At 32.0% G+C, this 288358-nt stretch overlaps 20 protein-coding genes, 11 long non-coding RNA genes and 1 pseudogene across 85 annotated transcripts in view; 18 read left to right on the forward strand and 14 right to left on the reverse strand.

Moving 5' to 3' along the window:
- The window catches only part of LOC133666779 (uncharacterized), a 7980-nt gene extending 2780 nt beyond the window's left edge, over positions 1-5200 (forward strand). Inside the window, exons 1-6 of one of the 3 annotated variants that reach the window (XR_009831424.1) lie at positions 1-697; positions 811-929; positions 2785-3078; positions 3651-3899; positions 4013-4087; positions 4682-5200. The exon at positions 1-697 is cut by the window's left edge and continues 2692 nt beyond it. This is a non-coding gene — a long non-coding RNA (uncharacterized LOC133666779). Of the gene's footprint in view, positions 698-810; positions 3900-4012; positions 4088-4681 lie in introns of all 3 variants that reach the window. The other 2 variants (XR_009831423.1, XR_009831422.1) reach the window with 2 other exon arrangements.
- Positions 5201-8888: 3688 nt separating this feature from the next.
- LOC108001464 (uncharacterized) lies at positions 8889-10839 on the forward strand. Its single transcript, XR_009831430.1, has 2 exons — positions 8889-9087; positions 9354-10839. It is a non-coding gene; the product is annotated as an uncharacterized LOC108001464 (long non-coding RNA).
- Positions 10840-11848: 1009 nt separating this feature from the next.
- On the reverse strand, positions 11849-73053 carry LOC108001458 (dual 3',5'-cyclic-AMP and -GMP phosphodiesterase 11). 12 transcript variants are annotated; one of them, XM_062080464.1, is made up of 17 exons: positions 60033-60191; positions 57360-57640; positions 49004-49108; positions 20881-21121; positions 18822-19194; positions 17635-18009; positions 16890-17138; positions 16638-16748; positions 16461-16558; positions 16294-16357; positions 15961-16196; positions 15756-15855; positions 15219-15667; positions 14722-15127; positions 14524-14607; positions 14077-14356; positions 11849-13734 (listed from the first exon to the last, which is right to left on the reverse strand). In XM_062080464.1, the coding sequence occupies exons 4-16, from the start codon at positions 21087-21089 to the stop codon at positions 14189-14191; spliced, it is 2922 nt and encodes a 973-aa protein (XP_061936448.1). In that variant the 5' UTR covers positions 21090-21121; positions 49004-49108; positions 57360-57640; positions 60033-60191; the 3' UTR covers positions 11849-13734; positions 14077-14188. The 12 variants fall into 12 exon arrangements, with proteins under 12 accessions (XP_061936448.1, XP_061936450.1, XP_061936449.1 ...); XM_062080466.1 differs by having other exon boundaries at positions 20881-21124; XM_062080465.1 differs by lacking the exon at positions 60033-60191 and adding an exon at positions 58000-58350.
- LOC133666784 (uncharacterized) lies at positions 32383-33497 on the forward strand. The gene is made up of 2 exons (XR_009831432.1): positions 32383-32825; positions 33026-33497. It is a non-coding gene; the product is annotated as an uncharacterized LOC133666784 (long non-coding RNA).
- LOC108001462 (uncharacterized) lies at positions 49106-51814 on the forward strand. The gene is made up of 5 exons (XR_001766704.3): positions 49106-50428; positions 50517-50640; positions 50775-51027; positions 51140-51483; positions 51564-51814. It is a non-coding gene; the product is annotated as an uncharacterized LOC108001462 (long non-coding RNA).
- Positions 73054-74571: 1518 nt separating the features above from the next.
- LOC108001506 (ring canal kelch homolog) lies at positions 74572-93290 on the forward strand. Of its 17 annotated transcripts, XM_062080472.1 has the most exons (18): positions 75294-75743; positions 75881-76027; positions 76173-76577; positions 76680-76933; positions 77027-77254; positions 77328-77500; positions 77662-77802; positions 77865-78120; positions 78295-84110; positions 84209-85808; positions 86011-86171; positions 86768-86954; positions 87057-87082; positions 87160-87719; positions 88300-89002; positions 89162-89404; positions 89479-90569; positions 92803-93290. In XM_062080472.1, the coding sequence occupies exons 1-9, from the start codon at positions 75673-75675 to the stop codon at positions 78483-78485; spliced, it is 1866 nt and encodes a 621-aa protein (XP_061936456.1). In that variant the 5' UTR covers positions 75294-75672; the 3' UTR covers positions 78486-84110; positions 84209-85808; positions 86011-86171; positions 86768-86954; positions 87057-87082; positions 87160-87719; positions 88300-89002; positions 89162-89404; positions 89479-90569; positions 92803-93290. The 17 variants fall into 17 exon arrangements, with proteins under 17 accessions (XP_061936472.1, XP_061936456.1, XP_061936457.1 ...); XM_062080473.1 differs by having other exon boundaries at positions 84209-85601; positions 85687-85808; positions 87160-89002; positions 89162-90569; XM_062080485.1 differs by lacking the exon at positions 86011-86171 and having other exon boundaries at positions 84209-85121; positions 88300-88412; positions 88806-89002; positions 89162-90569.
- On the reverse strand, positions 83354-85644 carry LOC133666815 (uncharacterized). The gene is made up of 3 exons (XM_062080730.1): positions 85615-85644; positions 85043-85316; positions 83354-83532 (listed from the first exon to the last, which is right to left on the reverse strand). Exons 1-3 carry the CDS (start codon positions 85642-85644, stop codon positions 83354-83356), a joined length of 483 nt encoding a protein of 160 aa, XP_061936714.1.
- A 494-nt stretch (positions 93291-93784) lies between the features above and the next one.
- LOC133665637 (uncharacterized) lies at positions 93785-94264 on the forward strand. Its single transcript, XM_062080731.1, has one exon. The coding sequence runs from the start codon at positions 93785-93787 to the stop codon at positions 94262-94264; it is 480 nt and encodes a 159-aa protein (XP_061936715.1).
- A 3924-nt stretch (positions 94265-98188) lies between these two features.
- LOC108001499 (protein spaetzle 3) lies at positions 98189-103814 on the forward strand (the record flags this gene model as incomplete). The annotated part of the gene is made up of 5 exons (XM_062080732.1): positions 98189-98239; positions 99149-99273; positions 99728-100024; positions 100696-100821; positions 100901-103814. Coding segments are annotated over 5 exons (792 nt in total), but the record flags the coding sequence as incomplete, so codon positions are not given.
- Positions 102742-113303, reverse strand: LOC108001508 (uncharacterized). 3 transcript variants are annotated; one of them, XM_062080491.1, is made up of 5 exons: positions 113168-113229; positions 109412-110343; positions 107443-107646; positions 105305-105463; positions 102742-103867 (listed from the first exon to the last, which is right to left on the reverse strand). In XM_062080491.1, exons 3-5 carry the CDS (start codon positions 107501-107503, stop codon positions 103629-103631), a joined length of 459 nt encoding a protein of 152 aa, XP_061936475.1. In that variant the 5' UTR covers positions 107504-107646; positions 109412-110343; positions 113168-113229; the 3' UTR covers positions 102742-103628. The 3 variants fall into 3 exon arrangements, with proteins under 3 accessions (XP_061936475.1, XP_061936474.1, XP_061936473.1); XM_062080490.1 differs by having other exon boundaries at positions 107443-107778; positions 113168-113228; XM_062080489.1 differs by lacking the exons at positions 102742-103867; positions 105305-105463; positions 107443-107646 and adding an exon at positions 112801-112956 and having other exon boundaries at positions 107948-110343; positions 113168-113303.
- Positions 113304-113385: 82 nt separating this feature from the next.
- LOC107992642 (uncharacterized) lies at positions 113386-118291 on the reverse strand. Its single transcript, XM_017048652.3, has 3 exons — positions 118027-118291; positions 115643-115870; positions 113386-114773 (listed from the first exon to the last, which is right to left on the reverse strand). The coding sequence occupies exons 1-3, from the start codon at positions 118085-118087 to the stop codon at positions 114541-114543; spliced, it is 522 nt and encodes a 173-aa protein (XP_016904141.1). The 5' UTR covers positions 118088-118291; the 3' UTR covers positions 113386-114540.
- Positions 118292-121189: 2898 nt separating this feature from the next.
- On the forward strand, positions 121190-124007 carry LOC108001445 (uncharacterized). 8 transcript variants are annotated; one of them, XR_009831437.1, is made up of 7 exons: positions 121191-121426; positions 121639-121838; positions 122006-122133; positions 122217-122513; positions 122942-123070; positions 123146-123272; positions 123341-124007. It is a non-coding gene; the product is annotated as an uncharacterized LOC108001445 (long non-coding RNA). The 8 variants fall into 8 exon arrangements; XR_003698552.2 differs by having other exon boundaries at positions 121212-121283; positions 121725-121838; positions 123146-123254; XR_001766695.3 differs by having other exon boundaries at positions 121190-121838.
- On the reverse strand, positions 123771-125629 carry LOC108001443 (uncharacterized). Of its 2 annotated transcripts, XM_062080494.1 has the most exons (4): positions 125273-125629; positions 125001-125199; positions 124449-124583; positions 123771-124361 (listed from the first exon to the last, which is right to left on the reverse strand). In XM_062080494.1, exons 2-4 carry the CDS (start codon positions 125056-125058, stop codon positions 124135-124137), a joined length of 420 nt encoding a protein of 139 aa, XP_061936478.1. In that variant the 5' UTR covers positions 125059-125199; positions 125273-125629; the 3' UTR covers positions 123771-124134. The 2 variants fall into 2 exon arrangements, with proteins under 2 accessions (XP_061936478.1, XP_016917932.1); XM_017062443.3 differs by having other exon boundaries at positions 125001-125629.
- A 1931-nt stretch (positions 125630-127560) lies between these two features.
- Positions 127561-131307, forward strand: LOC108001514 (uncharacterized). The gene is made up of 3 exons (XM_017062543.3): positions 127561-127983; positions 129785-129952; positions 130162-131307. Exons 1-3 carry the CDS (start codon positions 127929-127931, stop codon positions 130377-130379), a joined length of 441 nt encoding a protein of 146 aa, XP_016918032.1. The 5' UTR covers positions 127561-127928; the 3' UTR covers positions 130380-131307.
- A 60-nt stretch (positions 131308-131367) lies between these two features.
- On the forward strand, positions 131368-133665 carry LOC133666785 (TATA-box-binding protein-like). The gene is made up of 2 exons (XM_062080496.1): positions 131368-132567; positions 132990-133665. Exon 2 carries the CDS (start codon positions 133053-133055, stop codon positions 133434-133436), a length of 384 nt encoding a protein of 127 aa, XP_061936480.1. The 5' UTR covers positions 131368-132567; positions 132990-133052; the 3' UTR covers positions 133437-133665.
- LOC108001437 (putative uncharacterized protein DDB_G0282129) lies at positions 133645-140341 on the forward strand. Its single transcript, XM_028668515.2, has 5 exons — positions 133645-135720; positions 135796-137490; positions 138009-138853; positions 138941-139084; positions 139398-140341. The coding sequence occupies exons 1-5, from the start codon at positions 134754-134756 to the stop codon at positions 139617-139619; spliced, it is 3873 nt and encodes a 1290-aa protein (XP_028524316.1). The 5' UTR covers positions 133645-134753; the 3' UTR covers positions 139620-140341.
- Positions 140342-140785: 444 nt separating this feature from the next.
- LOC108001436 (ralBP1-associated Eps domain-containing protein 1) lies at positions 140786-143842 on the forward strand. The gene is made up of 5 exons (XM_017062434.1): positions 140786-140959; positions 141680-142958; positions 143048-143112; positions 143348-143549; positions 143658-143842. Exons 1-5 carry the CDS (start codon positions 140786-140788, stop codon positions 143840-143842), a joined length of 1905 nt encoding a protein of 634 aa, XP_016917923.1.
- A 1454-nt stretch (positions 143843-145296) lies between these two features.
- On the reverse strand, positions 145297-148966 carry LOC108001468 (glyceraldehyde-3-phosphate dehydrogenase 2). The gene is made up of 5 exons (XM_017062468.3): positions 148872-148966; positions 147135-147222; positions 146729-146968; positions 146388-146642; positions 145297-146304 (listed from the first exon to the last, which is right to left on the reverse strand). Exons 2-5 carry the CDS (start codon positions 147210-147212, stop codon positions 145876-145878), a joined length of 1002 nt encoding a protein of 333 aa, XP_016917957.1. The 5' UTR covers positions 147213-147222; positions 148872-148966; the 3' UTR covers positions 145297-145875.
- LOC108001467 (glyceraldehyde-3-phosphate dehydrogenase-like) lies at positions 147679-151512 on the reverse strand. Of its 4 annotated transcripts, none has more exons than XR_009831433.1 (9): positions 151206-151512; positions 150985-151055; positions 150765-150888; positions 150510-150625; positions 150171-150434; positions 149839-149999; positions 149581-149775; positions 149317-149484; positions 147679-148960 (listed from the first exon to the last, which is right to left on the reverse strand). XR_009831433.1 is itself a non-coding variant. In XM_062080493.1 (9 exons), the coding sequence occupies exons 1-8, from the start codon at positions 151219-151221 to the stop codon at positions 149367-149369; spliced, it is 1065 nt and encodes a 354-aa protein (XP_061936477.1). In that variant the 5' UTR covers positions 151222-151512; the 3' UTR covers positions 147679-148960; positions 149322-149366. The 4 variants fall into 4 exon arrangements, 3 of the variants coding, with proteins under 3 accessions (XP_061936477.1, XP_016917955.1, XP_016917954.1); XM_062080493.1 differs by having other exon boundaries at positions 149322-149484; XM_017062466.3 differs by lacking the exon at positions 147679-148960 and having other exon boundaries at positions 149160-149484; positions 151333-151512.
- Positions 151513-152000: 488 nt separating this feature from the next.
- Positions 152001-175346, forward strand: LOC108001487 (uncharacterized). 2 transcript variants are annotated; one of them, XR_001766710.3, is made up of 4 exons: positions 152166-152504; positions 152622-152760; positions 173893-174057; positions 174894-175346. It is a non-coding gene; the product is annotated as an uncharacterized LOC108001487 (long non-coding RNA). The 2 variants fall into 2 exon arrangements; XR_003698524.2 differs by lacking the exons at positions 173893-174057; positions 174894-175346 and adding an exon at positions 152856-154629 and having other exon boundaries at positions 152001-152504.
- On the reverse strand, positions 153567-159698 carry LOC133666787 (probable hydroxyacid-oxoacid transhydrogenase, mitochondrial). 4 transcript variants are annotated; one of them, XM_062080501.1, is made up of 9 exons: positions 157752-159698; positions 157200-157370; positions 156718-156835; positions 156249-156512; positions 155879-156111; positions 155506-155736; positions 155124-155286; positions 154760-155041; positions 153567-154279 (listed from the first exon to the last, which is right to left on the reverse strand). In XM_062080501.1, the coding sequence occupies exons 2-9, from the start codon at positions 157250-157252 to the stop codon at positions 154196-154198; spliced, it is 1428 nt and encodes a 475-aa protein (XP_061936485.1). In that variant the 5' UTR covers positions 157253-157370; positions 157752-159698; the 3' UTR covers positions 153567-154195. The 4 variants fall into 4 exon arrangements, with proteins under 4 accessions (XP_061936485.1, XP_061936486.1, XP_061936488.1 ...); XM_062080502.1 differs by lacking the exon at positions 157200-157370; XM_062080504.1 differs by lacking the exons at positions 156718-156835; positions 157752-159698 and having other exon boundaries at positions 157200-157282.
- On the reverse strand, positions 159721-163132 carry LOC108001486 (probable hydroxyacid-oxoacid transhydrogenase, mitochondrial). The gene is made up of 8 exons (XM_062080505.1): positions 162832-163132; positions 162414-162519; positions 161971-162234; positions 161424-161656; positions 161067-161297; positions 160676-160838; positions 160311-160592; positions 159721-159896 (listed from the first exon to the last, which is right to left on the reverse strand). Exons 1-8 carry the CDS (start codon positions 162882-162884, stop codon positions 159813-159815), a joined length of 1416 nt encoding a protein of 471 aa, XP_061936489.1. The 5' UTR covers positions 162885-163132; the 3' UTR covers positions 159721-159812.
- On the reverse strand, positions 164445-177697 carry LOC108001485 (leucine-rich repeat-containing G-protein coupled receptor 5). 2 transcript variants are annotated; one of them, XM_017062504.3, is made up of 9 exons: positions 177520-177697; positions 168180-168514; positions 167630-167916; positions 166817-167400; positions 166391-166733; positions 165882-166247; positions 165512-165685; positions 165229-165442; positions 164445-165091 (listed from the first exon to the last, which is right to left on the reverse strand). In XM_017062504.3, the coding sequence occupies exons 2-9, from the start codon at positions 168504-168506 to the stop codon at positions 164684-164686; spliced, it is 2703 nt and encodes a 900-aa protein (XP_016917993.2). In that variant the 5' UTR covers positions 168507-168514; positions 177520-177697; the 3' UTR covers positions 164445-164683. The 2 variants fall into 2 exon arrangements, with proteins under 2 accessions (XP_016917993.2, XP_061936481.1); XM_062080497.1 differs by lacking the exon at positions 177520-177697 and adding an exon at positions 173317-173482.
- A 2160-nt stretch (positions 177698-179857) lies between these two features.
- Positions 179858-195057, reverse strand: LOC108001489 (uncharacterized). Of its 2 annotated transcripts, XR_009831439.1 has the most exons (12): positions 194661-195057; positions 192879-193256; positions 192432-192674; positions 192208-192368; positions 191052-191206; positions 190543-190886; positions 183704-189987; positions 182086-182214; positions 181907-182004; positions 181310-181536; positions 180704-180874; positions 179858-180629 (listed from the first exon to the last, which is right to left on the reverse strand). It is a non-coding gene; the product is annotated as an uncharacterized LOC108001489 (long non-coding RNA). The 2 variants fall into 2 exon arrangements; XR_009831438.1 differs by having other exon boundaries at positions 180704-181536; positions 185819-189987; positions 194661-195053.
- Positions 183838-185245, forward strand: LOC114578000 (uncharacterized; annotated as a pseudogene).
- LOC108001435 (protein windpipe) lies at positions 188787-210614 on the forward strand. Of its 2 annotated transcripts, XM_062080499.1 has the most exons (6): positions 189042-189182; positions 195702-195998; positions 196331-196549; positions 196890-197123; positions 203511-203566; positions 206473-210614. In XM_062080499.1, the coding sequence occupies exon 6, from the start codon at positions 206495-206497 to the stop codon at positions 208481-208483; it is 1989 nt and encodes a 662-aa protein (XP_061936483.1). In that variant the 5' UTR covers positions 189042-189182; positions 195702-195998; positions 196331-196549; positions 196890-197123; positions 203511-203566; positions 206473-206494; the 3' UTR covers positions 208484-210614. The 2 variants fall into 2 exon arrangements, with proteins under 2 accessions (XP_061936482.1, XP_061936483.1); XM_062080498.1 differs by lacking the exons at positions 195702-195998; positions 196331-196549; positions 196890-197123 and having other exon boundaries at positions 188787-189182.
- Positions 210615-211317: 703 nt separating this feature from the next.
- On the reverse strand, positions 211318-214802 carry LOC108001488 (insulin-like growth factor-binding protein complex acid labile subunit). Its single transcript, XM_017062506.2, has 6 exons — positions 214354-214802; positions 213717-214023; positions 213407-213635; positions 212715-213310; positions 212213-212612; positions 211318-211999 (listed from the first exon to the last, which is right to left on the reverse strand). The coding sequence occupies exons 1-6, from the start codon at positions 214525-214527 to the stop codon at positions 211396-211398; spliced, it is 2310 nt and encodes a 769-aa protein (XP_016917995.1). The 5' UTR covers positions 214528-214802; the 3' UTR covers positions 211318-211395.
- A 25-nt stretch (positions 214803-214827) lies between these two features.
- On the forward strand, positions 214828-216111 carry LOC133666788 (uncharacterized). Of its 2 annotated transcripts, none has more exons than XR_009831443.1 (2): positions 214828-215797; positions 215900-216111. It is a non-coding gene; the product is annotated as an uncharacterized LOC133666788 (long non-coding RNA). The 2 variants fall into 2 exon arrangements; XR_009831442.1 differs by having other exon boundaries at positions 214828-215574.
- Positions 216112-221313: 5202 nt separating this feature from the next.
- LOC133666790 (uncharacterized) lies at positions 221314-224189 on the reverse strand. Its single transcript, XR_009831445.1, has 2 exons — positions 223530-224189; positions 221314-222472 (listed from the first exon to the last, which is right to left on the reverse strand). It is a non-coding gene; the product is annotated as an uncharacterized LOC133666790 (long non-coding RNA).
- A 14686-nt stretch (positions 224190-238875) lies between these two features.
- On the reverse strand, positions 238876-284400 carry LOC108001512 (homeobox protein dve-1). 2 transcript variants are annotated; one of them, XM_017062542.3, is made up of 8 exons: positions 282676-284400; positions 274171-274441; positions 246996-247138; positions 245455-245757; positions 241413-241704; positions 241162-241349; positions 240356-240736; positions 238876-239344 (listed from the first exon to the last, which is right to left on the reverse strand). In XM_017062542.3, exons 1-8 carry the CDS (start codon positions 282748-282750, stop codon positions 239168-239170), a joined length of 1830 nt encoding a protein of 609 aa, XP_016918031.2. In that variant the 5' UTR covers positions 282751-284400; the 3' UTR covers positions 238876-239167. The 2 variants fall into 2 exon arrangements, with proteins under 2 accessions (XP_016918031.2, XP_016918030.2); XM_017062541.3 differs by having other exon boundaries at positions 241162-241704.
- On the forward strand, positions 241700-244900 carry LOC108001513 (uncharacterized). 4 transcript variants are annotated; one of them, XR_009831440.1, is made up of 3 exons: positions 241700-242617; positions 242822-243565; positions 243874-244900. It is a non-coding gene; the product is annotated as an uncharacterized LOC108001513 (long non-coding RNA). The 4 variants fall into 4 exon arrangements; XR_001766724.3 differs by having other exon boundaries at positions 242822-243293; positions 243382-244900; XR_001766725.3 differs by lacking the exon at positions 243874-244900 and having other exon boundaries at positions 241700-242251; positions 242494-242617; positions 242822-243351.
- LOC133666789 (uncharacterized) lies at positions 257572-262031 on the forward strand. The gene is made up of 2 exons (XR_009831444.1): positions 257572-257721; positions 261511-262031. It is a non-coding gene; the product is annotated as an uncharacterized LOC133666789 (long non-coding RNA).
- Positions 284401-288358: the final 3958 nt, after the last annotated feature.

The raw sequence follows: 288358 nt of genomic DNA on the forward strand, positions 1-288358 counted from the left end.
TTCCAAAAGTACAATGTTAATTTTGTAATAGGTTTCTGCATGATTATTCGGTTTTAAGATTTTTATAGAGATTCCAAAATTGTAACATTGACTTTTTAATACGATTAAAAGAGAAAATGGATGGTATCCAATTTTAAGGTATGGTATCATCTATTTATTTTACCGATGAAGGATTTATAGACATTCCAAAAGTATTCAGTTTTAAGATATGATATTATTTATTCATTTTATCGATGACTTTTATAGAAAGAAAGAGATTCCAAAAGTGTAACGTTGACTTTTTAATAGGATTAAAAGAGAAAACGGATATTCGATTTCAAGGTATCCTATTGTCTATTTGTTTTGCTGGTAAAAGATTTTTATAGAGATTCCAAAACGTTGACTTTTTAATACGATTGAAAGAGAAAATGGATATTCGATTTTAAGCTATCGTATCGTTTATTCGTTTTGTTGGTGGAAAACTTTTTGATAGGAAGAATTTCCAAGTAACTATAGCATTGACTTTTTAATAGACTTTTACATGGTTATAACGATTGAAAATAGTATTCCATTTCTCTAATTACGAACCATTCAATTTTCGCTCCTATTATATCTATGCATTATTGAAAAATTTTAAGAGATTCCAAATATATATATGCTGACTTTTTAATAGATTTTCTGCATAATTACAACGGTTAAGAGATAAAACGATTATAAGGTACGACATCATTTTCATCTATTCATTTTCTTGACGAAAGATTTTTATTTCTAATAATCTTGTGCATAGTTATATTTATATTGAAAATAATAAAAAATGAAATTATTTTACAGCATCGTCGAAACATTATAAAAATTTGGAAAAAATACATGGATCAGGACAGAAAGAATAAATTTATCATCAGCCTAACATCTCGCTTACACCAGATCTCACTACAGAATATGAAACTTAAGTACTTAACCTAACTTTGACGTTAAATATCTCGTTAATTATCGATCGGCTTCCTCCAATTTCGCGAATTACATCCGACTGTGTGTCAAAAGACGAACGACCAGCTATCCCTCGCTCATCCAGCATTAATATGAGAGCGTTCTTCGTATCAGAGGGTTCTACGCGAAGTGCTTTGAAAAGAAACGTCTCGTGCATCTTAGGCCACTTCACTTAAGTAGAATCTTCGTTGTCACGAGTTGATGTTAAGTCTGAACGAGGCGACGACACGTAACGAGGCAAAGATTTACGTAAAGTTGAATTTTTTTTACTATTATTATTGTTATATTAATGCGACGCGCTAATTGAGTAGAAAATTATTGTGAATTCAATCAATTGCAACGATCGACTTTATTATTTTATTTACGTGATAAATCCTTAATCGTTGAAATCTTGTTAATACACGTTTCATTTCAAGGAGGTGGTTAATAAGCTGTTTCTCCATTGTTGTCACTCAAGAGAATAATGACGATGAAGTCGGAAATTAGTTCTAATTGCTTCGAGTATTTATGCACGTTTGTATAACGAATGGACTTACATTTTGAAACTCAATTTAATCCAGGACGATTGTTAAGTATATACACAAGTGTGATGTCAATTACATTCTTCTATATGTAATATATAATTTATTAATAGTTATATTATAATTTAATTTTTAATTTAGATTAATAAATAAATAAAAGTGTATAAAAATAATCAAATTAACAACAAAATGTCAATATCAAATAGTTAATTTATATTATGTATATTTGAAAAATTAATATTCGATAAAAAGATACTGAAAGGAAAATTGATCTAATTAAGACATGTAATCCATGAAATCTAGTAGCTATAAAAAAAATTGAACCATAAATTATATTACATATATATTTAAGAAAAATATCAATCAAATGATCAACTTAATTATTATTAATGATTTAAATAATTCTTTTTATATAAGATTGATAGAATTCACAATTCATTGATGAAGATAGAATGAGACATTGTTTGAGAAATAATTTCAAAAAAAATTTATCCAAAATATAAAATTGTCACAATTAACACAGTTAAATATAGTTTCAATTTGTAAACACATTTTTAATTTCTTTCCATTTGTTTCTAAATTTGAAACAGCTTTGGTCCACACTTAATGATTGTAGACTATAACAAGTGTTGTATTTCACTCGTACAATCATCGTTCAGGCTTGTTTCTATTCAAACTTCACCATGTTATTCTGATTGTTTTCCTTCACAATTCCTATCTGTTTTGCAGTCTCTCTTGTATATTCTATACGTTCAACTTCACTTTATCTCCCTCGAGAAATTGTAGAAAGAAAATAGAACTGTCCAATAACAGTGAAGTGAATACAATGAATTTTTAGAAGAATCAATTATCCATATTCTATGAAGTTGTTCATCGTCAATACCTATCAATGATAATTCGTTTCATATTAATTCACATCAATCAAGAATCAAGAATATTCTAATTGTTGCAAGCAACAAGATGATCAAGTAGTTCTCCTGGATTCTTCAGGATTATCTTATCAATTTACTTAAATTCTTATCTTTAATAATTGAAACGTTTTGTATCTGATATTCTTATTCATTTTTTATCTTGAAATATTTTAAGTTGCAAGTATTTTTTTTTAAGAGATTTTTTTTTCAGATATCTCCTTCACTTTCAAAATATTTCAAAAGTTTCATATCTTTCACTCTCAACTAAGCTAAATTTAGAAAATCCATGAATAAATACTTTGGAAGGATCTATCGAATATTTTTGCTCGATTATTTAAATTAAAACTTTGTTAGATAGAATTCAAAACTTGATTTTTTTCTTTCAGGAAATAAAGATCGAAACTTCTCTCTGTTTACGATTTCTTGAGAATTCTGATCGATGTGTTCAAAAAGATGTTGGTCGTTGAAGAAGGCAGAAGCCTGGATTGAGATAGCAACGACAGACAGCTATTAAGGTCAACAACGGATTTCAGGAAAAATCGATAGACCGGATAGAACGACCCTCGATGGATATCGGCCTGTTTAGAATCAAGGGTGCATACAAGGATCGAGTAGTGCCTTTTTTTAATTCCTTTCGCCATTTTCCCTTACGGTTGCCATGCTACGTAGCAAATAATAAGGTGGAAACAGTGTTAAAAATCTATTATTGGCAAAACATTGTTCAAGATTCCTCACTTTATTCTAATCTTTTTGTTAGTACTTTTTTTAAAAGTATCTTGAAATATTTGGAATATTTCAAGTATTTCTTCACAATGTTTTTATTATAATTTACTATTTTCTTTATTTTTTAAGATATGTACTTTGAAATATTTAAATTTTGTTCTTTTTTTAATATTACAATTATTACATTTATTCAATTTTGTATTATTTTATATTATCCACGTTTTTCGTTATTTTACATCATAGATTTTTTTGTCCAGTGAAGAATTATTTACTTGAAATTGTATCATAACGATTCAAAAGAATTGATATTTGATTATTATTATATATTTGAGAGTTAAATACTTTCTTAAGAACTATTTTTGAAAATATTTTTGAACAATTGGAAATTGCATTGAGAGTAATTTTGCAAATAATCTGAAAAGAATTTTGGAAGGATATTATTTTCAAATATACTTATACTCTTAATTATTAATTTCAACAAACACAAATAGATCTGGTTTTAATTTAGTTAAATTCTTTTTGGACGAAGCACAAGAGATTTATGCTGTGAAGTGTCAAAAACTGTTGATGGCTGGCGGCCAATAAGCCAACAAAAGGGGAAAAAAGAGAAATAGCTCGGCTATCAGGAAACAATAAGGTGGTCGAGGCTGGTATCTGCTTTGTACGATGAAAATTTTACTTAAATATCGTTACCAAAATCTCACCATGTGAATGAATAAAGATGGATTGAAATTGTAATGGAGGCTATTTGAATATGAAAAAGAACAGAAGTTTGAAGGTAATAAAATTGACATCTTATTCTAAACTATATTTTTTAAATATAAAAATGTTTATGAGAAAATAATATTTGAAGGAATTCCATTTATTAAAATTGTGTTTCTGAAATTGCAGAGATTAATCTCTTTGCTTGCTGCATTTAAGGCTGAACTTAATTCTTGGGTGAAATTGGACGAAATTCGATTGTTGGTCGGTTTTTATACTTCTTGTGCGATCATTTTCCACTTAATACAACAATCTTCTCAGTGTTATTGATACATCATTGCAATTTCTATATATTTTTATTCTATATTTCAAATCTATTCTTTGATACCACCTCGTTTAATTTATATAATTTCATCCAGACAATCATTGTGCTGCTTCGACTCAATATCGACTCTAGCACGCCTTAAAGCTCGCCTAAAATATTTTTAGAATCGTATTACTAGAAAATCAAACCACGATTCGAGCTATTAGACGAAACTGTCTAACCACTTTATTGAACTTCATTCCATTGAAAATTATTCAACGTGTATTGGAAATTACAATTAATTTAATAAACCAAATTAAAATCCACTGTACTTTACCTTATATACATACACAGATTAATTAATTAACAAAGATAACTAAACTTGATTGAAGGATACAGTCTTTTTATTTACAACTGCTCAAATTAATTATATAGATTCCAAATTATCTTAAATTTTATCTTACAAAACATCAAAAAAAAAAAAAAAAATATCTCATTTCGAATATTTATCAAAATTAACCAAAAATAAATTCCAATTTTCGTAATTCTTTCAGGCATTCAACATCAACATCACGCAGAATCGGAAAGTAATGATCTCGGGATATTTTATAATGATCAATATACGATTTAAAGTGGAGAACATGTTGCATCGACAATAAGATACGCGGTTGGCAACACGATTGACAGACGACACCGTCGCTCGTTTATTAAATATCGATACACGCAGGGTTATTCACTCGACAAAAATTTTTAAACAACATGGAACGGTTGATTGGAATCGCACGAGCCCTTCGTTCAACATCGTTAACCTGTCACTGAAGTATCCTGGACCCCTGCGACTCGTCGATCGAATCCTGTCGTACCCTAATCTATCGCAGTCAGTTTCATAAATTGTTTCAACATCTCGATTTAACAAATTTTCCAATCTTAAAATTCTTATCTTAAAATAAATTGATGGTAAAAAATCGAAACAAGATTAAATCGATCAATTAACACTTCTGGATCTTATAGATAATAGATTATGTCAAATTATAAGTATATTTGGATAATAAAATTTTCGAGATTGAATCTAATTTCCAAATTTTCTAATTCAATGAATTTTTCTGGTTTAAAAATATTGAAACGATTTGTAAATTGATAAAATTAGAAATCAAATTTGTATTCAAATTTAGAATTAATTCTAATTCTCCCAGATATATACAATCTTTCTAATTCTAATTTAATCAATTTTCCTAGACATCCTCTTAAAAAAACTTACTTTCGTTTCAATCAAAATAAAAATCAAAAAAATCATTTTTTCTCATTCGATAAATCCTCCTTGACATCTCACTGACAGTGTTTTGAATTGTTAGAGAAGAGAGAAAAAGGAAAAGAGAAGCGTGCGCAACAAGGATTCAACGATAAATATAAAAATGGAAATCAAAATGAAAATTGGAAAGCACATTACTTACGCGAAGTAACCCTTGCGTTCTGCTCCCAGCAACATCTCCTCCTAGTTAAAAAGCTGCACCAAACAGGGAAGGAAGCGGATCACCAACGGATCACTGAGGAAGATTATCGAAGAGAAATCACACGCGTGAATAACCGATTTTTAAACACGAATCGCAATCCTCACTTGAGCGAAAGAAACGAAACGAGGAGAAGGGGGGAATGGCGGATGGAGAGAGAGAGAGAGAGAGAGAGAGAGCGCGCACGTTCGACACGTTGGGTGGAAGGAACGAGGGCTCGTTCGTGACTGGTTAAAGGCCAGTCGGTTGTGCAGCTGGAAGCGGGGCGTGCGCCCTCCGCAGAATCAAACTTTGCCTCCACTCGAGGAAATTCACCACGGGCGCTGCGTCGCCTCCCCCCCTCGGCCACCCACGAATCCGGCTGGCTGCGTGGCCCGTCACCTGTCTACTGGGTGGTGCAACCCAACCGGGACGTGTCTCGCTTGATCGGCGTTAAAACAGGCCTAGCTGGGGTTGCTCGATCAAATCTGACCATCATCCCCCGCGAAAATTTCATGTTTCAGACGAGGGAGGCAATTTTCAATGAAACTGAATTGTATTATTCTGTTTCAAGCATGGTGAATAGAGTGTATGGAATGTAATGGAGTACAGAATGTAGAGTGTTTTACGAATTTATTATCCATTTGGGAATGTATTTAATTTATGATTATTTTAGTTGGGATTGAATTGTATTGCGAGTATAGGAATGTGGATTGTAGGATATAGAATGTGAGGTATGGAATATAGAGTATAGAGAAGGGTATTGTTTATTTCTTGGGAATGTATTTGATATATGTTTCGTTTGATTATTTTAGCCGGGATTGAATTGTATTGCGAGTATAGGAGTGTAGATTGTAGGATATAGGGTATAGAATGTAAAGTATGGAATATGGAGTATAGAGTATAGAGAAGAGCGCATGGAGTATGGAATGTAGAGCATGTTAGAGACTTTTTAGGAATATTATCTGTTTCTTGGGAATGTATTTATGTTTCCTTTGATTATTTTAATAGAATTGAATTTATGAGTGTAGAGTGTAGGGTATGAAGTATAGAGAATGAGGTATAGAGTATAAAATATAGAGTATAAAGGATGTATTTATATTTCATTTGATTATTTGAAGAAGTTTGACGGTGTTTCCTGAAGATTTTATATTTTGGAATTTGACAATGATGGAAGAAGAATTTTTAATAATATTTAGCTTTTTTTAATGAATTATGTATTATTAATTATATATAAGTCTTTAGGAATGTATGTATATTGGAAATAATTATATTCGAAGATTTGATTTGATCATGAATGAGAAGGAAAATAAAATGGTTGAGTATAAGTTGAATGTAATAAGTTGGCAGTAAATTCGCAAAGTAGTTTTGATCCAATCAATTAATGTCTAAAGTAGTTCCGCCTTTAAATCGGTTGGCGAAACAAGCTGTAATTTCACTGTGTGATTCGTTCTTAGAAACAACTGCCCAGTAGTAGTATTTCAACTATTTAATGAGAAAACGGTTCTTAAGGGGCGAAGAAAATACTTGAAGATGCTTTTGATTATTTTTGAAAGTTATAAAAAACACGATAATTATAGTAATTGTATTATATTTATATTTTTTGTATTTATATTTACATTGTATGTATAATTAATTATTATTTATTTTTCAAGGTAAAATATTCCAAGTTATCACTTGAAACATCTAAAAATGATAAGAATTAAGAAAAATTATTTAAGAAATATTCTTTTCTTATCATTAAAATAATAACAGATGTAAAAGGCAAGTATATAAAAGGTAAGTATTATTAGAATTAAGAAAACTGAAAAAAAATATGCAAAAAAAAATGATAACTATAAAAGGTAAGTATATAGAAGGTAAGTATCTCAAGGTAAGTATAAATAAATATGTACAATTTAAATATAAAAAATTTTCTTAAAATTATAACAAAAAACGTGTCACCTATTGACAAGTAATATTCTTCTCTTACAAAGTCTAAAATTCGGATGAAAATTCTTAGAATCGAAATTCCTCCTTTTCATCGACCTCCTTTTCAACTTATGTTCTCCTGATACAAAGTCGAGATTTTAACCTCGAGCGAAAATTCTTAGAATTGAAATTTCTGGAAAAATTTATCGAGCAACCTCTTTTGAACTTATGTTCTCCTGATACAAAGTCGAGATTTTAACCTCGAGCGAAAATTCTTAGAATTGAAATTCCTGGAAAAATTTATCGAGCAACCTCTTTTGAACTTATGTTCTCCTGATACAAAGTCGAGATTTTAACCTCGAGCGAAAATTCTTAGAATTGGAATTCTTGGAAAATTTCCTCGAACGATCTCCTTTCGACTTATGTTCTCCTGATACAAGGTTGAAATTTCAGCTGGCAAAAATTTTTGTTCATATTTTCGATTTCATATTAGGAGAATATAATATAAGAGGAGGTGATACGCGAAATTTTTTCCACCTTTCCAAAATTTGAAATTTTTGGATTTCTATAAAAGTTTTTAACTAAATTTCAAGTTTTTTTTATTAGAAGAATTCGCCATATTTTTCAGGAACTAAGCATTTTTTCAACATTTTATTTTTGTAGATTTGAAAATGAATTCGGAAATGATTCTGAAAAAGGAAAGCAAAAATTTTTGAAAATTTTTAACAAGATTATATTTTTTCATATAAATAAGTGAACTTATTTTTAACAATATTATACCATTTTTTTGTATATTTAAATATATGTATCTAAAACTTTATACGGATTATAGTTTTGAAAAATCAACGTAACGAAGTGTTGAAAAGTGTAGGCAGCAATATTTCAAAAAGAATGACCTAAACACCCTATCGAATATTAACGTCACTACTTAACAATATTAGCTCCACCCACACATAAAGTACTTAAACTCATAAGACTGAACAAACAGATCGAACACGAAGATGAAACATAGTAATCAAGTAATTCATTCATAAATATTAGTTTATTGGACAAAATTTATAATCAAAATTATATATGATAATATATGATACTTTTATAATTATATATAATAATTTCTTTCAATAACTAGTCCTTTTCAATAACAAAACTATCGAAAGATTTGAAAAAAAATTATTTCGATACTTCTGAGAAGATAATTCTAATTAAAAAAAAAAAAAATGATAAAATTTGTTTCGTATATATCGAAACGCTTGTTATCCTTGAGATATTAGACAAAATATAATATAAAGCATATATAGTTGAAAATTTAAAGCTGGCCCCGGCATTGTACTTGAACGATCTTGCTCTATAATAGGATGAATAGTGATATAGAGCGTTAAGTCACGACCATTCGGACATTGGCCATCGTTTATTTATGCGCGGATGCTCGCGAAACATCGAGCAGGTGATCGACGTCGTGATATTGTCAGTTCCTTTCGCAGTTCGATCGATCTTCTTCCAAGTTTAGTTCTCTATTCTCGAAGTTCGAAGGAATTTCCTCGAATTGTCGCGTAGCTCAATAGGTAAGCAAGAAACACTTTCTCATTGTCTCGGGACATTCGAATTGCAATAGGGAATGTAAAATTTCGATAATTTTCGACTCGTACGCGAGAAGTTGAAGAAAGTGGCGCTTCGATCGCTCAATTTTCACGAACACTCGCGATTAACTTTCATTCTTCTTTCGAATCCGATTTTTAAGAAACTTTTCCACAATTTCGTTACAGATCGTTATGGATTTATTGTTATTGATTGAAAGAATCGTTTTTTTATTTCTTGTACTTCGTTGCAGATATCGATCTTTTGATATATCGAACAAATCATTATGGTGGACGTTGACATAAAACTCTCGAGAAGCAACAAGAGCCAAGCCTGGGGCTTTCGATTATCCGGAGGAGCTGACTTTGCTTTTCCGTTGACTGTCGTCAGGGTAACGTATCGCACGTATACATAAAAATTAACATTCATTCGAATCGTGACACGCATACAAAATTTGCTTAATTTCCATTAATATCTCGTATTATCGTACGATTATAAAATCTAATACATCATTCTCTTGAACTCGAACCGCGGATCACGCGATTATTAAGCGTAATAGTACGCATTTGATGCGTATTTAGAATAAATTTTCGCGTGAAATATTCAGATTTCGTGCTTTAGAGATTTTTATCGACACCACGATTCGTATCGAATCGCGTAACCTCGTTTTCCCTCGGCCTGAATCCTGTGCTCGGTCCAAGGGAATATCGTTCTCAGAAAAGGAAAGGAATCATTAATCGAATCATAGATGAGAAAAATACTCGCGTATTCCTTGAGAATATTTGCAAATTCTGATCGACGATCGTTTTATCGTTTGTCTGGATTATTTCTTTTCCCGCACTTTTTTTTTTGTTACATACTGATTTCGAATAAGGATTAATTTTCTTTCTATCGAACGTGAATCTTGTAAATTATAATAATTATTATGGAAATTTTTAGTTTAGTTTTCAATTCTAGATAATTATTTTGATATAAAAAATAATAATAATCATGTTTACGTAAAATGGCCATTGCTATTTATTTGATTAAAATGTACTTTCTTCTTTACAAGGTACTCCTCGGAGGATTAGCCGATAAGGCGGGTTTACAAGCTGGCGATATAGTGGTCAAAATAAACGGGGAAACTGTGCAGCATTTGAGGCACGTCGAGGTTCATGATCGCTTTGTCAAAGCTGGAAACGAAATTACGCTGTCTGTCCTGCGAAATTTAAAATTCGAACGAAAAGTTTAACGAAAATGGTTATTGACACGTGTCTTGCTATAAGATATCGAGCGAACGATACGATCCTATCGAAAGAATTATTTTAACGTTGAATAAAATAATGTACCTTTTTTTCCAAATATTTCCTCCATCTTGAATTAAGTTAGTCGTTAATATATACCTATATATCTTATAATTGGAAACTATAATATAAATATTATCGTTTGTTGGCCGATCTTCATGATGCTTCTGGCATCGGTAATCAAGGTCTGTTAAAACAGGATTGCAACATCATGTTATCGTTACGTGTCACCGATTGACCCACATTGTAAAATACAATTTGTCAACTATTGATCCGGCCTCGTCTACGATCTTATCTTTTATAACAATGAGTCATCAATTTGTTGAAATGACATTTTTAAATATAAATTTAACTAATCGCTATGTTTTAATGATAAATCGAGATCCGAAAATTATTTTGTAGACTTGTATCAATGGACGAGATATAAGAGAGTAAATTAAATGGAATTTTATCCCACGTTCTATAATACATATCGATCAAAAAATTACAATCTTTGGTATATATGCTATGATTTAGAGCGGTGAGTACGGAAATTATATTCAATTCAGCGACAAAGATTGATAAAATCAAGAGATTTTAAAAATAATATCTTTAATATGTTCTTTTGTAAATATTTTTATGTATTACATACGTTAGATTGTATAGATTTCATAGATTTTTTGATTGCTACAAATAATAATAAAGTTAATTATAACATCAAAATCTCTTTTTACTGTACGAATAGTGAATACGTGTAGACAAAGAGAACAAATAATTGAAGAAAGATGGAGATATAGTAAAAATTGTGGAATCAGCGCCATCTCCAGAGTGCCGCAAATGAAACTCAATACACAAGGACAGAAAATAATAAAAGAAAGATAGAGATAGAGCGAGAATTAGCAATCAACGCCATCTCTTAGATATTAAAGGAATTTTTTCAAAGAATCTTTTTAGAAGTGTTCAAGAGATGGCGTTAACATCCATTTCTCGTTCTACTTTATCTTACCCTGTCTTTAAAGAAGATGTTTATAATCCTCAAAAGATGGCGCTAATATCCAATTCTCGTTCTACTTTATCTTACCCTGTCTTTAAAGAAGATGTTTATAATCCTCAAAAGATGGCGCTAATTGTTAATTCTTATACTATCTCTATCCTTCTTCTGCTATTTTCTATCCTTTCTTTATATGTTTCATTTACGGCACTCTAGAGATGGCGCTGATTTTCAAATTTTTATTCTATCTCTATCCTTTTTCTGTTATTTGTTTTCTTTGTCTAGACTCGTTCTTAACGCGTAGACAAAATGTAGGATATCAATTATGATACTTTTATCTTTTCTTTTAGAACTATACTGTATCTCAATGTTTAATGTAAAAAATATTATATATATAATATGTAATCATATTGTGAAAATTAAAATTAAAATCAAATTTAATTTTAAAAAATTATAAAATGGGGAAATTAAATAATTAAAAACAAATTATAGATATATCACATAATTTAGTCTTGTTTTAATATATTAGATGTTGTTCAGTATAATATATGACTCTCATACTATATGTTAAATCGTAACATAAACATACACGCTAAACAACTCGATTTTGACGTATCAATAATTTACACGAAAACTGTACATTGCATCGCTTTTATCGGTGTAACATTCATTCATAATATAACAATCATACGCAATAAACATTTTTTTTATCACACAATTCTTACACCATTTTGCTTCTCTTATAGCGTCACGCAATAAAATCGAGAATTTATTAACGATTTTAAAAAAAGGACACTCTTCTTTTTAACAATGAAAGGAACATATATAAAATACGGACTATCATTATAAGTAACGATCACACGCGAACGAATTCTGAAATGCTTTCGTCTTCGCAAAGCTATATTTTTATTTTTAAGAGCAGATATGTTAACTTTGCAACAAGTAAAATATACAATTTGTGAAAATGAAATGAAAATGAAAATTAAATGAAAATTTATAGAAATTGATTTTAAGCGATATAAATATACTTTTTGCACTCACAAATATTTTAACCTTTAATAACGTAGGTACGTTAAACGTTTTAAATAATTTATAAATCACTGTTTTATATTATGTATAAGTCACAATATTTGGTTATATTAAATCACAGTGATATGTCCTGTATTCAATAATGATCTTAAAAATCCAAAAGTAAAGGATACATTATCATAGACAAACATCATTTTCTTTAAGTATCTTTTAAATGCTCTTCATAGAAGCTTTGTGCGAAGAGGAAAACGATTGTTTGAGTTTAAACGATGTTAAAAAACATTCAAGATAAGCAAGATAAGCGACGAAAAAATTTATTCCCGTCACATCTAACCACTAATTATAATAATTAGCACGCACAACAGCATTTAAAATCATTGCCATATCGAGTAATAAAGATCACGACTGATCTTGATGTATAAACGTACACTTTGGTTTACGAATACATTATATAATTACACGCAAGACTCGATTCTTGGTCGGACGAGTCCATAAATCGGAGACAATTCCCTGTAAACGCGATTCCAAGACAAGAGCTGAGAGTTCTTATATCTATGTAATTATTGAGGAATTATCCGTCTCGTTAATTGAAGACCTGTAGCAGTTTTGTTGATAAACGAGATTCAAAACATCTCGATAACAGTAAGTAATCTTTAATTATATTTACAATTTCGTTTCTTACAAATTTAAGAAATCATTATTATATAGAATATTATATAATTATCGATGTTTCTTATTAACAAAAATAAGCACAAATCTTATAGCTTAAAATACTGTAAAAAAAAAAAAAAAAAAAGAAAAAGAAAAAGAAAACATTCTTTAATTCGGTAATACATTTTTGATAATACGTATTTTACTTTACGTTACGATATTCTAAATTTAATAAGTGAACGATATTATTATATATCTACATCAATAGCACCGTCATTTTATCCTTCACGCGAAAATTTTAATGGATCGTTATCCAATTACTATCCGCAATAAGTATATTATAATATTCATCATCAACATTATATTTATACTTGAAAACATAAAATGTGATTGACCACAGGTCTTCAATTCGTAATGTAAAATTCCATACGAAAAGAAAATCAATTCTCGTTGCGATTCCTTCGGTATTTTCGCATATTCTATCGTCCTTCTTCTTCGTCCTCTCTGGACATCAAAGATCTGCCATAGTAAGTATACGTACAATACGATCAGGTACAAGAGTAGCATCTCGGGGTTGATCTGTTTTATTACCGAAGAGAGGACGAAGCACAATTCGTCTTAAATTAATCATCTTCAGCCTCCTTGATTGATTTTTCTTATTTCATCGACGAACAGCATATAAAACGTACATGATAATCTTGCTAAAAACAATGTTGTTTTTCTTTTAATATTCGAAGAGCGGAACAAATTATTCGCGTTTAATTTAAACATAAATAATGTTGTAATGCAAATAGCATTCGCAAACGATCGAGACTTACATCAATAACCCCTCAATCTAAATAAATTTTTTCAAACTACTTTGAAAAATTATTTCCTTTGCAATTACAACGCTATGAATCGATGCGAAGAATATTCCATCACTTTTTATATAATTAATATATTGATTAATATAAATTAATAAATGAACTCACAGTGCATATAATACCTATGAAACAGTATCGAGACAATGCAAAGCTTTTCAAATATATGACAATGGTCATTACCTGCTGCTCTCTTTTGTCATCGTGTTTTGTTTGTTCCCCGTTTTAAAAACGAGTATTTATCCATGTACAATTGTCTCCATTTCATATTTTCACTTCCCCATTGAAATAACAATTACTGATCCGCCTGTTCGCAAGTTTCTTCGGTATCGGATAATGTCCTGTCATGATTCGTACAATTGTCTGATTTACATTTGGATTCCGCTATCTCAAGCCAATGTTGTTTATTCTTTCTAACACCTTCGACCAACGGTTCCAATTTATCCGACAATAAAGCGAATGCCTATTTGGAGAAAATTATTTTATATTTAAAAACATTTGTTTTTAGTTTTACAAAATATATTTTACACGTTGAAAAAAATTTTAAATATTAGAAACAAGAACATCATATGATATTTTACATAGCGCTCAAACGGTATTTTACTGTCGATATCGTAGAAAGCTAGTTACCTCGTAAATAGGGAGGCAAATCGAATCGATGAAGCCAACTTGCATCATTGGCAGTTGGTCCTCTTTCTCCCTGTTCATAATGTCCTACAATATCATACGAGTAATGATGCTAATTTTCACAAATATGTTAGGCAGTCATCAATATATGCTGACTTATGTTATGATTGAATTATTAAAGTTTAATACATTAATACATACAATAGGAGTAATATTGAGAGTCCGCCTTTCGATATCTCCTTGTTCAAAAAATTCACTGCTAACTAATTCCGCCACTCTTTTCTCAACTTCCCAAGGTTTAGTTATCGCCGCCAAATCACATACGGTCATCAACATTCCCCTCAAAAGTTCTCGATGATCACTGTAAGCCCAATTATAGCCACCACCTTGAGCTAGATTAAGAAAAGCACCCCTTTTTCGGAAATAAACTGCTAGGTCAGTAGAAAGGATTGCTTCTTCGAGAACTTTTACCACACGAGAATATTCTTCTGGAGATAAATTTGATAAAATTTGATTTCCTTGACTACTCAGTATCATGAGACATTGATCAAAATGATGATGTTCCATCGTTGATGTTGAATAGAGTTGTGCTAATGGCGAAGATGCTCTTAAAAAAAAAAATATTCCCCTCTTATTAATGAAATTAGTCACAATGGAAAATATTTTTTCTACATACATTTTTTCCAAACTATACTTACTTGATTTGAAAAGAATTATTCGTACCACGATGATCCAGATCATGACACAAACAGGCAATAATCAATGCAAGACATTCAATTTCTCCAAAAATTTTCCACCATTGCGTGGCCTGAACGATAATAAATTTATTGTTTATTTTTATCATAACTTTATACAATAAATGTAATATATTTAATTCATTAAATTTTCTTACAGTTAAAATGGCAAACATCATTTGCGCAACATTGAACGCATGACGCCAATTATGATATGTGACATTTCGGTAATTCTTTTTTACACTAAGAAGCCAACGACAAAGGACATCGTAATCAATATGAAAACGTTCGACGAAATCAAGATCTAAAAACATTCGAAGACACGCTGTTAATGTTTGGTCGTCTTCCATATAAATGTCATCGAACTTGAAATCGTGCAATTGAAAATGCGCAGCAGAAGGCACTCTTAAACCCTGAAATTTAATTTAATTAAATGTATGAATTTTATAAATTAAATATTTTATTCTTTCTTGAACATTTTAACGTAAAAATCGAACCTACTCTTAATCTTTGTGCATCCTCCAGTGATGCAGAAGCATGATAACTAAGCACTTCTAAAGTAACGCTTTGTTTGGCCATTGCTATCACAGCTTTTTCATACCTGAATAAATTGCAAAATAAAATTAATTTTAGAAAATTCGCTCATTCCAAACGATTAATTATAATTTAATCATATAATTTAATCAAGTTTTTTTTACATATTTACATATGTGTATTGTGAATTCCCATGCCGCAGAAAATAGCAAACGCCTCGACAAAGTTCTCATCATTCTTTGTAAAAGCAAGGTCGTCGAACTTGTTGATCAGTTGAATAACACCAATAATCTGACCCGAGGAATTCTTGATAGGCATGCAGAGAATAGTACGATGTCTAAAACCAGTGCCATCATCTACGGAGGGATCGAATCTTGGATCTTCGTAGGCGTTCGGTATATTCACGGTCTAAGAAAATTTGATTAAAATAACTCTAATTATAAATCGTCGATCACATCAAATGTAATATTAACTGTATTACTGATCGATTAATCGGAACATTTACCTCTCCAGTTGTAGCAACGTAGCCGGTGATGCCGACATTTATAGGGAATCTGCTCTCGAATGGACTGCATGAACAAAACCGAATACATATAAGGTTTCCGAGGAAATTGAATTATTGCTGGTAATTGAGTGAAGAGAAATGAGAACGTAATTACAAACTTCATTCACCTAGTGCGAGAATCTGAATCCTCGCCGGTGAGGTCATTCGCCTCGAAATCAAACACTCGTGAGAAACTGCCCTTTGATGCCTTATGCACGAGGAGAACCTGTATAAAATAGGCTTACGTTAAAGCTTTTTTTGTTTCCATTTATTTCATTCACGAATGAGTCGTGTAAAATGATTACCTGTACTCGTTGACACTGTATCAAGGATTGTGTATGGGTCAAAATCCTGAATACCATATGCTCTATTGTGCTCTGTTCTTCGAATATCATCCTAGCTAGGTCTAAAAGAACCTGGAATGAAAGAAAAAAAATGTGTAAAATTAAAAATTATTTGACACTGAAATGATAAAATAAAGAAAGAAAATGAAAATATCATAATTAGAGAGAATGTAAGTAATTTTACAAAATTTGTATCAATATTTACTTACTGACCTGATTTCTTTTAACCTCTAATTGACTTTTTTCATATAGCTGCGCATTCCTTAATCCAATACCACAGAATTGCAAATATCCAGCAAAAACTTTTTCGTCTTGCGCAGTAAATTGACTTTCACCACCGAGTTTGTTGATTACTTGTGCAACGCCGATAACGTCTCCGTTGCAATCCTTTATTGGCATGCATAAAAGGGCTCTGGTTCTATATCCCGTCAATGCATCAATTTCGCGATTGAATCTTGAATCCTAAGAACATCAAACATTTAATAACCTTGTACGATACTAATATGTCATATATCATAATAGATAACATTTTAGAGAACGATTTTATTTAAAAATCTTAAAAAAATTATAATTTAATAATAATAATATATATATGTATAATTTATACATATATAATATATAAAATACTTCATAAAGTTTAAGCAAATTTAAACATATTTAACGATAAGTTGTCTATTAAGAATTGGAATTTGAAATCTGACAATTTTGTTAACGATTACGTACATAATTAGAATTTTAATTGGAATAATAATCATCCATTTTCATACAACATTACTATCCATAATTTTAAATTTTTACAACTTTACAACTTCAAGAAAATCTTTCCAAGATAAAAAGTATATCCATAAATTTGTTTGACAGATAAATAGAAAAATGTTTCTAAAAAAAATACCATATATGTAATATTTAACAAAGAATATTTGTACATGACTTTTTCACAGATAAATAAAATTCTTGCCTTGTAAGCATCTGGTATGTTAACAGGTTCCCCACTTTCGGCAACGTAACCAACGATTCCCGTGCCCCAGGGAATTTTGATCTCATCTTTTTTCTCCATTTCGAGTAGCGTCGATCTCGAGCACACGTCGAACAACTTAGAGACTAGACATCTGCTTCTCGAGTATCCACGTTGCTCCGTTTTTCCTGGATTCCCATTATCGTTTGGATTGTTCGACGTGGAGTCGTGATTTTGCGAGGACGGCATGCAACCACCGCCTCTCTCCCCCTGCACCAGGAACAAGGAACCACGATCCGCGTGTAACAAGGTACTCACGTTTTGCAGGATCTTGTGGCACAATGATCTCACATCCAATTCATTACAGATATCCTTCACCTACAAAATTCAAGGTGATCAGAAACAAAATATTCTCGAATCGAAAAAGTTTTCTTTATACAAAAATTTCAACACATAGATGCTATTTTTTTTTTAATAAATAATAAACATAAGTGTATAAATAATATAATAATAAATAATATAAAAAGTATATAAATGATAAATATAAATATGTATATAGAGAAAAAAATTACAAATATAAGATAGGATAGAAATATTTATATAAATGATTGTAATTGTATTCCAAATAGTAATAAAACACTTTTTCATAACAATTATTATCTTTCTTTTGTTTAATTGATATTTCATGTTTCGTTGAAAATTCTAGGCATGCTTATTAAAGTAAGATATACTTTAATTTATTTATATCATGATTTCTAAGAAATAGAAAAGTTAGGTTATTTTGTAATTATAATTTTAATATCTCAACGAAAATTTGAAGTATTCGTGTGCTTGACAATGATATGATAAGAGAAAATGATAAATTGATAGAAATATGAGATACTCGACTAATAACAATATAATTAAAATTTCTCAAAGATTTTAAATGCGAATTATAAAGATATTATCACGTTAATTACGATTATAAGAAATCCAAAAAATACAATTTACATATACTAATTAAATATTCGTTTAAATTATTTTCCTTGATCGTTTCGTTACATTTAACATTAATCTATTAATTTTATATAACTTATTTCATCCCATATATAAAATTCCTTGTGATTTTTCATTTGATTCAGGAAAATCCTTTTTTCCCCTCGTTTTATCTAATTTTCCATTATTTCTCCGATTATAATTTCAACTCGTACCAATTCGAATATGAGGTCTTTCTCGTCGAGATGCCTCAACTCGTGTCTGGACCGTCTCTGGGGCCTGCCCGCGTTTCCGGAGCCAACCTGCTGACCTCCAGGTTGTCCTGAATCCCCGGGCGAAACGCTGAGGAACGTGGGCGTCCCGTCGATCGTGTTCACGATCGGCTTTAGCAAACCGCCGCGCTCGAACTCGTGTGCCGAGATTTTTCGTACAGGAGTGGTGGCACCTGATCCGCCGGATCCACCACGGCCAGAGGACGACGTGCCACCTGCATGGGTCGGGCTGGACAATTCGACGCAGCTGCTCGACGAGGACGTTGGCGTCGCGTGTGAGACCAACCACATGTCTACCGTCTGTCTCGTCACTTTCCTGAAATGGAGAATTTGTTATTACTATTATTGTTGTTATTATTGTTATATTATATTTATTTATATTATTATAATTATTATTTATTATTTATTTTAAATTTTTTTTTTGGTAATTTGTTTATAATAGATAGATGTAAGAAAGAATATGAAAGAATGGAGGATGCGCTATTATGATTTAAATTTCTTTTTTTTTTTTTTTTGGAAGTAAAGGGAAATACATGTAAGAAAGATAGATGTAAGAAAGAGTATGAGATTCCATATGTATAAAATGATTTTCTATTAGGAATTTAATGAGTTATTAGGAATTTAAAATTTGGAAATTTTTAGAATTGTAGAAGATACCATGATTTTGTTCTGAATGTTTAAAAATTACTATTTTAAATTTAATAAATTCGATCGTTTTTTAAGAAATAAAGAATTTTTGTAGAAGAGAAATACGAGTGGATTTAAAATTTATAAATTTTTACGAATTTGGATTTCAATTTTGAAATTTCTGGCAAGGGATCTGGAAGAAAACGTCCTTTTTCTATCCTTTTCGCTTACCTTTTACTTTCTGTTTACGATATATTTAATGGAAGAAAAAGTTTGTATGAAATATAATATTGTTATGTGAAAGACTATTGAATTACGTCTGCCAGGTCTGCGAAACTTGTATCGTTTGAAAGCGTCAAATTGAATTCGTGGTGACTTTTATACCTTCTATTCATGCCCTTAATATCTTTTTAAACGAGTATATCCGTGGAATCGAGCAATAAGGAGGAAATTACGAGAATTACACGAGAACAATCGATAGATATAACAGAATTAAATGATAGATGATTATAAATTTCATTAGAAATAACATATATATATATTCCTTATAATTAAGGAAACTATCTTAAGAAGAACTGGAGTGTGAAAACAGAAACATAAAACGCTTATTAATCCTTTTTTTCCATTTGTAATAACAATTACAAGAAATTCAAGATAATGTATAAAGTAAAAACAATAAGATACTCCTTTATTATCAAAATTTTTGTTAAGCTCAATTACCTGCCGTGCATTTTAATTCTATTGTTCATTATTATTTTTTTTAATTCAATGTAATCACATTAATATCTCAAATTCGCAACATTGTTAATTTATTCATATTCCTAAGACTTTGCATTATAATTTCCTTACATATTGACATTTGTGATTGATCACTGAATAATCCAACTTGTCAATCTATGCGCACCTGTTGAAAAATTCCAAACAAACATGTAAACAGACTACTGTGTAAAGAATTTGAAAAAGCTTAGCGGAAGAAAAGAAGTACGTTCTCACCACGAAAATACGGATTTAAATTCCAGATGTACAACGTACCTAAACTAATCATTTTACTTTATCATTTTAATTATCGACTCACTACATAACATTTCATCTCTCGCGATAAAGATCGAGTTAACTTCCAATCAAGATAAATTAAATCAACTCCTTGCATAAATTACTCGCTCTGACTGTTTCAACAAATAAACGGAATAAATTTTAATAAATATTTCCTTCGGTATAAAGAGAGAGAGAGAGAGAAAAAATTCCTTCAGAAAGAAGCTCTAAGTCTCTCCTCTGGATCGAACGTTGTTTAACAACACTGCAAAATTCATAATTAATTAATTAATCTCGAGATTGATAATCTTGTTGGAAATAATAAACAAGGACAACAACGAACCTGAGAAAGTAGTCGTTGACAAAGTCGGGATGTTCGTCGAGCCATGCCTCCATGCGGGCGTATTCCGGATCGTAGACGGCGGAAGTGGAGGAATAATAACCACCGGTGGATTTTCCATCTTGCACCTGTTGCAACGTCCCCTGGCCGGCCATAGCGGTCTGCACCCCTTGCATCCCCTGCACACAAGGAGCTGCCGTCTCCGCCGTCATCCTCGGTTCTTCGATGCTCCGCAAGTGCAGGCCTACTTGACAGACAAATTATTAATCATTGCGTGATCTTTTAACGTTAAAGCATGGGCCAAATTCGTTGTTATAATCTAATCTGGTGATATAAGAAGTTGATGAAGAAGTGTTAAGTTGTTTTTGGAAAAACAATTTGAAAGAGTGAAGACATATAGGTTAGGTTATCGATGATGAAATTATCGAGATTGTTTTTCATATGTAAAAATTTGAATATGTAAAAAATAAATAAATAGTTACATTACTGATAAAATCGTGTGGGAGCTGCAATAAAAACGACCTTGAAAAGTGAAACGTAAGAAAAAAAAAATCGAAAGTGAATGTAAAAAAATTTGAAACTTGGTTCATCGAACATTACAGATATCTCGTATAATTATTTCGAAAACTTTTGTTTTGATACCTTATTTCATTTAAGAGATATCCTCTTGTAATTCAATTACGTAACTGATTTAACGAACAACCAGCATCGTGATCAAAACTTTCTAAAACAACTTCTCGTTAAAACAAGAAGATTCAACGCTGTAAATATTTCGCCTTTGATAACCAGTAACATTATCTCGACATGTTCGACTCATTCATTCAAACCGCTGTTAAAAAATCAAAAAGACATGTAAGAGAGAGGTAATTCCACAAAAACGATTCATAAATATAAAAGTTACGGAGAATTTTTTTGTAATGTTTTATCCTCGTCCGTTTCCCAATTGATTAATTATACGATTAACCTTTCACAACTTTATCCGCGACACGACGTGTATTAATTCAATCGATTCGATATTTCAAATCGATATCGATCCCTTTCGATTTTAATCACTTTTTAACATTAGAAGTTAATCACAGATATTTAAACGAATATTTGCCACGATATGACCTCGTTAAACACTGTCGAACGTACAACGAAGATGGAATATAAATTGCAAGTAGCAATGCCGGAAATTCCGAGACGGCATGGCGTCGCGATCAAATTTATATTCGTTCCACGATCGATTGACTCAACTTTTCGAAACGTTTTATTCGTTGTCCACGTTGGCCGTTACAAAAAAAAAGAAGAAGAAGAAGAAGAAGAAGAAAGATTACAACGCAATAGAAATTTACAGAAAACAATTCCTTCGATTCGATTCAATCCGATCAGTTCGCAATTTTTATCGATATATTTTTTTATCAATTTCCATACGTACACGTTTAAAACGCGTAAAATAAGGTGGAAGGAAAACGAGACGTTTGGCTGCAACAGCCAACGATTGTTCCTCTTCGCGCTCAACCGGTATAAAGGCATCATAAATTTTACGACGTTATTTTATGCACCATAAAACAAAATCGAAGAATACACCGCAGATACAACACACCACGTATTTCACGATTTTACGTTTAGAAAAATTTCGCGAAAATCTTACTCGTACCGACAACGAAAATATTTCTTTTATCATCAATTTGAATAAAATTCAATAGAACGATTACGAATATTTTTCTACCTATTTTTTATTATATTATTTCGACGATATGATAAAAATTTAAAAATTTATACATATATATAAATTAACTGGATTATTAAATTAAATTAATATTAATGGTTCAAGAAAGAGGATATTTTTTTATCAATTTGAATAATTCAAATGAATGATACGAATGATATTTTCTCACATTTATTACTTTGGACAAATTTAAAATGATAAATTGGCGGAAAGACTTCTTCATTAATTCGAGATGAAAACGTAATGTTCAATTTATCTTGACAAAGACTAATAGAGAACGTGGCGCATTTTTTATGCATCTTTTACCGTGAAACAAGAAACGCAAAATGACGATCTCCTTGGCTACTATAAATTTTTAGGTTATGAAGGGAAAAGATCCATCCGTTGACAGAATGAATAATGATGTTACGCGAAGAAGTTAAGCTTTCACAACTTTTTTAAGACGTTAGAAGAAGGAAGAAGATTTTGTAAATAAATCGTGTTTTTACACGTCGCTATCGATCGGCAATTGGAAAAATTGACAGCGCGAATGGAAGTTGCAGTAAATCGATTAATACGATCCCACTAGTTACGATACCACTAGTTACTAGACGATATCACTAGTTCGTTAGTTTAATACGAGAATTCGTTCAGGATGAATAATTTCATAGATCCTCTATCAGAAGCTCGTTGGAAAAAAAATTGATGAATAATTGTTTCGCGCACGATTTAATATTCGTGTCGTGTGTGCGATAATATGTGATTCGATACTACTACGTTTGTCAAAAGAATGTTTAAAAAAAGCGTTTTACTACGCGCGATACTTTTACGACCCATAAGAAGATTTCAGATTTTTTTTTTTTATAAGTAATAATATTCCCGACTGTATTTCCAACTTACTCGCGCGAAAATACAATTTACAAAAAGGAAATTAAGATTTTTCATTTTGCACCGTGTAATAATTAACTCGGACGTATACGTATTTACAGTGAGTTAAGAGATATTAAATTGGATCGTAAATTCCTTGAAAATTTTCTTTTTACGATGCTGCAGGGAACGATAAACAATATTGAACGTAAAAATCTTTAAATCTATTAAATATTTATGGATAATAGAACTATCCATAACGCGAAGAAAATTTTTCAAAATTATATTAACCGCGTCGAAAAATTGAAATTGAGTTTCCAAATAATTTCCAGAATTTTAATTTTAATTTCCGAATTTTAATTTATTACTCGTTTAAAAAAAAAAAAGGAAACGCATCGATGACATTTTTGTAAATGCACATCGTACACCTCTCTCTCTAGAACACTGACAACGATAACGTGAGAGATATATCCTTGATCCCTGCGTGATCGAGGAAGATACACCATTTTCTTAACGCTACCTCGGATGATCGTAACTCTTCATTTTCACGAAAGACCAGCCCCGGCCAGGTTGATGAAAACGTTTCACGCAATAACTCGGAGGAAAGGGGTTGGACTGAGCAAACTGTTCCGATCTTTATTCCTCCCCAAGGTATATTAAACTGCAAACATTCGCTGAAAGTGGAAATCATCTTGACTTCACACCGGTTTGAATTAAACGCTCTATCAAAAGTCATATGTGAGACCTGTGTGATTAATCAACGTATCAGAAATATATATATTTTTAAAACAGAAAATATAGAAATATAACGTACACACGTAATGATAATGAAATAAAGAATAATATTTTTTAATTTAATTTTCAGTAGTTGTGTATGAAAAAAAAGAAAAACAAAAATGAAATTTTATTCGAATATTTAGTCAATAATTTTTATATATAAATTGATAAAATTAATAAGTGAAGCATGATTCGATAAATTAATTTACAATAAATATAATTAATAATTGCAACAATTATTCGCGAGCAAAATCCATTCTTGGCGTACGAACGTCGAGTCTTATTAATAAGTCTAGAAACATCGTTAAATTAAATGATAATGTCTATTGTCTCCTGGAATTCTATTGTCAATCCTTATTCCCTGCGACGATTGTAATCAGCGACAGGAAATCGTATATACGGATTAAGTGTTATTCCGGTATTCTTTTGTAGTTCAATTATTATTTTGCATCCGATAGTTTATTTAAACGATTACTTTTTATTCAACACGCGTTACAATATGAATACGCCACGTCCTAAATGGAATCGCAAAAAAAAAAAAAAAGAAAAAAAAAAAACAATAACCGCACGTGTGTACCTTTTTTGCATATCATAATTATTCATCCGTTAATTCATCTTCCGTGTCATTTCATTTTGTTTCCTTATCAATAATTAATGAAGATCTGGTTAAATACAAATAAATGTTAAAAAAAAATATGTATACATGTAATAAATAAATAAACATTGGCAATAACTTTTAATTAGGAGGGAAAAAAAATTGAATTTTCGCTTCCGAAGATCCGAAAGAAGATCGAAAACCGAAACCTAACCTCTAAACGAGAGGTATTGCAAACTCGTTCTCACGACTTAAAGATAAAAACGAACGAAGGAATAAGTTGAGCGGTTAGTTTCCTGCCATGGGCCGATACAAAGGGTACTACGGAAAGGTTTATTATCGTGTCACGTCACCCTCCCCCCTCCCCCTTCACCTTTTTGTAATCGAGATATCCAAAGCTGCTCGACGTTGCGAAGGATTATGAGACGCGTTTACTCATCCGTGCCGAGTTTCTCGAGCGTTCAACGTTGAATTAGCATGGGACTTTTTGCAGTGGGAACAAACCAGCAACGTAGGAATTTTACCGGTGGCCGTGTTTTTCCACGGGTCCCCGTCGTGGCTTCGTCCACCGGTGTACCGATTCGCGTCGGGGTTATTCCATCCTTTTGTATTTTAAACCACAATACGTCAACGATAAAATACGGCGATAAAGGAAAAGTTTGATGAATGAGTTTGAAAATCAATTAATATATTCCTTTTTTTAATCATTTTTTTGTTTTCGTTTTTCTTTTCCTTTCTTGGTATTTGAAATCTTGAGAAAGGGGATTTTCCAAAAACTCGATCGATTCTTTCGATCTTTTTTTTTTTTTTTTTTTTGGTCAATTTTTATAACTGAATCATTAAAATTGGATGTTATAAATATCTATAATAATTATAATATGGAAAAATTTAATTTCTTGTTATTAATATAATTTATAAAAAACACAGCAAGATATTTAAAGTTTATTAAAATATAAATTAAAATAGTTGTAATTGTAATTTTTTAAATTTAACACATTATTTAATCCCTTCATTCATCAAACTAGACGATTAGATTGCTTTAATAGATGGTGTTTTCATCAATTCGATCATTGGACAAACTACAAATAAATTAAATATTTAATTAATGTAAATTACCGCAAAACATAAGCTGGATAAATTGATTGCACAATCCAAAGTTGTTTTCTGTTCGATACATTTCACGATTCTAGGCGAATCAAAATAAACATCGATTACTCTATCCAATTATCATGCCATAACTAGTGACCGTCTCTGGTAATAGTTTTGGAAATGATCCAAAATAGCATGTAACAGAACAGATGGTAATCAAATTTCGTGTCATAACTCTCCGATTTAATGATTTTTATCTATCTTTTACATTAGATAGATACTTTTTTTTTCCAAAGTTCGAAAAATTCCAGAAATCGAAATTTATTCAAAGAAATACTCATAAAAATGCAAATTTCAAAGTTTAAAAATCTCACCTTTGTATTTTAAAACAATAATAACCATTAATAAACTCCTATTTGTCAACTTTCTATATACTCTTTTTTATATACCCTTTGTATACACTCTTGTGTAACTTTGTATATAAATGATTGATTAAATAAAAAAGAAAATATAAAACATATCTTCCATTGGCCTATATTTCACCAATCACGGTGCGAGCGAACGATTTGCACACATCGCACATTGAAGCACGGGTATGCATTAAACGGTATAACCCATATAACTGATCGCTAACCATCGTTAATGATGGGGACGCGTGTTAGTTACAATTAATGGTACACGTCGTTTCCCAGGCCCCGCAGGTATGGATATTTTGCAGCCGGTCTTCGCCCGTATTCAACGATCCGTTGATCGTATATCGTTCTACCTCGTCGATCTTAATAAAAATAAATGGGGCGATCGTAATTTCGATAATAGCTGATAATTGGAATAAGCAGTATAGGCGCGCGATATAACAACAATGCTCTTATACAATGTGCGAAATATATACATCTGATTGTGATCGAATATTATTTAATATTTTCTTTAAGGAAAACTAGAATGCTTGCTTCGAGTTTAATTTATTACGACGAGAATATAAATAGAGAAATCATAACATTAATTTATATTTATAAAATTGTTTGTATTTATATTTTGATATATAAATGTGCAAAATGTTAATAAATTCGTATCGATACTTCGTCGAATAGAATTTTTCATCAAGAATTTTTTATGTATATCAACAATAAAATTAATTCTCTCATCTCTTTCATCTCTACCATTATCTCGCTTAATCTAACCTAAATTTCTTGTAACTTAATAAATAAGCATCGATATTTTTGTATTTCAATTTTGCATTTATTTTGATTAAAATCGATCCACTAAAGATATTTCATAAATATTAATTGTATACTTTATATATCAAAAAATAAAAACAATTGTCTCAATATTTGATAAAAATTAATCGTATCAATTAAATTCAAATATACCTATAATCATTTCAAAGTAGTTGCCAAAAATACTTACATAAGATGTATCATTTATGTCTAACTAAAATCGCATTACTTTCAAACGAAGAAAAAGGAATTTCACGAATTTTCAGTAAAATCGGTTGTATCACTCGTTTGATCGTGTGGAATCCAAGCGTTTACCCGTTACCGCTAATGGTGACAGTACCAGTCGCATTATGGTGCTGCCGGTGTTGAGTGGCGAGAAACAGTAAAGTAGCGAACACGAGCATGCGACCAAGCGGCCTTCATTCGCTGCGACTCGGCGCTGTGGCGCCAAGCTGACCTATCTGTTCTACCAGCCACGGTTGCTCGGTTTGAGTGCTTGACTTCCTCGAGAAACAGCAGCTTGACTGCACAACGTTTATCTTCTTCGTCGCTTGCTAACGTGAAATAATAGAACGTTAACGATTTTCTAATTTTCTAATTTATTAGTAAACTTTCATCTTGATGTTTGGATCGCAACATGTTTTGAGGTTATGATGCGTTCGATCTATTCTTTCGAAATATATATCGTGAGATTTGAAGAATCGAGTGGCGCGAAAATTTTAAAAGAAATTATGATTATATTGAATTGATATGTAAAATGAAGCGAAAAAGGAACGAATTGAAGAAATCGAATGTATTTCTAAAAGTATCTTATTATTAGAGTATTTCGAGACTAAAGTTCTTTTTTTAATAAATCTTATTGAAATTGAAGAAGATATTGATTAGATTTTTTATAGAATAAATTTTTTACGAAAAAAAACGAATAATTAAAATCGAACAAAATATAAAAAATATTTTAAACAATAATAGATTAATTTAATTAAAACTTCAAAGACAACTAACAACTTGACATTAATTATTCTACTAATCTAATGATTTTATCTATTAAACTGAACAAAAATGCTAAAGTATTTAGTATTTAGTACCAAGCTCAGCTATCAATTGAGCTATCAATTAATAAAAGTAATCTTTATTTAAGGATTTATTTAATTAAATTTATCAAACTGAATATACTCACGCGGTAAGTATTTTTATTACATCATATTTTTTTAAAAGCTCCAACATTGTCATTTAACGAATAAATCAAATTCATCGATTTTTCCCATTCTTAGCATATTGAGGAAACTTTTATCCTTAGGATGATAAAGTTCGTTTTCATGGTTTTACAACTCGTTAAATGACTTGCAATTTTGATCTTCAAGAGGATTGAAGCACAAAGTTCAGTAGCAACTTGGCAACTATATAACAAATGCAATCGTAACATAAAGATAAGCGAAAATTGACTCACTATCACATGGTTTAAATCACATTTGATAAAGAATTTTTAACGAATGAACTAGCATTTTCCATAAAATTATTTGATTCATTTTCTCTGTATATGCAACTCTAAAAACGCGATTACATTCGTTTTATACAATGGCTATGATAACGATGAAATAAAAGATATCAATCGAAGATCAGGAACCCATGTATCGATTCGAGTGTTCTTTATCTGATTATTTAATCGAGCGCACAATTTTTCTAATCGTTCAATTTCATAACATTACATTAGCGCAACGTAATAGCTTCGAAAAAAAAGATTGAATTAAATTTGAAATTATGTGATAAGTATCATTTTTTTTCTGTTTACTGTATCATTTGTGACTTTTTTTTCAGATAATTCATCTTTATCACCATTACTTTTCATTTCCGCGTCATAATTCAATATTTTATTAATATCACATCAATATCTTTTATAAATTCATATATAATACTAATTCTACTCATCAAAAAATAAAATACGCATTTTCAACCATACATTAAAAAATTAATTCTTTTATCAAGTCCTCTCCATCATTCATGAAAGAAAATGAAAAACGATCGACGATATCTATTGCTATTGTTCATTGCTGGGAAAAAATATTGAAGGATTGATCATTATATATTCGAGAGGAATATATTTTCTATTTTCACGAGCATTTTTGTTTCTAACATGTTATGTTGTCAACACGGATATACACAAATTCGATTGTGACGATAGAGGACAACTGAAGGTCTAACGAAACGATGAGATGCAACCTCTCACATGACTTTATAATTGAAAATAATTATATCATTTATACAATAGAATCCTATCTCTATTCACTTATTTTGAATATTCAAGTCATGTCTTACAGTGTATGATATCAGAAACCTAAACGCATTTTCTTTAAAAAAATGTTAAAAAGAATAGGCGATCTTAGCGAAGAAAATTCCACGAAACATTTCTTTTCGACAATAAACAGTTCTTTCTATATATTTCAATATAAATCCCTCTACACGCGATAAAATGAAACGATTCGAAAGAGAGAAAGAGAAAAAAGGAATACATTCATTCGAAAGCAAACGGTTTCTCGATCGATGTTCGAAGGGGGAAGCGATCCGCACGATGCATGATTTCTCTGACAATGACAATGCGCGTGGTTCGGTTGGTAGCGATGGCTGGATATCGAAGAACACAAGCCAGGCAACAAGAGCATGCAACCGACCGGCCTTCACTCGGCTTGCCTCTCGGCCTGGTGGCGCCAAGCTGACCTATCTGTTTCCACCAACACACCATACAGCTCGCCTTTGCACATCGGCCTGTCTTGCTCGACTGGGCTGGTGTGCACTCGCAGGAAAGTGCAGACGTGCTCGCGCAACCATGTTTTTCTCTATATAGCGTTTACACGTCGTGCAAGTAACGTCCGCTCCTCTCACGTGTGCGTGCGCCTCGAACGAATCGAGCACGATGTGCCGCGTGATCGTAAGCAATCGCCTCGGTCTACGTATCTCGCGAACTTCTTTTTTCTCGACCCAAGCAAGGTCCATCAATTACCTTCTATATACACACTGTTTCTTTCATACCGGGAATTTTCGCGCGAGATTCCACGGAATCCCCCATCGTCGCATTTCAATCGTGTTCTCACTCGTCTTTTTTCCTCCTAATGAATGATAAATATTTGAATAGCTTGATGATGCGGTCGTTATCGCGCAGTCATTTTTTTTTATCGTATACAAAGTCGGTGAAATATCCGGAAACTTGATTATCTTTGACGGGATATAACAGTGATTGCAGAGTTAGGAAGACCGAGAAGTATCAAACTCTACAAATATCGAGCTGTAATTGTTTCGATAAATACGACGCTAGTGTCTGTAATAAAAAAGAAAAATAATATTTCAAGTGTATAAATACTGAGGATTTTCAGAAAGAGAGATGAATATTTTTTTAACATTATTATTGATAAACGATAAAATGTCATTACCGGATACATTCTGCGACAAGTCATTATATCGTGCATATAGGACTGGGATCAGCATAGTTCAGACGTAAAATTACGTTTCACGATCATTTGTTTCAAAATAAAACAAGTTTATTCATAGTCCTATAATAATAAAAAAAAAAAAGTTTGAAAGCGGATATATCAAAATATCGTATCGATGGTTTAACATAAATTTTATATAGATCAAAAAATAGGAAAGAAAAAAAGGCGGGAAAAAGAAAATGATACAAACGATGTTTACATATTGGAATTTTACAGTGTCCGGAAACGGAATCATCGTTGCTACAATTCCAACTGTCGATCTTATGTCTGCGATCACGACAAGGTCGAAGAGATCCGAAAAGGGACAGAAAAGCGGAACGAACAGATGAAGAAGGATTTATCGCATCTCGTTCCTCGATCTCTCTTCATGTCCATCGGGGGCCTCCCACTTTACCTTTGAGTTTATACGAACAGGCCACCGAAACCTGCTTTTCGACCGGTCGCCCTCATCACCCCACCTCTTTTCGAATCCCGGTAGCACCGGTCCTCTTCTTCTCCCGCAAAGACCACGGTACTTCGTCGTTGTGTCAAGTTCAATGCCACCGTTTTTCGTATCTTGCTCTCCTTTTGTTTCTTTCTTTGATTCGTTATCTCTTTCCTCCACCCCAATATTCTCGTCTCAATTTCATCTTGTTTTTTCGTATATATTTTTTTTCTTCGTCTTCTATATTTCTGTCTAATTCTACAATTTTTATGTATCTTTTTATTTTACCGAAATAATAATGTATGCAACATGCAATTTTGTGAAATTACCGTTATTATAATTGTTCCTCTGCTTTTACCACAACTCTTCGTATTGTTGTTTTGCAAAGTTCAAATTTATATAGGTTAATCCTTAAAAATTATCATTAAAAAAATCACGTTAAAAATGGAATTTATACGAAGTGAAATTTCACACGTGATAGTATGTAATTTTTAGAAATCGAACGTCTAGAAATCCATATAAAAAATGTAGAACAACTAATCCTTCGATCAATCAAATTTCATTTCCTTTTTTTACAATCAAACACAAATTGATAATACACAAACACACTGATAATATATCAATTTTCTAACCTCTAACGCTCATTTTGACAGTTTCTCTATTTTCTTCAACAGCGCCACCTCTCTTCACCATCTTCCTACCTACGTGCCTTCTCCTCTTGGAATTTCCGTTTTTGCCAGTTCTACGCACACCTTCTCGTTCGACAAACTGCTTACATCTTTTTCTCAGTCTCCGGTTCTTCCGGCTGGCTACCGTGCGTCAAAGCCTCTTTCGTACGTCATTGATAGCCAGCTGGGCAGCTGGCGGGCTACCATAATCGCTCCTCTGTCTGCGATTCGTTGCTCGCATCGTGTGTACGTTTACAGCAGCGCCAAACGAATGCGGCGGGGTGTGAAGGAAATCGAAACGACGATTCGAGAAGATCGCATTCGCGTGGCGAGCATTTTTGATCGAGATAATGCGCCACGACATGACCAAGTGATTTCAATGTTTATACATTGCGTTTGGAAATTTCTGCGATTCATATATTTTTTTCTATTCTATTGTTGAGTCTACAATCATTTTTGTTAATGTTAGGATAGAAATGAATGTTTCGATTGATCTTTGAATATTTATTTGAAAGTCGATAACAAAGCAACCATTTTCACATCATAAAAAAACTACTTTTGTGTTTATATTGATGCAACATTATAATTATCATTTGTTATCACTTCAGATGTTGCAATGATACTTTATGTTTGATATCTTGTTATATTGTTAGTTTTTCTTAATGTGTAATTTTTTTTTTAGAGTATCGCAGACGTAACGTTCGATGAATTCATTTTATAGGTTAAGTAAAAATAAAAAAAGATTGAAAATTTTTCATGAATTTATTTAGCTTATAAGCTTTTTTTTTTATTTAACTATACTATTTAGCTTACTATTCTCGTATTTTGCTTTGTGTTAAAAATTTTAAATGCAGATATAACAACTAATAAAAGGAAAATGTTATGAAGTACATTAAAGTAGTTATGAAAACATTAAAGTATATGCGATAATCAATCCGGAAATGATAATAATTTTTCAGATATATGATATCGACCGATTGCAAAATTGCATCAATGATATGACTTAAAACCTCTTGTGATGTTAGATGCGTTGCTTTGTTCTTTTATTATCAAATCTATTATCGCATTAACAACAATAACAAGCTAATATACCGATATACTACTATAATAAATCGACCTACATATATATATTGAAAATAACGGTAATTTTAAAAATTTGTTCACAAAAGTTTATCGAAAAAGTTAATTGTTTCCTTTTATCCATTATTCTTCTCGACGTATTCTTCACTTAATAATTATTAAGAGTTTTCTGAATAATGAGTAATACGTGTGGAAAAAGGGTCGACATCGTTAAACGTCGCAATTGAAAGAGAAATAATGGCATGGTTTGCTTGGTTTTCAGTTCACGTTGAATGGGTGTTGTCGGCGAAACGGTGCTGTTATATGTCTTACTGTAAGAATGCTTTTTTTTGCCTATATAATCGTTGGCTGCCTGACACGAGAGTTATCACAACGGCCTACCGGTGATCCGGAGCGGCGTCGTCGTCGTCAACTCACGGAAATGTGGCGCCAAGATATTCGTTACAAATACACTGTCATTTAAAAAATTTGAATCATTAACATTTTTCAAGAATTCGTAATCAAAAATTAGGTTAGAATTAAAAAATATTATGAAAGTGAAAAAGAAAATAGAAATTAGATTAAGTTAGGTTAGGTTATAATCTCGAAAAATTTCAGAATTTATTTGAAACTTTTTATGAACAATATTTAAAAAAGTATTTATATATTCCAAATAAAAATCTTATTATTAAAATACGATTTCAATAATGATATTCGTAATATCATTATGTTTGTATTAAATTATAACTTCAATATTTTATTAATGTATGTTTCACATTCCCTGGAACTAAGACGTTAAATAATAATTTACAATGCTATCATATATTAGCTATCACATATTCATGAAGATTATCCGCAAATATGATTAAGAAAATTTGAATAAATAAAATGAAGAAGAAGACAAGGAAGCAGGAAATACAAAAATGTTTTCCTCGAAGTGAACGTAGAACATTTCTGTTCGCTGTATATGTTATATGTACAATGTATACATGTTATCACAGCGATTTACAAGTTGGATCCGTGGCAGTACAGTCATTGCAATTACGGAAATAGGTGGCCGCGTTGGTACACGTAGCTATGGAATTTTCATTCAAGCCGGCAATTAGTATTCCAAATGTTCTTAGCATAGACTTTCAAAGTGTGTCATTGAAATTCCTGTTAAAACTCATAATATTCTTTTATCACATAGCAGTGGTAGTAACATGTACATGTGAAATAACAAGTTCACCTACAAGATGCAAGTACTTTTCTAACCTCCAAAGAATGCATAAAATATAATTGGAATTATATGATATAAGAAAAGTAGCAAATATTTTATAATTTGTATAATTTTATAATTTAATATATAATTTATTGTATATTACCTTTATATATCTTTGTATATCTTATATCTTATATTTTATTTTTATTTTATTTTTATATATTTTTTTAATTTATAATTTTTGCAAAAAAACTTTTTATTCCAATGAACTCCTATTTGCGAATCGTATTAGCTATTTAAAATTAATTTCGATAGACGAACATTTTATGATATTTATTATCGAATATCAGTTTGCACTTATAGATTTATGCGATCGTTTTTTCAACTCGTTATTCTTGATTTTTCTTTCATTGACTGAAATAATAATATCAAACTATAAATTTAATGATTAGTAAATTATTAAACATGGATTAAAGCATAATAATAATTTTTTATTAAAAAAAAAATTAATTGTAAATAATTTTTAAAAATCCCTAAGTCAATATAGAACATAAAATCAAATTAGATAACGTGAAACTAACTTTATACACATACTTGGAAATCCAATTTAGGAATGGGATATTCCATCATTAGAGATAACAAGATACCAAAGTCTTCCCAAATTAACATCCATCTTCTGAAGCATATGCGACTCTTGATATACCGAAGTATATTAAGAATCTCCCTTCCTTCCAAAATTGTTTACATAGACAATTCTATAGACGTAATTATATTATATTACATTCACTGAAATCCTTCACAATTGATACTAAACGTACACATAGTACTTTAATTAATTATTCAATAACTAAATAATAAATATATTTCTATCATAAATAATATTAAAAATAAACACATATTTTTGCAATAAACTACCAATATATATATAAATATATGACTAAAATTATTATATTGATACTTGATTGTTATTATTTAAAAATCATAATGGAATTCGATATATGAAAACTTGCTTTCAATTTATCCTGTTTCTGATAACGTATCATACACGTTTCTGACTCCATCGCTAACATATATATATATATAATTTTATATACATATTATTTGAATAAATCTTTGAAGTAAATAATTTCACTAAAAGCTTTTTGTACATTTAAATATGCATTCTTAGCAATGCAATTATTTTTTATTTATCTACATATCGTTTATTTTTCATGATGCTTTATTAATAAATCAAACAATTCGAATTTAATAAAAATATTTATATTTACAAAAAATGCTCTTATCGTATTATGATATTGACATTCGAATTTAATCAAACTGAAAGGATAACTTACATTTATCATATCACAAATACAAATCTAAAAAATTTTACTCTAAATTTACAACTTATATCAACAAATTAACTTTTTCAGAATGAATTAAAAAACTAAAATATTTTTCCTTCAATTTTGGATAACAAAAATTCAAATATCTAACCTAATTTCAAATCCATCTTTGAAAATATCTAAAACTATAATCTAAACTCTATATGTATTCCAATAATTTTGAGAAATTATACAAAACGAATGAACGAATTGTATAAAATATTTGTATTAAAATTATATCTAAAATGAAATACTCTCAAATTATGAAAATGCGTGAAAAGAATAAATCTAACCTCTATAAACGCAGTTATACAAATCGCGTAAGACACGAAATGATGAAAAAAGAATTTTTCTTTTGTCGTTGAATTTTGATCGCTAGAGTAATGTCGAATCGAGCTATCCACCACCGTTTTAATCCCATGCCGACGTACCGTCTGGCTTGACGGAATCGACAAGAGAAAAATAAACGCATTCACCGTAGCGAACTGAGCAACAGTCGTGATGGTTTCGTCGTCGAGGTCCACTTTCGGTATGCAAGAAGAGAACGCGGCACGAACGCGCGTCTATATTAAACTCGGTCGATGCTCGTGTGAGTGCGTGAGCCTGTCGGTAAGCTTGCAAGCACGAGCAGCCTTTCCCATTTAACCCGAATCAACCATTTTCTTAATGGCAATGCTCGATTTGGCATCCGCGATCCTTCTTCAATTCTAATTTCTTTTCTTCTTTAAACTTTCTCTAAGATTGGAAATAAAATATATAGGTATGTTCCATTTTAATTACGAAAGAAGGAATATCGTTATGATACATTGATCTTCAATGGGTAGCATTTAGATTATATAATGTGATTATTAATTTTTCCTATCTTTTTATATCTTATTTTTCTTCAAATGGAAAATTGAAAATGAAATACTCCGTGTAAATATTTTGTTTCGATATGAAAATATAAATATGTGGTGACAATACGTCAATAAGATATAGGTTATGTTTATAATTAAAGTGGTTTTTTTTTAGAAAACATTCTTTTTCTTTCTCGTTTTTTACAAAAAAAGAAAAACGGGTTTTAATATTTTGTTCTATACTAATAAAAAGCATAACGATTAAATAAAAGATGTTTAGAAATATAAAACGTTTTGTAATTACTAATTTACGAGCCAGAAAACGGAAGAGTGATTTGGAAAATCTATCTTATCGTTTTATTTTTTGATTTCTGATAAAAAGAAACTCGATTCCGGTAAATGAATCTATGATTCATGTTATTAGAAAAATGATGAAGGTAAGCATCAGCTTTCGAGTTTTATCATTCTTCGATATTATACTTTTTACTATTTATTATCTATCATATCATTTAGCAAACTTATTCAGAATTTTTAGCCGACAATTTCCGCAGATGAGTCACGACTTAGAATTACAAACTAGTTGGACAATTTCCAATTTATTAAGAACACTTCTTTGAGAAAATCAGATGTATATGTACGACGAGGAATAATTGGATTAAAATTTTATCATAAATTCTACATATATCAAAGTATTATTATATTTTAAAGTAATAAAATTTGAAACGCAATTAATTCATCCAAAATATTCTTAGAAGTATCTTTTTCTATAAAAAAAAAAAAACTAAAGTCATTCACAGTTGTGACAGACATTTCCTTTTCATGTTCTCAAATTATATGGGAGAAACTCATTCGAAAATCATAATATCACATATCATTTCAACTGCTAGATATTGAAATAGTTTCTATTTATTTATGACGTACAATTCAGTTAGATAGCCGATATAAACTTCGACTCAGCCGATTAAAACGGAAACAACTGTACGTCAACTACTGGATCGTACGTCATAAATGAACAAAAACTATTTTAGGATTTGACGAATTTGATACACGATACGGCGTCAAATTAAATTTTTTTCACATATATTCCAGAAATACGGAAAGGAAATCTTGCGTATCGAATAGTGACGCTAGTGACAAAAAATAACTAGATCTTTTCCCTAAGAAATTTTAACGCTAATTTAATACCATTGCGGTTTGTGCGCAACGTCAAAGCTCCGGAGCTTACAATTAAAAAGCTTCTCCTCATTTTACCTGAATATCTGTGACACGATTTTTTATTTACCGACCAAATAGAAAAATAAAAAAAAGCCAATTTTTCTATCCATCATCGAAAAATTTCAAATAATATAACAAATAAATCCACAATAGCCGACAAAGAAGTAGTGAGCAAACAAATTTGTTTTTAAATTTCTCTACATAATTACCTGCGATTAGGCCATAATAGCAAATATCTTAGGCTAATAACAAAGCTTATTTACATCGTCCAAGGCAATTGTCGATATAACATTCCGTAACAACAACGATTCCAAGGAAGAATGGGACTTCATTTGTGCGCTTTATGTAATTTTGTCACGATGCCATGTCCCGTGAATGTTAACGATATTCTAATATGTTTAGAACTTCTTCTTTGAAATTAATGAAATTGATCTACAAGTGATAATAATAATTAGAAATAATAATTGAAAATAATTTTTCACAATTTTGAAGACTTTTTTTTTTAATTAAACACTGAGGAATGTTGCACCATTTTTGTCGAGGAACAGTATAAGTAATTTTTCTTCTATTTTTTTTTTTCCATGAATTAAAAATCCATGGTGGAAGATATAGGAGATAATATACACAAAGAATGTCCCAGTTTTTCCGGCCGAACTTTATCAGTATATTTCTTATTTTCTTTTTCATAAATAATAAAAGAAAAAAAAAAGAGTTGCTTATCCCGAAGCTGTTTGAAGTTTTTTATTAGAAAATTACAACAAAAATACGAAATAACAGAGGGAGGGAAAGAAACAAGTGCTTCAACTTTGATTTAAATTTTTATTTTTTGAACGGAGCATATCAAACGAGAATTGATAGAGGGAATTTTTTTAATAATAATATTCTTAATTCTTCTTCTTCTTTTTCGTTTTTAAATTACTGAATTAAACTTCTCTTTTTTTCTTTCTTTCTTTCTTCTCATTCGAAACACGAATGAAAAGCGAACACGAGAGAATTCTATCAAAGAGAAAGGATTATTTGATAAATTCATATCAACTAAATTAAGATTGTGCATCGGCTATCACGATGCTTCCGGTTTGCCATCGAGCCCTGACTATAATTTTATTTGACCGAGAGCAAATATTTAAGCTTTTTCTCCCCTCAAAATAAACGATAAACGTTGAAGAAAACGTCTTCTGGTGATTTTAAAAAAAAAAAAAGTTCTTTCCGGTAAAGTGAAATCACAAATAGAAATCGTATTTCATTTTTCTAGAATGTTTGAATCGATTGATGAAAAGTGTGTATTTAAAATAGAGCACGTTCCAAAGCAACGAATTCAGAAAGAGTCGAAGTAAATTGCTACGATGCGAGTATCCAATTACGATTTCATTTCAGGAGAGTAACATAGAAACCCGTTCAAAATTACACGGGCAAGCTTTCTTAGTATATATACTTCTCCACCATATACGCCTTGCCATTTTAATTAGGTGAAATTCATAGCGAGTTACACGTTTCCAATGATAGGCGATTGCGTGTTACTTAAATCATGACATATTTACGTACGTGAATTTCTAAAATTGCAACACGATATTGAAAAGAAAGAAGAATCTTATTCAATATCTGTAATAGAAATTTTCGAGCATCGGTCGAAATTGTCTAGAAACCGAGACGATAATAGATAACCCACCGATGCAAACGGCAATTTAGCGTATCGAGAAGGCATAAGAAGAACTCATATAATTTCGAGAGATCCGTATCGATCAGCAACACGGGTTGCCTGCAGAACACTTTGAATCTCAAAAATTTTCGAAATTAGATTTAAAGAAATTGCAAAATTCCGATTTTTTGACGAATAAAAATTCGCAAGAATAGAGTCATCATCGAGCGGGAAATATAAGAACAGAAGGCTCGAACAAAAGATTTATTCGGTGACACGATAGGGGATCGAGTTATCCTAAAGAGGCTATGGGTTTTCGCGGATACCTTCCAGTAACCTATCGTAGCTATTACGCTATTACGACCTGGGGGCCACTAATGGGGCCCATGCTGTGCACGAAGGAATCACGTTACGTACGCATGCAGCTACGGTCAACCGTGTACACGCGCGTACAGAAAACGCGTAGTCATGCACCTCGCGTCGCTGCGTTTATTGCATACACCCATCCAATCCAGCCATCCACTGTGCTCTCCATACTGGAAGAAACGGTTACACACGAAATACAATACTTTCGGTACGTGACGTTCGAGCAAGCGGCTGCATTTACAGCCACCACAGCCCCGTGGCTGATACGCGTTTGTTACTACCGAAACTTTTCCATCGGGGGGGATATGCCACGCAGCTACCGTGACTCGAAACGCGACGAAGACACGACGCATGTTCCTTCTTTTTCTACTGTTTAATAGAAACGCTCGGTGATGCTCTTCTACGAGCGGATCTAATTTATTACCCGTGCGATTGCACCGAGCTATTGATAACAGAGCTGCGACAACTACGTCGTTGGTATGTACGTATACATGTTCGTTCATGCTTCTTATCTGTAAATGCGCGAGTGTTGAAACGCGATGGTCCTTTTTTCCCCCCTCCCTCGAACACGCTTTTCGAATTTCGTTTCGCGATCGTAAGAGATATACGCGCGTTTTCGTCCCTTCGTGGAACGAATTCGTGAATGAATAATACGAAAATTTGTGGAATAGCGAATATATTTCACCGCGTAGCGAGAAAATGTCTGCGAAACGATACATAGAAATGTATTACAATCGATATCGGATTATATCGAATGACATCATTACCGCGATTACTTTTGACAGCTGTTCCATAACCTCAAAGACGTAACTTTCTTTCAGTTTTAAACTCTTTCTGAATCTTAATGCAACGGCGATTACGTTTCACAGTTACGCGCAACTAAACACGTATTAACCTAATAAAGATGAAAAACAAATTCTTTTTTTTTCCCCGCATATCGTTAACCTCTTCGCATTCGCGAATAAGATATCTCGTCACGCGATATCGTTTACGTGACACTTTGAACGAAATATCTCACGTGTTTAATTTGCGGCGAATATCAATTGATGAGAGTAAAATGTAAAATGTTGTATATTTTGCTAAAACGAAAATTAAAAGATAAATCTTTTTTCTCTCTTTTTTTTTTTTTTGAAAGAACAAATGATTTAAATCCTTTTTTATAATATAATTGAATCTTCGTTATTTCGTTTTGATTAAAGTCTAAAATTCTACAATTGAAAAAGAAAATTATATATGCTATTAGATTAATTTGCTAAAATAAACAATTTTTTACAAAATTGAATTTACACTTTCTATTTCCAAGTTAACCTAAATTATTAAGTAAGGATGAAACAATGTCGCGCGTAAATACAAAATAAAACCTAAATAAGAAGAAGAAGAAGAAGAAACAAAACAAAAGAACATAAAGAAGCAAAAATCGGCAACTCACATTGATCGAATATCTTAAGCATCGCTTTCTTCAGCTGCATAATCGTGCGCTCAGCGTGGCGAGGCGCCTCGACGAAGTGGAACAATCAGGTTCATAAAACAGCGTGGTCGTCATGTAAGAATCGAGCGCCGCTCGTCTCGCACGCAACTCGTTCCTCCTTCGACAGAGAGCAGTCCATCCTCCGGACACGAAAACCGCGGTGTCCTTCAAGGAGCGACCGTGCGTCTCGCAGGACGTTGCTTGGTCGTCCGGCAGCCCGCTATTCTCCACCACGACCGCATCCTTGTTCCTCTTCTACGCCGCTTCCTTTTCTCCCCCTTTCTTCACCGTTCTTCGCCCCAGCTGCACGTTCTTCTTCTCGAACCTTTTCTCTCGAACGGCTTACCACTCGCGCGCGACTCGCTTCGACTCTCTCTTCTCCTCTCCACGCTCGCAGTTTCCCGTTCCACACGGAACGCCGCTATACACGCACGTTACACGCTCTTCAACCGCTCCACCGCGTTCCGCTAGAGAACTTGACGACTCGTGCACTCGCGCGCACGCAACCAACTTCGGGGAAGCACTCTCGTCTCGTCACTTCCGGTGCACTGGAATCCCTACGATGAATGAACTCGCTTGTGTTGTAATCGCTCCCACGTAGCGAACCGACCTCTCGGGGCAAATTTCCTTCGATAACATCCACGTGCCTGGGGGGGCTGAACACGCGCAGAAACTTCGTTTTCGCGATGGAGGTAGATGGATGAAATCGATTTTCAACTCGATTGTTTTTTTCATTAATCGATATTACGATCTAATGTCGAAAACGTCGCTCGTCGGAGACGATGTTCAATCGACTCGTTCACGAGCTGGAAGCCGACTGCTGCGCCTCCGATTCGCGACGCCGATCATTTCTTCATCTCGGCAAATGATCGTTAGTCATAAAGAATGTTTAATGATCGATCAAACTGTTCGTTAAAAGACGTGGCACTAATTGTTAACACTGTAGGGAAAACGAAGGAATAACTGGTTTTCGCGAACAGTATTTAAATGAATTCAACACTCTCGAGTACTTCTAACGATTGAATGGTAGGATGGATTAACTTTCGAATTGAATTCCGAACTACTGTTATGATCTCGCGATCGTCTTGTCGAAATACGCGACGTTAAAATAATTTTAACGATCGAACGTCAATCATTATAGAATTAACGCAACACGCTCTGCCACTTCAACGAACAGCTGACTTTCAAATTTATCGCGCCCAATTTCTTTTTATCCCAATCTTATCCGACATTCGACACAGAATACAGATGAGAAATGAGAGATTTACAAGCAATCTTCTTCTTGTTCACTTTTTAGTACGCGAAACAAGAATGCTCGAATCGTTTAATTATTCCAACTCTTTCTTTTTGCTCGATGAATTGCGACCTAACCTTATCGCACTATTCCAATAAAGAGTAAGAGAGAAATCTAATATTCCGTTTCTTCCATAAATTTGAGAACGAGACAATTGCATTTGCAGACGCAATATCACGCTCTTATTCTTAACACTTTTAAATTTAAATTTTCTATTTGATTGCAAATAATTTTCGTTCTCTTGCCATCGAAGAATTCGAAGACTTATCGTACAATAAAACCACCTTTCTTCAAAGCACTTGTGGATGTGACTGGGACGCACATGGCGTACACGACAACGGTGCACGCGCAGCTTGTTTACTTTCTCACCTTTGTCACCAGACTTCGATCGCAATTCGAATATCGATCGTTCTCTTACGGACAATTTTCACTGCCTTGCGAAACGAACGACGTTTATATTCGATACAATCAGAATTTCAACACGCTGAAATTCTTTTCATCGTGTGCCACATTTGACGATAACACGTTCGCCTTCAAACAACAGACTAGAATAAACGCGATTCTCTTGTTAAACATTACATCTCGAATTGAATCGATTGTTTTGAAGAAACGATCGATATGTGCAAATACAAAAGTTCACTCTTTAGGACACAAAATACTTTAGGATATATACATTTGAGAAACAAAAAGCCGGCCGTTATGACGGTTTCTTTTTTCCCCTCTCTCGTTATGTTATGAATAACGCGCGTGACGCGAAAATCGCACGTAACGCCTCCTGCGCGAGTTTAACCGCGACTGCCGAGTCGAAGCGAATCGAGTCAGTCACGGTCTCGAGAGTCGAACAAGCTAGAGAGAGGGAGCGCAAGAAAGAGAGAAACGCGTATGACTGACGAGAACAACGATAGGTTAGCTAAAGAGAGAGAAAAGATTAAATACAAGAGAGGGAAGAGAAAGAGACCGCAACAATTGTGCCAAAACGATTGACAGAGATGGATTCAAGAGGGTGAGGGAAGGAAAGGGAAAGGGAAAGAGAAAGAGAACAAAAAGAAGAAAAAATTTCACAGTAAGCTAAAAGAAAAGAGAAAAGATTTTCAAAGTTAAGAAAAGTAAGAAAATTGACAGCTGTAACAAAAAATCTAATTTTTTTTTATAACTATGAAAACTTAATTCTATTCTATTCTATTCTATTCTATTCAATAAAATTTTAAAGAAAAAATATATAATCTATAATTCATAACTAATCAACTGAATAGTATTACAATAATTATTTAAATATTTTATTTTATAAATTCATTTTAAATATAAATTTTTATTTTATAATTAAATTAATTATAAAATAAATAAATTTCAATTTCTCTTGAACTTTTCTTATTCGCATTAAGAAATACAAATATGACAATGTGAACAATGTAATCGATTTGAAATCCAGATATCGCCGATAAACACAAACTCACAAATGGTAAATAAAAGACAAGAGATTAACGAAATAAAAGGAAAAACAGAAATCCTTTGACGCAAAAAATTTAAAGAAAAAACGAACAAGATCCAAAGGAAAGAATTCCAGAAGAATCGTTTTCACGCTTATGCAAATATTTAATGTCGCGATTTATATTTGCAAAATTTAACATTTATACGTTATTCCACCATCTGAAAAATAAATCTGTTTTTGCGTGAAAAAAAATTAATCTATCATAACGACAATATGAATTTTTGAATTAGGTATCAAAATTTATGTTCCTTGCTGGTTTAGCTACCGGCAAAATGGTAAAGTGCATTGGCGTCACCAAAGCGAAAGAGAACGATGGCTTGGAAGACGAGAGGCCAGATAAAAATTGTTATCTATTCTGTTGGCCGACGTGTATGTGCTTACATCGGCTTTCGTGTGATAACCACGGGTACGTTCATCTATTTGCATAAGTATACGAATGACTAGTGAGAAATGAGAGAAACCCATAAGGTGAGAAGGATATATGTATATATATATATATATAGAATACTTACATGTGTAATATATAGTATTGCCAGTAGATTTTTTGGTATCGTGCAAATTTGTCAAAACAAATATGATTAGTCTTCATCATATCTTTAGTTTCTGATTCTAGTCGAAGGAGAATCACATTTTGCATGATAGAACGTTTCGTACAGAGTATATATGTGTATGACTATTTTACGAAGGCAATCCTGCTTATCTCATGAAACATGAAAACCAAGATTGCCTGCATGAAATCATATATATTGTATGTCGTTTCAAAACAATTAAACTTCTTTGCGCTACGAACACTTCCATCGATTACATCAAGGTTGCATAAATAAAAATACATTTTTACTATGGAAAATTAAAATTCACAATACGATTTAACGATAAACTTTGTATAATGAAATTAAAGAATAATTTTCAATAACGTGTAATTAAAGTCGTTCTTATTTGAAGATATTAGATAACATATTAGATACAAATTAAAGCGATTATAATAAATTTCACGAAATTGATAAATACATTGATCATACAATCATTGATAAATGCATGATCGTTATGTATTACGTGTTTCACAAGTAAATATTTTTGTATCGCGCATCTTTTTCTTTTCTCTGCTTTCATCTCCCACACATGTCGAATAAACTACACTGATTTATGTGGGCGAATTATTAATTAATAACTTAATACATGTCGAAATAAATACGCGTTATAGAGTTATAGAGTTGAGAAGTTCTGAACTTTATCTAACAATCCCGTCATCGTATGCCGAAATAACGTCAAAATATATTAGTTATCGTTAAATATTTTCGCTACACGATTTCATACTTCTTTTCCATTCTTCTGCAATTCGATTAACAAAGATCATTAAATTTTTTACTTTCGCATGCTTATTAAATAAATATTTTCATTTAAAAATTGCAAAAATTGACTCACCATTCCAATAATCGTAACACAATGTAACATTAAATAAATTAACGCAGGGAAATTTTATTATTTCGATCGAAATAATTAAATACGAGGAAAAAAATTTTGTCTGATAGATAGTTAAAAAACAAACAAAAATGAGATTAATAAAGATATGGATATCGATATAATAGTACGAATATTGATATAATATTTCGAACCAGCTAGTTCTAGCTCATCAGTTGCATAACCTAAACGAAATCGTGTAGGTACGCGACTAGGCCCCTTAGCAGACAACACGCCTGCGCACGCGCGTGTGCTTACCGCGTGAAAACGTGACGGAACAGCCAACTAACTTAGCTGTCGTTTTCTTTCTTCGTCCCTCCTTCTTTTTCCTCTCTTCTCCTTCTTTCTCTTTCTTCCTCTTTCTCGATTATCTGTTCTATTGTTTCTTTTCCGCTACTACTCTGCTGTCGAGCGAAGGTTCTATAAATTTATGTGCATGGATGATCTTGCGATTTTTTTTCTTTTAATTCTTTCACTCGTTAATTTTTTCTTTATTTTTGATTTGCGAAGTTATATACTAGATTAAAATTCCTTATGAACTTAAACGTTTTTCAAATATACTTTTTTATTATTAAAAAAAAAAATTACCTAAATTATAACGCGTTTTCCATCGATTTGGAAAACATGTTTTAAAAAACGTACAGTCAACACTGTTGTTATTATGTAAAAATAAATATGTTTTTTACGAACCTGTGGAAGTGTAAAATGGTAATGTTACTCAAGACTGTGACACGAAAATGCAAAGTTAGCACGGTAAGGAGAAAACGATACACGAGTTAATTACGAGATCGCCGCTAAGAGAATTCCTTAACGAGTATCCAGTCGTCGATTAGAGAGTTGCAATTGACGGTCGTCGTGAGGTAACGGTCGAGAGACCCGCGACTTCAAAAGAGAAATCTTCTTCCTTTCGTTCCTCTTCTTCACCCATGACGAGTAATACGCCGAATACGCCAGATGGAAATCTCGAAATCGCATATCCCATTTTACGATGAAATTTATCTTTTGAGCGGAACGCTTTTACCTTTTGCCTATGGAACATTTGTTCATTTCTCATTGTCAAAACATTTCGACGTTTTCTCGAAGATCGTAAAATCCATTTATTTATTTCACAACAAAAGGATATATTGGAAATAATAATAAGAAGTAATTTCTTTCGAAAATTAAACGAATATCTTTCAAGATTTATCTTGAAAAATGTCCAAGATATTTCTAGGAGGATAATTTGACGTAAGCGATTTCTTTCCTGGTATCAGAAGAATTTTTCAGAATTAATTTCTTCTTGACTCGTACTCTTTTCTATCGTTCGTCGGAAAAATTGAAATTCAACGGGATAAAATGATGATAAAATAATTAAAATATGTTGAATAAGGCAGGCTGCTTCGAGGAATCGTAAACATGTTTGACCACTCCTTTTCTTTTTTCCATGTTCCGTCGACGGAGAAAAGAGAGACAAGAGGTTAATGCAACGTTTCCTGAAACATGAGGTAATCCCCGATCTGCGGCCGACGTTTCTGCGCTAGCACGACCGGACACGCCCGCGCTTCCAGCCGTTTTTCATTAGTTGTGTCGTCAAAAGCGGCGACATCCGCGAGAATGTAATATAGATCGTGTAATTGCGATTCCTTGCGATTCGTACCATTCAATTGCTTTCTAATTTTCTCGTTTCGTCTCGCTTTTATTTATCTAACGTGATTTTCTTTTCTTTTAAATAATCAATAGAGACGTTTCATTTACGTTATATCGAGGCCGTGTTAAAACGATATATATTACGATTATCAGGAAAATTGTACAATTGTAACGAGGAGAGCAAAGATGATAATTTCCTGTTATTCCAACGTGATGTTTATTCGACCAAGTATAGATATAGGTATCAATTAAAACGCGCAATTCATTGCCGCGTTCATAATAGAGCGCGTAGGAACTGCATAACAATCGAATACAATGACTTCTCGATTAAAAAGTTGATAATTTTCCAGGGAACGTTTCCACAAGGCAAAATTCGATTATAATCAAAAAATTATAAGTATTCTACGATTAAAATATAATTTCATAAAAAAAAAAAGAAACATACAATTCTCTATCTTGATTAATATTCTTTCGATAAATGATAATAATAAAAAAAGGAAAAAAAAAAATCATCGATAAAACCAACGAAATTTTTACCACGTCTCCTAATAACGCAACGAGTTTAAACTCAAAGTACTTATATATATATCTCGACAAAATTTCATAATCTTAACCGATGTTCAACGAAATCCTTCCTTCCTCCGCATCGACTTTGATCCTCGCGCGCAGTTGCGCTTCAAACTGGAAACGCTCGAACGGATACGTCAATTAGGACGCCGCTAATTCACGGAGGTTGCGACCTTCCTCTCTCGGCCCACGTACGGGCCAAAGTAATAACGTAACTTGTTTGGAACACGAGATATATCGCGGGACAAGATCGGTGGAGGGGGTAAAGGATCGGTCTGAAAGCGTGTCTTGGTACCGAAGCTGCCATTGGCATTGACAAGCGTGTCAATGCCGCAAGAACCGCTTGCCTCGATTTCATTTCGCTGCTAGTACGAACAAGGTCACGGTAGTTTCGTTGTATCACGATCGAAAGGTCATCTGTCATTTTTCATCCGTTTCGACTCGACATTTCGATCTCTTATCCGTTTCGAATATTTTTGCGTGTGGTATATTGTAACGGTAAAAAAAAAGAGAATTCGAGATTATTTTTTTTCTTTCGTTTCGTTGATAAATTTTTTTCATAATTTTTATCTACGATTACTCGAATTAATAATACAGATTACTACGAATAATCGAACGATTGAAATTATGACCGAGTTCCGTACGAAAAATATAAATGATATATTCTCTATGGTGATTTCAAACTTTTATCTTTTAATGTACACGCTATTCTTTTCGTGTTTCACGTTTACTTTATAATGCTCGCGCGGTGTTATAAGTTTATTGCATTTTTCACTTTACGTGCGATGTTTCTATATACCAGAAAAAATGCGCGCATGCGCGATGTTCAGTTATTTATCATTGTACTTATTCTCCTATAACTTCAAATTTTCCAATGAGCCACCACTTAAAACAGGGAAACAAATCGTTTAGTATTATTAAGCAATCATACAGATTAAATTAACGCGATTGTAATGATCACGTATTCGATATCGTACCAATCGTATAATTAACGGTTTTATAAATGAACAGAATCGCAAAATTATTATTGTCGCGGACTCCATTATTAAAATACACGAGGCACAGGAAACGAGGTTGCACACGCTGCAATCCCAAAAGACCTCCGAGAGGTTGTGAATTAATCGGGCAGGGTCAATAAGTGGGGGTCAAACGAGCACGACTCGTATCGAATTAGCCGGTCGCGGAGAAATTAACCCCCGAGAGCCAATTGCACGCTTCGCGTCCGCAGCCCTGTCAGATGCGCGCGCAATCGGAGACGAGCGGCCAATCGCTGCAATCGTTACGTTAATCGCGCCAATCTTTTTTCCCTTCAAATCATATCTTTGAATGCGCGTAACAATTTTCCGCTCCGACGCAGGAAATCGTCGCGTTCCCTGTGAGCAATTTATCTTGCATCGGAGAAAATGAGCATTACGATAAAGGTTATTTGCGTGCACTTGTTGTACCTCGAGTTTGATGATATTTTAAATAATTACGGGTCGCTTGATTTTCCTTCTCAGTTTTCCCACGATCGAATTTACATTTATTTATGTTTATTTCCAGAACCAATGGTTATATTTAAATCGTTGTGGTACACGTTTTATTTTATAATTCGTATTTGCATATCGTTTAATATTCATTTAATCGATATGTCGATCTGAATTCGAAGGTATTGGTATTCGAAGGGATAACAAATTTTTTCGTTGAAAAAGATTTATAAAAATGCTAATTCCACGTTTATAATTTGCATAGATGGACTTACCGGGCTTCCTGCGCGAGCTCCAAAGCACAGGAGGATGCGCGGAGGCGGCGACGGCAGCGGAGGGGTTACCGGCGGAGGCAGCCAGCTTGACTGCGTTCCGCGTACCTGAAATAAAATCAAAACAACGTCAGAACAAAATCAAAACAGCTATGTGCAGTTAAGCCTTCGATCGTATGCTCTATGCTATTTTTCATTCTTTCTTTTTTTTCTTTTTTTTCCGTTCGTAAGAAAGTGTGTCGCGCGTCTGCGCAAAGCGTAATAAGTCGAGATACATTTTTCACTTTTTTAACTCTTCATTAACTTGAATATTAATGGATTAATTTTACTTCGAACGTTAATTAAATACAAAAAAGAAATGGGAATACGGCTAAACCTATACTTCCTTCTTCGGTATTATGAAAAATGATACGCCACGGACAAAATACGTACGCTCACTAGTTCTTTAACAATCGTGTATTTATCATTTTTGATTAGTGAAATAAAACACGTGCGAGTGTATCGGATTACTTCGTCTTACATTCGCTTTAATAAGCTCAATCGACAATCCTTGCAGCAATGATAATATCTAAATAAGTGGTCCGCTACTTTCATTTTTCACGATATAACAATATCGTTTTACGCATAAACAAATTTCGTTATCGTCTCGTTTGCATTATCTCTAATCACTCGTCGCGTTAACTTAATACGTAGAATAAATATTAAACAAAAAAAAAAAACAAAAAAAAATCACTTTACCACTTTTCAAATGAATTTATTTATATTTGTAAAATGTATCCAAACTTTCCTTCCATTTTTCTTTTCTTTAATTAAGCTTGCATAAATTAAAAAACAATTTGTCTCACTTAAACGAAAAAAAATAGAATAGAATAGTACACACGAAACATTTTTACAAAATTTCAATGATCACGTAAAGAAATGTACCAACATTTTTCAAATGAATTTATTTATATTTACAAATGCATTCAGATTTTCCTTCCATTTAAATGTTTAATCTATATAAATACAACTCGTTGTTTTATTTCGACGATAAAATAATACACGCGAAAAATTTTTGTATAAAAATCACGAATAAAAATGTATCGAAACAACAATATTCGAAAATATCAATAAAACATCAAATTTTATTACAAGACACAGACTTACGAAAACAATGAATCGTATCGTCGTTCTCGGGACTGGCAGCGGTATAACTACAAGTGCAAATGCAGAAGAGTTTTCTTTTTGTGTCGCGAATGGTCTCGCAACGACTCTGCCGATCGAGCGCCATACCGATCAAGCAATACAGCTCGTCACCACGCGTTCATCGTGTCGAGTCGACTCAAAGAAAGAGGGTGGATGGAAAGCAGGCTAGTTGGTGAGAAAGGAGGTGGAACAATCGGGCAAATTTCCTCTGGTACGACTGATTATAGCATGGCAATAGCATTGGTAAGTGGAAAGGAAGAAGGGACGTGCGTGTTCCGTTACAATTTCTCATCGAGTCATCCGCCATCTTACGATATCGATACAATGTTAGGTTAGATTTGAATTCGAGTTCGCAAAGGATTCCTTGCCATGAGGATGAGGTGTGCATTAAGTCGAATGCAGAGATAAATTTAGAGGAGAATCGAATGGATATATAATTTTTCGTTCTTAATTTGGTAAGTTAAGAGTGGTAAATAAATTTTCTTATTATTAAAATATAATTTTGATATTTTCGCGTGTGTATGTGCGCGCGCATCTTTTCGTGCTTAACGCGATTATGAAGGTTAATTAAACGTTCTACGATTATTAGGTCCAGTTTCCAAACTCATCAGGCTAATGGTCGATGTTATAATTATCGATGCTTGGACGAAATGTTATTTTTGGCATCGTTCGTGTGGAGTATACGAGACGACAAATCATTTTCGATCATGAGGAAACAGTAAATGCTAATCGAACAAATCTTTTAAGTTTTCAATTTCCGATTCTAGTGGGAGAATTAAACGAAGTTGTAACATGAACTAAAAAATATCATCAAAGCAAAAAAGTATAATTTTAAATTTTGTGTACGTTAGAATTATGTATATAGACTTTTTTTTAAATTTAAAATACAAAATTAACAAATGTGAAATTGTTAAAAAACGTTATTGTTAATCTTTTATCATAATTTTTTTTCAGAGATTAACAATATATCAATGCGAAATTGGACATTCCGTTTTTATACAAATTTTGATTATAAAATATTAGCCGTATCGCTGTAATGAGAATACAAAAGGACGACGAGGGATAGCACTGGTCATAATTTATCGTTGGCATTTCTCATTGTCGTCTGTCTCTGTTCCACGCTTTGAAAAATAAGAAAAGCGCGCGACACGCGTTCGAAAGTTGAAAAGATATAAATTAGTATAATTTCGCGCCTCGAATTTTTCTTACTTTACAAAATAAAGTCTTTTGTTACTTTTTTCGATTATCACGAAGATATTTCACTATGTTTAATCAGACAGCTAAATAAATATATAGTGGTAAAACATATATATATATATATATATCTCGATTTACAAAGTTGCAAACTTTTTAAGATAATCCTTTTATTTTCTTCTAGATTCCAGGAGCTTTTGAACGCATCAGGATTGATCTTCTTTCGTGCCCTTCATACGTAATTTGAAACGGTGTTTAATTTGAAAATTTCATGCAACGGATTCTTTTTTTTTTTTTTCACAAACTCAAATGGCTTAAAATATTTTAATGGAAAAAGGAATGAACGTGGTATTTGTTTACAGAGAAAACGAAAGGTGCAAAGGTCTAAGTTTTTAAATATTCACATGAAATAAACCGACTTATCATTCTTCCACAGCTTTTTTTTATTATTTTTATGCTCGTTCCAATTTAAACTCATTTTTCTTCTCCAAGGTCACTTCAAGGGCACAACGTTTTTGAACCCAAGTCTTTTACATTGACCGCGCAACGTTACGTTGCAAAAAGCAGATGTTAACACGTATAAAAGAAAGAAAGAAAAAATATCGATTATTTTGGAATAACCTTTAAAAAACATCCTTGAAGAGATTTTTCTTTTCCTTCGATCGCCATCAGATGCGCTCCTTGAAACCATTAAAAATCCTTCTTAGTCATATTTTCTCACCTTTTAATCGAGCAACGGAAATAGTTTCAATACTCGATTTAAATGAGACACCTTATATAGCTTCATTAATCTTTCAGAATGAGATCATATATCTATCTGTATGATATAGCGACAGAAAAGAGAAGAAAAAAAAAAGAAAGAAAAAGAAAAATAATAACAACCATGCACATTTTGTAAAAATTACCTTGAAACGTATCATCATGCCAATCTTGAAAGAGTTAAGACCCGTATAAGACGGGTATATATATATGTATAAGTAATCGTGTATCAAACAAAATGAGAATACACAGATATACGGATAGAGAAACGTGTAATTATCATGTCCCATAAAACGTATAGGGAAGGCTAATTTTTAATTAACCACGTCACTGACCTCGGAAATATCTAATCTTTCCCATAAAAACGATTGTGTAATCGTGAAAACATGGTTCGTTTTTTTTTTCTTTCTTTTTTTTTTCTCTCTGCTAGAAATTTTGATAATATTTCATTTAATTCAATAATGACTATTACACCGATAAGAATCAGATATACATAAAATGAGACACAAAAGATTAGAGATACGACTGAGTTATCAAGACATGTAGCATACTATGATATCTACTTTATATGTATATAATATATATGTATACATTGTCACCCTGGTTTTCCCTAATGATTATCTGGATAAATTACAATGTATTTTCTAATTTCGTAATTAGAAACATGGTTGGAAAGACCCGATTAAATATGATTGATCAATATTATTTCATTCCTTATGAATATAATTTGTCTCCGCAAATTTTTTACACAGTGGATTTCCTCCTCTTGGGAGATGCGAAAAATCCATGTAATATAAATGTACAATCTGTGTAAAAATGATATTTACACGCTGTGACACCAAAGTATCAGAAATTCGTCGAAACGCGGTACAACAATTGTCCAAAAATTTTATTATCAATCTTTTAATCTTTTAATCGCGTTATTTTGAATAATTATCTCGTTCTATTATTGTAAATTTATTTCCATCTCGCGATAACTTGGCGAGATTTTATTGCAAAAGAGAGATTCAATCGGGCTAAAGAGATTTTTATACGAAAAATTTTAATAAAAAAGTTGGGGGAAAAAAGTTTGGCAATCTGACAACTGCAATTTCACGAGCAAGATGACGGTTCCTTCCTCGAAAGAACTTACGACGATTGAACAATATGTCCTTCGAAATATTTCTAGGTTATCAGATTTTTCAAGGAGAGAGAGAAAAAAGAAAAATAGAATAGGCGAATTTTTTCCTTATAATAATTTTGAGCAGGATTATGTGACGTTTTCAACGGTGTGACTTATTCCTTCTTTGATAATAATCGCGAGGATGCACGCTGCGATCGCGTGTCTACGTATCAGTCGCCATCTGACGAATTGAAAAGGCTTGAAAAGCCGACAATGCTTGGGATAAGCTGTGGCCATTAGCATTGCCACTAGCATACTCAACGATCGGCATTGCGACGAGGAACGATTCACTGTCAAACGGGACCTTGACACTATCCTATTCACCAATCTGTTGCTCGTTACAGTAACGTTCTCTACTTCGAGCGTGATTACGTTTGCGTTTTGAAGCGCAAAAAGTCGAGTCGATTCATTCGAATGCAAAGGTACTAGCTAGGAATACGGAGCTAGGGACCCCAAATCTTGTAACTAGGACCATGCGTTTAGGGAATTTGAAAGGTGCAAGATAGAATAATATTCGAAGTGAAATATTTCTCGTAATAATTTATGAAATAATTATTGAGAATAAATATTTTATAAGTAACTGTAAAAATTGTCATACTTTTGTAACAGATTTTCGTATTATTAATATCTTGTAATTCCAACCATATTTAGAACTGTAACTAACCTTATTTTTCTTTCCCTTTTTAAGAAAAAGCATTGTTTTTTTAGATATAAAAGCGAAATATCATAGTTTATCGAAAGTAAAAAGAAATATATATCTCGAAATATCGCGAAACTGGGAACTCCACGATCAAAGAAAAGTCGATAATTGATAATGTACTTTGATATCTCTTTTCTAGTACGAACAAGAAACTTGTACAATGTTAGATTTGTACATATGTCCACGCGAAATTATTATCATTTTCAGAAAGGTTCAGAATTTTTTGACAAAGTAACAAATATTAACGATATATATCACTGAATTTAATGATACATTATAAATTTAACCATTATTGTAAATGGAATAAATGAAGTGGAATGACGTGTTACGTCACAATGGCGAACTGTAACATATTATAATATGTCACTGTACATCCGGTAACGTTGCAACTTAAGTGGGCGTATTCGTAAATGAGAATGTATCTAAACGAATGTTTATGTACAATTATAATTTTAAATAAGAAATATCATGTATTTGTTGACTTTATCACAGATTCACATTATATGTTCATTTATTTTACCTTTAATAATCAGATTACTTAGTGACGTCAATTCAAACATAACTGAGTCACCAAAGTGTAAATTTCTTATTATGAAGCAATATTCCAAAAATTTAATTTCATCATTCTAACGTGTACTTACCGCTACATAATTAAAACAAATTTGTTATTATATGTATTTAATAACATGGTTTCAGATGGTTATAGATTATATTTTTCTGCCAGACTATAAAATATCAAATTAAAAAAAATTAGGAAATGATGATGAAGTAAATAATATCACGACCTCCACAATCTTTCGACTTTATTTCAAACAAACGATGAAATGTGTGTTTATTATTATCATACGTAAAAAAAAAAAACTTTTTTTAGGAATATTTTTAGTATACAATATGAGATACATATATTACAGTTTGTATTACAAACAAATATGTTAATTTTACTTTACTATATTTCACATTGTAAAATCATATTTCATATTCATATTGCCGTTATGATCAATGAGTCACGTATATAAGTGTATATATATACTTATATATATAATAAAATATAATACAAAAACGATGCGAGGTTATCAATATAATGATAATGTATCGGAATATATACAAATAAAAATCAATCGTAAAATTGATCGAAATCGTCCGATCAAATATTTTCCCGCTTGAATTTCCTTTTAATAACAATTGCTTATATCGTGCATTAATCTATTCAAATAATAAATGTCAAAGAACTCGAGATTTTTTTTTAAATAAACAAATATGTTTCAAGTTTGTATTGTTCCAATATAAAGGGAATAATTAAATATTTTCATTTATTATAATAATTGGAAAAGTAAGTAACACGAATTTTTTTTATCACGAGGAAGCATGAAAAATTTTTTTCACTTTTTGCATCTTGTAATTGATATTGACACGATGATGAAATATATATATGAATTATCGCCTGAAGGCATCTATATAAACATCAGACGATGTAATGAAATTCCAAGATACTGTTAGAACGATGCAAATAAATATGCTGTTTATATCGTATTATTCGAATATTCAAAATGGTATCCATTAACACCGATACCCTTTTTTTTTATATATATATATCGAATAATCACGAATTCTGATGCTCTTTCAATTATTTCTCGACATTTTCACGATAACACATAGAAATTATATATGACACATCATCACGAACGATGAATGTTGTTAATATGCTAAAATCGTGACTCATAAATATCTTCCTTGTCTTTGAAAACGTGTCACAAACTTGCTAACAAAAATCACCATATTTCAATAAAGATTAATTACAAGTTAAACTTTCCAAAAAATCAAAGACAAATAATTTTATACAATTTTTTTTAAACATCTGGCAAAAAAGTATTCGATCATTCTTTAAAATAGAATGATTTTTTTTTTTAAATTATACAAACAACTTAACAAGTTTTTCTTTTTTTTTTGAAAAGTTAGAATTAATTTGCTGAATAATATGTGAAGAAATTTTTGAAAAATTGTAATTGATCGGAATTGCGAAGAAAACAATAAAGTTAGGTTAGGTTAATCGCTTTTTAATTTAATTTAAAATTTTTTCACCTGAACTTATAATGAAAAATTAAACAATACATTTTTTGTTATATCGATATTATAATATCAATTATAATACATATTGAAAATTTTATCAATATCGATTGATATAAAAATAAGTATGACAAGTATGAAAAGTTTGAAGAATGATCAAATATTTTCTATCAGAGATTGTATTTCATCATGCAATAAGTACAAAACACAAATACGAATCAGATACATAACATATACTTCACGAAAACAGGGAAAGTATATCAGTTTAAATTTATTTTTTTCAATCGACACGAAAAACAGCCTCATTAGCCATGTACACCGCTAATTCGAGAAAGATCTGAAATCGTGGAAGCATTTAATTCGAGTAACTTTTACTTTCGAATAAACAATCCAACAAACGAGGAAACTAAATTACCTACTAGTTAACGACACTCTGTTTCCGGTTGAATTTAAACCAGTTTTATAGGTTTAAAACAATTTTCCATCCTTGCTCTGTAACAAGTCGACGTTCTCGCAAAAAGTTTTAGCATTCTTATCTTATCGATAAGCACTTCAATTTTCCTTACTTTCGCTATCGCAATAAAATATCGCGTAGAAAAAGTTGACTGATAAATATTAACGCGCATATGAAGTTTTTATCGAGATAGTTAAATCGCAGAAAGATTAAAACTCGGGTTTTAGAAAGAGCGAATGAGCATTGAATCCAATTCGCAGCGAAAGGCTCTCTGGAGACAATCTAGTTTGCAATTACCACCTTCTTCACTATTTTCAAAAATAAGTTGAATCTAATTTATGAAATGGAACGTACAATTCTATTTCCATTTGAAATCTTACGCTTCGATATACTTTATGTTGATAATATTAAAAAAATCGTAATAATCCATTAATTCTTGCAAAGTTATTTTGAAATATATTATCCTATTAGTCTCGAAATGGTTAAAAAACAATCAAAGCTATCAGTCAGTTTAGAAATAATTTAGACTATTAAATAGTTAAGAATAGTAATTGATGTACATCGATATTCGATATATGTAATTGCCTCTACAGCAGATATACGTTAACTGATAAAAAAGATTAGTTTCTTTTTTTTTCAACTAGTTACTTTCACCAAAAATAAATGTGACTAGTAACATTTTGTTCAAGTGAAAGCAATGTTGTTTGATATTGGTTAATTATGCATTAAAATATCCTACTATTAAAAACTTGTTTTACTAGTTCATATTAATATTAATTCAGATCAAAGAATCTTCTTTTTGAATACACTTGAATATTTTCATATTTGTGAGAAAACTTACATGATTGGTATACCGTGAATTCACAACTTCTGTTTTCGGTTGCTCCTATCCAGTTTTTCTTCTACGAGATCCAATAGGTTGAGAAATTTTCCGTATCAAGTCGTATTTTTCATTGCTGGTTTTCATTCTTGAAAAAATACTTTCGTCGAAACACGGTCACTATAGTTTCATTTTATTTATTTTCTTTAAAAAGTTATATTATATATTCTTCTGATTCTTTCGATCTCACATAAAATCATCATTTCTTTTCTTCGTTTCATTTTAGAATATATTCTCACTAACTGTTAGATGTGTTATAATTAAAAAAAAAAATGTTATTATTAAAATTTATAAATATTATTGTGAATATTATGAATATTAATAAGTTAATGAAAGATAATCGCCACGATCTCATAAAAAATTCTTTCAAACTCTTTTGAAGATTATAATAGATTGAGAACTACTGCTATATAACCTCTAATAAATCTATTAATAAAATAATCAATTTCACTTTTATCATTTTTTGTCTAAATTATAAATATTAAAAATATTTAAAAATTTTTGAATATATACGTGCAATTTTTCACATTGGAAAAGTACTTTATGAAAATAATGATATATCATGACATATGCATCTTCTTAAGATATTTTTCTATCTTACCGTTGGCAGTTACATTGTTATGTCTTGCATAATGAGACAAAGATTGGAAAGTTATGAACACCGATGGAGTTATGGATCACATAACACGGTGTCACAATGCATGTATAAGTGATAAACGTGAATATCCTTATGAGATATCTTTTATTACTAAAACATACGTTTGATCTTTCTTGGCGTAAATGAAGATAATAAAAGCGTGCATACTATTAAGGTGTATCCTCATTGAAGTAACAATGAGGTATTTTTTAATGCTCCATCTATTCCAGTATTGAACAACAAATGATAAAAAACTTTCTCAATGTTGCTTTTATTTATAATTAGCAGCTTTAAATATCACTGTAGATGTCGATTACTAGAAATTAATGCGAAATCGTGATTTATTAAAATAGAAATGGTCCAAATAACTTTTTAAATAAATACTATTTCGAATATAAGAATTCATGAAAGCAAGATATGAATATTCACAACGAGATCACGGCCTTCTCTATAATTACCATTTTTGATGAAGTAAAGATTTCAACAGTCGAAGAAAAATATTTTGTTAGCTGTAACGCCACATCCGAGTGGCGGCGCTGATGTAACATGGCTTACTACGCAAATCATATTGCTATAACTTTGATTAATATATAATATATGTTATACTTGTTCATAAGTAATTGGAATATCTGAATCCTTTTGTAATAATTTATAAGTGACTAATAATTATACTGTATATATTGAAATGATATATTGAAATTATCTATTTTGAAACATCCTAATATATTTATTAATAAATAAAAACATAAAATAATATTTAATAATTGAGAGGAAAATGTTATAAAAGCTTTTATACATGTTGTATATATATAAACAAAATACATTTTAACCATAAATATTTATAAAAAGAATTAACAGTAATGAAAATATTAATTTATACATATTAAAGAAGTGATACTAAATATAGTTAAATTTATTCATTCTTCATAGAAAAAATTATACTAAGTAATATAACTAATATAATATAATTAAATTTTTTTTTGTGTATAAATTTTAGAACAAGAATTCTTGTATGTCAACATTTAAAATATCATCATTCAATATTCAATACAAATAAAATTGTATTATAATAATATGCAATAGTTTTTTTGAATTATATACAGTATTATGTAAGAGATATATTGTTAGATCAACTATGTTACTATTTTCATAATATACCGAATATGTATATATATATATATATATATATATTTTAGAAAATATTTCCATATTCATAAATTCCATATGTAATATAGAATGGAATTTTTATAAAAAAAAAAATTAATGAAAAAATTAAAATTCATTGATAAAAAAAGTAAAATATTTCTATTTGATTTAACATAAAATCTTCTATACAATTTTAGTTAGTTAAAAATTTCGCTTTTACCTGAACTAAAGTTATTACCTAATATTATCATAGCGGTCAATCAATAATACATGATAAACAAAGTAAACCTTTGATAAATCTATCCAGTCGATACTGTATGAGTGATATCTGAAACGTTCATATTTCACAAATTGCGTTCAATTTTTATTGAAATTTTTACACGACGTTTGTGTGGACTGATAAAAATTAATTTCAACCTATTAATTTAATCAGTAATAACATTTTGTATTATCGTATTGTATTTCATTCGATACATCAAAATAAACGACCATTCAAAACACTAACTTACATATATTATCTACCTTGTTTAACGATGTAAAGTATTGTAATAAATTATTGAAAATTATATCATATTTCGATAAATTTGATAAAAATATCAGTAGAATTTAAATTTGAATCATAGAATTGTGATACGAATATGGAGTGCTATTATACAATCATTTGATACCGTTACATAGCAATGGTAGAGAATATAATCGATTTATTCTTTATATCAATCATCGACTAGTATTTTAAATATCGTTAGTATGATGTGACATGAGTGGCAAATCGACTGGAATCGAATGGAAAACGATTTGGTTCAAATCATCATTCCGATCGTCAAATCGAAAACGCACATCACTGTGTTTACCTTCATTGCGGAACTTCTTAGTCCGTGGCGCGCAATATCGACAACGTGGTAAGATAAATGCACGTATGTTTATTCGAGATTCGACAGAAAAGTACTTTTTAAACCGGAAATAATATCGACGATTCTCAGACGAAAAGCTGACACAAACGAATCTACCGCACGACCTGCATGCACTGACTATCGTCTGCTTGAACGACAAAACCTGAACTCTCACTGCACGACCGCGTGCTATACGCGTTACATTCAGGGCCGTATCTCTTTGATTCCTTGTTACACACTATTCGTTTTCCAATTCAAATAGAAGATGCAATCTTGTTCAATGAATTTGGCTAAAATTGATTTATTGATCATTTAAAATAAAATGATTTAATTTTTGTGAAGAAGTTATGTTATCGTATAGATATTACGTTTCGGTTGTTTGGTGCAATTTATATCAATTATATAAGTTAATGACAGTTTAAAAATTCTCAACTTTGTTACAGTTATTTTTATGAGTTAGTACATTTAAATTATAATTTAATAAAAGTGAAGAGATCGTTTCAGGAATTATGTAATATACCAAATACACAGACGAGCTTGTGGATATAACTGACAATCAATTACGTTAGTCGAGCTAATCTACCTAGGCTTATTACTTCTTAGAATACTTAGCATAAGGTCACCGTAGAAGTTGTCCATTTACAGAAATTGATTACCGTGAGCATTACGTAAGTGACGTTTTACTATACAAGTATGAAAACGTAAAATTTTATTACTTCTGTGACACTTATTTTAACATTGAAAAGCTACCATATCTTCTATAGAAAATAATTTATAAATTTGTTTTACCTTTGTTTTCTATTCAAAGCGAAATACAAAAATAATAAATTAGTTAAATTTATCATAAATATTTCAATAATTAAACTAATTTATTTTTTAATATCATATAATATAAATATAAATATAATTTGTGATATACAAAAATTATAGGTATTTTATATACATATAATATTAATATAGAATACAAAGCAAGATTCAAAGACAGGAAGATAGCTAATTATAGAAGTACAGTGTAAGGTTAATTATATCTCACTGCATTATTATGCAGGGTGTTGGCATCCATTCTTGATTCGCCCCTGACTATAGCACAGCAGTCTAGACTACACGCCACGCTACTCACCATCACACAATCATATGTATAGTGCTGCATATATATACTGTCTATATAGTCCATACAGTTGTATAAAATCCTCATAAAGAAAGAGTACCGTTTGTTCCCTCTCCACATTGTATTGCAAGCTATAATTCTGAAAGACTACAAAAGAGCAGAGTATAGTAATTTTTGGAAAGGTTTAACGGTTTCAAATAATACTTTTACAATGCAATTGTTCTATACATTTAAAAGAAAGAAACAAAATAATTTAAAATACATTTAAGATTATAGAGATATATTAAGATACATTTATATGTATAGAAATAGAATACAAATATAATAAGAATTAAATATAAAAAAAATTATTTCGAAAACACATATGTAAGTAATGGACTATCATATCAATTTTATATTTTTGAATTTTTGAATAATAGCCATAGAACCAATACAATTTGCATACGAATATGTTATGCATACGAATAAATAATTAATTAAAGCATATTTTAATTAAAATTTATTATATATATATATACATAATTAAAGATATATAAACAGATTAATTCAGTTATATATAATACCTACGAATACCTATGAAATGATTAAATTTCAATAAATACCAAAAAGAGAATAGATTTTTTTTATTATTAGATAAAAAAATTTTTTAATATTTTGAATAATGAATATTTATAAACAACAGTTTAATTAGATTTTCTAAATGATTAATCAAAGAAGTATTTTAAGATTTTTTTTTATAAATTTTAATTTTAAATTTTAAACCAAGGAAATCTGCTTTATCAACAATGATATACAAAATCTCCGAGACTTACAAGTAACGCACTCAAACGGAATATTTGAAAACTAACTACGAAGTTAATCTCATATTTACCAAAAAATGATAACTTATTTATTGAAAGGAAACTAATTATAAACATATGTATTGTATTTTATAAATAATTATCTAAATTATCAATTAATAATTCTGATCTTTAATGTTTCGAATCATATACGAAATATAATTTTAAAATTCAATTTTTTTTATCATCGTTTTTATAATTGAAAATAAATATAGATTCATAGAAATAAATAAAAATAAATTCTCTATTAATTTTTTCCTACTTACATAAATATACAAAATCTTTAATAATTATATATAAAAATAATTAATAAATCAATTTTATTCTTATTATCAATTCTGTTTTTATTTGTATTAAAATATATTTCAATTTACATGTATTTGAAACAATGATTTACGAGATGGAAGAAACAAAAGAAATGAAAACCGAAAAACGAGCCACATCTTAGATCTTCGAGAAAGGGAAAAACCAGAACAAGGTAGACTAGCATAGAGTTCCTTATTGACACTTCCGTATCGATCTTCTCTCTGACAAATAATGCTCTCGTTTCGCAAATAACACATATCTGAAGCACGCGAGTATATCACAGGAATAGTTACAGCCGGTGCGCAATACACGTGGGACATATAGGTAATCGTTAAGGCCGTTTGCTTATTGACAGATAAAGGTAATTGGTAATGCGACTAACACTGCCATCGTTTCAAAGATAACGATTATTCTTTGAGTCTCAATTCAAAGTGTGTACAAATGCATATATACTATTATAATCGGGATAATGCAAGTAGATCGACAATACTGTTTTCAATCAAACACCATTACTTTTCAAAGGACGAAAGAAATTAGAATGAAAGAAATATTCAATCGAACGCTGTGAAAAATATAAGACATATAATAAACAGGTTAAGTCATATATACATATACAGCATTTTCATCGCGAAAGGAGATTGACCTCTCCCGTTTTTGGTTTTATCTTCTCTTTGATTTTCTTCTTAGATACCTTTCTCTGAAATTTTCATCTTGTTTCTTTAAAGAGCTTTTCTCAAAGGGACACTTTGAAAGGGACATTAATGTTTGCAAATTACTCTCTCATATTTACTATCAATATTAATTCTTCGTTAGATCTTCTTAAAAATTTGTTTTATTTCGTACGAAATATCTTATGTTATAAATGCAAAAAAAGTATTTATTACGATAATAATAATATGCAAATGCATCGACGTCAAAGCGAAAAAAGTGTCATCGTGAAAAATTAAAACCGAGAAATTTTCATTTATGAATTTTATTAATTAAAATATTATCGTGCACAGAGAAAAATTTTATAAAAATACGATTTTTTCCCTTTTTCTTAATATCGTAAAGAACGTTCTCGCCGCGTTTAGTCGCGTGTAAATATTTCCTCGTGTATAAAAATATTTTGTTTTGTACATTTATAATATCTACATACGTTTATGGAACGTTACTTAATTAAAGTGGCAGCTGTTAACATCGTTTCGTGTCTTTCGTCAGTTCGGTCGATTTAACGGGCGTGTAAAACGTGAGGCCACATCACTTATCCTTTATTGCTATCGATTATTTCATCCACTGGTCATTATCCGCGACTAACGTGCAAGTCTTTAGTCCCAAGTGACACTCCACTCAAGTTATTTGCATATAAATACAAAAGTAATCGTTGCCTCGTTTGATTTATCGCCAAGAACGATCCTCACCACCGGTGTTTCTGATTTATTGAGAGATCAAGAGGTCGCGTACGGTACCGACATTAGTCAATACCATTAAACTCCAGCTATATCGCGCGTTCCGTTTCTTTCAACTTTTGTATTTTAATTGCGATTCTTACGTCACCTAGGCGCCCCTGATACCTCTTGCCACCAGTGAGCGAAACCGTGCGTGGCAAAATACACAAATATCCAAGACTTCGATGCCTATGAGCCACTTCGTTGATTAAACCATCTTCCCTACAGAATTTCGTGAGATCTGGCATCGCAAATAATATTTGTGTAAGGGATACGTGTGTGCGAGCACGCGTAAGCAAGTTTGATGGAATTGTAATCATGAAAATTGTTTTCTTAATTGTAATAGAAATTGAATAGAAATTGGACAGTTTGTAATTTATTTTATACGTGTAATTTTATATATATATATATATATTTTTTATAGTTAATACGTTGCTTTAATACGGTCTCCCGTTTCTGTGGACTTAAAAAGCATACTTAAAAAGATAAAAGCGCAGCTTTTAAAGACCATTCGATCCTTCTGTCGAAATCAGTCTCGGTTGAAGAAGATCGCGAGAGAAGATGGCTGCGAGAAGGAGAAGAATTAAGTATCTCGAAAACGAGTGGTCAAACAGTTGCACTGTCAACAAAAGTATGCTTTCTAAGAAGAAATCGAAAAGTGAAAATTTCGAAAATTTGCTGATTGCATAAAAGAAAGGTTCGTTGTATCGAGAATTAATTTGTTTTCAAAAAGATCACGTAGACTCGAAACGTAGATTTATTAAAATCGTAAATAAGAAAGAAATAAAATCAAAAACGAGAGAAACGGTGTTACAATGACGATAGAGCGATACGCGTTCGAGTGGCAATTAAAATATGATTATTGAATAGGTAAAAACAAAAAAGATTTCGGATAATGTTACGAAACAGTAGTTCTCAACCTGCAGGCCCCGACCCATAAGAAATTCATTCATCGTTTTCAGTTAATGGCACTTATTTATTCGAATATAATTATTTGCCATATTTCACAGGTGATATATGATCATACTTGACGTGAAATTGATCCAATAAGATTCTTGCACGCCTCGGCCTGGGTGAGGCCGAGACTCGGATGCATGGCGACTCCCCAAGAGTCCCCAAGTCATAAAACTCGGTTTCCCTTCTGCGCTCACAATTTTTATTATACTGCAATTTTGTTTAACGGAAAGAAAAAAAAGAAAAAATTCGAAATTCTGCTGTTCAGTGGCTCTCAATCTTCCAATCATAATTACTACCATCTTGAATCTTATAAATATTTTAGCCATAATTTTAGCCATTATTCTTAAAAAATTAATCAAATTAAATAAAGCGAGTAATTCGAAATAACGCATTTATAACGGGAAAATAAATTTTTGCTGCAAACGGTTCTCAACCTGTGCCTCGCAAATACTCGATATTCGTGCAATATAATTTTATTTTATTTAATTTCTTAACAAATTAATTAATATACGAAGCGAATAATTTAAAGTAACGTATTTATATATAAAAAAAAATTCTATTGTTCAGTGTCTCTCAATCTTTGCATAGTGACTACTTCTTCCATCTTATGATATCCTTAAAAAATTAATCAAATTAAATAAAGCATATAATTCGACATATTTTATTCCTTAACAAATCAATTAACACGAAGAGAATAATTTAAAATAACATATTGAAAAAAAAAAAGACTAAAATTCTGTTATTAACAAGATACATTGTGTCTCGTAAACATACATTTATACTGTGTCATAATTCCTCAATGAATTAAACAAAGGCAATAATAAGAAAATAATGCATTATATAACGAAAAGAAGAAGAAAAAAAAAAAATTGCAAATTATTCTCAAGTAAGATTAACGAATACCTCGCGTCTCGCAAATATCTTATTCATACCTTCGTAATTCCTCAACGAATTATCCACACAAAACTAAGAGTAATTCAAAATAATGCTCGTAATATTTTAAACAAATTTGCGCGTACTCGACATTATTCTGTACACAAATAAATTAAATAATAATCGCCGCATATGAATTTATGCATTTTCTCACATCGAGGTGTTACTTTTACTCCAAGCCAACTACAACCGACAATTATTGCCACCTAAATTTATTATACACGCTGATATATTCATTCAACGAATCTCGCATCTCTGAGTTACATTTCGATTGATCCGAGATATTATACGGCGTGTACAATCGCCACGTTTCTTACAGATTAGATTTTGTACAATGCACGGAAACGGGAATTGCCTAACACGTATTATGCTATGTAAAAAAAAAAAAAGGAATAACGCACATCGTTCCAACCTTGTGCAATTATTAATCAGACTTAATAAGAGCGATAACAAGATACAATAATAATTTCGAATCTATGCTGTAATAACAAATATCGATCTTTATATCTTATATAAATTTAATATATATATATATATATGTGACATAAGAACTTAGGGAAAACTGTCGTGAAAAAAAAAAATATTCGTCTATAAATTTTACTATCTATCCGTCGGTTATTGCAAATAGAAAAAGTAAAGAAAATGGACAAACTAGTTTCTCGCAAGTCGAGCGTAACGCGAGGAGCGTAAAACGAACGAGGAAAAAAAAAAATACACGAAACGTATATACGAATATTATTTATATGTATATATATAAATAAAAAACTCGTACTTCTTTTGGAAACAATTCCATCGACTATTTTATCAATTTCGAAGAACAAAAAAAGAAAAAAGAAAGAAAGAAGCGGGCTAGAATAATCATTGGGTTATTTAAAATGCGTAAAATGAACGAGGAGAAAAAATATATACGAATATTATTTATATGTATATATATATATAAATAAAAAACTCTTTTGGAAACAATTCCATCGACTATTTTATCAATTTCGAAGAACAAAGAAAAAAAAAGAAAGAAAGAAGCGGGCTAGAATAATCATTGGGTTATTTAAAATGCGTAAAATGAACGAGGAGAAAAAATATATACGAATATTATTTATATGTATATATATATATAAATAAAAAACTCTTTTGGAAACAATTCCATCGACTATTTTATCAATTTCGAAGAACAAAAAAAGAAAAAAGAAAGAAAGAAGCGGGCTAGAATAATCATTGGGTTATTTAAAATGCGTAAAATGAACGAGGAGAAAAATATATACGAATATTATTTATATGTATATATATAAATAAAAAACTCGTACTTCTTTTGGAAACAATTCCATCGACTATTTTATCAATTTCGAAGAACAAAAAAAGAAAAAAGAAAGAAAGAAGCGGGCTAGAATAATCATTGGATTATTTAAAATGCGTAAAATGAACGAGGAGAAAAAATATATACGAATATTATTTATATGTATATATATATATAAATAAAAAACTCTTTTGGAAACAATTCCATCGACTATTTTATCAATTTCGAAGAACAAAGAAAAAAAAAGAAAGAAAGAAGCGGGCTAGAATAATCATTGGATTATTTAAAATGGACAGCAGGGATTGGCAGATACGTAATAACGAGGGCCTTATACACGCGCGATGGGAATGGTCGAAAGATTGAATACGCGCGATCCTTGGAACGACTAACGTCATAACGGCGGGATATACGACAGGAAACTGTTTAATTAATGTGAAAATGATGACTCACCGATCGATCTAAGGAAGGTGGGCACCTTAACCAACGCGCCAATTTTATCAACTTGGTTCGGTTTGGACGGCTCGGCGATCCTCGATCGAAATGAGGGGCGGCCACGATCGATGCATTCATTTTATAGTTGCGCGCGCTCCAACCGAGTTTCCTCCGAGCCACCACCCGGTTTCCGGCGTCGGGATGCCACAGCGGCGGAAGAAAAAAAGGCGGATGCGGCCTTCGGCCGAGCATGCTGTTTTTCGTGCTGCCCGCCGCGGTCTCGCCGTGTACGAAACGAAAACAGTGGCGGTCAAACGGGTCGCCTTATCGCTCGCGTTTTTGCTGTGAAAATGTTTTCAGAAAGAACCTCCTATCCTATCCTATTCTATCTTCTTGCTTCGGACGAAATTTTATAGTATAGTATGCGTGCGTATATGCGAGGAACGTACAAATGGTTAGAAAGCATAGGATGTTTACATCAAATTTTGTGAATAATAAAACCAATCGTATATAATATAATATATCGTAATAATATATCTTGTACATTGTACGTAAAGCGAAAGAGTTTAAAAGGATACGATGTTTGAGCTATTTTGAAAGTAATAAAACCAATCGTATGTGATATATGCATATGGAAGCTTTAGAAGGGTATAAAACATTTTTGATGGAATGCGACGTTTAAACAAAATTTTATAAATAATAAAACCAATCGTATATGATGTATGCATATACGTGAAAGCTTTAGAACGATATAAAAATTTTATAAATAATAAAAATTAATCGTACGTGATATATATATATATATATATACATGTATATATAAGCTATGTATATGCAAGCTTTAGAAAGGGTGTTTAAACCCAATTTTGTAAATAATAAAACCAATGTTGTAAATAATAAAAATTTTATAAATAATAAAAACTAATCGTACGTGATATATATATATATGCAAGCTTTAAAGAGATTTAAAATTCCTAAAAAAAGCATTTTTGATATAAATGGTGTTTAAACCAAATTTTGTAAATAATAAAACTAATCTATAAAGAAACATTTACCAAATTTTATTAAATAATACGCAGAAACGTTTTAAAAGAGTGCAAGGGATTCTTAAAAATCTCGATCCATCCTCGATACGCTGTCTAAAATCAAATTTCATTAAAAAAAAAAAATAAAGCGCGTACGTACGAGACACGGAAATGGTTGAGAAGAGTACAGGATACTCGCGTACCATATAGTTTGGCCACCGATATATAGTACTTTGCTGTCCCCGATAACGTTGCGACGAGTAGAGATAACGATATGCGTTCTATCCAGTATTATCTAAAGTGGTTTTCGCGACGAGTTCGCTGCACTCGTTGACTCACCTATGCCCACAAATGTTTTCGGCTCTTTCTACGAGCTCGTTTTCTATCTCTCGTATCGACGTTGAATGTATCAATTCGTGCTTATTAGCCTTTGCACAAAGGTCTTTGTCCCCTTTACAAAGAGAGATTCTCTTTTATCTTTCTTCTTCTTCTTCTTTTTTTTTCCTTTTTTCTTTCCCTTCAATTCGTATCTTATCGATCCTCTAATGTTTATGTAATTAGCGGACATTGTGTGAAAAACTTTTTTTTTTTTTTTCAGAAGGGTTAAAGGATGCTCCATTGTTTTATTACATTGTTTCATCGATTTCATCGAAGGAGCATTGTTCGCATCTATGAAAGTACTTTCCAACTATCGATTTTAATATTTTACATTACGTAAGCTCTTTCTTTTCCTCTAATAACGATGCGTCTTTGGAACGATAACTCGGAAAATTAATTAAAACTACTTGGAAATGCGATTGCAATTTCAAAACTGGTCACCACTTTAAATTAAGGGAAATTAAAAAATTGTAACTTCGAAGAAAGTTATTTAAGATTGAAAATTTTGAAAGTTTTTATCGAGCCATAATATTAATTATATCGAGAACAACGACACGTTGTCTCGTTTTAAATAGATCCACAAATATATATCGCTTTTACACGATGTTATTGATTTCGATTTAAGAGTGTATCTATGATAGCGTATCTGTTATCGTATAAGCTAAAAATGTATAAAGATCATAGTTGTCGGTTGATTAACCACATATTATTGATTAATAAATGATTCGCTTTCATCCGACCTGAATATAACCGAAGCGTTAAAAAGTATCCTTCCTTTATAATTTTCACGAATATAAAAATATGATATATTTTAAACAAATTTAAACAAAATATAAATTTCACATCTTCGATGAAAAGAACGTATCCATTCGAAAAGTAGAACAATGAAAAAGATGTCGAATTTATTTTTCGAATAAAATTTTATCTATTGTTATTTTTCTTTCTTTCTCTCACTCGTCAAAGTAAAACAAATTTCCCCTCCCCATCCTTTCAAAATATGCTGTGCAACAACGTTGATGAATACTCCAATAATCTAAAATAACAGGCACGTTTAATGTACGAATTCACGTATAAAATATGCTTGTGCGCTTGCATCGAAAGTGTAAAACGCCTCGGCTGGCAGCAATAATTATTTCTTTATACAATTAGCCTTCCTGGAAACGTTATTTTACCGGCTAAACTGCTTCGTTCACATTGGTTTTTTGCCAAACACGCATTACCGTCTAAAGTGTCGGGCATTGCGTTTGATAAGCATGGCACGTGCGTACACGTATTAGAAATTTCATGGTGGCATCGTAAATCAAATCGTCCGACTTTCGTTTCCGACCAATCCGTTTCGTGGCCACTTGTGTTACGCTCTTGGGCGCATTGCGTTCTCAAATTTTTTGGATCGCAGACGTCGCAACAGCTTCACTCGATTTCGAATCGAAAAAGAGGAAAGAGGATTGAAAAAAAGTTTATTCGTGAGAAGAGAAAAAATTTCAGACGGTATTAATTTCTGCTTTTGCCATTTAAATTCTAACAAAAAGCCACGATTATAAATAAATTTATTCGATAAAATTTCCCCGATGAGTTTAAAGCCTGTTAATATCAAAATAAAAATTTCAATCAACTTGTATCATCAATCCAATTGATATAGATTTTTTTATCTCGGCGAGAAGTGATCGATCGAACTTTTAAATTATTCGAAACATACTTGACATTTTCTTTTCGAATTATGAGAAAACGTTGAATTCGAATACGATCGATCACTTTGCATATCGATTTCTCGAAATATTAGTAAAGAAGAAAAATAAATAAATAATAATAAATTAAATGGTAAAAAAATTATTTATCGTTTGAAATATAATTATTCTAACCAAGAATTATCATAAAATTAATTACACTACTAATTACTTGATAATAATAATTTGTTTTTATCTTTCGATTAAATGACACACAATAGTTACAAGGTTGCGTGGAATTCCAAAAAAAAAAAGGTATAAAAAAAAAGTCTCTTCAATTTTATAATTCGTAAATCGTATGAACTTGCTATTAGATCGTTAAACGATTTGACAATGAAAATGTATGCATTGGAATGTCGTATACGCGAAGAGAATTATTACGGGAATTACACGAATAAAGTTGTTCCTCGAATGATTTAGACGGAAGGTCGAGTATGAAACTGAAAGGCGACAGCCTGGAAAGAACCGTTCATATTGTGCAAACAGCGAATCGACGATCGTCTACTAGTGGGAAAATAATCGTCCAGATACACAATGCACGTTGCATGTAACCTTGCACTTGTAACAATGGTATATATATATATATATATACATTAGGACGTACTCTTCCTCTCTTTCGGCACCTTTCATCCTGTGATAACTACTTGCTTCTTTCTTTTTATTTGTCTCTCTCTTTCTCTCCTTTTTTCCCTTTTCATTCTGTAGATTTCAATTTCATCGATTCATTGAACAAGCGGAAATTATCTCGTTCAAATTTTCGGAATTTCGACTTATAAAATATTTAAAAAAAAATTCTGAAATTATTTTATTAAAGAATTATATAATTTTATATATATATATGGAAGAAATAAGTTATTAAATAGCGTATTTAATAGCGATATAAGATAAATCAATAAAAATTAATATGCAAATACGATAAATAAAAATTATTTATCATTGTTAATTGTTTAGATTCATAATTAAAATATTTATGTTTTGCATGAAACGAAGTAATAACGATAATGTATTCAATTATTACTACGCGGTCTGTGAATATACTAGTAAAGATAATTCTAATTGAACGCGATGTACGCAACTTATTACTTGCTATATGTTTCATTAATTATTGAAATAATCTAGAATTACCTGTTAGTATCGCCTATTTAATTTTACTTTTCATATTCTTATGTTCTATGTTTAAATATTAATTAAATAAGTAAAGAAACGATTATTAATTTTGTTATTAATCGTATAATATAACAGATACAACGGAAAGTTTAACAGAAGGATTGAAGGATGAAGGTTTTATTGCAATAGTGTCAATCATTGATTCAACTTTAAATAGAAATTAAAACAGAGTGATAAAATATTATACATAAAACTTATATCTTAACGTACATGTATTTTGAAATGTCACACAATTTGAGCAAATAGTAGCAATCTGAATACAAAAATATATCACGTAATTTTAATTTTATTACAGATTAAAATTAAATAGATTAATCCATGAAATTAAATATACAATTTAATTATATTATTACTATCTAAAAAATTTGGAAATAGTTCGATTAATCATCTAAAATTTCATAATCATAAACAGATTAGAAATATCAAATACAATTTGTAAGAAGAAAAGGAAAATATAGTTAGAATATATATATAGAGGCAAAAAAAAAATAAAAATAAAAATAATCTTACAGCTTCCTGGAGATACCGCTACTCTCCACGCGATGTGACTTTGAACCACGTGTGTTTCTACGAAAGTGCAAAACGAAGCAACACACAAGAATCACGTTTTTGTAATAGTACATCTCATGGTCATTCATATATCGTAATTATAATCTTCAATTTTACCATCGTTTATTTCGATCTAGAAATCGATTTTTTCGCATTAATCGATTGTCAGATGTATTTTTCGATTTTACGAAAATATCGTATTGTATCGATAAAACACATATTGATATATATACAATTTTCAAACGTTTCTATCGAATCAGCAAAACTCGAATCGAATTTAATAACTATTTTGCGAAATGATTAAACGAATAAATTCTAACAAGATGATTCGTATCATAATATTCTTTCGATTATATATAAATTAAAATATATAATTTAATTGGATTTCGATAAATTGACAACGTTTAAAATTGAGAAGCTGAAAAATGTTGAGAAAGTCATTACACTATGGCCAAAGATAAACAAAGAAATTAAAGACGCAATCGAATTATATATTTACGAATCTAACATACCTTTCGAAGAAACGAAAACAAGGAAAGTTACGAAGAAGCTGCTCCTTGCCAATAGGATTCCACGTCGAGAGGACCGGATCAACTTTCACGATCAACGCGAAATTTCTTTTTGCTTGTTTTCTTGACGTTTTCTTTGATAGTTTTTGTGTTGCAGGTACACGATTGATGCAAGATGTATAAACGATCGTTTCCGCGGGGTTTTGAATTTCGAAATTTGAGACGCGCCAATTCTCGCAACACGAGGGCGAGAAAAAGAAAGAAACGACTAAGTAAGAAAGCATCGACGCCTCTTATGGCGCGACGAAACGCTCTCACAGCAATCTGCTGGATAACTGACTAACCATATCGCGGCCGATCCTCACTACTCGAACTGCGACACCTGGCGCCCTGAGCTTTGAAACACATCTAATATCGAATCTGTAAGAATAATAACTATTATCGAACTATTGAATTATTGAATTATTAAAATATGTTGCAATTTTATAACTATTTTTTCAACATTAAAAATATAAAAAATTATATATTTATTAGAAACAAATTTTATTTTAAAGAATATTCGAATTTCTACAAAAATTCAAGTTTCATATATAATTCAATTAATATAACAGATTTCCACTTTCTAATTAGATTTTTAATTAAAAAAAGGGCTTAGATCTATTTTGATCAATAAATTCGACATATATTGAAATATTACTCAATTTTTTTTTCTTTCTATTTTTTCTTTCTATAACATGAATTTACAATATTATAATTATATAATATTGTATATAATTATATATAATTATAATTTTTTATAATTAATAATAATTTTTGTAATTTTAATTTTTTACTTATATTTCAAAATTTAAATTAAAATTAAATGATATATATATGAAAATTTAAAAATTTATTGAATAACTTCGAATAAAATAACAGAATTTTTATAATATATGTTTTAATTTGTCGTGCTATTTTTTGCAATAAAAAAGATGATATATAATGATGACATAAGTTTGCACTTTGCTTCATGATGAAAATACGTTGTAAACTGTTATATAATTATATAGGTAGTATATTATGGTATGAAAATTAAGTTGCTGAATAACTTTAGCAAGTAATATTTCTAAACTATTAAAAGTTCCATAATAGTTTAATTATTATATAATAATATAATATAATAATATAACATAATACTATTAAAAACTATAAATGTCAATTACTAATAATTTTGTTTTTATTGAAAAAATTTAGTACAATTAAGAAAAGTATACAGATTAACATATACATATATAATTATATATATTTATAATTATAAATGTTATAATATATAATCATTTATAATCATTTATATATTACAGTATGTACTTTAAAAAATAAATTATTAATATTGCTTATATACTCAACATATATTTGGCTAGAAAATTTGTAATAAATTCAATATAAATATATATTTATGTTTCAATTTTCAAATAAATGACTTAAAAATTTATATTATAGTTTACATTTATATGATATAATATCACAAACAATGTATAGAATAGATGTAATATCTTATGAAATTTTATATTATGTGTTCTGAAATACCGACTTTAAAAAAAATGTTTTTTACGCCCTCTATGATTTATTATTAGATTTTATTGAAAGTTATTGAATTAAAACGATATTTTATCTATTTTTTATATATATTATATATAAAAATATATAATGTTTATTTATATAAAAACATAAAAATATTTATTTTTTTAATATTTAAATATTTTGTAATATTAAAATATTTGTTTAAAATCTATTCACAGTTACTTACGTAGTTATCGATATATAGCGATACACGTGACTTTACTCGCCGAGCCATGCGTATCAAATGAAAGGAAACAGTTCCGATTCGATCGTTGTAGTGTTTACATGGAGGAAATTTGCGCGCGTTTAATTTCATATATATATATATATATATATAATATAATTTAAAATTATGTAAAAATTTCACGTTTGAAGTACATATACATTTCACGAGTCTTTTAAGTATGTTTATTCCTAAGATTTTTTTGCACACATTTTTTTTTAAGTGATATTGCACATATTTGCGTTTTTTAAAATAATATATATCATTAATAGTTTAGAAGAGAATATAATATATATATATATATATATATATATATGTCTGTTTTTACTACAAAATATAAAATTTATTATTTATCTTAATTGTTTATCATTATAGCGTTCATATTGACATTTTTCCCGCTTTCAAAACCAAATACGTAATTAGTTATTAATTTATGATAAAAAAATTATTTTTCCAAAATTAAATGATAACCTGCATAAATAAAAATAAAAATTAAATAAATTAAAATAATTAATTAATTGTAATAAAAAAAAATTTTAAAACTCAAAATAAATTATTTATATTATAATATATTTATTATATTTATATTTTATTTTTTTCATTTTTACTTTTCTATATAATTTCTATATAATTTTTTGTTATGCATATATTATATATATATATATATATATATACACATCTGATTAATAAATTATTTAATGATGATAATAAATAAATATTGTATAAAAATTTAAAGAGACAAAATTTCGTAGATGTCGACACCAACGTGTGTTTTTCCTTAACGAAACTATCAAAAGTAGCAAATGACATTCAAGAACTGAATAAGAAAGTTTGTTTCTAGTGATTGTATTCTTTACTAGAATATTATTATTGGTACTCTTGTAATTATAGTTTCTTATAATATTTCGTGGATTAAATATCATGTAACATATATTTGTAAATGTTTTACATTTCAATGCACGGAACCGATAAAATCAGTAGCGTCATTTTTGTTTCTTTCAACTGATTTTACATTCGATAATGATTGTTCAACTCGATGAACCGATATTTGTGCAAAAGAACTGGATCTTTATTACCTGTCATTAATTCAGGTTAATTTTTTCTCTTGACTTCATTTAGTGACACATAATTGAAATGGAGTCAGCAAGTCAGAGTCAGGTACAAAGTGCCTCTAACAATGCTGATACTTCTGAAAACAAGGGAAGGTAAAATTATATTACATATATTTTTTCAATTATTATTTTTTAATATAAATTTTGTGATATATTTTTCATCATTTGATTTATTAATAAAATGTATTTATTATTTTTTTGAATTGATGAATTTTTTATTTTTTTTCTAGTTGTTTATTACTTCGATATGCTAGTCAAAATTCATTGGATGAAAGTTCACAAAAGCATATACCCCGTGAGAGTGGAAAAGATAAACCACCATATAGAAATCATCATCATACAAATCGGGCATTTGATGTTATCAATGAAATGAGAAAGTAAGAGACATTTAATATTTGTTGTATTAAATAATATTGAATTTAAAATAATATTGAAAATATCCAAAAGAAAGAGAATTATATCAGAGTCTTTTTTTGGATTTATATCATATTCAAAATATAATATAATGTAATTATTTATTAGGAAAAATTTATTATGTGATGTAATCTTGGTGGCAGATGGAGGTTTAGAAGTACCTGCTCATAAAATGGTTCTGGCTGCTTGTAGTCCTTATTTTTATGCTATGTTTACCAGTTTTGAGGAAAGAGATCAAGAAAGGATAACATTACAAGGTGTAGATTATTCTGCACTTGAATTATTGGTAGATTATGTATATTCTGCAGAAGTTCATGTCACTGAAGATAATGTACAAGTGTTGTTACCAGCTGCAAATCTTTTACAATTAACTGATGTCCGTGATGCATGTTGTGATTTTTTACAAGCTCAATTACATCCATCAAATTGTTTAGGAATTCGTGCATTTGCTGACCTTCATAGTTGTTTAGAGTTATTGTCACATGCTGATAGTTACATCGAACAACATTTTTCGTAAGATATTAAAATACCTTTATTTAATATTATTATATATTTTTACATAATTACAATTAACACATTTTTTATATCTAATTAAAAATCTTATTATATACACAGAGAAGTAGTAGATGGAGAAGAATTTTTGACATTAGCACCACAGCAAGTAGCTAAATTAATTTGTAGTGATCGTTTAATGGTCCCTTCAGAAGAAAAAGTATTTGAATGTGTAATATCATGGGTGCATCATGATTTGGAAAAAAGACAAGCTCATTTAGCACAATTAATGGAACATGTACGCTTACCTTTATTATCCCAAGAATATTTAGTACAACGTGTGGAAGAAGAACCACTTCTTAAAGCAAATTTACAATGTAAACGAATAATAAAACAAATATAAGTTATAAAAGTATAACATACTTAATAATTTAATAAAATAAACATAATATACTTTTTCATTTATATAGGTAAAGATTTTTTGATTGAAGCTTTGAAATATCATTTACTTAAAGGAGAACAAAAGTCATTATTCAAAACACCTCGTACAAAACCTAGACAACCAAGAGGTTTACCAAAAGTGTTACTAGTTGTAGGAGGACAGGCTCCAAAAGCAATTAGAAGTGTAGAATGTTATGATTTCAAAGAAGAAAAATGGTATCAAGTATCTGAATTACCTACGCGTCGTTGTAGAGCTGGTAAATAATATTTACATAAAATTTTTAAAATGTAATTTTCTTATAAATTTATTGTATTATTTTTAATATACAGGTTTATCCGTCCTCGGTGGTCGTGTATATGCTGTTGGTGGATTTAATGGATCTCTTAGAGTACGAACAGTAGATATTTACGATGCAGCTACAGATCAATGGTCTCCTTGTCCAGAAATGGAAGCAAGAAGATCAACACTTGGTGTAGCAGTCCTTGGAAATTGCATATATGCTGTACATAATTTATTTTCTTATTTTATTTTTTTTTAATATTATATCTATTAAACTATATTTATGTGTGAAATTATATATAATATATAATAAATCATTTTGTCTTATTTTATTAAAATCATTCTATTGCAAAATATTTAAAAAAATATATTAAAAAAAAATAGGTTGGTGGATTTGATGGATCAACTGGTCTTAATTCTGCTGAAGTTTATGATCCAAGAACTCATGAATGGAGGTTTATTGCACCAATGTCAACACGTAGAAGTAGCGTTGGGGTGGGAGTTGTTAAGGGATTATTATATGCTGTAAGTTTAATAATGAAATAATACAATTATAAAAAATTATTAAATATTCAAAATTATTATAGGTTGGTGGTTATGATGGAGTATCCAGACAATGTTTATCTAGCGTTGAATGTTACAATCCAGAAAAAGATCAATGGAAACCTGTGCCTGATATGTCTGCACGTCGAAGTGGTGCCGGAGTTGGAGTTTTAGATGGAATTCTATATGCTGTAGGAGGACATGATGGCCCATTAGTCAGAAAAAGTGTAGAAGCTTTCAATCCAGATACTAATCAATGGACTCCAGTTAGTGATATGGCTCTTTGTCGTAGAAATGCTGGTAAATAATGTTATTTTTACTGAAATTATTGAATGATGATTTACAGAAATTACAATAATATAAAGAAATAGATCTAAAAGTAATAGAAATTATCTCTCTTGAAAAATAAATGATCAAAAATGCAATTTAAATTTTTTTTAGAAATAATAATATAATAAAAATCAATATTTTTAGGTGTTGTCGCATTAAATGGTCTTTTGTATGTGGTTGGTGGTGACGATGGTTCATCGAGTTTGGCATCTGTAGAAGTATATTCTCCAAGAACGGATACTTGGACAACTCTTCCAACTTGTATGGGAATTGGACGTAGTTATGCCGGAGTAGCAATAATCGATAAACCAATGCCATCTACAACATCGATGTGAGGATTACAATCCGCTGGGCATATATTAGAGCAGAATATAGACCCGGGTGCCGAAATATCGGATCAATCACGGGAAGCCGGGCCCAGCGGTGTGCAAGTCCAAAATCCAGACCAAAATGTACTTCAGCAATATCGTAATGCTGGGCATAATTGTCAAGGTCCACGTTGTGTGTGTCAGCGGTATGAAAATGGTGAAGTGGCAGCTGCGGTCATGAACAATAGAAATAATCAAGAAAGAGATGATAGTTATCAAAACGTAGGTCGTGGTTCACGAGGCTTCCAAAATCGTCCTAGTGGTTCGATACAGATGCATTCAAATCTCAATCCAAATTATCAAAATCCAGTGGATTTAGTCCATAATTACAATCGTAATCGACAATTACAAGAACCAGAAGAAAATATTTATGAAAGATTGGATAACGATGATGATGATAATACTGAAAATAATAGCGAGGTTGTTCATAATGAATCCGCGATTCAAAATAATCAAAACAATGTGGATGATCATACATACGAAAGAATAGATGATCGATATTCTTATAGTAGTAGAACATATCCTCGTTGTTATAAATATCATATTTTAAATCATTATATTCCAAATTTTTTAAATGAAATGGAAAGTAGAAATCAATATGATCAACCAAGACAATTTTATTTAGATTCATCACGATTATCTAACCAATTTTGCCAGAATAGATTAGGTAGACTAGGTCGTAATTGTTTTTCGACTGAAAACATTGCTTATGCATCAACTGGACGAGCCATTTATCCGCTTGGTTACAATTGTATGTGTTCGTTTTGTAGACATATAGATACGAGATATTTATGTCATCATTGCCATAACTTACATAACAGATTACGTTATCAAGATGGATTTGCAAGTAATTCTAGACATTATATATATCAATTACCAAGAAATTGTAGGTGCCCTTTTTGCCGTGGTGAATATTCTTATATAAAACTGCCTGTTACATCTTGTCGACCTACTGAATCTTTAAGAATAGAATGCCATTGTAAAAATCCTAATAATTGTACTTGCAGATCAAAAGTTTTATCTAATTCTAATTCTGCCGTTCAATTTAGCAAATATCTTGATTGGATAAGTAGAGGCAGTCCATCAGTTAATAATCCACTTTATGCAACAGTTCATATTGGTAGACCTTGTGTTTCAGCTCTTGGAAGTACAAGTAATACAGGAAATTCATCCAGCAGCGCAGATCCTGGCGCTTCGACATCAAATATGTCAGTACCTGCATCTACAATCAATGAACCCAGTACATCATCAAATATTAGATCAATCTTTTCATCGCACAATTCTTCAACTTCACACCCTACCGTTTGTTCTGCTAACCGTTCAACAGAACGTCAACATACGTGCGATGATTCTTGTATCAGAAATCAGAGTGGAAGCGTTACTGGTATTTGTCAATTTCTTGGTAGATGTGAAAGAGCAGAATGTAATCATAGTAGATTATCCGTGCATTGGTGGTTCGTAAATAGATGGTTGCCAGCTTGGAATCCTCATTATTTTGATAGAAATATGGACAATGTTCCTCCAATGGAGGAAGAATCTCGAGAACAGCAAGAAAGTGATAGTGATGATACTTAATTTCAAAATTTTTGTTTTACAGTATTCTTTCTGTTATCAAAAAACAAAAATATTATTTGATATTTCGATCTATAAATTTTCGTCAAATATTTTTTATTTGGTTTTATTGGTTTTTTATATTATTATTATTACGCTTAAATTGATCATATAGTTATAATTAAATAAAATTAAATATCTTTATTCTTTTATTTAAAATGAAGAGATAATATTAATATTACATAATATTATATTTTGTGATATAATTAAGAAATATATTGTTCTCAATTAATATGATAATATTTTGATTATAGTATATTTAACTTTTCATTTATTCAAGAATAGAAAATAATTATTCATTTTCTTCAAGAATAGAAAATAAAATTATAATTAAAAATTAAACATTTTCATTTTAAATTATAAATTATCTCTATGAATATATAAAGACAATTTGTGCATGTATTGACAATAAAATTGCTTTATATGTGTATTAATAATTTAAGATAATGTATATAAATTTCAGTCATATGTTTAGAAATAATAAATAGACTAGATATAGCAATAATCAAAATTTTATATTTTATTTCATTTATAAAACTTTGTACGATCATGGAAACTAATTCGATAAATAACTTTCAACTAATCTACAAATAAAAAATTAATTATACGTATTTTATTAAATTTAGAAATTGTGTTCCATATACAGATATATATATATATATATTAGAATATATAGAATTTTAAGAATATAAGAATTGTATAAAAATTGTAATTTTTATAATTCAATTTCATATATGTACCTTCTTTGGGCATCATTAAGCCAAAGAGAGAATGCTTTTGTCATATTTTTCAATTTTAGTAATTAAGATTTTTCGAAACAAAGCACAAATGCATTCTTTCAGAAACTAAAAAAAATTAAAAAAAAATTAAAATTATATATTATTTTTAGGAAGCGTTTTATAATTACTATTGCGATAGAATATGTTAATCATAATAAGCTTTAGTTTAAATTCGATAGTTAATGTAAATATAAATTTATAATGATTATCGTTCATAAAAAAATGACGTTAAAAATCGATTAGGATTTTTATACACACGAATTTGTTTTGAAAATATCTATTATCTTAATAAAAATTATGTATGAATCAGTATTAAGTTGTCCTTGTAAAGTTTTACTTTCTCAAGTGATTTGATTGATTGGTTAAGTTTAAAGATTGTTCAATATTAATTTATATATTCAGTATTGGAAGAAGTATTAAATTTATTAAAATAGAATGTAATATTTAAACTTTTAAAAGGACAACTTCACACATATCTTTGAATATGTTATAACTTAGAAACTAATCGTTAAATAGGATGTAACATTTTTGCGCCTAAAATATTATAAGGAAACGTATTCGATTAGTTTTTTGAATTATAATGTAAGAAAACCTGATAGATTTACGAAATGTTTATTTTTTCTATTTAATAATTAATAATTACGATGACAAACGTTCAATTAAATAAAATATGTTATATAAAATTCTATGTAAAATTTTTTTGAACATCATAAACGTAAAAAATTTAAAAATTCAAATTATTATTTCCAAGTTTTTTTTAAATTAAAAAATCCAATAATTGATATTTAATTTAATAGTAAAGTATTTATAAAATTAATTATTTAATAAAATATTTAATAAAATTTTTTGTTGTATTATAAAATAGAGAAAATAAAATCAATAGTAAAAATATATATATCATTAAATGAGAAAAGATATTTTTTAAAATACATTTATTCTGCATATAATAAACAAATTATAATTCTGTTTTTTCTTCTAGGATTGCCATAACATTACGATTAAGATTGTGAGCGGCATAATATATCGGTTCAAATTGTAATACAATTAGTACACGTCGTGGCGCTTTTGCAAGAGCAGTATATCTACAATCGATTATATACATCCTACACCCACTTTAAGAAAAGTTGATCACTCCCCCATAAGCGAAGGCCAACTGCTATCACTTTGGTTTTACAATGGTCCCTAATATCGCGACGTATTGTTACATTTAGCTAAATATGTAATTTATTTTATCGAAACTAAAACTGAATGAAGAAAAATGTAAATTTATTTACATAGGCATATGCGCAATATTGTTTACGATTAAATAAATCGATTTAAGCAAATCGATTTTAATATATATAAATATTTATAGTTAAGCAAAAATTTCTTCGAGGAATCGAACCAAATGTCATTCGAGGTGTGGTCGTTGGTGACATTTCTAACTTAAAGTTATTGTGAATTTGCGCGTTAAGTGTCGTGAAGAAAATTTATGCGCCCTGATGACAATGTTTTAGGAACGTCGATTTATAGTGGTCATTTTAAGGAAAATCGTCCCTTTGTGTACAGGCAATGAACGTGATCTGCAAAAACGACGAATATTTCGCGTTGTCACATAGGACCGACGTATTGTAAATGGTGAAATAACGATAAACGCTATTGTGTTCCTGCGGTGTAGAGTATAGTATGGTTAAGAGAACTTTATCTTAGCACCAGGAGTATTCAAGTATCACGGGTGTGGTTCTCATGGCCAGACGCACTCAGATACGACGATATTTTGTTCGAATAATGGCTTAACCCTTTCTTGCATCGAGAATCGAGACGTTTATTTTCAGTAACAATTGCATTTGTTTATGTTTGTTCGCTTATTTTTATTTCTAATTTATTTATTTAGCAAATATCGTTACCCTAATTTTGACTTTGTTATTTTCAGATCGTTTGAGATATGTAAAATTTGGGAAAAAATTATATATAAAAATTGTATGGAAATTATTGTTTATTTCAATGAAAAATATATTAAAAGAAATATAAAAAAAATTTTTTATTTTTATTATACTAATATAATAAATATCTATTCAATGATTGAAAGAAGGATAACAAAGAATAAAATGAATTTTAAAAACTTTTCAAAGATTTTATAATTATTGCATTTTCAATCGATTTATTTTTAAATACTTTTAATTAAAAATTTATATTGGAAAACATTACATACACAAACGGTTACTTAGCCAGTGTTTAAAATTAAAGCGAAGAGAAAGGCTACGTTCACCTTTTCTCTGATATTGATAATATTTGCATTCCGATCAGTAATCAAATTTTATGTTCAATCTCGCATGTGAGCCGTCTTAAAATCCCATATATATCACGATCATTCTAAAAATTTATCTTACGATAAGCTGATTTTTATACTCTCGTTATCCAAGAACGAGACACCGGTAGGATATGGTACTGAACGATAATAGAACATCATACTTTCTGAACATGAATGTTTGATATCTGTAGCAAAAGAGAAGCACAAATCTCTTGCATCAGAATTGTTAATTCATTATGATCGATGGTCGGAATGATACTTGAAGTATGTGGGCGTTGGTCCTTGTCACCTTCGAATTCCAGTCTCAAATAAACCGAAAAAAGTAAATAATTTACTGTGAGTAAAATAAAAGAACAGCAGGAAGAATTGCGATTTGATTAATCATATGAAATGTTCATGTTCTTTCCGAGTTTCGCTTTATCTATTAAATTTCTTATAGATCTTGAATATTACATATATTTAAAATATTTGGAATAAAAATATTGCAATAATCGAAATAATGATGTTTCATAATATGCATAAATTTGATATTTATTTCTGTATAGTCGAATAGAAATTACTTTTGAATTGACTATATGTTATTAATGATAAGAATCAATTGTTATTCTATGGAGGAGCTAAACAGATCCTTATGCATTCATTCAAATCAATCTCAAAGGATGACAAAAGATCCTATAGATGTTGAATAATAATTTATCACTACCGTTACGCGTGCATAACCATGCGTGAATCACGGAATTGTCGTGCAAGTGTAATGTGTAACCAAGAAGTTACGAAATCTAGCTTTGTGCCATGTATATCCCTTCTTTTTTATTCTCTTTTAATGAGGGTCTTGTTCCGGCTGTATTTATAATGTTTTATAGTTCATTTAATTATATTAAGACAAGAAAAATCCAAGATTTATATTATATTGTAAGTTTATACATATTTTTAATTATTTTGTTATTCGAATCAATTATTTTTCGACTGAATTAATCCTTAATCTTAATTTTAATTTTTTTTTCTTTTAGATTTCAGGAAAGAAAAAAAAAGAGAAAAGAAGCTAAGTATTTTATGTCGATAAATATAAAAAATATCTATATTTTCAAATTATAAACAAATCAAGACTTAATAATATATATTTTTATATATATTGCTTATATATTTTTTTAATATACTTATACGTTTTTTTACTTTTCTTAATCCAGAATTTGTGAAAAAATCTAAACAAAATATCTATTATTTGAAATATTTACATAATTTATCAAATATATTCACGTCATGTTTGTGTAATTTATGTACCAATTTTGGTAATGAGATTTTACAAGTATATTCGACATAGGTTATGTAACACCAGTCAAATTAAGAATAATTATCCATTTTTAATATTTATTTCAGAAAGATATCAGAAAATATATTTTTTTTCTAAGCATATCTCTCGAATCGAAAATATATAAAATCGATAATATAACTCATTTATGAATTTATTTGAACGGAAAATTAAAAATTGATCCGTCTTGGGTGGTTTCGTTATGTATTTTGCAGAGAATAAAAGTTATGTAATTCTTTACGTAAAGAGAACGAGATCTTTTAAGATACATCTTTACAAACGAGTTTAACACACTCAGAGACCCGAATTTGTTCTCTTTTACAATATACTATATATATTTATTATAAAATAATAAAACAAAATTTATATTGACAATATAATGATAAAGATAAGTCAAATCATTTTAATCTATATAAATTTAATCAATTTATTTTTTTTCCATGATATTCGTACAAATTTAATTATGATTCGATATAAGTTATAAAATATTTCATAAATTAAATATTATTTAAATTTCTAGAATTTTACCTGTCACCACGTATCTGCGTTATACATTGGATGGAAAGTGGTCGCAATAATTCTCGATCTTGTTCAGAGGCTTCCTTCTTCCAAGGGTAAGGAAAGGTGTTTGCACGTGTCCCTCGTACTACGTTATATTGCAACCGTTTGCACTCGTTCATTGTTGATTGCACAAGGAACCGAGTATACCTATCACGGGCCTTTGCACAGCAGGCATCTGGTCCGCTTTCAAGCTTTTCTACGGGGTTACACCACTTTGTGTAACGATATACGCGCACTCTTGTCTCTGACTATTTGCTCTTGACGTTTGTCCACCAATTTCTTATCACACTTGACTATTTCTTCAAAACTGTAATATTGACAATAAACATAAATTAATCGATGCTTTGGTGTAAAAAAATTAGGAAGGATTAAAATAATTGTGTTATGAGAAAAAAATTACAAAATTAAAGTGATAGTTTTATTCTTTTATCATAACAATTTTTGAAAATGTTCATGACAAATATGAAATTTACAATTGCAGTTTCTTCGAAATCGTGATTGTCTCATAGATGTAGATCATTCTGATCGCAATGGTAAACATCTAACCTCAATTTCAAGATCAGTTGGATAAATCATTTTATTTAACTAATTACGAACGATGCTAATTTGTTTTTTAAGGAACACGAATTCTATGATAGAATCGATTATCGAACAAAAAGAAAAAATACACAATTCAAAATAATTTTAATTCGCATTAACATTGCATTCAAGATTATTGATATTAATTATTTCGTCTGGCGGTAAGAAAAAAAGTCACCAAAAAAAAAAAAAGATTCACATTCTTAATCTGCATCATTATTAAATACTTAAATTAAATTATATTATTATTATAATACTTAAATTATTACAATGTTATGTTATAATATAAATAGAATAACTATTAATACGTAATTATTTTATTCAACGATGAAAGAAAAATTTATTCTTTTAATTGTTTTACAGATTCTGAGAATAGTAATGAGTTGATAATGTAATAACGAAACAGGATTGTATGCGTCAAGTGCATCGAAAACGTCAGAACTAGGAACGTGCATGCCGCGTGAATCGACACACGCCAGTGAACCCGAAGAAAAGACTGACAATGAAAGGGGGTCAGATCTGTGGTACACGCGCAATATGGGATAATTTTGCACTGTTTACTTTTTAATTTCCTATTGTTGGTTTAAATGAAAAATTAAACGTTCGATAATAAAACGTTCGTGAAAACTCGAGTGTTATTTCTCATAGTTTCAGAGAAAAATGGAACATATGTAAATGAATTAATTTAATTCAAGTATTTTCGTGTACGATTAATTATAATTTAATATCGTAATCAAGGTTTCCATTATTTCTGCGATACGTTTTCTGAAATCGTTTTCAATCGAAATATAATATAAACCACAGGATCGCATTGACACATATGCGGCTTTTCAGTAAAAAAAAATTCGCTTGCAACAAAAATTTCTACGTTACACAAATATTATTGATATATATAGCGATAAAATATTAAATTAAACACGTTTTATGTATACAACTGTTTTAATTCTAGAAAAAATTTGAGATAAGAATAATTTAAAAAAAAAAGTTATAAGTTTACGTTGGAAAAATTCTGAGCAACGTTTGAAATATTTAATCCAGTTTCATTTCATTAGAATGAAAAAAATTAATCTCGTAAATAATCCGTATGATTAATATAGTAATATTTTTTATGTGTTCACAGCTTCCTGCAACAAATGTGCCTAAGGCAGATAAAATCCTTGTAGAGTGGGTGGAGCAGAAATTGACAGGAAGTTGTTTTTGTCGTCGTTCCAAGTCGATGTTTATCGATCTTTCTTTGATAGCGTGCGTGTCGATAAAATCGATTATTCGATTCCTCGAAACAAAAATGGAGTTCAATAGTTGCAAAGGTGAGATTTAAAAAAAATCTATTTTTAAAATTCATTAATTTCATTTATTCTTGGAGATCATATCTTGATTTTTTTCTCAACGTTTATTTTATTTCATTTTAGATAGCTCGATACGGATATGAGTTAAGGTATTGACAATGAGAATATATTAAATCTCTTTTTAATATCGTATGAACTTTTTTCTGCATGGAAAATTTTGTTTCAGATATATAATATAAAGTATGAGATAAAGAGAGTGAATCATTAAGTTTTAAGGACACCAGTAACAAGGAAAGGGATTAAGAAGAGGGATTAAGAAAAATCTATAATTTTGCGATTTCTCTTGCTCATGAAATATATATTCATATATTCATTCAAACAAATCGAATGTGTCAGTGTAGAAATTAAGATCAAAGTGATAATTATGCGATTCGTATAAAAACGATTATTATGACACTTGTACAGAGTTGGACACGTATACTGTTTCCAAAAAAAAGAGAGAAAAAAACAAAAGAAATAACCTCGTTAAGTTTCGAATTTAAATTTTCATTACTAATTATTAAATATTATAATAATTATCATTACCAATCTTTTTTAAACAATTTCTTTAAGCATGTTGATTCCATATATCAACCGAACGAAAATAGCATGGAAAGAGAAAAAGCCTTGAGACTTGACTAAAGATACATTTCCTTGAACGCATATTCGCGTTTAATTCTTTAGGGCATATTTCTCAAGCCAGCTTGGAAAAATTGAAATAATTAGAAATACACAGATAGCATAAAGGTATCCCAAATGTTTAATTAATCAATTGTTTTTATATCATTTTACTCATTTAACAATTGAGATGATTGAAATTTTTATATATTTTGTTAAAATTCTGTACAGCTTAAATCTTTTTCTATTTTCTAAAAATTTGTACTTCAAAGAATGGCTTCAATTGCAAGATAATCTGGGGAACAAGATTTGGAAGGATAGAGAATACTAATCTGTTCAAAAAGTTAATACATCATCTTTTTTCAAATCAATGGTATCCTCTTCAAAATAGTCTCCTATTATTGATATTGAATACATACTTTTTGTTCCAATAAAATTTGCATTGCTCAAAGAAATGTTGGAAATCTTCTTGTGAAAGAAGATTTTGACTCTGTTCAAAACACTGTCTTCAAAACACTCTTTTCACACACTTGCTTTAACGTGTCAATCATTAATTTAATTCTCTCGAGTTTGAAGAGAAATTTTTCATTAATTGTTCTTCGAAACTATCACAAAAGATATTTTCCAAGAAAAGTGAAAAAGATATTAATATTAATATGGATATTAATAAACCTATCTCTAGACTTTGCAAAATTTAATCTGTTCATAGATAAGACTGCATTTCCTTGCCGAGTACAAGGAAAAAAAAAAAAATCATTCGACTAACTTTTGGAACAAAGAAGTACATTCAGCATACGTGGATCATGCAGGAGGTGAACGTAGGTGGGCCTCTTGGAGATTCCGATACAGTTATACTCGTTCCACGTGTAAAGAAATGAAAGGTTCCGGAGCGCGGTGCATCTAGGGATTCGAGAGGAGAAGGCACACTCTCGTGATAAAAATGTCTTCCTCTCTCGAACAGAGGAGAGACGACGATGGGAGGAGAGGATGGTTGTAACGATGCTAAGCACGTGATAGGATTGTGATAATTGCGATACGGTTCCAGCTTGTATGATATGTTTCCATCCATCTTTCTTCTTCTCCTTCTTCTCCTTCTTCTTTTAACTAGAATCTACTCGTGGAACTTGGTGCGAATCTTGGTGCTCGTGTTGAATGGTGGTAACGAAGCGTGAGATCGAATTGCGAGATGGATGTAAACGAGAGAGTGAATTGCAGGTTTGGTTGGAAGGAAAGAGGTGATTTGAAACGGACCGATTACTTTTAAATGGCGTAATGGATGTGATTCGAACGCTTTGTACGAGAGTAATGGAATAACAGTTGGTAATGATGATTTTAAAGATTTCTCTGATTTATAAAATCTTAAACGATTTTCTTATTCAGATTCGTTCGTTTTTCTTTTATGTTAGATATAGGTGAGTATGAAATTTCGTTCTTTTTCTATTCAGATTCTTTTTTCTTAATCGAAGATTGAATTTTGAAAATGAGAAAATTTTGTATAAATATTTTAATATTAATTATAGGTAGATACGATTAAATTCCAATATTTTTATTGTTCGTTCAATTGTTTGCAGATTTTTAATTAAATGAAAGTGGTTGGAGGAAGAATAAATATTTTAAAAGAACTTTCTTTTAATCTCAATTAGCAATTTTCAAAAAGAGTGGCAAGAATGCAAAACGATCTTTCTTCCAAACAAAAGAAACGGACAATAAAAAAAATATTCAAAAATGATTCTTCTTCAATCTTAATTAGCAATTTGCAAAAAAATAGCGAGAGAGAAAATTATACAAAATAATGATTAATGATTAATCATTAAGTAGGTATAATTAAATTCTAATATTTTTATTATTTGATACAAATAATTTATAGAAATTTGATTTGATTATTTAGATTAATTTATACAAAATGATGGAAAGAAGAGAACAAACAAATATAGAAAAAAAAACAAACAAATGCTTCAAAATAATTCTTCTTTTCTAATTCACATAAAATGCAAGAAAAGCAAAGATGAAAAAATACTCCAATCTCGATTACTAGTCCCCAAAAAATGGTGAGAGAGAGAAAAAGAAAACAAACGATACTTTTTTAATCCCAATTAATTCACATAAAATGGCGAGAAAAGCTAGAATAAAACCTCCAATTCTTCCCCAATCTAAATTCCCAGAAAATAACGGGAGAAGAAAACAAAAAATAAAAAAATCTTCCAAAACGATTCTTCCTTCCTAATCTCTCAATTAATTCTTAAAACGACTTTTTTTTAGGAAAAAGCCAATAAAAAAAAATACATCCAATCTCGATTACTAATTCACACGAGACTGGAATCGACAGAAAGAAAAAGGAAAAGGAAAAGAAAAACGGAAAAAAAGAGCAAATCCTGCGAAACGATGGGTGAACAGAAAATGGCGGGAAAACCGCTTTCGAATGAAGCGAATGCTCCATTAAACGATCATCATCCGAAGACAAAAAGGTGAAGCAAGGATGTAAAGGTAGGGATATCGAGACAGAAGAGAGGGACACGAAGGAGCGGAAAGCGAGAGAGAAAGCTCGCAGTCGACGCTATTCTTCATGAACGAGGGACACCTCTCTTTATCCCCATTCCGCGACGAGTTGGTTAAAACAGCTTCTCCTTCAGTTGTCGCTCGCCAACCCAGCGTTTCGCGCGGTGTCACGCACGCCTCTCGGCGATTTCGGCGACGAGCTGCTCGTGTACATCACACGAGCGACCACGTGTTTCGTTCCCTCTGCGAGCGCAACACCTGGATTTTCCCTCTTCCATCTTCCTCGCACGATTCGTATCCCACGAAAATTCATTGATAACTTTTCTCGTCGCGCGAGAAAAATAATCGGCCAATAATAACCGAAAAGTGAAAGCGACAGATGAGATTTTTGTTTCGGTGCGTGTCCACACCGGTGCTTCCGTTCTTCTCCTCGGCCTCTTTGGAAATTCCGAAACGGTGAACGGATCGTTGTACCGATATCAGGTATGTCGTTAACCGAATAGGTTAAGTTGATTTTCATGTTCGAAATTTGAAGAATTTTCCAAGATCTTTTTGCGATTGTTTGTTATTTGAAAAGAAGTGTATTCTTCATGTATGCGTGATTGAATATTAAATGTATTCTAATTTATCCGATCGAAAATAATGATAAATTTATTGAAAATGTTCTGACATTTGGAATTCAAATTGATCAACTTTACTTTCTGAACATTTTTTTGATTTTTAGCGCCAACCAGAGATAGGTAAAATTTTAATGAAGTTATGAATAATATTATTTCAATATAAGTTAATTTGAATGATTTATTCAATCAGAGTATATTATTTCATTTATTTTTAATTGATTAATTAAAGTATATAAGTTACAAAGACTATTATACTGTAGTAGTTATGAATTGATTAATAATTAAATAATAATGGTAAGTTCTTATTCAAAGTAACTTTATTCAAAATTTTAATTAATTTAATCGGTTCATTAGTGGCCAACTCTGGTGTCAAGTACATGATTAAAATTATATATATATATATATATAGAGTTTAACTTTCTAGGAAAATCTAGAATCCAAATGATTAACCTTCAATTGATAACTTTGGCTTCTGGCAATCTTCATTTGGCTGCTCAATTAACATACACGTCTCGCGCATAAATAAAATAAGCAAAGAGGTCTTAATCCACGTGCCAGGTTACCTCTCGAATCACGAAAAATTAGCAACAGGCTGAAAACATTTTTGCTTCGAGGAATCTTTTTCTGCAACCACGCATCATAATTGTAATGTTGGATTGCAAGAAGGGAATTCAACAGACCCTTTTTGAATAAAATAAAATATTTAATTAAATTCTTTTAATTATTTTTTTATATAGATATTCCTGTAAATCAAAATTGTCGAAATTAAAACATGTTTTCTAACGTTGAATTTATGATCACTTATCTTTCTAAAGGATATATAGAAACCAAAACCATTATCATTGAAATTTTTCTTGCATGCAATTACATTAAATGAGTACAATCAAGGAAAGATGCGATTATGTTTTGTATTTAATTAAATATTAACGTTACGAATCAATGATAATAATTTGGACAAATTAAATTATAATTTAATAACGTTACGAAAAATGGAAAGCAGATCTATTGGCACGGTGTGGGCCCAATTTTTGGTGAAAGCATACTCGATTTACATACTCGATTTCGAAGAAAGTGATCTTCCGAACGGCGAAAGTGATAAATGATCATCGTTCGTAACGAATGAGATGAATCGAGAGAATTTTTAATTTGCGAAGCGTGGCTTTTTTTACGATGGACATGTTCGAAACACACGTGGTATACGCGCGCAAAATCTCGTATACGAACAATTGCGTGACCACGCATACGCCAACGTATTCGCATAATTTTCCTTCATAAAGATGTTACCAGTTGTTGACTGTCAAATATAGATATATATACATATATACATGTATTTTTAAGTAACGTATACTTGCCACATTATAAAGATTTACTACATTACATTTTATTCATTTTTATGGTTCTTAGTGAAAAGTGTGGTTTTTTATCTTGAGGAAATATTTCATACGTAGTAATTTAACATTAAAGTGTGCTAGAGACCAAGTCAAATTGACTAATTTCAGATTTTTATTGTTAAAATTGACAAGTACTTTTGGCAAAATATTAGTTTTTGTTCAAATATTCATATCTTTGGAGATTCGATTCTAGAGACTGAAACAAAATTTTGAACGAGATTTATTTATTGAGTTATAAATAGTCCAAGTTTACAGCAGTATGACGGAAATAGAACTATTTTACTTCAATGGAAACTTAACCTTTCAGAAACGATATTGATGGTATTATTGTACGAAGTCGATGCATTGTATGATATATTTTTTTTCATTATTTCTTTCATTATGTTAATTATTTTTTAAAACTGAACATATAAAAAATTGTAAAAATAACTCAAAGATTATAACATTTAAAATGTCACGTACAGAAAAAAAAACAAATTGAATATCGTTTCTGAAGAATTAATTTGTTTAAATAAATAAGTCTCTAAAAATGTTTCACAAATATATTTAATTATTCTTACAATGTATTTTAACTAATATTTATCATTTCTCAAAACATATCACCATATTTATTTCTTCAGTGTGATATTATCGTGCAATTATGATCGACAATACTTGCTCAATGTCTCAACGAGCATATATATCGACTTCTCGTTATCGTTTCAGATCGATCTCTCGAGGCAACAAAAACGCTGCGCGGGAAAATCAAAGAAGAGGCAGGAAGAAGCCATTAATTTTCATCGGACAAACTTATTTTTCCCTTCCTATCCGAAGGAAAAATTTCGAATAATATTACGCGTAACCGAGTATGTTGCCATATATCGTAAAACGAAAAACGACGTTGAAAACTTGGACGAAATCGAGGCGTTATTAAGATTGGTGAAAAAGATAACACGTTTAAAGAGGTGCTATTAACTCAATTATACAGTGAAATCGATTGCTCAAATTTTTAATACACGGTTTACTGCCGAGATCCCGAGAACAATAATCACAAAATAGTCGGTTAATGGTTGAATCATGAAGTTTATGATAATGAGAGATGATTTTTTGCACGATCGAGATCACAATCAAAGTTTTGCAAATTTTTGAAAATTTATCGCTAAAGCACGTTGATTTTTTTGGTTTTTGTGCCAAATCTTTCATCTGTACATATAGTAAGTTTTACAATTGTAATTATTATATCTATTTAAATTCATTTAAATTTCATTTCTTTTCAAAATGATTAAACAAATTTTTTTATACTTTAATGCAATAAAATATTCAATTTCCAATTCCATTTTCTCAATTTCTCTACGCATTAAAAAGCAAATTATTGATCCATACAATAATCCAAAAAGTTCCTTTGACAAAATTTCATTAATACTTTTCAATTATCAATATTTTCAATTGTCATATTAATTACAAATTAATTACTTTCAAAGAGATCAACAAAATCCCTTTATATACTTCTCAAAGCAATAACACTTCTTTCAATTCCCTTGATTTTCAATTTCACTACAACATTTATCAATTTACAAAAAAAAAAGAACCAAGCTAAATTATTAATTCATCTACACAATAACCAAACAACTCTTTCAAAAACGTCAAAGTTTCTTTCCGCAATTTGTTTGCAGATTAAAAAAAGAAGGGGAAAGAAGAAGGAATAGAAATGTCACTGGTCAACTTTACGTTGCCGTATCAATCGGCGACGCCTACACCGTTCTTCTACGATGGGCAAAACGGAGGGCAATCGACGGTGAACAACCTTCGCCTCAACGCCGTACTCCCACCCGCGCCAGCTCGAAATTTCAACGAGCAGGAGCCGTTCCAAAACGAGCCCTATATACCACCGATCGGTTACCAAAACCAGCAACAGCAAAGGCAACGTCAATCGACGTTCAATCGACAAAGGAATGGGAATCCGTACGTCGAGCATTCGTCCTTTTCCTCCACTCAGGACACGAGATACGCGAATTACAATCAAGATTTCAGGAGGACGCAGCCCAGGCAACAGATAAGACCCAGTGCACCGCCATTGGCGCAGCAACAACAGCAACAACAACGAGCAAGCGTGGAAAAGGAGCAAGAGAACTTGAGAACGTCGAGAATGCCGGAACAGGAAAGCTATCCCGACAGGCCTAATGGGTAATTTTGTTGTATCTGTATTTTGATTTTGATTTCTCATTTTGAATGTTTTTTGATTAGTTTTATCCAGCATTCTTTTCATCATGAAAGTGATGGTCAGTTTATTCTAGAGGAAGAAATATAGAATTTGGGAAATTTCCATCTAGAAATAAAAATAAAATTGTTAAAAATAAAATTGAATAATTCGTTCAAAGTATCTCGAGGTTTCTACCTCTTTAAAAAATTTCTATACCTTTAAAAATAATTGAAATGGATCGCATGCGAAAATTAAATGTTAAGTCGAGTTAAACGACGAGTTAATTCCACTTTTAAACTCTATTTTTTTACAATAATTAATTAACTCGAACAATAAGCCGATATTTTTGCTTCGAATCCATCATTGAAATCAGCTAAAAAACATTTCGTAGTAATAATCTTAATTGCAATCGTAATTATTTATGTAACGATCAGTCGAACAGTTTCTTGCTACGTGCCGTGCATTCCTAATGAATTTCTGGCCAACAACTCGACTCGTGCGAGTTACTCGACCCTCACTTTCCTCTTCTGCGGGAAATTATGTCATCGATCTGCACGATATCGCTTCTTTCTGTACTGCCTTGTACTCCAGATATGTATTATTAATATAAACGTGTCAACCATATGAGGTATAGCGATATTTTTTTACCTCAAACTTGCTGACAATTATCGCAAAAGTATAAGATACGTTTGTCCCTTTGATTTCTGTCGCAGATCATTATACGTATTATACCTTGATACTTTCGCAATTTCCTTCTCGAGATATCTTTTTACTTTTGTTTTTGTATATATTCAATTTTTTGAATTGTGTAATGTTTGTCTTACGCTTTATTATATTATTATAGGTGATTCGAGACAATTTTATTTTTCTTTGAAATTTCAAGATTTAAGGATTTTAAAAATTATAAAAGTGCCAAAATTCAAAGATCCAAGCATCGAAAGATTCATTTAAAAATTCAAAAAGAATGAAAGAAATCCAAGGATTAATCAGTTTATCATCAAGTGTTTCATAACTGAATTACTGATCTGGAAAAAAAAAATTTTGTTAAAGGTATACGAGAGTAAACGGGGAAAGTGGACCCGGTACAAAAACTTCGATTCACGCTGTTTTAGACTATGATGACGACTTCGAGGATTACTACGACGACAAAGATCCAGAGATACCAAGGGATGCGCACGTCACGCCCATCCAAGGCCCAATCTTTTTAAAGAACGGCTCGGTCCCCGTAGTGCCACTGTATTCTTATCCGCAACTAAACAATGGTACTTACGTACAAATTCCGGTAAGTTGGAGAACGAAATGTACAGCATTTAATCATTATTTTCATATTTTTCACGAGAAATATAAATTTTACAATAAATATGGATACAAATTTGTAGTAACATCGAGAATCATATAATATTTCATTCGATTCTTACGAACGCTGAGTAATTGTGACTCATAACCTATTAGAGCGGAAGAATTCGTTGTGAGTAGAGAGTATATGACAATTCTAATATAAATTTGCAATAATTGTAATCGAGAATTGTAATAATAATAGCGTGAATCACACAGGTTCTTAGAGTGGAAGAATCTCGTTGTGAGTAGAAAATATGCTACGAATGTAAATTTGCAATAATATCGAGAATTGTAATATTTTTTTACCAATGTTGAATAACGATAGTGTGACTCATGAATGGAATTTTTCTTAGAGCGGAAGAATTCGTTGTGAGCAGAAAATATATGATAAATATGATATAAATCTGCGATAATATCGAGAATTGTAACAATTCTTATATTTAACGTTTCTTAAATACCGAGCAACAATAGTGCGATTCAGACTGTTAGAATGTGGAAGAATTCGTTGTGAGTAGAAAGTATACTTAACTGTTCACGCACGAATTACAGACGTGGAATATATAAGTGGATTTCGTCAAACGTAGACTCATTCTGTATCAAGATACAGAAAGAACTTTCAACAAATTTGTTAGACAACCTCACAATTTCAAAATTAGGTCGCGTGTATGTCTTTTATCTTTATGACTGGTATATTTTTTCTAAAATTTCAATAAAGATCTTGCTTTTTGTCAACTATTGTTTTAAATTGAAAATTCGCTAGTTGGAAACAAAAATACGAAGATTACGAGTGAAACAATTCGATCAATTATCCACGATTAAAAATATTTCTATATCTCGTGAGAGAAATTTAATTGTGATAATTTAATCTATTATCCATATTTTATCCATATTATCCATATTAAATCTTTAAAAAACGATTTTATTTCAGTGAATTTTATATTCATTCGAATCTTTCTCACTTGCATTTTTTCCCAAATTTCTTTAAATCGAATAAACTAACCTATCGTGTTTACCATGAAAATGATAAAAAAATTTAATCAAAGAAGGACAAAATGGACGAAACAGGATTATCGAAATATTATTACCATTCAAAAATAAATCAATTAATCTTAACCAAGCGGTGCAAGTTTACCAGTTTCAGAAATGTTTTTCATTGGCGACACGAAATACTGTATTCTCCACAGTTTGTTCCTTGAAAGCGTCTCGTACTTGAAATCGACTTGTTCGAGGATCGTTTGAAAGGTGATCGAACGCGGCCGTGGCTACAGGAACGTTCAAAGTCTGTATCAACTAGCGTGACATTTTCACTGGCCACCCATGACCCCGTGTATCTTCCCTAGAATCTCGCGAAGAGTCGGTTGGGTGCATGCACTTACACCCGCCCATCTCCTCTCCTCGTGTCTCTACTCTTACCTACCGTGCATGTAATTCGAACGATGTGGAAAGAATCGGCGCGATGCGATACCGGCTTAAGGTCAATCGTGGTGCGCTGGCATTGAGACCATAACCTCTTGAACCCGCCGCTTCGTAAGTTATTTGAATAAATTCAATCGATGTGAAAGATTGTTGATAATGTTGTGAATATGAAAAATATCAAGGAAGGATCTTTGAGGGTTTGATGGAGAAGGGAAATCGATTTATGTTTTAGAAATTTATCGAAAATGAAAGGTAGGTTTAAAAATTCGGTAAAAATTTAATAATAGTAGATAATATTGGAAGAAATTGTAGCAAGAGAATTGTTATTTTGATTGTTGTTTCGAATTTAAAAAATTGAAACAATAATAAGTAATGTTGAGATCTTATAGCGAGAGGATTGATATTTTGCTTACAAATTCGTCGAAAAATTTTTCAGTACTGGGCGATAGATTTTCATACGTGTAAATAAACTTCAAAAAATTGAAACATGAAGATTGAACGATGTGGTAATAAATAACAGTCAAAATTGAGATCAATCGAGCATCGATTGTGAAATGATATAACGACGTGACAACGTAACACGACTAACAATATTGAATTACAGTTCGGAAGCGATCCGGTCGATGTCCTCGATCCAATCGCTGAAAGTTAAAAAGAAATACGATTAACCTTCCTCGCATGTTTCATCGTGATTTTTGCGTCATATTTTTCGATTATTGTGCAGGCCTGCCTATTCCACTGTAATTAAGGTATTCCACTTCGTATAAGTAAATCGTTCGAATTCGATTCGAAAATACACGGTATGAAACGATATATAATTATTAAAGTCATGCTAATTTTTCACGTAAATTTATCGAATAATTATTATATAAACATTATTTTTTTTTTCATTTTAGTCAATATTTCCTTCCTGTTGAACCAGCAATTTTCTTCTTAAAAAATACAAGAGATGAGTCATTATTCTAGAAATTATTAAAAGATATCTCAAAAATTATTAAAAAGATAAAAAGTTCGTGTACTCACGAGATATGCGAGGCATGATTCATTTCTGCCTCGCAATGCATCATATTTTCTCCTGGATACAACGGTTTGAAGTTACTCGAGTCTCTGAATGACGCCTACTGATCGTTCGATGGAGACGTGAGCGTAGGATGATAATCATCGGCGGACCCGACTTCCGGTACAATCGACAATTACAAATTCCACGAGGTACGTGGAAAATTAATCATGAACAGTGGATAAGGATCGTTGACATTTCGATATTCCAAGAATTATTAAATTATCTTACTCGAAGAGTCTATTGACGAGAAATAATTTTTTAATACGTTCAAATCATTAATTATCGACTTTTTGAAATTATTACGAAAAATTGTTTTTCAATGTAGCAAAAAATAACTTTCAAAAATTTCATCATCGAACGTATCTCACATTCTTAATTTTCCAAAATTAATTTTTTTTCTAATGGACACTACATTGAGAATCAGAGTTACTTTCGAACAATTAGCTTCAATTTAAAATAACTCTCGAGAGTTTTATTTTCGAATATATATTTATACCTCCAATTAAAATTAATTTTTACCAATGGACACTACGTTGAGAAAGTTAAAAGTTATTCGAAAAAACAATTCTCAAGAATTTTACTTCCGAACATATATACACCTTCAATTATCAACTTTCCAAAGTTGATAAATTATTACAATTAAAATTAATTTTTAGCAATTTGGATCCTACATTGAAAATTACTGTTTACAGCAAAAAATAAATCGTCGAAAGTTTTAGTCTCAAAATTGTATTGATATCTCGACTATCAGCTCTGATGTTCTATTGCATTCCAAGCTCCATTGGAAGTCAAGTGTTATTCACACTTAGTTCACTGCGACACAATTGTCTCCTCCATGGAAACGTCCTTGCGATCGATCGTAGGCGTCATTATTAACTATATTTTATCTATAGTTCTACCACCATTATTCTGGAAGAATACACGAAGATGCGTAGGTCTCGTACAATCTACAAATTATACTTCTTATTATTATTCTCGTGACATTGAATTTCACGTCATCATGCCATAATTATTATTGTTTTTGAACAGATCTTAAACGCGTTGTATTTTTCTTCCAGATTCTTTGGACTGCACTTTCCGTCGCTCTGGGTGTCGAATTAAGAGGAGACTTGGTACGCGGAGTACCGTGCATTAAAAAGAATCATCAACTGTTCTGTCCAACTGCTGGAAACACATATCCCATGTAATTACTCTATTCTGGTAGTTTATAACTACTGTTGTGACTAAATTGCGGATGTTTACTTATGCAAAATTTAAATTATAGAAGAATCTATAGAGTTTGATATAAAAGAAAAAGTAAAATGGTAAAAGTATAGCGCATATTATGATAGCTGAAGAATAAGGCGAATAATAATAAGAAGAATGAGAATAATAATAATCTCTATTTAAACTCTATTTCTTTAATTGTTAATTTATGAGATTTTGCATAAAGATCCGCTGTTAAGTTACTGACTATCTTATTATAGATAAATATTGATTTTTTTTTAAGTTGAAAAAGAAAAATCGAGAGATCTAAATTTTTCTTAATCACGATATAAATATCTCATTAAGAGGCTTGTAATGGGTGAGCAGAATGTCCACGAGATAAATAAATGAGATAATAAAACGAAGATAATAAAATATATATACTTTTTTAGAGAGCGGATAGAGCGTTTCATCGACGAAAACAAGGCGTTAATGAAGAGAATGTATGGTGACTTTGAAATGAGTTCGGGATACGGATCACCAACGAGAGAGACTGGCCATCATCGTACACGTAGAAGAAGAAGAAAAAGTAGAGAAGCTGTGAAACACGATATACCTGATGGTGGACCCAATTTCCGGGACGAATTGAATCCGGAAATCGAGGCTAATGGTGACTCATTTTTCGCCAATGTGAGAAAAACTAGAAATCCTAGACAATCTCCCGGAAAGAATCATAAAGATAGCGGCAGGTATATACAAATTATTGGAAATTATGGAGAAAATTTGATATTTCTTCAAACCAGAAATGTAATTATTTAGGAATCTGAGAATCTTTTCAAAAATAAGGAAAAAGTAATTAATTAAGTTTAATAGAAAGTTTTAAATTCAAGATTCTAAGATTATAACACTTTTAATACAAATGATTTTTGTATCAGAGAATTTCCTATTCTGCCATAAATTTTTCATTTGAAATTGAAAAATTCAAAAAAGTTTACATTAATTAAGTTTAATGGAAAGTTTTAAATTCTAAGATTCTAATCCTTACACGTTTAATGTAGATGATTTCAAAAATAAAAAAAAAATATTTGTCAGAATCATTCAATTGTATTATATTGAAAGTGCAAATAAATTCGAGAATAGAATTTTTTAAAATTACTCTTGAAAATAAATTTTTTATAAAAGAAATTTCTCTCTCAATGCAATGCGAAAAAAAGAGAGAATTTCAAATGAAATTCAATGCAGGTGACGAGCTTTTCAAAAAATTATGAAACAGAATTTTTCACATATCAGAATTTTCACGTAATATTTCTTTCAATCCATTTTCTATTTCGTTGCATTTTCATTCATTGTATTTATTAAAAGTTAATATCCTCTACCAAGATTTTTCGACTTTTGTGCATTGAATTAAAAAATTTTCTAGAATCGATGCATGCGAATCCAAGGTAGAAATAGTAACGCCCTATTGGGCAAGCAACAGTGCTGGAAAGATTCGTGCCATCGTGAACACGCAACATTTCGAGCAAGCCATTCACCAAGAAGTTTGCTCGTAAGTATATTTTTCACGTCTTTTAACTTTCATTTGAGAATATAAAAAAGTTTTCTTCGAGAAAGTTTCCTGTTTCCAGGAAAACCCAGACGAATCGGTGTACCGGTGACTGTGGCTGCGAGCAAAAATATAAATGGCACAGATTGCTCGCCTACGATCCTGATAACGATTGCAAAGGTATCTTCATGGACTGGTTCCTCTTCCCTTCTTGCTGTGTATGCAGATGCGAGCCAATTGCTAACAAATTTCAATCGTCGAATAATCGAAATTAAGAATACTTCTCGACATGTGATTCCATTGCAATTTATAAAAGAAGAAAAAAGAAAGAAAAAAAAAAAAGAAAAAACTGGAAGAATATATAACTGTAGGATACATATTTACCATTTTCTTTCGTGTACATTTCATCACTGAGATCCTACTTATTTATGAGTGATACAGTGTGTGATTAGAAAGTATTGGAGAAATTATTCCTTGTCGTATTAATATAAGGAATAAATAAACTAATGGTATATATCTAGGTTATAAATTAGATTATTAGAATTTGCTATAATTATCGATACTGTGTGATATTGTATATTCCATCAATATTAGTTGCAAGAATTAATATTGTTTATTAGTTTAGTTTAATAATTCATTCGATATTCTTATTGTATTCATTTACGTAAGAGATAATATAAAATTGGAGCAAAATACAAGGAAAGAATAGCAATTAATTATAAGAATCAAAAAAAAGATCTGTGTCTTGTAGTAAATGTTTTTTAAATAACTCGATATTCTTTTCGATCTCAACTTGTCAGAAAAAATTTGCTCATTTTTTTCTGATTTTTGCAATCTTTTCTTGTAAGTAATTCAATGCTCATGAATCAATTTAAATTTCAAGTATATCAAATCATCGTGCAGCACATTTCACAAATGTGAAAAACAAGAAAAATTCGTTTCATGATATTTTTATACGTTTTTCTTTTTTTTTTTTTTTCGATAAATAAGATAATTATTAATTTCGAAAAGAGGCTTTTCTGCTGCGCGATATTCGTTTTTCATCAAAAAATTTTTTCTCTTTCTTAAATAAGTTGTAAGTAAAATAATTTAGTTTTAAGTAAATTGCTGTTCCAATCTTCTTGTAGTAACCGAGAGAATACTTTTTAAGCAATTAGTTCTATAGAAATATTCTTTCTTTATAATTTTATTTTTTATGTTATTACGTATTTTAAAAATTAATTTTAATTTTAAATTAAACGTTACCATGAAATTTATATAGCCATTCATAATGTATTAATTATAATGTTATGTAAGTATTAATGTATAAATGTAATAGTAATTTGTATTTATTAAGTATTATACACAAATGATAGAAAATGAAATTTAGAAATAGGTATACATTATACATTATATTTTCCTATAGTAAAGTAAAATAGAAAATTGTAAATATGAAAAATAAATTCTAATTATCATTCCTCGAAAATTTATAATAAAAATTGATTGTTTTTAATATTAATAAATAAATCGAAAAAAAGAAGAATCGATAATGAAAGAAAATCGCAATGAAAAGCATAATGTCTAATCTACAAATCTAATAATTAAAGAATTTTAATGGAATATAAGAAAATACTACTTTTAATCAGATAATGCGAAATGAAAGAACAAAATTTCGTATCATCTTATACATTGGACGGATTCCTGATAAGCTACTTTTTTCACTCGTTTTTTTCTTTTCAACTTAAAGTAGTATTATTATAAAAGAAATTATATAAATAACACAAGATAAAAAAATGAAAACGACAAAGCTTAAACCAATAAAGTTAACGAGAGAAGAAAATTCGAACAAAAAATCGATAGAAAAGAATCAGAGAGAATTACTAATGGTGACGTGAAAGCAAGTATTCGAGAGGCTGCAAATCTACGTAATTACAAAGTATAAAATCGAGTTAACAATCCTTTATTATACAATCACGTCACACGTGTTAAAACTATATACACATTGTACAAAAATATCGTTGTTTCATAATAGTATTGATTTTTTTTTTATTTTTACTTTTTTTTACGGAAATCGTGTTATCGTTAAATAGACGATTAGATTAAATAAAGCTTTTAGCACGGTGATGCAACTACTCCACTATATGTCAATCTATTCTACTTAATACACGACTAACGAGCTATGCCTAACTATAAAATAGTTAACAAATTTGTGCGTGCTTAAAATCGTTTTAATACACCGTTTTATTATCTTAATAAGATTTTCAAATGGATACACGCGTCTAGAATAGCGATTTAATCGATAATTTGACTAAAAAAATGATTATAATCGCGATAAGAAATAAATTACACGTGATAAAATTTATTTACGAAGTATTAATACATTGTTAAATTTAAGATCCTTTAAAACGGCGCTCTTTACGATAGCGAATAAAGACTTAATTGCCAATTATATATAATTTGGTTATTAATTAAGACTACGATACTGGAATTTTCCTTACTATTTTTGAATTTAAAATTATTTAAAATTGCACTCTCTAGGATTAGTAATTAATCTCTAGGATTAGTTTTGTTATTACCAATATATCAATAGCTTTGTTATTAACCAACACTATATAATCGAACTTTCACTTGAATTCGTATAATTTAAAATCATTTCGAAACGACTTCTAAGATTGATAATTAATTGTTATTAACCAAGACTATGATAATTGAACGTTTCATTATTACGTTTTAATTTAAGATGGTAATAATTTAAAATCGTTTAAAATGGTGCACTTACGCTCCGTGGTTATTTTTCAAAGTAGAAAATGTATATAGGTTAAAGTTTTTCATTAAAGGGCGATGTATTTCGATTGTAGGTAACGGTAGCCAATAATAGGCAACGTGACCATGAAAAGAGATTGTGTAACCGATACTCCCATTGCGGAATTGCAGAGGTCGGTATTGCAAATATAGCATTCCATTAAATTTCGAGTTGAAATCGCAGTTGCGCTGCAAGGACCATCCACGATATCCGCTTCGTCGACGTTCGGTGTTGAACATTGACGAATCACAACTCTTTCACCATTCTCTGTAAGAAAAAAAAATCAAGTTCAACAAATTTATTCGAAAATCAAGAAATTTTTTATTACGAATTCGTTTTACTACGAATCATCGTGTTCTCTTATTGTAACGTTGACACACGTGCAATTATGTTGACATTTATGCATGTCGATTGATCAATTCTACGATGTCATCGAGTCGTGAAATGATTAGCTTCCGATTGCAACGTGACATTAAGGAAAATTATTGGTAGATTCGTAGGATTTATGTAATCCATAACCAAAATATCCATAGAAACAGACGTAACGTATGCATAACTTCCGATTCACATACGTGTAACCGAATATTAGCACGCTATAGGCTATGTTTCCTTTTGTGTTTACATTTGAGCGATCTAGTGCAACAGGTTGTGTAACAGCCAGGATTCCAAATGTCACCAACAAACTACGGAAGTAATTACGAAATATTACGTATTTGAATGAATTTGGATCTCGTGGATATTTATTCAGGATTAGAATCTACGAACGATACATCTGAGAAATTTATCACAAAAGCTATTCAACTTATATAAACTAAAATCATTGAAACATTTGATTTCTATATTTACAAAATTATCAACACTGAAAAGAACACAAAAAAATTAGAAATTAAACTGATAATTTTACAAATTATTCCCGATCGAGTTTTAAAATATCATTACACAACTTTTTATTCGCGTTTGGAGAAGTGACATTTTTTAACGGTTATGCAAATTTAATTAATCTTTTACACTCATTAAGTCCAGGATTCGAGTTACACGATTAACCTTAATATCAATGATTCCGTGACATCGAGTGATTTTTCCATGACATAGACGCGGTTTTGACCTTGCCAATACGTAATTATCGCAATTATGGTGTAGAAGCACGTGCCATGACTCATAAACGCAACACAATACACCGTGGCGATCAACTTGAAGACGATGAGTTACGCTATCCTATGATTTCATACAACGTGTGTACGTCATCCCTGATGTAAGAATTGAGAACATCCATATATATATATTTATGATTATGACTAAACAGGATGTCTCGAGTTTGTTATATATTTGCGTAAACACGCAAAGGAAGTTTTTCATCTTTTTATTTCATTTTTTAAAACTATTTATTACATTTTTTTAGAATATATATTTAAATTATATAATCGTACGAATATAATTGTACGAATAATATATAATTAATATTGGTTTAATATAAGAATAATTTAAGTGTAAAAAAAAATATGAAAATTTGGATTTTAGGATTCGTATTTATATTCAATATTCAAAAATGCATTTTTCATTGACAAAAGTTTCTTATATATTAGATTTCTTTCTTTCTCATATAAATACTAATTATTTTCCTTAATTCTTATCGAGAAAATTGATTCTATCTTCTAGCCTAATTTGATATTCGTTGAGGATTATTTTTAAAACAATTATTGTTACCTCTTTTCACGATTTTTCGGCAAATTTGTTTCGACGTCTCGTAAGTTCCAGATTCGCATACTTTCGTATGGAAGATGCCATGATGATCAGTGACGTTCATCGGATCACCACATAAGGGGTTGGTGTTGGAAGCGCAATCCCAACATCGTAAAGCTGAACCTGTTCAATCATCAATTAATAAATATATTATTTAAAAATCATTAAATATTAACAAACAAATTTATTATTTCATTATATATCTCGAATTTTCATTTTTCTGAAAAAGTTGTACAAAAAAATAATTCTAATTTAATGTCAATTATCATTATTATTTCGAGATGCGTTACGAATATTAACAAATAAATTTATTACTTCGTTATTTTTATTACTCCGAGTTATCATTTTTCTGAATTTAATGCTAATTTAATTGCGTAAAATTAAATTAAACATGCATATATTACATGAAACTTTCGAGATTCAATATCATTTTTATTATATTGTTTATTATATTTATATTGTTTAAAATGACAAAGAAATATTGAAAAGTCAGTTTCGAATAATATTATGGAATATTCCAATGGATTAGTCATTCCCCTTTCTGCTGCGGCAAAATGACGAAATACATAGAAATGGAATATACACGACCTGCGTTAAATCAAGAATATTTACAAAACGCGTTAAAATTTACAAATTATGAAAATTAGCGTTATGAACGGAACAATCGATCGTAACGATTTAATAATGATCATACTTAATTTATTTTACCGCGCGAGAAACAAACAAAAAAAGAAAAAAATAAGTAACAATAGGCGATTTGATAACGCATTTGATAAGATGATAACAATGGACGATTGCGTAATGAGAAAATAGAAACAATAATTAAAGTCGTAAGTGGACCAAACGAGTCAAAAGAAACATTAATGCCCGAGTTTAACGTTTAATGAATGTAAATGACGTAATAACTTTATCTTAATGCTTTGTTCTGCTATATTTCAACCGCCATTGTTATCGAATCATCGTCTATCCTCATTGCCATCGAATTCTGATTCACCCGTTTCGTTATTAAATTTTTGTTTTCGAAACATTCCGTAGCAAGGGGGAGGGAGGAGAGGAGGGGAAATGGATCAAATTCTTTTATGAAATATCCTCGCAAATCGCGTGTATCAAATCACATTCGATTGTTCGAAAATTTGAACGTGCATTTTGGCGGGAAAATTAAAAATTCTTCGAAAATTAAGAGATTTAGTTTCTCTTCCAAAGGATGATAAATTATTAAATTTATTATGATTTCTTCCAAAATTTAAATTCGTTTCGCAATTTTTTTCATTTCCATAAAAACGATTTTATTCAATGATTAGAAATTAATTTTTTTCTTAATTTTGAACAAAAATTAAAAAATTTTGAACAAAAATTAAAAAATTCGTAAATACTCTTTTTTAAAAAATTCGATCATGAATTTTTATGATCCTAAAACCTGAAATCAGTTATGATTATCTTTTAAAAATTCAAATTCGCAAAATTTCGATGGAATTTTACTTATCAAACAAGATCATAAAAATAATAACCAAAATCATCGCAAAATTCCAATGAAAAAATTCTTTCATCAAATATCCTCGCAAATTACGCACATCATAAAATTCAATTGTTCGAAAACTTGAAACGTGTATTTTGGCGGGAAAATTGAAAATTCTTCAGGGATCAAGATCAACTAATTTCTCTCTTCCAAAGAATTATTAAATAAATTATTCTTCTAAATTCGTTTTATTTAAAATTTTCTGTTTCCAAGGCGCAACGATTATTTGTTTTTGGAGAAACGCTTATCAAAAATTAAAAATTCTTCGAAAACTTTTCTTCTAAGTTCTTGCTAAGTTAAAGTTCAAGTACAATTCCCTTCAAATATTCTTTTTTTTTAAAAACAACCTGGATCATAAATTTTTATGCTGTTAAAATCTGAAATCGCTTATGACCATCCTTTAAATATTCAAATTCACAAAATTTCGATGGGATTTCACTTATCTAAATAAGCATGATCTAAATAATAATTTGGCGGGAAAAATTAAAAATTCTTCAGAGATCGTCAAGAAATCAATCGATCGATTTTTCTCTCTTCCTGAAAGAATTAAATTCAATTCTAAAATTTAAATTAAATTATCACTTACCCGATTGAATCGAAACGACCAGGCCAACCAGGACCAATATCCAACTCGATACCGACGACATATCGATATCCTCCACTACTCGTCAAGATATCCTGTTCGATAGAATCGATCAACACCAATCACGAGATCTATGTTGGAGCATGTGGTGGTCCAGAAATAGGCAGAGAGGAATTGATAGCGTCACCGTACGTGTTCACAGCGTTACTGAAACAGCCAACACCCCCTTTTTTGCCCGGAGTACACGGCGACGTCCTCCTTCTCCTCGATTCTTGGGGCATAAGGAATGGACCAATAAACGCGCGGCTCGCGCGCCATTAATAACCTTCTATATGATATCTGAAGGAGTCGAGGAAGTAGAGGTTGGATCGAGTGGAAAAAAATTAATTGGTTAAAATTTTTCGAACAATGTTGCTTTTGCGTCACGAGAATATTATTGCATTTTTTTTTCTTTCTTTTTCACGTCGTAGATCGGTTGTTACGTGACGTAGGAAGTGACGAGTGATAATTTATTTTTACGTAATTTATAATTAATTTTAGTTGAAGCGCCGTTTTAAACGCGCGGCAAGCAAAGATTAATTGCCGACGTTGCAGAAATATTTAGGGATAATTTATATAGTTTCAAAGTTTTTTTTTTTATTTTTCAGATGTTTATTAGATGAAAATTATTAATTTCAATCGATCATTTCATTGGTAATTCACTTGACAGATTAATTAGCCGAAAGAAGAGTTTCTCAACTTTTCAAAATTTGGAAGATTTTAAAGGTGAGTTGGAGCTTTATCAAGAACATAATCAAAAAAGAAAAAAAATAAAAAAACATCAAGAAAAATGTGTACAAGTAGAGATAACTAGATTATTTTATGCAAAATTCATTGTGAAAAAAGAAATTTACAGAATGCAAAATATTCATAATGTATAATATCCATGATGATAAAATTGAAGAATAAGGAAAATCTCGATTTTTAAACTTTACAAATTTTACTTTGCACGAATAAAAGCTTATTAAAGAAAAAAGTTTATTACTACGCTATGTTTTTCCTATGATCAATTAATAATTAATTTATTTGAAAAAAAAAAAATTATTCGAACCGACTACTTTATTTATTATTTTATTATCGGTATAATTTCAACCGTGAACATTTTTTATTAAATTCGCCAAGTGGAGAGCGAAGCAGCGAGAAACGAAAGGAGAGAAAGGGAGAACAGGCGAAACGGTAATTATGAGTCGAGAGAGAGGGAGAAAGCGGCATTGCTCTTCAGAGACCCTCATTGGACTCGTTAGAACAATTATGGGACTCCCCCCTCTCTTTGGGATCTTGCGGAGTTTCGTGCTGGAAAAATATGATTGTTTGGAATTCGAGGATTTACTTTGATCTTGAAAGAGAAGAGGAGATTCATAGTCTTTGAATAGTTTTGATTTCGAACGAAGTTGTTTCTCACTTCCTATTTTATGATAACCTAATAACTCACGATTCTCCTTTATTTTCAGAGCTGTAGAATAGGATAGAAGTGTATGCAATACTTTATTAACCGTGTAGTGGCCAAGTTTGAAAAAGGAAACGTAAATAAAAATATATTTTCGATGACTACGTGCAATATCATTTTGTGTTAACTAATTAATTCGAAGAAAAATCGAAATTCTCTTGAAAAAAATATATATATATTTTTTCAATAACTATTTCACTTTTTCATTTTCATCTCTATATTCTTCGAAATTCGAAAAAGAAAAAAAAAATCTTCAGTCTTCTTTCTTTCAATCTCGAAATTAAATTTAAAAATCGAGGACTCGATCGATACGAAATAAATCTTTGCATCATAATAAATAAACGAATTTCATTGGAATGATTGTCGCTACAATTGGATACAAATATGGAACAAGAAGGAGGATTGCAAAGTGAGGCTTGCCGACTCGTTAAGGAAGGCTGCTTCGTCAGGGGTCAGAGGATCGTTTAACCCCGCATTAGACATTACCGAATTGACTCGAGCATTTGACCCCTCCCCCTTCGACCAGATGCGCCCAACGTGTGCGTAAATGTGCGCGCGTAGCACGCACGATCCTTGTAGGTATTGGTCGGGACGTAAGTAAAGTCACCATCATCGATACAAAGGTTACACTGTCTCCCTGTTCATTCATAAAGCAATTTAATTTCTCGCTTGAAAGTCAACAGCCTTTTCCGATCAATCCATGTTTATCGTCGTATTTCGTAATAGGGTTCGATGATGATGATGATTTATGATGCGAAAATCGAGAAAAAGAAAAGGAAGCTTTGCAGGAGAATTGTTGCTATTAATTTCTGAATGGGAGGATTTGGAAATATAAGTTGATTTGAAAATTTTATTAAAGAGAATTAAGTGAATATAATGAGAAGAGGAAAAAGAGAAAAAGGAGGGAGAATTTTGTTAATTTTAAGGGAAATTTCGAGAAAGAAAGGTTTGGAAAATTTTATTAACTTCGTCAAATCAAAATTAGACGAAATATTAAATTCTAATATGAAGAATGTTCGATTTTTAGTAATAAAATTTCCATGTTTCTACGTTTAATTTTAATATTTTTCTAAATATCCGATGAGAATCAGAATATTCATTCGTGTTAAAAGTTAATTTCAATTTTATTCCATTTCTAATTAGTTACTTTGTGAGAATATGAAGCGTAAAATCAGTCATTTTATTATAAAAAAGGAAGAGTTAAAATAAGTATATGATTGGAATTATTGAAGGAATCAAAGTTAAAATTATCGATATTAAATTGTTCGAAACACGACTGGAATTTTGGCTGTTGCAAGCGTAATCATCGCAAAAAGAGCACTTAATGCTGGATCCTGGAAAATGTTCCGTTTGTTGGCAGTATCCATCGATTTTTCGTGACGGCACGCAGCCTCGTACCGTCACCAGCACGTCTCCATCTGCATCATTAAGGAAATAGTTGTGTCATAATCTCACCAGTTTCAAGGCAGCGATATATATATATATATATGTATATAACGAAAATCGCGAGATTGAGATAAATGAATTGTGACAACGATGAATTATTATACACCATTCTGTAGAGAAAAAAGAAAGAAAGAAAAAGAAGTTAAGATCAATTATTAACCCATTCATATTCTATTCTTAATTAATGTTATCTAACCGGAAATTTACAATTCGTAAATAAAGATCTGTATGCGTTTTTTTAGACGTGTATTTAATTCATTTAATTTTTCTTCGTAAGTAAATAGAAAAAAACTTTATATCTCGAAGTAATCGTATTAAATTGTGCCTACTTAACGTATGAAAATTTATTAAAATATGCTAAAGGCGTAAAAAAATCGTTTTACGCATAACCATTTCGCGAGAAAAAGAAAAAATATTGATCAAGATTGATTATTAATCTATCTTTTAATATTCTTGGTTAAACTTATCCAACCGGTATGAAAATATCAAAGGCATAAACAAATCGTTCTGCCATCTCGTGAGAAAAAGGGAAAACATTAAGATTATTAACCTATTCTTTAATACTTTATCCTTGAACTTATCTAACCAGTAATTTTTAATTGATAAATAAAAATTTATATACGCTTTTTAAACGCGAATAGAATTATTTAATTTCTTCTCAGTGAAATACGAATTTAACCTGTTCGCCTTATTTAATTTATAGACGAATCATTACGTCTAATCATCTCGTGAGAAGAAGGAAAAATGTCAGGATCGATTGTTTTTCGCATTTAATATTCCGTCCTTGGTTAAATTGTTGTATCCAGCGAATATTTTAAATTCTATGATACTTTTTTAATTTTAATACGTAGAATTTATTAATTTTTCCTTAGCAACGATTCTTTGAACGTAAATAGGAATTAAATTACGACTACGAAGGATGGTATTAATATTTCACGTCTTTTTAATATATGGGATTAAAAGAACAGGTAAATTATTCACAGAGAAGAAGGAAAAATGTCGAGATTGATTGTTTTTCGCGTTTAACATTCCGTCCTTGGTTCTAAAATGTTCTCTATTCAGCGAATATTTTATATTCTATGATACTTTTTTAATTTGTCACGTAGAGCTAAGCAATTTGTTAATTTTTTCTTGGAAAAGAATGTTTCGGAACGTAAATTAAATTGCAATTAAAGAAGAAGATATGTAATGCTAGATATACTTTTTAACATGTATACGTATATACGTACATAATTTGAAATTAAAAGCATAAAATTCTGACAGGATAGATAGGGCACACCGTCGATTCATCATCTCTTACATAAGTACACGATATTTGTTTCAAAGAGACAAAAACATAACTACCTAGACACTGCCCTACTTTCACAAAACCATATAAGAAATCCTATTCAATTCCTAATCGAGATAAATCTACGTCGTAAAATCTGGTCGTTTCTTCGCCAATGACCTTGTTATATCTTCGAAAAGGAAAAAAAAAAAAAAGAAAGAAAGAAATTGAGTAATAATTGATTTTTCCCTTAACTCAGCACCGATTGCTTAACATTGGATAATGTTGAAGAACGTCCTGCTCTTAAGAAACAAAATTGATTCAGATATGGAAATCATTTTAATGTTTCTGATTCGTTTGAAATCTATCGTGATATTTTTTTTAATATATAGTGTAATCTCTATATTCGTCCAATAAAAATTAAATTTCTTTTTAAATTGTATTCATTCGAAAAGCTCGAATTCGAAATTAATAATTTTTTTTTCTTTTTTGACGATTCTTATCGAAGAAATTGATTCGTTTCATTCTTTAAATATCAATATAGATCAATGATGAATATAGTAGAGTGACTCACAAAAGCATTCCAACACTGTTTTATTTCCTGAAACAATATTTTACGAAAATTTACGAAATATTTTTCTTTTTTTTTTTTTTTTTTGCTCAAAGTTTCAATAAATTTTCTTTAAATGGTCTCTGATGAGAAAAAACTTTGAAAGTTTTAAAAAAATATTCAGAATTTACTCCGTTATTGCGTTGTAAAAAAAAGTTGTCGTATAAAATTGTATCAAAAATAGGAAAAAATATAGACAATTTAGCTTAAATGGTGATAACTTCATTTCACCCCTTGAAAACGATTTCTCGTCTCGACAAGAGAGAGTAAAAAGTTTTATTCGAGATAAGATTTTTAGGTTAACTTCCTTGTAAAATAGCGTTCGAATACTTGTTAGTAAAAAAAAAAAAAAAAAAAAAAAAGAAAGAAAAAACATTCGTGAATTGAACTTAAATATTCAAAATTCATAGTATTCCCTGTTTAACATTTTATGCAACCCACGAATGAGATCGAATATGTTGATAGCACGTTAGATATACCGTAGATGCACGTTGCGTGCACGTAATGAAGGCGAACACAATAATCTACGTAAAAGTTATTTCATATACGCACAATCTATGATGCTTTTCAAACAATGGTGCGACTCGTTTCGAGGGCAAAGAGTTAAATCGAAATAGGATGATAGATAAGGATCGTTGCATTCCCTCGTGTGCCTGTTCCTCAAGTTGGTGTTGCACTGGTAACACCACAACTCTCCTTTCCCGTACTCTGCCAAATTCGAATCGATATCTTTATATCTTCGATCGATTGTATGAAGCGAATGATTGTTGGGGAGGAAAAAAAAATTTGTAATACGACAACTTTTACATTCTGTAATATAGATTATTTGGTTTCGCGATGAACGAAACGTAATTTGAAAAATTCTAAATTTCTTTTCTGCACTTGGATGAAAGTAATAAAATCGAAAGTTACCGCTTACCTATATTCAAGAGAACGATTATCGTCATCGAGATTGCTAGTCCAACCATGTCGGTTCCACCTCTGCATACGTTCCAAATCTTTTCATTACTTATTATCTTATCTCTGGCGATAAAAATAAGGATCATATAGATTCTGAAAATGTGAACTAGAGTAGGGAGAATAGTTACATAGCGTAAAATTTGGCGTCAGAGTCGTAAAAAATGCATAGATTAATCCTTTCGATCATATATATATATATATTTTAATTCCTCTGTTTCAGAATTAAACATGTTACATAAACATTACACTAAAAAGTACAAGTGTTTTCCGAAACCGAAGCTACATAAATATATCGCTCGCATCTTGATAAAAAAAAACATGGAATTAATTGTTGAAACTAGATTAATCATCGATATTTACAAAGAAGATAAGAAATTCATATACATATAGCGAAATGTCAAAATTTTCCTTCTGTAATCTAAAATTATTCGACGATTATTAATCTCGATTATTAATCGCGTATATACAGAGTATTAAAATTCGTATCTTTTCAGAAATTTTAACGATACACGCATATTTTATTGCTCGTAATAATTTTCGTGCGATGATATATATATATTCGATCTTTTCAAGCAACCACCGTGAGTGGCATTCCTCTGATATAAACACTGGCCAAAATTTCACATAAGCCCCTTAATTCGTATAATATATAGCTATATAATGTATTTACTTATTTATAAGGTCGTGCTCAAATATGCAATTAGAAATACAATATTCGAATTTTTATAAGAAACACGCGTTACAGGCGATGGAATCGTGGAATCGATTACCATAACGTTCTACATAGACATTGTTTTAATTTTCAAATTTGGTATATAAAATCTGTTAATTGATTCGTTATTTTTGAAACGTAGAAAATGGAAATTTCTTGTTCTCAGAATTGTATCAAAATTACACGTATCGAAATAACGATTTACGAAACGAATTTAATCGGAAAAAAATCTTGTTTTGAGTAATCAATAGCATGCTAGATTTTTTCGCTTGTTTTTCCAACAAATATTAGTCTAATCTGCTTTTCCTCGAAGATATAAATAAGAATTGTATAAAATAATATCTAATGCAAAATAAATAAATAAATAAATAATTTCACTCAGAGATCTAACAAATTTTTTGATCGATTTTCTTTCATATCGCAAATATATCTGTTATCACGATTCGAAACGCATTGTGAAACGCATTGTGAAACGCATTGTGGAATATCAATGAACAATGTGATGCTTATACATGCGTATATGTGTGTGTTTCAAATTTTAGAATATGCTAAATGGAATCGTAACTCGACAGGATAATCGACATCGATTCTTTCAACTTGGATAATTTATAAAGGTTAGGTTACGCGGTCTTGTAAAAAGAGGCGAAAGCCATTGCACCAATGATGGACAACAGTGGGAGCAGAATCCTTGGAGAGACAGAAATGGAACCGTTACAAGCGTCCTGTTCGCATAATTGGCAACTTTGCAGATCATGAATATTGTTGGTGACTTTGCCTTCGATCGCTTTGCACGGGTCGATAGTCTCCGTCTTCGCTGTCTGGCAAGTCCTCACCGTCACGTCTCGATTGTTGACTGATGAACACAGGTTAATTGATAAATTTGATCGTTTATGGATAAATGAACGCGATATAAAGCATAACAAAAAAAAAATAATAAAGACAAAAATACAAGATATCCCCAAAATGTTGAGACATCCACAAACTGAGATTCATACTTTTTTTTTCGAAAATTTTCACAGCTTTCTTAACGAGTCGTTAACAAAAAACACTAGGCACGAAACGCGTAATAGATACGTGACAGTAGTCTTAGCTACGAGTTGCCGATCGAGCACGAACAGATTCAAGCAATGTACTTTCGAAGAAAGTGTGTTGAATATTTATTTATTTATTCATTGTTTGCAAATTCGATATTTTTTATTTTTATAAAAAATATTTGTTATATTCAACGCACTTTCTTTAAAATATGTTGCTTGAATTTGTTCGTGTTCGGTCGACAGTACGTAGCCAATTGTCAGCTATAATTCGGCGTTTCAACTAGGCTACGCGTTTCATGATTGGCTAGTGTTTTAATAACTCGTTAACAGCTGAATGTTCCAATATTTTTAAGAAACTACTTTATAAAATATAGGATACAAGATATAGAAATATTTGAAAAAAGATTGATTTTATTCTACGATGAAAATATAAAAATATATCGAATGAAAATATGAAATATGAAATAATAAGTAAGAAAGAATAAATAATTTGTTTTTTTTTTTTTCTAAATTTGAAACTTCAGAAATATAATTTCTTTCTATAAAATATGAGATTATTTATAGATAATAAGAAAATATAAAAATAAAAATGTATCTGAAACAAAAATGTAAAATATAGTACGAAATAATAAATAAAATTCATTGATTCTTTTTTTAAATTTTATAAATTAAAATTCACGATTCGTACCCTTAAGAATCATTTTAGCGCATGCCATTGGGGCGGATGCTTGATAATACTGTGATTTGTCGACATCGAAAATGACGGATATCTTATTTAAATCATTGTGCTGTTGAATCCTTTGTTTAAACGAGTCCATGTTATTCAAAGTGCACTCTTTGATATCCTCTGTGCTCAGATCCGTGTCGCAGCTAGGATCCGTCAACGAGGTACACATGTAGCACTTTAATTTCTCGTCTGTAAAATCAAAACCGTTTTTTTTTTTAACACAAATAATATTTTTCATTTATCAAACAAACGAGATGTTGAATAAGAAAAACGAGTTTATATTTTATTTCTATGTCAAATAATCATCGTTACATTTTTTTTCACAGCTAATTAGCAATGATCCGCTAATTGTGTACAAATGGTCACTCTTGTCGTCATCCTGGTACTCTTCACGTTCCTCTTCTTCAACGTGCCACTAAAACGTTGTTGAGTTTGGCATTGTAATATTTTCGCACGTCTCTTTTGGCACTTGACACGATTTTTCTCAAAAAATAGTTGGAAAAAAAAAACTGCTGCTCAATTTATAATTCATTTAAAACGATACTTGAAATTTAGAAATGAATTTAGAAAAAATTTTTGTACAATCATTTTAACCTTATATTTTAAGCTCTTATTTTGCCTATAATATTTAATAATTGTAAAATTATTATTAACCCTTCATGGAAAAATTAATCTCTAATAATAAAATTCTTGATAAAATAATACTGTTCCTAATATATTTTTATTTATAATATTTACGCGTTAATATTTACGATCTTGTTTCGTATAGAAAATATCCTTTATAGAAAATCAAAAAATCGTTTGCAAACAATAGCATAAATTTTTTTATTAATAATAAATTTTTAAATTAAATAGAAACACGAAAATTAATCAGATTCGGATAATATCCTTTTGTACTTCTGGAATTACAAACGATTCGCAAAACGCAATAATTACGTATGGAATAAAACAAGAAAAAATCGTTAAAAATGTAATTCTTAAAAATAGAATAAAACATAAACGCGAGAATTAATCAGATTGTAAATAAGATTCCAAAATATTCCGCAAAGGGTTAAATATTGTTAAATAAAACGAAAATTACGAAAAATTATCAATAAAATTTCCAAATCCAAAATACATAATGTAAAATAAAAACAAAATTAATAATAACGATGAACCATCTTCTTCGTTTCTTTTCGTATCCTATTGCATATATTTTTTATATAAATGGAAAAAACAGGGAAAAAATGGAAATTACGCGTCGAATCTATTTAAAGAAAATACCACTTTTCCATTTTTCTTGATCTATCCCAATATTCGAAGATTGTTTGTTTCCAAGACAAAGTAAATAATTTACTTTCCTTGGCGCCTGAGTAGATAACCTTATGACGTCCAAGTAACATTTACTATGATTAATTTTAACCAAAATGGAGCGGATATATCGTGAGAATGTTTATAAAATCGAAAAATACGTAATTCTTAACGTCTCTCTCTCCCTTTCTTTCTTCCAAGCACACGCATGTCCGTGTGTAGTTATTATTTGGGTCGCAGAATATCGTGGCGCCAAGAATCGCGACGTTACTTACCCCTCCCCCTCCCGTCGTAAATTGCAACTCGTAGTTCGATAAACTACGATTAACCTACAACCCCTCCACAGTTTTCGAGTTATTTTTTGCATGAAAAATAATTCGTGGCTATTCACGTTTTATTCTTGTAAAAAAAAAGAAAAAAGAAAGAAAAAGAAATCGATAATCACGAATATTCTCTGTTTAAAAATGGAATAAAAGTTAAGGAATTGAAGTTAAAATTAATAATACGCGTTTAATACGCGTATACTATGATGTTCGCTTATATATTGCTTTGATTACAGCTATTGAATAAAATAATAATAAAAACGATGGAATATATTTTTTGAAATAACTTAAATCTTGTTAAATGTTATTACGATATAAAGTTTCGTTGATAATATAGAGCCGACGCTGTAGAGCCGAAATAAATTCAAACGAGCATTACAAGAAAAATATTGCAAAGAAGACTTGATCATCGTGAAACGAAATTAAATAATATAACGTAATTATATATATATGTATAAGACGATAAATATAATTTTTTTAATTTAAATCATACATATATTACGCCACAAAAATAAATACTTCCTTAATAATAATAACAACTCCTCAAATTAATCATTTTTTAATCCAATTAAATTCAAAACTAAATTCTACTAAATAATTACTAGAACATTACACATTAGATATAAATATAAATGTATCTCGCATGGAGAGAAATTGGATCGACACAGATTCCACGATAATTCGCAATAAATTAATTTCCAATTAATTAAACAAGGGAACAAGAATACATACCTGAACGAACCGCCAACACGAGGGCAAGGCTGACGATTAGCGACGCGATCCTTCGATTCATCCCGGAAGTGGTAGTAGCGATTCTTTTTTTGTTCTGTGGAACAAGTTTATCGTTTGAATGCAGGATCCAAACTGCGATTCGTGACGGAGGGTGAAGCACTGGGCACGAGGAAGAGTTGTCGTCGAGTCGACAGCCTGATCGCGAGTATGAGATTGCGGGCTTCGCCACTCACCACGCCACTCGCCACCTTTTCTCTCTCTCTCTCTCTCTCTCTCTCTCTCTCTCTCTTTCTCTCTCTTCGTTTTGCCACTCCTCTCCATAGAGATCGCATAATCGCGCAAGCCACTTAGCTTTCTTCTTTTTATCCTCCCTTTTTTTTTCTAAGTTTGTTTTTCTAGATCGTCTCGTAAAATTTTTATCGAATGAATTTTTTAAAAAATTCGAGGATTTTTAATGCTCGGTGTAGAAAGATCGATTGTGTGTATTTAATTAATTTATTATATTAATTTACAATATTCGACATAGATCGGTTGATTGGTAAATGAAAGAATTTTTTAATTTTCGAATTTTTTTAAAATAATCGTTTTGATAGATTTAACGACATTAATAATCGTTCGATGTATGTACATAAAAAAAATCAAGAAATTTTTTTTAAATAATAATTTAGATGCGTATAGATAGATCGAACATTACCGATTGAAAATTTCTTCAAAGAGTAATTTCTAAGTAATGTAACGAAGGATATATATAGATCGATTGAACATTCGTGAAGAATTTTCAATTTTCGAATATTTTTGAACGAAAACTTTGAGTTTTACAAACATTAACATCTTCGATATATGATAGATTGTGCACTAGATATAATTAAAAACGTTTTACTTCTCGAAGAAGATTAAGGTAATCCTTTAATTTTCTTAAATAATTAATTTTAATAAAATACATTTTTTATTTTAAATGCATACGATAAGAGAAGTTACTCGTTTGAAACCTAATCCATGCAACCGATTATATTTGAAAATCGGCGTGAATTTTTAAAGAAAAACACATATTCATAAAAAAAAAGAAAGAGCAAGATCTATATACACCTGTTGCAGTACTTGTGCATTACCTATCCGTCCTATAGAATGGATAAATTTCACGCATTAACGCATCTCATTTAATGTCTTTAATCGGCTCTTTCAAAGTATCTCTTAAACGTACCGATGCTCCTGTAATACCGATTGGATTAAAATGTTGTGCGCGAGACAATTCGCGTGGAAAATGCGATTCAGAAGATTCCGTTTGGCAAGAATTCCAACGATTTCTCGCGTTGAAAATAAGGGGCCACTGGAAGGGGAGGATCGAATAAATTTTCGAAGCAGCAGCTTCGAATGACGATGAAAAAAAAAATGGAAAGAGGAAGTGTGTGGAACACATCGAGAAACGTTAATTGTCTATTAGCCTGATTAAAAGTTAGCGACGATGCACCAGCCATATTTTTACGACATGAAAGACGCGTAAATAACAATCTTAGGTGGCGTTGCTGTTCGCATTTTTCTCGTTGTTCGAAGGTAATAAGATAACCGCAAATCGTGTAAACTGTTTTAAACTGAATGGTCGAATTATTTACAGAGAGACGCACCTCTCTCGTTGATTTCTTCATGGGACGATTGTCGAGACGGTTTCGTTACGAAGGAGTGGTTAGACAAATATTTTTTTCCCTGGAACATATCGAATTATTTACTTAAACGAAGGAAGACGCAACTCTTTTTTTTTTATGCGCGGTTCTGATCGAAAAATATCGAATGCACGAACGTATAAGGTGAAAAAATGTTTTTTTTTCTTCTCTGCGGTTTATTTAAAAAAAAAATTCGTGCCACCGATATTTATACATTCTTCTCGTAGAAAGTTCTATTTTGTCATCAAGGGATTATGATCCGCGAAGAAGTGGCGTGCGAAAAATTTTCTAAAATATGATTAACGTGTTTTAATTATTGCCTGTTTATTTTTTGTATTTGTCCCTTTAAACTGTCATTATATCACGTGTAAAACCTACGATGAAATGTATATTCGACGTGTAAAAATATAAATAATATAAATAAAATATTTATACTGTATAATGTACTTATGCGATGAAAAAATAAATAAAATATGTATATACAAATTTAAAAATATATACGGAATTTGTGTGTGAATATAGGAATATGTAGGAACGTGGTTTGTCCGTGAGTTAGACAAGGAAAAAGAATTAAACAATTTTTCGTATCTGTGGCGCCATCTCGCGTTTGGATCATGGAAGCTTCGACTTGTTATTAGGATAACAGAATGTGCATGGAGGTATTCGTGACGTCACAGAGAAAGAAAGCAGCACTGTGCGAAAAAGATAGAAAAGGCGCCATTATACCTCCACGATATTTGAAAAAATTACATTGAAAATTAATTAATAACTAATTTTTTACTAAAAATTTATACATTTTTAAACTTGCATCTTCAAGTTAGAATCTTAAACAAGTTTCACGTATCGATTTTAATCCGAAATTCTTCTCGATTAATGATTTATTAATGATTTTCATAGAGAGTGTCTCATAAACGAATTTTCATTTCGAGATCGAGTGAATGAATGATCAATTTATTCTCTCAAACAATGAAAAAATTACGAGTAAAGATTATTCGTGAAAGTAAAGGAAGAAATAAGCTTTCAAATGCATATATTTATATTTATAAATAAGTTCTATAATAATAATAAATTAACGAATAATGTGTTGCGTATTAATGGCATTAATCTCTATACCACGCATCAATTATAATATATATTAATAAATAATTAATTCAAAGGAATTTATTGTTAAAATTAATACGAGAAATTTGTTCGAAGTTCTGTCTTTAAGATTCGAGTTTAAAAGTGCATAAATTTTTATTAAAAAATTAATAATTAATGAATTTTCAATGTTACATTTTGGAAATGGTGGGAGGTATTAGGAACCACATAACCAAAAATAGTGGCACGTGTTCTTTATCCTTCTCGCACAGTGTTCTCTCTTTTTCTATGACGTCACGAATACCTCCATGCATATTCTGTTATGCTAGTAACAAGTTGAAGCTTCCGAAATCCAAACGCGAGATGGCGTTGATTAAAACTTTAATTTTATCGATCTATCTTTTTCGACTAACTTATCGACAAAATGTACTTCGTGAATATAAAAGAAAAAGAAGAAACGTATTCCTTGACAGTAGCAATTTTATAACTTTGAAAAATATTTGAAGAGTCATCGTAAAAGTATCTATACGAAATTTTATACGAAAATATATTATTTTTTATCGATACATAAAAATAACAACATTCGAATTTCGCAAAAACTTCAATTCAATTGCTCGAATTGCAAAATACTTGTAGTTTTATTTATAGGTTATGCATAATTTGTAAGCATAAATGTTTAGTACTATTTCACTCGTAGTACTTTTCAACAAATTTTCATCGAAATACTATTCTCCTTCAATTTATATTTCCTTACGACCTCTTTTCGTTCGACTAATATCCGTTTTCAAAATTTTCCATCAAGTTTCTCGTATTTTTAGTTATAAATAGGTAGATAGAAGTCGCAGCTCGAGTGAAATCTCTAAATTTTCATTAGACAGGATCATTAATCGTGGTCATTTTAATGGGTGTATATATGTGTGGCGAGATATACACGTAAACTTCGTTCTTTCGTAAAATCAGTTATAGAAAAGAAAACAGAATAAAGAAAGAGAAAGATAAGAAGAGGAGACGTCGCGGCGCCTATCCAGCATACGAACGACGCCGTCTAGCTCAATTTTGAATTTAACAATTACCGTAAGATCTGGCTCAGAATTTTTTCACTCAACTTTCTAAATATCTTCAAATAACCTAAAAAATTGTACAATTTATGCATTCTATATCGTACATACATCAAAATCAAAATATGTATAATTGAAAAGAAAAGAAATATTTTTAAACTAAGACAAAGCTAATTTTCGCAGATAAAAAAAGTTAAGTGCTAATCCACCAAGTTGAACTTGACATACTTTCGAAATATGGCATCCAATGCAATGGCATTAAGACCCAAAGCGAGTTAAGTGGCTACAGTTAATTAATTGGAAAACTTTAGGTTAAAAATAAATTCTATTATATATATATATTCATACAAAATTGTACTCATAATTCGTAATACGAGGAATCTTTGGTGCGCAGTAATGAAAGCATAGGTTGGTGAGAAGTGTTAGAGCGTCAGGACGTTCGGCGCCACATTGCCGCGACCCAAATAGTAATAATGCCGTCGGCGAAGCTTCTGTCGATGGAGACGCTGTTGCGAGTGATGGAGGACGAGGAAGAATGACCGTACACCACCTACATTTGCCTCAATCTTGGACTCTGCGTATACATTATTATTCGAGTAAATTTTTACGAGTTCTTTGGATCGGCCACGTTCCTTCTCGTTTAGAGATTATTTTCGCCTATCTTATGGTTATACAATGCGTGTATCGATGCGTACGTATACGTATAGTAGAATGGCTCATGAAATTTATTCAATAATATTATTTTACAAGGAAACTTCACTTAACTTGAAAATTCTGATTTTTAATATTCAATTAACGAAGAAACTAAGTTATTTTTTTCATGATTTCAACCAACAATTTTTTTTATAACGGATTAATAGAGCAATACATTCTAAACATTTTTTTTTATTAAATTTTTGTTTTATTCGAAATTAAAAAGTTATATTTAAAAGAAAAAAAAATTCATTGATCCTTAAAATAACGCTATCTTGATGAAAAAGAAATTGCTCTAATTTTCGAATTAAAAAATTATTTATTAATTTGAACAAAAAAATAATTTTGTGAGCCACTGTATGTAAAAAAAAAAATAAAAATTCTGACTCGCTTTCGTAACGAAAGATACATATTCCTGTTTTTCAGAAAAATTTCAAGGAAGACCATTAAGGGAAAGAGAAAGAAACTTTTCTCGTGTTGATAAATCAAGTTACGACACCCACGTAATACTGGTTGGGAAAAATTCGAGCAAGCAGATATAATAATAAGAACGATGTGGGTGGAAAGTCGATTGTTATTGTAATTTTGTTGTACGTTGTTGATGTGAATAACCGGCCAATTTGTTTATAGTACCGTTTCGTGTTCAGACAAAATCGATTTTCCACGAAACGAAACGAAACGAGACGAACGGGACTTTGCAACCAACGTGAAAAACGATTTTTCGAATTAACAAAAAATGGTAAATAGATAACTGTGTGTAAGTAATTATTTGAAAAATTATTTATATCGAGATCAAAATGTGTTAATCAATGCTTAATTTTATAGATTATCAAGTGATTAACTACGATGAAGCTCGTCAATCCTCATCGTTTATCTCATGATTAGAATGATTGCATGGAGATAATTGTATCAATTACGTGCAATTTTGGCAGAGTTTAGATCAGATCCAAAATAGCGATTAGTTGTTTAGCTATCGAGAAATCCGCTTTCACGGATAAACGCCGAATTAATTCACTGCTCTCTGTTTTCATACGATAGATATTATTCGCTCGTATCCTTTTATTGTAATATGAATTGGCCGATTGCCAAAAACGATTTTATTACTTTTATGTTCAGTGAAAAATTGATGGAATATTTCATTTAGGTATGAAAATAAAAATTTACTCGAATAAGTAATAGTTGCAGTTTTCACGAATAATTTATCATTTTTGATGAACAAGTACAGTTTTACAAAGGAAATTTCAAAAGAAACGAGTTGAAAATAATAAAATTTCTTTATTCAGATAAGTTGTAAGAAAATCACAATGGCGCTTTCCCTTTTTCTTTTTAATTTAAACAACATTCTTCTCTCGTGCTCTCGCTATATATATATATTTTTTTTTTACATACATTTTACATATTTTTTCATATTTGTATAATATACATTCTATTTCTATTACATTTTGTTACACAAAAAATCGTTCAGACTTATTAAATTTATATCGTAAATGTATCAACAACTGTGTTTTTTTTTTATACTCTATTCGTAAGTAAAATTATTGCGAGAATGTCTTGATAAAGGAATGTCGTCATGATAATCAATTAAATGTCTCCAGTCTATTTTCAAAGATGCATTTGTGTCAGGTAGGATTTCCAACAATAAAGATAATTATTTGACACAAAATGTACAAAAAAATAATAGTTTTCGATGAGAATCTCGTCGATCGATTACATCCTGTATTCTTACACTCGCATACATATTGATAACTATCACGTGGATAACGACCTCTGTAACATTCCTTGTCACTGTTCCACCATTTTGCGCATTCACGTATTATTATATACTCTCGAGAATTCATAAAATAATCTAAAAAAATTAATCAACGTAATTAATTCATTAATTCTAAATATATTGTGATAAATTTGAAAAGGAAAAAAAAATTTGTCAACTTACATATGTACACAGCTTTACGACAAAATGGTTGTGACGCAGGACATGGCTTCAAATATCTTATATCTACCGTATTGATAGTACAATCTTTATCCTTTTTACTATTACATTGATAACATTTAATAGCTTTCGATTCTCCTTGTATATATTAATAAACATCAAATATATATAAAAACAATACATCACGTTATATAGTATTATTAAGGTATAATTTGTTTTGAGTAAACAATTTTTATATATTTCTTCGTTGTTTTTTATTGATATTTATAAAACAGAATATAATAAAATTTATATATTGAAATATGAAAAAAATATGAAACTTGTCTCAATAATATAAATCGACACATGTACATTTTTGTATGCTAAATAATTATACTATATCTCTAATCTCAATAATTTGTAAATGATACATTTAATTTTCAAGTTCTTGTTTTCATTTATCGACATCCAGTATACGCTTCAATTTATTTATAGTTGATAAAATTATATATAGTTGATAAAGTTATATTCTGTTTTATCTCTAGTTAATAAGTACGATACCTTTTTTAAATTTACCTCTTTGAAATACAAATAAAAGTATTAATACTTGTAATGCATTTACATTCACTCGCATTTTTAATTTTTCTTGCTTTTCTATTCAGAGTTTGATATTAATTTTTATTGAATATATCTTAATATTATTTTCTCTTCAATTATCGATACATATATATAGAGAGAGAGAGAGAATATATATAGAAAGAGAGAAAAAAGAGAGCTAAGAAAAATAAAAAGTAAATATTATTATTAAATATAACAATAATAATGCTTGAGAGGTTATACGATCATACCTTGATGAATTCACCGATATGAAAAATTTGTTTCCTATATATTTCATTCATGTACTGAAATTCTCTAGACGATTTTTTTATCCATTAATCTATTTAGCAACAAATATTACACAAGGTGAAAAACAATCAGGACAGAATAGAAACAATTCAATTTAACAATTTTTTACTGATTTCGACGTAGAAATTTATTCGATATTTTTTGGACATAAACACTACGAAATCGATATATGAATAGTCATTTTTGTAACGTGACAAATAATTTGTTTCTAAATTTGTGTCATTTCGTTCTAAAACAGTGTTACCACTTCAGAAATTCACGATTCAAGAGTTTATATAGTGATAAAAGTAATTTTAGATTTTTTCATCATTGTATACAATAATAAACAATAAACAACAATTATTCATCGTAATTTATTCTATATTTTCAATACAGAAATAATTATTATTTTTAAAAAGGAATTAAATTATCCGCGTAAAAATTTCATTAAGATATCATGATTTTCCTTGCACTTATATCTATACAGTGTGCTCCACGTAATACAATTTATATGCTCATCGGTTTATCTGAAAAGTGTACATATTACAATACAATATTATTTTATGATATTCTTTTAATAATATAATATTCTTTTTTGAAATACAACTATACTTGGATATAATAAATTTATCGATTCACTTTCTATAAAAATATTCCTAGCTTTATTTCGATATTATATTTATTCGATTACTTTGCATATCTTACAATAATTCTCTTCAAATTATTATTATGAATTCCAAAAATTTGGAAAAACGATATAATTAAAGAGGAAAAGCAGTTCGTTGTATCTTTAACGTGAAAATCCCAGGATGCTTATCGCTCGGAACATAATCATTGCAAAAGTGTCAGGGACTCACCGTGTTAAATAAGTTAAGTGATATAATTCAATTGTAATTTTTAACAAATCCGTGTCGTGTCCATATATATGTTTTTTTTTTTAATTATTAAATTCTTTTCCATTTCTCTTTAATCAAACAAAGCAAAAAAAATTCATTAACAAATATATATATATATATATAGTATTTCGTCTTGTCGATCCTGTTATCAAGCTGAAAGAAAAAAATTAGGTCACAAGAGTGATGATTCAGAAGCTGGTACAACAACGTAGAACGATATCCTTCACGTTCCTTTCCGTATTGTTCGCGTGCAACTCATTGCTCGCTACGCTTCCATGACATTTCATGACGTTCAGTGTGTCACAGGAAAAGGGATATTATCCACTTAGCGTGTTCCAAACCACCACTTTACGGACCATTTGAACATAAAGCTCTACGTATATCGCCCACGGCCTTCCCTATTTAACGTTCAGCCCTGTTTTATCCATCGAAACAATCCTAAATTTTCACGATCAAACTTACGTTCGAATCGTCGAGTCCAAGGTTCTTGGTTGTTTCTCAGGAGCAGCAGAGATCGTGGATACGTATGCGCAATTGAAAACGGTAGCAGGAAGCATTAGGCAATCAATTCTAAAACGATCAATCCCAGACCTGCAAAATTGTGGGTCGAGCACATCGTACATTGTGCATTGGCGTAATTTTCGAGAGAATTTTCGCTCTCGAGAAAATTCGATTTTTAAAATAAACTTTTCAATGCGCGTAACTTAATATTATTCTGTTTGTTTACAATATAAGTGGCTTATGTTTATAAACATGGATAATATTCTAATCGTCTTACTAGCTTTTTTCTTATCTATTAGTTTATTAATATCAGATCCGAATGTACGTATATTTAATACATTAATATTTATTATATTTAGTATGAAAATAAATTTACCACGACAGATACTTAATTAATTAATATATTTCGCTAATATTAACTCATTGATCAATAATTTTACTGGGGAGAGGATCGTTTTACTTTAATAAACCAGATTTTACGTTTCCATATGAATACTCTATCGATAATAATGTTAAATAAGAATTCTTACGATTGATCATGAGAAGAAGCTTCATAAAAGAGATGAAAATAAAACTTCGAGAAACCGATAGCCAAAAACAGATAATTCGTGACATAATTTCGAGATATAACCTCAAAAAACTCATTTATGGATTTGCGTAACTCGACTATACTATATAATCATAATATAACCATATATCCATATAACCATAATATTCCATAAAACTTGAATGAAAAGCTTGAACGAAAAATGAAAATCAACGAAATATCGATCCATCTCCAATTTTAATCGATATATTGAAGTGAAGGAAAAGGCGCAAAAGAACCAAGAAGAGTCTTTTCCTCGATCCAGTTTGTTGTTGGTCCTTCGATTCGATCATCCTCTCCTCTCGCCTCGATCCATCCCGCCCGTATCCGGTGGTGCAGGCATCGTGGCCGCCTTCCAGTCGCGGGCTTGCGCTGCAATCGCGGCGAGGAAACGGCCAGTGCTTCACCAGCTGTCGAGGCCGAATGGTTGGCCTCGTCAACCCCTTCGTCTGACCGCGTTTTTTCCTCTCTCGCTCTCACTCTCTCTCTCTCCTTTCTCTCTTTCTCTCTCTCTCTCTCTGCTCGTTCTCCTCTCCTCCACCCTCTCGATCCGTCGGCCTCGTGGTCTGCCGAGGAATTATAAGGTGGAAGGAAGTGGGTTCGACAACAAGGATTTAACAACAGCAGGGAGGAAAGATGAGACGCATCGGCATCCTCGTCGTTTGCCTATTGGTCGTGCTCGGTTTTTACGGTAAGCGTCGACTCTTGGGGTGGTTCAACGATCCAAGAGGGAGGAGGGCGAGACCGTTTCTATATCGATCCTCGTGTACGCTGGCTTTAGTGCTGGTTCTTTTTTAATCTTTCGGAAATTGGTGGTTCGGTAAATTAATAGTGAATCGTGTTTTGGTGGTGGAATGTAGCAGGGGTGTTGAATTTATACCATCATATTTCGGTGGCAATATTTTACAATAAAATAAATTGGAATTGATTGATGGTTAAAAATATGGTAAAAATATATGTGAAAATATGATTTAACAAATTTGTTGTGAATTCGGTAATCGATCGGCAATAATTTATGGTGGAATTCGAGGGATTCCGTTCTGTGCGAAAAAATTTTTCCCTCGTCCCAGCAAAAAAAAGATATTCCACGTAACTCGAAATTACGATTGTGAAACGTACGAATATAAATTTTTCTCGTGAATTCGTGTTTTCTTTTGACAATCGATGGAGCGTAATTTCCATAATTTTCAACATACCATAAATAAATATATAAATGAACAAATAAAATGTCATTGCAATTGTGACGTGTCTGTCAATGAAGCGGATAAAAAAATTACCGAGACGCGTCGTCGTTTCGCGTCTATTGACTTAATTATTAAATTATGCTTATTATTACGAGAGATACGAATAAGTAGATTGATTCAAGTTTCTTGGGTAAATTTATTATTTCACTCCTTTTCTTCCAATTAACGGTAATATTAGCCAATGAAGTGATAATAACACACCCTGTTCGAAAAGTGGATCGGCTTGCTTCCTCATTGTGTTTAAACGCGGTGTTTAGTGTTTTGACCGATTTAACCATAACGACGGGATACGTGTATATATACACTCGAAAGGGGGGGAAAAAATTGAAATATCGAGCAACTAACGCACGGTTAAATGATGAGAATGAGAAATGTATTTGATCGATGAACACGTTTCAATTCAAATAGACAGATTGGTGGAGATCAATGACGACTTTATGCTATGCGCAAACCAAATTTTTCGTACGAGTTGAAAAATCTGTTTCTCGTTTATTATTATGGATTAAAGGGATATTATTAATTATTATTAAGTATTTTTTTTCTTTTTTTAAATTTTTGTCGATATACATGTATCGATCGAAAAATTATTTTAAATTATCGTTATCGTCGTAAATAATACTATTTGTATTCTGAAACTGTGAATGATGTGCAGAAATAAGATTAAAAACGCGAAGACAACCGCGTAAACTTTTTGTGAGTATGCATTTCTAGGGCACGTAGCTGCATTGATTTTTATATCACTTACGGTCAGAGGTACAATGAACCTTTTTCTTCTTATTGTTATTATTATTATTCTGCTGGAATACCGTGCGAGTCATTTTAAAAACGTTCATTTTCTTTTCTTTTCGATCTTTTAAAAAGTAAATTCGCTTCAATATTTAATATTTAATATTTCGTCCAAATATCTTTTTTGATTTTTCGTTAAAAGCGAATGTATAATTCGATATTTATTCGATGTTTAACAATAATTAATTTTGTCTAAACGTAATGACCTATATAACACGGAATATTGGTACGTTAAACGCATCGCCACGGAGATAAATCTCGTCGCGTTATTTTCTCTCCACCGTGACCTCTCTTATCGTTACCCGTTTTCCAACAACATTCCCGTAATCTCTCTAGTTTTCGTAGTATGTACCCATACGTTACATAACGCATATTAAATTAATACAATCAAATCCCCTATCCCGCGATAATGATAAATTTCCTCGACGAAAATATGAATTTAATTCCTCTCTCTGATTCCAGGTATAAACGCGATGCAATGTTATCTCTGCAACAGTCACAACGACAGCCGATGCGCCGATGAGAATCCACCGGACGCGTTGAAAAAAGATTGTTCCGATCTGAAGAACGGCGCAAAATACACCATGTGCCGAAAGATCACGCAAGTCATCGAGTTCAGCGTTAATGGACGTGAGTAATAGTCGAAAGAAAAAAGAAAGAGAAAAGGAAAAAATAAGTTCCAACCAAGCATCTTTAATTTCTTAACCTATTTTACCAACCGTGTAACGTACGCGTCGATAACCGTGTAACGGCTGCGCTAACTCGAGATATTATCGTTTATTATTGCACTAAGTAATAATCGCGCATTGAACCGTCCAACAGTGTGTTTTCTTTAACAGTTCCACCCGACACGAGAGTGATAAGGGGCTGCGGATGGGACGAGTCGAATTACAAGGGGAAATGTTACCAGAGGAGCGGTTTCGGTGGTCGCCAAGAGGTCTGCTCGTGTTTGACAGACTTTTGCAACACGGGTACACCGAGCGTTCTACCGCCAACGTCGCTGATCGCCTCGTGCGTCGCCGCCAGTGTCCTTCTAGCGTACATGCGTAATAATTAATTTCCTCGAAAGTAAAGAAAAAAGAAAAGAAAAGATAAAAAAGAAAAAGAAAATAGAGAAAGTATCGACGTACTCTTTCGACTCGGTCGACGACGAAGATCAACATTCCGCGATTTCGAGATCGTTAGTATTCGAATATCGTATATATAAATAAGGAGGAGCCTGTGTAAGCAAAGGGAAACGGAACTGACGATCTCGAAAACGAACGAGAAATTTGAATTTTATGAAAAAAAAAAAAATTCTAGAGACACTGTACAATGGCTTCCTTTCCTGTCCATCGGGTTCGAGAAATTAAAAAAAAAAAATATCGTAGGTTTAGATGAGATTATGCGTATACAATGCTGTTTCTGATCGCCTGTTTCGAGCAAAAGGGGAAAGATCGCTTTTTAACGGAAACGAAAAATGAAATAAAAAGATGCGAAATTTTTCAATCAGAATTTTAGATCCTTATCAATTTTTAACCGGGATAAAACGATTGTACAGGGGATTCGGGGAGGGTAGGATAATTTTTTGGTACTTTTTAGACGATTAGACGTCGAAACAGCTTGGCGAATATTTCCTCGATCGTGTGTAATTCTTTTTGGGGGAAAAAAAATAAAAAAAAAAAAAATGAGAAAAAATTTCTTCAATTTAGGTGCTAAAGGTGCGACGACCGTCGTCGCATTGTGTTCACTCGACAATTTTCTCTCTCTCTACGTAGAGCTTAAGAATGACATTGACACAACATATGTAATAATTATGCAACTTGTTGAAAGTCTATACTATAGGTTACACAGACAGATCTTCGCGAGAAAACATCGATTGTAGGACATATGTATTGTTTTTGTGCGAAGCAGAAAAAAAAGAAAAATATATATATATATATATATGTATATAAATATATAAATATATAAATATATATATATATATATCAAGGTGCGAAAAATCACCAGGTCTCTTATTTTCTCTTTCACCCTTTGTCGAACGAATGATACAGTAAAATATAATTTTACGAAATTTACGAAATTTTACGAAAAAAAATGGGTCGATCTATCGATCCATCCTTCCTCAAATTATTTAAAAAAAAAAAAAAATAATTTTCCTATTACACGAGTGTATTCAATTATAATATCAATTATAATATAACTATAGAAGGATTCTGTTCTGTAAAGTTGTTTCAATATCTCGTTGCTCGTAAAAATGCGAAAATACGATAATCGATAATCGGGTGGTTCGTAAATACATTAAAAAATTCTTCGACGATGGACGAACTTTCGATCTTTTATTCGATTCGTAGAAATAAATATCATTGTTGCGAGGAAAAATTTTTCTTTTTCTTTCTCCCGATAAATGAAATAAAAAGGACGGGCTTGCGTCCCGATATTTAAATAATACGATCGTTTTCTCGCGCGATAAAGCAGGGAATTGATGGAGCGACGCGAATCGAACGATTAACGCACGATTTAATCGGTAATGTATTTTCCATGATTAATTTATCGGTAATTATATTTGTGCACGAGATTCACAGATTTTCGGATATTATCCGGGAAATTTATATTATATAATTAAAATTTTGGACAAAAATTTTAACGAGCCGTACGTCAAATTTTTTCGCTCGTTTCATTGTTCCGTGTAGAGAATTTTGTTTCAGCCAGTAATCTGCCATTTTTTCCTCGCAGTGTTCGTTGACTTTCGTTTCGTAGATTACCCATTTATCCTTCAAATATGTATATATAAGTTTGGTCATTTCTCGTTTTTTTTACAAAGAATTTCGATTTGTTCCTGTGAAGGGAGAAACGTTTATTAGACGAGAAAAAAGAGGAAAGGGGAAAAAAAAAGAAAGAAAAAAAATATAACGATAACATGTACATTTGTTAACTCAGAGAGAGGCAAAAAAAGGAGCAATTTTTTTTTTTTTGGAAAGACGTGGGGATCAACACATCGAATTTCTTTTTTATTCAACCGCAAGTTCCGCAATTCGTTTAAAAGAGTTTAAATCCTTTCTTTTCTATGTTCTCCCTTGTATGTAAAACATTATTTAAGCTCAATATGATTTTATCCTATTACTGTGTCGTCCCCGTCAAGGCTAATTCTCTTAATCCGTGACTTGCTCCGCCATCATAATTGTACTCTTACTTTACCCGAAACCGGTTTGAATGGAAATAGTTTATTTAAGAAGAGTGGAAAAAAGGGTATATTCGAATAACAGGTAAATAACCAAAATATAAAACCTTCGCGTAAAGATCGGGGAGAGGGGGGGGGGGCGAAGGAAAAAAAACGTGCTTTAGGTTAGACGTGTTAATATTACAACAGCTGGTTACATAGCGGCTAGGTTCATTTCATTTGGGCGAAACATATCCACGGACTCGTCCCTGTTATAACTGTTATACGGATTTATCAACCGAGATATATATATATACACATATATATATATTTTTCTTCTTCATTTCAAAACGATCGAAACGATGACACTTTCCCGTTTTCTCGACGCCATTCCCCTTTCTAGTCAAAATTAAAAAAAAAAATCGTAGATGCGTAACGTGACATTATTACATGTATATACACGTAATATATAAAAATATATATATATATACATACACACACATCGAATAAATTATTTCCTTGAAACAGAGAGGTTGACAAGGGAAAGAAAGACAACGAGAGGATCGTTTTCAAATCGGGGTTAGGTGGATCATGCACCCTACGGCCGCACGAGCTAATCGATCGTCCATACAATCCTCGATTCCATCCACGTCAACTCCATCGTCCCTCGTACATCCCCAGCAGCAGCAGCAGCAGCAGCAGCAGCAACAGCAACAACAGCAGCAGCAACAGCAGCAACAGCAGCAGCAACAGCAACAACAGCAGCAGCAGCAACAAATTCTTTATGGACCTATCGCTAATCCGGCGTTAACCCTTCAACCATGCGGAAGTGGTTTGCACCCCTCTTGCATTTATCCAGGAGCGCAACGTAACGCCGGTCTCGCTAATCCTGCCCCTTTGCACATACAAGGTGTAAATACGTTTTTTTTCCTCCCCCTTTTCAAACATTTCCATATACATATACAGAGAGAATGATTCAGAGAGAATTCGTCCTCATTTCTATCCTTTCTTCCTTTTTTGTTATCTTATTTCTTCCGTTATTTATATATAAAAAAAAAAAAGGAGAGAGAGAGAGAAGAAAGGAGAAACGATACGATAAAAATGATTCGGAAGGAGAATCGTTTTTTTTCTTTTTTTTTTTTTTTTTTTACTTTCGAGCATTTTAAATTAAATAATATTTAAATATATTCGAACGATGGTTTCAGTTTTCTAAGATTTTCTCGTACAAACCCACCCCATGTGAATATAGGGAAAAGCAGCAGATGGCCACCTAAGAATAAACTCGTACGAAACCAGCAATATTGCCAACAACAGCAGCAGCAACAGCAGCAGCAGCAACAGCAACAACAACAGCAACCGCATCACATACAACAACAATTATCCTACAACCCGAAACCATTGGTCCTGTACGATCAAACGTCGAGCAACGTTGCCCCACCACCGGCCCCGACCGCCTCCTTTTTAATCGCTTCCTCCACGTACACGCACGGCTCGTTCTCCGGCGACCAATACAACAATTCCGGAGTCACGTTGATACCCCAACCCTACTTTAAACCGCCCGACGTGCAAACCTTCTGCTTGATACAAGACCGGCAAAATATCCAGCAACAGCAGCAGCAACAACAGCAGCAACAGCAGCAGCAGCAACCTCAACCCCAGCAGCAGGAGCAGCAAACCACCCACGCCTCGTACTACAACGTATCAGCGACGAACACGTGCAATCTGCAAGGGATCAATGCGACCAATTCCCCGTTCCAATTCCCGAATCTGAGCCCGTACGCGGCCAACTTCACGAACAGCCAGGTGAATCCAACCGTCCAAACGGCAGGCGGTGTTCACACGGGGCAAATCTTTCCAAGCCCTCCCTCCACCGGCCTCGTGTTCGGCGGGCTCCAAGCGAGGGGGGGGGAGAAGCCCGTGGCCGGATCCGGGGCGACGCTCGAGATCTCCTCCTCGCTGAAGGGGAGCAAGAGCAAGTTACCGACCGCCGGTAACAACTCGCAGATAGTCGCCAGCGCGACCAGCGTCGAGAATTACAACGAATGGCCGTCCCAAGCACAGATCACCCCCTCCTCCTCAACGGACGTTCTGTTCAACATAAAGGCGGCTGCGACAGGGACGACCACGAGCACCGACGATGAGGGGAATCGGGAGACAACGACCGGGGGGAGCAACGTCGTTCTGGAGAAAACGAGCGTGTCCACGAGCGTGTCGGCCAAGGCCCAACAACAGGAGGAGCATTACTCGGACGAGTCGTCGGCGAGTTTCGATTTCACGATCGAGGCCGAGAAAATGGTGTCCGCTCTCTGCAACATATCCTCGAACGATATAAACAAGGAGGAGGGGAAGACGGATAAGTCGAATTCGACGCCTTTGTTCAGCGGGGCGGGGGACACAGCGTCGAACAAGAACGCTTGGTTCACGGAGTTTTGCGCCGATTACGGGACAGGGACGTCGATAGCCGTCCAAACGGACGGCCCTTGCGTGGACAGGGCCCAGTATCAAGAGTTGTTGAGAAAAGTGGTGTACTGGGGCTGCACGGAGGCGGAGTTAGTATTGAACAACAGCTCGAAGACGAATCCGAGATGCGGCTGGTTGAGAAACTTGTCCACCGCCACGAAAACGGCCGTCACCAAGTCGTCCACGTGTTTCCCGATATTTGCCGGCGATCGGGTATTCGTCGCCGATCTGATCAACGCTTTGCTGCGCATAAGCAACGGTTGGCTGATACTCGACAATTACTTGAACAAGCAACATTACCCGAGCCTCAACGAGAAATTCGATTGCGAGTTGGTCAGGTGTTTCCGCCTTTGGGAGGAGAGCACCCACGAGCTGTTGAATCAGATCGTCCAAACGTTCCTCAAGCTCGAGGAGGGCAACGTCGAGCCAACGACGACTAATTTCACCACCAACAACGAGCAAACGAAATCAGAATCATTCGGAACCTCTTTTCCAGGTGACGTTTCAGTTTACACGAATCGCGACTTGTTCGATCCATCCTCGTCCACGTCTATCATCGCTACCGCCCCGTCGAAACAGAAGGTGGCGGCGGATAATAAAAAGGACGGTGGCCAAGAGGTGGCGTGTTGCGGCGGCAACTCGGTCGGCCAATTGTCCGCCTGCGGCAGCCTGCGCAACTTCACGCTGTACGGCCAGGCTGAACAGAAACAGCAGCAACAGCAGCAGCAACAGCAGCAGCAACAACAACAGCAACAACAGTCCTCCTCCTCCTCCTCCCAGAAAGAGTCGAAATTGCGAAGTAAGTGGACAATTACCGAGCTACGGAATCTAACGGCAACCGCGAAATCCGTGCATCCCGATATCTTCTGTTCAGGGCACGCGAAATCCGGGGGACAGGCGAACAGTAGATACCGTTCGAGGGGCAGCTCGTCGTCCGGGAAGAACGAGACGCCTACTCAATCGTTGAACGCCGAATTCTTTCACCTGAGAAGCAAGATACTGACCGAGAGCAATCAAGACTCGTCCAGGCAGCAGTGGTTGTACCACAACAAGGAGAAGAAGCAAGATTTCCCCGAGGCCAAGGTCTCCTCCTCCTCCCCCTCCCACGTGGCGGACAGCGTGGACGGTATATTCAGACTGCAACGCCAACTGGACGTGGAGAATTGCGAGGCCGGTTACGGGCAGAAATGTTTGTCGAGGGTGGAATCCTCCTTCCTCAATCCATCGATCAGCCTCGAGTCCATGTACTTCCCGGCAACGAGCGAGCACGACGCGTTCTATCCAAGTTACGCGGTTTGCCCCCCGCCCTACGCATCCCTCGACTACAAAAGCTCGAAGACGAGCTTCGACTCGTCCCAGGGTCACAACAACAGGAACAAGGCGAACGTGGATCTCGTGTACGTGGGCAAGTCGTCCACCAGCCAATTGGAATTGGCCGCGGTCCCCAAGGACAAGATGACGTTGCTCAGCCAGATCGAGCCGAGCATACCCGAAAAATCGTCCGAGGAGATGACCGCAAATTTGTCCGCCTGGTTCGCGAGCATGAGGAACCCGGACAATCCCAGGCAGATACCGTTCATGAACCTGACCGACGTGAACGCCGCGGACACGATGGTCGCGGGGAGGGGATCGGCACCTCGCCAAGACATGTCGAAGAACACTATGGATCTGACCAATTGCATCAGGCAATTGCAGATAGACGCGAACCGCCAATTTCAAACGTTGCAGAACATACAGAGCGTGCAAACGGCTCCCTGGAACGCGTACAATTTGATCAACAATCGCGTCCAGGTGCAACAGGTCCCGGAGGAGTACGACAGCTCGGAGGACGTGAGGGTGTACATGAAGCCGGGCAGTTACAACGTGCCCAAGAAGAGGCATCAGAGGAGGTCGAACAGACGTTTGGAGAATTCGACGAATTCGAGGAACGTGGCGAACGGGTCGAGTCACAACGCGAGGAGCCATTACGCGGGCAAGGAGAAGTTCTGCGTCCCCGCGTCGTCCACTCCCGTCTCGAGGCCGGCGAGCATCCCCGCTTCGACGGCCGGCGTGAACAACAACGGCTCGGCCACGATGAAACTGCCGTTCCCCGCCACCCCCATCGTACCCCCCCCAACATTCTCCCTCGAGAATTCGCCGAGGATCTTGAAACGATCCGACGTTTCCAATTACACCGTGTCCGAGGACGTGACATGGAAGGCCGCCTGCGCCTCGGCCGAGATCCTGTTGGAGGCTTTGAACGTGAAGGAGGACGCGGATTTCAAAAAGCCGGAAATGGAGAGATCGGTGGACGTGGTGGTCGGTGGTGAAAAGTACGGGTGCGACGATGGTGCGATGGTTGTTGTTAAGAAGGACGATGACATGATGATGGAGGAGGGGATGGCGGTGGGGCAGACGGGTGTGGTGCAAGGCGAGGAGAAGTTGGAGGAGAGCATCTCGAAAAATTTGAAGGAGAACAACGACGGTGTGTCGAGTTACGAGGCGTCCGAGGATGACTCAGGCTCCACGAATCATTTCTCACCCAACACAAGTATCAACGAAGTTTCACAGTTATCTGGTAATAAAAATGGTAATAATTATTATCGGTCGAAGCGCCATTTAAAAGAAAAAAAAGAAAAGAAAGAAAAAAGAAAAAACGTTGCCTTTCTTGTTAGACGTTTCCTTTCCCCTCCCCTCCCCTTTCCTTTCTTTCTTCCTTCCTTCCTTTCTTCCTTTCATACTTTCTTTCTTTGTTTCTTTTTTTTTTTCTCCATCCCGGTTTCGTTTTACGTTTTACGTCGAAGTGAAAACAGTCGAATCTTGTATTTGTTTGTTTTTTAATACGAAAGATGAAATTTAAAATCTCGCTTTTAATACTAGAAGGACGGAAATTTGAGAGAAATTTTCAATTTTCACGTTATCACGAATATGACGTATAATAACGTAAGATAATTAAACAACAACAACAAAAAATAGTAATTTGTTTTGAGAAAGTGAGACGAGTGCTATTTAAAAAAAAAAAAAAAAAAAAACGTGTCACGTTAAGGCAATACTTCCGTTCTTCCAGCATTAAATATCGCAATATTTTATGCAGCTACCCGTTAACAGGTTCTAGTAAAATGAATGTAAAAACGGACTCGTGGTTAATCAAAACTTTGAACAACGCTAACATGGCAAATAAGCAGAAACGGCGGAAAAACAACGCTGTCCAGCAACATAGCTCCGAATCGTCGAACAGTTCGGTGACAGAGAACGAGCAAACGAATCCTATCGTCTCGTTGGTGTCCAACAGTACGATAACGACGGTGGCGACAACGACGACGACCGTGAAAAATCTCCAACAGACGATATGCTCGAGGAAAAGTTCGTGCGTCTCGTTGAACAACGACCAGACAACGTCCGAAGAGACGGAACGTGTCGTGGGGAAAGCCACTTATTCCGAAACTGTGCGCCGCTGCGCCTCCTTGAGCGCATCCTTCTCGGAGAAGAAAGAATTTTCCAAGAAAAGCAAATTAAACATTGCCAATGTGTCAACGATTTGCAGCACTGTGATACCGATACCCGGCCGTAAATGTCAGAGAAAAGATTTCGAGAAATCTTACTATCTGTTGCACAGCAGATCCCGCAAGTGTTCCGGGAAAAAGGCAACGAAAAATTGCGAGATCGATGGTGATTCTCAATCGATGGAAGGAACGTTGAAATCGACCGTCGCGGTAAAGCACGGGAAAAAGAGGGAAAACGCTGGATGCATCGAATTCTTGGACGGGAAATATGGTGGGAAGACTAGCGACAGAGGTTGGTCCGTATGGTACAGTTCGAAGAGGAAACAGAGTCTTAGCCCGCTTGCGCTTAGCAAATTGGAAATGATACATCAAACGGTTTGGCAAATGGATGAAGCAGAGGTTTTCAAGTGTCCATCTTCGGGGGGCAATAATCAATCTTCTACATACACGGTCAGTTTCTTTCTATAAGGTTGGTATGTTTATATATGTGTACGTGTAAGTGTGGTGAATTAATATTTTGCCGATATTTCCTTTTAGATCGAGGACTATTGTAAAGTCATTAAAAGTCCAATGTTCCTAGAAACGGTTGAATACAAATTAAAGAATCGAGTTTACCATAAAGTGGAACACGTCGTTAGAGACTTTCGTCGTATTGTTTATAATTCAAAATTATATCATAAGGTTTGTATCTTGAATTGTTTAATTCCTGAAATTTTGTTCAAAGAATCGATCGAATCGATTGAAATGAAGAAAGGGATTTGAAACTCGCGGTTGAACTTCGGGTGGATTCGGCGATAATCGGACGCGATCGGCTAAAGACCTTAATAACCATTACTATTACTGTCTTCTTGTTCTCGAACCGATTGCGCCCGATTATTACCGAATCGATACGAAATGGTGAATAAAAATTTTGACAGTTTCTATCTGATTTTTAAAAGTTTCAACTTCTATTAAAGAAATTTACTTTAAATTTTTATCAATCGTTTCATCGCAGGATGATCATGATCGAGTAAAAGTAATCGAAACACTATCGAAGAAACTCGAAGAACTTTTCGAGGAACATTTCGCGAGTTGGGACTTCGATAATATTAGCGGTAGTCCAAGGGAAAGTTCACCAGTGCTGCATCGATTTAAAACGGCTGGACAAAAACCGGTAACTGGACGTTACGGCAATACGAAGAAATGTCAGTCTTCTTCGATTACCGAAAATATATAATATCTGCCATTAGTAATATGCTTTTCTGCGACATCGAACTACACTTGAGGAATTATCGTGCCTATGATTCATGGTGACATTTCATTACGCATTTGCAATTCATATTATTATTAGATTAACAGATAAACTAATCGCATCGAGTTTATGTAAAATTGTTAGATTCGAAATTAAGTATATCTGTAAGGATCGATCATAATAATACGCTCTAGTCACGCATCAGTTCGTATTGTTGTCACAACGTAAGCGTTCTACGGTTTTTCTTTCGCATCGCAGTTTGCTACGTTCAAACAATTTTCGTTTATTTTCAAAGAAGCGAAAGTTTAAACGCTTAGTTTTCTGGTACATACACCCGTATAAGATAATGCATCTTAAATGTGAAACAAAACGATAGTTACATTTACCTTTTTTATACCACTGAATTATATAACAAAAAATAGTTAATGACATTGCAATGATCATAGTCTAAAACTTGACAACACTTAATTAAAAGAGAATAATTCGACGCTATTTTGCCCTAGCAAGATTAAAACACGATTAAACAAAAGTAGTGGGAAAAACGATCAAAATATTATAAGAATAAAATAATTTTTCATTTGTAATATTATCGTTATGCGTGAAATATATTACATGAGAATAAAAAGAAGACAAATATTATAATAGCAAATTGTACTGTCAAGCAAATAAAAAGATTGACCAAATAAAAGATTTAGAAAAATTAAAAATCCCGCGTTATCATCATGGAAGAAAACGCATGCGCAGTAAGAACACTTATAATCCGATAAAGTTAATGCGCACATACCGTAGAAACGTCAGTTGTACAGTTCAGATAGTGTGCGCACATGAATTATAATAATGTCAAACACCGAAGGAATAGAAAGATGGCGGTCGAGCGGTAATTTTGTGATGCATGGGATGTAGTCTACAAATGGTGTCTTACGTTTCCAAGGGATTTATCAAAATCATAATATTATCGTGCAATGTGACTACATACTGACCACGACCGTCCTGTGAAGCAGACCGTGTTAAGAACGGAAGAACAACGAATAAGAGGGATAGAAAAGATAGAAAGAGTAAGAGAAGAGGAGAGTACAGAAAGAGAACGGACCCCCGTTTGTACGTAACGAGTGTAAAAGCGGTTCATTGCTCCGCTCTGATTTGTCGCCAAGATGGATTGGGAGTCGATCACGATGGCTAGTCTTCACCTAACGATGACCGAACATCAATATTATGAAGACATATTTAGTTATTGCTGTGAAAATGCAGACAACGACAGTGTACCGGTAATCAAAGTTGCCGAACTATTACGCTCGGCAAATTTACCAGGAGTTGTCACGATGAAGGTAAATTACATTTACTCATTGCATATAGTCTGTCAGCTGTTAATTTTCCGTCATATGTACAATTATAATATTAAAATCATAGAATTATTTTAATCATAATGAAGTGGGCGTTTAATTTGTTTAATATAATGTAATATCGGCAAATTATGAAAGCTCATAAAGGTTAGGAATAAAGAACTATTATGAGGAGATTATAAGCATTGTAATTAAATTATAAACAAAGTAGTTAAGTATGTCTTCATAATTTTAAATTGAAAATAAATCAAATATAATTTTTTTCAACCATTGCTTTTGACATGTCAATATTAATATGTTATTGTTATAAACATTTTACAAAAATTTATGATAGAGAAAGTTTGTAAATGAAAATTTAAAATTCAAAAAAATTTTACAATTAACAATTAAATTTTAAATATTTTAAATATTTAAAAATAAATATTTAATAGTTTTATATATTTTATAAATAATTTGGTAAATAATAATCTGAATATAATATAAACATTCAAATTTTTTTAATAATCTTTAAAATAAAAATGTATAATACAATTATTAATATGTATAATACAATATTAATCTAATTTGTTATTTTGGGGGGAATATTTAATATAGCATATTTTAAATTGTATATCTCAAATATAAATATATATTTAAAAAACAAATTTAAATAAAATTAATTAATTATGCACAAATATATAATACAAAATATATTTTAATTTATAGATATTGGATATCTGTTTTGGAACTGAAGCAGCACACATTGGTACGCATCTTGGAAAAAAACAATTCTTTGTGCTATTAAAACTTGTAGCAGCTCATCAAGCAGGACTTAGTATTCGTAAAGATATAATTACTATGCCTTTGGATGTTATTACATTACCAAGATTTACTTGGCCAGCATCTGGAGAAGAAGATGGTAGAAGAAGTTCAGATTCAAATAGGGCTATGAAGAGTCATCGCCATGCTCCAGAAAGTACTACAGAAAGTGAAAGTGAAGCAGAATCTCCAAGAGAAACTGGTGGTAGTACAGATTCTCCAACACCAACAAATAGTATAATACAGGAGAGAAATAATGATATAGGTGGTGAAACAATATTAGATTCTGTGTCTGGAGGTTGGCAAGGATTGTTAGTATCCGAAGAACAAAGGCAATTACTAGGAACTGAAGAAGAAAGTTCAGAGCGTCATAGCAGTGATGAAGGTGAAGGAGATGGTGATGGCTCAGGATTTCCACCTGAAGAAGTATGGATAATTAGTGATGAACAACGTGAATATTATACTACTCAATTTTCACAATTACAACTTGATCCTGAAGGACTTCTACATGGTTCCATAGCCAGGACATTTTTTGAAAAGTCTGGACTTCCTTTAGGAGAACTTAGTCGCATTTGGCAACTAGCAGATATTACCAGAGATGGAGCATTGAGTTTACAAGAATTTTTAGTGGCTATGCATCTTGTTGTGTTACGAAGAAATCATGTGCCTCTACCTGATGTTTTACCTCCACCATTATTAATTCCTTTGCTTAAGCAAAAGACTGGTCCACCATCCATTCCATCAACTACTACTACTCAAAAAACTCCACCTAATACTTCTGGTACTCGTGAAAGAAATAAAGAATGGACAAAATTTGTTGATTCGCCGACTGGAACTAGCAGTTCTTTGACTAGTCCAGGTTTACAATTAGTAAATTTTGATTTTCAAAAATCTGCTGTTGAAAAAGATCCTAAAATTCTGCATCCTGTACCATTGCGTTTGACACCTGAAGCAGCAATTCTTGCTTCTGGAGCAAATGGCAACACTAATAGCTGTACTACATTAGGAGATGATGATCTCCAACGTACTGCAAGTGCATTGGTGCAACGACCTCTCATTAAAAAACCACCTCCACCTCCTGAAGAAGCTATTATAGTAACTCCAAAGAAGGAACCACCGCCTCCACCACCACCCAGACCATACAGAACACATGCAAGAAGTTCTAGTCTTGATCTTAATAAATTAGGTATATGTTGCTACCAATACTGTGCGATACTTTTCATCTGTGGCTGAGAAAGCAAAGTTTTACGCTTCAAACTGTGCGCGTTCTTGTAGGGAAAAATGGTCAAAGTTTCCTTGGAGCACCTCCGCTAGTTCCACCAAGAATCTCTCCTGGAATTGTAAGTATTTTCACTTATTCTTTTTTAAAAAACTATAATGAAAACTTAATTATGAAATGTTTAAATTAAAATTATTAATAATGAGACCTGCATTTAATTAAGCTGCTTTTATGGATCTGCACAGTAGATATTTCAGATATTTTAGATCTTGTTAACAGTTATGGATTCAGAAAGTTAAAATGTGTAGGCAAAATTATTGTTATAAAGAAAATTTTGTCATATATCTCTACTACAGACTTCACCTCGAAAATTGGTTGGTCAAAAAAGTGAGGGAGAGGGACAAAAAGCCCTAAATGAAAATCAAGGTTTTGTTGCTGATTTTTCTCACTTTTCTCCAAAGAGCGAACTACCTGAAAATTCATCTCTGGAAACTCCACAATCACAACAATTTACTGGTGTCTGTGGTGCGTTTCATATTTATAGAAAACCAAGTCCAAGTAAGTCTTTATTTATTTTTTTTATTAAAATCTTATATATCTCTATGGATTCCAAGATATAATTTTTTTTTCCTTTTTTTTCTTTTTTTTTTTTTCTTTTTTTTATAGAGCGAGAAGGTGGAGATGAAGAAGCTCCTAAGGATGAAGTGGAAGAATCAAAAAAATTAACATTACAAGAATTAAGAGAAAAAAACGCTGAATTGCGATTAGTTTGTGAAGAATTAACACGAGAATTAGCTAGCGCACTTCAAGAACGTATAAATCTTCGTGCAAAACTTTTACTTTTAACATGATGTAATTTGTTATTATCTTTAAAGACTCCAAACTGTGAATTATCAATTTTTCCTAAATTTGTTGTAAAATCGAATATCTCATGTGTCATGCTAGTCTAGAATATTTCTTTTTGCAAAGTTTCATAACAGTTAGCGTAACCTAAAATTAATATTTCAAAACGAATATTAATAAAAATTATCTAATTATCTAATTAACTATTCAATCTATTTCCACTGTCGGTTATTGTTTAAAAAATTAATTAGATTTATAATTAATCCTTTTGTATATTTTTAATGTTTTAGAGATATGTGATTTGCTAATATATTTATAAATATTTTAATTCATAGGAAAAAATAGATGTTTTAATTGTTAGCAGAAATATTAAAAAAATATTGTTAACAAAAGTTCTTTATGGTTACGCTATTCACATTTTATTCTCTTTCACAGATAATTCCAGTGTGCATTATTAGAAATGTGGATACAAATATTGTAGTAACATCTGCCACTCTCTAGTATTCAAATGTTACACAGCATTTTAACGTTCAAATAATTTTGAAAACTTATATTTTTTATGCATAAGATTATGCTAAATTGCTGAGAAATAATTCTTTATATATTAAAGAATTTTTAAAGTTGAACAAAAAAGTCGCATTAAAAAGGGAAAGTAGGAGAGAGAAAGAGAGAGAGAGAGAGCGCGCGCGCAAAAGCGAAAGATGGTTACTGTATACTACAAAACTATGAAAAACATAGTATAAAAGCGAGTGATGAATGTTTATTGTTTATGGCAACAAAATAAAATTGTATTTTCGTATCGCTGTACAACTAAATTTTTCACAGCATGACATAATGGATTGGTATTCCTAAAATGTTACAATATATTTCATTTCGTGATGATAATTGTACATAGCAAATAGGATTAAAACAAGGAATGAGAGAAAATGAAATCTGCAGGAACAGAACATTCAAAAAATAAATATACTTTAAAAAAAATCGTTAATACTTTTAATCAGTTTGTACGTTCTATTTTCTCTATTCTATACAGATTGTTCAATTGTATTTTTAATTGTAATACAAAATGTTACATCAAATTATTATTGTTTTCATAAGTCATATGATTTTATTTGTATATAAAGACAATTCTTGAAATTATTCGATATCATTATAAAAATTAATTTAATACTACTAAGAAATGTTGAATTATTTCTTGTGCCATACGATATAAAACTTTAATAACGTTGTAATTAATGTTACTACCATTTCTTTGATGGTTAAAAACTTTTGTTAGAATTATTTAAAAATATTCCAATTAATTATATAAAAAAATCTTTTTGTAAATGTACAAAAATTGTACAGAAAGTATATGAAATTAACTGTTGATTTATTCCATTCCTATTATTCATTGTAATCTTGTAAAAATGTACCAATATATAGTTGGAGATAAAGAAATGTTTGAAAAATTAAATAAAGCACTCTCTTAGTTTCATAACAATTTTTATTGATATCAATAAGTTGAATGACAAATAATACTACAGAAATAAATCGGAAATATTTTAAATTATAAATGTGGATAAATGAATAAATGATTAAGAATAATTAAATGTAACATACATTACTTTTTTAATAATTCTAATTAATCGTAATTAATATATTTTTTATTAATTACTTTTTAATTGTATTACTTTTTTAATTATTTTTTTAGTTAATATATGATACCAGAATAATTTTTGCATATTCTATATGTAACTATGTAAATTATATATATTTGCATTCATATTTTTTATACTGTTTACGAACGTATTTAAAAATCATGAGCGAAAATTTAACAAACTTTAAAAACTGTTTTTTTTTGTACTTCTTCTGATTGATATCTATATAATATTAGTTATAACTATTTTATGTGCAAAAAAAATCTGCTAAAAATACTCTTATTTCACATTTTAATTTATGATTGGAATCTATTGATTAAACATAACGTTATTTAGTTTGTATACATGCAACAACGATATGCTCATAGAAACATGAAAATGTGTTACATATAAATATGCAAAATAATTTACTTCTCTTTTGACTGCATGTACTTAATTAAATCAATTACACGACATGAATAACCATACTCATTATCATACCATGAAATTAACTTAACAAAATTATTGTTCAAAGCTATACCAGCTTTAGCATCAAAAATACTGGCATGGTCATCACCAATAAAATCGGAAGAAACTACTTCATCTTCCGTATATCCTAAAATTCCTTTCAATGGTCCTTCAGAGGCTTCCTTTACTTTAGCTTTTATAGTTTTATAGTCTGCACCTTTGCCAAGTCTGACTGTTAAGTCAACAACTGATACATTATGTACTGGTACACGGAAGGCCATACCAGTCAATTTCCCATCAAGAGCTGGAATAACTTTGCCAACAGCTTTAGCTGCTCCAGTTGCAGCAGGTATAATATTTTGACAAGCACCACGACCGTCTCGCCATAACTGTAAAATAATAAAAAGAAATAAAAACGTTATGATATAGGAAAATGAGAAACAAAACATCATCAGAAAAAAATATAACATACTTTTGCAGAAGGTGCATCAACAACTTTTTGTGTAGCAGTGACAGCATGAACAGTAGTCATAAGACCTTCAACGATTTCAAAATTATCATGAATAACTTTAGCAAGAGGGGCTAAACAATTGGTAGTACATGAAGCATTGGAAACAATAGTATAACTTGGATCATAAGCATCCAAATTAACACCACAAACAAACATGGGTGCATCAGCTGATGGTGCAGTAATAACAACTTTCTTTGCACCAGCTTGTAAATGACCCTAAAAAATTTAAATAATTAAATAATATATATATATGTTTATATATACTTATATTTAATATATTCGTAATATGTATAAATACATACAGAAGCTTTTTCCTTAGTAGTATAAACACCAGTGGATTCTACAATATATTCAGCTCCAGCTTTTGTCCATGGAATATTTTTTGCCTCTCGTTCACTAAATACAGCAATTGCATTACCATTAACAATTAATTGATCATTTTCAATTTTAACATCTCCTTTGAATTTTCCATGCGTAGAATCATATTTTAACATATATGCCATATATTCTAAACCAATGAAGGGATCATTAATGGCAACAACCTATTAAAAAAATTATAATAATTTATATTTTATATTATATTATATATTATAATAATTTCCGAATAATAAAAACTGAATATAGTAATATATAAAATATTAAAATATTAAAATAATATATAAAATATTTTATTTGAATATATTAATATATCAATAAATTATTTAATACCTGAGCACCAAACTCAATGGAAGCCCTAAATACAAGACGGCCAATACGGCCAAAACCGTTGATACCGATTTTACTCATGTCTTCGCAACTGGAAAATGAACGATTTAATTTTTGATAACATATTTTTGATACATTAAATATTTGTTGGTTTTCATAAAATATATTCGTAAATTTTTTTGTTATCGATGTAAATGAAAGTAATCTCAATGTAAACGACATAACCTCAAAATAATTTTTTTAATTTATGATATTAATTGATGATGATATTGATGATGATATTGATTTGATGATATTATATTTCGATTTTTAATATTATTTTTTATCTCGTTAAAGAGAAATATATATTAAGTAAATGAAAATATTTATTATATATGTATATATATAATTTATATATAACATAGTTGAAATAATTCAAAATCTATGATATATCTATACTAATTCATTTGTAAATTCAATTGTGTTTTGTTGTAAATATTGTTATTGAAGTAAAAAAATATGGATAATATAATTTGTGAACATAGATATATTAAAAAAGACTTAAATGTTCATCATATTCTTGTTTTTAATAATAAAATTAATTTTTATAAATTTTCTTTATTACATTAAAAAATTTACTATAAATTAAAATAATATTGTATTTCAAATATTTATATTATTAAATGAAATTTAATAATAAAGGTCACTCAAGGTCAAAGATCTCTTAACGCTTCTCATCCAACTTATACTTAAAGACAAACGTGATCTTTTACATGTATTCCAATTTTTATACAATAATACATACAAAAAATACATATTTTGCATATTTTACGATCTATATTACGAAAAGTACATTGAAGTTATAAACAAATGATGCAATATATATTAAATCATTCATAAATATTCATCATATTACTTACGATATTATTATTCTTTTGATTTAAAATTTGTTTATATATTAGATTATATTTAGATTATATATAACGAATGAATAGTTATATAAAAATATGGTATAATAATTGAATGAATATATGTATATCATAATAATAATTATATTATATAATTATATTATAATAATGAAGTTAACAGAACTTAATAAATTATTCTACAATTTATAAAACATATTTAATGGATAAAAATATTAAAATATTTATATTTTTGAAAATATACTTTTATTTTGGAAAATAAAAAAATTATAATTTATTTTTAAAATCGATTATTGAGAAAAATTAATTACAATGACTCAATGATACTTGTAAAAGTATCTTGTAAAGTACTTGTAAAAGTCAAATTTTCCTAGAAATTATTTCATATTTAATAAAATCATAAATTGAAATACTAAAATTGATTACTTTTGTTTCTAAATAATCAATATTGTATAATTATTATTATTATTATTTGATTAATTCATAGTAATTAAAAAAATTAACTTAAAGGTAAAACAAATAACAATTGAAATTATGATTTTTTTTTAAACATAAATTCAGATATATTCAAAATGATGATTCTTAAATAAAAAAATTATTGCAGGATTTATATTGAATGACGTCATATCAACCGGTGAAAAATGTATATAATACATGCTACGTAATTCGAAATAGAAGCCTAATTTTGAATTATTTTATACTGGATATTAAATATCAAATGGACGATTATCATTTATTACATACCATATATCATAAAATAATATTATGAAATAATGAAAAGAATTAATTAATAGAATGATGAATTAAAATTAAGATAAAAAAAAACATGACTTACGTCTATTCACTCGGGTCTGTGCAGAAGCAGTGTGTCATTTGAAGGGCAGAAAGCGGTAATATAACCGACAGCAATTTTAGGCGTATGCGCTGTAACGTAACCGTTTCTTTAATTTCGTATATCATCGGTTATGTTCGGGTCACGTGATTAAACTTATCGACGTATTCAAACGCCGCCAAATTTAAATATTCAAATATTATATTACTGTAATAATACTGCAAAATTTTTTGTTTAAGGAATAAATTATAAAGTTGATTATTTATTATATTTCTGTACAATATACAAATATTATTTATTCAATAATTTTATTTAAATCAAACTTTTACTCTTTTAAGGAAAAAAGTACATATACATACATAAAACAAAATGAAATAAATGAAATTTTAATGTAATAAATGATCTTTAAATTATCTAATTGAAAACATAGATAGAATAGACATATTACTTTACATAAAATGTAGTTTTATAATATATCCTTAGTACTGAACAAAATAATTAATCTTCACTTTCTTCTATCTCTTGTGGAGGTACTGGTATATTACCAGAATCAACTTGGTACATGTATAATATTAAATCCATTACACGATGCGCATAACCATATTCATTATCATACCTGTAAATATTTATCTTGGTTAATTAACAAACAAAGCGAGATATTTATTTGATTTATATATTCGTTATATATATTCAAAAATTATTCAAAAATTACCACGCAATAACTTTGATAAATGTACTTGTCTGAGGAATGCCAGCTTTAGCATCGAAGATACACGAATAAGTTGTCCTATTGAAATCGGATGATACACAATCATCATCTGTATAACCCAATATACCTTTCAAATCGTTTTCTGATGCTGTTTTCATTGCTTCTTTTATTTCCTCATAAGTTGTCGGTTTATTAACCCTAACATATTATTAAACAGTGTCAGAAAATTACTATACATTTTATAATTTATGAAAACGTTACCTAAAAGTCATATCGCATAAGGAAACATTTGGGATTGGTACTCTAAAAGCTATTGCAGATATTTTCCCTTTAAGTTCAGGGATAATTTTATCCAATGATTTAGCAGCTCCTGAAGATGTTGGTATGATGTTTTGAAGAGCGCCTCTACCATCTCTCCACAACTACGATGAAAATATAACGATACATTAAATTATATATTGTATTAATATTTTAATCGTGCATATTTTATCATATGATGTAGAATAATAATAATTAAGTAAAAAAAAAAAATAACAATTATTAAAAATTAATTAGAAGAAAGCGTGATATAAAATATTTTCTTTTATAATTACTTTCCCTCTCTCTAAAGGTCCGTCTAATGTTCGTTGCATCGACGTTAAAGCGTGCACACTACTAATCATTACTTCAATAACATCGAATTTATCGTGCATTAATCGAATGATCGGCGCTGCACAATTTGTCGTGCAAGATGCAGCCGATACTATTTTACCCCTTTTCGGATCGTAACAAGTATGATTCACCCCATAAACTATCATCGGCGCGTCTATAGAAGGCGCGGTAATAATCACTCTCTTCCCACCACCATCCATATGTAACTAAAATAAATCACGACTTTTTCTATCTCTAATATTATTTCTCAGGATCACGTATTAAAATTAAAATAGATTTACGCTTGCTTTTTCTAACGTAGTAAAAAGTCCAGTGGATTCGATTACGTATGTCACACCCGCGCCTCTCCAATTTATTTTACATGGATTCTTTTCCTGGGATGTGGCTATTTTGTTCTCTTCGTAAAAAAAAGAAAAAAAAAAAAGAAAGAAAGAAAGGAAGGAAGGAGGGAAGGAAGAAGGAAGAAAAAGAAAAGAAAAAGGATTGTGAATTTTACAAAAATTTAAAAATTTATAATCTATCTTAAAAATAAATACCTCCGATAATAATATGCCCATTCTCACATTCTAATTTCAAAGGATACGCTCCATGAGTCGAGTCAAATTTGAACAGATATATCATATAGTCGGTCGAGATATATGGATCATTGACCAACTTGACCTAATGGAATATAATTATTTTGTGCCTCTTCTTTGGATAGAAAAAATTTTCCACGCGAGTATACAATATTGTAATATATCGTTAATCAATCGTTACCGTAATATCCTTTTCGATACAGGCACGTAAACACATTCTCCCTATTCTTCCAAATCCATTAATTCCTACAACTGAAATAATTTTAAACGATAAAACTATTATCCGATATTATATACTGTTACAAAAATTTATATAGTGAGTTTGCGTTATGTCAAAAAATCAATAGCACGAATTTGTATGCAAAATTGGTGGATACGTATGAAAAAATAATAATTTCTTACCAAGATCTTTTGACATTTGATATTTTTCTTACAAAAAAAAAACGTCTCAAGAATGAGTTATATTTTAGAGATAAGAAAGAATATTTTGTATAAATACTTTGAATATTTAATTATACTTATTTCGTACTTATCCTAATTTGTTTGTAAGAAAACACATGTTTAAAGAAAACATTTGTTTAAAGAAAACACAACATTGCTTTGAATACAGCATATATTTTGAAGTAGTATCAAATTTAGATATTCATTTTCAAATAACTATTATTTGAAATATACTTTGAAATTATTTCATGACGGGTAATATCTGCGATCTACATTTACAAGATATTTAAAACAGATCATACAATTTACCTATTTCCAAACTGAAAATATTTTAAGTAAATATTATTTGACATTAAAGGAGATATCATATTATAATAATATTCTTATTCTAATTCGAGATAATAATAAGTTTGGTAATTCAAAACATAGTTTTTGTTAAACGCATTTAAATTATTAAATTTTTTTCCCTTACGAAATAAAATTTATCCCTATTCATTCATTTCAACATTATTCTTGATTATATTATACACATATACATATTTTTATAAATGAATTATTCCTTTTCATTTTCGAAATGTTCAAAAAATATTATAAATCGATGTAGCATCGATATATATATATATATATATATATATGATTCATGATTTTTTTTAGTTTCATCGATTAATTTTAACTTGAATAATAATAAACTACATTATATTTATCTACATCAGGTTAGTATCATATATCATTTTGAAAAATATTGTGTATTGAACATTTTTAATTTATTTGGCAGGCACGTTCGTTCAAATCTATTGGAATTTTTTTTTTACAGATCTAAAGTAGTTCTATATATAATTTAATCGGTTCAAGATGAAGGATTCAAAATCAATTAATATCTGAATAGTAATAGTCAAGTAAAAATAAGGATCGTATAATTTATAAAGAATTATTTATTTGAAGTAAATAGTACAAGTTACAAATTCTCAGAATTCATATTTGAAGCGTAATTTAATTTTCCTTTGAACGAATATCGTAAATTCACGGCATTATTATTATTTTTTGTATATACTATTTGTTACAACCATTGTGAAGTGTGAAATAGTTTAATATCAAGAAGAAAACATAAACATTATTACTAAGTGGGGAGGATTAAATCAAAGACGTTCCTCATAAATATAAATGAAACATTCTTATATTCGCAGTCGAAGAAGCTAGTTCAAACTGTGAAATATGAAAATGAATATTTGATAGAGTGGTATTTCTCAAGGAGGTTCGACGGTAAGTAAATTAATATTATTAAAGGTATAACATCATTATTTTATTTGCATATATATTCATATATTCATATAAATAAGAATCAACAACAATTACAAAATATCATTTAATATTTTATAGTTTGAACGTAATATTCAACAATTCAAAGAAATAATATGGATAACATAATAATTTAATAACATAATCGGATATGGAAAATTATTTAAGCAAAGTTACAGCAAAAGTAAAATTCAAACATCATTCTGATAAAATATTTAAGGTAATTAATTGCTACATGTAATTTTAAATTATATCAGTGAAATTAATTTTATTAATAAGAAAAATTAACTATTTTCTTAATATTATAAATTTCAGAAATTAACTCTTTAAGAGTTTTGGTTTGAAAAAAATAAATATTTTTGAATTAAAAATCTTAACGATATTCACCATAAAAAACGAATTTTCTAAAAAATTTTTATTCACATATTATGTGTACATCAAATGTAAAAAATTTTATAAGATAAATTTTACATCATATATGAAAAATGAAACCGAGAACAGAAAAGAAAAAAATATTTGACATAATAGAAACAATATCTACTTCATTTGAATTGAGTTTAAATAGGAATTATTTTGAAAAATGTTTATAAATCAAACTGATTATATAATTAATAATTATATAATTAATAATATTAGTAACATTTTTCTTTAATATAAAAAAATTGATAATACATGCTTTTAGATATTAATTGATATCATTAGAAATTTAAAATATCATTTGTATATGAATGAAAAATTTACTATTTATCATTATCATTTAATATAAATGATATTTATATATTTCAATGATTTCATATTAATTCAATCACTAAGCATATATTCATATTTTTATATTTTAAAAGAAAAATGATCTTATGCTCAACACATTTCTCAAAATAATAAAAAATTATTTATCAACTACTAAACAGTAAAGTGATATCAATAAATTATTATATTGATATTGATTTTACAATATTACAATATTATCATTAAATATATAAAATCGATCAACTCATGTTACTAATAATTCTACATTTTTCGATGATGTGTATATTAAAGAGAATTATTTCTATCTAACAAGTGCTTTTCGAGAATTTATTAAATTTATAATGAGATTTATAAAATAAAATTTGACTGCTTCGGATAGTATTAATCTGTAGCTAATCTCTAATTTTTTGAAAATTTTATTATTAATGATAAATGTGCGATGATTTAATGAACATATACTTGGCAATAATTAAATTTTGTATTTTGCCAAATTGAAATTATTAAAATATATATGTACAATCTTATAAGAATAAGAATTTATTAATGATTACATCATAGAATATAAGTCATTAAATTCAGAGATCCTTATCATCGTTCTTGTAATGATGAATGCTTTATTAAGGATTTTTTGATAAAAAAAATGACATTATAATCACTATAAATTATTTGTTTATATCTTTGTCAATATATTTTTTTGATTTAATTGTATTCTTAATATATAATATTTTATTCAATTTTTAATTTATTACTTCAGATTATTTCGTTCATTTAATAATTATCAAAAAATATAACATTTATTTAAAAAATAAATTAAAGATAATAAAATTTCACTTAGAAAAAATTAGATATTAAAAAATAGTTTATATAATATTCATAAAAAAAATATGGTTTTAGAAATTATTTTTCTCTTAATATATTCTAAAAGAATTTTCAAATATTTGAGCTAGATCCTCTCTTGAATGTTCTCGTGGTGCTAATTTCGTAAGACGTTGCTGTAAATAATATAAAATTAATTTATAATATTAATGAAGAAAAATACAAAAATTATATATGTAACCATAATGTATGTAAAATAAAAAAATATTGTATGATCATACCAAAAAATTTAAAATGTAAAAATATATATATATACATATATATATATATATATATATATGTATGTATATATATATATATATGTATATATATATATATATATATATGTATGTATATATATATATTATATTACATGACAATTATTAATTCGTCATATGCTAGCATATGAAATTAAAAATATATGACAAATTTACTTAATTGTCATTCATTCATGTATGGTGACCAATAAATCACTATTTAAAATTGATTGTAAATTTTCTTTCATTTATCAAAATACATAATTAAATATTTTACCTAATATTAATAGTCATATTTCCATTTAATAGTTATGATAACTAAATATATGATAAAGAAAGAAAAATAATCATAATGCTTACTTGTTGCAATGCACCTTCCACTAAAATAGGAATGTCTTCTTTTTTGAAACCTAATTCAGCCAAACCATTTTCAATTTTCATTATTTGCATATATTTTCTTATAGTGTCTGCTAATATTTTTCCAGCATCACTTTTTTTAGCTTGACTAATATCAGCACCAAGTAATTCAGCAGCTATTAAATGTTTTTCTGGACATGCACTTCCAGTAAAAGAAAATACAGCAGGTGCAGTTATAACAACTGACAATCCATGTGGCACTATAGCACGACCTTTGCCATAATCCTATAACAAACAATGAATAAATTTAAATTATTTTTAATATTTAACATAAAAATTATATTTATATTTTATTTTTTATATGTACTGTTGGCTGAAAACTTTTTGCATGTCCACTAATAGGATAAGAAAGTGCATGACAAAGATGAACTCCTGCATTACCAAATCCAACACCTGCCATAGTACTTGCAAGATGCATGTTACTCCTAGCTTCAATATCATCTTGATTATATACTGCTCTCTTAAAATATCTATATATAAAAAAATAATAAAAATATTGCATTTTTTTCTTTAATTTTTAATTATTATTTCATTATTTATTTATGACTAAAAATAATTGATTTTTTAAGAAAACAAAAATAAATTATAGATATAAACCATATTAAAAATATATAAATATAAATTTATATTTGTTTACATTATTAACTATTACAACATTATTTTTCATCATAATAAAGATAATTATTTACTTGTGCATTATTTGAAGAGTAAATTTAGACCATACATCACTAATAGGATTGCTCCCTTGGTAGGCTGGTCTAAGAATTGGATTGAGAGGACAAGTTCTTTCTGTATATGGTAATGCAGTAAAAGATTCAAGAGCATTACATAATACATCAAAACCAGAATAAGCACAGACTCTTTCTGGCAAACTCAATGTATGATTTGGATCAATAAGACCCAAAGTGGGTCTTAAAGCTCTGAAAATAATCCTCAAATTATTCTAAATGATTTAATAATAACATTTAATATGATAAAAAACATAAATTAAAAAACAAATATATAATTATATGTAAATAATCATAAAACAATAATTTTATTGCAATATTATAACTTATTAACCTATTAATAATTCCAATTTTGGTTTTAAGTGGTTCATAATTAAAGATACAAATACCACTTGTTTCTGAACCAGTACCAAAAGTGGTTGGTACAGCTACTAATGGTTTTAATTGCACTGTAATTGGTTTTTCTTTACCAATAGGTGCATTTACATAATCTAAAAAATCTGCTTGTGGATCAGAACTATAAAGATTTGCTACCTTACAAGTATCTATTACTGAACCACCTCCTATCTGATAAAAAAATTAATTTTATGCTTTAAATTTTTAATTTCTTTTTTCTTAAGATTCCTTGTTAAATTTTTATAATATATTTCAAGAAAATAAAAATCAAAATTTTCAAAAAAACTTGTTATATGTTTATTTCTTACCGCTACAAAACCATCAAATTTTTTGAATTTAACAAATTCAATGCAGTCTTTTAAGCTCTGATCTGTAGGTTCTACACGTACATTATCATAAACTGTGGTTTGATTTTTATATTTAGTAAGACTGTTTATAGCAGTTTTAACAGGTAATAAATTTACTAAATTAGAATCTGTCATTAAACAAACATTTTTGGAACCAAAATTTTGCATATCCATACCCAATTCTCTTGTAACACCAATACCATATCGTAATGTAGGAGAAGTCATCTGTAAATATTATTATTAAAATAATATTAATAAAATAATAGTATTAATTTAATCAAAAAACTTTTATATTACATAAAGTGTAAATTTTCTTTCTCTATCTTGTATTTCATAATCTATAATAAACTTAGATTCAATGCATGAAATTATTTATCTCTATATATAATATATAAATAATATATATACATATATATATTAAAATATATACCTCAAATGCATATTCTTTTGTTAGTGTGGTATTAGTCATTGTGCTTTGATTTTTTTTTAATTCATAAAAAATAAATATAGCTGTATTTTCTGGATTTGCATAAAATGGATATTTACATCTATAAAAAAATTTAAATTAATCTAAATTAATCAATATATCAAAAACAAAAATTATTTATCTTCATACATAGAAATATATTAGTGTTAAAATATTATATAATATATTTATATTTATATATAATTTATATAAAATATTATAATATCATATAATATTAATTTTTCAAAATAATTTACATCTTTTAATATAATATATACATATATATATAACAATATTAATAATATAAAATATTTTATTAATATAATTACAAAAATAATATTTACAAAATTATATTACAAAAATAATTGTAAAAATAATTTTTAAAATAAAATAATTTTATATATTTATACGATATTATATGTACATGTATATATATGCATACTTACGATTGAAAAGAAATAACTTGTAATAGATTTAAATTAGGTTTTTTAGAAAACATTTTTTTGAATATAATATAAGGATTTAAAGAAAAAAATATTGATTTTTTAAAAATTGTTCATTTGATCTATAATGTTCTGTAATCAGTACTGAATATTTGAATATAATTCTCTTATTATCTGTAATGAAATAATTTTATATACATAATATTAGTACCATTAATATTCAAATTCTTTTTAATATCAAATAATTAAAAAAAATTGTCAAATAGAATCTTTTGCTAATAGAGAACAAATGATAAATAATATAATTATTTTTATTTTAAATATTTTTTTTAATAAAATAAATTAAAAAATGAAACAAATTATCATACTTGAAATAAATACTTGATCAAAATATACTATATTTTAATTAGATAATATATAATAAATTTGAGAATTGAAAGCAGTTTTTATTAAATTATTATCATATCATTCTTTATGAAATAAAATTTATTTTTATTCATTTATTTTAACATAACAATTATATTTTACTCTTGATTACATTATACATATACGTACCTTTACAAATTGAATTCTTCTTTTTTAATTAGAAATTAGGAATTAATATTGTATAATTAAATAATTAGAAATTAATATTGTATATAAAGTGTATGCATATATGATTTTTTTATTTCCATTTTATTCTTTAGTTTCATTGGCTCATTTTAACTTGAGTAATAATAAAATATATAATATTTAATTATATTAACTCATTATATATTAATATATATCAATATCGTATCAAGAAAAATATTATGTAGAAAAGACTAGCATTAAAAATATAATATAAATATAAAATATTTCGACAGTTATAGTTTCAAAATAAAAATAATTAATATCGTGCTTTCAATTGTTATCGATATGTGAATCGATTATACCACTCTGTCATCCATTTTAGTGGCATTTGCAAAAGTGAATAGAAATTCTACACAAGGATCTAATGTATCAGATAAGTAAATATTTTTCGATTGTTATTTTGTGATTTATTTCAATTATTTAACGTCAATAATATTAATTTCTTTGTACTTATGAATCAGATGACATTTAAGAACATGCAACAGAAAATAGAATATAAATCAATATGTAATAAGCAAAATATTCCTACAAATTATGTATATTGATGGGGGCTGAAAACATGATGTTATCGTAACAAACTCTCCATTGTTTTTTTTATTCTAATGATTTAGAATTTCTCAATTTTATGTTTTCATTTTATCGTATCTTTTTATATTTTTATATTTTATATATATTTTTTAACATTTATCGCATTGGGTTTATTTTAAATATAATAAACAAAAATATAATTTCATACATACGTTTGTCCATACTATTATATTAAATTTATTATTTACTTTAATATTATTAATGTTTTATATACTTATTAAATTATTATTAATAAAATATAAAACTAATTAATAGTTATATAAAATAATTAAAACTAATTAATAATTATTATTTTTATATCAAAGATAATATTCATGATTATTTTATTGTTTAGTTTTCTTTTAAAAATAATGTTTTTGTTGATCTAAAGTTTAAAAGATAAATATTAATAAAATTATTTTATTTTATCAGAAAATGAAATATTATTATTTACTATTTTTATTTCTCAGAAATAACTTACATCAATAATAAAAAATAACCGTATGATGAAATTAATTGTTTTGTTTCGTTTACAAATATATAATTTGCTATGAAAAATCAATTGCAATATAAAATATAAATTTAAAATTTAAAATCTTAAAATATAATAAATTTTATACTAAATTAGTTAAAACAGTAAAAAAAAGCTGCATTATTTTTCACGCAAGCATTTTTCTTTTATGTTTTCTCAAAATCGGAATTTTTAAATTATTTTAAAATTTAAAAATTTTTAATTTACTTGTTAGCATCGCTCAAGAATTTTGAAATTTTTTGTACAAAACTAAAGTAATTTTGTATAATTTAATCAATTCAAGATGAAGGATATAAAATGAATAATAATAATAATAATCGTAAAAATAAGACTCGTGTAATTTATAAGGAATTATATATTTGAAATAAATAGTACAAGTTATGAATCTTAAAATTTATATTTGAAGCGTAATTTAATTTGTGAACAAATATCGTAAATCCATGACACTATTATAATTATTTTTTGTATATTATTTGTCTCAACTTTTATATGATTATTATTAATGAATATTAAATCAAAAAATTCCTGATAAATTTAAATAAAATTATCTTATATTCATATTCACGAAAATTAATAATATACGAAAATTAATAATATACGAAAATGGATTTATTATTAACATGATATTTGTTAAAGAAGTTCGATAAGTAAATAAATTAATATTATTAAAACATATAATATTTGTTTTACTAATATATTCATATATTTACATTTATATATTTAAATTATTAGTTCAGATTATTTCGTTATATAATTTATAAAAAAAATTTTTTTAAAAAATAAAATTTTTTAAAAAATAGATTACAGATAATATTTTATTTAGAAAAAATTAGATATTAAAAAATATTTTTTATTGTCCTTATTTATTGTTTTTAAAAAATATGACTTTAAAAATTAATTTTCTTTTAATATATTGTAAAAGAATTTTCAAATAATTGGGCTAAATCCTCTCTTGATTGTTCTCGTGGTGCTAATTTTGTAATACGATGCTATAAATAATATAAAATTAAATTAATTTATAATATAAATAAGAAAAGCACATAAATTATATATATATATATATATATATGTAATTGTAATATATGTATGTTATACTTCTTGATCATAAAAGAGATATAAATACATACATATACATATATATATATATCTTTTTTAATTCATATATATTAATATAAATTATATATTAATATAATATATATTAATATAAATATATGACAAATTTACTTAATTATCATTTATTTATATATGCTAAATCACTATTTTAAATTGATTGTAAATTGCTTTTTACTTATCAAAATACATAATTAAATATTCTACTTAATATTAATAGTTATTATATTCTTATTTAATATAATAATATTTACAATAAAAAGAAAAAAAATAATCATAATAAATTTGCTTACTTGTGGTAATGTGCCTTCCACTAAAGTAGGAATGTCTTCTTTTTTGAAACCTAATTCAACCAAACCATTTTCAATTTTCATCATTTGCATATATTCTTTTACAGTATCTGCTAATATTTTGCCTGCATCACTTTTTTTAGCTCGACTAATATCAGCACCAAGTAATTCAGCAGCTACTAAATGTTTTTCTGGACATGCATTTCCAGTAAAAGAAAATACAGCAGGTGCAGTTATAACAACTGATAGTCCATGTGGCACTATAGGATGATTTTTGCTATAACCCTATAATAAATAATGTATTTAAATTTTCTTTAATATTTTCTTTAACATAAAAATTATTTTTATAAAATTTTTATTATAAGTACCATGGGCTGAAAATTTCGTACATTTCCACTAATAGGATAAGAAAGTGCATGACAAAGATGAACTCCTGCATTACCAAATCCAACACCTGCCATAGTACTTGCAAGATGCATATTACTTCTAGCTTCAATATCATCTTGATTATATACTGCTCTCTTAAAATATCTATATATAAAAAAATAATAAAAGCATTTTTTCTTTAATTTTTAATTATTATTTCATTATTTATTTATGATTGAAAATAATTGATTTTTTAAGAAAATTGAAAAACAAAAATAAATTATAGATAATTAGAATTACTAGAAATATATAAATTTATATTTTTTTAATTCTATTTATTTAATATTTTTTTAGCAAACATTAATTTTTATCATAATAAAAATAATTATTTACTTATGCATTATTTGAAGAGCATATTTTGACCATACATCACTAATAGGATTGCTTCCTTGGTAGGCTGGTCTAAGTATCGGATTAGAAGGACAATTTCTTTCAGTATATGGTAATGCAGTAAAAGATTCAAGAGCATGACATAGTACATCAAAGCCGGAATAAGCACAGACTCTTTCTGGCAAACTCAATGTATGATTTGGATCAATAAGACCCAAAGTGGGTTTCAATGCTCTATAAACAAATTCTTAAATTTAATTTTAAACTTAATAATAATATTTAATGATACATGACAAATATACAATTTTTGTATAAAATATAATCATAAAGCAATAATTTTATTACAATATTATAATTTACCTATTAGCAATTCCAGTTTTAGCTTTAAGTGGTTGATAATCAAAGATAGACACACCAGTTGTTTCTGAACCAGTACCAGATGTAGTTGGTACAGCTATTAATGGTTTTAACTGTACTGTAACTGGTTTTCCTTTACCAATAGGTGCATTTACATAATCTAAGAAGTCTGCTTGTGGATCAGAACTATAAAGATTTGCTACTTTACAAGTATCTATCACTGAACCACCTCCTATCTGATGAAAGAATTAATTTTATATTTTAAATTGTTTTATATCAAATAAATAATATATTAATAATAATATTAAGTATGTATTTATACTATTAATTTTATAAAACTTAAATAAAAATAATTACTTTTTCGTTCTTGATTTCTTAATAATTATCTTCTCAATTCTTTATTTTATAATAAATGGATTTAATTTCCTACTTTTTAAAAAGTAGAATTCTTTGCTAATTTAAATAAATAATATATTTTCATAATATATTTCAAAAAAATATAAATCAAATAATAAGTTAGAAAGAAACTTATTATATGTTTATCTCTTACCGCTATAAAAGCATCAAATTTTCCACGTTTAACATATTCAATAGAATCTTTTAAACTCTGTTCTGTGGGTTCTACGCGTACATTGTCATAAACAGAAGTTTGAATACCATGTTTAGTAAGGCTATCCATAGCAGTTTTAACAGGTGGTAAATTTATTAAATTGGAATCTGTCATTAAACATACATTTTTGGAACCAAAGTTTTGGACATCCATACCTAATTCTCTTGTAACACCAATACCATATCGTACTGTAGAAGAAGCCATCTGCAAATATTTTTATTAAGATAATATTAATAGAATAAATTTAATCATAAAATTTTTTACACATAAAGTATAAATTTTCTTTTTTGTATTATTTCTTGTATTTTGTATATTTGATCTATAATCAAGCTTTATTATATTATTATATAGGTTATTTATCTTTAAATATTGCAAATACATACTTCAAATGCATATTCTTTTGTTAATGTAGCATTAGCCACTGTGCTTTGAACTTTTTTTAGTTCATATAAAGTACCTCTTGGATTTGCATGAGCTGGGCATTTACAACTATAAAAAATTTAAATCAATCAATATATCAAAAATAAAAATTTTTTTGTTCTTACAGAAATATATTAATATTAAAAAATTACATTAACATTAAAAAAATATTAAAATTATATTAATATTAATTTTTCAAGTAATATATAGTTTGTATCTCTATAATATGTATATATTATATATGTATACATAAATATTATAAAATATATTATATAAAAATTAAAATATACAATAATTTATAAAAATAATTTTTAATAAATTATTAATATAATTTTATATATTTATATTATATATCTATATAGTACTATATAGTATACTTACGATTGAGAAGAAATAACTTGTAATAGATCTAAAATACGTTTTTTGGAAAGCATTTTTTAATAATTTTTAATTATAAAATAAAGTTTTAAAATTTGAATATAAAAATATTGATTGTAAAAAATATTAATTCTTCAAAACTGATCGATCTATGGCGTTTTTTAATTGGTACTAAACATTTGAATTTTTATAATTCTGTTATACTTATCTCAATGAAATAATTTTATGTTCACAACCGTACCAATCAGTACCGTATCAATGTTTAGATTTTCCGTAATATCAAATGATTAAAAAATAAAAATTTTTAAATAGAAAATTTATAATTTTTTTGATTGAAACAGAATAAATAATAAATAATATTATTATCTCTAAATTATATTTTAAATATTTTTATTTAAAAAATAAGTTAAAAAATAGGACAAATTTCGAAAATCATATTTCGAATAGATATTTGAGAAGTAAGCTGATTAAAATGTATTATTTTTTTTATGTCAACATCGATTATATTTGAGGTCAAAGATTCTGAAATACATATGAATTCGTATACATATACATGTATATACAAACTTGAAATCTTATCTAGTATTATATATAATATATATAATATATAGTATATTCTATACATAGTATATATAATACATGGTATATTCTATACATAGTATATATAATATGGTATATTCTATACATAATATATATAATATGGTATATTTTATATAAGTTTAAATTTTATTTGGAAGAAAATTTAAAATTATGATATTATTTAAGATTTTATTTTTCAAATAAATATTATATATATAAAATTAAAATATAAATAAAGATACATATTATATGCTTACTTATATTTAATACATGATATGATTAATATACGATATGTATGGAATAAAGTATTAGAAAATAATTTTTGCTTATTTACTATAATCAAAATTTTTATTTAAATGTTATACATTATTTACAATATGTAGCATAATATATAGTACAAGATAACGTACTAGTTATACTACGAAATATTAATTTACTATAAGTATATATATATACTTAGTAGTATATTTTTTTTTTAAAGTATTATATTTATTTTTATATTTATTTTTCATGGCTTAAATGTTGTGAATAATATTATCACTATTAAAAATTACAAAACTTATATTTCATATATATTATTATAACTATGTACCTGATGAATGTTAAAAAATTGTTTTAATTTAAAAATTGTTTACAAAATATAAAAATATATTCGTTGTATTCTAAAACCCTGCTTAAAGTGTTTGTTAATTTTTGTGTTTTTCATTTCTAATTTTTTTTTTATAGTAATCCATTTATTTGCCCAAAATAATAATTCTACAATTATTAATATGCAATAGTAATTAAATATATATAGTTAGTATTATATAATTAATTAGTAAAATATAATTTCGATTTATAAAAAACTGTTTTATTTGAAATAAAAAAAAATATTAATTGTTTATGCAAATGAAAATTTCATATAAAATTTTTTCAAAATATTATTAATAAATATTATAAAAATCTATGGAAAATTGAGTACTTTAAAAATTATTTTAAAAGTTATTTTTCTATAATTAGTTTAATCCAGTTATCTTTGTCAATATATATATATTTCATTTTATTTGCGAATTTTATTTTTTATTTTATATTAATTGTAAAAATTTATACTTTTTTAACCATTATAAATATATTATGTTATGTTCATATATAACATATTTTCCTGAATGTAATTAAGTCATTAATTTATTTAAAAATACTTCTTTAAATTTGTTGTTTTCTTTAACTGCAGATTAAATTACATTGCATTATTATTCTAAATAATTGATAGTAATTTGATTGTAGCTGATAATAAATTTTATACGCTTTCTGGCACAATTTTATCATAATGGAATGTACTACTAGAATAAAAGCTTCCCCGTTTTGGAACATGGGGAGTAGCAATTTCTTCTTGAAGCGGTTTATATACTAAACCACAATTCTTGTTATCAATTAAACCTTGTCGTAGGATCATTGGTGGCCTAATAACGGGTCCTTGACCTCGGCGTTTCGCCAAGTGAATTACAATATGCACTGTTAATAAGAGAATTATCGAAGTTATGATAATCACGATCATTACAGGCCAAAGTGCATTGGTGTACCAAGGATGATATTCTATATTCTCTGAAGTAACAAAATCTTCATATTCTTGATCTTGCGTTGTCCAGGCTTTTTCAACTTCTTCATTCAATTTTATTCCGTGATCAATTTGCAACTTAATTAATTCCTAATATAAAAGAGTTATTATTAATTTTTAAAATAATTTTTACATATAATTTTAATATTTTTTGAACCGAAAAACAATATTAAAATTATAATTGTATGTAAATCATTAATCAAAAATATAATAAAATTTATACTTACTTCGTCACTTTTAACATTGCTTCTTAATAAAGAATCAGAATCTTCAGATGAATCAAATCCACCAAGGAAATTGTTTTTCTTTTCTTTCCGAGGAACTGGCCTCGGTCGTGGTCCAGAACTAATACCATCACAAACTACTTTTGCCAAATCCGTCCATTGACTTATACCTTCAGAATCTTGATAATTATCAGTATTACCATAATTACTTATATATCTAAAAATTGTAAAAAAATTGTATATTTATATATTTCATTTAATTTACATTTTCAAAATTAATAAATACCTCGATGTTTCAATTGGCGCTACACCATGATCAGTAAGCCATTGAACTGCTTCATTGAATTCAACATCACAATCAAGAGGATTATGTGATAAATCCAGATTAGCAAGTGATGGCATTGCTTTCAATTCTTCCACGGTGATATGATGAAGAAGATTTTCCCGAACTGATAGGTATCTAAAAATAAAATAATAGTATTAGTAAATTATAATTTTATTTATAATTTATTTTATCTTCTTTCATAATTATATACATTTTTATATTTTTATTTATGAAATAATTTAAAAAATGATATATATTTATTATTCATTAAAAAATTAAATTTTTCAATAGAAATGAAAAAAAATTATTTTTGCATTATAATGTTATATACCGTAAAGTAGTCAATGGAACTCTAGCTTCACTCCATACTCTTTCCAAAGCGCATCTGCTTACGTCGAGTTTAATAAGACTGGGAGTCTTTAGGAATGGTGTTACTTGTAATGTTGTCAAAGGATTACCCGCAAGATTGAGTTTAGTTAAACTGGTAGCACCATGAAACATTTCACTTTGTAAAGAATTAATTATATTGTCAGAAAGATCAAGAATTCGTAAGGATGAGAGACTATTCAGAAATCCGTTTGGAAGACTAGCCAGACGATTTCTGGAGAGATTTAATCGTGTTATTGCTGGCATGGCATTGAAAGTTTCTTCTTCGAGGAAATGCAAGCCACAATTTGAACATTCAAATCGATATATACTGTAAAAATTCATTAATAAATATATTCAAAGTACGAATTAACTATGTATATATTATCTACTATTCATTATCGAAAAATTATAATAATAATCAACATTCGGCACAATAGAATTAAATAAAATATTATTTATTATACGTAATACCTGTACGTATTATATTCAACATCAGCCGCTTTGAAAATTGGTAAAGTGTCTAATTCCGGATTATTGTTCATTAATAAAACTTGTAATCTTGCATTATTTTTTAGATGATGTTCTGTCAAAAAAGTTAATTTATTATCACTAATGTCCAGATAATTAAGTTGATCAAGATTAACAAAAGCATGTTGATGAATCCTTTTAAGTCCATTAGAAGTAATTATCAACTGATCCAATAAGGGCATTCCAGCAAAATCATCTTTTGCTATTGTTTTGATTTTATTATTAGATACATCTAATAATCTCAGTTTTGATGCTTGTATAGTATTTAAACTTGCAAAATTATTTCCTAAAAATTAAGTATAATTTAATTTTTTAATAAAAATTTTTATATTGCATTATATATTAAATTTTATATTTAATTAATCTTACTACTAATACGAAGCGTTTGAATTTCATTATTATCAAAGAGATCAACGGGAATTTCATTTAATAAATTATTCGAAAGATCTACTTCTACGAGTGATTCCAACATATTGAAAGTTGCGCTATCAATTTCTTTCAACTTATTGCCTTTTAAATTAATATAAGTTAAACTTTTCATCTTTGTAAATGCTGTACGTTTCAATTTCGTCAAACCATTAAAAGAAAAATCAAATTCTGTAACGGATGAAGCATCAAACAAACTATGTTTTGATAATTTCAAGTCCTGTGTATGTTTTAATGGATTTCCAGAAATGGCAAGTAATGACAATTGTTTGTTATTTAAGAAAGTATTTGGATGAATATCTTGAAGATCATTGCGCGTTAAATTTACAGAAAATAAATATGATATGCCATCAAATGCAGTTTGATTCAGTTCGACTATTCTCGTATCAGTAATCGTAATAGATTCCAAATGTTGAAAGCCTCGTGATTGAAATGCATGAGGGCCAAGACGAATTTGTCCAGCATTTTCAATGCGCAAATGTACAATACCCGTGCTAAAAGATTGTTGTTCTACAAGTTTGGTGCATCTGAAAATAAAAAAAAATATTTAATAATAAATATATCTTTTATAAATTTTATAAAATATTTAAATTTTTTTATATGTATAAAAACTGCTTTTATGATATATTATTAATAATTTTGTTGTTTATAATTATTGTTGTTAATAATAATAATTATTACATATAAATATTGTTTTTATCTTTAGTTAATATAAAGAAAATAATTAAATTATATCATGTTATAATTAAGACGTACGTTGCAGTTGTTACAGCAGCATATTCTCCAGCACATTTGCAATAATCAGGACACTGTGTCATTACTTGTTCGTCATCTTCGGGTTCATCATCATTTTCATCACGATCTTCATCCTCATATTCGTCTTCGCTTTCATCTTCTTCATCTTCACTCAAATCATCTTCATAGGAATTTTCATTTTCGAGTAATGTCATATCACTGTTATCCGAGTTGTTCTTTGTTGATGCATTTGAGACTCTAACCTTTTTAACTTCTGTTTTAAGAGGCTGTGCAATTTTATTCTGATTCTATAATTATTTTTATAATTTTATTTAATAAATATATAATAAAAATATAATAAAAATTTTCGTAATTCAATTATTTCAAATATCTTTATATTATATTATATTATATATTATATCACATAAAGAATAAATTAATTTAAGTTAAATTAATTCATTGATCAATTTAATAATTTATTTATATTAAATTGAATTGAACTAAAATTTCAATAATATCATAATATTAAATATATGATTACATTAAATCAATATAAAAATATACAAATTACCTTAGATTCTTCATTTAATGTATGAATTTCTTGCATAAGCATATCTTTGGGATTAAGAAAATTTTTCATAAATTGAAGATCATCCTTCAATTTTAATGCATCTTTATCATCGACATTTTCTGTTCGTTCGTTTATTGAGGCATCAGTAGAATAAGATTCTTTCTCTGATATAGTTTTTGTTTCGGTTAGAGATTCTTTCAATTCCGGAGACTCATTTAAATGATTCGATTTAATTAATGGTACATGTGTGGCATCAATGTTAGCTTCATTTAATGAAAATAATCCAGATAACAGTACTGTTAGCAGAAAAACTGCTAGCAGTTTCATCTTGTATCCTGTAAATAACAATTTTAAATTATATACATATATAAAAATTTTTCACTGGTTTAATTTATAATGTTTAATTCAATGATCCTTAAAAAATTAATATTCGAAAAAAATATTATTACAAAATATTAATCAATTTTGCATTAAAATAATCATATAAAAATTTTAATGATTAAAATATAAGATATCGATATATTATTCTTATCTTGTATACTCAAACTTTTTAAAGAATAAAAAAATTGTAATTTACTTATGAATAAGAATACATATAATTTATAAGAATTAAAAGATTTTATAAGAATCATTATCTATCATATTTCTTGTTATCTTTTTTAACAATTGAATTTTGTACTTGAAATGAGATTAATTTTTATCAAATTTAATTTGAAATTTCTAAGAATGAGAAATGCGTATTACGGAAAATTAAAATTAATAATAAATTTCATTGTAAAACGAAAATAATTAATCTTTTTATCAATTAAATACATAATATTCTAGTTATCTTATTTAATTTCTAATAATATTATAGAATTTAACAATATATACAATAAAATGTACATATTGTTAATCCACAAGAATAATGATAGAATATAAAAGAGACATTTTTTTATTATTATTAAAAATTAATTGTCTAATTATTATAAAATAGAAATAATTAAATATTTTTAAAGATCAATTTAATAAAAAAATTTACATGTTTACATGTAATGTTTCTTTTATTGTTCTTTCTATTAGATTAAAATTAATATAAAAATGATACAAATTGAAAAAAATTTCATTTTCATTTAAGTTTTTTATTTATCGAGATAATATTAACTTTTAAATGCAAAATATATATAATGAAACTTAAATAATGATTTTAACAGCATAGATGCATTATAAAGTGACATTGAATCGATATAGGTATTATCTCGAAACGTGTCTCATTGTCAGTAATGTCTGATTATTGTGTTCAATGTTCAATTACTATATTCATTTTTTATTTTATCAATTTATTACGAAGCATATTGTTAATTTATTATTATAATTTAAAAAATGTTTACATAAATTTTCAAGTAGTGATAATTGCAATTGAATTAAATTGCAAAATTAAATTTAGATCACAAATATATATATATCCTTAATTCTTCATAATTGTTTTTATAATTTTTAGCTATTTGCTATCGAATAGTATATTCCAATAGTATTAATACTACCAAAATTTATTAATGTAAATAAACACAGAATAAACAGAATGAATCTATACTTAATAATTTAATTTATGAAATAAATTTTTCTTATATCTATACGAAGACTGCATTTCTAATAATAAAACGAGAAAAAATTCACATTTTTCAATGTATTGATAGGCATGTTAAAAATGCGTGTATAACAGACAACAAATAACAAGACCTCGCCGACTGAAATGAATGGTATTTTAAAAGTCAAGACGTAATGTAATTTAAAAAAAGTGGACTTCGAAACGGTCAGTTATACGAACGTGCCGCTTTAAGATGTATAAGACAGGCTTAGGTCGTAGGGTGCATGAAAGTATCAGTTGAGTTCTTTGTTCGACTCTCAAAAAATCTGGCCGGTTGGAAACAGGTAAAGTTACCTGTCTTCGAGCATAACGCAGGTGGTGGTCCCTTTTGCTTTTCCGTTTCAATTTCGACGTGACAAACGCGCACAAAATAGAGACTATAGCTACCCTATTCCGAAGAGAGTGTGTAAATCTCGAGATTGGCATTTTCGAATCAACATTTCAGGCCCACCTACGTAGACATCGCCAGCGACGGATTCAAACAGACCGACATAAAGGTAGATAAATACGGGAAACATTTCATAGATGAATGCGCACGTATGTAAACATACTTTTTTTTGTTGTGATCTTGAATTGTGAAGCGAATTTTATTTGAAATTGAAGTAATTGTTGTAAAAAAATATTTTTAAAAAATGTTATAGAATCATTTTTAATACAATTTCGTAGAATTGATGATGAATAAATTTTATTCTCGGATTTCTTTTTGTTATACTTTATTATTAATAACGATTCTTCTCATTATTTTTGAACTTCAGAAATTAATTAACAATAGAAAATCACAATTGGGGCAAAAATGACTCGAAAGATCAATACAAATATAATTCGATAAAATAATGATATATATAATCTAATAAGTAGTAGGGTCATTATCACTTATATTTTGATGTCTATAATTGATGTCTAAGCATGTTATAATAATTGTATAATTATTTCTTTGTTTTTTTTTTTTACCAATATTTCAAAGCAATTTTTAATGAATCTTTTTTAATAATAATTATTATACATTATTATACTAGATGTATTATCAATAAGATATCTTTTTACTTAACTAATCACTTATATCTTTAATTAACAAAATAATCTTGAGGAAATTTTTAATGTAGCTATAAAAATAATCAAGAAAAACAATTTGAAAATTTTTCATTTCATTGAAAAATGAAAATAGAAGAAAGAAAAAGGATTTTATATGAAACAGAAAAATTGTTGTGAAACATTATATCTCTTGGAAAACATTCCAAGTATTAGTACGTTAGATATTTATTATAAGATGACGTCGTAGAGGCGTTCTATCGACGCGTTCTCCTAGTCAGAATTACATATCGATTCGATCGAATCTGTGCAATACCAATTCGTCGTATGACTGTAAAGTGATTTCTTGTGAAATCAACCGGCTCGAATGACACACTCTCTACAGAGAAACATTATTAGATATCATTATTATAACATAATGATCACAATCTGGTGTCGATGACAGTAAAAAAGTAAAAAATAAATTTCGCAAGTGGATACTTCATTTCATTATATATTTCAATAAAATATCAGTATATTTATTAATTAATTGTCACGCACATCAAAACAATTTTAATCGTCGTTATCGTTTCTTAGATATTTCGATTAAGATATATTTTCCAAACAATTAAGGAGTGAAATAATTACGTACTTTTTTTTTATAGATAAAAAAATTGTTCATTGTTATATATAAAAAGTTCATTGTTATAAATAAAAAAATTGTTTTTCATTGTTAAATTTGTTTAAAATCCATTGTAAAGTGCATCTTCAATTTCAAATTTAGTTCAATTAATCATACTGTTCTCGTTTCACTGTGCAAATATCACTTATGTAATGTATCATTATTGTATCCGGAATTAATAGGAGGGCGTGCAGTACACGTGCATTATACGATTGACTTGTCAATTGACTATTTGTATGATTAAACGAAGGAAAGTTTAAATTCAATTTGAAAATAATATTGCGTATCTTTGATTCTTTATTAATTATTATTTTTTAGAAAATAATTCTATTAAAAAAATAGAAAAAAGAAGCGAAGTTAACCTTTGTGTTTCCTATATTTGTACTTAGAAAAAAACAATCATATCTCCTTGAAACAAAATAAATTTCATTCCATCTATTTCACAAATGAATATAATATATAATGCATATTTAGATATATAACTCTCTTTTATTTTAATCAGTGTTTAATCCATCATTTGTTCATTTATTTTTTTCATTTCAGGGGAATATAATAGCATTTAGAATTCATTAAACTTTTCTGTCAGTACGCTGTTAGCAGTTTATCACAGAATATACATTTTTTATCGTTTTATCAGAGCCTTTATCTTTATCTTATATACTGATAATATATTTGTTTTGTCTGAACTACGCCATTGCCTTTTTTACGCCTTTGTATCTTAACGTTTGAGATAATAATTTGCACATCTAAACAGGTAGTGCATTTTCCTACATCCATTTCAGAATTTGTTAAACACATCTAAATGTCGGATAACTATATATATGTTATATAGAACAATTTATTACCTAATATTATAAAATTTATTGTATGTTTTGTTTACACTATTCTTTTGTCATATACGGAAAAAATAAAACGAAAAATAAAATTAAAATTTTTATATCTTTATAATGTTTGATTTAAAATGAATATTCAATCATTTTATATTTTATATTTAAATATTTATCGATTATGTGTAACCGACAAATAAACGGAATAAAATAAACTCATGTATAATATGGTGTAGAGTTACAAATTTACGTTGTGTAAATTAAGTTTCAACCAATGGAAAAATAAATTTGAAAAAAATAGATATATATTATAATTCAAATATAAATTTTATATTAAGAAGATAATATTTTAAAATGATTTCTTACAAATTTTTTGACTTCTGACAAACTTTTATAATTTTCTTTTGAACCGATAAATTAATTCTTTGAAGAAAATTGCGCTGCAATATGATTTCATTAGACATTAATTTTTTTTAAAGTTACTTCTTTATAATCATAATTAGTATTTTATTTCTATCTTTATAATTATATTTATTTATCTCTAATAAAAATTCTCATGGAGAATCTTTATCTATTGATTTTTAATAATTTTCTTTTACTTAATTTTTTGAGTAAATTCAATCTAATTAAATTTTTAATAATACAAGAATATTATGAAGAAATAAATATAATTACACGTCTTGTAGATCATTTTATTAAGTATTTGAAATGATATAGTGATAAATTTATATTTTTTTAATTTTTTTAATTGATATTATTGATTTACTTCGTTATTTGCTTGATCTGATTTCTTCAATCATAATTATACATGTCACAGAAGCAATATCAGATACAAAAAATATTCATTCTTATCAATATCTGTAAAAAGCTTTAAAGTATTTAAAAATACATGACATAGTTTTGAACATTTAATAAAATTTAAAAGATATTCTATCTATAATAAAGTATCGTAATTAGAAAAACATTTTAATTTTTATAGCAAAAAATACTTACATATTATTCTTAGAACTAGATATTAAATATAACTTTTATATTTTATCAATAGAAATGTGAAGAAATATTTCTGATTTTTTCCAAGAACATATGACATCAATCAAAAAGTTTAACGTTTCAATGAAAACGCAGTTTAACGCGCGCATATCAATGACAACTCCACATCGATATATTATACATACGTATGTATTGTTTGGTTAGGTTTTCTTTTTCACGCGCATGCGTTATAAATTTGCTTGTTGCAAGCATAAACGTAAAGCTGATTTTGAAGAAGTAAATCATTAAAACTGCTGAAGTAAATGCTATTTTATATATATAACTATTTAAGAAATATTTATATAATATTTCAAAAATACGTTAATCGTTGACTGTATCATAGAAAATCTGTTATATCAGAACTTATGTATCTATGCATGTATCGCAAGCTAAGATTCATACAAGGATCCACACTTTCCAAATGACATCCGTTTATTTCGAATGGCTACCAATCTCATTTTTCTACAAATTTCAAATTATTTATCATCAATTTCAAAATATTTCACGTATATATGAAAAAATTTACTTTTTACGATTCAGGAGTATCACGTTTATAGCTAAGAGAAAAAGCAAATAGAGGGGGAAAAAAGAAGATAATCGAGGCATCTGGCGAACCGGCTCTTCCACTCGGTATTTATTCATTCAGGAGCCGGGTACGATCGTTTCTGATCTTGATTCATGTATCAAGAGGAGGATGAAATTATGGTAACGTATAATAGCCTGATTTTTAACTGAATTCAATTCATAAAAGTATGTCAGTCGCGTTTAGAAATTGTATTTCAAATCGTGTTTACACCTATTTTTTTTTAAATATTAAATAATTATTATACTTTTTATGAACGAAATAAATATAATTTTGTGTGAATATCCTATGATATAAAATGTATAAATTATCAATACTATGATATAATATCACTATTAATAATCTGTTTAAATAATCGAATCATTATGTAATTTATAGATAATACAAATAAAATAAATGTTCTTATTCTTATTTCATAAAATTTCGAAGAGTATATTATTATGTAAATATTAATCATTTTAAAATATAAGTATACTTTTTTTATAATATTATAGAAACATGATATAAGAATTAGTCATTTTTTTCAAATGATTACTTTAAAAATTATTATAGATATTAATATTTCTATTATATTTAAATATTTATAAAAATTAAAAATATTAAAATAATTTATAAATTTATAACTTAAAAATTATGTTTTAAAGGAAAAAAGGAAATGAACATGATATTTTTTTTTTAAATGTATATGATATTTTAAAGCAAATTGAATAATTCATATTCTTCTTAATAATAATATTTTACAAAAATCAATTAAATATATATTTTTTCAAAAAGTATTCATTCCAAAGAACATTTCTAATACTTTTTTTGCTTCTAACTTTTTAAAAAAATACACAATAAACAACTATATATAGAAATAATGTTTAAATAGAAATATTAGCAGTTTATTTATTGTATTTTATATTTTTTTATCTTAATAACTTTAGATAATTGTTATATGTTGTTTGTATGTTGCAAGTAATTATAGGATGACGTTTCTACCTTGACCATCATTCGTATGTACTCTTTCACAATCACTAATGCCGATGAAGTTTAAATCAAGTTTCACAGTTTCTCTTGGATAAAAATAGATTATTCAAATGGACACTGACCTTGATATTACACAATCGAACCGTATGGATGGATGCGAAATATTATTAGACAACATGCATTCCTTCATAGACATCATTGTTATTAATGCAGAAAAACAAAAGAACTAATTGTAATTAAGATTAATTGAAATTAGATAGATGGATTTACGTTCAAAAATAAAATTCTATACTTTTATTTTTTGTAAAATAAATAAAATGTAATGTGATACTGATTGCTTGCACTATTTAAACAACATAATATTTGAATACGAATATTATTGTTTTAGATTTCTTCTAGATATGCTGAAAAGATTTAAATAAATAACAATTTATCTTTTAAATATTCAAACATTCATAATTTTATAGAATCTTTGAACTTTTCAAATTTCGTAAATTTTTTATCTAATTAAATTATATAATTATATAATCAAACTATAACTTTTGCCATAAATATCGTAAAGAAGAATACGCGTAATAGATCTTTTCTTAGCTAAGTTATCATAATAGACAGTTTTTGAATTCTTACATAGCGTACACAACGTATATATTGTATGTATGATTACTCTATGACGATCTATACATTGCTTACGTAAAAATATTGCTTATATTAATATTAATTTGCTACGATTATGTATATTTTCTGAAAAGTAACATTTAAGTGATACAAATGATATCTAAATTGTTTTGTTTTTATAATAAAAAATATATCGAATACTTTAATATTTGACAAATATTTGTCTTATCAATACTTGATTTATTTTTATAAGCAATTTGTATTATAATAATTTATAAGATAAATCTGATTGTAAACTAGTTCTTATTTTTCATTGTTGTTAATCAATATTTAAGATAAAATATATTGCTAAATTAAGAAATACAAAATAAAAATGCAAAATCGTTAATGCGTAATTTGAACAGATAATTATTTTTAGAAGAATCTATGTTTAGAATTTTTCTATTATTATCTTTGTTTTAAATAAAATTTTTCAAAAATATTTTCATTGAAATAAATAAATAATTTGGTATATACTAAATATGTATATACCTATTTTGTAACTATATTTTGTACATGATCAATAAATAATAGATAACTATTTTTTAAGATTTAAAAAAAAATTCATTTATAATAAAAACTTCCAGAATAATTCACAATCAAATTTTTGTAAATATGCTACCTTGCGTCTTTTGTTTCTTATCGCTTTCATCGTTTCAATGTTGGCGCCAATGAGAACACAAAAATACAAGCTAATCTATGGCTGCTGATACGTATGTAAGGTATGCAACAATAATCAAATAGCACCTCATAGTTACATTACATTTTAATTTTTTATGTAAATATAAATTCTTTTCTATTGTTCTGTTGTCCAATTAATGCCATTATTTTGTGTTTAAATTGATTGAAAATAAATGAACATTAACGAATTGTTGAAGCATTAATAAATTATTCTTATTTAAATTTCTTGAGTATTTATATTTACATTTTGAGTATGCATGCTTAATTAATATTAATCACACGATAAAGTAAAATTGACATTAACGTAAAAAACATTTTTAAGCTAAAGTTATAGTTAAAATTTTTTAGCTATTTAAAAATATATAGATATTGTTTTCTTAAAAATATGAGTTATATATTTATAACTTTTGTTAAATAATTGTTTTTAGATATGAACGCAGAAATGTAAAAGTAAATGTGCGATGTTTCTAAATTCCAAATTCATTTTGGAATTATTGATGAAAGCAATAACCAATAAAATTATATTTTTGTGCATATCAATTCGTATAGTTAATTATAAAATTTCATTATGTTTTTTTAACTTTTATCTTTAATATACTGCATTAATCATTAAAATTTTGCAAAGTTATCTAAAATCTATTACTCAATCTTAAGATAAAATTTAAAATAATATTTGATATTAAGTACTTGATATTTTATTTTAATAAAGATTAATTTATAAAAATAATTAGAATCTTATATAGTTGACATAATATTAAAAATTATAATTAAAAAAATTTATATCTATATTTCATACTAAATTTTTTGTTTTTTTTAAATTATTGATTACATTATTGATAATATAATATCGATAAGAAGATCGATATAATATCAATAAGAAGTGAAACTGAGATTATCGAATATATCATTTAAAATGATATTGAAATATAATTAAAAAAAAAATGGTAAAGAAACCTAGGAAGAATATGATAATACGATTAGTATAAATTTGTTCTTCAAACATGGCAGCAATAAATGCATGAAAAATTATGTAGTGTTAAATGTAAAATAACTAGAATGATTGTGTGTACAAAAAGAGTATTCAAGAAACAAAACTGCAACTAATGGAAATACACCCACACGATTTCACATTCTTAAAGCAGGGCGATTCCACGGAATGTCCTTAGTTGGCGTACCACTGGAGTCGAATAGCGGATTCGATATCGCTTCGATGAAGAACCAGTTGTTCAATTCACTTTATAATAAGAAAAATATTAAACGAATTTAAAAAAATCGCTTACCTCTTTTTGTTTTTATTGATGGCACTCCACGAAAATTACTACGCAACCATATGTATGCAATAATATAACGTAGATGTGAAGAAAAGCAGCGTTAAAACGCTGAAATTGTTTTCGTGCTTACGACGAATGAATTTCTGAACTTCGTAGCCTGTTGCACTCAAGCCAGGCGGTAAGTTAGAGTGGGGAGTTTAGTGGGCCCCAGGATCGACGCAATGATTGGTTGATTCCTTATGCTTAGAGTTATACAGGTAAAAATTCAGGTAACAGGTGATTGTGCCATCTGGTGAAGCTAAACTTGAAACTTTTCTGAAAATATCTTAATTTTTTAATAGATTGTTTGAAAATAATTGTATAAATAGTAGTAGAATGATATTTGAAGAACTACAATAATTCTTTTTTATTTCATTGTTTAAAAATTAAACAAAATGTTAATAAGATATTATATATATAATATATAGAATAATAAGAATATATATTTCAATAATAATTATATATAAAAATTTTTTTTATATTTTTATAAAAATCATTTTGATATAAGTGTAAAAATATTTTAAATAAATGCATTTGCTTTAAAAAAACTTAAAAATAAAGGATATATAGAAATATATTACAATGATAAATATGGTTATAAAAATGTTATAAACATTATTTATTTTATATTTTATATAATTAATTAAAAAATAAATATAATCAATTTTATAAACTAATAAATTATAAACAAATATGTTTGGTAATATGTTTGGCTATTCGTCTTTTAAATTTTACTCATAGATACGTATAATTTTCATAATGATACTATTTAATATCAAATAATTTTATTAATTAAAATATATTTCAATATATTTTATTTTATTGGAAAAATGAAATGAAAGATGAAACAAAATATATGATATATAAATAAATATATATATATATATACACACAATATAAAAGATATGGAATTGTGACAATGCCGCCATCTCTTAAATGCATTTTAATAATAAATATAAATAAGGAAAGCAAATAATAGGAGAAAGACGGAGATAGGATAAAAATTGTGAAATCAGTGCCATCTTTAGAGTGCTGCAAATAAAACTCAATACATAAGAACACAGAATAGTAGAAAAATAGAAATAAAACAGGAATTGATCATCAACGTCATCTCTTGAAAATTAATAGCATTTCTTTAACGAAAGGATAAAATAGAATACGAATTGATCGCTAGCGTCATCTCTCAAGTACTTTTAGAAATAAAGATCTTATAAGCCGATATCAAAAGATGACGCTAATAATCAATTCTTCTTTTATTTTACTTTGTTTTAAAGAAATGCCATTAAAATTCAAAAGATGGCGCTGATAGTTAATTTTTATTTTATCTTTATTCCTTTTTCTACTATTTTTTGTATCTTGAGTTCCTTGTATCTTGAATTTCATTTGTGGCATGGTGAAGATGGTGTTGATTCCATAATTTTTATGGCTACCTGTGTTTTTTTTCTATTTTACTTTTCTTGCCTATGCTCATAGCATACGAATTATGGGATGGTAAACACTCATTATTTTTTATTTTCTTTTAAAATTATAATTAATTTTAATATAAAAAATATAAATATTATATTACAAATATACAAAAATAAATATTATATCGATTTTATAATGTATGTTTTTATGATAATAATCTAAAGTATACTATATATATCCTAACTCGTTATATTTTTATCATTATTTTTATCATTAATATATTATATTTAATAAATTATTAATATATTATATTTAATAAATAAATTATTTTTAGTGTTGTCTTTTTAAACATTATCATTCTTGGCATTCTTTCGCAATAGCGGCATGGAGGAAAAGATTTTTATCTAGTTTGTATATGATATCTCGAGGATTTTTATCAGATAAAAAAAATAATTTATATTTATACTTGCAATAAAACACACGTATCAAATGATAGAAAAGAAAAATAATTTTTAAAAAAGTAAAATAATTTTGAAACTCATCGTAATATTATACATATAATATTATATAAATATAATAAATAATATTAACAAAATAATACAATGATATATTATGACAACTAATAAAAATATAAAAATACTGTTAAAAATATTATTATATTAATATTGTATAATATTAATATTGTTATAATTTGTTAAAAAAAAATTACAAGATACATCACATGATTTTAATATATTTAAAAATTATATATTAAATATAAAATATATTAAAAATATTATTATATTAAATATAATTATTATATATTAAATATATTAAATATATTTAAAAAAGTAAATAAAAAAAAGTAAAAAATGCTAGATAAAATATTTTATTATTAGGTAAAATAAAAAATTAATTGCGATTCATTTTTTTCAAATATCGAAATATTTGAAGTATATATTTTTATTCGATAATGAATTATTTGAAATGATAATGAAATTGATAATGAATTATTTGAAAATCTAATTAAATTATATGAAAAATCTATCGTCAGATGGTGATCACAGATACGGTGGATCATAGAATTATAACATCGTTTGTTTTTTTACGAATGGATATGTTACAATGTTTAACATTGCGAATCATTTTCATTGTCTCCAACGTAACCATTCCGCATATTAATGTTCTTATTAATTAACAATATTCATGATATTAAAGCTTAATCTATCATGACGTGTTTCACCATAGACTACACGTTTTACGTCACATCGAATTCGATTCAAACTGTCATTATAGATTCTTTTCTTTCTCTTTATAACGACCTGTCTGCCGTCGATACGAAATAGGCCAACTTGTTCATTTCCTGTAATTGTATATGTTAAACAATGCATCTTAGAAATTCATATTCGTATGGCACGATAATAATTTAATTCAACTAGACAGAAATATTGGATTATTGGAAAATAAATGATGATCATTTCAATCGCTTATTTTAATCAAACTTTAGAGTAAATAAATATTGAATACTTGCTTTAATTTGTATTTACATAATAAAATTTTGTATTTTGCATCAATAATCGTTAGATTTTTTAGATAATCATAATTATTTTAAATTAATTAATACTTATCGTTCCTTATTACTGGGGAAAAAAGAAACATTTGGGAGAAATAAAAAATGGATGTATCTTATGCAACTGAAATTACGAAATAGAAGTTAAGTTAACAAGAGTAGCGCATTAGCATTATAATAGTGATATTGAATACTTACATATTGCTATAAATACTGCAATTTATATGTGTGCTGTTTCCTCTGTTCTATTACAAAATACTAATACTAGTTACACAGTTTACACAACTGATCGAGAATCATAGCATGTTCTCTCGTTTAAATTTGAATCATTCGAACCTCATTACAATACATTGTTCATATATAATTAACCTATATTTTTTTTAAATTATATATACATTGTTTTATACATATTATATATCATAAATGTATAAAATTAAAAAGAAATTATTATATAAATTTTAACATTAGCTAGATGATACAATGAGTGCATAAATAGGAAAATTTTTTTCTATAATTTCATTAATTAATATATAATAAAACTTTATTTCTATTTTTTATATAATATAGAACTCAAATGCATCATATATATATTATTCAAAGTACAAAAATTTTTATTACTGTATTAAAATATTTAAATAAATATATTATTAAAATATTAAATAAATTTTAATATCATCAATTAAATAATTAATCAAATTTTAATAATATCAATATCAAACATATTTTATATGTTTTATGCAAACATTGCTTAATATCTTTGAGATTAAACATTTTATAATAATTTAGCTATTTGAATAAAAATACAGGTGTCTTTTTGATCGACGAGAAATGACAGTTCTGTCAATGTCATTGCCAGAGGATTCGCTACGGCCGTTGAAACTCGTCGTGTCCGGGAAGTTGGTCCATTAACTCTTAACATTCTCGTGTTAACGCCGTTTATTGCGTGGGCGTAACGTAATATCTTTGCGTGGACCATTTTATCGAACTGCATATTTCCAACTTGAAGATTCGGTGCCAATTATTCAAATCAACTAAATGATGAAAAATGTGTCATTCATGTTTTAGCATTTAATCATATATGTTAAAATAAATATATTAATCTTCATTTTACCTTAATTTTCATTCCGTAATTTTCATTCAATATAGATCACTTTTGACTCATAATCCGATGATGTAAATATTTAGCATGTATAATTTAGATATAGATAAAAAATGATTTATTCGAAGATTAAGAAAGAAATAATTTTATAAATCGATAAAGAATAAAATAAACCTAAGCGATTTAATTCTCGTTTTAAGAATATCAAGATAAATTTTTGGTTACAACAAAACACGTCTCGTGAGGAATGTAAAGCGAAAATCGAAGTCTTTGAAATTTTTTTACTAATAAAATATTCTTACCTGTACGTCATGAATGATATAAATAATGATTATTTGTAACTTTGCATTTATTCGTAACTCGATTCGCAATGAGGTTAGCTTTTGTCTTTAAGTTTTTGCTAGATACGAAAAAAAATTTTTCAACTATAAAATTATATAAAATTATATCTGAATTATAAAGTTAAGTTTCTTTTACTTACCATCTATAATAAAGTGTTACGCAAGGCATATCTATAACAACCGCCATGGACAACTAGTGCAATTTCGACGATATTAGATTTCCTTTTGATTTGTCTTCCCTCGAACCGAGAGATTCTTTCGAGCGCCCTCTAGGAAAAATAACAATGGATATTCTTCGTTATATTGTCGTGAATACGGTTGATAAAATTTAATTAAACTCCTACGTGATTTGTCGTGGGTTACTTTAATTCAGTCGTATAATTAGATTAGTTGGCAAGGAATGTTTCGCGTTCGAACGACACACGTGTCTGTAATTGAAGAGTACGATTCCTGTTCATTGCATGTGTAAAAATGTTGATTCACCATGCGTGAAACGTTGTCTCTTTGAAATATTTGTTCTTAAATATTTTTCATATGTTCAAATGTTAAATATTCATATATTTCAAATGTTAAATATATGGTTAAATATATGGTTATAATAATAAGGAATCATCAGAAATTGAAAAATTGAATTGAAATTTAAAAATGGTAAATTTAAAAATTTAAAATGGCAATAATTTGTGTAATAATTTAAAATTTTGTTTCAAGTAAAAGTTAGCTTCACATGAATTGATATTTTTATAGTTTTATTATTAAATTAAAAGTTTACATCATAAATATAATTTATAAAATGTTTTTGTAATAGATTTTGTAATAGATTGTAATATATTATCGGTTCGTTATCACTTAGTGATTCATCGAAAATATGAAATATACTGAAATAGTAACGATGAATCATCAATTTAGAAGTTAATTATTGCATAAAAATTTTTATCAGATTAAACATATTTTATTCGTTTTATTTTATCAAAATTCTATCAATCTTTAAAAAAAAGATACGATAACTCTTTGCCATGATTCATAATAATTGATACTATCTATACATCAAATATGTTGTAAATTTTTAATAATACCAATATCATCAGGAAGTTCTGAACAAATATGAAATATTCTTTAACTCGAATAATGACGACTTTTATATATTAGATTTCTTCATGGAATACTGTTCGAATTAGATAACAAACATAATTATATAATTATTTCTAAAAAACTCTTAAACTCAACATCTTTTCAATTACTATTTTTACAATAATATATCTATATTATTACATAATATATTGTATATATAATTATTATATAATAATGATATATCTACATTATTTTATTATTCTTTATCATCTGGCGTATTAGTTGAGTTGCAATTTTCAATATAAAACATTTTTTTCTATCAATCAACATTTTTTTCAATCAATCACAATGACACATCTATTATCATTTTGACAAATTTTCTTTCAGACTCATTGCTGCCATCTAACGTGAAATTATCGATTTATCTTACGAAGAAACTAAAGAAACACTATTAATTCTATTAAAAATGCATTTTATCCAGTATTTTAACCAGATTTTTTCTTGGGATAAATTCGATTATCGAATATTATAGCCGAAAAGGATGAACGAACAAGGTTAGAGGAGAAGCGAAGAAGAAAGAGATAGATCAGGTTATAACGATGCAAGTGGGTTTTGATCTATGTTGGCGACGTCTTGAAGGTTGACCGGAAATTCGGAAGAGGTGGTCGGTTCTGGAGAATTAGCACTGACCTAGGGAAGGCCTCGAGGTCGTCGATGGCACACATTCCGAGTGTGCCTATATTAAGTTAACTGCTTCATAGCTGCCGATTGGACGGCTGGTTCGCCATTGCCAACATATAGGTATATACGGCAGGGCATAGGCAATGCCAATTGCACGCATCCGCAAATTTGCCACCAACTGGCACGCTTATGTTATAAAGTTACTGTGGCTCTACCTAAGTGGTTCCTCTCTCTAAGACATTATGGGTAAAGGTGTGCTCACAACAATTTCTTTCACATATTTATCTATAAATATAAGGAACAAGGACGTTTTCCAATTGAGAAGTTGCTTGACACGTATAATGTTATTTTCAGATCGTACAGGAGTTCCTTTGTGAAAGAATGGAGGAAGAAAGTGGAAGAGAAAAGTGAAAACTTGGTATTGGGCTCTTACATAGTTTCTCTTCTAACAGGACTCGTTTTAAGTAGAAAAACTGGTGAAATTAATCTTCTTTGAGGAGTACAGGATTATGGGTAAAGTATAAATTTGAAATTTGAAATGAGAGATTGTAATGGGCAAATGTTTTTTTAAATGATAGAAAGGCAAAAAAAAAAAAAAAATGCAAGAATTGATATTTGTAGTAATTTTATCGTGTACTGGCTCATTGTCATGCGTTCATTGTACGTAGCTTTAATGGGATTGTAAGTATTATAATCAATCCTGTTAAAACTGATGATTGCTGTTCGAAACACGCGTTTGAATTAAGGAGCTTTTAAAACCATTTTTTCATAATTATCTTCTAAATTATGAGATATTATATAAAATAATATTGCAATATAAAAATAGGAATAAAAAAATTAATAAATTCTACTTTCTTCAGTTAAAATATCCCATTTAAAATATTTTTATTTTTAAAACTTGACTTCTAATTAAAAAACTTTATGCGTTTTTCAGAAAAAAATAATGAAACTTTTTAACTCAGGAGAATAGAATTGTAAATAAGCTAGATTTATTACTACATTTAACGTTTAAAGAAATAGAAACGATCAATAACTAATATCATGCATGCACATAAAAGATCAAAATAATAAATACATATAAATACATCCAGCTACGTCATTTTGCGCATCTAAATCCACAGATGTATTTCAATACTTTTCTTATGTTTCTCCTTCTTTTTTTTTTTCTGTGGTAATCTGTCAATTAAATTAACAAGTAACTGTTAATACTCGTTGTATTCTTGTCTCCTCTTGAGAGTAACCATAATTGATCATCTCGTAAGTTAAACCGTGATGCTAAAGGAAATGATATCGCGCTTGCACCTGTGCCATCAGTCGCTTTACATGCCAAGGTTGTAACATGAGATCATATTAGTATTTGTTCGTCATTTATTTTTGACGAATTCTAGATATAATGAAAAATTTAAAAATTAAACAATTTTTAAAGCGTTATTAAGTGTACAAATTGTTCATGATTAACGAAGATTTCATAATTTTCAAATATACGGAATGTTTTACCTTATTTTATATTGATTTGATTTTCTCAATGTTATTATTCGTAGTGAAAAATGTTTCAGGTAAAAAACGAATGGTGTCAAGAGATACATATTATATACATATTATATATGGTATTATTAATGCATTATTTATATATTCTCTCATGTACAAAGGTCATATGAAAGTCAACTTTGTTTTTTTAAATGAAATTAAGCAGATATTTTTTAATACATCAATTAATGCAACTCCACGTTATAAATTTTGTAGGATTTATTACATAAATTCTACAAATAAAAAAATGCATGAATAGACGAGTTCTTCATAAAATAAATTTTACAAAATTCAAAATTGAAATATCTTAAGTCTAAATAAAATATATTAATAAAATAAAGTAATTAATTCTATAAAAAAAAGAATGTTGAATTGCATTGATTGATGTATTAAAAAAATTGAGTTTCATGTAATCTTCGAAAAAGAATTAATAATATACTTCTCTTAATATTGTTTAATTTTTATATGAAATTTTTATAATGATATTGAAAAAATCAAAATGTCAAAATTAAATCCTTATAAAGACACCTTATATATAAGATGTTCAAGTTTATTGAGCGAGTTGTTTAATAGTTGCATTTTTAAAATTCATTTTACCTCGTGACGTTTTTTTCTTTCATCTCTAACGGTTTTAAATACTGTACAGTTTAATACTTGTCCCAGTTACATTGGACACTATATATATATCTACATGCATGATACTCATATAGTATGTGTAAATGTATTTTTAAAATATTAGCACTACCTTTGTTTATTTTATAATATTTTTTCTTATGTTGATAAGATTTATCACTATTTTATAAATCCTTATAAAATTCATAATAAAAATAATTTCCAATAGATATTGAATAATGTTTACATAAAATGTATGAGCATTTTTGAGATAGACGATGAGAAATAAAGATAATTTTATTACTCATTAAAAGATTACACGTTACAAATTGAAACTATATTTGTAATATAAATACATAATTATGATATTATAAAATCAATAAGATAATTTTCAAATAATTACACTTTTAAATAATATTAGCTATTACTATATATTTATACATTTATTTCCACTTATCTATTCCAAAAATCTAAGTATTATATTTTCCATTTATTCTGCTTATTATTTAAAGATATAAATCAAAATGAAATTAGATAACGATTCGCAATAAAATATTACATTACATCTATTACATTTTCAAATATATAATATTTTTTAAAATTTCAATTTCTTATTACTTTATGACTCACCTTATTACACAAAAGTATCTTACTAAAAAAATATTTATCTTCATTAATCTTATTCCACAACCTTACCAAATACTTAAAGATGTAGCTCAAATATTGAGATATCCCAACAATGTCTCCCAAAATTAAGTAACCATGTTTGACAAGCAATGACTCCCTGATTTGTAATAGCCATATACGACTAGCCAATGGACGTGTTGGTCGTTTAGCTCGATTCACCGCCGCTTGTTTTCTCTCGTCTCCGCTCCCTCAAGAATCTCTTTCTGGGTCAGAAAATATATACGACGAGTGTCGGTCGATATGACTAACAATAAGTCATAGAGAAAGAGAGAGAGAGAGAGAGAGAGAGAGAGAGAGAGAGAGAGAGAGAGAGAGAGAGATCAGAAGCTAACCTCCAAGAGGAGACAATTCGCTCTTGGTCCGTTCAAGAGAGACGCGAATAAGTGATAATCGATAATATGGAATGGCTCGATGTACGAAACAACATCTTATGTATGAAAAATTAAATATTCCCTATCTTTGGGCTGTGAAATCGTGATCCTTCTCGCGAATTATATTTTATGCACAGGCCGCGTTTATCTTTAGTGAGATCATGATATTGCGCAGGAGAGATGTTTTATAAAGCAGAATATTCCTTTTAATCATAAAGATTGAGGAGGATGACCGGTTACCAAGCGACTGTTGTAAGCAGAAATGGATGAGTGGATTGAGTGGATTAATTAATGGTGAGCGACATCGTGTGTTTTGTAAATATCGTTCGCACGATAATTAAAGCGTTTGAATATAGAAAAATTTAATAAAAAAAAAGCATAAAATATAAATGTAGTATGCATTGTAATATTTGAAGAATAAGACAAGTCTCTATTTAAGATTAATTTCTTTAATTTTTTTAATTTAATTTTTATAATAATAAAAATTATATTTTGCATTTATAAATATCTATAATCTAATTATATGTATATGACAATAATATAGTTGTGTGTAAATAGTTTATGAAAAATTTAAATGTAAAAAGTCTACAGAATACAAATGAAATAGAAAAAATAAAATATTAAAATATTTTAATGATAATTGATTGATTAATAATAAAAAATAAATTAATAATTGAATGATAAAAATTATGTTTGATATTTGTTTCATCAAATTTTTTCTTTTTGATCTCTGTTTCATTTGTCGTCGAATATGTTTATAAAAAATCTGTTTAAATTTTCTTTAGAAGTGTTCTGCTTTAAGAAAGCGACTATCAATATCTGATATGATTTTATAGAAATATTTTTAATGATATTTAAACTGTTTGTATTTGTGCAAATATGATACTTACAAGAAATAAAATTATAATCATAATATTAATCAAAATTATATTCAATCTCACGAATAGCGCGAATTAATAATAAAGGTAATGAAATTTATTCCAAGTAATTGATTGTTCCAGTAATTATCTATAACATCAGATATAGAAAATTTTCTAGTATTTAATTTATTACATTATATTAATTATTACTATATATTAATTAATAATTGTATTATTTATATTAATTTTTAAAAATAAATTTTTAAACATATTGATAAATTTCAAATACAAAAACTGCACTCAATACTTAAAATTCCTTATTCCTTATATAATCTTATATTATCAACAATATATTTCAAAAATTTTCAATGAACTATATAAAAATAATCATCTTTATTACAACTTTTAATCAAGCCGTTTTCAATTATTTTAAACATATTGATAAATTTGCAAAAACTCAATACTTACAATTTGAACATTTGTATCCAATATTTAAAATTCACATCATTAAAAATATAAAATATCTCAGATACATTTAATCATAATTCTTACAATCTTCAATTTTATCTACTTAAAAATTCATACCTTAAAATTCACATCATTAAAAAAAGATCTCAAAGATATTCAATCATATTCTTTTAACAAAAAGCTACACTCAATATTTAAAATTTAATATTTAAAATTTCTAAATATCTTACTCTAACAAACGTCAAAGATCAAAGTATCCGAGCAACTATATTCCACATTTAATACTTAAAATTCAAATAAAAAAAAAATCTCAAAAACTCTTTAATCTTTACAACTTCCAATAAATTATCCTCGACTGAATCTACTTAAAATCTAGGAGAGAAAAAGAAAAGAAAAGAAAAAGCAGCAGGGGGTCACCTATTCACCATTTCAACATTTCAACACACGTTTCTAAAGGACAAACCATAAGAGATCGTTCGCTCCTCGGTACGATTTCACCGGTTCCCTTCGAGACAGATCGCGCACACCTATCGCTACCAAGAGTGTGCATCGCGTGGTGGGGTCCGCGAGAGAGCGGGGCCAGAGTTGGCAGCCCTGCTCGCTGGCTACGTTCTCTCGCCCGTGGTCTGTCAGAGTCCACAGTCCTAACTCGGCCTCAGGCTACGATAGATCGTATCTTACGCACGTTCGATCCTCGTCGTGGATTCATCTTCGCGCGCGTCTTCAACTCGATCAACCGACCTCCACTCTTTCAACTCGCCACCGATCGAACGACCTTCCAAGTGTTGCACCTCTGCCTTCTCTCTTGCGCCTTCCCTATCGATGCACAAGTATCGATAACATTTCCTCACAGACACTTCTCTCCTTCTATCCCACTTTCGAGTGCATTGGTGAACCGTTCAAGGATACTTTTGCCGTTTCAAGGATACTGGGATACCATAACGAAAGATCGGAATTTAGGAGGTAAGAGAACACGTGGTTTCACACTCAGCCTTCTAGGGAAGCTGGCCTTCACTCTTGAGAAATCTTGCTTCTGGCTGGAAGCAAGTCAACTTCGTGAAATTGAAGATTTTTTTTAAATTATTTTTTTAATTTGGGATTAGGTTTTTTTTTTTCTAATGAAGTTGTCGCTCGTTGATGGATATATACGTAGATCTCAAAAGGAAGAAATCATAATGTGTGAATGATTCAGAATTTTAATAAATTTTTCTATCTTTTGTTGTGGAGAATTTTTTTAAATAAATTGTTTTTAACTGGTATTCGATCGATGGGTGGTTAGATCTTGGTGATGGTATGTCAATTTTGTATAAATCTCTGCGAAGAATTGCTGTGAAATTTCGTTTTAAGAGGAAATGGAAAACGTAAAATCAGTACGAAAGCTTCTTATCGCGTGATACAATAGGATAACTACAACAATTTTGATGTCGATCTAAATCTAGTTTCTTGATAATACGTAGGTACGTAACATGGCCATTTATGTATTTTATACTTAACTACACTTTCTTTGTAACTCGAACGAATAATCTATTTATACTCAATTGTGTAAATGTAATCTGATTCTTATCTCGTATATCTTTCCTTTTTTCTTCTTCTAAAACTCCACTTCCGATGCATTTAACGGCCGACCCATATTTTTACAAAAATCTGAATAGATCCCTAGAAATCGAGTAGAATCTCGAGGCAGGCAGGGTCACTCGATGGGGTGCAAGAGACTGTTTTGTTTTCTTTCGTGATAAATGCTAATAGGTTATCGCATATTTCTTCGTCTCTGAAATGAAATTAACAGAAGAAATGCAGTAATTAAGTTGATCTATATGAAAATTTAAAATTACGTTCGATTGAATTTACGTTTAATTTAATATAAAATATAAAATATAAATACGTTTTATAGATAGGAGTTAATGCACGGTAAGATAGGAAAAGAATTGATAATAAAATTGAAACTTTTTAACAGTAATAACAGTTTCATCGTGAGCAAGTAATATTTCGAAGTAATTGGAGGATAGATAGTTACTTGGCCGATTTGAGGAAACATAATAACATATATAACTTCACATTTAACGATTAATAATTATATTTTACGATTATATCCATATTGAAAGTTCAATTTCTATAGTAAATTATTATTTTTAAAATATACATCTTATCGTAAAATTAAATTGGTAAATAAGGTATATTATTAACCTAACATGTTCAATTTTACAATATTATTATTCGTTCTTCGTAACATGGATAAGAGGAGAGAAGAGGAAAATTTTAGTGGCATTAGACTCGATAGTTCAAACGAAAATGTTACTATGATGTTAGTAGCCGGTTGACATACCTCCTACAACTACTTGCTTTATTCATTCATCGCTTTTCTTCTTTGACCGTTCGTTTGTCACTTACATAGCGATAGGTACGACAAATACATTTATCCATCAAAAAGCTGTTTCATTTGAACGTTGCATCTTCTGTTATATAAATAGTAGTTGTCGTTTTGATTTTATTTTTATCGCGTGAATGGAAAATATTTTCCGTCTGTGAAACGAGATATTATTGGTCAATACGTGTTTGTGCGATTGGATCGGCACGTAAATCACGATTAGTCATACTATCGAGACATACTTTCCAAATTTCTGATTTAGAAAGCGAGTAATTTTCGAAAAATTATCATCGATTTGCATTCTGTAATTTGTAATCAGATAATTAATATTTTTTTAATAATAAGTAATTTTAATACGAAATAATAAAAATCTGTACCAATCGATAATTTAATTTAATATTTGTAAATAAATATTTTAAAAAATTCATTGCGAGCATTGATAATGATTTAACATTTTAAATACATACCATATAAAATGAAATCCGAAGTTTGCATGTGAAAATTAGTATTGTCATTTCTTTAAGGCATGTACGTAGTTTATTATTAGATCTCTTAAAGGCCATCCAACGTCGTATTGGTTTTGTTCCATACCGAGTTATTTTGGCTGTAAATAGCTCCTCCACTGTAAATACGAATGTTCCATTTCAAGGGCGAATCAACTCTACAACTCTTTAATTTTCTTAAGATCACGATGACGTTGGATATTCTTGTAAATAAGCTCAGGATTACATACTACTTTTGATTAACATGTTGCACAATACTTATCCAGGTCACGAGAGGAACTTAAGGTCGTACAGGTATTATATCTGCTCACAATCGAGCATAACGAATCCAAGATACACAAGTGTAATATACGTAAAACTCTTTCGGGATTTTCGAATTTTAAACAATTTATTTCACGTATATAAAAAAAAAAAATGAAAAGATTTAATCAAAGACGTCTATTGTTAGAATTAATTAAAGATTATATTTTTATATCTTCTAAATATAAAAATTTTAATCCATAACCGCGTGATTATATCAAATTAACTTAGTTTAAAATACGAAGTTATAGCATAGTTCTGTTTTCTATCGATTGGAGTTACACCACTATGAATAAAAATAAATGGAAAAATTTAGTGTAAAAGATTCGAAAAATATCTTTCTATTCTTAAAACACTTTTTCGTAAGATATATTTTCGTTGCAAAAATAATTTCACTTGTCTTGAAACTATTTTTATATATGTGTATATGCGAATGTGAATCAGAAATATTTGATCAATTTCTTATTTATTTATTTCTTTCTTTTTTTTTTTTCTTTGATAAATATTTTTTCAACGTAGATACGAACTCTTCCTTGAAATGAGAAGACGTGAAATAATAAATATTTTTTTAGGAGTGTTCGATCGTCTCAAAGCATTGATTTGCCGTTACTTAATTAAGATGATATTGATTGAAAGTGATTGCTGGTATTAAGAGATGATTGATATAATAGAAATTCATACAAGTGACGCGTGAATTGGCTTATAATAGATTGTTAAATATTGTAACAGAAATATAATCTACAATCATCTAAATGTTAAATTAGCAGCAAGTATGCTTGGTATATAGTACACTTGTTAATAGATTTTTTTTTTAATTTACCATTATTTCATAGGTGTGTCTAAAAGAATTTTGCAAATTAAACGTGGATTTTATATATCTTATCTTTGCTATAAACTCATGAATTTACGATCTTTGGTATTTCTATGCAATTTCTATTATAACTTCGATAAATTAATTAAGAATTTATAACTGATGAAAATCTGAAAAGATAAAGATGATTTTTAATTCCTCATGAATTTTAAGCATCAAAAAATATCACATACCTGAATATTTACATCTCAAGTAAACTTATAATATTTTTTCTACTTTTTTTACAGTTGCCATAAATTCTAAGCATATAAGGAATATCATATGCTTGAATATTTACATCTCAGCATACTTGTAATACTTTTTCTATTTTTTTTTATTTATCCTTTTAAATGTTACAAAATATATAAGTTTCTCGATTAATTGTTATTTTAATTACAAGTATCAGCGATAATATGTACAGCGATTTGATGATTTTTCTAGAAACAGAAAAACATTAAAAATAATTCATATTCAAATTACCAATGTTTTATTGATATATCTATATAGTTATATGTGTAAGAAAAATGTAAAACAAAAATTATTTAATGAATTTTAAAAAAAATTTTACGATTATTCAAATATGCAATAATTCAATACGAAGTCCAATTGATAAAAAACAGAATATTCAATATACTACTCACAATAAATTTCCAATTATTTACAAAAAAATCAAATAACGTCATTAAAGCCATTTTTTATCACTTGTTTCTTCATCTTTGCATTAATTAAACTAGTTTTATTAGTTATTTCTTAAGTTTCGTTCTCTTGTTTTTTCTTTTTGGTTGATGAAAACATTTAACAATATACAGAGAATATATTTACAGATTTTTATGAAATAATAGTTTAAAAACATCTTTTCATTAATCAGAATAGAAATTATTATTGTTACAATAAAGTTTTTAATAAAAATAAAAATTTTTTATTATATATATATTTTTATTACAATTCTAGTAGTCATTATTTAAATATTTATGATAATAGTTATTCGGTTATTTGTCACTTTTATCTTCATTGCTTTCCTAAGAAAAAAAATGTAATGTAAGTAGCACAATTTTTTCATTCTTATGATAAGCTTGTTAAAATAATATATTTTATAATTCATTGATTGCAACACAAAGAGATAAGATTAAGATAATATTTTACCTCATTTTATATTTTTTTTCTTTGAGAACGTAACATATTATACAATTACAAAAAGTGAATTTAAAAATTTTATGATCTTATTTTTCGACTAAATAAAGGATCACAGTACGAGTTAAAAATTAATAGAATACGAAGTAACATATTATTACTAATTTGAAAAATGAAATTTTTCCAAAGAATACACGTATCTTTATCAATGAGTGACATTACGTGTAATTATCACGTTTTAAATGAGTTAAAAATTTTCTTCAAGTGATTTTATGTATGTTTTTCTTATCGTTAATCATTCTGTGTTATCATTATTATATATGATAAACAGAGAATAACAATTTTATCTCTTTTTTTTGCATCATAGAAATTTTTAATATCATTTGTATGACATAGAAAATATATGTTAATATAGCTATATACAGGTTAAATGTCTGAAACATTTGTAGAAATAGTAGAAATTAGATTGTAAATAATTTTTTGAAATATTTCGTAAATTCTTTTTTTTTTTAATCTTTATTTAGAATTTTTAAAGAGATCATACACTGAAATACATTAGAAATTCTATATTCGTCATTAATATGAAAATCGAATTTGACGTATAGAATTTATATGAATTGAAAGAAAATAATTGGCTCTTAACCTCAAATTAACTCAACGAAATAAAAAATAAAAAAATTCATTTTTATTGAGAAATCGTTTATATCGTTTATAAATTAATATTAATAATTAATCAATACTAATTATAAATGTTTTATTATATTACGTAATAAAAACAAATAAAAATTTGAGTAAAAATGATGATTGAAAAAATCAATAATGATTACGATATTCAAATATTTATTTTAATATTTTATTATTAATTCTTTGTGGATATTGATTCTGATTCTCAGCAGATTGAGAATATTTTCTACATAAAATAAGATTATAAAGATTTAAATATTACAGTTACACAAGAATGTATATTGTTTCGTAAAAATTTTATGGTTAGATTTTATTATATGCAAAGTAAGCAATCCTTATAAAGAAAGTATCATTCATAAGAATATTGATAGAAAAATGTAAATATGCTAGTTTAGTTAGAAACAGCAGGAACTGCAGAAAATTAGAAAACAATCTAATCTTTTCATACCAAATACATAAAGAAATTTCATAACAAGATTTTGCAATGATCACAAAATGAAATGAAATCAATTTGATTACTAATGAAATTGAACATCGTATTATATATTAAAACTTAATTTAACTTATTTAATTTCATTTAATTTTTAACTTTTTAATTTTAACTATACCTCTGATGTCGATGTAGCGATATTTATCTAAAGTAAATTTAAGATATCTCTAATCACAATTATATCCGATTTCGATTTACAAATAATCGATATAGAAATCGCTCGAATGTTATCATTTTTCTGAAAATCACGTTTCGATATTGATTACAAAACCTATGATTAAATGTGATCCCGCAAAACCGCAAGCTCGCTTATCCGTTATACTGTTCTTTGAAAGGCAACGTTGACCTAAACATTTCAAACTATATAGAAATATGGAGGCAATTAGCCGCGAGAGGTCGTTGTTACTCATCTTGGTTAATTCATGAATCTCTCACTCGCGTCTCCTAACGCACGTGTCGAGTAAGTAATATACGCATGAATCTTCCGCGAAGGTTATGTACCTTCGAACGGGAGAGCATTGACGCAATAACTGGCACGTGAAAGATGAAAAATAACGAAATAGGAAATTGAAAGGTAACGAGAGGAAAAAGGAGGAAGAATAAGATGTGAAAAACAAGTTGTAAGAGGTATATAAGATGGATATAAAGATTGTTAAAAATTCTGATGGCGTCGTAAAGAGAATCGTATTATTAGGAATAGCTTGTAAAGCAACAGTTATGGATGATTAAAACGGACACTTGTTCTTCTGTTATAAATATTATACTTATTGCGTGTACCGAAGAATAAAAAAAATTAATTTAGCTTAATTTGGTGTATTTTCAGCGATTTTCACATAATGAATACTTAAACATAACCTCTATTATCAAAGCAATTACGAAAAAAAAATACGTTATTAATATTTATCGATATTTATTATAACGCTCAAGGAAATAATTGTCAGAAATAAAAAAATGAAGAGTTATGGTGTACTGGTGTACTAGCACAGTATAGTGATTTAGTGATTGCAGTAAACTAGGAAAAGACATTGGTGACGACATTAGCAATGCTGATATTTCAAAGCCGATAGAAATGATCTATGACCTCTGCATATTTATTTTATCTTCGATCGGTCAATTGTCCATTTTCTTCATTCGGTTCTCATGCTATTCGTGTTTTCAGTTGTTCGAAACGGTTAGTGACAGTGCGTGTGCAGTCCACATTACATTTGCGGTTGGCGGTATGTGAAATCAATGGAGGACGACGAGATATAGTTGTATACGGTGAAATTCTGTAATAATACGATACGGTACGTTGCACAATTCACGTATCGTGGGACATGCTAAAATATACCGATACATCTTGAAGTTTTTTTTCGGTTTTATCGAAAATCGGAAACGATAATCCAATTATTTAACTTTGGACGAGCGGAAAACGATAATTGACTACTTATATAGTATTATCAAGAAAAATGATTTGGTAATTGAATTTTTTTTTAACATTTAAATATAACTGATATATGATTTTTGTTAAAATAATTGAACGAAATATACAAACTACAATGAATATTATATTTTTAAAATATAATATTTTGAAAAAAATAAGATAATACGAGATCAAAACGAAAGTGTCACGAATGTTTGAATAATAAAATCATTTAACTTTCGATAATGAATTCCTTATATGTATACTCAATTATTGATACAGAGTATATGTTAAATATTGAAATTATATTATTTGAATATATTCTTTAAATATTTATAAATCTATACTTTTTGCTTATTTGCTATTATTAATTTATTTTATTACAGATTTAAAAATTTTTTGCAAAATTGGATATGATTTGGATCAATGTTGTATTTATAAAACAGTTAAAACATGAAATTTTCGATTATTCGAATATTTCTTATGAACTAGAAACCATGTATTCGCGTATACTAATTCTGGAAGATTGCTTTTGATAAGATAAGATAAAATTTACACTCCTTGTACTGATTCTTACATTTTTTCTTCCTCTTTAAAAATTTAATGTAAGTTGATATTTTTATATATATATATATTTATTTAATTTTTTTATTTTTTACTTTATTTATTGTAGAGAAAACATGTAAAATTTTTTTTTATTAAGAGAAACATTTATCAATACGATATAAAATATATATCGTTTAAATTTTTAAATAATAAGAATTAAAAAATCGAAAAATTTTAATTCAATAATTTAATAAATAACATAATAATTTAATTATTCATAGGTCTTTTGTTTAAATTTCATATTTTTCAATTGATTAGATTGAATTACATAATCTCTTGATAGACGTGTGCCGATTATCAAGCTGAAAAACGATCGAGGTGTTATAATAACATTTTCAGGTCTGATTTCATACGAGACAAGCCGTCTGCATACGAGATCAACGGATCTCTTCCTGTTAAGTACAGGTCACGGATGAAAGTTGAACGAAGTGAATGCATCATATACGTGGTATCACGATTTGACTTCATTAAACGACCTTTTTTTGCTGCTATACATGAATCGTTTGTAACGAGGTGCGATATGTCTGCTTCCGTGATTCAACTGACCCTGCGGCCAATTTAGATGGAACAATGGTTATTAGCTAGTCATACTTTTATTTTTTCCATCCATCCATAATGTAAATTTACTAATTTTAATTTAATGAAAAATCACTTCTTCTACTTTCTCTCATTATCCATGATAGAAATTTTTTAAATGAAAAATCACTTTTTCTACTTTCTATTTTTTTCCATTATAATATTTTATCTTTTAATCTTTCAATCTTTTATTTTTTTCTTTTCTTATTCATGATATAAAATTTTCTAATTTTTTCAGATAAAAAAATTACACCGACAATAGCTGTTTTATTAGAGTTATTTATTTTTGTTTCGAAGAAAAGCATTCATAAATATTATAAAAAAATTCCAAATACGTCGTTTTATTTTCACGTGTAAATATTTAAAGAAATTATTTCTAAACACTTAGAATCTTGCATAATTCGTGCTATATAAATAAATATATATATATAAGGAACGTTAAGGTCGACTGGTTAATTGAATGTAATCACAAGACGATCTTAAAGTTAAAATTGTCACTAGAAGGATAACAGGCTAGGTTTTGAGGACATTGTCCCTAGCTTGTAACTCTTAAAGTTACAATATGGAAATCGAGTTGACCTATATTCCATTACAAAAAGTATTCTGATTCATATCTTTGCTTTCAATGCCATTAATAGATCTTATCATTGTTATTATGATATATTGTATAATATATCATTATACAATTTAATTTGTAAGTATAAATAATTAAATTTATAATTATATTATACTATTAAGTAATTTATTTTTTCATGTAAATAAAAAATTATAAGTAGAAGAGTGACATCAAAATTATTGTAAAAAAAATATTATTTTTTTTGTATATAAATAACTTTGTGTTTTCAAATGGAAATAATTAATATATTTCTGAAACCTTGAATCAAGAATCGTAGTGAACAATAAACGAAGAGAGGAAGTCTCTCAATCATTATGAGGAATTCATTGACATGCTTACATAATGTAATCACGGATTAATTAGAAAAGTGAGTGAATGTAAAGGAATCCAGAAGAGACATGAGAGTTAATATTATTATAATTAATTATTATTATTATATTTCAATTTCATCATGTCAGTTAGTGGCTCAAGAAGATCAATACGCATCGAATCATCATTATTTTAAAATAGAAACTATGTTTCAATAGTCAAAAGCAATTGTAATCATTTTTAATTCTCCATATTTGTTATCGTATAAGAAGAACCACTTGGAGCATTTAGTTCGCTCTTTATTCTCGGTCGAATGATGTGCACAGCCATTCGAGACTTTTGTTTCACTACGAAATATATGTCACAATCGTATATCGCTCTTAATTGCTTTTATTAAACAGTAGCCAATAAGAAAAGTAACTGACCATTTTGATTCTTCTAATGCAAATATATTCAAGTACGTATGGTTATAATCGTGAAGAATAAATTTTTAAATTAAATAAAAAATATATAATTTAGGTGCCATTCTAATTGTTACATTTTCATTATTCAGAAAACCAATTTATATTACGATAAAATTATTTTTTTATTGTATTACAAATAACTTTATCAATAACTCAAAGTTAAATGATAATTATGAAGTTGATAATTAATTCTTTAGACTACTCTCGTTATATTAAAATAAAAATCTTTTGATATAAATCAATTATATATAAGAGAAATTAGAACTTCTTTTGATTTGTCTTCCTGTACAATTGCAAAAAGAGAGAATGCAATGACTGTTAAACTTGTGATAGAGAAATTGTCGCGATATACCGTTATACGGTTAACGATGCAGATAACATTTCAATTTGAATAATTGACTAATTTATTCTTATCAATTTTTCACGTTTACTTTATCTACGTTTTATATTAACATAACTTTACAACATATTTTATAAAAAATTAAAAGAAAAAAAATGTCACTAACATCAAAAACTATACTGCATTCTGTTTTGATTAAACTAGGGGAAAAAAATATCAAAGTTAATCGAGATAGGTTATGATTTAATGAATAAATCTAAGAAACGTTAACTTCATTCTTTATGATGATTCTGTGAAAAAAGTTTAAATTCAAATATCTTTTTTTTCCGAGTACTTTTTAATATTTAGGATTCTTTGTCGATTATTCTCTATTGATAATATCCTAATAATATTCTTTATCGATTATTCTCTGTCGATAACATTCTAATAACATTCTTTATAAATCTTCTTTATAAAAAAATATTCTTTTTAAATACTTTTAAATAATCAAAACTAACTTTTAAGTCGAATATCCACCATTAAAAGAACGATTTAATAATTTTTATCTGGTACGATATATTCCACTTGCATAGTTTCTGAATTTTTATCGACTGCGGATGATTAATCGAAAGCGGCGGACTCGTAACTAGGGGAAGCTCGTTAGAAAAACAAATATTGCTCGTTATTTCCGATTACATCGAGTTGATTGACCTGTTCTGACGTATAGGTCCCGAGGCTGATTTCTGGTGCGTTACGGTTTGCTAATCGTTTCGCATGACCGGCTGCCATCGATACCGCGATACCTGTGTGGTTGAGACATTCTCCCTGTGTGGCCTGCGTCTCTCTTTTTTCCATCTTTCCGTCTCTTTCCCCCTTCTTGTTTATTGCCAGCCCGCATTCCCTCGCACACCGCTTTCCTTTTTCCTCGGTTGTTCCCACTTCTCTTCCCTTTTTTCCTTCTTCGAGCGTACGTACTACCTTGTCCTCGTCGTCGTTGCGCGTCGAGATGTCGGAATCCCAGCGTATCCTCGAAACATTTCGACGTTCCTTTAAATCGGCTCGGCTTCCTAAGCTTTAAAATTTATCGTGGATCGATTTTTAACAATTTTTTTTTTGAATATCCCATAAGATAAAAAAAATCATCTTTGAAATTCTTCAGAAAAGGATTTTTAAATTTTCTTTAATCTTTTGAATTTATTACATACGGATTCATGAATAGTTTTTTTTCTTTTCTAGAAAATTGTACAAAGACCGACGATAATATTTCATTCGGACGATAAATAAAATAGGAGAAAAATAGTATATATATCGGGAATAAATAAAGCGAGAAATATTGCGTGCTTTCTCCTAGTAACTCATTCGCTCGTCTCGAGGACTTGGCAGACCCCCCCTTGGGGGGTCCGCGGACCACAGAACTCCGCTTTAAATGGATATTGCAAACGTTGAATCTACGATTGCGCCCAATATCCGCGCGATAATTATATACAGCTGCGCCTGTTCCCTTTGCTAATTTTAATCTATTACGTTCGAGTAATTGCTCTTCTATGCTATCGCGATGGGTTTACCATGGCCACGTGTAAATCTTGCGAAATAATGGCGCAACGAATGAAACAATCGTTACGTTTCATTTATAAACGAAAATTTCTCTATCCTTCTCCCATCAACTTTCATTAATTACACGTTTCAAACAGGATTCAATTCTTCGTCGATAACTTTATAACTTATTCGGATCACAATTTCGATTATAGATACATTGAACACTATTTATTAGAGTATTCAAAGAATGAGTAGAGTGTTCGATATTGATGGAAAAAAAATAAATAAATAAATAAAAAAGGAAAAAAATTGCTTCCTGTCCACGATGACATTCAATTCAATAATTATATATAATTTAGAGAAAAAAACTGTAATACGAGGAAATAATTGATCACCCGTTTTAATAATAATAATAATTCTCTCAACTTGTTTCCCCCCCTCCCTCTTTTGCAATTTTCTCTCTTGGCAAAAGTGTACATTACACGAATAACTGCAGTTATTAAAGCTTCATCTAAAAATTTCGTCTAAAATGCGGTTTCCGCTGCCGGAAACCAATCCAAATTCCAAAATCACGAAATCGATCCCATCTCAAATTCAAGTTTCAAAATCACACACACACACAAAAACTCGTCCTCGCACGGATTAACATATTCACACTTGGTTCGTTGAGATCATCGAGATCATCGTTGAATGATTCACCAGGCGCGAGAGATGGGATGATTATCGATGATCGGAGAAGGAGAAGAAAAAAAGAGGAGAGGGAATGGGGAGGGGTTGAGTCATCGTCGCCTCTTCCTCGATTTCGAACGAAGCCTCGCCTCACCGCGGCAGATCCGCGAATCTGACACTTTCGTTCCTTCCCCGTATCGAAAGGTGCACGACCTCGTGAATCGACTTCTGGAATTGCCTCGCCTCGCCTCGCCTCGCCTCCCCCCTCCCCTGTGTCTAGAAACACGTGGTGAACTGGACCACGAGGCCGTGAATGTACCGTTAGCAGCCGCTGCAACCGGCGAAAAAAGAAAAGTCGAGCCGTGACCAAAGCGGGTGTGTAGAGCTCGTTGGCCAGCCGTTCGTCACGACTTCCAATTTCCTGGTCATCCGTAAACAGCAAACCCCCATTGTCGCCTCACCCCGAATCACTTTGAATCCTTTCCATCCACAAGCGAGCAAGATAATCCCACTTCGATTCGCCACACTTCACGTATCCCTGAATGAATTTGAATGGAATTTTTAATCTAATAATTTTTTTCTTTTATAAATTCGTCGTATTAATTTAAAAAGGTAAATGAGAAAATTCGTGAAAATAATAATAATAATAATAAGGAAGAGGATATACGAATAATGGATATTTAAATAATTGTACGGAACGAGGGATCAAATATTTGAAATAAGTTTATTAATTTCACTTTTTTTCTTTTTTTTTTTTCGAATTTAATTAAGAATGAGAATTATGGTGAATAAATCAGAAAGGTAATTGAATATATAAAATAAATAAAGAATTATTTAATTAGGAATATATTTGAGGTAATATATTCTTTTCAAACTGTTTGATTCGAACGTATACTACCAATTCTAAAGTATCGTTTCTCTCTGTTTTTTCCTTTGCGAAGAAAAATATCGAAGACGATGCTTGTAAAATAATTTTTTCCTGGTCAGTCCAGCCTAACTAACGCTTATCTTCCTTGAATCTAATAGATTATTTAGATTATTAGTCAACTTCGTGTAGATGTGAACGATACGAATAACCTTGAAGCTCGAATTTAAGCGACGTTGTTTTCGTCCTCCGTCCTTCACGTGTCTCTGTGAATCGTCTCCGCGAAATCCTACAAACATTGGACATCATCTTAAATATCTACCCAGTTTTATAACTAAGAGCAAAGGGAATGTGATATACATATTATTTTATACGCGATATACCAGAAAACGTTTTATCACGGAGTTCGATTTAAAGTGAAAAAAAAAAGAAAAGAAAAAAGCTGTAATTACGATCTATTATTTATCTCTCGACAATTATATACGCGTCTACGATAAACAATTTCTTATCTGTGGATAATGAAAACATGCACGATCATGAACATGAACATGATTTGTTTCTGTCGTGATTGTTTGCATAAATAAATAAATAAAAAAAAAAAAGGAATAAGGAAAGAATAGATAAATTTGGAATAAATTATTATTCTGCCATTACAACTGTTTCGATAAATAAATCTTAAAAACCGGATTGTTTCCTAAGAGAAAAAAATTGTATTTTACGTAGATTAATGAGAAATCGTAACGTGTAATTGTGTTGTGTACGTACAGGACACGCACGGCTTCGAGCGTAATAACGTTTGCTCTTTGAACCCGAAGAAAATTGTAAATGTTTGCCGAGGGACATGCCGTTGTCGTGCGTAAGAAAGCAAGAATTGAGAAATATATAAAAGTATGCGAGAAACGTTACCAAACATTAAGAGAAACCTACCTTGTCCGCAATCGTATATATATATATATCAGTCATCGAGCAAATTTCACGTATAATAATATAAATATATCATATGAATTATTACTAATATTAATATTTCAGTTAAACACGCATATTATTAATTTATCATCGAATTAAAATTGTTATCATCGAGGTAAAATTGCTCGAGTTCGAATAATTGAACAAACAATAAAATGGATAAATTAAAATAAATATAATTGATCATATATATTCGGATAAAAGAAATCAATATAGGTACATTTTTCGAGTAAAATAATCTTTTATCATATACCCATATTTTATATCACGCGTTCTTTTTTGATATTTCAATTTTCACAAGAATCGCGAGGAAGCTTGCTCTTTTCCATTATTCATCGTTCGTCCGCTTGGGAAAACGATTTTTTTTCCCTACGTTTTCGCGTAAAGATGTTACGTCATCGAGGAGGAATCCATCCGAACCACAGTACAGCGTTTAATATTTGAATTATTTCATCAAAATCGTAAAATCTCGTGAATGGAAATTCGATGTTTCGTCAATATCTTCCGATTAAAAATTTTGTTTAATAAGCTTGTTATTATACGTTGTGCATAAATATTCATCTCGTAACATCTTCATATATTCAATAATTCAATATTATTCATATATACATATCTCTTTTAATTATAATTTTCGTTTCAGATGCTGTCAAAAGTGCGGCGTTGCTGAGGCTAAATTATCTGATCGAAATTAAAACAGTAAGTATTACCGCTGTTAAATGTGAAAATTAAAATTAATAAAAAAAAAATGACTCGAAAAGGAATACTCATGCTCGTCAATTGGAAAATCCATTATTAGCCATGACCTATCTCCACCCACGCGATAACAAAACCGAGACAGCTTTGCGCGCTACGTGGCTGCTTAAGTTCTATCAACAAGTCGCGTCTGTTTCTACGTTAGGCCTATAAATTGTGAGAAGTGTGATAATCGCAAGCGATACACGTTGTTGGTTGGACTTTAGATCGTTCATCGAGCAAATTTTTATGCGATTGATGTCATTATTATCACTATTATTTCCTTGTTGAAAATTTCTTTGTTCGTATATACGTGTATACAAATATTATAATTACATAAATTACTAATATTAATATTTCAGTTCAAAGTACGTATCATTAATTCATCGTATCGAATTCGAGGTAAAATTTGCTCGAATAATCGAACGAACAATAAAATAGATAAATTAAAATAAATGTGATTGAATCGAAACGCTTAGATCCGAAAAATATTAAATTTAAAATTAAATTAAATAAGTGTAATATTATAAATCCAGAAATTAATTCACCAACCTTAATTAAGTCGAACAGTGTTCGATTTTCTTATAAAGAATATTGGATATAAAACCAAAATTACAAATTTAATATTATTTCGATAATCGTTAAATTCTAAAAAAAGTAAAAACCTTCGATTAATAATATTAGTCAAAAATAATTAATTATGAATGAAATTGTAGATAATCGTGTTGAATAATTGCATAATTACAATTTGAAATTCAATTTGCAAATTAAATCGAATAATAAAACATTTTAAAACTACTAATATAAATAATTCAATTCTATAATTCAATATATATATATATATATATATTAATTTAATTCAAGGATATAAAATTCATAATATTAAAGATATGTAAAATGTATAAATATTTTTTGATATTTTGGAAATATCTACTATTTATTAAAATTATTCGAACATCATTTCTTATAACCTCGTTTGGCATTATCATTACATTTCAAGGAATCAATTATGAAAATAATAACTATTAAATTTTGGTCTATATTTGTCGCAAACGAGCAAGTAAATAAATTCCGAAAGGATATCGATATTTTTTCAAGAAATGGAAATCACAAATCGATCGTTTAATTTTGTCAAGTAATTGTATAATATTTGCAAAAAATAATTTTCGAGAGTGCTTCAACTCTCTCTCTCTCGACCTAATATTTGTATTATTAGTCATCTATTCTAAACATCGAACATTTTTTTTTATTTAATTCCATGAAAAATCAAAGGATAAATCCACGCACAACTATTTCATATTGAAGATCGTTAAAAGAAACGAGTCACAAGTTCAATATTTTTTTTCTCATAGAACAGGAAATCTCTGACGTGTATATATATATATATATATTCGTGGAATATATCGATAATCTTGCACGATCGAATATTCAAATATCTCGTATAATATAAAGATTATAAATGTAAGAAAATCATTAATGCAAAAAAAAAAAAATTAAAGACACGCTTTCTTTTAATCCCACGTAAAATGCCAATCACGTAAATCGTCGATGTCTCTAGCCTCTAGATTCTAGTAGACTAGCCGACGACAAGACCACATTACTTTCGTCGTTATTTACATTTGCATTTGCATATTATTCGCGCGGACGTGACGCCATTCGTTCGACGATTTCCATATATCCACACTCTCTTCGAGGAAACCTCGTCATTCGTCGTCATTCGTCGTCGTTCGAAGCTTTCACGGAGAAACGCGCAAGCACTGAAACCCTCTTTTTTCTCTCGATCGTAATCATCTAGTTAGCCTATGGGAGGAGATGAAGAGAGGCAACTTGCACACCATGAGTTCTTTGTACGCCTTGAAACCGGTCGAATCAAACGCCCTTTGTTTTTCAAGGCAATAATTCGGATAATTGACACCATTGTTCGCCCTTGTTTCGTCCGCATCGATGCAAATACGAATTAATGAAAAAAAAACACGACCACGAGATAACCTCGAACACGTCCGCCCGATTCCGCCAACCAATAACTGTCCGATCGACAGGATCGCCATCTGTCTTCCGATTCTTCGCTCCCTCTACCCGTCGAATTTTATTTCTACCCAAGCAAGTCGAGAATTCTAGGGAGAATCGTAGGGAAAAATAGGGAATTATTTTAACCCTATACGCTCGAATGGTAACTCTCCGCCACTCGGCTTGATGCGAACAGCGACAATATTTATTTACGTTTGATTTTCTTAAAATATCGCTCCCTAAGCTTTTTACGTGTAATCTTGCGAAACGTGGAATAATATATTGTCGAATGATTAGATATTCTTTATCTCAAATTAAACCGTGATCACGGATCGAACTAGTAGAAATATTATCTTCAAAATTTTCGAATTTTGTAAGCACGGAATACGATAATGATATTAGTTCGAGCGAAGATGACTTTGATCTTTCGTTATAGATTAACGAAATTATTTTTACTCTTTAAGAAATAAGATAGAGGAGAATACGATAGAGGAAAGAAGTAAAATAGCGATGAAAATAGAGATGTAGTACGAGAAGAATATAGAATGAATGAAAAATAAGTACATATAATATACGGTGAATGTGATATCACTTTATGAAAACCATTTTATCGCGATACTTGCCCCGACGAACCGTGGATGCGAAATATCACTCGAAACAACGATAGAGACTCCCTCATTCGATAAATTTTCCTTTCTCCGCGTATACAAACGTACATAAAAAAACATTAAAATATAAAAGTTTCACACTTTCTAATCAAATCATAAAATCAACAAATATTTTCAACTTAGCTAATTCTCGTTGAAAAACAGAAATTACGGAACATCCGATCTCACATGATATCTTCCTTTCTCTTTCGACAGGTGAGAATCGGATCAGAAAAAAATGTTAACCACGGTGCTTCCGTTGCTGTTGATCATCACGGCTCGCGCGGGGACGTGCGCTGGGTTATGCGTGCTGGAGAACGGAACGAGGGCACGTTGCCAGGCCCTCGAGGACATCAGATACATCGAAACGTACGATCTCGAGCCGCTCAAGGCCCACGTGAGGGAGCCGATCCTCCGCTCGTCGACGGTGTTCGCCAATTTCACCGGCCTCCGCCACCTCGACCTGTCCACCGGCTCCCTCGAAAGGATAGAGGCGGGCAGCTTCCTGCGACTGTCCAACCTGAGGAGCCTGAACCTCGCCGAGAATCGCATCCGCGACATCGAAACGGGCTCCCTGGACGGCCTCGACCGACTGCACACCCTCAACCTTCGCGGAAATCGCCTCCGACACCTGCCCCCCGAACTTGCCCGCCTCAAGCTCCTCCAACACCTCGACCTCCAAGGGAACCCCCTTCGTTGCGACTGCGCCACCCTCGACACCAGGGACCTGTTGACGGCCAGGGGCGTGAGATTCGAGGGGAACGTAGTATGCGCCTCCCCTGCCAACTCGAGGGGCATCCCCCTGCTCAGGCTGGACGCTGCGCTCGTTTGCCGATTCGAGGAGCAGGACCTCCTCGGCATGCAGAACGACCAGGCCGACCAAAGTTCTTACGACAGCTCCGGTGATTCGCCCGCCAAGCGCTACGACGAGGACGAGAAGGAGGAGGTGTTGGAGGAGTTGGAGGAGGAGGAGGAGGAGAAAGAGGAGGAGGAGGAGAGCACGGAGATCGTGGAGACCACGATTCGAGCGGAGAGCGAGACCCCGTTCCGCGAGATCGACTCGCCCCCTGCCTCCACCCCGTTCCTCGAGGAGGTGGAGCCCCCTTCAACCCTGGGGGACTCCTCCACCCCCACCTCCACCGAGGAGGCGGCGAGCAAAGGGGAGAGTGAGCCGTCGAAGAAGACGACGGCGTTCGCCAGCGAGAAGATACACGAGGACGGCCTGTTTTACCCAACGGAGGGCTCGGGCGCCGAGGACGAGGAGGAGGGGGAGGAGGAGCAGGGAGAGGGATCGGGGGTGGAGGGTTCGGGAAGCGGGTCGACTTCGACGCATCCGTCGAGGGAGGGGAAGGGGGAGGACGAGGGGTTCTCGTTGTTCGACGGCCTGTACAACATAATTTGGGGGACGACGGAGGGGACGACGAACGAGGGCCCCGACCTGGAGGAGGAGCAATTCATCGACGCGACGCCGACCAAGGGGGAGAAAGAGGTGGAAGAGGAGGAGGAGGAGGAGGACAAAGCGTCGACGACGAGCACCACCACCACCACCACCACCACCGTCAGCTCCCTCAGCACGGAGATCATCCTCGTCCCGGGCGTCAAGTTCGTCGACAACTCGAGCAAATCGGGGAACGTGAAGATGGAGGAGGGGGAGGGGGACGAGTTGGCCTCGCCTACCAGGCAATCGAAGAAGGGGATGGGCTCGTACGTGGTGCTTGCCGCCCTTTTGGCAATCCTCGCCACTTTGATCGGGTTCGCCGCGTACAAGGGGGGCTTCTGCAGGAGGAGGAGGAAGCGGGGGGACGTGGAGAACGGGACCGAGCTGAAGGACATGCAGAAAGCGTTGTTGGAAACGGCCAATACGGGGGCGCAGGCGAAGGTGGCCTCGAACGGGAACGTGGAGAGCGCCCCCCTCGTCGTCGACCACCCCGTCGATCAGACGTTCGATCAGGACGAGATCAAGGTTTCGAACGATTGTCGGGTGCCCGACACGGGAGCGAAGAGGAGCGCCGTTCCGAGGTCTCCCTCGAGGGGGGGGAGGAGCAGGAGGGACTCGATCGACGGAGGCGCGTCGAGAGAGGAGGATCGTGTGCAGCAACAGCCTCCGTTGAGCCCCGGCGCCCAGAGAGTGAAGATCACGGTCCAAGAGAATCCTGACAGCGTGCCAAAGACGCCTATACTCATCACGAGAACGTCGAACGGTGAGAATCTAGTCAAGACGCCTTGAGATCGCCCCTCCCCCCTCCCTCGAGGGAGGAAAACGGATGGATCTGGCCGACGGATGGGAAATTCGAATGGAGGAGAGGGAGGAAGAAAGGTGAAGGAAGATTGAGAGAGAGAGAAAAAACAATGAATAAAAAAGAGATGCACGAGCGTCGGAGGATGGTAGGATTGATCGTAGGATTGTGTGTTGCCGCCAGTGTTCCTAAAAGAAATGAAAAGAAAAAAAAAAAAGAAAGTTGATACAACGAATTTATCGATACTCTTGATCGAATTTTTATGACGTTTCATGACAGTGAGTTCTTTCTTCTTCTTCTTCTTCTTCTTCTTCTTTCTCTCGTTGTTGTTACATCGATTATCCGAGTTTGTGTTCACGAATTTTTTTTTGCGTGCCCGACTGCTGCTGTATTGACTCTCTCTATCTTTTTCTTCCTCTTCTTCTTCTTCTTCTTCTTCTTCTCGTTGAGCGAAGAAAGTATACACACATACGCGTATACACGCGTACAGTTTTTTTTACAAACGACGATTCGTTTAGTATTCGGTTACTAAACGGGAGAGGAAGGAGGAGGGATTCTATGAAACGCGATTTCATTGTACATATTTGCGAATAATAGAATATAATAATAATAATAATAATAATAATAATAATTATGCCGTTTGTTATAAGGTTTGTGGATGGAAAACCTATTTGATACTATTACTACTACTACTATTACTATTACTATTACTACTACCACCAGTACTAATTTTATATTACATATGTATACGCAATATTAGCACACTAGTCAGTCACCTGTTAAGCGGTATCCCTTCTCGAACGTCTCGAATGGACGTCCGGTTTTACGATATAAGTTCCATTAGAATCCTCTGAACTCAACCACCATTCTTGTTTCGACGTTTAACGACGCTATAAACGGTGAGAATCCTCGCCTCTATGTATTGTCACAATCGCTCTAAACTTGGTTAAACATCCGTCTCCGTAATGTCGTCACGACCGGCTTTTTGTTGTAGCTTTTTCGAGTCCCGTAGATCGATAACCGCGTCTCGTGACTCTGTTGGACGAGTTTTTTTTCTTTCTTTTTTTTTTTTTTTTGAAAGAAGAAGAAGGAAGGAAAGAAAAGAAAAGAAAAGAAAAGAAAAAAAGGAAATTAATTTATACGAAACATCGTATTGTAACGTATTTATATGCAACGAATTCCATTCCAGATTTAATCGTATCCCTTTTTCTCGACGATCGTTCCAATCGTCAACGATCGCGCAACGGACGTTGAATGAATAAATTTAAGAATTTAAGCTTAGTTTATAGATAGCTCGTTTTAAAAAGTAGAGGAGAATTTTAAACTTTCAAATAAAAAGAAACGCCGAAAAAGTTCGCCTGTCCTATCGAATATTTTTTTATAAAACTTCGATATCTGTTACAAATTTTCTTATTAAACAATCCTTTCTATCCTTTCTAAGAAGATAAAAGAATAAATAAAATTGTTAGACGCGTCAGAGAATAATGGGAGCATATATAATATATTTCCATTTTTCTCTCCCGTCATTTCTCTCTGCATTCCTCGTATCTTTTTCCATGCCAAATTTCGACGAAACTTTTTCCAAGACCAAATGTGTATAAAACGATCGAATTTACGATTTTACGTTAATTAAGTGAGAGGAGTAAAAAAAAAAAAAAAGAAAAATCCCCCCGAACGAAAATTTCTTCCAAAGAGAAGAACACGCGTCTTAACACTGCTGTCGCGATAATTATTCCAATGATTTTCGAGTTTGCATTGCTGCGCGTGTTCCCTCTGTTCGATTTGTTCGACAACGAGTGAAATCGTCCTCGTTAATACTGTGATCATCGTTGAAATGATGGAAAAGAAGGGGGAACGGGAAGGGGGAGGGGGGGGATTGTTCGATCCTTCGTGATATCATCGTACGAGAATCCGTTAATATATCCGCCATTTTCCACCTTGTTCCCTAGATAAATCTTTCTTCTCCCCCCCCCTCCCCCCATGCAACATTTTATCAAATGTAAACGTTGTTATGTATAGGTAGGAATATATGTGTAGCAATCATATATCTCGATATATTTTTCAACCGTTTATATAATATTAACAATGGATGCGAAATAAAAAAAAAAAAAAGAAAAAAAATATTAATATTTATAAAAATTTATATGCGTTTGTATCTTTTCATCGCATATCGAGCGTGTTACACGGATTATAGTTATATAGAAAAAAGAAAGGAAAAACGAAACGTTGAAAAAAAAAAAGAAACATGGAAGAGAAAGATGAAAATATTTTTTTTGTAATTATTCATCACTTAATTAGACGGTTATCGTGAGTTAGTTATATCGTAATTCGAACGTGAAATATTAATTGAAAATGAAAGTAACGTTGAAAATGTCGGGAAATTATTATTAGTCGTTATATCGAGATGAAAATTAACGGTATACAATACAATGTCCGATTAACGTCGCCATTTACCACTTAACGAGTTTATATTTTCCGCGATCCGCATTAGAATTCTCTTCGCTTCGTGTGTTACGATAAATGATACGTTTGTTGTTACACAAATTATTGCCTGGCGGTGGCAAGTAGAGTCTAGAACCGTTGTTCGATCTGATATCTGAAATTGCTTGTAATTGAATTGAAATTTCCATGCAGTTTGGTTAAAATTTCCGTGTTTTGATCTGATTACGCGAATAAATGATGATAATTAAAAAAAAAAAAATAGAGAAAAGTGGAATGCGAAATGTTTGATATACACGCGATACAAAAATATTAAATATTTATCAAAGTTGTTATTACTGAATTAAATTTTTTTCTTTTTTCGTGCTTAAACTAATAACGATGATTTTGAAAAACTATTAAATTTATTAAAAATATAAAATTGTCAATAACAATCTTAAAAAAAATTTTCGCTAATAAGGAATTAATCAGTAGAGAAATCGGACTCTATCGTGGATTTTCTGAAACGGGTTCTCGGCTCTTCTGGAAGCTCCCTGATCCATTTACGCATATCGACTATTTTCGAGTATTCATCATCGGTCGATTCGTTGTCCGTGTAAACTGTCGATTTTTGTCTTCTTTTTCTCGGTGTTTGCGGTTTGGCTCGAATTCTTCCGCTTCCCGATTCCACTGAATCGCTTATCACGCTCTGCCTTCTCGCTCTACGCGTTGCGTACACTCTGGAATTTCTTTGACTCGATGATAAAGTGGTCGCGTTGTTATCGGTCGAGTTGTTCCTTTCCCTCCTGAGTCTCTCCTGTCGCCGCTCTCCCCTTCTCAGTAAATCGTTCTCGCTTTGAATTCTCTTCGATCTCCTCCCTCTTCTCTGTTTGTTCCTTATGTTATCGACGGAGCCCACGACGGAAAACGTTCTTGTCGAAATATTGTCCAAATTGTCCAAAGATTGAGTCAATCTCGGCATCTGTACCGCTTCTTCGTAACTGGGTGGTTCTATCAATTCAAGAGGATTGATTCTTGGTTCTGGTCGATGTTCAACGATTTCTTGTACCGTAACTTGCGTTTGATTCCTGTCAAAAGTGAGGTTTTTCTGAATTTGCATCCTAGATTAATTACCTATCGAGATAAGGCAGATTCATTCATCATATATAGATAATATAGGAATCTGTCTTAATGATGTGGTAACATAGGAATCTGAAGTAAATCGATCTGTTAATTTACGTTACGTATTTTCGAACGAGAAAAACCGTGAAAAACCATTCTTAATGGAAATTATCTCTTACCTCGTTTGTCTCAATAAACTAAGGTTTTCCAATCGTCGTCTTTGCTCCATAGCCCTTCTTTTTATCTTTATCATGTGTCTAATGGACACGAAGCTACCGAATAGAACGATTAGCGAGAAAATAACGATTATCGCGAATCCCCACGAGTTCTCCTTGTTGTAATCAAGTGGTTTGTGCCATTCGTCGAAACAAGCGATCAGCCAGCTATAACCGGACACGTTCGACGGACTTTGACAAATTAAAATTTGTTTAAAAATTTTTGGTGGTTCCGTCAAGTAATTATACATAAAGAACAATTTGTCGCAATCGCAATGCCATGGATTATCCTCCAAATATACAATATCCAAATTTGGATTGTTTCGAAAGATTTCTGGATCTGGCACCTCTGTCAATCGATTTCCTAAAAATTATATATACATATATGTATATATAAACGTTAGAATTATTAAATTCGGTCGGAAACGAATTAAAATTAACAAATTGGAAAAGAAAAACGATTAACCTGATAAATCGATGCTCCTAAGCTGCGGCAAGTGGAGAAAAGTGTCATTCGCCAATTCGACTATCCTGTTCGCCCTTAGATCGAAATTCCTCAACATCGTCGATTTCAATCCGAACGGAATCTTTTGTATACGGTTATCGCTCAGATCGATGCTCTTCAATCTCGGCATATTGACGAATAAATTCTCGTTCAAACGGTTGATCAGATTCGACGACGCGTCCAATATCGTCACGGCCGAGGTGAGTTTCGGTAATTCGGAGAAAGCGTTGTACGACAAATTCAACGTTTTCAACTCGATGTTCTCGTGGAACGTGTACGGATGAACTTTTTCCAGATTGTTGGCCGACAGATCCAACGTTTGAAGCTTCACCAGTCCCTCGAACGTGCTCGCGGTCAACGTTTCGAGCCTGTTCCCGTTCAAATACAGGAAACCTAGCTGCCTGTTCTTCGCGAATATTCTATCGGGGAGTATCCGTATCGCGTTGCGGGTCAATCGGGCGTAAATCAACGAGGGAAACCCGTGGAGGCCCGGCCTGTCCAAGTTGCACCTCGACGCGTCCAGCTTCCTCAATTTCGGATGCGTCAACGTGGAATTTCTGAAATTTAAATCGCGATATTAAATAATCAGATTATCCATCGACCCGAAACAATTCCTATTCGATAACTTTTCAACTTTTCATAACGTTTCTTGCCTCGTGCTGTACACCAATGTTGGATTGTTGGAAAGCAGAAGCTCGTCAAGCTCTGGAAATCCATAGAGTGTATCGGGGCCCAAGTAGTTTAACTGGCAGTCGGACACGTCCAACTGCTTTAATTTCGGGCTCCACGTGTCGTGAATGGTTGTCAAAGGGTTTCCAGCGAGGGTGAGCATCGTCAGTTGTGGCAGCCCGTCCAGGGACGAGTTGTTCAATGCCCTTATTTCTTACAGAGGAGAGATTTTTCGGATTTTTAATTTTCAAAGGGGAAAAATTATATTTTAAGGAAGGAGATATATATATATACCGCATTGGCTTGCGTCCAGTGTCTCGAGGCTGCGGCTTATCAATCCGTCCAACGCCGACAACGGGTTCCTCGACAGGTAGAGAACCTTCAACGACGGCAACTGTCCCAACGATCTGATATCGGACGTCCCTTTTATAACGTTCCCGCTCAGATCCAATTCGCGCAAACTTTTCAACGAGCTTACGTCGTCCGGCAACGAGGTTATCCTGTTCCGAGCCAAATTCAAAATTTCCAACTCGACCAATCGGTTGATCTCGTCACCGGGGATTCTCGTCACCGCGTTCCCCGACAGATCCAATCTCGTTATCTGGGCAGATAATTAAATCAAATCAAATCAATCGGGTTTTTCCCCGGCACAACAATTGGTCGACTCGAACGGAACACATATTCTCCGTGTAATAATATTCGCTCTTCTCTACGAGGATGACTCATTCTCTCGTAGCTGCGTTTCTCAAACCGCGATAAAGAAATGTTCGATGTATCGATAGACACTCGAGGAAAAGAGAGAGGAAGAAAAACTTGCTTGGAAAAGAGAAACGAAATTTCAAAGTATCGATCATCTTCTAAAATTAATACATTCTTTTTCTTCTTCTTCTTCTTCTTTTCTATAGTCAACGAGAGAGAGATTGGCCCATACCAAGTCGCTCATATTCCCGGGGAACGCGTCCAGTCCTTGGCCCGCGCACATGACAGTTGATGGAATTTGGTCGAGATGGCACAAACACGTTGCAGGGCAATTGGTTTGGCACACGGCGATCGAGAATATCGCTATTAGACACGTGGCGAACGGGGTGAGGTCACGAGGCGGCATTATAGTCCGATCTTTCCCCGGTCCAACGTGATTTCCATGGAAATTTCCTCGGATATATTTCCCGCTCAAACGCGTCTCCACGAAATCGATGGTAATAACAACGTATTCTCGTCCATTGGGCGTCGGTCGTTCATTTTCTTTTTTTTTTTCTTTCTCATTCGTCTCAATCCCCTCCCTCCCTCTCTCTCTCTCTCTCTCTCTTTCAGGAAGAAAGATGGAAACGGTGAACGGGGCCAAACAACAGCGCGCGGAACTGCCCTGGAAACTACTGACTTAACTTATCTTTGATAAGTTAACGCTGGGCGATATCTGTCCGAGAGAGATAAGTCGTACGGCGTGGTGCTCTATTCGAGAGCATTATTCCCGCTGATAATGAGAAAAAATCGGGGGGAGGGAGGGGCATCGTCGATAAACGAGACACGCGTATTCTCGAGGAAAATTCTCGAGGATACGAGGCAGCGGTTGTTGTGCAATAACAATAACAACGGTGTTTTAGTTCTTTTTTTTTTTCTTATTTTTAAGGGGTGGGGGGAATAACGCCAAAAGTTCGAAGACGTTTGGAGAGAGAGTCACGGAATGTAAAACGAATGAACTTTGCTTCGAGGAGAGGGGGAAAGGGAGGGGGGAGTTTATTGTTGCTCGCGAGGCGGGAAGAATATACGGACGCGGGATGTTTGAACGTGTATGAAGATCAGCAAGTGGAAAGAATATCGAGAGAAAGAAATTTTAATTACGATATATAGATACGCGTAAGAAAAGTGTAAGTGCAATATTCGTGTAGAATTGTGTATCGATGTTTGGGGATGTTTGAAGATTACGAAGTGGAAAGAAACGATATGAGATGACGAAAAGTTACGGAAAACAGATTATATAATATGAATGTAATATAAAAAAATGTAATATTTGTATCGATGTTTGAGAATGTTTGTAGATCACCAAGTGGAAGGAATATCGCGAAGAGTTATAGAAAAGAAATTTTACAATGTAAATATTATGGTATGATATAAAGAATGTAATATTTGTATATACAGTTTGCCGATGTTTGAGGTTGTTTGAACATCAAAATGTGAAGGAAACGAAAGAAAATGTTACGCGCGATATAAATATGTAAAAAATGTAATATTCGCGTACAGTGTATTGATGTTTGAAGATGTTTGAAGATCACCAAGTGGAAGGAATATCGCGAGAAAAGAAATTTTACAATATAAATATAATTTTATGGTATGATGTAAAGAATGTAATATTTGTGTAAAGTTTGCCGATGTTTGAGGTTGTTTGAACATCAAAATGTGAAGGAAACGAAAGAAAATGTTACGCGCGATATAAATATGTAGAAAATGTAATATTTGTGTAAAGTTTGTCGATGTTTGAGGTTGTTTGAACATCATAAAATGCGTAGAAAACGAATGAAAATGTTACGCGCGATATAAATACGTAGAAAATGTAATATTCGCGTACAGTGTATCGATGTTTGAAGATGTTTGAAGCGAGTAAACGAAATGTTTTACCAAATACCAAATTCTGTACGTATGTATATATATATATATATATATTTTTTAAAAAACGCAATTTAAGATGAGAAAAGGATATAACTTTCTTTCTCCTTCTTCTTCTTTTCCTTTTTTTCTTTCCCCCTCAGCGAGACCGTTGGTGAATGGAAATTTGAATGGGCAGCCCAGCGGAAAATATAAGACATTAGATAAGTACCTCGAGCATCCGAAAAGCCGATATTGAGGCGGCCATCTCCGCGGTCTCTAAGTCTCTCTCGGCTGACCCATGCGGATATTTTCCCCTTTCCCCAACAACCCGCATTACAACCTTCTTCTTTTCTTTTCTTTTTTTCCTTTTTTTTTTTTTCTTTTATCGTTTCCTCGATCAGCCAGGGCGGCGTCCAACCTCTCTCTCCTGGACAGGGAATTACGTCGATAACCCGTGTTGTCACAAAGAATGTCCGTCGCGTGGCGGACATTGGGGACATTGGACGTTGGACGAATTCTTAGTAAAACAAAAAAAAAAAAAAAAGAAAAAATTGAAAAACCCTTTCCCCTTTTTCCTATAATAATTAGCATAGACAAACTGCTCGACTTGAATCGCGATAAAAAGCTAAAAGCTTTATCTCTTCGAAAAGTCGTATCGAGCAGTATTTATCGATTGCAATGCGTCAACGATGACGAATCAACGATTCAACGAGATAAGAAGATAATATTCGTATCTATCTATCTATCTACATGAAAATAAATTAAAAAAAGAAGGAGAAGAAAATTGGAAGAAAGAAATTTGGTTATCCGCGCAGGACTGCGTCTCTCTCTCTCTCTCTCTCTTTTTCACACGTCCGGTTGGTCCAATGGGGATGATAGGTCACACCCTCGGGAGGGTGCGAGCGGTTTAGCCAGCGCCGGCGCTTAGCCGCCGGCTTATCCAGTAGGGACAAGGACGCGCCACTTCTCTACCTGTTGATACTAAAACCAACCCCTTCGCAGAGATTTTGCAAATCCGGAGATTCCACGCCAGACGCTTGGTCACGCCCTCCAATCGCGTGATCCTCCTCGATCACGTCCATTTTTTTCTTTCTTCTCCTTTCTATCTCTCTCCCCTCTTGTCCATCCTTTTATTTATCCCTAGAGTGAGAGAGGGAGAGCAAGTTTCAAAGTTTTCCTCCTTTTTTTTTCAAACGTTTAATTTTTAAACCATTTTACCAGGGGATGTAATGGTATCGCGAGCAACGTTTGCACGCGTTTCGTTGGAATAACCAAAGTTAAACGAGAGGGGGTATGCACGTATATATTGGATGGCGGTTGTTGGAGAGTTTCTGCGTCGGTTTGACTATCGATTTTTCGTTTCGAATTTGTGAAATTTGTGCATTCGTCTATGTTATATATACAGAAAAATTGTCGTCAATTAACGCTCGCTTGAACGACGTATCTCGAAGAAAGGGATCTTCTCGAACGAAATCACGATTTAAAAAGCCGATATTCCTCAGATCGATTCCGCTCGAATCTTCTCCAAGATTAAATAAACGTGTGCAAAAGAAAGACTGAAAACAATTCCATTACTCAACTTTCAATAATCACCACTCTCTCTCTATATACATATATATAAACTATAATAATCACCTTAATCAGAAAAAAAAATCATTACCATTCCACGTATACACGAATATATACGCGAAACTATCGAGGCCAAACACGGCTCCCTCGAGAACATTACACGCCGTCTACTCTATCTCGAACAGAGGCTAGATTCTGTCCTCTGCTCTCATATTCCTCTTACGTGTACGTATATCCCTCTCTCTCTCACTCTCCCTATATATACATGTATATATATATATTTTTAACGCCTTCATTTCCGGCCACGTTGGGACACCGGAAATAGCGGGACGATACCTCGCGGTGTTTCAGGTATTGATCAGTTCGAGGACCCGGGTACCACCCACCCCGGCCAGGAGGAGGGTGGTTGCACCCCTCTGCAGGCTTCGACCCTGTACCAACCCCCTCCACTCTACCCTCACCACCGGGTACCAAGGTAGCTCGTGACGCCCCCACGCGCCCCCTCCTCTCGCCCAACTGCCCTCTCCACCCCTCCCCTCCAACCCCCCTCCTTCCTTCCACGGATACCAGACCATCGAAGACGAATCTTTAGATATCGCTGTCGTCGTCGTCGTCGTCGTCGTCTCGGATCTCCTCGGGTTACGCTTCACTAGCCTCCTCTTCGGAAATAAAACGGGGGCGAGGTTTGCATTGGTATCGTTTGCACGGCTACGTTGAGAAGTGGAGGAGGAGGAGGAGGAGGAAGAAGAAAAGGAAGGAGAGAAGAGGAAGAGGAGGAAGAAGATGTTTCGGGATTTATTCCTTAGTCGAGATACTTTGCTGCTACCATCGTTTAATTGGAAATAAGGCCTGTGATGTGGAGTTTTTTTTTTTTCTTTGTTTTTTATTTAGAATTGGAGGAGGATATTTTTGGAGATGTCATTTCTTTTTTTTTTTTTTTTGAGATGAGTTTAGTTGGAACGATGAAGATGTGGAGTTTGGGTTTTCTTTTTAGAATTGGAGGAGGATATTTTTGGAAGTTTAATTATTGTGATTAATTTGATATAGGGATGTGGAGTTTGGATTCTAGAATAAGAGGAGGATATTTTTAGAGATCTGATTTTATCTTTTTGAGGTTAGTTGGAATGATAAAGATGTGGAGTTTGGGTTTTCTTTTTAGAATTGGAGGAGGATGTTCTTGGAGATCTGATTAATTGGAGGAGGATATTTTTGGAAGTTTAATTATTGTGATTAATTTGATATAGGGATGTGGAGTTTGGATTCTAGAATAAGAGGAGGATATTTTTAGAGATCTGATTTTTCTTTTTGAGGTTAGTTGGAATGATAAAGATGTGGAGTTTGGATTCTAGAATAAGAGGAGGATATTTTTAGAGATCTGATTAATTGGAAATAAGGATGTGAAGTTTGTTTTCAATAGGAGGAGAATATTTTTGAAGATTTGATTAATTTCATATAACGATGGAGTTTGGTTTCTAGAATTGGAGGAGGATATTTTTTCTGATTAATTATGGATGTTTAATTGGATGTGAAGTTTGTTTTTCAATAGTAGAAGGATATTTTTGGAAGTTTAATTGTTGTTTAATTGATTAATTTCATATAAAGATGTGGAGTTTGGTTTCTAGAATTGGAGGAGGATATTTTTGAAGATGTGATTAATTGGATGTGAAGTTTGTTTTCAATAGGAGGAGGATATTTTTGAAGATGTGATTAATTGGATGTGAAGTTTGTTTTCAATAGGAGGAGGATATTTTTGGAAGTTTAATTGTTGTGATTAATTGAAAATAAAAACAGTTTGGATTCTAAAATTGGAGAAAGATATTTTTGGAGATATAATTTTTTCTTTTTGAGTTGAGTTTAGTTGGAATGATAAAAATGTAGAGTTTTTTGTTTTTTTTTCTATAGAATTGGAGGAGCATAGTTTTGGAGATTGATTGGAAATAAAAATGTAGAGTTTTTAATTGGAGGAGAAGGATATTTTTGAAGATTGAATTAATTGGAAACAGGGATGTGAAGTTTGTTTTCAATAGGAGAAGGATATTTTTGAAAGTTTAATTGTTGTGATTGATAAGGATATTTGTTTTTTTAGATTCATTGATGTTGTGTTTTGATTGAAAATAAAAACACAGAGTCTGGTTTCTAGAAATAGAAGAGGATATTTTTGGAGATTCGATTAATTGGAAATAAAAATGTGAAGTTTTTAATTAGAGAAGAATATTTATGGATGTTTAATTATTAATTTGAAATAAACGATACGGAGCTTTGTTTTTTAAATTCGATTAATATTATGATTAATCGGAACTAAGAATATGGAATTCGGTTTAATCAAAAATAAAGAAGAATTGGAAATAAATATATAAAATTTTCGAATCGAAGAAGATTTCGATTTCATTCAATAAGAATAAAATAATAATTCACCTTGAAATTTTCCTTAATCAACTTAAACATATTCAGTCTTCCACAACGCTTTATATTATACCTCACATATTTCCTATCCTTTTATTCCTTTTATTACTCCCTAAATCCATTCAAATTTTACCTAAGAACAACGTATATCAAAGATCACACTGGACTAAACTACCCCACTTTCTGATCAAACAACAAACGTTTTCATAACTCTGCATAACCATCCAATCCATCTGATCCTGCTACATCAATCCATCCTTTTGCATTCAAAATCCTCAAGTTAATCCGATCCGAAACCTTGCCAGATGTAGAATATAAATGTAGAATATAAAAAAGAGAAATTTACATCGAAACAAATTGTCAAATCGCAATTCGAGTAGAGAGCGAAGTAGCAGGAGCGTTGATCGAGAGGACAAAGCGAGAGGTGCGAATCCACGCGTGGAATCGTGATGCGGCGATGCGGAAAGACGACGACAAACCGGGTGGATTCGATTCAGACGCATGCCAGAGCAATTACGGGTGCACGTCTCACTCAGAGAGACGTCTTCTTTTACTCGACCCCTTACAAGGCATAAAATGTAGCGGTTGGGGGAGGGGGTGGAGTTCCGCCTTTGTACAGACTCGCGGTGGCGTTGAAGCCGACAAAAGATAAGCCGTTATTTATAACCGGGCTTAAGGGGCTACCACAGGGGGTGGTTTTTACGGAAAATAAAATAACTCTGCAACTCTCCGCCGATCCAAAGTGTTTAAATCAACCGTTGTTCCTTATTTTTCTTCTTCTTTTTTTTTTTTAATTTTTCGTCCCGGTTGGAAAATTGAAAATTGCACGTAAATTTGGACGTGATATTTTCTTTAGGGAAATTATTTTTTCGTGAAAGATTTATATTCCTATTGGAATTCTATCGGAAGAATTATTTTTCTCACCTCTGACATTTATAATATACATTTCAAATATACAGTAATTGCAAGAATTTTGGTTAAAAGCTTTCTTTTTTCGCATATTTTATATCCTATATTATTTGTTAAGATGGATAGAAAATTAAAAACATTTTCTTGGGTCGAAATTATTATTTCGAAAGTTTTTCTTTATTCAAGAGTTACATCGAATTTCCATTCTGAAAATCATTTTTCTCGTCTCTGATATTTACGTTACAAATGTATAGAATTAATTTCAAGAGTTGTGTTTTGATTAAAAGAAATCTTTCGAATTCTCTTTCCACATATTCGAAACGTATTTTATACTTGTACTAATTAAGATGTTCGATAGAGTCGGAAAATTGAACGTACAAGTCAGATATTCAAACATTTTCTAACCTCAAAATTATTTTTTCGAGACTCGCGACTTACATCGAATTTCCATTCCAGAAGAATTATTTTTCTCGCCTCTGACATTTACAATTTATACTTCAAATATACAGTAATTGCAAGAATTGTTTTGATCAAAAGCTTTCGAATTCTTTTTCCACATATTTTATCCTATATTATATTTTATTATGTCTAAGATATATTATATATAATGGAACATATATTGTATTTAAGATGATTAGAAAATTCAAACATTTTCCAACCTCAAAATTATTTTTTCGAGGCTCTCTACTTACATCGAATTTCCATTCCAGAAGAATTATTTTTCTACAATTTATATTTCAAATATACAGTAATTGCAAGATCCTATACTATACTATATTTTATTATATTTAAGATATATTATATATATAATGGAATATATATGGACTATATTTAAGATGGTTAGAAAATTCAAGCATTTTCTAACCTCAAAATTATTTTCGCGACTTACATCGAATTTCCATTCCATTCGAACAATTACTTTTCTCGCCTCTGACATTTACAATTTATACTTCAAATATACAGTAATTGCAAGAATTGTTTTGATCAAAACTTTCGAATTCTTTTTCCATGTATTTTAACCTATACTATATTTTATTACATTTAAGACATAACGGAACATATATTTAAAAATAGATTAGAAAAAGTAAAATTAGATATTCAAACGTTTTCTAACCTCGAAATTATTTTTCCACCGGTTTGCGACTAAGAAAGAGAGAGAAAGAGCGCTCGAAATCTCCCCTTCCTTCACACCTACGATCTTTAATCGCTCGCCTTCGAATAAGGATTTACATCTCGTCTGAGCGGAGAGAGAGCGAGAGAGACGTACGAAAGAGACGGGGGCGAGGGATGGATGGATAGATGGGTCGGTTTACGATTACAGACAATACGGAAACAGTCGAGGATCCAAGGCTCGCCTCTCTTTCTCCACCGTTTTGGGAGCATCGACAGATGTGCGCTGTATCAACCGTGTATTTTATCGACGTGCACGCGACGCGTAGATGCTTGGAGATGCTCAAACACACGGATGCGCACACAGCTCCTCCCTCGTGTTGTGTTGTTGTCGTTGTTGTTGTCGTCGTGCGCACGTCGCAACCTGATCCTCGCGGGGTCGTCACGAGGATGTCTCTGATCTCGTTAAAGACGCACTGAACCACGAATAACCGGCATCCATTCAAATATTATTAGCGAGATATCTATCTATCTATGTTTAAGTTAAGTTCCCGCCTCCTCGATAACGCTGTTATTGTTCGCGATTAACGAGCGGAACTTGCTATATATTCTTTCGATTTAGGCGGCTTTTTTCTTAGAATTTAATCGAATCCTCTTGTAGGTGAGTTTTTTTTTTATGATAGATAAAAAGATAATATATATATATATATATATTTTTCGATTTTGAGAATTTTTTCTTTAGGAGGATAATTTAATCAATGAATCTTTTGTAGATAAGTTTTTTTTTATGATAGGTAAAAAGATAATATAGATAATATATATATATATATATAAATGGTATATAATATAGTTATTTTTGAGGGGTTTCTTCTTTGAATTAATTGAGAATTAATTTAAGAATTTTTGCAGCTGAGTTTTTAAGTAAGATATACTGTATGCGTTATAATTCTTGGAATTAGTTTTGTATATTTGATGTATATGTCAGAATTGAGAAAAAAATAACGATTTTTTTTTTTATGGAAATTCAACGATTATATTGTATCGTCGAGCAACAGATATCAAGTGTCGATAAAATGTGATAATTTTTGTGTATTATAATTTTTTTAAATGAAATTTCGTTTTTAACTTCATTAAGCATAAAGTTTGATTATTTATTTCAACTCGGATTTGTTATTATTATTATTATTGTATTATTTAAATTAGTTAGGTAAAATCATCGAACGATCGAAAATTAAAATTTACCCTTAAATTTTGAAAATCGAATTCAAGAAAAAGTGAATAGCAAATTTTTACGTTTTAAGGAAGATATAAAAAGATTTGAATAAAGTAAATAACTTTGAATATCCAATCAAAATCAAAATGGCAAATTTTTACATTTTAAGGATATCGTTTCCAACACTCGACAGAGGGATACAGAGAGGCTCGAACAAGGCTTGACGCGATCGTATGCCTGTCATTTAAATTAAATCAAAATAACCGCCAAATCGTACGATCCTTAAAAAGTATCGAAATATAAAAAAAACAGAGGCAAACCTTCAATAAAACCGTTTTTCAACCATGCTCGATGCAAATTAACCACCCTTCGACGACGCACGATCATGTACGATTCTTGTGCGGATGCCGTTCCTCGAGGATGAGCGTATTTCAGTGGCGCTATCTGGGTGCCGGTGCCGCATCCAAATATGCTTAAAGAGTGGAAAAGATTGCAGGCAGGCAACATGCCAATCTTGCTCGATGCTTTTTATTGCCGCGATAAGCGGCTGTCCTGTCTGCCTCTCACCTCTCTTCCCCCTCCCCATCGCCGCTCCCCCCACCTCTCTCCACGCAACGAGGAAAATAGCGGGCGAAACGAATGCCACCAGCGTAATCTTTACTTCTGTACTTCTCACCTCCTTAATGGACGTCCCCCCGCCTTTCTTCCCCCACCCTCGCGAGAGAAAATACGCGCACACCGTATTTTTCGATCTGTGTCGAGACATTTGACACCGACCGCTTTTCTTTTATGGCGCGAAAGAGGAGGAGAAACGAGATAAACGATTGGCTATTCGGATAAAGGTGGATGGAGATTCAGATCTCAGAAAGATTCGGAAGAATCGAAGGATGTTAATCGATTGATATTTTTTTTTGAAAACGTGAGTGAAACGTGTATTTTTGTAACGATGATTTTTTTTTTAATTTAATTTAATTTCAATATCTTGGTGCGATGGGGAAAAATGGTGACAGAAATTGAAGAATTTTTTTGGCTATTGATTATTGACGATAAATTGTGTAATAATAATTTTATATTCGAATCGCTGATCGTTTTTTGAATTTTGTATAACGCATGCGTTTTAATTTACATAATTTTGATGCTACGGAATTATAATGTATCGAAAGAGAAGATCATATCGAAAATGTAAAATTTTAAATTTAATTGCCAATAAATATTTAAAATTATACGCGTATTACGGTTACAATAAAATGAGAAAGATGTATTTTGTATATATAAAATATTGTTTGCGCGCGAATGGAAATTCGATGGATCGGCTCCCACGTTAAAGCCTTCCTATAATGAGCCAATCAGGACGTTTAGCGATTAAGTTCGCGCCGCAAAACTTAGCTCGGAGAACCTCGACAGTTTCTTCGAAACTTTGCAAACTTTGATCCATCCCGCCCCCTATATTATAAATCCTCCCACCACAAGTTTTTAACTTTCTTCCTTCTTCAGATAAGGTAATCAAGCTTGCCTGTCATTTAACCAAAGCAGTATTAGAATGTACCTACTTCGTATCAGTACTTTCGCAACAACCTCAAATTTATTCTCAACGTAAAGAGATTGTATCTTTACTTTAATCACGCTACCACGCTCTTGTGCATTGAAACTCGGTCGCGCCTACGCGTAGGCAACCAGTCCGACCCCTACGCTCCGCGCGAATGCATACGCAACGGCGCATTTCAATTTTATCGCGAGTAGATTTCGTTTTTTAACATGTTCGATCCGCGAGAAAATATCAATCTATAATTATTCGAAATCTTTCTTTCTAAATATCTCGAGGATTAAAGCTGGAAATTTTAATACATAGATACTGTAGAGACATATAGTTCCTTTCCCCCCCGACAACAGTTACATCAATTTTATCGATCATCGATAAAGAAAACGCGCCATCGGTGTGAAATTAAACTAACTCCAATGCAAAAGCCGTGCGTTCTTAATTATCCCCGATAACGTTATTCGCTGTTCTTCGATTTTTTTTCTCATTTATCAATCAAATGATTGATTTACTTTTTTCTCGGAATCTACGTATTACTTCGAACAGAAACAGCAAATTATATTATATCTCATTAACGATCGTGTTTCTCCACGTTTAAGCCTCATCCCATCAATACACGTAACAACAATACGAAACTTGGAAAACTTTTTTCATTCTCATTCAATCCTCGAACGAAGAGAAACTCATACGTAAAATTGGACTCGATAAAATTCATTTCCTCAAACAACGTGAGAGAAAGAGAGGAAGAAAGAACGAAAGGAAAAAATGAACGAATCCGTGAAGTTTATCCGTTCGATCGAAGGAATACGAAGGATTAGATACGCATTTTCGGAGGCGGCAGTTATTTTCAATTACCCTTCGACCCCTTTCGAAGCTCCGCCGCCACCTCCCCCCACTCTCCTTCGAAGGTGGCCCGCTCAGGGCCGTATAATGTATGCGAGATAAAGAGGCGGCGGCGTAGACTAAGATATTACAGAGAAATGGTATAAGGATGTGGATGGGGGTGGTAGTTGGGATGCTGGCAAGGGGAAAGGGGTAGCCATAACTTATCGCAGATTTAAGGCTCTTAGACTTAAGGGACTCTAATAATAATATAGCGCCATTTCGCGCCACCGTTATATGGAATTCTGGTATATTTTAGTGTATGTGGAGGGGGGGGGGGTGCGATTTAAAACATATATATAAACACGATTGAAATAAATGTCGAACGATGTTATATTCGATACGAATCTGGAGGGGGGATGAGAGGGACAAGGATCCTTTAAGACCCTCTATTCGACAAAATCGTTCAACGAAATCGTTCGATATTATAAAAAAATTTTTCTAAAATCAGCAGGACGATCGAATTCGATATTACGAAAAAACTTGTTCAAATTATTCTCTAAGATCCCTGGTTCGGCAGGATCTTTATCAATTCGGGATAATAAAAAATAAAAAGAATTAAATCTCTTGGATTAAGATAATCGTTGTAAAAAGGATTCTTCATTTGGCAAATATTTCACTAAAAAAGTCTCTCTAAAATCTTCTAAAAATTCCCATCGTCTAGCATGATTCATTCGACATTAAAAAAAAAAAAAGAAAGAAATTCAAATTTCTTCGAGAATTAGAATAAAACGGAGGAAAAATATCTTGGAAATATCTTCGAGATCCATCGGCGCGCCGTTCGTCCCGTTCGACGTCTGCCCCTCCACCTCCCCCCTCCTCCTCGAGAAAAGGAGGAGGAGGTTTGCGGCGAGAAGATAAAAGCATCGCGATGGAAAACGTTGCGCGAAACGTATATATACGCGTGTAAGCTTGAAGGGTGGTTTATGTATCGCGGGGCAAAGATATCCGATGATTTAGCTGCGGTCCCGAGGCCGTTCCGTGGAGAGCGCTCGGCCTCGCGCCACCGCACTGTCTTTCTTATCTCGCGGCCGGCCGCAGTAACCGCGCTGTAATCTTTTATTAATTCGCCGACTTATGAAATTTATCGCCGCTTTTGTTTACGCCGTCTTTCCTCCTACCTCGAACCCCTCTTTCGTATTATCTTTCTTCCCCCTCTCCTTCCAAAAAACCTAACAACTCGTCTCGAATTCTCTCGTTAGAAAAATTAATTTTTCTTCCGTCTTTCGAACGTACAGTGTTTCTTCCTTCTGTGCGAGAGAAGGAGAAGGATGCATATATATATATATATATAGTTTGTGACCAGCGAGATTTCCAGTATTTACTTATTATTACTAAGATAAGACACGTTGCGCGGACAAATATTATATCCGGGTCCGGGCTATTAATTGGCAAGCAGGACACTTTGATAGACGAGGTTTCGGGGAGGGGGGAGGAGGGGGGAAGAGCGAAAGCTTCGCTTTGATGTCGAGGACGCGGTCCATTTCGTAGCTGGAAAGCTCAATTAATTAAGCAACCGGTGGAAGAGGGGAGGAACTTACGTGTCCGAGAGTTTCAAGACTTGCTATCCTTGGAAAGTGCGATTATCTTGTTCGATTTCTTCGTTTCGTAAAATAATAATCGAAACGTGGTTTTTCGATACGTATTGAGAATTTATCTTAAACGAAGATCAAATATCGAGCAGATATTCCATTCTATTTCTTCGTTTCCCTGTAAGTAATAACCAAGGAGGAATATCGAAATTTAGTCTTTTGATACCGTTTCGATACTTCCCTGTAAATAATAACCAAAAATGAATCGTTCCTTTTTTTAATATCATATTACATTATATATAGACAGACGAAAATTGATTATTGTAAGGCTTCTCGCTACGTTCTCCTTCGAATTCTTGAGTCCCAATGCCACGATTCTGAAATTTGTCGAATGAAATCGAGAACTTTAGAAGAGGAGGGGAAAAGACAAGGGAAAGAAGAAGAGAAGAAGGAGGGGGGGAAGAAATGGAAGTCGATGACGGTGGAAAAGAAAAGAGGCGAAGGTACAGAGAGAGGCGGCCCACCAGAGGCGGTGATCTATGGTGGGATTACCGGTGGCGGTATTTCTTCATAACCGTTTCTCCGGGTTCCGCTTCTCTTTTCTCTCCTCCTCGTCGTTCCGACGACCGATGGTGGCCGCGATCCGCAACGTCTTTCCTTCCTCCGCTCTGCCTGCGTCTCCCCAGCCGATTCTACCCTCCCCTCGCGCCCACCTCGTGGGGGGTTGTATCTTAATAACATTCATGAGCTCAGATATACCCGCCAGATTTATTGCTCTGACACCCGCGGATTCGAGCGACCATCCTCCCCTTCCAACGCATCTTTCCAACCCCCCGCCTCCCCCTTTTCTCTTTCCTCTCTCTTTCCTTTCGAAATCTTCGAGTCTTTCTGTTTCTCTCTTTCCCACGATTCGTTTCCATTTCATTTCTTGGGAAATTTTGGGGATGCTTTCTAAAAATCTTTCCCTTTCTCTCCATTCTCCCTTTTCTTCCTTTTATTCCAGTTTATTTCTTAGGAAATTTTGCTTCCTTGGGAATGGGTTTATTTCTTCTCCTCTTTCTAAAAATATTTATCTTTTTCTCGATTCTTTCTTTTCTTCCTTTTATTCCAATTTATTTCTTATTAATTATTTATTTCTTATTTCTTATTTCTTTTATTCTTAAATTTTGCTCGGGGATGGATTTATTTCTTCTCCTTTTTCTAGAAATCTTCCTCTTTCTTTCTTCTCCTCTTTCTCCTCCTTGAAAATTTTCGCACCTCTCTTTCTTCCACGATTCTTTCCTTTGTTTCTATCTTATTTCTTAGGAAATTTTGCTTCTAGAAATCTTTCTAGAAATCCTCTTTCTAGAAATCTTCCTCTTTCTCTCTTTTCCACGATTCTTTCCTTCGTTTCCATTTCATTTCTTGGGAAATTTTGGGGATCCTCTTTCTAAAAATCTTTCTCTTTCTCTCGATTCTCCCTTTTTTTCCTTTTATTCCAGTTTATTTCCTAGGAAATTTTGCTTCCTTGGGAATGGATTTATTTCTTCTCCTCTTTCTCCTCCTTCCTTTGGAAATCTTCTTTCCTTCTCTCTCTCGATTCCTTCCCTTTTCATTTCTTAGAAAATTTTGCTTTCTTAGGGATGCATCCTCTTCTCCTCTTTCTAAAAATCTTTCTCTTTGTCTCGATTCTTCCTTTTCTTCCTTTTATTCCAATTTATTTCTTATTAACTTTTATTCTTGTATAAATTTTGCTCTGGGATGGATTTATTTCTTCTCCTCTTTCTAGAAATCTTTCTCTTTCTTTCTTCTCCTCTTTCTCCTCCATCCTTTGAAAATCTTCCTCTCTCTCTTCCACGATTCTTTCCTTCGTTTCCATTTTATTTCTTAGAAAATTTTCCTTCCTTAGAGATGGATCTTCTTCTCCTCCTTCTCTAAAAATATTTTCTTTTCTCTTGGCCCATCTCCATTTCTTCGTTCTTTTTGTTCTTCTCCTTCTTTGGATTCCTCCATTCGAATATTTACACAGGTAATATAGGGGGAGGTGGGGGGTTAACGATGATTATTTCGAGTGGAACGTTTCACGAACGAATCGATTGTAAATCGAGGTTGCATTCAAGGTGGTGTGTATATAGGGGCAGCGGTGGAAGGAAGGTGGGAAGGTAGCGCGTAATATACAGGGAGCCATAAATATCGGAGCGCGCCACCCGTCGACGGCCTCCGCCAAGAAGCGGCGGTTGGGGAGGGGAGAGGTGGATGGAGGGTAGCTCCACGAGAGAGTCAATTGATAAACGGATGAAAGGAGAGCCGTCTTTAGTTTTGTTCCGTTGCACGGCAACGATAGCCAAAAATGTTCGATTCGATGATTAGAGATTCGAGGAATAATTGAAAAAGTTTATTAAGCGAACGTTTTATTTATTTATAATTATGAAATGACGTTATTTTAAATTATCATTTAACAGGAATTTTGTTAGATTCAATTATTTTTTAATTTTAAGTGGATTGTTAAATAATTTCTTTTTATTTGCAATTTTAATATTAAATAATAATAACGAAACGTATATTTATAGTGATTAATAAATTAGCAGCTGTTAATAATGAAATTATTAAGTGTAACGACGAGCCTGACGAGGTTTATAAAAGTGATAAAACGAAGAAATATTATTTCGTTATATTCGTGATTAAATAATAACGGGATTATAGGAACGATGAAGAAAAACATAAATAAAAAAGTACAGACTTGTACATCAACTATGTTCCTAATTGAATAATCCTGAAAAAATGTACAATTTATATCAACAACGTTGCATTCCTAATTAAACGATAAATCGAAGAATAATAAAAATGAAGGGAAGGAAGAAAAATATTGAATTACATAAAAATAAAAATTGAATAACGAATTAAGCAACGCCAATCAACGAAATAAGAACGTTAATTTCATAATTGAATGATAAAAATGGAAGGAAGAAAGGAAATGAATAAAAAAGAGAATACGATTCTTATAAATATATTGTAAATCAAAACCACGTTTCTAATTAAACAACGATGAAAAGTGCAATTCAATATCAACCACATTCGCAGTTAAGTAAATAACAAAAAAGTAAAATTAAATAATACGAATCGACGCAAAAATTATAACGAAATAAGAATGATATAAATGCCGAAGAAACGCGTACAATTTGTATCAACTACAACGTTAATAAGAATGATAAAAATGAAAGGAAGAAAAATATAATATTAAATAAAAAAAACTATACGTTCTTCACTTAAAAATAACGTCTGATTATAACCAATATAAAGAAAACATATATATATATATATATCCGAATTTATCGAAATCTCCAAAATCGTTCCAATTTCAAAAACCTGCGAATCCTTTCTAGCTAGTTAGCTTTACCGATTATTAGTAACGTCGCTCGTGGCGCGCCTCTATCCCCTCCCCTTCCACCTCCCCCCACCCGTTACACTCACTCGGCCGCCGAGGCGTTTGTACGCGTGATCGCGCGGTCGTGTAGGAGTAGTATAAGCTTCTTCTCCGGTGTTGCTGCGCAAGGCAATACAGATTTATGTAAGTATTTAGCACGGGCTCTTTGCTTTATCACGAGTCGGCCAGCCAAGACATCGCTTCCAATCCCCAGAACGCCCGCCCAACCGCTTTGACCGCTTTGACCGAAAATTTTCAATTATTTTTCCATCCTCCTCGAAGTCGCCCTCCCTTTCCCTCCGGGGACTTCGACTCCCCACTCCTTCTTTTTTCTTCGCCCCCCTCCCCGATCATCGTCTCTTCCCTGGCTCGATCCAATCTCTCGATACTCTTTTCGTTCGTGCGTTTATTTATATGTATATGCGAGAGGAATAATAGCGGGGATAAGGGGAAGATAAAGAAATATTTGCGAAAGTTTTTGGAATTTTTGTCTCGAAAAGCTGACGTATCGAATTATATTTCCAATTAACGGAATCTTTTGATGAAAGTACAAAGAAGAAGCAGTGATAAAAGTATCCTTAACAGGTTTAATAAAAATAATCATATGAAAATTTCTTATATTTTCTCTAAGTAGTTAAACGTTTAAGGGGATCCGAGTTGAACGTTCGAATCGAGAGTTTTCAAAAATAAACAAGATTAACAATTAATTGAAAATCTCTTATACATTTCATCCTAATAATAATTCAAATTTAAACGTTTGAAGGATCCAATGTTCGAATCGCACGAAAAACGAATCACATTTTTAATCGTGAAAATTTCTTATACACTCCCTAAATAATTAAACGTTCGAGGGGATCGAAGTCGAACGTTCGCCGTAAGAAAATGTTCGAATCGAGGGATTCCGGTTGAAGATATATCCCTTATATAAGCTTGGCCCGTGATTACGCGTCTTGTTACCGTTTCCCTCGGCAAGGATACGCGTGTATCGGATCAAAAAGACACGGTCGTGTGTCAAGAGAGGAAACGGTTTCTGTTTGGCCAATCACGAGACGGTAAAAGCTATTGGCATCGTATCAACCACCCCACCGTCCGAATCCTCGTCGGCGTCCGTTCTCTGACGAAGGAGGAGGAGGAGGAGGAGGAACATCCTTAAGCTGTATGGAATTCCCGCTGATCCTCGGATGAAATATCAACTAATCAGCATTCTACTCTCATATCTGAAATTCATAATTTATCAAATTTTTCATTCGAGATGCGTTCATTCTCTCGTTCGATTCTATTTTTTTTTTTATTTTTTGCAAAAAAATTAGAATTTTAAAAGGAGAATATATATTTTTGATTAGACTTTAGAAAATTAACGAAAATGATTCATATCGATCATTTCTATATATCCCAAAAAAATCGAAAAAAAGAGAACACTGACGCAGAATCGAAATATTCCAAAACTTGTATTTTTGGAAAAGAAATTGTTGGAGATTAGATGGATGGTGAAAACTTATTTTTTCATCGTCAAAAGCTTTTTTGAGAATACATTTTTTAATCATATTGAGAATAGCCACCGTGTTATTCAAGGATTTCTTTCCACAAATTTGCTTTTAAACTCCTTTGCAGAAAGTTACTGAAAATATTTCAAATCGAAAGGAGAGCACGAAATTTTTATTTTTGGAAAAAGAAATTGTTAGACTAGATTAGACTCGATGATGAAAAGTTTTCTCTTTTATTTTAGAATTTTTTTTAGAAGAAATAGACTTTGGCGAGATTCTTTCAAAATTATTTCCTCCATATTTCCTTTTATCTTTGGCAAAAAATTATTTAATTGAAAATATTCCATTCGAAAGCTTCTTCACAAGAAGAATAATTTTCAAAATACGAAGAAAACAATTTTTGAACTATATTGAAAATGACATTCACATTCATCCTTCACATTCCCTTCACTTTTGGCAAAAAATTATTGAGATGACGTTCCAATTATTGAGAAACGTTCCAAACTCACAAGAAGAACATATTTGATATATTTTAATATACGGTGAGACTTTTTCAAAAAGTCTCTATCTTTAAAAAAAAAAATTACCTTCAAAATTCTTATTTGAAACCGAACGTGATCCTTAACCTCAATCAACCGCCTTCCTTCAATTTCACTTCGATTCCTTTCCCGCTTGCTTTACCTCGCGCACGCGAAAAGAGACATAAAGATAACGCGATGGGCGGAGAGGCAGGGTGGGGGGGTAGGTGCAAGGGGTATATAGTTGGTGTTCGGTCGATCTTAATACTGTCTTAAGCCCACCGGAGCGCGACATAAATTATGTATCGTCCGGGCGTAAGATGCCTCCAAGATCCCACGAGCACCTGGTATTCCTTACGTTCCCCTCCCCCTCCCGTGCTTTCCCGCCCGACACCTCCCCCTCCCTCCAGTTTATACGCGGCTCCCTAAATTTTCTCCAAGTCTATAAGGGTTAAAGGAATTAACCGACCGGACTCCAGCGCCTACGCGCAGTTACACGCCTCGTTACGAGTGTGCGTGTACGTGCGCGCGCGTGTGTGCGTGCGCGCAGGCCAGGCTTCGCCTTTCGAAGCTTAATAGCCCGTGCTAGGGGGAGGGGAGGAGGAGGAAATATCGAGGGAGGGGGAGAGGGGAGATCTTCGGCGAAAGCCATTACAAGGATTTCTTTTATTTACGATCGCGAAAAGAGCTCCTCCTCCTTCTCCTCCTTCACCACCGAATGCTCGGCTAAGTGGTATGATCCTCTCTCCTTCTTTCTCTCTCTCTCTCTCTCTCTTTCTCCTACCATGCCTCTCGTGGCTCTATCTTTCTACGATAGATCTCGGCCAACGACCGACTAAGCGGCCACTTTTGGAGAGGCTTAAATGCCTCTGCCCAATCGTGTAATATTCGACTATAGATCAATTAAGAAGTGGAGGGGAGGAGGGGGTTTCGTTAACGGGCGATGTAACGTGTCTCGTGACTTTCCTCCTTTCTTTCTCCTTTTCTTTGTTATTTTTTCTTTCTTTTTTTTTTCAATATGGAAAACGGAACAGGAACGAATATCCTTAACCGAGTGAAACGATCGTAGCGGGACGATCCATTCGTATTCTTTGGATTGGCTGATGGTTAATAAATATTAACTATCCTTCCTCTCAACAACAATTATCCTTTATCGCTTCCATCGCTTCTTCCACGCCCAAATTCGTGGCCAAATAATCGATCGAATTAGAGATTCTTCCCGAGATAAACATTTTCCTCCCGAAAGATCGTGTTCCTCCCTCGAAGAAGTGGTCAAGAGCGGTATGAAGGTGGCGATAAATTAACGGGATTAATTTATCCCCTGCCCCGGCAGGATTTAACCGGCGATCCCTCCCCTCTCATCCCCCTTCCTTCGGCCTCATTACTTTCAATCGCGTCTCTCTTCCTCCTTATCTCTCTTCCTCCCTCTCCCTCCAGCCCCGTATAATTTTTACCATGGCCTTATAGTTGATGAGGTCGAAGGAGAGGAGGGGGAGGGGATTAAAGAATAAGAAAAGAGAAGGAGAGGGGGGAGAGGTTTGTACGGCTTGGTCCGCGGATCGGGAAAAAGGACGGGATGGAGGGAAGGAAAGGGGGGGAGGAGAGTCAAAGAGAATAGCTGGGATCCTCCTCCGAGGATTATAAGGCCAATCCTGCGGCTAATTTGCCAACTCTCGAATTCTCCCTTTAAGCGTTCTGTGACTTCGTCTTAAACGGACGCGGCTCCCAGCCAGTTACCGGCCTTGTTTTCTTTGCCGCGTAAAACGGGAGACGGAGGGGGGGAGGAGGGGAAGGAGAGAACGGCGAATTAATATACATTATTCTTTCGCGACGATTTTTTTTTTTTTTTTGCTATCGTTATGATTCAGGATAAAGAAAAGGAATTACGAACAAATTTAATTTATTTAAATTTTTGCACGATTTCTGCACAACTGAATTTTGTCATTTCTTTTTTTTAACATGCAAGCGATAAAAAATATTATAGTCGAATTGACGATTGTTTGCGGGAATGGTTTATTTCACTTTGAAATAAAGGGAGAAGGGAATTTGGAATTTGATTGAAATTTCGCTATTCTCTTTCTTACTGTCTCTTACTGCGACGATTCAGTGAAGTTGGAATTTGATTTAACTCGAACGATCCCAATTGAAATTTCGCTGTCGATAATTTCGTATTATTTACGACAATTCTCCAAGTCGAAACACCGGGCATTAAGTATCAAAGGCGGGGAGAGGAAAAATGCAGGATTTGGAGAGGGTTCGAGTTATTCGGTTGAACTGTACGACTCTCGGCCGCGATTGTGTGCCTTCCTAGTAGAAAAGTAGAAGCGCGAGACGTGGGTACGCGCCGTTCCTAAAGGAGCATTGTGCGCGCTTCGGCATTCAGAGGACGTTCTTATCTTCCTATCCGGGGAGCTGTCAGCAAAGTTCCTGAATAATAACGGAGAACAAGAACGGGGGGTGGGGGGAGATGGAGAAAATGGGAGAGCTCTCCTATCAGCCGCGGTTAGGATATGCCTAACTATTCTGTTTCCATGCAGCTGCCGGACGTTTCGTCGTAGATAATGTTGGCCGTGATGGCTAGATCGTTGGATGCGATCAACCGGTAAAAGTGTGCCCTAATACTCGTGCCCTATCCCACGGGACCAATCGATGGATTTGTACACGATTTGTAATCGAAACTATTGCGGGATACATCCTCGAGTGCATGCTGAAATTAATTTCTTTTTCCTCGTTGATTTTGAATTTTCTTCCATTATATTCGTGAGAACGTCCAGCCTATCTCTGTGTCATATTATCTATCCATCCATTGCGGAATACATCCTGAAATTAATTTTTTTTTCCTCGTTGATTTTGAATTTTCTTCCATTACACGAATTTGTGAGGTCGAATCTAAGGATATCTCTGTATTTTTGTGGTATTTTGAATTGTGATTGATAGGATTTTTATTGATAGTAATTGTGATATTACTAAATTTGGAGGGTATTTATATACAATACAACGATTTTGAAATTTTGCGCGGTCGTAAGGATATTTCTTTGCGATATATTTATTGGAGAATATTGGAAATAAGTGAATTTGCATCGAGTCTGAGGTATCTTTGTATTTTTGTATCGATAGTAATTGTGATTATATTTATATATATATTATATATATATTTATGTACAGTACGTGATTTTGAAATTTTTCTATTATACGAATTTGTGAGGTCGTCGAATCTAAGGATATTTATTGTGTTTTACACTAATAAATTTTATTCATTAAAAAAATTACTTGCATGTTCAACAGTATTTAAAGTATTATAAATAAAACAGCATTTATTATTTTTATTATTTTATATACAATCAATTATTACATATTAATTAGATTTCTAGATAAATCTAATAATTTTAATTATACTTTTACTAATGAATACTAATTTTATACATTTTTAATTCTAATAATTAATTATTCAATATTACCAATTTTATTAACTTTCGTTATTAAATGGAATTTAATTAATATAATAGTTTCAATAAAAACTTTCAATTGAATCTTATTTTTCATTTCATTTTCAAGAATAATAATAATAATTTGAAATTACTTAATCATCCTAGAAAATATATTTAATATAAAATAAAATATAAAAAGACTACAAACATAGAATATTTGCATTAAGAATAAATATTTCATTATTTTTAACATTTAATTTTATCTAATTCTTTCATCAATTATTATAATTTCTAAATTAATCTTTAAATTTGCAATTTAATGTTTTTTATTAAACTATAATAATGCTTATAGTATTAGAAAAATTTTTGTGGTATATTTATTGAAGAAAACGTGAATTTGCATCGAGTATAAAGTATCTTTGTGATATATTTTTGTGATATATTGAAAGGATTTGTATCGATGGTAATTGTGATGGATAATAAATTTGTTGAAAGGTATTTATGTATATTATGTGATTTTTTGAAATTTTTCTATTATTTGAGGTTGTAGAGTTTAAGGATATCTCCACATCTTTGTGATATATTTATTGAAGGATATTGGAAACGTGAATTTGCATGGAGTATAAAGTATCTTTGTGATATATTTTTGTGATATATTGAAAGGATTTGTATCGATGGTAATTGTGATGGATATTATTTAAATTTGTTGGAAGTTTATTTATATATATTATATGATTTTTTGAAATTTTTCTATTATTTGAAGTTGTAGAGTTTAAGGATATCTCCATATCTTTGTGATATATTTATTGAAGGATATTGGTATATTGAAAGGATTTGTATCGATGGTAATTGTGATGGATATTAAATTTGTTGGAAGGTATTAATGTATATTTTTTGAAATTTTTCTATTATACGAATTTGTGAGGTCGTAGAATTTAAAGATCTCCATATATTGAAGGATATTGGAAACGTGAATTTGTATCGAGTCTGAGGTATCTTTGTATTTTTCTGATACACTAGAGAAGATTTGTATCGATAATAATTATGGAGGAATCTAAGGTATCTTTGTACATTTGTGGTATATTAGGGTGGATTCGTATCGATGCTAATTTTGGTGGATATTATTAAATTTTTCTAATGTTTTGTATATTTATAGCATATTAAGAAGAACTTGTTTCGATTTTTATATTATATATATATATGTAATATACAAGTAATTTTATATTATCACGTGACTTCGAAATTTTTCCATGAAAGAACATGCGAATTTGTGAGATTGTCCATCCTGATTTTTCATGATTATATTGTTATATACAAATAAAAAAGAATTTGTATCTATAACAATTATAAAAATTGTACATAATTAAAACACTTTAAAAATTTTTCAACAAGAAACGTGAATTTCCCTCCAATCTAACGTATCTCCGTAACTTTTCAATATTATATCAGAGAAGATTTATATCTATATAATAATCACGAAGAAAATACTTCTTCGTTGTCAGAAATATTGAATCCTATACGAATTCTTTAAATTTCTCTTCTTCTATAACGATAATCAACAACGATATTCATCCATGAAACCACTCTCATGCAATAAATGATATAACATTTTCACTTTTCACGAATTTACAATATCGACATTTCACGATGTTTAATCCCGTCCCAGGGATCCGAAAGATTAAGAGAAGAAAGAGAGCCCCGGAGGAGCTGACGTTCCCTCTAACGATTTACTATCGAGGGTGTGGCCTAAATTATTCCCGTGCCGGCTGACAAATTGAGATCAGATAGAGAGATGATCCTCGGGGCTGCTGACTTTTAAGATTTTCATAAGGAATCGGCCCTCACCGCCCTCTTACGCCCCCCTCCCCCCCTCCCCCAATCTCTTATCCGTTTGAACAGTCCGATTATTTTTCGTCCTTCCTCGATCCAATCTTCCCAAGTTTTGTTTCAGTCCTCCATTTAAGCTTTTAAGCTCCCGAATTTTTAAATTTCCGAATTCACGAAGTTCGAAAATTCTTTATTTTTCTTCGAAGAGGAATATATATATATTGATCCATTATATATAGGAAAGGAAAAGTTGAATTTTTCGGAGAGGGAATTCCCTTAACAACGTCTCTCAACGAGATTCTCGAAAGACGAGTCTCGATAACGAAAGGGATAACAGCAGGTCGAGTGTATATATAGCGGATAAGAAGAGGTTGCTGCGGCGATGTCGAATTTCGATGTTTTGCGAATGAACGAGGTGGATCGACCTAGGTGGATCTTTACAAGACATTTTAATTGGACAAATCCGCCTATCCTCATTAAATCCGTCCTGACTTCGGCCTCCACGGCCTGATCTCCCTGTCGACGTGCCCTCATAGATGGGCTCCTCCTTCGTTCTTGCGAGCCGTATCGTCGAAATTTATTGTGCGCGATATTTGAAATATTTCCGTATTCTTTCCCGGTGAAAAATGAAATTATTCAATTTTGGAAGGATTATTTGGAGGGTTGGGTTTGACTGGTGGGGTCTTGAAAGGAGAATTGAATTTTATAATAACGATGGCGATTCGATTAATGTGCAAATCCTTGCTGGAATTGTAGAATATATTTTTTTTAATATTTTTTAATACAAAGAAGGTAATCTTCTGGTCTGTAATTTTTTTGGTTATTTAGGGAGAATAATGTTATTCGCTGAAAATAAACTTTGTACGAACAAAAAAATAGATATTGAATGGGAATAACGACACACGAGTTATTTACTTGGAAACTTTCTTTATTATATCGTTCGTTGAAACGGTAACAAATGGAGAAAGGGGGAGAGAAAATGTTACAAAGAAAGGGAACGTGTACAGACAAACGTGTAATGATATATTCAAGAAGGATAATGACCATGCTGTGAATCGTGACGTATACTTTTTATTCGACAATATTCTCATATGTACACTTATTAAGGTCCATATTATATTAATTATTACGCGAATTAATTACAACAAAATTGCGACCGTGGCGAATATGGTCGCGAGTCAACGATATTAAAGAAATAACAGGTTTTGATTAACGATGGTTTCTGTTTATTTATTTATCTTTTTCTTTCCTTCTTATTCCGCCTCCTTTATCCCCTGGTATTATAATGATTCCACCTCGCGACGTCTCGGTTGTTTCTACATTTTATGTTATACGAAGAGACGAGAGCTAGTCCGCGTGATACGGGTGCGGTTGGGGCGATTCACCCTCGAACAACGCCATTTTCAAACGTTTGCACTTGGCCCGCCGATTCTTGAACCAAAATTGCACGTTCTTCGGCTCCAGTCGGGGAAATTTTTGCCGATACGGCATCCTGTTCAACTCCTCCGTGTATTTCAGAATCAACTGCGAATCAGAATCGGATATTATAAAATTATATCGATAGATGAAGGAAATAAAATAATAAAATTATTTGAATTTCTGATAATTATCACTTTTCTTCGGTTATGACCTCAATCTAACCTGATTTTGACGAGATTGTTACGAAATATTGTTATATAAAAAAATTACACTTCGATCGTAACAGCAAAATTAATAAATCTATCAAAACAACTTTATTTCATTGCAATTATTAAAAGAATCAAATTCCTTTATATATAATCATTTATTTATATTAAAATTGCTCGAATCTCTTTTGTTCGAATTCAACCTAACCTAATTTTGACATCTTGCACAAGATTGTTACGATTTATGCTAAAAGTTGTTACACAAAAAAATTACATTTCGATCGTAACACCAAAATTAATAAATATATCAAAAGAACTTTATTGCAATTATTAAAAGAATCAAATACTTTTATCCAGAATTAATAAATTTCTATTGAGATACTTGAATGTATATAATCATTTATTTACATTAAAATTGCTTGAATCTCTTTTGTTCGAATTCAACCTAACCTAATTTTGACGTCTTGCAGGAGATTGTTACGATTTATGCTAAAAGTTGTTACACAAAAAAATTACATTTCGATCGTAACACTAAAATTAGTAAATCTATCAAAAGAACTTTACGTTTATTTTATTGCAATTATTAAAAGAATCAAATACCTTTATCCGGAATTAATAAATTTCTATTGAGATACTTGAATGTATATAATCGTTTATTTACATTAAAATTACTCGAATCTCTTTTGTTCGATTACGAATTCAACCTAACCTAATTTTGGCATCTTGCACGAAATGTTACGATCTATGCTAAAAATTATACAAATAAATTATATTTATACGAGTGGTTTCAAAAATTTAAACATCGAAATTATCACATCGTTGTTTTCAAGCATTCGAGGTTACTGGATCAATATTAAACACGACAAATTAACGTGTCGATAATTAAAACAACGTCGCACGTACAACTTACCGCGTGGCTGGGATGAGTATTGTGAGTGAACCAAGCTTCGAGTCTGGGCACTTCCGTCACGGGATCGATGAACGTCCGGTTCCTTTTCCTCCTTTCGTCCAACATGCTGGTCGAACAACCAGCTGGTCCACGAGGCGGCAGATAAGGTGACATGTACATTATCCCATGGCCGAACATAGAACTGGGCACCAGAGAAAATCCAGGCGGCAGAGGACCGGTCGGCCTCGTCTCGTCGTCCTCAGAACCAGACGATACCCTTGCATCCTCTTGTTTTACCGAGGATGGTGTCGAAGGTGGAGGTTGTTGATCCTCTGGTCTGGTCGTGAGCGACAATGGGCCGACCGGTGGGCTTCCAGGTGGACAGGGAGACGGTGACGTCGACTAAAAAATAATTGTGCACGATATAATACGATTACGTGAAAGATAATTTGATTAGTGACAGTTTTCAATGCTTGATCGTGTCGATTTTTCGAACTGATTCAATATAATTTGTCCATTGAAAAATAACGTTACGATTAATATTTATAATTGATTTTTGTCGATATCAAAATTATCGATATTTAAATTTTTAACGTCAATGGCAGCTTGTGTTCTATTGGAATTTATAGAAAACGCTCTAATTCGTTGTAATACAATTAATTATAACAATTTATTTTCACGATAGAATAACAAATTATAATTGTTCTAGTTTCGAATTTTAAATTGTCGCGCTATAAATGTTACCGACTAGGATATTTCGTAACTAGATTTTAAATTGACGGGAAACAATACTCGTAACGATATTTTTTAATAAATCGAACACGCACCTGATTCCTCGAATCCTCTTCCTCGTCGGTGCAATCTTCGCTGACAATACTGGCGCCTCTCGGACTGAGCCCAGGAGGACTGTAACCATTAACACCTCTGTTCTCAGCCCTTTTCTGGGCGGCTCTTGCATTCTTGAACCAGTAGACTACGTTATTTACGTCCAACGGCTTCCTGCCTCGCCGAGATTCTAAGGCATTCAATTCCGAGACGTAGTGTTGAATCTGTTGACGCGACGGGTGTTGATTCTCACCGAACCATCGCTGAAGACGCGGTAGCTCCAGTTCAGGATCGAAACTCGTTCTCATCCTTGTTTTATGCGAGTACTGAAGAAGAGCAGGATGAGGAGGACCGATGGTGCCACCCGCAGATCCTATGGTACCGCCACCATCCGGCTGAGGGCTCTGCGTGTGGTGATGATTCGAAGTTGGCACCATTGGGTTTAAACCTAGACCCAATTGTTGCTGTTGCAACCATGACTCGAAGTTTCGTTTAGTTTCTTCCGATAAATCATTTCCACCTCTACATAGAGATAATAGTGTCATCTGCGAATCAAAACGATGAATTGAACTTTGGATGAAGAAAGGAGAAGAACTTTGAATTTTTGATCTTTAGAGAGTTTTGATAATTTGGAATTTGGATTTTCAAGGTGCTTTGCTTTTAGTTGCGTTTTGTCTAATGGTTAATTTTCCGTACCGGTGTATCGTATTATAACCCAGCTCTTATCTACATTAAATATAATTTAGCTTAGGATTATTTCTTCTGTTTATCCTCTTTTTAGATACGTAGAGAACTCTTTTTAAGAGTTAGATTCGGGAGTATAAAAATGTAAGTGAAACGTAAGTGGCGAATACAGAAATAACCTCAAACTCATTGTCCCTATTTTATATTCTCAAAGAAATTTTTATTCATCATTTTCAATATTCCAGATTTTCTATTCGATATTGTTGCGTACAAATAATCATCACCCTTATTGTGTGTCGCTGTGTATCGAGTAATAATACGTTACGATATCAAGATATCATCGTTGACGAGATATGATTCCACGCATCGCTATGGAATTAAGGAGAGCAGATTATGGAAAAGTTTTAGGTTCGTAGGAAGTAGTACGAGGTTTGTCAAACGCGTTCGTTATCTGGACAATGATTTATGTAAGAACAAATATCTCCGCCCGCGAGGATCAAGGTGCTCGACGCCACTTTAATAACGTGGTAATCCGTGCCCGTATCCATGACACCTTGGTAGCGCCAGATACGGCGCAGAAACAATTATTATTATCCACACACGGGCTGTCACCTTTTAGCTAGAATTCTGATCCGCAACGAATTTTACAGCCCGGCACTTAATCACTCAGGTAGTAAGCCGACGACGAGGAGCACGGTTGACAGGGCTTTCAGATTTCAGAAATCGGTTGATAAATATGTAAATACCGTCGAAGGAGAGGAGGAAAATTATCAGGTAACCGAGAAAATTTTGTTTCTTTTTTTTTTTTTATTTTTTACAGCGGGAAAGGAAGAACGAATCTTTTTTATTTATTAAAATGACAAGGGGAAGAAAATTTCGATGGGCTGTTTTAGATATTAATTAATCGATTTTATAAAATATTATTATGATTTATAATGATTCATAAAATGAAATTTTTCTTTTTTCTTTTTAATTTAGAAAATAATTATCCATTTATTTAACAAAAAGAAAACACGAGAATCACAAGGAATTTTGATCTCTCGTATCGATCGAAAATGATTCCTGAAAATATTCGCAATATTCCTCAAAATTTTATGACGAAACAAAAATAACGTAAGTTCAGCTAATAAAAACGGGCCAATCAGCTTATCTGTACGACACATCGAGGCCTGTAATTCGAGGCCTGATTTACGCCTATTTATTATTTCCATGTGACGCGTCAGCTGATCATCCACAGGGTAGCAGTAAATCAATCGGCATGTTGAGAGCTGATCAAATATTCTCGAATGGAATTATCGTATTTTTGACGACGTTTTTCGTAATACATGGGCTAAACGTTGGAATGAAGAATGAGACGAAACGGAAAAACCATCAGGAAAAGTAGAGAAAGAGTTTCTCGCGAGATTCTACGATATGTAGATTCATTAAATTTATCTTTTACATATATATAGTGATTATCATGATTAATCACATGTTAATTTTTTTATACATCAATATATAAGCCTTTATTAAGTATTATTTCTTTATTTCTTGATAAGGGTGTCGTGTAGTTAATTTATCAGTGTGGAAACCGAGATGAGGATATTAAACGATTGATATATCAATTCCATTGCTGGAATATATGTTAGATACAGCTTTCTCTTTCTTTTTTCTTTTTCTAATGATAAATAGATTGGAAATTTAAATTTTTCTATGAACACGATTACAGAAATGGAATTAAAAGTAATTAAAAATCTATTTTATCCCTAAAATATCATTACATGTAGTTTGCATATCTTATATTCTTACCATGCATAAATTTCCATAATCTAGTGAGGAAAAATGTTTAAGCAATAGAATCAATATAATCAAATATCACAAAAGATAGTTTCTACTCATCATTTGAATTAAAAAAATTAATCAGTCGATTGGAGCTATTCTTTTTTCTTTTTCTAACCTATCTTCTCACATCATGTGCATTCTGTGCTAAACTTTTCTACATTTAAACTTTCAAGACTTACTTATTTCAAACAAAGCTTTAATTATTACAGAGAAGAAACAAAAGAAATAATACAACGAGTTATAAAAATTCATGGAGACTCGACAAATCAGCATTCCATAAATTTTCCTACTATACAAACTTTCACCATTCAAATGAAGTTTAATTATTATCAAACAGTGCTACCAATGCCAATTCCACGTAACACAAAAAGCTATTACACGAATCTTACTTCACCTTAAGCTCGGTTACTCGCAATGCTCTACAGTTTAATTATCGAGCGACGAAAATAATACGAAAAAAGGGAAAAATCGCAGAAATTTCATCGTGATTCCACGATTAGGAGAATGAACGATCGGATTAAGTCTCGCTCTTGGAGAAAGAGAGAGAGAGAGAGTGTGTCGGCGATCGCAGCAGTCCGCCATTAGCCGACGGGCCGAAACTCGAGTAGGAAACGTCTGTCAGGGAAAATTGGTAATCATAGACCACCGCGAGCGGCATTAAAGTTCGAGGATGGGCGAGTGTAGCAGGATCTTCAAAGAGAGTGCACTTAGATAATGCCCGCCCAGAGGGGGTGGCGTACAGCCCCTTCTCCTTCTTCCGATATCGAGGGGGCTTTTGATGAAGGCTGCGAATTTGGTTGAGTAAAGGGTAATCCTATCACATGCTATGAGATCTTCGTTCCCGGCGAAAAGGGCACCGACTAGATGGAGATCGTGCAAGACTTTCACGTGCTTACAAATTTCCAGACGGAACGAATAAACCTTTGGATTATCTCCTTTTCCTTTTCTTTTTCTTTTTTTCGAAACAAGAGAACAAGATCGATCGGAAATCTTTTTTCCTCATCGTATGAATGTATCTATCACGTGTTGGTTGACTGTTTTCATTTTATTTATTTTAGGTGGAAATTTATTAAGAATTTTTTTCTGCGTATAAATTCTCCCATAAGGAGAAGGGAATTGTATTTGAATTGTCCAATTTCGAGAAAAATTAAAAATTAAAATCGGAACCAATCGGGTTTAAGAGTATTTTCTTTTAAAAAAGAATTTACTAAATTAATTATTAAGAATTCTGAATTATGAATTAAAAATTATTTTTTAAATCGATCAACAATTTTTCCTATGAACCAACGTTCCCTTAAATACATTTTTTTCCCTCTTTTTTTAAAACGAGGATACGATTGATAAAACCGGCGTTGAAACCGAGTTTAATTAACCGAAAGTGTTTTCGATGGGTGAAAGGAGGATTTGGCAAACAGTGGTGGTTCGGAAGCCGGGAAAACATTTATTTAAAACGCGGATCAACGTCGGATCGGATCGGATCCGGGGGGAGGAGAGGAGTCGAGAGAGAGAGAGAGAGAATCTCCCCGGCAGAGATTACTACTTCACTATTTCTCCCAAGAAGAAGGAGCCAAGAAGGGTACACAAGTCGGAGGGACTTCTTAATGAGATTAACCGACCCGACGACAAGCACTCTCCGGTTAGATTTACATTTTATACATTTTTTAAGCGGTCTTACATTCCTCCCTTCCTTTCCCTCTTATCCAAACCGAACGACCTCTCGACGTTTCGTTTAAATCTACGAGAGAGATGGCGCCACCATGTCTTTTATAGATAATTCGAGAGCGGCTCACCTCGTCGAGGGGACAACCGGCCGAGACGAGGAGCGCGTGGCTGTGTAACAGCAACAGTCTCAACAATTTGTTCCTGACCTCCGCGGCGGGGCTCGGGGGCGGTGGCCTCGACCTGTACACTTGGATCTTGAGCGTTGCGACCGACGTCAACTCGGCCAATATGTCGCCCACCGTCAACAGCGGGCCGTCCGCGACCTTCTCCATCGGCAGAGGTTTCCAATTCCTTATCACGATACTGCCCCTCGCGCTTGGTATCAAGTCGCTCGAGTATCCAAGCCGCACCAGAGCCTCTCCAACCAGATCCTGGCGGCGTGATTGTACAGAATTGTAGAATTATTTTTATCACTCCTAGCTAAGGGATATTCTAAGGAAGTTTTGTCTGATTCGTTTGTTTTTTTATGTGGCGATTATAGAACTAGTTTTATCAGGTTAAGGGATTTCTAGGTTAAGGGACATTCTAAGGAAGTTTTTGTTTGTTTGTTCTGGTGGCAATTGTAGAATTATTTTTATCACTTTAAGTTACGCAAGGTTTTAAGGAAGTTTTGTTTGTTTTTTATCTGATGATGTGATTATAGAATTATAGAATTATTTTTATCATTCTAAGTTAAGGAAGATTCTAAAGAAGTTTCGTTTTTGTTTATTTGTTCTGGTGGCAATTGTAGAATTATTTTTATCACTCTAAGTTAAGGGAGATCCTAAGAAAGTTTCAGAGCTTTGTTTGTTTGTCCTGGTGACAATTGTAGAATTATTTTTATCGCTCTAAGTTAAAGTTCTAAGGAAGTTTCAAAGTTTTTGTCCTAGTGGCAATTATAGAATTGTTTTTATTACTTTAAGTTAAGCAAGATTCTAAAGAAGTTTTGTTTGTTTTTTATCTGGTGGATGTGATTATAGAATTATAGAATTATTTTTATCACTCTAAGTTAAGGGAAATCCTAACAAAATTTCAAAGTTTTGTTTGTTTGTTTTGATGGCAATTATAGAATTGTTTTTATCACTTTAAGTTACGCAAGGTTTTAAGGAAGTTTTGTTTGTTTTTTATCTGATGATGTGATTATAGAATTATAGAATTATTTTTAGCACTCTAAGTTAAGGGAAATTCTAAGGAAGTTTCAAAGTTTTGTTTGTTTGTCCTAGTGGTATGATTAGAATTATAGAATTATTTTTATCACTCTAAGTTAAAGAAGATTCTAAGGAAATTTCACAGTTTTATTTATTTATCCTGGTGGCAATTGTAGAATTATTTTTACCACTCTAAGTTAAGAGAGATTCTAAGAAAATTTTGTTTATTTTTTATCTGATAGTGATTATAAAATTATAGAATTATTTTTATCACTCTAAGTTAAGGAAGATCCTGAAGTTTTGTTTGTTTGTCCTGGTGGCAATTATAGAATTATTTTTATCGCTCTAAGTTAAGAGAGATTCTAAGAAAATTTTGTTTATTTTTTATCTGATGATGTGATTATAGAATTATAGAATTATCATTTTTATCACTCTAAGTTAAGGAAGATCCTGAAGTTTTGTTTGTTTGTTTATTTTTTTACCTGAAAAGGCATAGCCACTGGAATGATGACGTACGAGTCGGTCTCCACCTGAGGCCTACGCCAATTCTCACGTGAGTTGCTCACGTGTGTCTCGACGATGTTGTGTATAGTCTCGACCACGCAGTGGACCGGAAGATTTTTCCCTGGAACAGAGAAGAAGAGAACAGGTAGAGTTATTCCCTTTTCGATGATTCTACGACTTACTCTCCGCCTTATTTATTTCTCTTTTTCGTCGACGAGTCTATTATCGATTAAAGCTGTCATACTTTTTTTCTTTTTTAACTCTCTCGCCTTTACTCGTCACTCGCGGAAGCGGAAGTTGGAAAATACTATGCCCTGTGGAATACAATCGAGCCGGTTTCCCGACAATACTCTCGGGGTTTCCCGACAATGGGTACGTATCACGGTATCAGGATTTGAATTCGACGAGGGTCCAGATGATTCGTGGAACGCTGAAGATCGCCTGGAAGAGAGAAGTCTCTAACTCTCGTGCTAAGCATATGCAGATCCACTCGTCTATCCCGAGACAATAAGAGCCCGGGTGATGGCACAATAGCTGCGATCCTTGTGTAACCCTGACTTAAGTCCCCGAGTCTATCCCACTTCAGGTCGTAATCCCAGACTTTCTACGAAACCGAGAACGGAAATGGAGAAACGAGGAGGTGGAGGTGGAGGTGAGGGGCGAAAGAAGGAGGAGGAGGAGGAGGAGGAGGAATAGGGTCGCGGAATTTCGAAAATTTCCCCGGATGAACAGATCGGATGAACCAAAGAGAAATGATCGAAGGATCGAAAACGCGACGACAACGATACGAATGAGCGCCCGTCTTCCGTCTTCCGTCATCCCGGAAGACGTGCATCTCGTGTCGAAACTATTTATCGTTTTGTTTAGCTCTGTTACCAGCTAGGAAACGGGAGAATGATTGTTGGAGATTGTTCTATATTTAGCTTGGTATTTTTGTGGAATGATGTAAATTATGATGTGCGAGGATATTTTTATAGAGAGAGAGAGAGAATAAGAGGGAGGGGAGGGGGGGATTGAGATATTTGACGTGATCTCTCTAGCAGAAGATTTAATATTGGTATTGTACGGTATTTGATATTTTATGGTACATTCTATGGTTTCTTTTCTTTTTTGTAGACAATATTTTTTGGAAATAATATTTTATACCGATTCTTTGATTGCGTCCTGATATTTTTTAGTACATTTTAATGTAGTTTTTTATATTTTTTTTTTGTGGTATTCTATGATATTTTATAGTAGCGATTCTTTGGTATTCTATAATACTGATATTTTATATTTTCATGGTACAGTATATGCTTTTTATAATAGCAATATCGTTTGATGATAATATTTTATAGTTGTTTGGTTGTATCTTACAGACATTTTATAGTACATTCTGTAGTTTTTTTTATAGGTAATATTTTTGGACAATAGTTACAGTACATTTTTATCATAGTTGCAATATTTTTGAGTGACAGTGACGATTTTTTTGGTGGTATATATTTTTTTATAATAATATTTTTTGGTGACAGTATTTTATAGTGGCGATTCTTTGGTATTGATATTTTATAGTCATAGTACAGTATATGACAATATTTTTTGACTTTTTGATTTTAGTACTATTTACTATAGTTTTATAATGGCAATATTTTATAGCACAAAGTATATTTTTCTTCCAATGGCAATATTTTTTAACATAATAATAGTAACAGTATTTTATAATGGTGATTTTTCTTTGATATTCTATATTCTATAGAGATTAATAATTATTCCATAGACGGTATTCTTTAATATTTCCAATATTTTTTGATCACGATATTAATATTAATAACAATATTCTTCTAATAACGATAATCCATTTATCTCGCAATACCATTCCATGATATATACTTTATAGTACTCTCCATACCATTTTCTATCCTATTCTCTTCTATACCAACTATTCAATCAACATCCATTTCTTCCATTCCGTACACTACTAACAAAAGTTAATTGCAAACCAAACTGATCATTTCATTCCTTGAAAACGAACTGACTCTTAAACTCGATCGACCATGATGTTATACACCTTGCACAAGAATAGGAGGGAGAGACATATTCGAATCTTGAGGCGGGCCAGATTACAGATTCGCGAGGAAGGAAGGAAGGAAGGCTCGCTAATAAACAGACCGCATAATACGGTCTGTCCGTGGTCAAATCTGCGGAGTTGGAAGCCTACCTTAAACCAGCTGATCCCCGTACAGAGACGTGTTGTACGGGCGAGGGCACCTTAATGAAAACTATACGTCCCTGGATTAAGGTGGCCACTGGCCGGCAGCCTCCTACCTTCCCCCTCCCCTCTCCTGTCTACGCGACCTGTCTTATGCAACCCAGACCCCTATGGCCACCGTATTAGATGGAAGTTTAGGCCATTAATACCTAATATCGTGCCCACCGTACCCAGAGTAAATCCTTTGTTGGCCATCTTACAGGCAGACTTAGCACCTTAGCATCGGCCATCATTGATATATATATGTATATATGTGTGTGTGTGTGTGTGTGTATGTTCGGTTTACGATTTAATATCGAGCAAGTCGATCAACGTTGGGATATATCGTTGAAAATTTGCCTCGTATTCGGAAATTTCTTTTTTGCATAATTCGTAAAAACGTGTTTCGAAAGATTTTCCAACCGATACGGATATACGGATATTGGAAGATGATGGAGGGATTAAATTCCATTCGAAATGATCGTGTAATTTCGTGCAATGGTACAAAGTTTTCGAAAAAAAAAATTAATCGATTGATTGTTATTATTCGTTGGAAAATGAATTTGGAGAAATGATCGATATTTCGTACAAAATTTTCGAAATCGATTGATTAATTTTGGAATTATTATTCGTTGGAAATGATCGATATTTCCAAAATTTTCGAAATCGATTGATTAATTTTGGAATTATTATTCGTTGGAAATGATCGATATTTCCAAAATTTTCGAAATCGATTGATTAATTTTGAAATTATTATTCGTTGGAAAATGAATTTGGAGAAATCGATATTCCAAAATTTTCAGAAATCGATTAATCTCGAAAATTATTATTCCTTAAAAAATAATCAAAAACAAGAATTTAAAATTTAAATATTCCCCGCGATAAAAAGTTTTCGAAAAATCAGAAATCGATTCGATCTTTTTTAATTACGATTCGATCGAAATTTAACTCGATCGAAAACGAGAATTAATTAAATTTAGAGAAATACCATTCCAAACTATACAAAATTTTCGAAACATCGAAAATTCTGGAATTATTATTCGTTAGAAAATCGAAAAGGAGAACGATCGATATTCCAAAATTTTCAAAAATCGATTAATCTCGAAAATTATTATTCCTTAAAAAATAATCAAAAACAAGAATTTAAAATTTAAATATTCTCCGCGATAAAAACTTTTCGAAAGATGAGAAATCGGTCATCGTCCATTTGATTCCATAACCTAAAAATTACCGATTCGTTGGAAAATCGATCGAGGACGAATTTGGAGAAACTTCGCTCTAGATACTTCGCGGGATAAAAAGTTTTCGAGCCGCGTGCGAAAAGAGTTCTGATAAAGAAAGAAGGAGGAGGAGGAGGAGGGAGAGAAAAAGTGTCAACCGCAACTCATCCGCAAAATCTTTAATCTCTGCAGCCGCAAAGACATTTCTCATTTCTGGTGCAGACCCCTATCGGGCTTCCGGTTATCTCCCCGTTCACACTGCGAAGGAAACACGACGGAAGCGTCAGGCCGCTTCGTCTTTGACAGTTCTCGCCACGAGATAAGATTCATCCCAAAGACAACCCCTTGAACAAGAAAATACGGATACACTTTTCTCTCTCTTTCCTTTCAGATTTTCCATTCGATTTTCATTTTCGAAATGTCGAGGAAGATCGTTCTTCTCTCTCTCTATATATATCGTTATTATTATTAATAATACTTTTACCCCGAATTAATCGCGCTATTTTCCAAATTCTCTCTCTTTCTCTATCTATCTCGTTCCAAATTATTTCGATCAAATTTTTTCCTTTTTTATCGACGAGGAGGAACGAGTTTCGCATCGAAAAGGTTTAAATACAAACGACGAGCTGTAAAAAAATAACGATAATCCTGTTCCGGAAAGTATCCGTCTTACGCAAATATATAACAACAACAATAATAATAATCTTCCACATTTTGGATTATTAATCGAAAATAAAATTACCAACGAAGAATCTCTCTGAAATTGAACATCGTCCCGATTTTTTTTTCTCGATGAACCTTTTTACACAAAACTCGGGATTATCATTATTATTATTATTATTGTTATTACCGTTATTATCATCATTTCTGGGGGGAGAATAATCGAACTCCCCCCTCCCAACTCGATAATTCAACCGTTCCTCGTCGCCCGTTGCCAAGTCGGCGGCGCAGATACAAGATAAAAAGTTGGAACATATTTTTCGTCACCCCGACGCGATAATGGGGTTCCTTTTTCTCTTTTTCAGCCTTGGTCGCGCGCTAAGGAAAGGGGAACGAGAGAATTCTCCTCCCAATATTTCTCTCTCTATATATATACATACATACGTGTGCCCCTTGATTATATTTGAGAAAGGACAGATTTGGGGAAAATCGGATGGGAAAGCTTCACACACTCGGCGTGTGAAAATTGGGCGAAAGAAAGTTGGGTTGGGAGTAGAGAGAATCCTTTCTGCTGGAAAGAGGGGGAGAGGGGCTCGTGACGCGTTCCACATCCGGGAAGAGGAAAGGTATGTAGATGAGCACGGCCGAGACTTCGATCCTAAGGTTTCCCCTCCGTCTTGGTGACTCGGTAATCCAACGCGATTTTGCCTAATCTCTCGAAATCGAATCAACCTGTGCCACCGAGTCTTCGATCCGGAGGGGGTGATAAGTTCGAGCGTTCGTGTTTTCCTCTCGTCCCAGAAAGAAATTTCGGGAGAATGCACGTTCCGTTCGAGGAATCTCTCCTCTTCCGTTCGTGGAAGTTTAACCGAGAAGGAAAGTGTGGGCGGTTTCGGTATCTGAAGCTGATCCGGCGGATGCCGGCCTTTGCAGATAAACGCTCTTTCCAAACGTTTTTATCTGCTGCAACCGCTCTCCCTCTCTCTTTCACAAAGTATCGTTTCTGTTGTTAATGAATTATTTTTCTGTGTGCGAAATTATATTCAGTTTCGTTCTCGCTCTCTCTTTCACAAACTATCGTTTCTGTTGTTAATGAATTATTTTTCTGTGTGCGAAATTATATTCAGTTTCGTTCTCGCTCTCTCTTTCACAAACTATCGTTTCTGTTGTTAATGAATTATTTTTCTGTGTGCGAAATTATATTCAGTTTCGTTCTCGCTCTCTCTTTCCCAAACTATCGTTTCTGTTGTTAATGAATTATTTTTCTGTGTGCGAAATTATATTCAGTTTCGTTACTTTATATATATATATTATTCTTCACGCTGGAGTTAGCAAAATTTCATTAAACAGGGTCGATGAAAATTCCTTCCTGGATGATTCTGCGATTAATAAATATTCTTCTATTTCGTTCGAAAATTTTTCATACACCATTCTTCACTCGGTTAATCACCGTTAAAAATCCGAATATTGTTTCTACGTGTAAAATTCGAGGAATGAAAATGGTAAGTAATAAAAATCGTGGAGAGGAGGGAGGGGGAGAAAGATGTCGATTCGACGTCGGCAGAGTATTTTGCGTGCAGGCGAAGGCTGTCGGAGTCGGCGGGCTCGCGTGCGATTTAAGCTCCGCAGCAACGCTAAGCCCGCGTTGGGGCGAAAGCAGCAGATAAGATGTAATGAGATAACCTCGCAGCTAGCGTGGCTTATAAGATCACCGGCCACGCGACGAAACCTTCTAAATCTGACCGTTAACCGATTCTTCTTTCCGCTCCCCCCTCCCTGAAAACGAAATACTTTCCCCTCGAAATACTCGAAAGGAACAGCAACAGGCCGCCCCCTTCTCCTCCTTCACACTTTTTCTCATCCTTAAACTCTCCTTGCATCGAGAATCAAATAAATAAAATCCCCGACATCCACGTGTAATAACTGCTGGATTGATGTTATTATAAAAAAAAAAAAAAAAGAAAAATAAAGGAAAAATTTCTGGAATCTCCCCCCCCCCTATTTTCCCTAATCGAACGCGTCGATCCGCTTCCGAATCTCGCTCGAGGAGAACGGATCGCTCCCTCCTCCGCTCCTCTCCCCTCCCCGCACGCGTGGAACGAAAGCAAGGGTGAAAACTTGGCCTAAGACGCTTACACCGTAAGCTCTTATACAAGACGAGCCTCCCCTCCATCTCCCTCTTTCCACACACCACTGTTTGCATGTACATATATATATATATATATATGTACGAGTATATATATAATACACATACTATACATAACACCTGTACAACGCTTTTGCACACAACTCGCTTCCTCCTTCTCTTTCTCTTCCCCCTCCTCTCCTCGCCGAGTTTGTTTTTCCAACATCTGGCAACGAGGAGGAGAGGCCTCGTACGATTTCGCGGGTAACTATATATTTATATGTGCATGTGTGTGTGTGTGTGTATATATATACAGGCGCACGCTCGACCGGATTAAAATTACTTCGGGTAAACTGTTACGGGAAAGGAAGGAAAAGGAAGGAGAAGGCGAAAGTTGTCGAGACAGAAGAAAAGGGGGAGGAGGGGGGGAGTGGATATCCTGGAGAAGAGAGGGGGGGAACGTCTCGTAAATTTCTCAACTAAGGAGCTTAATTTGGATTTTCGGTAACGAGTTATTGTAAGCGGCAACTCATTGGGGGGATGATTTAAGTGGCACCAAGGACAGGCCCCTCCCCCTCCTCCCCTCGTGCTCGTCTATTACGATGGATGGATTATTCGATCTCCTCGATCGGACGTGTACTTTCCTCGAACTTGTTTTTTCCGTTTTTTTGTTTGTTCATATGATAATTCTCCTAATTCTGATCAATTTTAAAATTTGCAGTAGGAATCGATCTCTTCTCGAAGAAGAGAAAATAGGGAGGAAAATTATCGAGGATCGGCTGGAGGAAAGAGGTGGGAAGGAAAAGGCGGGAGAAATGATCCAGCCCTGTGGCTGACAACCTGATTTAGAAACGGGATGGAGTCCTCCATCCGAAATCCTCAGAAGGAAGAGAGCTGATCCTTCCGGCGACCGGAGAGTCCTGCAGAATGACGTAGTAATCCCACGGGAGAGCCTCGGCCTTAGCCTTAGCTTAAGCCATAAGGGTTTGCATACACGCGCGCAGAGAGAGAGAGAGAGAGAGAGGTATATATACCGGGGCACAAATCAGGATACACACACAATCGAAACCTATCTTGCTTTACTACATCTCCTTAAAACAAGGATATATATATATATATGTATACACGAGCAACACACGAATGGATCTTAATCCAAGAGGGTTTCGGGGGCAAAACCTGAATACTCCTCCTCCTCCTCCTCCTTCTCCTTTCTCGTCGAACACTTTGGATTTGCCTGTGCTCGGACGATTTGAAATATTTAGAGAGATCGATCAGAGGTTTGAGGTTAAGATTCAAAGACGATCGGGTGTATCGAAAGCGGAGGTTCCTTCCTTACCGGCCGCGCGGAGGGAAAAACCAAAGGAGCGAAAAGAGAAAGAGTGAGAGAGGTTAGAAAGCGTTTCCATACGAGTTTTAATTTCTTTAATGACGCTTCGAGCTACTTCCTCGCTCCTTTCCTTCCTTCCTTCCTTTTATTCCCCTTTTTTTTTGGAGAGGAATTAATTTATATCGCGTTTGTAACTTACAACATTATTCTATTAATCGTGTTATCGTATTATTATGGAAAAAGTACAGTCCTCGCGTTACGATGTATTTGATATCAGAGTCGTGTTTGAATGATCATTAAAGAAAGAACCTTACCTCTACCGATGCAAAATTACGAGTCAACAAGATAAAGGAATTATATTAATAACGACTCGATCGAGTAATTGAATTACCGAATCGAACTTGATTATGATTAATAGTATTTCCTACAATAAATCTATCGTACATTTATAAACGTACAATCTCTAGGCTTCTCATTGGTTCGACGCTTATTTCCAATGACACTTACGAAACCAATAAGCTTCCAAATTCTATAAGATCGAAAAATTAGAAAAAAAATCTTAATAAGAGCGCGAAACGCAAATCGCTTTTCTTTTTATTCCACTTTTATCCACTTTTATCGCCGTGATAAATCCTTCGAACACGATTTCCATATGCCACCACATTGAAAGGGTTATAATTGAAACACAACGGTTCCTCTCCGCTTCTTTTAAACAATGAAGGCGTTTCATGCGACATTGTGCTAAGGCACGTAATCTTAAGGGGATGGGGTCTCGAGCGGGAGCTAAGGTCGGCGAGAGAAATGGAGGGGGGGGAGAGCTCGAAGCCGAGACGGGAGCCACGAGCATCGAATCGGTGATGGAAGGGTGAAGGCTGGGAGGAGGAGGAGGAGAGGGTAAAAGGGGAGGGTTAAAGGGCTCCTTAGCGGAGATCTTAGGCAAATCCAGCGTGAAATCGCATCAGAACATCCCCCTTGCCAAAACCACCACTTACTCCTACCATCATTGCCCCTTGGTATCGGTGGTATCCGCCTAAGGAAAATTCTTATCTTACCATTTTTCCCCCCTCCCCCACCCTCTTCTTCCTTTCCAAAATCGCAACCAGTCCAAGTCTCGCCTTTTAATAAACCAATTTTTAAACAATTTTTCTTCTCTCATCTTCCATATCGTGCAACTATTTCTTTTCAAACTCGGAGGGAGCAAAATTTACAGACAGACGAAAAAAAAAAAAATCCATCCAAATTACTTTCATCGATTTTTCTTCCAACGATCTTGCCTCCATTTCTTTTAATTGTCATCCACGGGGTTCCCCCTCCTTGGATAATCTGACTTTTGACGAGGTGACAGCCATAAGGCGGCAATTACTCCGAGCGCACTATCTCTCCCTCCCTCTCGCGCGCGCGCGTTCTCGCCACGGGACGCTTTGTCGAGGCTCCTCGGCTCTCTTAATCAAACCGCGGAGAGAAAAGACGTTAAAAGGCAGAGAGAGAGAGAGAGAGAGAGAGGCGTATCTCGCCTCGAAATAAAGTCGTGCTCGACCAGGGAAGATAAGGGAATCCCCCTCGAATCTCTCTTACGATGGCTAAAAAGCACTTTGTCATTATATACGATACAACGGTAGCAGCCGCGTGTGATTCCTTCCTTCGTGGAGATTATTATTTATCGTCGGATCTTAAGGGATTCAACCCCTTGCCTCCCTTTCGTAGTTTAAAGAAAAGGAAGGAGAGAAAATCTGAGAATATGAATTTGTAATTTTTCTGTGGATATATATATATATATATCGCGTGATTATTAGAATTAGGGATATTTTAATTTATTCCTAAATATTTCTGAATTATTTTCGAAGAATTTAGAACATATGCATATATATATTGATATATCGTTCATTAAATTAAAGAAAGAAAATTTGAGAATATTTGAGAAAATTTTTGAGAATATGGATTTGCAATTTTTCTGTGGAATATATAAAAAAATATTGCGTGATTATTAGAATTAGGGATATTTTAATTTATTCCTAAATATTTCTGAATTATTTTCGAAGAATTTAGAACATATGTATATATATATTGATATATCGTCCATTGTGTTAAATTAAAGAGAGAAAATTTGAGAAAATTTTTGAAATTATAGATTTACAATTTTTTTATGGAATATAATTTAATTTGCAATTTTTCTGTGTATATAAACAAGTATCGCGTGATTATTAGAATTAGGGATATTTTAATTTATTCCTAAATATTTCTGAATTATTTTCCAAGAATTTAGAACATATATGTATATATATATTGATATATCGTCCGTTGTGTTAAATTAAAGAGAGAAAATTTGAAAATATTTGAGAAGATTTTTGAGAATATGAATTTACAATTTTTGGAATATATGTATATAAAAAAATATCACTTCATTATTAGAGTTAGGGCTATTTTAATTTATTCCTGGATATTTCTGAGTTATTTTCCAAGACTTTAGAACACGTATATATATATATCGTCCAATTATCTTCGATTAAATTTTATAATTGGAAAGCCTATATATTAAAAACTACCAACAGTACATACACATGAACAAAAATTTCCAAGCACTAATTCTAATGTTCTTCAAGATGAAAAACCTTTTATCTACTCACTCGATTTTATGAATACAGAATAAAGTATCGTCGAAACTGGCCATCACCGTTGCCACGACAAATTTTCCCTCCGGTGAAAATTTATACCCCACATACGAAAAAGAGATGCAGAGAGAACGTTTCCACAAAAATTCCTCTCCTCTTCACCTTTCCTTCCTTAACGCGACGCGTGGTCTCGAAACGCGCGAAAGAAGACGGAAAACGGCTCGTCACCTTCTAACAGGGGCATGGCAATCCTATTTCTTTCTTATGCAAAATCTTACTGCTTGTAGCCGTGGGATTAAAAGTAGCCGGGCGGCAGGGTCAGCCGAAGGCTTAGAACGCCTAACAAGATTAGCCTAAGACGGCCAGCCCGCATACCCAAAGGATTACACATTATGCATTCACCTGGATGTGCGCTCCCGTCGAGATCTAGTTCCTGTTCGCGAGAGCATCCACAACCCCGACAGCCGACGCCGTCGAATGTTTGTTTCGACCCCTCCCCCCGACGGGAGACTGGCAACGGATCCGCCATTTTCCTCGTAAGCAATTAATTAATAAAAAAAGCGACGCGAAAAATTCAACTGCTCGGGACGAGAAGGAAGAGAGAGAGGAGAGGGGTGGTGTTGATAAATTTTTAAATAATAATCTCTGCTCTCGTCCAACGCTTCGACGACCAACAGAATTTCCGAATCGCTCGTCACCTCGTCCTCAACGTTGGACGGAATAATCCAATCCAACGGGCGGATATCCGTGGGACAAACGCTTTAAATCGCGATTAAGGAAGGGAGGGGGAGAGGGGAGGGGAGAGGGAGAGCCATCGATGACATCACCTGGCCCCTGGTGATGTGGTGAGCATGAAAGAGGAGAAAGATAAATCGAAAACAGGATGCAGAGGCGTGGATTTTCGCGGAGGCCGATGTGGTGGCTCACTCACTCACACCAACGTTCAACCAGCAACCGGTGGAAAACGTGGAGAGAGAGAGAGAAAGAGAGAGACATATATATATATACACGTCTACACGCATCATGGTGTACACGTGAGTTAATGCCACTCACACATCGCTCCCACCTTCCAGGATTATCCTACGGGGATATTTTTGATCGTGCAATAATCCCTAATACGATTTACACAGCTCGTGCTCGCAGGGACGCACACGTTATTCGCTCACGGCCATAACCGTCCGCGACAGTGCACCTGACCGTCGCCAGGACGCCTTGCGCCCCTGCAAAGAATTTTAATTAACCGATAACCGAACGTTGGAGTCGTATCTTTTTCGTATACCATCGTTCTTCGCGATTTATTTATGCATTGTGTGTGTATATATATATGTGTGTGTATTACGTGGATAAGTTTTTATTTTGAATTTTTAAAAGTTCGTCGAACTCGAAGAAAACTACTGAAACTAGATATTTCTGGGCATAGATACTTCTGTTCGAATAGAAGCATTTTCTTCTATTATCATGCGCTTTTCGGTATTGCACGGTTGGTAACGGATAGTTGAGCGACTCTAGCGCCACGCGACCAATTACCTACTTCAGTTAGCTCGACGTGTATTTATCTCATTCATTTGTTGTTTTATATATACTTTTTCATTTATCCATTCACGACTTCAAGTACACACACATTTATATATATAGTTACGATAAGAATGAAAAAGAAGAAAACTTTTCTCTGGAAAGAGGCTTCTCTTTACTTTACGTTTTATTTACTAACCAGTCAAGCGAACTTTCGATACACTCGTAGTAGCAATAAAGCATACGAGTTTTTATTCGGGACACCGTTATGGTTAATTATAGATACGCGATACGTGCAAGTAAGCGAGATACGATTTTTAATCGCTTTTTTTTCCAGCGATCGGATCACTCAAGGAAAGTCCTCCCCTTTCAAATTTCACACCACCCTCTCGCCTCCCGTTATCTTGGACGCTGCCTCGAAAGTGCAATGAACCGGGATCGGAAATCCCGCGTAAGGCGTAAGAACGCGTTGAAGAGGGCGGTAAAAGGGGTTGATAAAAAAGACGCGAGGAGGCGGGCATGCATGGACGGCTCTGGATGTGTGTGTATATATATATATATATGTGTGTATATCTTCGAGTTATCGTCACGGGTCACCGGCCACCGGTTTTAATCTTGCAACAAGAGGAACGAGAGGGGGGAGGGGGGGCACAATCGGAAGGAGAAGAAGAAGAAGAAGGGTCCGGACACTTATCTTTATCCGACCGGCTAACAACCGTTTCGCTGCCAACTCGCCTCCCTCGTTCCGCTTCTGACTCGAGATTAGCCGCCGTGTTTTTCTTTTTTTTTCAAAAGAGCCCGCCCTTTGCTCGTTTACGATCGTTCACATCCACCGGAATCGAGGGGGGATTTTTGAAAATGTCGATCTTGTAAAAAGTTGTGAAGAAAATTGGCAGTAGATGATTTGGATTTGTTTGTACTAGAGATTCGGTGATTTTCGTGAAAAGGGACCGAACTGGTAGGGTATTTAAACGATTTGAATTTTTTTTATTTTCCTTTGATCCTTTAATTTTTAGAATATAATGGATTCGATCACTGTTACAATCTTTAAAGTTGTTAATGACCCGTTGAAACACGTGTATCGGGGAAAAAAAGAAAAGAAGAAAAAAAAAAAAGGTATTTTGAAAAATGATGATATTGACCAGCCAGGATTTATCGATTTACCTTTTATTTTTCACAAAAAACCCAGTGGAAGCATTGAATTTTTCATTGCAAAAAGATTACAATCACCGTTTCGTTATGGATTTTACGGGTTACGCATGTATTATTTCCACGGTTTATTAAAAAGTCATGTCGGTTACACGTAGCTACTCGAAAAATCTCGAAACGCACGGAATCGATCGGTTATTTCTATTCACCGCGAAGAAATCTTTCGCTTTTGCATCTTGGATCGTAATCTCGTACGTAATATGTACAAATAAAGAAAAAAAAAAAAAAAAAAAGAACGAGATAACGCGACTCGAATAATAATTGCGATAACAATCGCTAGATGGATCATCGTGAAAGTGTGAAATTCCATTGTGTATAGTACAGTGGGTGACCTCGTTTCTAAAATTACGATAAACTCCTGATCGTTATCGTAGCTATATAATAATTTTTACGACCGAGATATATATACCGCACGTCATCTCCTCCGATCCAGTATCTTTCCTTATTCCCTTAATCGAGTAATACACGCCGAAGCTAAATCCTACAAAATCCAAATACAAGTAACAATTTTTATAACGGAGACACGTCATCCGCACACGTTACTTCGATCGAATGCTCGATCGAACGGTAAGTCACACTTTCCGCAACTGACTTATCGATCGAGTAGCTTCTTTTAAGTAAGCAACTTCGTAACCATTTAATTCGTCGATTGATCGAAATTTCAACGAGATAAAAAGATACATATATATATATATATATATTTTCTTATACCCCATATTATATCGATATAATAATAATAGTAATAATTTTATCGACAAGCGTTCCTTTGAGAAGAATATATCCTTTCGTTAAAATAGCATTTATCTCCGCGCATCTCCTATTCAATCCTCGCACCAAAATCGCGAATAAAATTATACCAAGCAATACCATATACGCGTTATACAAAAATACCTGGTAATAATATTCATGATATTATTATTATTATTATTATTCTATCCATCTATCTTTTTTCCACCGCTCGCTCGCGATTCGATGATTATTTTGTAACGCACACGCACACAGCTTGTCTTGTGCACACAGCATCACGGAAGTGCGCTTTTAATCCTCGAGCTAAAAATCAATAGCGTGGCCCCTCGATGGCTAAAACCTCCCCCGGGATAAGCTCGCGCTGGGACCGTAGTTAAATAAATCCTGGATCAAAGGATAAGTCCTACCTCCGCTCTCTCTTTTTTTCCTTTTTTTTTTCATACACACACACACACGCGCGCGCGTACACACACAATATCTTTCCTCACGCAACCTTATATATATATATATATGTGTGTGTGTATTATAGAACGGCGTGGATTATTTCCAAGATCGTAAATTATGAATCTTAACCAGGTCGACCCAGGGAAATTATTTCCTCCCCTTCCCTTCAGATTCGAGGGGGTACGACTCGGCTAAGCAGGAAGATCGAGATTTGTGGAGGTCCCATGGAATTAAGATCGTGTTCCCCGACCTTTTTCTTTTTTCTTTTTTTTTCTTTCACTTTCCTCGCGAAAGAAAGAAACATCCTCTCTCTCTCTCTCTTTCTCTCTCTCTTCGAAATAGTGCTAGAATATATACATATATATATATATACACACACACATATATATACAATTCTTTCTGCTTAATCTCAGATTATTTCGATCTGCTCTGAGGAGGATTAATTCGAAGGACGAGTCGACTTATTACCGTTAAAGAACCGTGTTTCATCGATCCTCGGAGAAGAACCATGCTTTGTTGTTCGAGGAAATTTTGAAGGAGGGGAGGGAAGAAGGGGAGGGGAGAGTACCTTCATTTTTTTTTTTTTTAAGGATGATTGCAAAAAGAAAATCAAAAAGCTGCTACGATTGGGTGATCCTGTTTCGGTTGAAATCGAAGGGCTTTCCGTATCAGGATTCCATAGGTGGGGGCGTGCAACCTTACCGATGGAGCGGAAAGGAGGAAGCTGAACGTCTGCAGGATCAAGCTTGAGCTATCCTGGATTTAAACGGAGCGTAAGGAGTTTTGATATCAGGAGCTCATAAGGACAATGGGAAGTTCGCCCGCGACTATCTTCCAAGATTCCTGATAATCAATCCTTGTAAAGGAATATTAATATCCATTCTGAATAATCTTTCGAATTATTTATATGAATATCATAAAAGATTTTCTTCGAGAATTTTTATCTTCGTTTCCTTTTAAACTCTCCTTCTTCCTTGTTGTTGAACGAGAATAAATAACGTAAAGAAGGATTATTAATATTCTATCTCATTCTATTAAACGAAATATTATAAGAATCTCTAGGAAACAATTTAAAACATTAAAACATTCACGTTTAACAGATCCATCCTGTTTTCGATTTTTATCTTTTTATTTGTTAAATATTTTCTTCAGAATTGTTAAAAATAATTTCGACTATTATCATTTTATATATATATATATATATATATTAATTCAAGTTCGTCGACTTAAAAACATTTTCTCGGTGGCAGATACACGTGTTCGGTTACGCAAAGGATAAAAGGGAGGGGATCGAACCGCTTGCAAGGATCTGTAATCCTGATATCACGTTCTACGTATATCCCCTCTGGATCGTCTTCAGCCTCGCGTACAAACGCATCCCCGTTGCCTTCTCCGCGTTATCCCATGGGAATGTAGGTAAGGGTACCGTGTGACCTCTCTATCCCAGGAGAGCAGGAACGATGGGAAGAATTGATAAGGAACCACTTGCTCGTATCCAACGTATCCTTGGCGCGAGGAAAAGGGTCAAGGTCAAGGTTTGGATACAATAGATTATGCCTTCCTTCGATCTTTGTGTACATATATTCTCTTTGATTAACCGTGAAATAATTCAATAGAAATTGGCAAAAATAATTTGTGGCAATTTTTTGGCACGAAAGAATATTTTTTATTATCTTGAGATAATAATTTCGGGGGGAACTTTAAAAAAAAATTATTATTTTATTCCATATCGCTCGTCGTTTATTTAAAATAAAATTTCGAATAGAAATTTGTTTCTTTTTTTTTCAAGTAAAAATTTATTCGCATGATTTTTATATATTATTAAATTAAAATTAATCATTATTGTATAAAGAGAAAATTTATTATTCGAAATATTGGTTTTATTTGTTATTTGTGAAACTTTATCAAAGATATTATTTATGAAATATAATGAATAAATAGATAAAATTTTTTTTTTTTTCATTTTTGACTTATTCGATAAAGTCTTTGATAAAATCACATTCAAGTAACTCTCTTTCTTATTCATAATTAGCATTATCTTTGAATAATCGATGTGGTTATTCGAATATATTGAATAGCGTTACTAATTGCAGTAATTTTTACCCTTAAACTTTAACTAGTTACTTTTTTAATGCCCAACACTGATTAGAAAAGATTATTCGTCCTTAATTCATCGTTCATATTATATTTCGTTTCATCGTGCGCGTAATTTTTAAACCTGTCGGATAAATCGTCTTTAAAACGGATAAATTGCACGTGAAACGTATTATGAAATTGGGTTAAATAAATTTTGATGATTATCAAAATTGATAATAATATCGTCGATTCGTTGAAATTATTCTTTTGTTATTATTTTATACCCCGATACAGGATTATTTCATAATCGTTCAATGGATGTACATATATATATATATTCGATCGTTATTCCACGAGCGATGCGCCTTCAATTTCTGGCTAGGATGCATGTACATAGATGTATACACTGTTCACTGTTGGAAAGAAGTTTTGCGGGAGAGGCAAGAGGGGTCGTCCTTCGTAGGACCATCTATCCCCACTTCAGACGCTTTGTTGACAATTCTGACACCACACTGCTACATAGCAGTAGAAAAACTATAAGTTGAACGTTCAAAATCTTAAAAATTTTTTTCATTTATGAAGTTACATTAAGATAATTAAGATAAGACTGGAAATATTTTCGAAATTAATCATTAATTATTTTGATATAATATTAATACATCTATAGTATATCTAGCTTATTCGTATACATACAATTATTATCTTAATTGCTTGAATATATATAATTACATTTATAAATTAAAATATCATTACGAATCATAATTAGTTGACACATATTGATGAGAAATGAGAAATTAGAATTCTTTGGATTTCATACTAATGCATTTTGGATTAATATACAAATATCAAAATAAAGAAAAAAAAATACATGCGAAAATGGGTGTTTCCTATCATATTAATCAATCAGACTCGCATTTCTTCCATCAAAAGACTTCTTTCCATCAGTGAACAGTATGTCCACGGGTGTAAAAAATAAGCGAATCTTGTTTACTCGAGTATTAGGAATGCATATGCAGGAGGATGGATCCCCTCACAGCAATCTTTCCACCCTTCCCCAAAGCATCAGTGTTTTTTCTCTCCTCTTTCCTTCTTTTTCTTTTTTTTTTTTTCACATCTACTTAATCCAACAAATAGGCTTACGAAATACAATTATTCCACGATTCAGATCGAAGCAACCAATTCAACGAAAGGAGAGAAGAAAGACTTCGCTGACACAATGTTAACGGAATCAAAGGGATTACACGCATTACACATGGAGAGAATTGAAAGAAAAGAAAAACGAAAGATTCGTATTTTTTAGTCGGTAAGGAAGGGTAAACGAGTGTCAAGCGAACAAGGATTAATATAAATCAGTATTTTAGGTTATTCTATATATATATACATAAGGATGGAGGAAAAAATTTGTACGCGTAACGAGCATCATCTCGTTAATCCTGGATTGAATAATCCTCGAGATTATGCAACCTTGCCGTTTTGTTTGCCAAAGACGCTTCAGGGATTAGTAAGTCTAGGTCTTAAATGGCGGGATTATATAATCCGGAAGATTATTTAGGGCAGGATTAGATAGACACCAGGTAATTAATTTGACATCGATGCGCGGCGTTATGCGCTCGGTCGATAAACCGAGGCCGAAAACAAACGTTAAATAGACTCGTGTGCAAAAATCGATCGTCGAATTAAAATTGCACGTACGTAAATTTCACACGGAACTCGAGCACATAACGTCGATTATAACGCGATTATTGGTGAAAATTTGCACGAGGGGTTATAACTCGATCCCGCAAGACGAAACGATTGGCCTGCAATAATCAAAAATAAATCGATATATAATATTATAGTTGCTCGTTGGATATTCGAGACGAACATCTCGAAATAAAATTCCATCTCGCAATTTTACCAAACTTCTACAAGTTTTAGAACGAAGAATTTAGGAAACGGAACGATAACAAATAACGGAGTAGAGCAACGATATTTATAATAATACGATTCTCGAATCCTTTTTTCTTTTTCCTTATTCAAAGTGAGTATCAAAGTGAGAATAATAAATGATGAAGCGATGGGAAATGGAGAGAGAGAGAGAGAAAGAGAGAGGGGAAGGAAGAAGATCGCGCGACGAAATCCTGTTATCCTGGTCGCCAGGGTGCCACGAAAGCCCTTATTTGGGTCACGTTGAGTCTCCTTTTCCACGATCCTGAACGAAGTCTGATCGAAACGCCTACCATCCGTTCCTGCTCCCCGCTTCGTCGAAATAAGGCGGCAGGTGTCAAACAAAGGACATCTCATTTGCATACTTTTCGTATGTAAAATGGAACGCTCGATTCTCTTTTTTTTTTTTTTTGGAACCACACGCGAGGCTCGAGACACTTCCTCGCGAAATATAAACGCCTGATACGCGAGACGTCTAGTAGGCCTAACGAATTATCGAAAGGATCATCGATTTGCAACCGTTAACCTTTCGAACGCGCTCACGTGGAAACCGAGAAGAAAGATACGAATTTATTTGGAAACGCGTTTAAAATTTACTTCAATTATAACAAATTCATTCGCATTTAACATATACTCGATATAATATATATATATATATATATTACCAGAATTAGAATCGTTAGAAAATAATTTGAGAACTCGTCGTGAACCCGATGACAAATTTACGAATATTCTTACGAGCGAAATAAAGGAGAAGAGAGTTTACGCTTTGACCTCGTCTATTTGCCGAACCCACGCCAACTTAACGTCCGGATAATATACCGGACGGGGAGGTGTTTGGAAAGATAAAAAAGGGTAAGAAGTGACCCTTGGATAGCAGGAGAGCAGGACGAGGAAAGGATCGAGGAAGCGCGTCGCTTCGAAATCGATCGCGCTCGTTGTCGAAACTCTAAAAATCCTGCCTGTGGATCAGGCGCGTTCGTATCCACCCGAGCCTCGCCCACTGCTCTCTACCTTTCTACCTCCTTCTACTTTCCTAATACCACCGTCCGCCCTTTATCCCAATTCCCGTCGATCAACGGCCAAGAAGATCGACCTAATCTATCGTCCCACACCGCGTATCCTATCGTCTTCCAGATCTTTCGTGTTCGTGGAGAGCACACGAGAGAGTTACAAACACCTCTTTTATTACCATGCAACAGGCGGCACGAGAACGAATCCGTAATCCGCGTTCTGTTATCCTGACACGAGAAACTCGCCGCGATAATCTTCGAGAAAGAGTTTCGACTTTAATTCGTCGTTTCATCTTTTCTCGAATTCTCGAAACGAGATAATCATTTATAATCCGCGTGAATGGAGGCAACGACGAGTGAAAAATCGAATCTATTTCTTGGAACGATGCAATTCAATACTCGCGCGATCTTTCTACAGATACCGCCCGATATATAATGGCTTAATCTACTTAAAAGCGTTTAACCGTTATAAAGGCTGTACGTATATATAATCATTTTCACGAATTTTGTATTCCATTTTTATGAAATTGTATAGAATAAGTGATCAGCAGAAATAACATCGACGTTGCGTTGAATAATTATATATAATCGAGATAAACGTATCATCCTTTGAAATGATTCTATTATAAGACGTAACAGGTAACATAATATAATTCGAAATTGATAATTCTTATATTGTCGATTTTTTTCCCGTACGTATGCATCGATTATGATATATTCGTATTCGATAACAAATATTTTTATTTTCCCTAAAAGAAAATTGGAATCAATTTTATTATTGTCCCACTTATTAAGAACACGTTGTTTAAGAATATACTCGTATATATCCCTTACATATAAATATATATATATATATATATGTATGTATACACATATATATATGTATCGAGGTTATACGATCCGTGGATTTATCGTCGCGGTGCGACTGCGAGAGGTTTTAGACTCTCTAATCCCGAGATTCGTTTCAGGGACAAAATGGCGAGATTATACAAACCCTGGGATCATTTAATCCAGGATTAAGATTATGGTCGGAGAGCGGTAGGAACGTGCGTCCTCGCGTTTCCTTTTTCTTTCTTTTCACGAGGGGGGAGGAGAGAGGGAGGAGAGGGGATAAAAAAATCCATATGGGACTCCATGTGAGTTAATGTGCCCAGGCAAATTCTTCCAAGGATACGATAATCTTCTCTGCTCGCGTTATTACATTTAAATTTTAAAAATTTGAAGGAAATTGGGAGGGGAGAATGATTGCCAATCTTATTGGTTCAATTGCGGTTTTTGATCTTGATAAAAAAAAATTAGATTTTTTTTTGATAAAATTTAAGGGTTTAATGAGAATTTTTAGCGGTTAATCGTATATTCGCACCGATTGATAATTTGTATATTTTGTACATTGTACGAGGGATAAAATACTTGAGGAGAATCAAAGGAATGTTTGTGTCATTCTGTTCCATCAATCGTCCAGAAAAAAACGATATTTGAAATAATCCAAAAGTAAAAAAATGCATAGAAAATAAGTACCTTTAAATTTTAAAAATTGATTCTAATTTTTCGAGCCCAAGTTTTTTATACGTTAATTGAACTATCAAATTTCTTCCTCTTCTAATTGAAATAATCCAATAATAAGACAATGCGCGAGAAGAAAAGACTCGAAGCAAAGAAAACACGAATTATATACTCTCTTCCTCTTCCGGTCGCTAGAAAACGAATTTCTTTAGTTTCGAAAATAATCGAAAAAAAAAAAATAAATAAATAAAACAACGAATTGGAAGAAGAAAATTTTCGTCCCTAATCGAAACAAAAATTTCCTAAAAAAAAAAAAAACGTTCCCCCTTTTACGATTGACGAAGAAACGAAGAAAGCAAGGAAAGAAGAATCGGCAAGAAACAGCGGTTGCCACGTGTAATCGCAAGCCGCACGATGAGCAGTGTAAAAGCAGTAGGTAGGGTAGGTGGCCCTTCACACCGGCCGATATTTTCCATACAAGCCGCGCCTAGGCGTGCTCGCGCCTCGACTCCCCCCCTCCCCCCTCCTTCCCTTCCCCTTGCCGCTCTCGTTCGCAAAGAGGATATCTTTCGAATCGTTCGTAGAATTGCCGGCGTATCAGGACGGGATGTAAAGCTTCCCGGGGGATGAGCCGCTTAGCCTCTAAACCTTGTGTGCACTGCCATAGTCCTGCCCCGTTCCCCTTGATCTACCCTCCTTCTCTCCACCACCCTTTTGTGCGGACCATCATCCGCGCCTCGCTCATCTGTGTGCATATATATATATATGTATGTATGTGTGTATATGTATATATATATATATATGTATATACGGGTCCTACACGGGGATTATCCGGGTTCTGTATTCGTGGGGATTATCTTTGGCCGTTGCATCCGTGTGTGTCCTCGCGCGGTACGCGCGTGTGCAAGGATGTGTGCGTGTGGCTTTGTGCGCGTGTAGCCAAATCCTTTGCCGGCCTCGGTTCTCTTCTCTCGCTTGGTGGCGCGCTCGGTGCACCGCTCTTCGTGATGCAGGTGCGCACGTAGGTGGAAATAGCGCGCGCCACGATTCTTAAGTTTTTCACCCAAAGTTTGATTCGACCGAAGATTTGGTCGATCGATCCATTTTGCGATTTGAGCGGGGAAAAATGGGGAAATAAAGTTGTGGATTGGAAACGTACGGACTCGTAAGGTTTTCAGAAAGACTTGACTTGGAAGATTTGGAAGTTTTGGAATTTGGGTGAAATGGAGGAATAATGTTGTGGATTGATTGTAAGTGCTTTGGATTTGGATGGAAAATGAAATTATTGGAGTTGTATGGGGCCACAGTTCGTAAGTTTTTGAGAGTCTTGGTTTGGTTGGTGAATCGTGAAATTGGTTAGGTTAGATTAGGTTATGTTGATATTTTTGGAAGGAATGTAGAAATATGTAGAAATATTAGTTGAGAGTTATTGCAGACATTTTCGTATATCAATTTTTACGTTCCTTTCAAAGTCTATGGATACGTATATTTATATTACTGATAAATTTAAGAAAATTAAACTTTGATTAAAACAAGATGATTAATAAATACATTTTTCTTATATAGTCACAAATAATCACGAAACACATCCTATCCAAAATAAATATCAAGAATTCATACTTTAAAATTGACACTTAATTAAATCTACTCTACATGCTTTATGAAAAACCAAAAAAAAAAGCAAACAAACAAAATTGAGAAACATATTTAATAATTACACGAATAAAATCTCTTTAAAATTTCGAGAACAAAATAAAAATCAAAGACTAATTTCCCAACCCGATTCAACGACTTAACCATATTCTCGAATCTACTCTAATCCAACAATGACACCGATAAATTCCAAACAAATAATTTGAAAAAATTGAGAGGACGCGTCGTCCACGATAAACAAGCGAACCAGATACTTTTGACCGTTAGTATATATATATATATGTATATAAATGTATATATGTATACACACACACATATACATCATATATACATATATCTAAACACACACAGTGACTCGTCGGTTTGACCGGACTCGACGCGCGTCCCCGTGCGAGTGTACCGGTAACTTGCCATCCGAGTCTGTGTACGTGTACCCCAGGATCGGTACACGTGTATACGTATACGGCCGAAGCTGGGATTAATCCGGGATTATTGGTCGAGTGTGCGCCTCCCACCGCCCGCTGCCCAAATCCGAAATCCAACGCACACAACTCGGCTAATCCCGACTCCCTTCCGCCCCCCTTCCCTCTCCTCTCTCTTCCCTTCCCTCCGCGCCCCTTCTTCTCCTCCTCCTCCTCCTACTGGCAATCTCGCGACTCGCACCACCGATGGAACGCTCTTGGCGTATCCTGTGTGTTCCACGACAGTCCGGCCATTATCCACTATACCGGCGTATTATACCGACGGTTTAAAAGTCTCACCGTTCGTTCTTTTTTTCCTTTTTTTTTCTTTTTCTTGTTTTTATTTGATTTTTTTTTCAATATAGAGATTCTTTCTTATTATTATTGCACAGAAGATGGAATGAAAAATGGAATTTTTTCGGCAATACGATTTCTGACTCGATCTTATTTCTTTCGCGTTGGATACGATGTATATTATGCGCGTGTGTATAAGGAAGGATTCTTGTTTTTCAAAATTCTTATCTACTAGTGATTTAAAAGGTTGCTTTTTTTTCTTTTTTATCCACCGTAGTTTGTGAACGTTTCTTTCGTTTTTTCCCTTTGAAAATGTTTGAAAAATGAAAAATGTTTGACAACTGTGTAATTTCGATATACATAAAAATATATATATATATACGCATAATATACGCATATTTGTAAATCAATAATGCAACTCTTTCGTTTCATCCGTTGTTAAAACGGAACATCGTATCGTTTTGCCCTTAATTTTTTCCACGCTCGTGAAGAAATGCACAAATATGTAAATTTAGATTGAAAATATTAAATGGTTTAGAAAATATGTCGTCGAAATTGGGGAAATTGAAATGGGGAGAGGATGAAAAGTAGGAGGATAGTCTAAATTGAGTTGGAGAAAGGGTTAAATGTCGTAACGAGTTCAATCGTATGCTGGAAGACGATGCGGTACGTGTTCGCCGGACCACATAGCCAGGTATTCAAATTTAATCCGGATTAAGTTCGTAAGGGTAAGGTAGCCTTCTCCCTCGATACTCAACCCTTACGCGCGCACACGAGAAATCTTGACAAGCCTTGTACACGTACGGAACACACCCTATTATCGCGATTCTTCTCTCTCTCTCTCTCTCTCTCTCTCTCTCTCTCTCTCTCTCTCTCTCTCTCTCTCTCTCTCTCTCTCGCTCGCTCAGAAGAATAAAAAGAAATTTTATCGGTTGTATTTATATAAGTAATACGCGTCTTTTTCAAATAATTTTTTTCTTCTTTTTGATGGATGGCCTGGAAATCGAGGATTAGCCTCGACATTAGAAGATTTAAAGAGGATCCTCTGGAGATTTAAGAAGTGCGTGGTTCCGCTTTCCTCCCTTTTTGCCTTCGTCACTCGAAATTCGAAGGGCAAATATGTACTTTTCCGCTCCCTATATCACCTCGAGTCACGATCGTGGAAAAATTCCAAATATTCTTCCACGACTTTTTAACTTTTTCGTGAATAGTATTTTTTTTTTTCGAGAATATTTCGAAAATGATAAAGTAATTATTTGCTTTATCTATGGATAATATTCTTTTTTATTGTTTTCTCGAAAAATTTCTCGTGATAGATAGAATGTTTAAAAATTTTTTCGAAAAATTGCTCCAAAAGAGTTTAATTAAATTTCTTTGAATAAAAATCCCTTCGAGGGGATAGAAAAGTTTTTTCCAAATCGTCCACGAAAGATTAAACGCAGTCTCCTCGATCAATTATCTTATCAGCAAAAATAAAAATCCTTTCGAAGATATTCAAAAATTTTGTTTCATTTTTATTCGAAAACTCGAATAAAATCTTTGTTTCGTATCATCAAGGAAAAAAAAAAATTAAATTTAATTCCCTTCGATCATCAGCTACCACAAAGATAAAAATCCCTTCGAAGGTATAAAAACTGGATAATCCACGAAATATTAAATCTCGATCATATATTATCAGCAAAAGATAAATCGAACCCTTAATCAAAAAATACAATTTTTCTCTATCCATCTCCCCGTCAAAAGTTAAATTATTCTCCCTCCTTTTTTCTCTTCTTCCTCCTCCTCCTCCTCCTCCTTCTCCTCCTCGGAAAAATCCCGTCGAGATACAAAAATGAAATTACACCGCAGAGGAAAAACCAGAGATATATAGAATTAATTTTCCTCGAACCTCGAAGCCGATACCGATTTCCAAGAAATTTAACTTGGGATAAATCGCAATATATCTTTTCCCCCTCTCGAGTGATGATAAAAAAACAAAATAAATAAGTAAAAATAAAAAAGACGGACGAACGACGCGCGATAGTTTTCAGCCACGGTTTTCAGCGCGCATAAGAGAAGGACGGTTGTAGTAACGGTTGTCAAAGGAGGATCGATACGTCTCGAAGTCACGCGCGGACTCTGGTTTTCGTTCGCTCCGGCAAACGGACGCGTGCAAATTGTTTCCACTGCATTATCGAGGATCAAGGAAATTCCGCCGATAGTCTATCTCGTTTACGAGCTTTAACGACCCCTCCGTGCGACCTCCATCGTCTGCACACATCGAGCTGTCTCTCTCTCTCTCTCTCTCTTTCTTTTTCTCACTCTTTCTCCCTCTCTCTCCGTCATTCTCGATGGAAACTTGCTCTACCGAGTTCTTTTTTACTTGTAACGTGTTACGATCGTTAACGGTTCCATCGTGTTCGGGGAACAGTAGAACCAGTATCGCTCTTATTGTTTCCACAGGAATTAATTATAGAATCCATTAAACCGAAAGTGCGAACGACGCGAGTGTTACGTTATCGGCGAATTAAAAACGGAGGAAAAAAAAAATTGTGAATCGAATTTTTTCTTTCTTTCTTCTCTTTTTCTCTTTTTTTTTTTTTTTATTAAATGGAATTTAATAAAAACTCTTGGGTATATAATAATAATGAATTCGTAATTAGAGATCGATGATTGACTCGAGGAGATAAATTGGTACGAAATGATGGAAAATTCTTTTTTCTTATTTACGGAATAATGGAATAAACAATTTCTAAGCGAGTGATTCAATTAGCGCGTTGGATTATCGTGCTGTAATTCGGTCGAGATTGACAATCTCGAGATTCAAGATTCAAACGATGCAAACGCATCGTATCGAATCCCTTTCCTCGATCCGGTAAACGTGATTTCATTCGCTCACACGCGTCATATCGGTTAAATAATCTAGTAACATTTCGATCTAGTGATCATTTCCTTGATACACGCATTCGTTATTTTTCAAAAGTACGGACGAAATAAAAGTTACTAGGGTAATTTTGCGGGATGAAAAAAATTAAATCAACGATACTTGCACAAAAGATATGAAATTTTTTTTATCTTATACGTATTATTTAAAAAAATATGTAGTTTTTCTTTCGAATAATTACACAGAGATGAGAAATTTCTTATTAACACGTATACGTATTTTCAAAATTCCCTAGAAATCCAAAAATAATTTTGTTTGATTTAAACGCGTTATAATTTCGAACAATAATCCTGTATACACGAATTTTCAAAATTCCCTATATAAATCTAGAAAACTCGATCGTAATGATTCGATGCATAAACCGAAAACCGAAAAAATTCCCTAGAAAATATCGCTACGAAAATAATTTCATCGAGCTCGACCCACGTGTTTCCAAAATTCCCTAGAAGTCGCTAAAAAATTTTTTCATACTTGTTTCACACTATAATTTCGAACAATAATCCTACATACATGTGCGTTATCAAAAGTTTCTATATAAATCGAAAAGATTCCTCGAGCTCGATGATGCATAAACCGAAAACCGAAAAATTCCCTAGAAAATATCGCTACGAAAATTATTTCATCGAACTTGATCCACGTGTTTCCAAAACTACCTAGAAGTCGCTAACAAATTTTTTCATACTTGTTTCACACTATAATTTCGAATAATAATCCTACATACATGTACGTTATCAAAAGTCTCTATATAAATCGAAAAGATTCCTCGAGCTCGATGATGCATAAACCGAAAACCGAAAAAATTCCCTAGAAAATATCGCTACGAAAATAATTTCATCGAGCTCGACCCACGTGTTTCCAAAATTCCCTAGAAGTCGCTAAAAAATTTTTTCATACTTGTTTCACACTATAATTTCGAACAATAATCCTGTATACACGCATTTTCAAAATTCCCTATATAAATCTAGAAAATTCCTCGAGCTCGATCGTAATGATTCGATACATATCCGAAAACCGAAAAAATTCCCTAGAAAATATCGCTACGAAAAATAATTTCATCGAGCTCGATCTAGGTGCACGTGAGTTGCAAAGATCCCCTAGAAATCGTCATCACCAAAAAAGAAAAAAAAAAGAAAAAGAAACGTTCGATCCAATAGCAAAGTTCGCCTCGATCGGATGGAATTTCGGTTGAATTTGAGCGAAGCGAAATAAAAAAGATGAACTCACCCGTGCTCGAGGTAGATTTGCTGAGATCGAACCCCTCCTGTTTCGGGCTCGTGTTCGCCTCCTGCTTGGGGTGTTGATTGTGCGCGGAAAACGGTGTCTGGGGTGTGCTTAGGGGTGTCTGCGATTGATGAGGATGCACAGGCGGAAGTTGCGTAGCATTCTGCGGCTGAGACTGTTGGGACTGGTGAGACTGAGGGCTCCTCGGTAACGAGGACACACTGCTCGGCCTCGAAGGTGGCGAGGCCTTGTGTGTCAATGCCAAAGCTTGGCTCTGCAATCCAAGAAGAAGAAAAAAAAAAAAATTCAACATCCTCGTTTATCTCCCTCGTATTTCTTATCCTTCGATGTATAAATAAAAATCATCGACGAAAAGTGAAATCTTACGTAACAACTCTTAACATAATCAAAATTATTAATAACATATCCTTACATCCCCGTATCCGCACGTACAATTTTAAATTTTCGCGCAAGCGTCCGTTACCAAGCGTCCGACAATTAAATTTCCTCTCAACTGGTAACAAGTGATTTAGAGAAACGAATAGAACGAACATTGGCAACAAGTGATTTCTCTCTATATACGAAAATGTCGCTATATAGACGGCGGCGGCCGTCCACACTTCCAACAAATTGTTCCACGAGCGAGTCGTTACGAAGCGACGCTAAATTCAAACGATCGTCGTGCCAATTATTCCGAACGCGAGTATGGAAAGTGAACTACTCGAGGAAAGGAAAGAGAGAGAGAGACAGAGAGAGAGCGAAAGGGAGGGGATGGACGGATCGAATCGTTATAATAATAGAACGCGAGGAGGGGGGAGGGAGCGTGAGCGACGAGAGTAATAATTTCGTCGTTTAATTCGCGGTGTCGCGAGGATGGATCGGTGTCGAAGATCCGATGGGGAGAGGAGGATTCGAAGTTGGCCGAGGCGATGTATCGAGGCGAGCCGCGGATGATCTAAGCGTCGCCGATGAAATCTGAACACGTGGTCAATTCACGACCGACCGACTAAGGCATAAAGCGCGGACTTAGATTTATGTATGAGTGAAGTGAACTTAACACTAACGGCTAAGCCGTTCACGGTGTCAACGAGGGTCAAGTGGGCCCAGAATGCGACAATCCTACACTACGTAGCGGCGAAGTGCGAAATGCACCGCGGCTCGCTCATCACGGTTTTCGTTCATCGGTCTGAAAAACTGGATCGCTCCGTTTCCGTGCGACTGGACGCGGCCGAGCCCGGCCGGCATATGCGTCGCTTAAACGTAACTTTTCGAAATACCTTGCGCGTTGCGATCGCGCCCTCTCTTCTTGTCGCCATTCGTGTTGGAATATTGCGTGCGTATCGAAACGTATTTGTATCCTCGAGGATGCGGATGTAGTTGCAAGTTGGAAATTTTGGAAATTTTTCGATTTGAGAATTGAATTTTATAAACTTCTACCTCTCGATTTTTATCTCAATTCATACTGGAATTATGAATTTTTAAGGACGTAATATATACTTGGAAGTCGAAAATTTTGGAAATTTTTGAATGGAAAGAGAAATATGAAAATTGAATTGGATCATTATCTTTTCGATTCTTATTCTTAATTGATTAATTGTGTAAGAATGTTTGCTCGACTTTTTTCAAGGAACGTGATATGTCAGAAATTTCGGAAATCTTTGGACGGAGGAGGAATAAAACGTGAGAATTTATAGTAGATGAATTGCTCGGATGAGGTTATTCATCCTTGGCCGAATGAAGCAAGAATAAAAGAATATAGTAGACGAATTAATAATAATCTTGAAAATTCGATAATTTTATGATATTTGAAACATTTCAAAAATTTTATTTATTCGAAAACGAAAGCTTGAAAGATTTTGTCATTAGAAATCGGGAGAAATCGAGATCCAATATCGACTGTTAAATTATAAACGATAAAGTAACGTTCGATTTTATTATAATTCGTTGTTACTTTATCTTAAAGAAAAAGGTAATCTAAAATGTTGCATCAAGATTTTTGATTAGATAATCAAACACGAGCAAAAAAAAAAGAAAAATACGATATTATAATATCACTTAGATATTTATTCATTAGAAGGCGAAAAAAAAAAATAAGAAAATAATAAAACTCGATTATAATCTCCGAAATGAAGAACTTATTCGCATCAAGTATCTATCACGTTCGAGATTTAGATAAACTGGATAAACTATTACGATACGCTCATTTCAGAGATAGACTTTTGCTTTTTCCAAATTAACAGATTCAATTTCAGATTAGATTATCCCACCGTTCCGTTAAAATCCGCTAAGATAAAGAATAAGAAAAGGAAAAAAAAAAAAAAGATTTCATTTCGTGAAATCGAATATCATATTTTCCGCTCCTTTCTTCTTCCTCTCTCTCTCTCTCTCTCTCTCTCTCTCTTCCAATTAAAAATGAGAAAGAGAAACTATCCTGTTCCATCTCAAAAAAAAAAAAAAAAAGAAAATTATTCGAAAACAAAAAAATAAAGAATCTAAGGAATCGAGGAATAACATAATCGCACCTTCCAAATTTCTTCTTCCTTCGAGAGAAAGGAAGGAAGGAAGGAGGGGGAAATAATATCGAAAGAAAACGGAAGAATGGAAGGAATACAGGAACGCGAGAGAAGGGAAGAAAGAAACAAAAAAAAAAAAAAAGGAAGGAAAGAAAACGATGGATGGATCGAGAAAAGGAAGCGGCGGTGGAGAGTTCAGGTCGCCGATTTTTTCACTGGTACGGACTGTACCCGGGCACCGGCTACTGTTTCGGGAGCTGCTTCGAGGTATGCACTCGCAAAAAACACGTCAGACCGCTGAAGACCCAGGCTTGGATGCGTGAGCGGGGGGAAGGGAAACAGGCAGTGTAGAGCACAACGTATTCGTACCGTCGAATCGAAGGGAAGGAGAGAGAGAGAGAGAGAGAGAAGAAGCGAGAGGGAAGGAAAGAATGGAAGGGCGCGGGAGGTGGTAGAGACAGAGGGGGCGAGGAGAGGACACGGAGGAGGATAGGGACGAGGATACGAGGCGTGCAAAGTGGCGGAGGGAGGAAAGGGGAACGAGAGGCCGCTCCGACACCGGTGTGTGCGTGTGTGCGTGCGTCGCGTGCGTGCGCGTGTGTGTAAAGAATGGAGAATCGAGGCGAAAGGCGAAATCCACCGGAGGTGGATCGGTAGAGGAGGACACGAAAGCGGCGACGAAGAGCCTCCTTGGCTCGTTTCCACGGGAGGAATGAGGATGAACGCCGGCTGTAAGCGGGAGAGCATAAGAAAAGGCAACAGGTGGATGGGGTTAGCGGCTTATCCGGCTAACGCCCCAAGTGATATCGCGGTAACTTGGACGTGACGCGAAAAGGGGATGCACGACCGTCCTCTCTGCGCCTTCCCCGAGGTGTGCCCGTATTATTCGCTCGGTAATTTAAATTGTTGACGCTTTGTTTCTTCCTTTTCTCTTTCTCTCTCCCTCTTTCTTTTTTTCTTTTTTCGCAAAGGCGCTGAAATGATTTCGAAATATTTATTTTCAGAGAGAGAGAGAGAGAGATAAAAAAGAAATTTGGAAGATGCGATTGTCGAGATATATTGTTCGATGAATAATTTAAATTTCGATGCTTTCTTCTTTTTTTTTTTTCTTTTTTGTAAAAGCGGTGTTGGAACGATTTCGAATATTATTTCTGTGAGAGATGAAGAAGAAATTTGGAAGATGTATAATTATTATTCATCGAGTAATTTAAATTTACCTGTTTTGTTTCTTGTCTCTATACTCGTTCATTTCGTTTCGAATGTTATTTTTGAAAGAAATAAAGAAGAAACTTGTAGAATAATTAGAATAGGAATTTAATTAATATCTTATACATAGGATTACTGAAAATTAAGGATCAGTTATCGATAGAAGGTTATTCTACAAGAGCAAGAAATGTAGAATACTTTTTTTTCGTTTAAAAATTAATTTTTACAAGAAGAATTTGAAAACTCGTCCGATTGTCATTAATCTAATCATCGATAATATCCAATAAAGAATCAATTAATACAAATTTTATTCCAATTTTATTTCGACCCATAAAATCTCTCATTCGTATCACGAATCACCCTGTATAAGTATAAATCATAAATTATCACACTTCGAGAACACTCCTTTTATCTAAACAAAGGAAAAAAAACACACACACACAACAACGAAAAAGAAATATATTCTCATATGCATCTCGCAACAAATCACAAATTATTCCAACTATCTAAGATATTTACTTTATTCAAAAAAAAAAAAAAAAAATATCGTACGATGCACACGTCTTGCATACACAATAAATTGAAAAAATTGTCACTGCAGCCACTTCAAGGAGCTACTTCGAAGATAATCATTTTATTAAAACAAAAAAGAAAAAAAAAAGAAGAAAAAACGAACGAAAAGAAAAAGTTGTCGCGCACTATGAACGCAAAATGCAACGTCACAAGAAATTAATAATAGCTACGTGGCGAACAACGGATTCGGCATCGTTTATCGGCGGATCAGCTTATCTACCGGGTGTAACGGAGATACGACTCGTTTCCTGCTAGAGCTGTTTCCCGTTAACACGATAACCTTAATCGTCGTCCAATGTTAAATTTCTGCCACACGGCCCTTCTTCACCCGGGAAGAGCCACGGATTCAGTTCCGTGAATTTTGTCGTCGTATTTATTTGAGCGCCTCTCTTTCTCTCTCTCTTTCACTCTCTCTAACGAGCTTACGTAACTTGTGAACTAGAAATGGCCAAGCTACGATGTTTGGCAATTGAATGTAGGTCCAGTTTACTCGCGTCAGCCTCAATAAAAGCTTTTAAATTGATGCGCGTATATATGATCAAAAAATTTCGCGACCTTCTTTCCTCCCGAGCGTCACACAATTCGCTTCGCGTTGTTTCACGCTTTATCGTTTCCTTCAATTTTCGTCTTTCCATCCTTGCAACCAGCGCCCTCTTCCTACGCTACTCCTGCCCTCTTCAGGCAGTTCAAATCGTTCGTTAATTTTTCTAATACAATCAAGAGGCTAATATACGTATTAATATATGTATCAATGTTGATGAATAACGTGAACAATTATTCGAATAAATAACAATATATTCAAGTTATTTTTTTTTTTGCGTATTTTCATTCTGAAACGATGAGTTTATTATTAATTGTGCAAAGAAAAGAAGAAGAAGAGAAAAAAGACATCGTGTCAAGTCGATCGAATAGCCAATCCATCCGTCGAGATGCTATGCATAATTCATCTAACGAGATTATAGTAATAATAAATTATTCGCTAATTGATCGAATGACTTGAGAAACGATTGGATAAAAAAATTTATGCAAACTATGGAAATTCAATTCAACGAGAAAATTTCAAAATTTCAAAAATAGGTTCTCTCCTTCAAAAAAAATTTTCGACGCTAAATTTCGCTAGAATTTATTAATCATTCGGGTTATCGGTCGATTAATTTTTAATGAAAAAAAAAAAAAAAAAGAAAAGGAGAGCAAAAAAAGTAATTCACGACAATCTCGTCGATAAACTGGTTTCCCACCGGTTTTATAATATTCCATCGCACGCGTTGTTGATGTACAAATCAATGACTAAGCGTACATCTTGATCTTTCAATTTGCGTTGGACGGAGCGTCGATTGACCACGAGCAATTTCGTAAAAAGCAAAATAAAGTACTTTTTTACTCTCTCTCTCTCTCTCTCTCATTAAAGATAAAATAAAAGGAGGAAAGAGAAGAGGGGGAGAGAGAGATAGAGAGAGAGAGATTGAATAACACAGACCGATTGTAATATCTGTTTTTTTTTTTATATATCTAGAACTGGAATTAAAATCTTAAAATCTTGGCGGTTTTACTAGTTAATCGTGCAACATTCTAATCAGGCTTATCGAAATATCAGATGGCCGATATCCACGTATCCAATAATTGGCCCCTATAGATAATCCACGGATTGATACTTGCACTCGATCGCGATTACGTAAATTTCGCGCTACCAGATGTTCGCGAGTTCTAGTTCTTTCTGAAAAAGAAGAAAGAAAGAAGAAAGGGAGGAAGGAAGGAAAAGGAGAGGGGGGGGAATGAAAGAACATCGCTTCGATCTTTTCGAGTCGCGTATCAAAACGAACGATACGAAGGATAGGCAACGAATTGAAAAATTGTAAAAATTGAAAAAATTTTAAACATTGAATATTCCTTTCGAGAATTTCAATTCGAAAAATCGATATTCATTCGCAATTCACTCGAAACGATTCGATCTAATTATTTTAGAAATTCGGGGAAAATGGGTGGTTCGAATTAATTTTCGAAAAGAATCCTCGAAGAATACTCGAAACAGTTCCATCTGATTAATTTAGGATTTAGGGAGGGAGAAATTTATTTAATTTTCGAGAAAAGAAGAAATACATAAATAACACGGCTTTTTACACCGTTGGTGAAACCGAAGTGAGACATAAATACGAATAAATATTGCCTGGGACGTAAATCACGAAACATTTTAACCAGACAAACGACGTTGTAAACGTAAATATCGCAACATTGTCATAAATATTAATAAAGATATCCACCACGATCACGGGAGATAAACTCCGTGCATGGAGTAAAGGTGGATAAGGAAGCGAGGGAGGGGAGGGGAGAAGAAGAAGAAGAAGAAGAGAAAAAGAAGGAAAACGCAGTTCGTGTGATGCGCGCGCACGTGTGTCCGTATACACGAACTGTTTGACGTATCGGCTTCTGCGGCCGGATAGATGGATTACAATCATTCCGGTAGCTGGGGTGGTCAAATACCGTGACCATGCGTGCCTCCTATCCTCCTGCGTACGCACCTTCCACACGTGGAAAATAATATATATATATACGTATATATAAGCAAGCTTTCTTTATCTTCTCACGGAATGTGTTCTCTTTATGCTATCCGGAGAAATTTGGAACACCCTCCCCTCCGCCTCTTACATACTTTCTCTTATCTTTAAGGTCTTAATCCCCCGGTGTTAAACCGGGGAAGAAGCCGTGTCTCCATACGTAGAAAAAAAATATTCTATTCGTTGGTAATTAAGTTAGCTCATCGAATACATATATATAGCATCGTATAATATCGAGTGTAAAAGGTACGTTTGTTAATAATTAAAAAATTCACGATTTAGATATCTAGTTATTTATATCTAGTGAATATAGGAAAGAGGTAGAAACTTACCAGAAAAAGAATATTATATCGAGGAAAAAGTACATTTGTTAATAATTAAACAATTTAGAATTTACATCTAGTATAACAAAAGAAAAAAAAAATATCATATCGAGCACATTTGTTAATAATCAAACAATTTAGATATCTGAATATAGGAAAGAGGTAGAAAAAAAATATATCGAGTAAAAATTTACATTTGTCGTTAACAATTACGAAATATTCTCTACAATTTACACGATTTATATATCTGAATACATCGTGAATTAGAAATCTATTACGAAGAAAGGTATTACAGTGAACATTTAATAATCAAAAAATACGCAATTTAAATATCGTAGGTGGAGGTAGAAATTTACTCGCACAGTGGTAGATACACCGGTTAGGTATCGACGTCTCCCCTCGATTTTTAAGAGCGGAAGCGGAACACGCCTGTGTTGCACCGTGTGTCACGCAGGGAAGGGAGGGGCCGAACGACGCCACCGAATCCCCCGAACAGGAATATCTCGTCTCGAAAACGAGATTTCTTCCTTTAAAGAGAGGAAGAATCCGTCACCCCCCCTCCCAACTGACTAACCTTCGACGAAAGGACTTTCGAAAAGAAAGAAAAAGAGAAAGAGAAAAAGAAGCGAATAATTAAATAAACGGGGAGAAGAGAGGAAGGAAAAAGGAAATTTTGAGAACCGTGGAAAAAGTCACGGGGAAGGATACGATATTCGGGATCAATGGAGACGCGGCCTTATTGCGCTGAATGCCAGAACGCGAGAGCGTGGTCGTGGGCGCACACAGGAAGAAGGCAGGGGCACATCCGTATCGTGGTCAGAACCCGTGACCCCCTGCCACGTACACGTGTAAACCCACCTATGCAACACGCACGATCCGCGGTTTTACCAAGGATTATCCTCTCCAACCCCTCTCTCTCTCTCTCTCCCCCTTTTCCTCGTACTTTTTACCCCTGTTTGAAAAAGAAGAAGAAGAAGAAGAGATACTCCGCTGTGTTACAAAAATATAATATTTATCCTCCTGTCAAATTTCTAAATAAATTTTGTAAATAATCAGTTTTCACAAAGGTGGCCGTGCGAATTGATATAAAGTTAGGGGAGGGTTTAAGCGGAACGACCGAGTGGCAAGTCGAAGTGGCCAGCAGGAGGGCGGAGGAAATCGGTAGGGTGGCCAATTGGCTGTGTAATGTTGGGAGGGGAGGTTACTTTTCAACCACCGTGCCGTTAACCTGTTAACCCCGCGGTTACGTAATAAACTTTTTAACCGTGCGATTCGGGAAGGTGAGAGGCGAGCAGCGAAATAATAATAATAATAATAATAGCAATAACAATTAATAAATACCTGTACTTGATCCGTTTTCGTGTTTGCAGCCATCCATGCCTCTACGAACGTGTCCATAGCGCTCTGAAAATCCATTCCCTCGCGGAGAGTCCCTCAATAATTATCCCTGAGTTGGGAAGTCGCCGCCATTTCTTTTCTCTCTCGATCGTTATTATTGTTGTTGTTATTATTATTATTATCGATCGCCACTACGATTTACCATCATTCGGTACGGATGACGAATTCCAATTGGCGAGGATCCGAGCGAAATTCTTTCCCTTCCCCTTTCCCCTCGGCACAAAAAGTTCTCGAATTCGCACAATCGCATATCGTTTATTATTATTCCAATTGTAATAACGTCGATCTCTCTTTATCGGGGCCGGATACACAATCCGATTACAAATTACAATTACAAGTGTGTACACTTTACCCCCTCGCGGTTACTTATTTATTTACGATTATTTTTATCCCGTGGCGTTTACTCGTCGTTTTTATTTTATTCGATTCGCGGTTATATCGAGCCTGTTGATTAATAACGCTTTTATTATTGTTGTTATTATTATTACTATTATTATTATTACTATTATTACTATTATTATTGTTATTATTATTATTATTATTACTATTATTATTGTTGTTGTTGTTGTTGTTGTTATTATTAATATCGTGGAGCGAACGAATGAACAATAGAGGCAGAATCCCGCACAATCCGCGCACTTGTGTAGTTGACTAGAGATCGAGAGAAGAGATCGTTACGCACACACGTGTTCCTCGTTTTTCGTTTCTCGTGCTGTCGTGTGCGATCTAGGAAACACTTCTCGTCCTCCAATGTTTGTCCTCCAATCTCGCGTGTGTATATATATATATATATGTATATATGTGTGTCTCTTTCTTTCGAGAATTCACTTTTGAACAGAAACCAATCGACACTTGGCGTTCGACGTGTACGTTAATAAATAGCACTCGTGTAAATTAATCATTAACCACTCCTCCGAAAGAAAGTCTTTCCTCCGAAATTTGTCTCGATGTAATAATCCCACTCGAGCGAGTAATCGAAATGATCGTGTTCTAAATAAACGGAAGAAAAGGTGGACGAGGAAGAGGAGGAGAAGGAGGAGGAGGAGGAAGGAGAAATAAAGAGAAAAGTTTCATCGTCGAAAAAGAACGAAACTTCACTTCAGTTTTTCCAAAAAGAACCGTCTCTCAACCGTTCGTCGATCGTTCGTTCGTACGTTCGATCATATATGTGCGTTTCTTTTCCTTTCTTCTTTTTCCCTTTTCCCCTCCCCCTTGATTTAAAAACAAAACAAAAACGTATCGCCTCGAACTATTTCTCGCGTTATCTCGATCGTTCCTACCGTTCCGTCGAGATCGAGACGGACCGTGGACATTTCGTTGGGCGCACGATGGGGAGGGGAGAGGAGGAGGAGGAGGAGGAACAGGAGGAACAGGAGCAGGAAAAAAACGTATATATATATATATACGTATGTATGTGACAATGTACGTATATGTGTATGTATGTGTGTACGGACGTACGTTTCAACGACACGCGAACCGACGAGAACAACACGTTCGCATGGTACGGCGTTCGAGCCGCGACTGTGCGTGGCGAAGCGTCGCGGCGCTGGTTCTGCCCCTACGACGCCCTACCCCCCGTCGCTCTCACCCCACCACCTCGCCGGCTACCATCGCCCACCGTCGAGGACCATCCTGGTCCTCGCTCACTCGGATGGTTCACCCTCAAACCCTCCGGAACTTACCTTCGTCATCCGCGCGATTCTCTCTCTTCCCTTCCCTTCGTGTCTTCTTCCCCTCCCCCTCTTTCTGTGTCCCTTTCTTTTCCGTCCCGCTTCTCTTCCTTTCCTTTCTCTCTCTCTCTCTCTCTCTCTCACTTCGATCCGCTGCTTTCGATTGTTGCATCTCGTTCTTGTTCTTCTTCTGGGATGTTTAGTAGTAGTTTACGTTTTTAATGATAGTTTTAAATTAATGTAAATAAAATAAATTGCTATTACTCGATAGTTAGGGATGGCTAGACTTTATTTCTATTTTTTTTAATTTAATCTTGCGCGCCTCAAAAATTATTCATTGGTTCATCGATACGATACGATAATCATTTGCTTCTTCTATCTTCGTCCATTCTTATCTTTCTATCTTATTCCAAATTGAAAAATCAAAATGAAAAATGTGCATTCGTTCCTTTCTTCCAAATTTTATAATTATCCGTTTCTTCTTATCTTTCTATCCTTTCAATCGCTCCAAATTAAAAAGGGAAAACGATTCCTTTCTTTCATACGATATCCTTCTCTCTCCTTTCATTTCATCAAATTAAAAATCAAATTCGCACGGCTCGAATATATCGAAGAATATCCCTGGAATACCTTTCGAATTTCCCTTTTTTTTTTTCTTCAATCCGAAACAACCGAGAGAAAGAGAATTTATCCGAATTTCCCTCAACGACAATCATACACCTCCTTTTCCATCGAAATCCCAAATTTCCATTCCACTTCGTCTTGCTCACCCTTGTTCCTTTCGCCTTCCCTCCGGCTATTCCCCCTCTCCCTTTGATCCAACCCCTCCCCTCCCACTAATTCCACTCCCACCCCACCCAGGAGTCCACCAGCCTCCCCTCCTCCCCTCCCCTTCCTTCGAAACCGTGAACCACTTTCAGCCGAGCGGGGGGTGTGTCTACAGATAAGACGCACGTACACCGTTGCACCTGTGTATACCGCAACACTGCACGCGGAGGGACGAGTCGCGGTCGTCGTGCGCCAGGGGCCAGGCGAACGGCGAACAATCCTCGAATCTTATCGCAAAGATTTTTCCAACATCGTTCGTTCGTCTTTTCCCTTTTTTTCCCCAAAGAAACGAGAATATTTCGAGAAAGATCTTTTTTGTTTCGATGGGAATTTATTTAACACGTATTCGGGTTACGCGACGATTATTTATCGAAGCATCTTCGTACGTATTTGGAAAGACAATCTATAAATGCTCGTGGCATTGATATTTAACGAAATATTAGAATTCCGATCCCTCGAAAGTCTATTTAACGGTTTATATATAAATAGAATTGAAGATTTACGAATATATACGACGGAATATTTTAACTAAGACAGTGAAATCTCGATCGTTTCTTTCTTCTATCCTTCTCGAATTTCCTCCACTCGATTATTATTCTAAAGATAATAAAAACAAGGATCGATCGAGTTCGCATTATTTCTTTGTTCGCTCGGAAAATAAACGACCCGTTTATCGCTCGATCCAATTATCTCCTATTGTTAATACTTTACGCAATAACACGAAATCCCCGGTGTCTTCGAAATTTGTTCGCGCTCGTAAGTCTTGCAAAGGATTATTATTAACCGTTTCACCTTCGAATCATACGGAGAGGGTCTCTCTCACAAATTTGCTCTTGATACGTCTTACAGGGGGGGGAGTTAACGGTCTCGGATTATGAGGAATGAGTAGTACAGGCGATGATGGCCGAGTGGAACACGCGTAACCGGTTATCCGCGAAATTTTTCACCGCTTCCTCTCCCCGTTTGACATTCCTGACGCTGCCCTCGCGTGCCCACGCTCACGTACGGTTTCACCCGCTTACCAGCCCGTGGAACAACCGAGCAACGATTAAAATCGGTTGAATTATTACGTAAAATTACGAAAATTAACAACGCTCCCGTCCCTCGATCGAGATGTACATTTTTTCGGAGGAGTAAAAATTTCCACAACTTTCCACTTTCCATTCGCTCGAGATTCTCCGTGAAGGAGGGAGCACGCCGACTCGGAAGAAAATCGTCGAACGTCACGTTGAATAATAGATCGATGGAACACGGCCTAATCCTAGAGATTACCTAATGTAATACCCAACGTATCGAAAGCTCGTTCCAGATTAAATTGACCGATCGACCGGCTCTCTTTTCTTTTCTATTACACTCGTGCATGCATGCACACGTACAAATGCGCGCGTAAATCGGAGTACAACGGTATATCGCGGCAATAACCACCCTGGCAATCTGGGTTAAACGACTTTCCCTGTTTCCAATGAATATATGAAAAATATGTATCCGTAACGAACGAAACGCGCGCATTGAACGCGTCGCTTCATAAATGGGGCAGCCTGGCAAACGGGGGCAGGAGTAACACCGAATTTGGGGAGGGGGAGGAGGAAGAAACGTACGATTGGAAATAATGATCGTTATCGCGGTCGATCCACTCTGGAAACACTTGGAATCGATCAAACGTCAATTTTCTATCGCGATTATCGCGTTGAATTTTTTTTCTCGAAAATTCTTTTTATTATTTTTTTCAGCTGAAAGAAGGAGTATTCGTGGATCTTTTTCTTCGAGGGAAGAGCAGTGCTTTCGTCGAACAGTGTTTTTCACTCGCTCTCGAAACAGGATAAAGGAGGAAGATGTACGAGTTTATCCGTAGGTGGATCGGCTGCCGAAATTCGTCGCGACACGTCCTTTTCACGAATCCAATTCCATCTCGCAGGGAAATGAGGGAGGACTCGATCGAACGTCTCGTGGAAGGTGCTTAATTCTGTTTTTAAAATTTAAATATATTGTAAATATTTATTGTAAATATTTCGAATTTCTTCCTCCAATTGAAAGAGAACTCGATCGAAGATCTCATGGAGGATTAATTTTTACGCTGTATTTTTTTGAATGTACGATTTATAAATATTTCGAATTTCTTCTTCAGGAGTCGAAGGAGCCAGGGCTCGAGGATTTGGAAGATGTTTAATCCTTATTTTTAACATTTTTATGTGCAATTTTTTAAAATTTGTTATATTTTTAAAATTTAAGTATATATAATTTATTATGAATATTTCGAATTTCTTCTTCCACGAATCCAGTTCCAATTGAAAGAGAACTCGATTGAAGATTTCATGGAGGATGATTAATTCCTATGATTACAATTTTTTAAATGTACAATTTATAAATATTTCTTCTTTCACAAATCCAATTCCAAGGAGCCAGGGCTTGAGATGTTTAATTCTTACTCTATTTTTAAATTTTTGAAATTTAAGTATATACAATTTATTATGAATATTTCGAATTTCTTCTTTACAAATCCAATTCCAGGAATTAAAGGATCGAAGATCTCGTGGAAGATTAATTCTTTTGTTATATTTTTTTAAGTGTACAATTTATAAATATTTCGAATTTCTTCCTTCACAAATCCAATTCCAATTGAAAGAGAACTTGATTGAAGATTTCATGGAGGATGATTAATTCTTATGCCACAATTTTTTAAATGTACAATTTATAAATATTTCTTCTTTCACAAATCCAATTCCAGAAATGTTTAATCCTTTTTCAAATTTAAATATATACAATTTATTATAAATATTTCGAATTTCTTCTTCACAAATCCAATTCCAGATGTTTAATCCATTTTCAAATTTATTATAAATACTTTCGAATTTTTTCTTCACAAATCCAATTCCAGATGTTTAATCCTTTTTCAAATTTAAATATAAATATATACAATTTATTATAAATATTTCGAATTTTTTCTTCATAAATCCAATTCCAGACATGTTAATCCTTTTTCGAATTTATAAATTTATAAATATTTCGAATTCTTTCTTCACAAATCCAATTCCAGAGATGTTTAATCCTTACGCTATTTCTAAAATTTAAATATATACAATTTATTATAAATATTTCGAATTTCTTCTTTACAAATCCAACTCCAGGAA

This window comes from Apis cerana, linkage group LG10, assembly GCF_029169275.1.
Source record: "Apis cerana isolate GH-2021 linkage group LG10, AcerK_1.0, whole genome shotgun sequence".
NCBI classification, from domain to species: Eukaryota; Metazoa; Arthropoda; class Insecta; order Hymenoptera; family Apidae; genus Apis; species Apis cerana.

Excerpts from the sequence above, each read along its gene's own strand:
- LOC108001458 (XM_062080460.1), bottom strand. The coding sequence starts at position 40,829 with ATGCAGCTGAAGAAAGCGATGCTTAAGATATTCGATCAAT. Across the intron at positions 21,125-40,789 it reads GCTTAAGATATTCGATCAAT|TAGGCCTGCACTTGCGGAGC; the intron begins GTGAGTTGCCGA and ends TTGTCTGTCAAG. Across the intron at positions 14,608-14,721 it reads CTCTCAATATTACTCCTATT|GACATTATGAACAGGGAGAA; the intron begins GTATGTATTAAT and ends ATGATATTGTAG.
- LOC108001506 (XM_062080488.1), top strand. The coding sequence starts at position 75,673 with ATGGAGTCAGCAAGTCAGAGTCAGGTACAAAGTGCCTCTAACAATGCT. Across the intron at positions 76,028-76,172 it reads GTTATCAATGAAATGAGAAA|GAAAAATTTATTATGTGATG; the intron begins GTAAGAGACATT and ends ATTATTTATTAG. Across the intron at positions 77,255-77,327 it reads TACGCGTCGTTGTAGAGCTG|GTTTATCCGTCCTCGGTGGT; the intron begins GTAAATAATATT and ends TTTAATATACAG.
- LOC133666815 (XM_062080730.1), bottom strand. The coding sequence starts at position 85,644 with ATGATTTATCCAACTGATCTTGAAATTGAG. Across the intron at positions 85,317-85,614 it reads CAACTGATCTTGAAATTGAG|TCAGAGACAAGAGTGCGCGT; the intron begins GTTAGATGTTTA and ends AAGAGCAAATAG. Across the intron at positions 83,533-85,042 it reads ATGTATAACGCAGATACGTG|TAAATTATTTACTTTTTTCG; the intron begins GTGACAGGTAAA and ends TTTTACTCACAG.
- LOC133665637 (XM_062080731.1), top strand. The coding sequence starts at position 93,785 with ATGTCACTGGTCAACTTTACGTTGCCGTATCAATCGGCGACGCCTACA.
- LOC108001508 (XM_062080489.1), bottom strand. The coding sequence starts at position 113,294 with ATGATCCTTATTTTTATCGCCAGAGATAAGATAATAAGTAATGAAAAG. Across the intron at positions 112,957-113,167 it reads AATCGTTCTCTTGAATATAG|AGTACGGGAAAGGAGAGTTG; the intron begins GTAAGCGGTAAC and ends CGAATTTGGCAG. Across the intron at positions 110,344-112,800 it reads TTTGAAAAGCATCATAGATT|ATGGAGACGTGCTGGTGACG; the intron begins GTGCGTATATGA and ends TTAATGATGCAG.
- LOC107992642 (XM_017048652.3), bottom strand. The coding sequence starts at position 118,087 with ATGAATCGAAGGATCGCGTCGCTAATCGTCAGCCTTGCCCTCGTGTTG. Across the intron at positions 115,871-118,026 it reads CGTGTTGGCGGTTCGTTCAG|ACGAGAAATTAAAGTGCTAC; the intron begins GTATGTATTCTT and ends TTGATTTTACAG. Across the intron at positions 114,774-115,642 it reads CGCTAAAATGATTCTTAAGG|TCAACAATCGAGACGTGACG; the intron begins GTACGAATCGTG and ends TGTGTTCATCAG.
- LOC108001443 (XM_062080494.1), bottom strand. The coding sequence starts at position 125,058 with ATGCGAGTGAATGTAAATGCATTACAAGTATTAATACTTTTATTTGTA. Across the intron at positions 124,584-125,000 it reads TTTATTTGTATTTCAAAGAG|GAGAATCGAAAGCTATTAAA; the intron begins GTAAATTTAAAA and ends AATATATACAAG. Across the intron at positions 124,362-124,448 it reads TCGTAAAGCTGTGTACATAT|ATTATTTTATGAATTCTCGA; the intron begins GTAAGTTGACAA and ends TAATTTTTTTAG.
- LOC108001514 (XM_017062543.3), top strand. The coding sequence starts at position 127,929 with ATGAGACGCATCGGCATCCTCGTCGTTTGCCTATTGGTCGTGCTCGGT. Across the intron at positions 127,984-129,784 it reads GGTCGTGCTCGGTTTTTACG|GTATAAACGCGATGCAATGT; the intron begins GTAAGCGTCGAC and ends CTCTGATTCCAG. Across the intron at positions 129,953-130,161 it reads CGAGTTCAGCGTTAATGGAC|TTCCACCCGACACGAGAGTG; the intron begins GTGAGTAATAGT and ends TTTCTTTAACAG.
- LOC133666785 (XM_062080496.1), top strand. The coding sequence starts at position 133,053 with ATGCACCCTACGGCCGCACGAGCTAATCGATCGTCCATACAATCCTCG.
- LOC108001437 (XM_028668515.2), top strand. The coding sequence starts at position 134,754 with ATGGTGTCCGCTCTCTGCAACATATCCTCGAACGATATAAACAAGGAG. Across the intron at positions 138,854-138,940 it reads ATCAATCTTCTACATACACG|ATCGAGGACTATTGTAAAGT; the intron begins GTCAGTTTCTTT and ends ATTTCCTTTTAG. Across the intron at positions 139,085-139,397 it reads ATTCAAAATTATATCATAAG|GATGATCATGATCGAGTAAA; the intron begins GTTTGTATCTTG and ends GTTTCATCGCAG.
- LOC108001436 (XM_017062434.1), top strand. The coding sequence starts at position 140,786 with ATGGATTGGGAGTCGATCACGATGGCTAGTCTTCACCTAACGATGACC. Across the intron at positions 143,113-143,347 it reads CAAGAATCTCTCCTGGAATT|ACTTCACCTCGAAAATTGGT; the intron begins GTAAGTATTTTC and ends TCTCTACTACAG. Across the intron at positions 143,550-143,657 it reads TTATAGAAAACCAAGTCCAA|AGCGAGAAGGTGGAGATGAA; the intron begins GTAAGTCTTTAT and ends TTTTTTTTATAG.
- LOC108001468 (XM_017062468.3), bottom strand. The coding sequence starts at position 147,212 with ATGAGTAAAATCGGTATCAACGGTTTTGGCCGTATTGGCCGTCTTGTA. Across the intron at positions 146,969-147,134 it reads CCATTGAGTTTGGTGCTCAG|GTTGTTGCCATTAATGATCC; the intron begins GTATTAAATAAT and ends TTTTTTTAATAG. Across the intron at positions 146,305-146,387 it reads TTGATGCACCTTCTGCAAAA|TTATGGCGAGACGGTCGTGG; the intron begins GTATGTTATATT and ends ATTATTTTACAG.
- LOC108001467 (XM_062080493.1), bottom strand. Across the intron at positions 150,626-150,764 it reads TGGGCATATTATTATCGGAG|AGAACAAAATAGCCACATCC; the intron begins GTATTTATTTTT and ends TTTTTTACGAAG. Across the intron at positions 150,435-150,509 it reads CTACGTTAGAAAAAGCAAGC|TTACATATGGATGGTGGTGG; the intron begins GTAAATCTATTT and ends GATTTATTTTAG.
- LOC133666787 (XM_062080501.1), bottom strand. The coding sequence starts at position 157,252 with ATGTTTTCTAAAAAACCTAATTTAAATCTATTACAAGTTATTTCTTTT. Across the intron at positions 155,737-155,878 it reads AAAATTGGAATTATTAATAG|AGCTTTAAGACCCACTTTGG; the intron begins GTTAATAAGTTA and ends GATTATTTTCAG. Across the intron at positions 155,287-155,505 it reads ACTCTTCAAATAATGCACAA|ATATTTTAAGAGAGCAGTAT; the intron begins GTAAATAATTAT and ends TTTTATATATAG.
- LOC108001486 (XM_062080505.1), bottom strand. The coding sequence starts at position 162,884 with ATGCTTTCCAAAAAACGTATTTTAGATCTATTACAAGTTATTTCTTCT. Across the intron at positions 161,298-161,423 it reads AAAACTGGAATTGCTAATAG|AGCATTGAAACCCACTTTGG; the intron begins GTAAATTATAAT and ends ATTTGTTTATAG. Across the intron at positions 159,897-160,310 it reads TGGAAGGCACATTACCACAA|CATCGTATTACAAAATTAGC; the intron begins GTAAGCAAATTT and ends TATTATTTATAG.
- LOC108001485 (XM_017062504.3), bottom strand. The coding sequence starts at position 168,506 with ATGAAACTGCTAGCAGTTTTTCTGCTAACAGTACTGTTATCTGGATTA. Across the intron at positions 167,401-167,629 it reads GCTGCTGTAACAACTGCAAC|ATGCACCAAACTTGTAGAAC; the intron begins GTACGTCTTAAT and ends TTTTATTTTCAG. Across the intron at positions 165,443-165,511 it reads GCGCCAATTGAAACATCGAG|ATATATAAGTAATTATGGTA; the intron begins GTATTTATTAAT and ends TACAATTTTTAG.
- LOC108001435 (XM_062080498.1), top strand. The coding sequence starts at position 206,495 with ATGTTAACCACGGTGCTTCCGTTGCTGTTGATCATCACGGCTCGCGCG.
- LOC108001488 (XM_017062506.2), bottom strand. The coding sequence starts at position 214,527 with ATGCCGCCTCGTGACCTCACCCCGTTCGCCACGTGTCTAATAGCGATA. Across the intron at positions 213,311-213,406 it reads ACATTGGTGTACAGCACGAG|AAATTCCACGTTGACGCATC; the intron begins GCAAGAAACGTT and ends TTTAAATTTCAG. Across the intron at positions 212,613-212,714 it reads TAGGAGCATCGATTTATCAG|GAAATCGATTGACAGAGGTG; the intron begins GTTAATCGTTTT and ends TATAATTTTTAG.
- LOC108001512 (XM_017062541.3), bottom strand. The coding sequence starts at position 282,750 with ATGGATTTTCAGAGCGCTATGGACACGTTCGTAGAGGCATGGATGGCT. Across the intron at positions 247,139-274,170 it reads CAAATCTACCTCGAGCACGG|GGAAAAATCTTCCGGTCCAC; the intron begins GTGAGTTCATCT and ends TCTCTGTTCCAG. Across the intron at positions 240,737-241,161 it reads AAGAGGATTCGAGGAATCAG|TCGACGTCACCGTCTCCCTG; the intron begins GTGCGTGTTCGA and ends ATTATTTTTTAG.